Genomic DNA, 243,793 nt, shown 5'->3' on the forward strand with positions numbered 1-243,793 from the left:
GAAAAACCGGTGCAACAGTCATTTTCAACTGGCACTGATTTTGCCTCCAGGGGACATTTAGCAATGTCTGAAAACGTATTTGTTATCCCAACTGGGTGCTACTAGAATCCAGTAGGTAGAGACCAGGGATGCTTCTAAACACCCTCCAGGACCCATGACAGCCCTCTACAAAACGAAGAACTATCAAGCTCAAAATATCAATAATGCAAAGGTTTAGAAACTCTGACTCATACCATCTGGCTAATATTTCAATATCTTTCCTAAACACCCTACTGTGCACAGGGCAGCCCCCCATAGCAAAGAATTATCTGGCCCCAAATTTCAATAGTGCTGCAGTTGAGAAATAGTGCTTGTTCTGCTCTAAATCCTGGTTCTTTCTAAGCACAGGAGTGGCTTTCTTCTACCTTTTTTTTAAAGCCAAATTCTTTGGTATTATATTTACTACAAATATAGTATCAGCATTTATTATGGGCCAGGCACTGTGCTAAGAACTTGTGTTGAAAGCTTAGGGACGCCTGGGTGGCTCAGTTGGTTAAGCATCTGACTTTGGCTCAGGTCATGATCTTATGGTTCGTGTGTTCAAGCCCCACATAGGGCTATCCCAGAGCCCGCTTCAGATCTCCTGTCTCCCTTTCTCTCTGCCCCTCCCCAGCTCACATGCTCGCTCTCTCTCTCTCTCTCTCTCTCTGTCAAAATAAAATAAATATTAAAAAAAAAGAACTTGTGTTAAACACTACATTATCTCATTTACTCATCAGGAAAATACGAGATAAGTAAGCTTATTCTCACTTTATAAATAAGGAAAAAGAAGTTCAAAGAGATTAAATAGTGTCTTCAAGGTCACACAGCTAATAAGTGAAGAGTTAGCATTTAAAACCAGGTTTACAAAAGCTAGGCCCTTAACCACGCCATTCCCCCGGTCTCTTGTGATAATGTCATTACTTTGCATTTTTATGAGGTTTGGTAGTTTTCAAGGCACTTGTATTAGATTATCCCTGAAGTGTGGTTTATGGTAAAGTGCTGGCTTGAAGTCTTATGTGTGTCTGAGTCCTTACTTTGTGATCTCAGATAAATTACTTGACCTCTTTTGGCTTCAGTATACATTGAACTAGTTGATTTCTTCATGCCCTTCCAGTTCTAATCTTTTTGCTGATAAATGATATAAGGTAACACTGCCATCTATATCACTGGCTATCAAACTTCTTATTCATAACACATAGCAAGAGATTCATTTTGCATCATGGCTCATTACACATACATACACATATGACTGAAATACAGGTTTTAAGGAGCGTGCTGAAATGGTCAGACCGAAGAGGTTATACTGCAGTAGTGAAAAATCTCCGAATGACAAAACAACAGAGATTTTGTTGGCTTATGTCACGTGCATCATGAGGCAGCTGGGGATCCTGCTCCACTTCGTCTTCATTCCAGGACTCAGGCTGACAGAACAGTCCCCATCCCAAAGGCCACCTGTCACCGCAGCAGAGGGAAAGAGCATGGGAAATCCCACACCGGCTGGAGCAGCACATCACTTCTCATGTTTCTTTGGCCAAATTCACCTGGCCATACCTAATTTCAAGGGGGTCAGGAAATGTCATTCCATCGTGTGCCTGGGAAAAGTACCAAAAATATCTGGTGAACATTATGGGTGACTACCACACATATGGTTAACTTTATGTGTCAACTTGGCAAAGCCATGGTGCTTAGATATTTGGTCAAACATTATTTCTGTGAGGGTGTTTTTGGATAAGATTTACATTTATCTTTTTTTTAAGTTTATTTATTTTTGAGAGAGAGAGCATGAGCAGGGGAGGGGCAGAGAGAGAGGAAGAGAGAGAGAATCCCAAGCAGGCTCCACGATGTGAGTGCAGAGCCTGATATGGGGCTCGAGCTCATGAACTGTGAGATCATGATCTGAGCTGAAACCAAGAGTCAGACACTTAACCGACTAAGCCACTGAGGTGCCCTAAGATTTGCGTTTACATTAGTGGACCTCAAGTAAAGCAGACTGCCCTCTACAATGTGGATGGATGTCATCCAATCAGTTGAAGGTCTGAGTAGAACCAAATACTGACCATCCCTGAACAAGAGGGAATTCTGCCAAGAGACAGCCTTTGGATTTGAAATGCAACATTGGCTTTTCCTGTGTCTCTAGCCTGCTGACCCATTCTGCAGATTTTGGACTTGCTAACCTCTGTATAAGTTTATTCCTTAAAATAATTCTCTTTATACATATATATTATATATATAGAATGATTATATATATTCTCTATATGTCATATATACTATACAAAATTATTAATATATATTCTACATATATTATCTATTCTAAGTATATATCTTATATAGCCTTAAAATAACTCTACGTATTCTATATATACTATTTTTGTTAAGATAAATATATCATATTCTGTTCTATTCTATTCTATTCTATTCTATTCTATTCTATTCTATATACATCCTAATTCTGTTACTTTGAACAACCCTGACTAATACATATACCCATACTATGTAGGATGCAATCTCTTGTTTTTTCTTTTTAACTTTTTTTAACATACATTTATTTATTTATTTATTTATTTATTTATTTACCTATTTATTTATTTATATTTTTAAAATATTTATTCATTTTTGAGAAATAGAGAGAGACAGAGCATGAGCGGGGAAGGGGCAGAGAGAGAGGGAGACACAGAATCCGAAGCAGGCTCCAGGCTCTGAGCCATCAGCACAGAGCCCGACATGGGGCTCGAACTCATGAACTGTGAGATCATGACCTGAGCGGAAGTCGGACACCCAACCGACTGAGCCACCCAGGCGCCCCAACATTTATTTACTTTTGAGAGACAGAGAGAGCATAAGCAGGGGAGGAGTAGAGAGGGAAACCCAGAATCTGAAGCAGGATGCAGGCTCCAAGCTGTCAGCACAGAGCCCAACATGGGGCTCGAACCCATGAACTGTGAGATCATGACCTGAGCCGAAGTCAGATGCTTAATTGAGCCACCCAGGAGCCCCCTTTCTCTTTCAATTTAATTGAGTTCTATTCTATCCAACCTTATTCTATTATAGTTCATTTTTTAAAAATGCTACTTACAATCCAAAACGTATTTCAAACTTGATCACAATCATAAACTTAAAAAATATTGTTTTATATCCAATCAGAAGACAACAAGGTAAAGGTAAGCCCTAATTTTAGCCAATCAGAGATTATTTTACTAGTTTTACATAGGAAATGTCATAGTGTCCATGGTTCTGCTTGAAGGGAAAAGATAACAAAACAGAACACTGTTATATTTTAGCACAATCAGCGAGGCTCTCTTCTCATCAGAAGAAGCGGACTCTAGTCATGTTCATTTATACAGCAGGAGCAGATTATTGATCTGGCAGAACCCATGCAAACCCCAACTGATTTAAATGAGCACATGCTCAGGGTCAGATTATAATATTTAGCAAACATAGAAATGTCATCCCTAGGATAATGGATGTTGTGGGTTGGTTGTTAGAAAATCCCCAGTACTTCAGAATTTATGAAACAATACTAGAATCCATAGGGGCAGAATTAACCCACATTCTAGAATGAGAATTATATATACCTTACTATACAATTAACATTCCATAATTATATAGCTCAAAATTCAGTTACTGTACAATGGTATTCTACCAAAGAATACCAATTGCTTCTCACCAAGGAACTGCTGGAAATCATTAGTTTGTGTAAGTATGTCCCAACAAATTCTATTGTCATTTTATAAAGTCCTGAGTTAAACTCAGTAGGAATTATGATTATAGTTATTGCTTTTTTTTTGGAAGAGAGCACATGATCAAGGGAGGGGTAGAGACAGGGAGAGAGAGAATCCTAAGCATGGCATGGCACGCAGGGCTTGATCTCACCACTGTGAGATCATGGCCAGAGCCAAAATCAACAGTTGGACGCTTAACCGACTGAGCCACCCAGGCACTGTGAACTTAGTGGAAATTATTATAAATATATATATATATGGAATGGACAGACTTTATCATTTTTTTAATTTTTTATTAAAATTTTTTTAATGTTTTTTTATTTTTGGGAGAGAGACAGACAGACAGACAGAATCTGAAGTAGGCTCCAGGCTCTGAGCTGTCAGCACAGAGCCCCACGCAGGGCTCAAACTCATGAACCACAAGATCATGTCCTGAGCCAAAGTCAGCTGCTTAACTAACTGAGCCACCCAGGCGCCTCTGTACGTTATCTATTTAAAATAGATATATATAGGTACAAAATAGGTAAGACCATGTTTTATAGAGCCCATGCTCATTGCATTGTGCACAAAAGTAGGAGACAGATTCACACCAACTTTGAGGGATCGCGCCTCCTGGTGTTGTACAAGATGGCGTTGTTGGCCAGATAAGCAGTCTTCCATGTAGAATGCGTGTTCTAGGGCTTTACCCCTTTGGCTCTACCAGGTAAGCAAAGCTCTCAGCATAAGGTGATGGACTAAAAACATCACTTATCTCCACTTGAAAGGAAATGAGGCTTTGTGAAACTGTGGTGGGGACACCACCAAAGTGTCACAGCTGATAAGAGGCAAATCCATTATGTAATTATACCAATGTTCTTCTGTCTGCTCCTCTATGATATTTCACTCCTTCTGAATGAAGAGCAAAAAACAAAAAAACACAAACCAAAACAAACAACCAAAAAAACAAATGGCAATCTTTGAGACAACATAGGTATATAAAGATGGAAGAAGTGTCTAAAGTCTCACTGAACATAACAGTTCAGTTTCTGGGAACTTAGCTTATGATGCACCTGAGTACGGGAAATGAAAACAGTGCCATCAAGAGCTCCTGCTTGCTATGAAGAAACATGGAAGCAAGAAAAGGAATCCTGGAAAATCTGGAAGCTTCTCCTACCTAGCCGGAAGCTTGGAGTTGTCTTTGCACTTACAAATTCCCAACTGAGTCAGAAGATACCTGAAGGTTGCCTTGTGGTTTACTAAGGATAAATCAGAGCCAAGAGTCCCATCGTTTAAAAACTGAAAAGAAACAAGTAATTCGGCTTACCTGTTAAAAAGGTGAGAAACATTGAAAAGATTAAAAGAGCCTTCTCTCTTCTGTTGAATGTGGGTAGGAAGGACAAAAGTGGCGGGAAAGGGAGACAGGGACAGACAGCCCCAGAGTCGAGTCCGTGGGTCGCTGCTGTGTGTGGATTCTGCGTTTGTGAGAGAAGACACATGACAGTCTTTCTGCAGTGAGAAGGTGAGATGTTCAAATACTAAATGACAGGTGGATAGTGGCCATGTGTGGAGAGACTGGGACTAAGACGAGAGTGTGTGGTGGGCTGTGGTTGGTGCAGCATGCGTGCTCCTCCTAAAGCGTGTAACTCCTGTCACTGATTGAAAACAAAATGGAACACGTCCACCGCCCTAACAAACCAAAACGCCTCTGCAGGCCCTGAGCTCCCCGCAACCCACACGTTTGTGTGCCGTCCCTGACTGAAAGAGGTCAGAAGCTGGCCAGAGCTGCACCTCTCCGCATTCTGAAGGTCACAGTTCTGCCACTCAGTGTTCCTTTCATGGGCCACTTCAGGCTTGCTGTAAGTTCAGTCTTGCTCAGGCAATTCACCCAAGCACATGGTGATAATTCTTCCTGGAAACAAATGTACAGTGAATCATATTAATTATATTCAGGTGTGGCTATTTAGAAGGTTAGGGTTTAGAATCAGTCAGTATAAATGAAAGATGATTTTGTATTGATCAGTACAATCTGGGTGTGAAAATGTGTTCATTTCTGGAGTATTTAAACTTTGTCTCAGCAAGCAAAACCATTAAGCCAATAATAAATAACAGGTAACATTTGTTGTGCTCCCTATGAGTCAGACACCATACGCTTACTTACGTAGGTTATCTCATTCTGTCTTATTAAATGTTGGCAATGACTCTCTAAGGTAGGTGTTGATGTTACCCTAATTTTCCAGGTGAGAATGCTAGGTTACAAGGAGGTTAAGCAACTTTCCCAAAGACACGCTGTAAGTGGCAGAGATGGGATTTGAATCCAGGGGGTGTGGTCAAGTCACCACCCTTAATTCTAAGTAACCAACGTGACATCTCTTGCCCCACCCCCCACTGGACTCCACCAATTCTTTTGAGTTTTTGCCCAGGGCAATGGAGGGAGACACTTCAGAGCCTTAGACCTGCAGCCATCCCCACTCTCACTGCCTGGCGGAAAGAGATTCATGAAGGCTGTTCTTTGTAGCCCCCTGAATTCTTTTTCTTTTTTTTTTTTTTTTAAGTTTTAACGCTTATTCATTAAAAAAAATTTTTTTAACGTTTATTTATTTTTGAGAGGGAGAGAGACAGAGAGCAAGGGAGGGACAGAGAAAGAGGGAGACACGAGATCCAAAGCAAGCTCCAGGCTCTGGGCTGTCAGCATAGAGTTTGATGCAGGGCTTGAACCCATAAACCATGAGATCATGATCTGAGCCGAAGTTGGATGCTTAATGCACTGAGCCACCCAGGTGCCCCAGCGTTCATTCATTTTTGAGAGACAGAGAGAGACAGAGCATGAGTCAGGGAGGGGCAGAGAGAGAGGGAGACACAGAATCTGAAGCAGACTCCAGCTCTGAGCTGTCAGCACAGACCCTGATGTGGAGCTCGAACCCACAGACCACAAAATCATGACCTGAGCTGAAGTCTGACGCTTAACCAACTGAGCCACTCAGGTGCGCTAGTGAATTCTGTTTCTAATTGGAATATCATTATCTTTGTTGAAATTCCTCAGAACAACGGCGAGAACCTCAGAGTGTAGCTGCATATTTATGGCCAATTGGAGCATGGAAGAGAATGTCCAGCATGGGCTGGCAGTTGAGAGTTCTACCAGCATGAAAGTTTGATGCATCCTAGGTGCAGGAGTTATAACTGATGTCTGGTCCCTAGGGCTAAGACTCCCCAAACTGGTTTCCTTCTGATATCCCAGGCACTGTGCCAGATATGGAAGGCATGCTCCCTGAAAAGTAAATGTGTTTTGGGGTACAGAAGCTTGGGACACTTGCTGGGGATTAACAAAGAGGGGTTTTTAAATTCAGTGCCATTCAAGTTGTTTTCTGCTTCAATACCGCAGAGATTTGGTGTAAGTTCCTTAGAGAAATAGGGAGATAAAGGGATTATTAATGAATCAAATAGCAAAGGAGAGCGGAGCTAATATGCACCCTGAGGACATGGAGGGATCAAAGCCATCTTGCTTGTGACTTAATAAAGGAGTTTGGCCCCAGTAGGAGGACATTTCAATTATCTTCGGCCTCTAACAGACTATAGCCGTAGTGATTTGTAATCTGCTTTTTCTCTGGCTGGCTGGCGCCCAGGCTCCTTCTTGCCTTAGTCTCACTTGGGCTCCTTCTGGCCCTCTAGATCACCTGAGCCTCTGCCATGTCTTCTGCCTTGCCCTCTGGCTCTGCCCGTCCACCCCCAGGCTCGGCCTCAGAGCACCCCCATCCTTTGCCACGGTGGGTGTGTGTTAGGTTGGCAAGCTCTTCACTCTGCTGCCTTCCAAGGTTTCCTAGAGCTGCAAGAACTCCTGGACCCTTGGACAGGGAACTACCCGGAGAAGCTCAAGTCAAGGCTTCCCTCTACTAACCACAATGGATCACCAGTCTTACTTTGACGTGGCTGTTGCCCAAATCAGGAGGCCTGGGAAGTGGCAGTCACTTTCCAGGGTCTTAACTGAGAAGGAAGTAGACATCTTCTTCCAATTGGCTTTCTTCTCCAGGTTTTAGCCTTTATCCCAAACAGGAGAAAACAGGACACACTCTGTGAGCAGTTCATCCTCCTTCTCCATCCCACAGCCCCTTCTGTTAGAAGAGGTGAGCTTCAGTCTTACTTTCCTGACATTGTAGTCCCCTTCAACGTGGAACTGCAAGCCTCCTGTCCTGGGTGGCAGAAAGGGTGGCTTTTCTATACGATGAGGGAGTCTGTGAGTTAGTCCTAACCTTGATATAGTAATGGGCTCTATAGCTAAAAGCTACAGCAAACTCTCATTTTCTCTCCGTATAAAGTCTGATTTTACTGTCCTGATAAATAAGACGAGCACCTTACATCTACCACCCTGAGGTTTAATAATACTTCTTGTAAGAAGTCAGAGAATGCAATAAAACATGATTTGAGGGTGTAACTAAAATGCACATCTTTAACATTTGCAAACCATATTTTAAAAACTATCACTGTCTAACCATTCCCTCGAGGTCTCCTTTCTGTTGAAGATTAGCACATAATTAAACTGGAAGCCTATTTCTGCTCTGGACGTTGATTCATGTTTTATTCAAATTGAACTACTCATTCCTCATCTTTAGGAACAGGCGCCAGGCAGCTATGCCCTAATCTGTGTCCACAATCAATGGAGACCTTGTCCGTGGGCCTTTTGGTGAGAAGTCAACCATTTTCAGCATGCACCAAGTGATCTTGAAGCCAGAAAGAACAGTTGAATGATGTGAGCTTTGGAAAAGGGTCCACCATCGGGAAACATAAGTGGTGATGCTTGTGTTGCTGTTCTTGACCTCTGGTGATTTAAAGGAACTTAAGGTGACCCACTTAATAACCTATTTGGACTTTAGTTTCCTCGCTCAGTAAGACGCTCTCGCTAGGCTCCCTTCTCAAACTCTGGATCTTTACTAAAAACACTTGGTCAACATTCTTTATAATGTTATGAAATGCTGCCCTCTTGTGTTTTTCAGGGTCCATCCAGTTTAAATAAAAAAAAAAAAAAATCTTAGTTTTAAATGAAGCCTGATTAAAAATTCCTGATTTGAAAATTGACCCGTTAGGCTCAGCTCCCATTGTATCAAATATTACAGACGCATGGCTTCAAGAAAAAAAATCCTCTTCTAAATGCCAACCCCATCCCATTAAGTCGGTCATCCTTTCATTTGGAATACACTGATTCGGACACAAATTCCAGTGCTTAAGAGCACTTAAGGAATTTAAAACGATTGCAGTTTTTCTCAGTGAGACTCGGCATAAACCATATTCTTTAAATAAATGTTTTAACAGAAGTATAACAAGCACAAAGGAAAATGCACAAGCCGTAAGTGTATAGCTCGATCAGTTATCAAAAAATGAACCCAACTGTATAACCAACACCTGAGTGAGGAAAAGGAGCCTTGCTGGGGCCCCAGAAATCTCCCCAGGCCCCTTCCGAATCACTACTCAATTCTTTCTCCTGACTTTTCAGGCTAACCACTCTCCTGACTGCTGATACGGATTCATGAGGTGAAGGTGAAGCAGGCATTCTATACCTTGATCTGAGTTGGGTGTGTTGGGGGTGTCACATCTTATATATCACATGCATAAAAATACATTGAGCTCTATACTTAAGATTTGTGCATTTGGCTGCATGAAGATTATGCCTCACTAATCTATCCTAGCTTTTCTGATTGTTCTCAACGGTAGAGCTAGCCCCAGATAACCTTCCTTTTCTGTTAACACCTTACATAACCATAGTACAGTGATCAAAACCAGGGGATTAAAATCGGTATTCTGCTATTAACTAACATGCAGATGTTATTCCCATCTCATCAGTTTTCAACTATTGCCCTTTTTCTATTCCAGGATCCCACCCAAATTCCCATTTACTTGTTATTTCTCCTTCATCTCCTCCAGTCTGTTTCAATTCCAATTGGAAGCAGAACTTTCCAGTTGGAATTGAAACAGACACACAAATCCAATCACACCTGGAATTTTGTGATGCTCAACAGCTTCTCTGGAGGTTGGACTCTAGATTTCCACCATTTCAGTAGGGCCTCTCTTCAAGTTTTTCTTTGTCCCAATACGATAACTATCACCAAGAAAATGTGGTTCCGTCCCCTTGTCTCATTACTCCTCTCAAGGAGTAGCTGTGTCAGGTCAGACTCACTGGACTCACCTCCTGGAATGCTAGTAAGTAACACTGTCTCTATCTTTTGAGCTTAGAAATTCAAGAGACATCTTTACTGTCACTTGAAGTCTGGCTCAGGGGTGGCACTGATATACTGATAGCTGCACCCCTGCTTACCTGTATCAGTTTCGTTGACATGTCACAGGATATGGTGAGCTTAGACATCATTGTTGGAGCTAGAAACCATCCAGTGGTGGTTTCTAAACAGGATGGTGGGAAGGATGTACAGTTGTGTGTGTGTGTGTGTGTGTGAGAGAGAGAGAGAGAGAGAGCGAGAGAGAGAAAGAAAGAGAAAGAGAGAGAGAGAGAGAGAGAATGCTGAATATAGAGCAGGGCAAAGGGTAAAATAGGAAAAGCAGCAGCTTAGACAGAAACCCAGCAACATGGTGAACACTATGTGTCAGGCACTTTATATGCCCTATCTCATTTAACCTTCACATCAACTCCATATAGTTAGGTATTTTGCTATCCATTTGGTAATGAGTAATCTGAGAGAGACTATATAATTTGCTTAAGTCAGACAGCTAATAAGTGTCAGAACTTGGGATCGAAGATGTGTGTGTACAAATTTCCCACTATATGTTTGCACCTCTAGGCCACCATGAGAATTACAATATGATATGATATGATATGATATGATACGATATATGATATGATATAACTAGGAATAAGAAGCAGAGATTGCTGATGTTCCCAGGATCTATGATGTTCCCAGATTACTATGTGTCACCCAATTGATGTGTGTTATCTTACTTAGTTCTCATAATGATGCTGTAAATTAAAGACTACCATTTTGACTATTTCACAGACAATGGAACTGGGGCTCAAAGGGTGATGTTATTTCCCCAAGGGTACATATTTTTTAGTAGAGCAAGAATTCAGATTAAGTCAACTGATGGCTGAGTCGTCTTCTCCCACTTCCAGGACGGCATCCAGCCCTGGAGAGGCCCTAATGTAGATGCCAGAGGGTAACATTAGTGGAGCAGTGTCCTCTGTACATGGAACAGGAAAGGAAAGATGCACTACCAATGCATCTGCTTAAACAAGCAGTTAAAGGCAATACTTAATTGCAAAAGGTTGAGAAGACTCTATCTGAATGAGGAGCTTATTAAAAATGTAGAAAACCACAGAACAAACACTCTTACCTTTTTATAGTGATGGTACACTGTTGGAGAGTATTGGCAGAAGATAATTTTGTATGGAAAATAAACCCATGAAAATTAAGGGTTAGTTTCAGAAAAAAAAATGCTTGAAGCAGCTTGTGTAAATGAGGTAGGTAGGATTTGATCCCTTACTGGGTTGTGAAACACATTGAGTGGGTTGAAACCAGCATGGAAGAAGAAACAGAGTATACTATAGATGATCTATTGGCACACAGCAAAAGTGTGTATTATTTCACGAGGCTATTCTTTGTAAGTGTTATGTGTTAGAGTGTGTGTGTGTGTAAGGGATCATGATATAAGTTTTCTCATTGCAGTGAAAAATGTTTTAAAAATACTAAGATATTTAATGAAAGTATTGCATAGTTTAGAAAACAAAACAAAGAAAACATGTTTTTGGAGCCGGAGACATCTAGGTTCAAATAGCTGCCCAGCTATAATTTTTGTAAGAACCTAAGTCTAGTCTGCATGCTCACTTGCTGCTTTCCATTGTGAGAGTCTTGTGGAAAAGGTTTAGAGAATCTCCTATATTTTCTTTTCATGAAAAGCCCATCTCTCTTACTGCTTACAAAACATCACTGAAATGCATTTCTTGGGGACTCTGCTCCAAACATGCTTCTGCACATGATGGACTGGACCCCACAGACCTTTGCATGTGCTTCTCACACATCATCCATCATGGCCTCTTTCTCACTTTCTCTTCACCTGGGAGAATCTAACCATTGTTGAGGGGCCAGGGCTAACACTTGACTCAGAGAGTCCGACGTATTGTTGGTGTAGAAAGGTTTTATTTTCAGAATAATTTCTTTCCAGATGGTTTATACCTGAGACCTAAGTGCCCAAATTTTAGGGAGATTCTTAGGAAGGAGAAGACCAGGAGGTCATCTAGCTATGGAGAAATGGAAAATGATTAAACTCTGAAGGAATTTGAACTCCCTTTTGGCAAGTACCCTCCATTTTTCCAGGCTCTCTGCCCAAACATGGATTCACTCCACCCCTTGCAGGTGTCTACATGATGCAGTGGGAGTCGTTTCATGGCAGGAGTGTGGGCTGCAGAAGACCTGGCTTAATTATCGGGACAGATAGTCTGAGGAAGGGGAGGGGACTCAATTTCTTGATATTTCCCCAACTCTCCCCTTTGCAACTAGATTCCTCCTCCCTGGAATTCAATTTCTAGAGCAAAGAACATTATTAAGTGTTTTCAAAGTCAGAAAAGAACCATACACAAAATTAAAAAAAAAAATAAAAATAACCTCTGCAAAAATTACAAGAACAAGGCATAATAACGATAGAGAACATTAACAATAGAGAACAACAGAAAGAAGAAATTATTTTAATGTTTATGTTTGAGAGAGAGAGAGAGAGAGACAGAGAGAGACAGAGAGAGAGAATGTAGAGGGAGACCTAAAGCAGGCTCCTCAATGATAGCACAGGGCCCAACACGAGGCTGGAATTGACAAACCAAGAGATCATGACCTGAGCCGGAGTCGGACGTTCAACTGACTGAGCCACCCAGATTCCCCAAAAGAAGAAAATTTATATTGTCTAGTATCTCATGACCCAAGAAAAACCCCGGTTTGCACCTTGGTATATATTCTTCCAGACCTTCTTTATGCCTATGAGACACGGTTGTCTGCTTTGTGATTATCCTTGTCACTTAAACTTCACATAGAGCCATGATCATTCCTTAGGACAATTTCTACAAGTAATTGCTGCATTGCCTAAGTCAAACGGTACACAGAGTTTGAAGGTCCTCTCTTTCAGAACCAGTTTTCATACACATTCCTGTCCTGCCCCTGCCCTGTAACATTCCTATGCAACCTGGACACATGTTAACACTCATAGCAGTGTTGCTGTTCTGCTGTAGTCCATAATATCCCCATTTGCTCGGAAATTATTTGATAAAAGACAGTGTCTGGTATGAAAAAATGCTCAACATTAATCATCATCAGGGAAATACAAATCAAAACCACAATAAGATACTACCTCACACTTGTCAGAATGGCTAACATTAACAACTCAGGCAACAACAGATGCTGGCAAGGATGCAGAGAAAGAGGATCTCTTTTGCACTGCTGGTGGGAATGCAAGCTGGTGCGGCCACTCTGGAAAACCTCGTATGGAGTTTCCTCAAAAAACTAAAAATAGAACTACCGTACGACCCAGCAATTGCACTACTAGGTATTTATCCAAGGGATAGAGGTGGGCTGTTTCAGAGGGGCACATGCACCCCAATGTTTGTAGCAGAGCTATCAACAATAACCAAAATATGGAAAGAGCCCAAATGTTCATCAATGGATGAATGGATAAAGAAGATGTGGTACATATTCATGTATACACAATGGAGTATTACTCGGCAATCGAAAAGAATGAAATCTTGCCACTTGCAGCAACGTGGATGGAACTAGAGGATATTATGCTAAGCAAAATGAGAGGAAGACAAATATCATATGACTTCACTCATATATGGAATTTAAGATATAAAACAGATGAACATAAGGGAAGAGAAGCAAAAATAATGTAAAAACAGGGAGGGGGATAAAACATAAGAGACTCTTACATATTAAGAACAAATAGAGGGTTGCTGGAGGGGTTGTGGGTGGGTGGATGGGCTAAATGGCCAAGGGGCATTAAGGAAGACACTTGTTGGGATGAGCACTGGATGTTATACATAGGGGCTGAATCACTGGACTCTACTCCTGAAATCATTATTGCACTATATGTTAACTAAGTTGGGTGTAAATTATAAATAAATAAATAAATAAATAAATAAAAAGACAGTCTGGTTATTCCTGTGAAGGGTATCAGAATATGCCACCCTCAAATATGCCACTTTGGTATGAGGATTAATTTGAACTAAAAGCTATCGAGAAGTAGACACAAGAAAAACTCTCTGCCTTCCCCCGATTTGTCTAAACCCAGGACATAAATTGATAAAGCCGCCCCCCCAACCTCTCTCTTCTAGGAAGGACAGAAGTCAATCACCAGAGACAACTCTAGATCCCTATCAGTCTAGAGACGGCACCGAAGGAACCTATATAACAACCCTTGTGAAAGCTAGCCCTTATCCACCATTGGTTTTCGCATATATTTGCCTTCCCATAATTTGCTGGCCTTAGAAGCTCAAAGCTTTTCCTTTGGCTTGACACCTCTAAACACTTATTTGTTCTTTTGTTAAGATGCTATGCAAGCCCACGTTCAAATTACCCCTTTGAGTTCCTCATCCCTGGGTACTCCCACATGTATAAACAATGCACAGGTTAATAGACTTCTGTTTGTGTTTCTCTTCTTAATCTTTTATTAACCTGTTAGAGCCCCAGCTGAAGAACAGAAGACAGGTAGAGAAAAAAACCAGGCAGCACAGAGGAGTTAGTTTTTTATGGCATGCAACGGGGACCAACGGTGAAAAAGAGACAGGGGAGTTTGTCTTCTAAGAGGTATCCCTAAAAGGCAGCATTGCAGCAAAAAACAAACAAAAAGTTACAAGATAGGAGAGGTGATTGATTTGCACAGTAATACTTATCAAATTTCACATGACAAACCCAAGTCATTATACTTGGAGGTACACTTTCATTTCCTTGGTGGAGACTTCTGTATCAGTCAGGGTGCAAAGAGGCAGAAGCCTGAGGAAGTAAACACGCCTGTAAGAACTAGTTAAACAGCCTTTGTGACACTATCGTCCGGATAGAGAGGGCCATTTTGCACACCTGTCAGCAATGTGTGAGACTACTAGTGACCCTACAGCTTTGCCAACAGAATACGTGATCATACCTATTAACTGTTAACTGCTCTGTGGTGTTTGAAGTTCTTTTTTTTTTAAGTTTATTTATTTATTTTGAGAGATAGGGTGTGATCGGGGGAGAGGGGCATAGAGTGAGACAGAGAGAGAGAGACAGAGACAGAGACAGAGACAGAGAGAGAATCCCAAGCCGGCTCCATGCTCAGCATGGAAACCGACGCTCAGGGCTCAATCCCATGATGGGGAGATCATGACCTGAGCCGAAATCAAGAGTTGGTCACTTAACCAGTTGAGCCACCTAGGCACCCCTGAAGTTCTTTTAATAGTGTAAGGAATATTTTATATCTTTTTAGGGGGCTATTTTCTTTAAAAAAATTTTTAACGTTTATTCAGTTTTGAGAGACAGAGAGTGACGGAGCACAAGCAGGGACAGGGCAGAGAGAGGGAGACACAAAATCCAAGGCAGGCTCCAGGCTCTGAGCTGTCAGCACAGAGCCCAACACTGGGCTCAAACTCACGAACTGTGAGATCATGACCTGAACCAAAGTCTGATGCTTAGCTGACTGAGTCACCCAGGCGCCCCTAGGGGGCTATTTTCTGCGTCACATGTTTTGCCCCTGGGTTTTAGTCTTTTCTCATTTGATGTCTAAGAGTTCTTCACCTATTAGCGATACTAGTTCTGTATCTATAATACATACTACAAATACTGTCTTCCATTTTGGAATTTGTCTTTTGACTTTGTTCATAGAGCTTTGTACCATGCAAAGCTTCCTTTAATTTGCTTTTATTTTTATCTAGTTGAATTGATGAATCTTCTATTGTATCTGAATTTTTAAACATATTTAGTAAGCATTTCCTTACAGGATTAAAAAAAAAATTCTACATGTTCTGTTAGTACTCGCATGGCTTCTTTTTTGTAATTAGGCTTCTTATCCATTTGGTCTTTTCTTTTTTTGTTTTTTCCCCTGTGTATAGTATGAGTTAGGGATGCAATTTTACCTCTTTCTAAGTAGATTTCCAGTTGTCCCAAGCCAAGTTTGGTCTCAGTGCCTAGAGATGCCAACTTTATCACACATTACATTTCCACATGTATTTTTCTAGTCTATTCCATGATCTATGTGTCTATTCATGAACTAGTGCAACACTCGTGTACTTATAACAGCTTTCTGACATATTTGACTGATAGAGATTTCTTCTTCCCTCACTCGTTAATGGTTCTTGTTCAGTGTTTCCCTGGCTATTCTTGCATGTTTATTTTTTCACGTGACTTTTAATATTAACTTATCTCATTTTAAGATAAAAGCTTCTTGGTATTTTTATGGAGGCTATATGATTAACTTATGGAAAACTGACATCTTTATAATGTTGAGTCATTTTATTCAAGAACAAGGGAAGTCTGTCCATTTGTTTAAGTTCATAGGTCTTTTAGAAGTATTTTGACATTTTTCCCATGTAGATTTGGCAAATTTCATGTAAGCTTATTTCTAAGTATTTAATCTTTTTTATTGCTACTGTAAATGGAATTTCACTCTTCTGTGATTTCATGTATATGAAGGATATTGATTTTTATATGTTAATTTTACATTTTGCTACCTTTCAGATTTTATTGTTTGTATGTGTTTTAGTATTGGTTCTCTAGATTTGAGTTTTTAATTTTTCAAGTATTAGGATTTTCTTTTCTTTTCTTAAAAACATTTATTTATTTATTTATTTATTTATTTATTTATTTATTTACAGAAAGAGCACACAAGCTGGGAAGGGATGGAGAGAAAAGGAGACACAGAATCTGAAGCAGGCACCAGGCTCTGAGCTGTCAGCACAGAGCACAACGTGGGGCTGGAACCCACAAACCATGAGATCATGACTTGAGCCGAAGTGGGACACTTAACCAACAGAGCCATCCAGGTGCCTCTAGAATTTTCTTTCCTAAAAGCTCCCTTTTCTTTCCAAATCTACTTAGCCATTTTTATAATTCCTTTTTCTTATCATATTCTCAATTCCATGTCTTATTTTCTTGAACATATTGTGTGCTTATTAATTTCACCATCTAAAGTTTTTGCAGATCTGGTTCTATTGTCTGTTTTATTTCTGCTGTCTGTTGCTCATGATCTCTTATTTCCTTATGTATTATGAGATTTTTTTTTGAATGCATATTCATATTCTTTGGAACCTTATCAGTGGAATTATTTGAGGCCCGTGTTTAAAGTGAGTTCCTCCAGAGAGGATCAAATTTGTTTCTGCTGGATGTTTAGGGATAACATCAACATGTGACCAATTCAAAATAACTCTTAGCCTTGGGCTTTTTAATTCCATGGAGAGTGTGAATTCAGGCCATAAACCTTGATGACTATCTTTGGGCTATAGTTTCTCAGAGAATCTCTTTCTTCATCCATTCATTCACTCATTTCCAAGATTAAAAAAAAAAAAATCTTTACTGTCGGCTTCTCAGAGTGGGTGTATTTCTGGATCTCCCTTTCATTGGTGGTGCAGCCATTAAGATTTCCAGCTGTATGTGGGAGTCACCTAGAAGAATTCTCCCTTGAGAGGCCCTGGCCTTGAGCTTGAGAGACTGTAAAAATAGATCAGTCTCCAGGAGTTGGCAGATGCGCTAGGACAAAAGCATGCTTAAGTGCTTGCTCACCTCTGGATTCCTGCCTTTTATTAATTTTTGGCTTCTAAGGATTTTTTTTTTTTTTTTTTACTTTCTTACTAGCTTAACAATGTATTTTAATAGATCTTATTTAGATATGTTTATATAGCTTTTGAGGTTTTTTCAATGGAAACGTTATTAAGAGTACCCAGGCTGCTGTACTTCCACAAGACTTGGAGGCTGCAGGTGATTTTAAAAATATCAAATACATTTTAAATTAATTAAAATTATGATAAAGATATCTATTTAAAACATGGAAAGATGGTAGTAGTATGATCAGTGAGAAGAAAGACTTACAAAAGTGTAAAAAGCATGAGCTCATCGTAAAATATTCTCAGAGATCCTTACATACAGAGGAAATAGTTTTTATTTTATTTATTTATTTATTTATTTATTTATTTATATGTTTATTTTTGAGATAGAGACAGAGAGTGAGTGGGGGAGGGGCAGAGAGAGAGGGAGACAGAATCCGAAGCAGGCTCCAGGCTCTGAGCTGTCAGCGCAGAGTCAGATGTGGGGCTTGAACCTATAAACCACAAGATCATGACCGGAGCCAAAGTCGAATGCTTAACTGACAGAGCCACCCGGCCGCCCCTAATTTATTTACTTTTTAATTTACATCCAAGTTAGTTAGCATATAGTGCAACCATGATTTCAGGAGTAGATTCCTTAATGCCCCTTACTCATTTAGCCCATCCCCCCTCCCACCACCCCTCCAGCAACACTCTGTTTGTTCTCTATATTTAAGAGTCTCTTATGTTTTGTCCCCCTCCCTGTTTTTATATTATTTTTGCTTCTCTTCCCTTATGTTCATCTGTTTTGTATCTTAAAGTCTTCATATGAGTGAAGTCATATATTTGTCTTTCTCTGACTAATTTCGCTTAGCATAATACCCTCTAGTTCCATCCACATAGTTGCAAATGGCAAGATACCATTTTTTTTAACGTTTACTTATTTTTGAGACAGAGAGAGACAGAGTTTGAACAGGGGAGGGTCAGAGAGAGGGAGACACAGAATCTAAAACAGGCTCCAGGCTCTGAGCTGTCAGCACAGAGCCCGACGCGGGGCTCAAACCCACAGACCGCGAGATCATGACCTGAGCTGAATTCGGCCGCTTAACCGACTGAGCCACCCAGGCGCCCCAAGATTTCATTATTTTTGATTGCCGAGTAATACTCCATTGTATATATACACCACACCTTCCTTATCCATTCATCCATTGATGGACTTTTGGGCTCTTTCCATACTTTGACTATTGTTGATAGTGCTTCTATAAACATTGGGGTGCATGTGATCCTTCGAAACAGCATACCTGTATCCCTTGGATAAATACTTAGGAGTGCAATTGCTGGGTTGTAAGGTAATTCTATTTTTAATTTTTTGAAAAATCTCCATACTGTTTTCCAGAGTGGCTGCACCAGCTTGCATTCCCACCAACAATGCAAAAGAGATCCTCTTTGTCCGCATCCTCGCCAACATCAGTTGTTGCCTGAGTTGTTAATGTTAGCCATTCTGACAGGTGTAAGGTGGTATCTCATTGTGGTTTTGACTTGTATTTCCCTGATGATGAGTGATGTTGAGCATTTTTTCATGTGTCAGTTGGCCATCTGGATGTCTTCTTTGGAGAAGTGTCTATTCATGTCTTTTGCCCATTTCTTCACTGGATTAATTGTTTTTTGGGTGTTGGGTTTGATAAGTTCTTGATAGATTTTGGACTCTGACCTTTTATCTGATATGTCATTTGCAAATATTTTCTCCCATTCTGTCGATTGCCTTTTAGTTTTGCTGATTGTTTCCTTCACTTCAGCTTTTTATTTTGATGAGGTCCCAATATTTCATTTTTGCTCTTGTTTCCCTTGCCTGTGGAGATGTGTTGAGTAAGAAGTTGCTGCGGCTGAGGTCAAAGAGGTTTTTGCCTGCTTCCTCCTCGAGGATTTTGATGGCTTCCAGTCTTACATTAAGGTCTTTCATGCATTTTGAGTTTATTTTTGTGTATGGTGTAAGAAAGTGGCCCAGGTTCACTTTTCTGCATGTAGCTGTCCAGTTTTCCCAGCCCCACTTGCTGAAGAGACTGTCTTCATTCCATTGGATAATCTTTCCTGCTTTGTCAAAGATTAGTTAGCCATACATACGTTTGTGAGTCAATTTCTGGGTTCTCTACTCTGTTCTATTGATCTGAGTGTCTGTGTCAGTACCATACTGTCTTGATGATTACAGCTTTGTAATACAGCTTGAAGTCTGGGATTGTGATGCCTCTAGCTTTGGTTTTCTTTTTCAAGATTGCTTTGGATATTGGGGGTCTTTTCTGGTCCCATACAAATTTTAGAATTGTTTGTTCTAGCTATGCAGAGTTAATAGTTTTAAGCAGTGGCTATTAACAGTAGCTGTTTTGGGGCACCTGGGTGGCTCAGTCAGTTAAGTATCTGACTGTTGATTTTGGCTCAGGTCATGATCTCAAGGTTTGTTGAGTTCGAGCTCCACACTGGGCTCTGTGCTGGCAGTGCAAAGCCTCTTTGGGATTCTCTCTCTCCCTCTCTGTCTTTGCCCCTTCCCTACTGGTTCTATCTCCCTCAACATTAAAAAAAATCCTGTAATAAAAAAAAAAGCAGTAGCTGTTTCAAGGAGGTTGAATTTTAGGATATCCTTTTATTTTTTTTCTTCTTGTATAGTTTTTCATAATGAACAGGAGTTATTTCACTAAAAAGATATTAAAAAACTATTTTAAAAATTATATAAATCAGGGCCCCTGGGTGGCTCAGTCAGTTAGGCATCCGACTTTGGCTCAGGTAAAGATCTTAAGGTTCGTGAGTTTGAGCCCCATCTTGGGCTCTGTGCTGACAGCTCAGAGCCTGGAGCTTGCTTCAGATTCTGTGTCTCCCTCTCTTTCTCCTCTTCCTTTACTCCCACTGTGTCTCTTTGTCTCTCAAAAGTAAATAAACATTAAAAAAATGTTTTAATAAAAAATTTTTAAAAATATATAAATTTGAACCAAAGTATTTCAGTATGAAGCAGGAATGGTGTTAGTTTTTTTTTTTTTCATAGCGATTTTGGAGTATCTTACAACTTATTAGCTTCGACTTAAAGTCTCTCTCTTTCTCTCTCTCTGGATGTAGATGTAGATGTAGATATACACACGTGTTTCTGTTTGTTTTCCCCCTCTCTGGGAAAAATCCCTTGAGTGTAGGTTTCTATCTTCTGGAGAGCTATTTAGTATCTAGGAATGAAAAACTTTCCCCCAAATGAGGATGTCAGTACAAAGGGAGGAGATGAGGGTGATTTGCCTTCACTAAAGTCTTAGCAAAAGTATGAGGGTAGTTTGAGGAGTTGAAATGACTTAGATGATTTCTTCCCTGAAAGCAGAAAATGGAGGAGATAATCCCACAAATCCTTCCAGCGGATGATTCTTTTTTTCTGTATGAGTGTTCCCCGGCTGGAATGATTTCTCATCACCCCCCCCCCCACCCCACACTACCTCATTTAACTAACTCCAGATGAAGACTCTTACAGCTTTCAACTCTTTAAGAGTCTATGCTTTTAATGGGTCTTTCTAGAATTGATTAGAAAGTCTATAGACAGAAACTTATTATGGAAATCAGTAGATCATGAACTCCAAGGACACTGTAACAGACTTTTTTCTGGGCAAATACACAAGAAAATGCCACTCCAACGAGATCAACTGTGCATAAAAGCAGCTGCTGTAATACAATGAAAAAGTTTGGGAAAAACAAAAAGAATACACTTGAGACTCCAGGAAAATTCCACTTGCATGCATCATACAATTAGATTAAAAAAAAAAAAAAAAAGGAAGACAGTGTAAGGCCATCCAAGTCAATTCTTGTGTTTCAGTTTAGCCCCAAAGACTTGGTGATGACCGACAGTCATTTGAATTGTGAAGTTCAAACATAAAAACTATATTCACAAGTTTTAAAGGGAACTGCTTTTTGAGACATGCTTCACGTTTACCAGAATTTCACACCTTCACCAACAGAATTTTTGCTTCTTCTAGATGTGGCTGGGTTTCAGTATCAAATAAAATTCCTGAAGCTCTTACAACGTTATAAATGAATACAAATGGTATCCCAGGAGCAAACCAACCATGCTGCATCTAGTTATTTCAAAGGTTCGATGGATATGTTCATTCTGATCGTTGATTTGAAACCTCTTAGATGAGAATACATTTTTGTCCTATGTAGTTAAGAACATATTTTGAAATCTTGATCAGTGCTATCATCACAGGCAGTCAAAAATTACTCCATTATCACAAGTGCTGACAGATCAGACTTGGCAAGTTCCCTTCGCAAGAGGTTCAGAATGAACTGAAGGTTTGTGAGCATTTCTTCCCCAGTTTAAGGTTGGGTCTCTGTGCCAGACACCTCCTCTAGGCAAGGAATATATGTAACCCTTTATGGTCTTGGAGCCTCCTTTGGGTCTCTAAACAGAAGCGTTTTTGTGGTGTTTGAGAATTTGAATGAATTATGCAGTGAGTTGAACCCCATCCTAAAGTGCTAGTTCTTCCTGGAAATCTGCCATGGCCTACAAGAAACATTTTTCTGGGGCATCTGGGTGGCTCAGTTAGTTAAGTGTCTGACTTCGGTTCAGGTCATTATCTCATGATCTAATGGTTCGTGAGTTCGAACCCCACATTGGGCTTTGTGCTGATAGCTCAGAGCCTGGAGCCTGCTTTAGATTCTGTGTGTGTGTGTGTGTGTGTGTGTGTGTGTGTGTGTGTGTGTGTATCTGCCCCTCCCTGGCTTGTGCTCTGTCTCTCTCTCAAAAATAAATAGATGATACTATGTGCTCTTTCTATAACAATAGCTTTGTGGTGAGGATCATACATAATTGTTTATTTCAAGAAGTTTTGAAAGCAAAATGGCTATACTATAAAATTCTTCTTGTCATCATTCTCAAAAACAAGATTTTCAGGGGTGCCAGGGTGGCTCAGTTGATTAAGCGTCAGCCTCTTGATTTTGGCTCAGGTCATGATCTCATGGTTCGTGAGTTTGAGCCCCACATCAGGCTCTGCACTGAGACAGCAGAACCTGGTTGGGATTATCTCTCTCCCTCTCTCTTTGTCCTTCTCTTGCTCTCTCTCTCTCTCTCAGAATAAATAAATAAACTTTAAAAAATGGATACCTTATTTTAAAAAAAGCAAGATTTTCAGATAAGGGAAGCAAATGAGAAAGACACATCTGGATGCTGAATGGTCTTGGTAGTTAAATCCAACCATATCACTCATATGTTTAAGACTCCCCTTCTCACGCAGAGTAAAAACCCAAAGCCTTTGCCTGTGGGCTTTATGCTATGTGGACCCAGCAGCCTCTCTGATCTCATCCCTCAACCATGTCTATCTTTCTTACTCCTCTTCTCTCTCAGAGGCATCCTGCCAGTCCTTCCAACGTCACAGGCTTTGCACTTTTGCTTTTCTCTGCCCTCCAGCTAGTTCCACAGTGGGCTCCCTTCCTCCATTCAGTCTCTGCTCAAATGCTCTGTGCATCTAAAAGGGCAGCTTTTGTCCATTTCCATCCCCATCTTTTTAATTAAAAAAAAAAAAAAAAAAAATATATATATATATATATATATATATATATCAGTTTGTTTGAGAGAGAGGAGGGGCAGAGAGAGAGTGAGAGAGAGAATCCCAAGCAGGTTCCATGCTATCAGCACACAGCCGGATGCCGGGCTTGATCTCATGAACTGTGAGACCATGACCTGAGCCAAAATCAAGAGCTGGATGCTTAACTGACTGGGCCACCCGGATGCCTCTCCACCCCTGTCCTATTCTTCTTTCTAGCACTTACCAATGACAATATATTATATATTTATTGGTTTATGTGTTTTCTGTCTCTCCCCATCAAGGGTAAGTTCTAAGAAGCAGGCACTTCTTTTCTTTACTCTGTATCCCCAATACCTTGAATATTGCCTGGAAGGTCACAGGTGATGAATAAGTATTTACTGATTAAATGAATGTATAAATAAGTGGATGGCTCCTGAAGTTTCTGTCACCTACCCTCTTAGTCAGACAGTCACCATGTGCTATGCATATGGATTTAGGTGGATGACTTAAAACTGATGATAGCCATATGGGAAGAATTGACGAGGCATAATTGATTAATTTCATTCGATGCAATGTAGCAAACCCTTATCAAGCCCCTATTAAGAGTAAGGCCCTATGTTGTTGTTGATATTAGCACATCTGCTTCTCCACAGAGGACTTGTAATTGATAGTTTTTACACAGGAAGAATCAAAGCAAAAAGACTTCCTCAACCAGTTGGAACCCTGCTTCTGATTCCTGTTGAAGTAACTTACACTGACAAGTCTTTGTTGAATCCCTACTATAAGCAAAGCAAGAGGCTATGGGTTATCCCACTGATGCACTTCACAGTGGTGTCAGTCTTTAAGGTTTAAACCATAGCAAACCTAGTACTCAGGAAAAAGAATTTGGTCCAGCAATACAGCACACGATTCTAGACTTTTGCAGGGCTGCATTACCCTGAATGCTCCTAGCAGGGCAAATATTAAAGCAATTACAATTCTATTAGGGTCTTGCTCCCACACTGCTCACTGAAGTGAATTTTTGACTAAGACAAAAGTACGTATTACAAATTACAAAAAGTACATATTACAAATTAATAAAAAAATATATTTTTTCTAATTATTGTCTGAACATTTAGGACTAATTTTTTGTGCAAATAGGTATAGAGTTTATTTCTGGCATATTTTATCTATATAATTTTCTAATAGTAAATTTTAAATGCACACATATATATTAAGACCTCATTGTACAAAAAGATGGAATAAAAAGAGTGGATGGTACAAAGAGGTATCTGGTGCAGTTAATATCAGCTAGCAGTGAGGAACTTACTAGGTGCCTGACACACTTCGTAGGTTTTTCATGGATTCATTAAGTTGGATAGATTAATTCATTTAATAGTTACAATATATCCATGAGGTACATACCCTTACTGTTCCTGTTTTAGAAATTAGGAAATGGAAACAAAGAGCTTCAGTAACTTATCCAAGGTTACTAGTGGTGCCAGAACTCTGCTAGAATCCATGCTTTTTTATATTGCCCTATTTTATTGTCTCCCAGAAAGCAGACATTCTACCTGGGCAGGTAAGAAAGAAATATATTAAATATCACCCAGAGTTGACAGCAATAGAAGAGCTCTCTTAAAGTAAGTTTGTTTTTTATTTTTGCAAAAATATACAATAATTACAATAATAGTTGAAAGGAGGGAAAGGTTAGTTCTGCTTGGAATGGAATTGATTAAAAGTCAGAAATGGCTTCTTCATTACACCAGCAATGCTAGAAGCAAGAAATAAGGGAGAAATGTCTTCAAAATTTTGAAGGGAAATTACTTCTAAGCTAAAATTCTATGCATAGCCAAACTAGTAATGAAATTTAAAAGTAAATACAAACAAAATCTCAAAAGTCTCTCTTCCCTCCTCATGTACCCATGTTATGATACCACTAGAGGATGTCCTTCTTCAAAACAACAGAGTAAAAATAGCTCTAGGAAGATGTGCAACATGGAAAACAGTATATTCAACATAGGAGAGAAATAAAGAGAACCCCCAGGATAATACTTGGGCTTCATGTGCATAGGGCAGCCATTCAGGTCGAAATAGCATGATTCAAGAGACAAACTATCATCACCATGCCTGCTACTGCTGAACCATCTTTTCACCTGGAGAAAACTCCTGGAGGATGTAATCAACCAAAACAAGAAAATATACTTGAAGAAGACATGATTTCCAGAAAATCAGGAAGCCAATCTTGGAGAAAGACAGAGGGAATTCCAAGTAGTTAAGCAAAGGCCAGGATGACACTGAACAGCAGGTCTAAAGAGAAATCTGCCTGGAGAAGGAAGGATGTTTAAATTTTTTTCTTACCCAATATATGTGGCTTTATGAAACTGTACTAAGATGTTATTGGAAATAGTTGGAAAGATCAGCAAAAAAGCAAAAAGAAAATGTAGCAGACGAAAATCAAGGCAATAATTAACTCCTGGAAAAACTAAAAGTAAAAAGGGAAAATAATCATAATGCATTATGATGATTTTATATGAATAATATTTGCAAAGCATATGAATGGAAACACTGAATACAGATTTAATCAAAAAATGTAATCTACTCATATTGGAAAGATAGAGGAGAAGAGAGGATGGAAGCCTAGAAGACTACACCCTCTTCTACCATAATAGGAAACATAAGAATGATGCTTAAAATTGATTAATAAACATATAGCAGTACATGTGTTTTATCTAGAAATATGGAGATTTGAAAATGTCAGAAAAAACTGCTAAGAGTTAAAAGTGACTACTTCTGGAAAGCAAGACAATATTTTAAAATAAGCTATTAGTATTATTTGAGTTTTTAAATTACATGTATGAATTACTTTACCAAAATAATAATTTAAATAATTAAAATTGTCCCTTTGAGTCTTCTCAAATATTCGGTATCCAAAAGACTCTCAGTAAAGTCTTTTCTTATTATTATGGTGTTACTATTATTGGAAAGAGTCGTGGCTTATTGTCAGATGATACTAAATCTAGTAATATCTGCCACTGACTCTTTCTGGGGATTTGGACAGTGGATTTGATTCACTGGACCTCAGTTTCTTCATTCGTAAAGGGGAGGGGTTAGCACACATATATAATCCCTTAGGCTTGCTCCAACCCTATTATGCCATGAATAGAACCTTTTATGCAGCATGCATACATTGACAGGGTGCTGTCACCCATGAAAAACTTGGCCGCTTTTAAAGTCCTGACTTTGATCTGGGCCATGGAGATGAGAAGAGGAGGAATGTCTTAATCACTGGTTCAGGAATATGAAAGGTGATTGTGTGGAGCTGGGGGGACTCCAGCCCCACAAAGGACAGAATAAGACAGTATGATTTTAACCTTTGGAATGATTCTTGCCTTGCAGAGCCGATGTATTAAAATAGGATGAGATACTTGAATGTACTTCATAAAGCAAAAAGCCTATATATGCATAGGAGGTATCATAGTATTGCTTGGAAAAGGGTCAGTGCACTCTGGTGGGGAAAAGCTCTGGTCTAGGAGTTAAGACATTTAGGAATTCTAGTGTTGACTTTGCTATTAATCCTCTAGGGAAGGTTGGATGTGCTCTCTCCTTTGTCTCAGCTTCAGGGTTGGTAAAATGAAGATTGACTCCATTGGAGTTCTTTAGTTAGCAGAAAAAAAAAAAGCAGATTTAGAAAAAATGGGGTAGCTCACAGAACTGAACAAGAACTTCAGGAAGTACAGAAACCAAAGATATTCTGGAGTTCTGTGCTGATATTAAAAAAATTGAACAACAATATGGCGCAGGCACAGCCCAGTCTGAAGGGGTGCCAGTGGCCACACTTGAGCAGAGACCCAGAGGCCCTTAGTTGATGTAGGGTGTTTTATCCCTTCCTTTTGGGCTGCTATAACAATATGCCATGGACTGCACAGCCAATAAACAACGGGAATTTATTTCTTACAGTTCTGGACACCGGAAGTCTGAGCTCAGGGTGCCAGTACGGTGGGATGAGGGTCCCCTTCTGGGTTGCAGACTTCTCTTTGTAACCTCACATGGTGGAAAAGGCTAGGGATTCCCCTAGAGCATTTTTTAGAAGAGTGCAAATCCCATTCATGAGGGTTCCAGACTCATGATTTAAGCAACTTTCAAAGGCTCCATCTCTTAATACCACTACATTTGGGGGTTAGGATTTCAACATGTGAATTTTGAGGAGACACAAACATTCAGACAATAGTATAAGGGTTAATTCTGCTGTTGTTGGATCAAAGGGAGACCTGGGATAATGGTCCCGGGAAAGGGATGGTGAAGAAGACATTCAGGGGTGAGGGAGGCAGTTATCTACTAATTGCTATGGAAGTATTTCAATATTTTGGCAACAGGCACAGCTGTATCGGTGAGTTTCTACTGGATGTTAGAACTATGTCTAGGTGTATTTGTATTTATTAGTACCTCAGGCCTCACTGCTAGGATGATTTGAGATAAAAATTTAGTAAACACTTTTTTTCTGCCCTGTGTCCCACCACTTTCTACTCACATTTTAGGGACAGAGCATCTGGTTGGCCTAGTTTAGAGTTTATGCCCACACTTGGCTAGGGGAGACTAGAGAACTCTTCATGACAGCCCATCACAGCTACATCCAATGGAGTAGAAGCAATTTCCTGAAAAGAACTCAGAGCTGTGTTACTCTAGGGTGAGATGCAATATTGATGGCAGGGACATCCATCAATTAGAAGGTACATCAGCCCTTGACTATGGGGCAGGGTCGTGAAGGTTCCCTGCTGTGCAGGAGGTTAATTCTCTCTTACTAGCTGTGCTGATGCAAGATCATGACAAACACTGGGAGTCTCAAGAGCAGGGATGGGATAGTCAGCATGGAAAGGGGGAATATGGGAGCAGGGGCGTGGGCCATGGGTATGGCTTGAAGGCATGGTGTATTGTCAGCTGGTGCCTGCCTACTGGCTGAGGGTGAACCCTCTGTTAACAAAAGAAGGGGAAATGGATGCTGGGCTGAGGAAAAAAATCATAGCTGCCTGTTACCGGGGGGTTGGAGAAGAATTGCAAATAACTCATGAAGCTGGAAACTGTGGTTTGCTACAGAGTGTATGAGAAAATGCATGGTGGTATTTTGGGTTTTCATAGTGACTAGGTGAAGAGGAGAGTGATACTGGAAATTGGTGATGGAGTCAGAAATAATTAATATCCTGCCATGATGGGGGCAGTCATGCTGTCCTACCGAAATGCCAATAGCACTTCTGTTGAGAAACATCACAAGGAGAATTTTCTGGAAGGGGCTGCTGAAGAGGGTATAGCCATATGCAATGGGCAGAAGAGGGACAGTCCTGGTTTGGGTGATACAGCTACCATTTATCATTATCATGGATAGGTCCATAAACCCATCTGTCCTTTAATCCACATGGCCATGCCCTGTGATGCAATTAATGACTCCCTTCTTATACACAAGGAGTTAGGCTCAGAGAGGCAAAATAACTTCACCAAAGTGAAACAAGCAAGAGACAGAGGCCCTTCAATTCAAGTTTGGATGCACAGTCTTCTTGTAAGTTTTCAGGTGATTGGCAGAAGGGAAACAGTGTGTGTGGGGTCCTTAGGGAGAGACAACGTCACAGTCATGTCAAGCTCAGGATGAGAGTCTAAGAAGAGTTGCTGAGTCCTGAGATCAATTACTGTGGGAAGCTGACGTTTTTTGGATATCTTTGGGAAGGCCCAGATGTTCACATGTTCATTCAGATATAGTTTTTTCTAGATTGAGGGAGGAGACCATCTAGTCTTGTTTCTATGATTCTGTTCTCAGTACTCTACCAGGTTCTGAGGGCTGACCTTAAGATAAATGTTGAATAAACACCCCTTTGAAGGGGCTGGAAATTTACACACAACTGCAACCTAATGGACAGCTGATTAAAACCAGTCATTCTGATTCAACATTAACTGAAATTTGTTTACATTCAAAGTGAAATGCCACAAGTCAAAAGTTAAAGAGATGAAGGTAGGATGAGTTAAACTTTTAAAAAATAACCTTTTGTACCATTACAAAATCAATATTCATTATTGTATAGGATTTTTACCAAATAGTATGCTCTATTTGCTGCATATGGATTCTTGTGTACATATTTCACATTTAAAAATCATTTCTACTTTTCTATAGTTTTATCCTAAATACTTTTTTCTCCCTCTGCCTAAAACTTTGTGCTAATATGCCACTACCTCTCCCAGTGGAATTGCAGGAAAAGCTGATTTTACACCAGTCATCTACATCTTGGTAAAAATGAAAGACATGAGTAGATTTTTTAATGTTTATTTATTTTTGAGAGAGAGAGAGAGAGAGAGAGAGAGAGAGTGTATGTGTGTGTGCGTGAGTGGGGGAGGGGCAGAGAGAGGTAGGGGACAAAGGATGCTAAGTAGGCTCTGCGCTGACAGCAGCGAGCCCAATGTGGGGCTCCAACTCAGGAGTAGCGAGATCATGACCTGAGCTGAAGTTGGACGCTCAACCAACTGAGCCCCCCAGGCACCCCAACATGAATAGATTTTATTTAAAAACAGAAATATCATACAATCATGATCCCAAGGCTCTTGAGTTTGAACCAAGCATCGGGCTTTGTGCTGACAGCTCAGAGCCTGGAGCCTGCTTCAGATTCTGGATGTCCCTCTCTCTCTGCACCTCCCCTGCTCATGCTCCGTCTCTGTCTCTCTCAAAAATAAACAAACATAAAAAAAATATCATACAATCCAGTAATTCCACCACTGGGTATTTACCCAAAGAAAATAAAAACACAAATTCAAAAAGATATGTGTACCCTTACATTTACTGCAGCATTATTTACAAAAGCCAAGTTATAGAAGCAAATTAAGTGTTCACTGATAGATGAATGGATGAGGAAAGTGTCACACGCACACACACACACACACACACACACACACACTGGAATATTACTCAGCCGTGAACAAGAACGAGATCCTGCCATTGTGACAATATGGATGCACTGAGAGGGTATTATACTAAGTGAAATAAGTCAGAGAAAGACAAATGCCATATGATTTCACTTATGTGTGGAATTTGAAAAACAAAATGAAGCAGAAACAGGCCCATAAACACAGAGAACAAATTGTTGGTTGCCAGAGTGGAGGGGGTAGAGGGATGGGCAAAAAGGGTGAAGGGGAGTGGGAAATAGCGGTTTCCAGGTATGGAATGAATAAGTCAGGGATGAAAGGCACGGCATAGGGAATATAGTCAATGATACTGTAATCGCATTGCATGGTGACAGATGGTAGTGACACCTGGGGTGAGCTTAGCATAAGCTTAATCACTATGTTGTACACCTGAAACTAATGTAATATTGTGAGTCAGCTATACTTAAATTTTACAAAAGAGATTTTATTAGTGAAAAGAGGGAACCGGCACTTGCATGGGGAGGTGGGGCAGAGGAGCAACCAAAGTGGTAGCTGTCTCCAGGAGTAAATTTTGTATTTCAGGAATTCTGGTCTCTTCAAGGCAAGGTGGATGGCTATCTTTGCAGTTCCCGCCCTCTCCCAAACCCCCAGGCGGAACCACCAGGTGGCGCTCGCACCCTTGCAGTCTATCTGGGGCGCTCGGACGCGTTCCGCCTCCTTCAAAGTTGCACCCGCTGCCTGACCCCCGGAGAAGTGAAGCCCAGTTTGCAAAACCGCGCCTAGCTTGGGCCCCGCCCTGTGGCAGAGCCAAGGCCAATTTGAAAAGGGACCAATGGAGGCAGAGCGTCGGTGCGGGCCCTTTCCGCGCCAACCGCAGGACCAGCGAGGAAGTTCAGAGCATTGACAAGGAGATAAAACAGCACGCAAAATCGGGGAAAGGGGAGTTGGTGGCTGACAGCGGTTGGGCCGGTTAGAATGTCCAAGGGACCTCCCTCTAAAGGTTTCAAACGCCCCTCTTTCTGTATTCTCAGCTGGGCTTGTGGGAAGCAGGTTAAGAAGACCGCTTGCCCTTTCTCTTCTATCATGAGCCGTTAGCTGTTTTCCAACGTGAGAGAGCTTTTTCCTGCACAAATGAGTTCTTGCTAAATTGTTTCTGTAACTCCCTCCCCAACGTTTGTGTGCACACAAGCTGGAATGTAAAGAACGCCGAAGGGGACTTGTGCACGGTTCAAAAATGGGTAACGATGATGACTTTTTTAGGGGGCCCAGAGGGTGACTGCGCAGCCCCAGTCCCTTGACACTGGACACGGGGTCTTCACATCTCAGGGTAGAGACCCTCACAGGGTGGCCTGCATGCATCAGAACCACCAGGGCGTTTGAGAAATGCAGAGTCCCGGCCTCAGCTCAGACCTGTTGAAACAGGATCTTTGCGAGTGGGAATTGGGAAGTTGCAGCTGTGGACACTGCCGACATTCGTCCTCATAAGCCTACAAATACATCCATTTCAACACCCTCAGATGATTCTCCTGCACGTCACAATTTGAACGTCGCTGCGTTGGCAGCCCCCGGTTCGGACAAGGAAGCGAGAAGAGGGGAGGAAGGGTACCTTCCGCGCTCAGTGGGTGCGCGCTCCCAAGCTCAAAGTCCTTGACGCGGGAAGACAAGCCGGGTTTGGGGCGCACAGTAGCTGAGTCCTGGAGGGGGTGCCACACCTCGCAAAGCGGCCGCAGGGCCTGGCTCAGCAGCCCCACACTAGCCACGGTCCGAGGGGGCTCACGACACCCGGCTGCGGCGCGCACCTGGGGCTGCAGCCAGGTCAGGGGCGGCGCAGGGGAGGCGCGCGGGCGGGCTCCTTTAGTGGGGAGGGGGTGGGGAGAGGAGGAGGAGATAAGGTAGGGGGCGTTTGAGACTTAGGCCTGCCTCCCACCTCCCCAACCTCCGCCCCCGCGGCCACCTTCCGCTCTATAATTGGCCGCCCGTTGGCCTTCCTTTCCTCTTATCTGATCCTGGGCGCCTGGCAGGAGGGAAGCGCCGGAGAGGAGGTAGCTCCGGGTTGCCGAGTGGGAGCTGGAGTGGGAGAGGGGGAGAGGGAGTAGGGAAGAGGGAAAGGGAGAGCGAGAGGCTAATTAAAAGGGGCACAAGGCGGGAAGCGAGTGAGAGCAGAGCGCCCCCAAGAACCAGCTCTCGGCGGAACTTGGATCCTACCTAGGCATCGAGAGGTCCCCAACCTGGGCTAGAACATTCCCCTGCACAGGTCAGTTCTAATGTTTCTCTGCCCTACTTCGGGTCGGCCTTGAAAAATCTATTCGTGAGGAAGGAAAAGTGGAGAGAGAGGGTGAGCCACCTGCAGACGCAGCGCAATTCCATGGACCTTATCAGAGCGGGCTCCCCGGATGGCCGGGAACCTCTGGGGTGGGATGGGCTGGTGCACCCAGATGCCTCCTAGCGGGGTTCGCTGGGCAGGGAGTTTGGAGGTGCTACGTGCTGCGAATGCAAAGCCAGTGTGATGCCTTTTGTTGTTCCCGGGAACTTTGCCCTGTACGTGGGTGCCTTGAGCGCGCGGCGGCAAGAAGAGGTTTTGGCTTGGAGACACGGGCAATTCCAGCATTTCCAAGTGGAAGCGGCTTAGTCAAGGCGACAGTCTGGTGAGAAAGGGGTTTAGGAATTTGTCTTGGAGGGCTGTATATAAATAGACAGCACGGTCTTTTTATTTAGATTGTATTTGGGGGCTCTTGGAAGAGAAGTCGATGGAGGTCATGGGAGACCAAATTTACCCAGCCACAGATCAGCGCTGGGGTCAGGCGCTAGACGCAAAGAGGAGCAAAAAGAGCACATAGATGGAGGACGTTGGCGGTAGCTGCTCTTCTGTGTCTGCGCCAGGAAACCCGGATGCTGCGGGCTTTTTTCTCGCAGGCGGTTGCGGCTTTGACACGCACCGCCAGGCTGTGGTGTCGGAGGGTCTTCTCTGCCCTGGCTTTTCCGCCCCTCATCTCCTCCAGGTTTATCCCTCTGCACCCCTTCCTGCTTGAAGCCTAAGGGTACGCACGCTGCGCCCGGGCAGGGATGCATCCAGGAGAGCTGGGCTTTGGCGTGCAGCGCGCACCGGCAGGGCAGGGTTAGGGAAGGGCCGGGAGGAACCAGCGTGGGGCCACAGGAGTGCCTTCTGTCCTAGGCGAGTGTGGACGCCGCCCGCAAGTCCAGAACTAGAGGCCCTCGGACTGTGGTAGTGGGTTCTTGGGTCCTCTGTGTGAAGCACGCCCTGTGGCACACGAGCTCAGGGTTGACTGGGGGTCTCCCTTCCTACGTAGGCCCAGGCTTTGCGCTTGTCTTTAGGGAAGATGCCCAAATGGAGCCCGTGTGCAGCTCTCACCGGGGGCCAGGATTTCCCCCCTGAAAATTGCTTCTGGAGCTGCTACTGAAAGCCTCATTCCCTCTGGAAGTTTTGGACTCCCTTTTGGAAGTTTTAGAGAGTCTGCTGGGCAGAGGCTGAAGGGGGAGGAACACGGAGAGGGAGGAACAGAGAAAGTGGCAAAAATGCAAACAGATGTTCCTGAAACTCCCCTTTAAAGACTTTGGGGCCCCTCACCTAGGAAGGGCTTAGGAGGGCGCTTCCTGGTTTCAGCCTGTGATAAAGGGGTTGTATGCAAATCCAGCAAACAGACTCGTGCTGGGTGCCATGAGGAAAATTGGTGTTCTGTTTCTGATAAGGTGGTCCAGTTGTGCACACAGAGAACTCACTGGTAAATTTAGAATGAGTGAATGAAGGAGTGACTGAATGAAGGGATAACATTTGGACTTTTGCTTATTCCAAAAGAACAACTTGGATGGATTTGCTCTGAATCTGGCCCTGATGGCTTGGTTACTGTAATAGGCTTCAGGATTTTTTTTTTTAAACAGCTTTATTGAGATATAATTCTTATACTATACAAGTATACAATTCCATGGTTTTTATATTCAGAGAGTATATTCACAGAGTGGTGCAGCCATCCCCACAATCAATTTTAGAACATTTTTATCATACTTATCATATTCCATACTTAGCAGTAACTTCCCATTTCTTCTCAATCTGACCATCCCCCACCCCTCAGCCCCTGGCAACCACTGACCTATACTTTCTGTTGACATTTCATGTAAATGGAGGCACACGATATGCACGTGGTCTTTGTGACTGGCTTCTTTCACCTGGCAAAATGTTTTCAAGGTTTATCCATGTACAATATACACACTCACTAAACACTGGGCACCTCCTTCTGCCTGGAGAGCCCTGTGCCAGGATGGACCTGAGCCTCCACTGCAGCCCTGGCCTCCTGGGGGTCCCTTTGGAAGGACGGGAGACACACTGGTGAGGCCTCTCAGTAAATCCCCGAGAAGTCTTTCTTGGAACCCATCAGAATTCCTGGAACAATTTTGGGCAGGTCCCAGGCTTCAGGATTGATGGGAGGAGCCCTTTGGCCCTTTTCCTGCTGCTAACGGTCCAGCTGAGGATTTCGGAGAACTCTTGGGGCCTTCCACGTGCGCGTCTTGGTTTTCCGGATCAGCCAGGGCTGCCTGAAGAATGGGCTGAGCAAAGTGGTATGACTTAAGGGGCACTAGGTCAAGCCCCAGCCCACACACCAAAAAAAAGAAAAAAAAAATTCCTTGGGGTGTGTGCCCTTTGGCTCTTAAATACTTCCTAATGTCACCTAGTAAAGCACAAAAATCTTTTGCCTGTTTTAAGCTGACAGACAATTTTAGCAGTTATGTGACTCCAGAGCCACATTTGCCGTCATTTTTATCCAAACTCAGCCAGATGACTGCCATTTTCCTGGCCTGTTGTGTGTAACCCAAGATTCCTTTAAAGGACAAAGGCCTTCCTGAATTGCTGCAGGCTGAGGTGGTATTATTTGAGTACCGCTGAGCTAACAAATTATCTGAGATGAGGACAGTTTATGTAGAACAAGGTTGTTGTTAAATGAGACACTAGATGGTGCCCCCAGGGTACAGAGGAGACAGCTGGAGTCCGGGGTGGGGAGTGGAGAGCTTAAAGGAAAATGACAAAAACAAACTTCCTCCTTGGCAGTTTTGCCCTTGATAGTGCTGGGTGTCGGGAAAACAATCTCTTCTTGCTTCTTCTAGAACTAAATACAAAGTGGCAGGGATCCAGTTACTCTTCTGTATACAATTAAGCCTTGAGTGGAGACCAACCTGTTCCAGCGGAGGTGGTGAGTGTGTGTGTGTGTGTGTGTGTGTGTGTGTGTGTGTGTGTGAGAGAGAGAGAGAGAGAGTACTGGCATTTTTTTTTTGAATACCTATTGAATACCTGCCTTTTTGTCTTTCAGAAACACATTTAAGTCTCTCAAATACTTGCAGAAGTAAATATTATTCTTCTTTTAGAGTTCACATCACTGAGCTCCCAGAATAGAACTACCTTGCCTGGGGTCACAAAACAGACACACGGTTAAGAAAAGTCTGTATAAGATTTGAATGGGGATGCCTGGGTGGCTCAGCTGGTTGAGTGTCAGACTCTTGATTTTGCCTAGGGTCATATTCCTAAAGTTGTGGGATTGAGCCCTGCATGGGGCTTCATGCTGGGCATGGGTCCTGTTTGAGATTCCCTGTCTCTCTCTCTCTCTCTCCCTTTCCCTCTCCCCTGTCCCTGGCTTGCTCTCTGTCTCCGTCTCTCTCTCTCAATCTCTAAAAATTACAAAAAAAAAAAAAAAAGATTTGAACCCAGATCCCACTGGATATATTCTCCATCAGCTTCTTTGATGGGGTTGGGGAGGGGTGTGTGAATGACATGGACGGTGTCAACTGAGGCCATACAATCTCGTAGCTGAAACAGGGGATGGAACTTGCTCCTTTGTGCCCCTGTCCATGTTTCTTAACCTCTCTGAGCTTTATTTTCCTCACCTAGAAAACAGGGATAACAATAGCCACACTGGAGGGTCAAGATCTATGATCCAGTACAGAGCCTGAAAGACAAAAATGGCTGCTCTCATCCCTTACTCTCCCTTCTTCCCACTTTCCCCCTTCTCTCTTTCTCTTCTCCATTTTTGAGAGGGTGGTGACTAGAAAGGCCATGGGAATTTCTGAGAGTTGAGGGTCTAAGTCAGGACTTGGAGACTAGACTCCCCATTTCTTCAAGGTGATTTTTTTAATCTATGCTCTTGGCGAACTTAGCCGTCAGTGGGCCTTTGTTGGAGCCATCCAGGCAGGTGTCTCTAACTTTCAATTTTAGGGAGTAGCGCTTGGTCTCTTTCTTCCCAGAAATTACCTGGATTGTTTATGAAAATTGATCTAGAGGGAGGCTGGGCTTTGCTGAGTCCATCGATTGTCTTAGGATGTGTCTATAACTAGGGGCACTAAGGGGACACTATTAGACAACTGTCTGTTCCTTCCTGGGTGGCTCTCCGTCTGTTTTTATAGACAGATTGATAATCTACATTTAAATGAATTGATACCTAAAAAGAGTTTACTGCAGGTTTTTGGCTTCCATTCTTCCTCTACTTCCCTGAGCTGCCTCCTGCCATGTACCAAAATTGTGCCAACCATTCAAAATACAATACGCGTTAGTAGGTAGAAATGCAAATAACCAATTACAGTACAGTGTTAGGTGCTTCAGAGTGCAATATAAAGATTACTACCATAGGAACCATGGTGGAGCATGTGACCCACACCTGGGAGATCAGGGAAGCCTTCCTAAAGGATGAGATACCTACACTGAGATGTGCAGCTACCCTTTATACTGCTTATAGTATAGAGTTTAGTTAAAGACAACCCCCATGTCTTTGACCAAGGAGTTATGTCAGTCCTTAAAAAAAGGAGGTAAAAAGAAAGAGCCAGCTCATGGATCATTCCTGAATCAAGGAGCTGTCACTCTAATTTGTCATGCTTTGGGGATGGCTGTGCCTTCTATCCTGTAGAACTTACACCACCTAGTTTAAGATTGAGCGGTCTTCTGAGGTCAATTTGCAGTCAAGTCCCTTGCATTTGAGTCATTCACAGGACTGCTATTAATCTACATAGGATCTTTCTATGAATTAGAAAAAGGTGGTCTCTCTGGGCATACCCATGCCATTGGAAGAAGAAAATAGTACCCTTTCCTCTGAATAACACAGCTTTGCATTCAACTCGGAAAGCAGAGTGCCAGTTTCAAGCATCGCTCACTCTCAGCCAAGTGCAAATTGTACAGTGCATCAACTGTAACCTATACACATCAGCCCTGATCATTCAGTCATCTATTATTCAATCAATCAACACTTATTCATGACCTATTATGCACTTTGAACTTTTTTATTATGGGCTAAGCTGCCATCTAGATGTCTTATAGTATCTAAAACCCAGAAGGTAAAAATAGTTACCAAGGCTCTGTGGTTTGCTGGAGAGTTACGGTGGACAGAGGGGCAGATGCAATCCGTTGGGAGGTCTGCAGTGAGGGATATAAGCCAGTGACAGGCAAATTATAGTCTGCTGATTGGTGTCTATCCACAAACTGTTACTTCTGCCTGCTGAGATAAAACTACCAGGATGTAAATCAAATATGTCAGTAAGCAAACTGTTAGTTCAGCAGAGATTTTTTTTTTTTTTCATAGCAAAGCTTTCTTGAAGAAGAAAGCAAACCAATGCATTGATTTACATTTTGGCATAATTTCCTTATCTCATAGTTCATAGACTGAACTATTTTGAGGTTATTTTGAGGACTACCAATCTAGGCAACACTGGCCCATATTTGGCCAGGAAGGTGATCTTGGATCCTTTCTGTCTCTCTCTCTTTTTTTTAATGTTTATTTACTTTTGAGAGAGAGGGAGAGAGAGCGAGCAGGGGAAGGGCAGAAAGAGAGGGAGACACAGAATCTGAAGTAGGCTCCAGGCTCCGAGCTGTCAGCACAGAGCCCAATGTGGGGCTTGAAATCATGAACTGTGAGATGATTACCTGCACTGAAGTCGGATGCTTAACCCACTGAGCCAACCAGGCATCCCCTTTTTGTCTTTATACTATGTATGAGTGTGTGTGTGTGTGTGTGTGTGTGTGTGTGTGTGTGTGTGTGTGTATGTGTATGTAGAAGTACTGCCTTTTTTCTTTTTTTGAGTACCTGCCTTTTTGTCTTTCAGAAACACATTTAAGTCTCTCAAATACTTGCAGAAGTCAATATTATTCTTCTTTTAGAGTTCAGATTGCTGAGCTCCCAGGACAGAAACTACCTTGCCTGGGGTCACAAAACCAGCAAGTGACAGACACACCATTAAGAAAAGTCTGTATAAGATTTGAACATGGGGCAGTATGTACTATCTTCCTCTTTCCCTTGTTTTTTTCTGTATTTTTACTACCTTCTCATCTTGTCTTTATAATTTTTCCTCTCCTCCCTGTTTCCTTATTTCTAGCTTACTGCTTCTTTTCCTTCTACTTTGATGTTGTGAATTTGATACAGTTTTTTTTAATTTTTTTTTTGTAATTTAAGAAGCAAAGTGAGAGGAGCCCAAATGTTTAAGTAATGAAAATAGAAAACAATCACAAAATTACAGGAATTTATAAGAATTGAATACTAATTACAATTATTGTATGTCGATAAATTAGAAAACAAGGATGAAATGGATTACTTTTAAGCAAAGTACAAATTAGTAAAACATCCTAGGTTTATAGAAATTATAAATAAGACAACAGGCATAAAAAATTTGAAAAAGTTGTTAAAAAGTAGCCTCCCCCTTGGGGCACCCGGGTGGCTCAGTCAGTTGAGCATCTGACTTCAGCCCAGGTCATGATCTCACAGTTCGTGAGTTCGAGCCCCGTGTCGGGCTCTGTGCTGACAGCTCAGAGCCTGGAGCCTGCTTCAGATTCTGTGTCTCCCTCTCTCTCTGCCCCATCCCCACTCATGCTCTGTCTCTCTCTCTCTCTCTCTCTCTCTGTCTTAAAAATAAATAAAACATTAAAAACAATTAAAAGAAAAAAGTAGCCTCCCCCAAATGCCAAAGTTCCATGATTTTGTAATTAAATGGTTAACAAAAATGTACAAGAAATCAATAATACCAATACTGTTATAACTGTTCCAAAGGACCATTTACAGAAAGAAAGGGAAAATCAAAATTAAATTTATGAAATCAGAAAAATAATGCTGATATACACACTTGACACAGCATAAAAAGAAAGCTACAAACTAATCCCACTTATTAATATTAGTGCATTTATTCATATGAAAATTTTATTATTAAATTTTATCAAAGAATAATCTGCCTCTCTATTGTCATTGCAGTTGCTTTTATAGTAAGGCTTGTTATCAGGAATTATGAGTCATCTGACTTTGTTCTCCTTTTCAAAGATTGTTTTGATTGTTCTAAGTCCTTTGCATTTCCCTGCAAATTTTTTGAATCAATTAGTTAATTTCTATAAAAAATGACCTGAAATTTTGATTAAACTTGCTTTGAACATATAGATTAATTTGAAGACATTTTAAAATTGGGTTTTCAATCCATGAACATAGTATACTGGGTTTTTCAATCCATGAGCATAGTATACTACTCGATGTATTTAAGCCTTTTTAAATTTCTCTCAGGAATTCAGTTTTGTATTTTTATAGTTTTTACATCAAAGAGTGTAGAGCATACCATGTCTTAATTGATTTTTAAGTATTTTGTGTTTTTTGATGTTATCATATATGGAATTTTAAAAACTATTTTCTTTTCCATTTGTTTGTTGCTATGAGAATATGATTAATTTTCACCTATTGATCTGTGTTCTGCAGACTTCCTAAATTTACTTATTAGTTCAAGTAGGTCTTTTTTTTCTTTGATATGTTCTTTAGGGTTTTCTGTGCAAAAAATCATGTTGGTTTTAAATAAAGATACTTTTACTTTTGCCTTCCCATTCTTTCTGCCTTTTCTTTTCTTTTCTTTCTTTTTTTTTTTTTTTTCCACCTTATTGCCCTGGTTAAGACCTCTAGTACAATGTGGAATGAAATGGTAAACATGTTACAATGCTGACATCCATTTCCTTTTTTTTTTTTTTTTTTAATTTTTTTTTTAACGTTTATTTATTTTTGAGACAGAGAGAGACAGAGCATGAATGGGGGAGGGTCAGAGAGAGGGAGACACAGAATCTGAAACAGGCTCCAGGCTCTGAGCTGTCAGCACAGAGCCTGACGCGGGGCTCGAACTCACGGACCATGAGATCATGACCCGAGCTGAAGTCGGCCGCTTAACCGACTGAGCCACCCAGGCGCCCCTCCTTTTTTTTTTTTTGTTTCATTCAGAAGGAAATTTTTTTAATTTCTTTTTTCAATTAATTTCTTTTTTATTTTACATCCAAGTTAGTATATAATGCAACAATGATTTCAGGAGTAGATTCCTTAATGCCCCTTACCCATTTAGCCCATCCCCCCTCCCACAACCCCTCGAGCAACCCTGTTTGTTCTCTATATTTAAGAGTCTCTTATGTTTTGTCCCCCTCCCTGTTTTTATATTATTTTTGCTTCTCTTCCCTTATGTTCATCTGTTTTGTATCTTAAAGTCCTCATATGAGTGAAGTCATATGATATTTGTCTTTCTCTGACTAATTTCGATTAGCATAATACCCTCTAGTTCCATCCACGTAGCTGCAAATGGCAAGATTTCATTCTTTTTGATTGCTGAGTAATACTCCATTGTGTGTGTGTGTGTGTGTGTGTGTGTGTGTGTGTATACAAAAGTATATATATACTTTTTGATTAAAAATATATATATTGGGGTGCATGTGACCCTTCGAAACAACACACCTGTATCCCTTGGATAAATACCTAGTAGTGCAATTGCTGGGTCATAGGGTAGTTCTAGTTTTACTTTTTTGAGGAAACTCCCTACTGTTTTCCAGAGTGGCTTCACCAGTTTGCATTGCCATCCATTTCCTATTCTTGATCTTAGGAGAAAAGCATTCAATATTTCTCCATTATATATGATTTTTTTTCATAGATGCCCTTTGTCAGATTAATAAAGTTCCCCTCTATTAGTTTGCTAGGTTTCTTTTAAATCATGAATGGGTAGTGAATTTTCTCAAGTGTTTTCTCTGTTTCTATTGAGAGGATATGTATATTTATTTATATATTGTCTAACATGCTGAGTGATATTGATTTTAAAATATTAAACTAGTCATAACATTTCTAGAATATACCCTATTTGGTAATGATTTTTATATATATTGGTGAATGGATTTTTGTATCTATGTTCATGAAGGACATCGTGTAATTTAAATTTTTTGTAATGACATCGGTTTTTGATAAAAAGATGCTAGTTCACCTCTGTTTTCTGAAAAGGTTTGTGTGGAATTGATATTATATCTCCCTTAAATATTTGATAGAATTCACTAGTGAAACCATCTCTAACTTTGCTTAACATATGTATACATATATATACATATATATTCATAAAAAGAAAAAATATATATATATTTGAGTATAATTGACACACAATGTTACATTAGTCTCAGATTTACAACAGGTGTGATTCAACAAGTTTATACATTATATTATGTTATGTTATGTTCACCACAAGTGTAGCCACCATCTGTCCTGATACATTACTATTATAATGTCAGACATATTCTTTATGCTGTGTCTTTTATTCTCATGACCTATTCATTCCATAACCACAAGCCTGTATATCTCACTCCCCTTCACCCATTTTGCCCAATTCCCATTCCCCTCCCCTCTGGCAACCATTAGATTGTGAATATTTTTAATAACAAATTTAATCTCTATAATACATATAGGGCTGTTTGGATTTTCTGTTTCTTCATGTGTCTGTTTTAGCAAGTTCAGTGTTTCAAAGATTTTTTCCAATTAAACTAAATTCTTGGATTTACTGGCATAAAGTTATTAATGTTTTTCCTTTTTATCACTTGTTGGTTTGTGAAATATGTAGTGATATAATTTCTTTTATTCCTGGTATTGTTAGTTGTGTTCCCTATCTTTGTTTCTTGACCACTCTTTCTTAAGATCTTTCAAGTTTATTAATATTTCAGAGAAGCAAATTTTGGCTTTGTTAATTTTCATTAATACTAGTTTATGTAGTTCCTTGGTTTGTACTCTTTATTAATCCCTTTCTTCAATTTAATTTGGATTTAATTTGCTCTTCTTTTCCTGGCTTTTTTAGGTAGAACATTAGATCATTGATTTTAAATGTTTTTTCTTTTTTGTGTAAATATTTTAACTTAGAGATTTCTCTCTAATCCCTCAACTGCATTCCACAGATGTTCATGTGTTGTCTTTTTATTTTTATTGGCTTCCAAATATTTTTTTTTTTAAATCTTTTTTTTTTTTTTTTTAATGTTTTATTTATTTTTGAGACAGAGAGAGACAGAGCATGAGCAGGGGAGGGGCAGAGGGAGAGGGAGACACAGAATCTGAAGCAGGCTCCAGGCTCTGAGCTGTCAGCCCAGAGCCCGACGCAGGGCTCGAACTCACAAACTGTGAGATCATGACCTGAGCCGAAGTCGGACCCTCAACCGACTGAGCCACCCAGGCGCCCCGGCTTCCAAATATTTTTAATTTCCATTGTGGTTTCTTCTTTGACCTATGGATTAATTAGAAACATGTTCAATCTCTAGATACTTTGAATTTTTAAAGATATTGTAATATTTTTGATTAAAAAATTTTTTTAAAAATGTTTATTTACTTTTGAGAGAAAGAGACAGACAGAATGTGAGTGGGGGTGGGCAGAGAGCCAGGGAGACACAGAATCCGAAGCAGGCTCCAGGCTCTGAGCTGTCAGCACAAAGCCCAATGCAGGACTTGAACTTGTGAACCATGAAATCATGACCTGAGCTGAAGTTAGACACTTAACCAGCTGAGCCACCCAGGTGCCCCTGATATTGTTGACTTGTAATTTAATTCTGTTACTGTCGGAAACCATACTCTGTAAACTTTCAAGCTTTTGAAATTTTTTGAATCCCATTTTATTGCCCAGTATATGGCCCGTTTTATAAAACTTTCTGTGTACACTTAAAAAAAAGAAGTACATTCTGCAGTTGTTGGATGTACTGATCATTAAAGATTAATTTGTTGATAGAGTTATTCACATCTGCTGTGTTGTTATTGATATTTTGTCTAGTTTTTCAGTCAGTTTCTGAGAGGAGTGTTAACATCTCTAATTTTGCTTATTATTCCTTTCTTTAGTTTATCATATTTTGCTTCATGTATTTTGAAGCTCTACTATTAAATGCACACACATTTATGATGGCTAAGTTTTCTTGATTACTTGACTCTTTATCATTCCGAAGTATCTAGGATTTGAGGAGAGTTTTTATGCTGATTTTATTTCTCCTCATTGTGGCACACTTGTCTCTGACATGTCCCTTCTCAATTTGCAGTTTCTAGAGTTCCTGAACTCTTTTTGCCCTTTGATACTTTAAGACTATGGCTTTCCACTTGATTTCTGGTCACCATGCCATGCGCAATGGGGAGTTCACTGGGGGCAGGGGTGGGGGGTGGGAAAGGCTAATCACCAAGCTAATAGCACCAAAGCTAGGTCTTCTTGATTCCTAACTTAGAGTTTTCTACTATGTCATGGTGCTCACAGATAAGAGTAATAATCACTAACTTCCTCTGGGGCTTAAGTCAACCTCATTAGCCAATCCTGGAAACTTCTTTGGTTACTCTGGATGTGAGGAGGGTGGTATTTTCACTGCAGAGAAGAAATAAAGAATGCTAAACGATGTTAACACACTGGACCAAAGCAATAGATCTAAAAACTATAGACCTGTTTTTAGTCTTTGCTTTTTTATCTGCAAATCTGTATGACCTAGATCATCAGTTGACTATAAAATTCTCCTTTTATAAAGTGAACATTAAAGCATAAACAGTAGAGGGTTGGAGAAAGCATCTTAGAGGTCATTTTGTCCAGTTCCCTTTCCCTTCTGTAGTATCTCTTATAGGCTACTGCCTCAGAACTTCTAGTAAAAGAGAAGACCCAGTTCTAAGTTAGAGAATTTTTACATCTAAATCCACATCTCTTTGGGTTGGTTCATTGATTCAACTTCGATTTGCAGAAGTTGCACAAAATAGCTTGTTTGATTTTCAATAACATGAAATCTCTTCAAGTATTTGAAGACATTCATCATATGCCTCTGATTCTTATTTTTCCTAGGCTTAAAACATGCTTCAACATCCCCATTTTTTTTCACATCCTCATTTCTTTTAAATCTTTGCATGAACTTGTCAACTAGAACTGCTAAGTCTTTTTTTTTTTAAGTCTATGAGTTGCTCTTAAGTCAAATTTTTCACATGCTCGTATGGTTGATGATTTTCAATCTATATTGAGCTGTCATGTAGGAAATGATAAAACATGGATAGCATATTTTGAAAAGTTTAAAGCAGTTCACTCATGCGAATAATTGTGTCTCTGTCATTACCTGGGTCTTCGGTTTTTACCTAAGCCTTTTGCCAAGTTAGTCCTACAACCGTAACATGATGGGATAGATAAAGACATCCTGCATTTCCTTCCTCCTTTAGTGTTTACTCCAGTAGCAAAATTTATTGATTCTATCATTCCCTTGTCCTTCATGTTCTTAGAATGTGTTGCTAACTTGGAACTAGTTAGAACTTTCTGAGAGCTACCTTTGTTCTAAATACATTATCTGCATTATCTCAATCACTGTATCAGATAGATGCTAATTTGCACATTTTGTATGAAGAAACCAAGTCAGAGTGGTTACACCAGTTAGCCAAGGACCCCTAACAAATTATTGGCAGAATTGTCTTCCTAACTCCCAGTTTTCTATTTATATTACCACTTTGTGCTAAGTCTTTCTTCTATTTCATACTTACTTTTATTAAGCTTTGCAATGTATTTGCTCGTGATCTTTCTTTTCAATAAAATTGTGAGATCGCTGAGGGCAGGGATTGTATAGTATAAAGTTTTGTATTTTCCTTAGTAGCAAGTAGAGAGCTTTGGTTATATAGTGGGACTCTCAACAAGAGATTGTTGGAATGGAAATCTCAATACTACAAATAATAAACTCTCTCAAGACCAAATGCCAGATAGCTAGCAAAGATTTTGTTGAAGTTCATGGTTTGTTTGGTTGGGTTTTTTTTGTAAGTCAGCACTGATTGAAGAGAACATTATGCAAGATTGGAAGGTACATGTGTGTGTAAGTCTGTACAAGTGTTTGTGTGTATGTATGTTTGTGTGTGTATCAGTGGTTTACAAAAACTTTAGAATAAATATTTTAAGGAATTTTGATAAAACTGGCTATACTCAGGGCCTTTGCTCCTTATTAATCTCAACTATACAAATGAGATTAAATAAAACAGAACACATGAAGTAGAAGGGCAAATTAGCCCTAATTGGGATAGTTTTAAATTATGGACCACAAAATTGTGACAGTGTTTTGAGACAACTTATACTAAACATTATCAACTTTCCCAGAATTGGGTGTATACCTTCTGAACTTAGAACTAAGTACCCATTTTTAATATGATGTTTTTAAACCAACAAAATAAAACGAATGAACAAACAAAACAAAAACAAAAACCAAGGCAGAGTTATTTGTGTTGGGCAGGATTTTGGGCAAAGTTTCAACAAATTAGGCTTTGACATTTTGGTAAATGTTAAAGTGTCTCATGGCACTTTAATAGGAATTGGGATTCTTCTTGCCCCTATTTTACTGTCCAAAAATTTGGAGACTTGGCAGAAAACCTTGGGAAAACTAAAATTCCACTTCTCTCAATATGGTATTACTCATCCTAATTTAAAGTAAACAACAAAAAGGAAGATTTAAAGATAAGCTATGGCACAATTTTTTCCATCTAAATAATACTGTTTGTTTTTAAATTACCAAGAGTAGGGTAGAATAGTTGATTGGTTAATTAATTAATTAAAATTAAATTTTGTGAAATGCAAATTAGCTTCCATTGTGTTGCGTTAATTATTGCTTCAAAACACCTGGACACAGGACTTGTGTTTTGAAGAGAACAGAGAAAGTCTTTTGGCTTATGGTTTGTAAAAGGATCGTTTTCTCCTATGTTAAAATCCTATCATGTGGTATCTAACCAAAAGTCCCCTGATCTTAAAATGTATGCCGGAAACACAAATGTGGCCTATTTCCTTACCTTTCTTCCCCTTGCCTGCTTCTAGTTGAAACCTACAGTTATAATGTTGGGGTACAAAATCTTAGAATATTTTGTTTGAGTTAAGAGGGTGATTCTGCTGGTATGGTTTTTTGGGGGCTGTACAGGACAGCTGTCTGGGTGATTGGCAGATTTACTGATTTCTTGGTTGTGTTAGGGCTGAAGCCCACTCCCATATCTTTTGAAATCCTCTGTATTCATGCCTTCTGTCTACATAAGTGCCACTCATATCTCTTTGGATAATCCATCTCTTATTCTTGCCTTTGTAGAGTGAGGGTTCTATATATGCCCCAAGGTCTTTGCTCCTTTAATGTATCAAAATTTGCTCACTGTTTATTCAATTTCCTTTGTGTTCTGACAAATGGTTGGTTTACTAATCTGTGGTGAATCAACCCATGCTAAAATGCTAAATATATATATAATAAATACATATATTAGTCACTTAATGTGTTGCTTATTCTTTTAGAATAGGCACTTAATGTATTGCTTTCCATTTGGAATTTTAAGGAGCTTCCAGTATGTGAATATTTCAGTCCAAGGAAATATTCTTTGAAAAAAATTTTTTTAATGTTTATTTTTGAGAGACAGAGAGAGAGAGAGAGAGAGAGAGAGACAGAGACACAGAATCCGAAGCAGGCTCCAGGCTCTGAGCTGTCAGCACAGAGCTCAATGCAGGGCTCAAACCTATGAACCGCGAGATCGTGACCTGAACCGAAGTTGGACGCTTAACCGACTGAGCCACCCAGGTGCCCCAAAGAAATATTCTTTTGTAATTAGTATTTTGGAACTATGGTAGGATGATAGGAGAAGATATTTTTTGGGTCTCTAGGCACAATTGAGCACATTTTAAAATTTTTATTACAGGATCTTAGCTTGTTTATTTACATGAATATCAAAGCTTACAGATTTCCCTTTTATTGGCAACATAAAAGAGTTGTACACAAGACTATCATTGGGTATTATACAAAAAGTACTTGCCCCCCAATTTGTTTTTGAATGATTGCCTGAGGGAAATACAATTTATTCCTCTGAATATACACTGTATTACTCTGGAATTACACCAGAATCTCAGAGGTTTAAATGCATTAGTCCTATTGCTTTCTCTGTTCATAGACTTTTAGGCTTTACTACGTTCACTGAAATAACTCTTCAGTTAAAAAGGAAGTTGAAGCTTATATGATGTGGCCAAAGCATATTCAGAGGAAAATTAATGGCCTCAAATAAAGAATAATATCACATTAAGATTTGACAAAAAGAAAATCACAAAGAAAAACAAAAAGCAAATAAAACAATAAGAGAAAAGCGAAAAGAAGCAATTCCTGATGATACGCGCAGAAATAAATCAGAAAACAAAACATAGCATTGATGAGTAAAAAAAACAAAACAAAACAAAAACTTGTTCTCAAAAAAACCTCCCGCAAAGTGGATAAATATATAGATTCTCTATTCTGGAGGGAGAAGAGAAGTCAGAAACACACCCTTGAATACTGATAAGGGAGCAAGAACCAAGAAAGATAAGGTTTAAGCTGAGAGATCACACAATTTTGCTAATAAATTGTGTAATTAAATATGTTCTAAATATCACAATGGACATACTAAAAACATTATTTGCTATTTATCTGAAATTTGCCTGAGATCTTTTGTGAGACAATATTGGAGAATGAATGAATGAATATATGAATGAAAAAATGCCCTAGCTAGAAGAAAACTTTTCAGATGTCTTTTTATCCTTTGAGGAAATTTCTTGGAATTTCTCCTTTGTAGTGGCTTATAAAATAATTATGGTCAACAATTTGTAGACTGCGCTCGTAAATTGACCAGTCACTCTTGCTTCTTCTCTCTTCACACTTCTTCTTTCCCTCTCTCCCTCCTTTCTTCCTTACGTACCTTCTTCTGCCCCTTTTCATTTCTCTTTTTCTTAGAGTTTTTCTTTCATTGATTTCCTCGTGAAAAAGAAAACCTTGGAAGAGTTTTTAGATTTACACGTAGGACAAAAAAAGTTAAAAGAAAAGGTGAAAGGATTACAGATTTTTCAGCCCAGTGAAATAAAGGCAGAACAGTGATTTAGTATTAGCACAAAGTGGTTTTTCAAATTCTCTTTAATTACCAGAAGAAAGGTCCTATATATCTTTACTTTGTAGGCAAATAGAAGGACTTTTGACTTTATGTGAAAAATCCTGGAGGAACACATTCCTGTCAAGGAAATTGTGATTGTCTCATTTATAATGCTCATTTCACATAAACTTTTGGAATTTAACCATTTGGAAAATTCACTGTGCAATTTATGCCTCACAAGAGTCACAAAGTACTTCCTGAACTTCTTTCCCAAATCTTTCAGATCATTCTCTCCATTTACAGCATCTTCTCAAAAGGTTTTCTTTTATCAGTTCATATTTCAGAGTGAAGTATATGGTGCCCAGGAGAATGAATTACTTCCTGACATTACTAATCCGTGTTGGGTGGTTGGCCGGTATTAGAGGACGCATATACATTATTTTCAGGCTTCTCAAAACATTCCTGTGTTCTCTATTTCCAGGATTGCTGCATCTCATGTGAAAAGCAGAGGATAAAATGAAGATTTTTCAGTGCGACATGCAATACCGGTTGTTTCCAGCTTTTCTGGCAATTGCTTATTTTTGCACCATTGTCCAGGGTCAAGGTAACGCAAAACTTTAAGATAATCATTAGGGCTGGGACTCGAGCTGCACTGGTTCCGATTATTATTTTTTATCTTACCTACCCTAATAGTGTTTCACTGGTTCTACTGTGTTTCTAGGCAGGGTCATATGTTGGCTTTTACTCAGTTTTACCAACTGTTTGCCTTGTAGAAATGGGCCACACAACTTTGATGACGGTTAAGACCTCACCAGTGGCTGAGCATAGTCATTTTGTGGTGGTTTGTTGAATAGCTCGTTCTTCACATGCTTCTGAAAAGGCTGTGCAGATTTAATTGGCAGAAGCCAAATTTGCATGCTACCAAATCAGTTCCATTAATGGGGAGCTATAATGTGTGTATGTAGGTACCTGAGTCACGCCTTGTCTCTTAAATAGAAGGTCTACAAAATATTTCTACCACTTGATACCTGGTCCTTATTTTGTTCCTTTCTTTAAAAATTGATCACACAATGTACAGTTTCCTAAGAGTCTGACAGAAACTGCTGATACACCATTTTAAGCATTTCCGGCTATTTCTAGCTTCGTTTTCATTGAACTTCATTTTTGAAATCTACTGTTTGTATTACTGGGATCTGCACCTTTATTTTTGGTTTCGACTCATTTTTCTAAAGTATGTTGAGAGTGGGTAAACTACCACTCATGGGCCAAATAACAGAAGACTGCTTGCTTTTGTCATTAACGTTTTATTGGAATGCAGCTATCTGTTTACATATGTCTGTGGCTGCTTCACATTGAGAACTTGAGTAGTTGTGACAGAAACTGTATAGCCCCCAAGGCCTAAAATATTTATTATCTGGCCTTTTGCAGAAGAAGTGTGCTAACCTCCGGAGTAAGCGCGCAACGCGTATAAATGAGCAAAACTACCTTACTGGGTAAACACGATAATCTTGCAGAAACAGAAATGTTGGTACAGAAATCGTCATTCATCAGCTTAGCAAGGAAATGTAAATGAGATAAAGAAAGTTGTTTTAGGAGTGTTTATGTCTAATGCTTGGAATTTACAGTCGGAGAAAAGTCAAATGTTAAGAACCACCACACCCTGCTTCCTTAAAGTGAGGCGTGCTTGTTTGCAAAGGCATGGAACGTGACCCTTGGCAGGCTCGAACAGTGTTCAAACACTGAGCAAAAGACCGTATTTCTGACTACTTCATGCAACACACAGGGAACAGTTAGACAAATTCTGCTTACCCTGTTTACATTAATGTAAGAACACTTTCCGCAGTGGTACTAGAAATCTCAGGTAACTCACCATCGAAACTGTGGGATACAAGCACAGGTCCTTAGGAACAAAGAGCAGGCAAATCACAAAGCCCTTCAGAGCCACTATCTTAGTCTAACCTAATTCAGAAATGGTCGTTGCTGGAGTAACTGATCGCACAGAGACCCTTCTGGGGTGCTTTCAGGGATGCCGTCAGATAGACAGATAACTCACAATGTAAGTTCTGTGTGTGGGGTGGGGCTGTAGCAAAAGACAAAGCTGGAAAGGTAGATTGGAGCCAAATTGTGGAGGATTTTAAACAGCTCTGATTTTAGCAATATCGCTGCTACTCATATTTGTGACCCATAGTGGCTTGGGGAATAAGAATTAAGTAGGAGAGACCATTGGAAGATTATACTAACGTGTCTGGGAAGTAGAGGTTGAGGGTCTGAGCCAGGTGGGGGAACAGAGAGAAGAGCGTGAATCCAAGAACCATTTCAGAGGTAGAAGAGAGAAGACTTCCTTCCTGATTAGATATGGAGGGAGGTGTAAAAGGGAAATATCAAAGAGGACTGTAAGGCTTTTTGCTCAGTAGACGGGACCTTTAATTTCAACTCACATGTTATTATTGCTTCTGTACCTTTTCGTCATAATTGCTTGTTTACCTATACTTCAGTACTTCTCTTATTGGTGTCTATATCTCTGATGCAGATCAATGCCTCAGTCATAGTAGACATTTGTTGAAGACATTAATAAAAGAATAGGGGTGACTGGGTAGCTCATTCGGTGAAGCGTCCGACTCTTGATTTCAGATCAGGTCATGATCTCACGGTTCATGGATTGGCCCCGCGTCAGGTTCTGTGCTGACAGGGCAGAACCTGCTTGGGATTCTCTCTTTCCCTCTCTCTCTACCTCTCTCTGCCTCTCTCTCTCTCAATATTAAAAGAAAAAAAACTTGAAAAAGAATAAATGATGAAGCAAGTTTAATCTGAAGATGATATCAGTCTCAGACACATATGTGGAGCTTCCACTGTTTGTGGAACATCCAGGACAAGATGTCTGGTGGGTAGTGGGTGGTCTGGAGCTTAGGTGAAAGGGATGAGACGGGATATATCTGAACTGTTTTGTGCTTGGAGGTTATCTGATGGGGACCTTTGAGGTCTCAGAGGTGAATTGAAAAGGCATGGTCCAGTGGAGAAACTTTCTAGAAGGAAGATGGTGGGCACCTGCTGGAGGAAATCCCAGTAAGAAAAGACTTCAGATGTCATTGGCTTCTTTGGCTTTTAGGAAAGTATGTGAGATGTTTGAGAAACTGAATCTTATTTCTATCTACCATGACACCATTTATTTATGTGATTGATTTTGAGCAGAGAATAAATAATTGGAGTTGCTTAAAAAAATTTACTTTAAGTTTTATCTGTTTGAAAGGGAGAGAGAGTGTAATTATCACTGGAAGTTAAGTGTACGTATAGAAGGACCTCCTTTGGGCTGCAGAAAGAAAAAGCATGGGTCTGGCATTAAAGATCCACAACTTTTTGTTCCATGAGACATTTATTTGTGCACTGGGTTTACAATGATTCTATCAGTCTTGCTACCCTTGCTCTGGCACAAGTCCCAGTGTCTTCCATACAGAGAAAAAGGAGCTAATTTTGAAGTTTGATACTATGACCTCATGCCTTCTTCTTTCTTAACTAGCATTTTTTCTGTTCACTGTTTTTCCCCGATAGGCAAAAACCTAAAGGAAGTGTGAACTCTGTGTCTACCCAAGATTTTCTTTTAATGATTGAGAGAGTATTTTTGCGTATATAGGCAATAGGTGCGGTCTGTTGATCAAAGAAAATGGTGGTATTGCTTTTTGCTAGCAGTTGTAATGGGACTGTAGTCATCTGCATCATTTATAAATTGTTTACAAAGTTGAACGTGGATGGATATTGTTGTTGCAGTTGCTTCACATTGTATTTCTTTGAGCAGTTCAAAGGAAGCCAGTGCCCTCTGGGTCTGGAGCACCCTCTGTATTTTCTGGGCATGGAATCAGAGCATGGCCATTGTTATCCCAATCACTTTCTCCTGGAGGTTCAGAAGGCTGTGGCTGTTGACTAAAAAAATGTGTCAGGCTATAAACTCAGACCACATTTGAAGAACAGTAGCCTGGCCAGAGAATGCTGTAAAGATTTCTAATCTTTAACCTAGGAATCCTGGGTTGACTTATTTGCCCTTCTTGAGAAGTCTGCACACCTGGGGTACCAACAGAATGGGTTGATCCTCTTGCAACTGCCTAGACCTGAGGCCCTCATCCTATTTACTGTACTTTTTCACTTGACGATTCCCAGGCATGTCAGCTGTCTTTCACCAGGGCGTTCAGGCAGAACTCTTTCATGAGCTTGGCCCATGATGTCTAGCAGCCCACTGGCAAGATTTGGTGGAGACACTTGATATATTGTTTAAAATGGTTTAATTCTTATTTTAAATTTTCTTCCATAAGTAATAAGAGCCTACCTACGAATACATTATTCTCCCCAAGTTCCAGACTGAGCAAAATAGTAATAGTTTTTCTGTTCATCCAAATGTTATGTTCAGCTATCTTCCTCTTGAATTGCAGTGTAGTTGTTCTTATGATAAATCCATATTATCCCATAAACCAGAGAAATGTAAACTCTTCCATTCATGTCAAATTGAGAATGGTAAGCTAATGTTTTTGTTTTGTATGGCTAGCATTCTCTGCTAAGAGGTAGTAAAGGACAACAGGAAGAGAATAATTATTCTTTTTTAAAAAATTTTAATGGTTTTATTTATTTTCAAGAGAGAGACAGAGCATGAGTGGGGCAGGGGCAGAGAGAGAAGGAGACACAGAATCTGAAACAGGCTCCAGGCTCTGAGCTGTCAGCACAGAGCCCGATGTAGGGCTTGAACTCGTGAACCGTGAGATCATGATCTGAGCTGAAGTTGGACACTTAACCAACTGAGCCACCCAGGCACCCCAGAGAATAACTATTCTTGATTGTGTCCTTCACTGCTCATTGATTTTGAATGAGTGGATAGTTTGTAGAGAGGTAAATCACTCATTCACCTAGCTCAATAAAGGGTGCCTTCTTAATGTGGCTCTTCTGCCAAAGAAACAGAGCATTTTGCTTGGGGTCAGAGCTTGTCATTCACCAGTATGTAAACTTGGACACATCTCTAGCTTCTCTTTGGTTCCTTTATACATAAAGTTGGGATAGCTGTGTATTTTTTGTGAGAATCCAGTGAGCTTTTGAGATCACCCATTAGCTGAAGTAAGGGCAAGAGGAGCAAACATTTACTGACCACCTATTATAATACATTGTATCCATTAGCCTATTGTCTATTGCCATCTGTGTTGTGCAGAAAGTATTGCTGTCACCTTTTCTAAAAATAAGGCTTTGGAAGAAACAATCACTTACTCAAGGTTCTTTATCTAATAAGTGACAGAACTAGAATCAAATTTGTGTCCAAACTCCATGTCATGCTACATCCCTGTGAAAGAGAATGTTTATTTCCTCCCCCTCTGTGTTTTCTCAAGTGAGAAAGAAAAGCAGGGCATAAAAATGGGTAGTAAGTGCTAACTTTTCTGTTACACATTAACTTTTCTTTTTTGACAAACTAATTTCGATATTATATCATTAAAATCTTCTTCTTAAAGGATTTCTTTTGAAATTCTGGGACACTGATAGTAGGGTTCCAAAAACATGTTTTGAAGTTTGAATGACATACGTAAAAAGTAATATAGACGTACCCATTGTGTGAACTATCAGAAAAGATTAAATATACTGGGATGATTCATGACCATGTGCTATGGGTCTTGCCAAAAGATACAAATCAGCCAAATTTCAAGAATGGATCAAAGTTTATAAAACATAATTATCTTTTATTGGTCTTTTTTATTTTGGTCCCTTTTAATCTCTTTCTCAGATGTTTTTAAATGAAGATCTTATTACTCTAATATGTCCATGATAGCCTTCTCAAATGACCTTATCATAAAATATATTGGATTACGAAAGTAAAAAACCTGAAGGCATGAAACAGGCCCCAGGAGAGTAGATTATAAAAGCTCACATGTTCCAAGTAGGGACACACACACACACACACAATGTTTGTAACATAATGAACACATTTTGCAAGATTGCCTTCAGTTTAAAGTCGACCAGATTATTAAATTTTAACCCTAAGTCACAGTTTTTTGTCATAAGGTCAATACTATTTGACAAATGCTTATCTCTTAAGAAACAGATACTCTTGGGTTTGTATCATTGTGCAAACTGATCAATTCATTAATGGGGTTATAGAAAGAGCATATTTTGAGGTTGATGAAGTCATATATTTTGATTTCATTACTTTGACTCTTCAGTTTAACTAATGGAAACTTAAATGTTTCAATACTTAAGCAATTTTTTGTTTTTCTTTCTCAGTGGCTCCACCCACAAGGTTACGATATAATGTATTATCTCAGGACAGTATACAGATTTCATGGAAGGCTCCAAGGGGAAAATTTGGTGGATACAAACTTCTTGTGACTCCAGCTTCAGGTAAAATAGGGCTGTTTGTATTTTGTGGAGTATTAGCAACTTTTTACACATAGATAACTAAAAATGTGAAATACTGAGTGTTGCTTTAAAATCATTTGTAAGAGGATTTTTTGAAAGTTTTCTTTTTAATTTAATATTTGAACTTGAAATCTCACCCTCTAATCAAGGAAATAATGTTCCTAAAGTCTAAAGAGTCACTATTGAGCTCACCATAATTCTCCGCAGGAGAAGTTTCCAGATTAAAATCTTCACCACTTCTCTTTTGACATAGGATGAATATTTTTGGTGTGTTGACACTTAAAAAAAAAATCCAATACATCTGGAAGGCTGACGGTTGTGACCAGCTGAGTAAATTATGATTCATTAACTTGATAGTATATTATTCAGCAATTACACATTAAAATTATAAAAACTAAGTATACATTATAAAAATAAGTGATAAGTTAAAACAGGAAAGACAAAAGTTAAATTTATTGATCATGAAGATAAAGTAGTTATGTAAATTTTTATACATCAAATTTTGGTTGACTTTTTTCTTCTATTTTATGTTTTTACTGTACACATCTGATCAACTAAAATAATACAGAGTATGTGGAGGAATCTCCACTGCCACATGGTGGTCATGGAGACAAAGAAGGGATCAAGAAAACAGACTGCTTGCTTTTAGAACTTGGTTCTGTGGGGCGTAAGATGTCATGTGGGCAAGTTATTCAGTCTCTCAGTTCCTCAGTTTCTTCTTACACAAGATGCACAAACAGCATTAGTACTCACCTCATGGAGTTGTTGTAAGGCTTGGAACTCAAAATGTGCTCTGGGAATCAGCAGCGGAAGCATCAGTTGAGAGCAAATGCAGACTATTGGTCCCTACCCCCCACTTACTGAACTGGCATCTAATTTTTACCAAGACTCACAGAGGATTCCTATGCGTATTAAATTTGGGAAACACTTGTTGTAAGGACTAAATTAATTTATAAATGCCAAGCACTTAAAAGAGTGACTGCCAAATAGTAGGAGCTCAATCATATTCACCCATGATTGATTTAAAGATGATCTTGAGTACGTCTCTCAGACCTCAGTTCCTTTCCTAGGATACATTTTCACATAGTACATAACAAATATTTCATATAACACATCTGTATAATATATATTTACATAAGTATAATTTTTTCCTCTCTATTGGTGATAAAGAGATTTATAAGAACCTGGACTCCTTGCTGTTAGACACCTTTCTGCAACTCATTTAATGAGGTCAACAGATGCTCTGTTGTTCATAGTTGTGGACATTTTACCCAGTGGTGGATTTAAAACAAGCAGATGAAACACCTGGTTTCTTGCTCGGCCACTACTAAAAAAGAACCTTCTTCTACTAACAAATATTACCCATAGGCTCCTTAGAATGATTCTTGGTTCAGTGTTACCGATGCCAACTTTTCCCATGGTGGCCCACAGAAGTGATTCACTTGCAGAAAACAGTATTTCATTCTCAAGCCTGGTTCAGAATTTTCATTTTGAAGCATGGCCCACTTTTGAAATAACTTTGACTTCTGAAAATGCAGTTTACATTCTAAAATAAGTCATCATGGGAAATTCAAGTTAAAGAGATTCTTAAACATCATGACTTTAAAGGTCAAAATACAAGTTTCCAATTTGCGGTACCTCTGAGAATTCCCCATATTGGATCTTGAAAGGTTATTCTTTTTTTGTTTTTTGTTTCCTTCAGGTTATCAGTGTTTTAACTACCTGATTAATTGCTGATAATACTAAACTATTGAGTACCTCACGTAGGTGTCATAAAGGAATCAGGGAGTCTTGGAAGTGACTTGTGTAGCTTTGGAACCAAAGCTCAGCCAGATCTTTCAATCCCCTCCACCACAACATACCCACAAAGCAGACCTCCAGCTCTTGCTTAAACACCTCCAGAGACAAACTAAAAATCGAGAATGAAAGCAAATGATTTCTTCATGAATACTCGTTACATTTTTTCCAGTGACCCCATGTCCTTGCTGCCGTGACCCAAGCCAATAACACAGTGTCGACACTCTGATATCTCCTTGATAAAACATAAACAGAGTAAATAAAGAGAGTAATAAACGCGTCTAGACACAAAATGTAGACATTTGAACACTGCAAGAGATGTTCCAAGTATTGTTTATATCAGTCTTTCCCAAAGCATGGTCCATGGTAATCTGAAAGATGCTACAGCTCTTATACAACCTAATGGTTTAATGGTCAAATAAAGTTAAGAACTCCTGTCTTAAAGAGTTTAAAGCTTTTTTATTGCAAGATTCTCAAGGCCTTTAGTAAAATAATACACCCTATGCCTCTCAGAGTGGGGCTCTAATACAAAGTATCCTAAGACGCTTTTTTTTTTTTTAGTGATGCACACATTAGGAAAGATTTATTTGTAAGTATTTGTAGGAGATGAGTTTTAAACAATAGAACTTTGTGAAACCAGTTTAACATCTCCGACATAAATGCATTTAAAGAAATGGGTTTTGGCAAGAGAAAGGTTTCAGATTTCAGACATAACATAATTAATTTTATGAGAATATGATTAAAATTTATTATAATCTGTGTTATGTTTAATTCATTCAGCAGATTTCAGATCCTTTTTGCTATTAGTGTTAGTGAGGCAGAGGTTTTAAATTTCTCCTTTCTCAGACTTAGTAATTGCTATTAGAAATCAGAAAAGAAAGCTATCTTTGGAATTTTGCATGAAAGTTGAATATTTAATCAACAGTATTTCCAAGAAAGCCTTAGATGTTAGTCTAATTTGATGGAGAGATCATGGAGGTTTGAAATCTTTTCATGAACCAAGCTAACTTTTAAGTAGCCAGGCAATGATTGGTTCCATCAACATCCTGAGCCGGTTATGCTCAGATTTGAGATAATTAAATTGCTAGTGCTTCAGGGATGCTCTGACTCAGTTTAGAGAGACTATAGCAAAAATTCCACTGTAGACAATGACATTCAGTCTGCCCATACCTTTCCCTGCACTTTTAAGTGGAATTCTTTCCTTGAAGAATATATCTGATGGGAAGGGCTTACTGTCTTCTGATCCTGTACTATGACTTTTCCTAGCATATAAAAGCAATAATGCATTGTGATGAATGATTTTTCTGAATGTGTTTTGTCCTATTTAGACAACTGTTTAAGTTATACAAAGAGTAGAGCTAAGAATGAGAAGGAACAATATATTAAAGTTAAGTGCAATGTACATATGCACCATCGTATATATTTTTAAATGTCTTGATTGCTTGATTAATAAATTTTCTTAATGTATACAGTTAACCTGTTTCTTAGTACTGATTTATCTTTCTGTTTTATTATAGGTGGAAAAACCAATCAATTGAATCTCCAGAACACTGCAACTAAAGCAATTATTCAAGGTCTTATGCCAGACCAGAATTATTCGGTTCAAATTATTGCATACAATAAAGACAAAGAAAGCAAGCCAGCCCAAGGCCAATTCAGAAGTACGTATTTACAGTTCTGAAAGTGTCAGCATGGGACTCTGTTCAGCTCTGAGTTTGCCTATAGTAAACATTGTGCTAGGTTAAAATTGGATTGTTTCGATTTGAGGAGATCTTGAAAAGCATTTAGTACAATCTTCCATGAGTTCCTGTCACTGATGCACCTCTGCTTCTCCCTTTACCCATTTCACTGCATGCCTACTTAAATCCGTTAATTTTTACTTTTTTTTAAAGTTACATCACACTTTTTTTTTAATGTTTGTTTATTTTTGAGAGAGAGAGAGAGAGAGCACGAGCAGGAGAGGGGCAGAGAGAGAGGGAGACACAGAATCCAAAGCAGGCTCCAGGCTCTGAGCTGTCAGCACAGAGCCCGATGTGGGGCTTGAACCCACGAACCACGAGATCGTGACCTAAGCCAAAGTCAGATGCTTAAGCAGCTGAACCACCCAGGTGCCCCTAATTTTTACTTTTCAAATGCTCCTCCGAACACTGTTCCCTGAACCTTACCCAGACAACTCATCTACCCAGCACGTAGCAGGTGCTCAATAAATACTTACTGAGTGACTCAACAGATGATGCCTGTACCTTCTTTATAGTATCCCTAGCAAATGCCAGTCCAGCCCCTATGTAAACAGTCTATACAATAAGGAATTTAACTTTTTCTAATAATTAATCAGCTGATTTTTATCATTGGCCTGTTACGTGCCAAGTCCTATGACAAACAGACTTGTGAATATGGTAAGTATTGGCTAGAGACATACATTCAGGGCTCTGTGAAGGGAGGTGATCTCTCCGCCCCAACAATGGGCTAGGATGAGAATGGACGGGGGATGGCTTCGTATTTGAGACAGTTCTCAAATAATAAGTTGGGCAGACAGGGAAAGGCAGGGCCTGCAGGGATATTCTAAGCAGGAGAGAAAGCGCCGAGGTAGCCCAGTCCGTATCTGCATTAGAAAGCCTTTCCTTATACTGAGTTTAAAAGTTGTTCATACAGACAGTGATTCTTTCAGGAAGATGCTCATTCATTCATTCATTCATTCACTATTTTTTTCATTTACCAAATATATACTGCATGACTACTAAGTGTCAGGCCCTATTTTAGGCACTGGGAACATGGCAGATCCCTTCCCCTGTGACCTTATATTCTCATGATCAGAGACCACAGCAACTCCCTCTTCCTGGGAGGGGCCGTTTAAATGTGGACGGGAAAGTTTTGTGTATCGTGAATGCAAACAGAAGAGGCCTGTCCTAGTTAACTTTCTGTGCTACTTCATTGTTAATATAGACTCTTTAAAAAATCCAACTTATTAAAGGATAATTTTAAACATTTTAAAAATCAGGATAGTATAGGGGCGCCTGGGTGGCTCAGTCAGTTAAGCGTCCGACTTCAGCTCAGGTCACGATCTCGCGGTCCGTGAGTTCAAGCCCCGCGTCGGGCTCTGGGCTGATGGCTCAGAGCCTGGAGCCTGCTTCCGATTCTGTGTCTCCCTCTCTCTCTGCCCCTCCCCCGTTCATGCTCTGTCTCTCTCTGTCTCAAAAATAAATAAACGTTAAAAAAAAAAATCAGGATAGTATAATAAATCCCTAAGTATCCGTCCGTCAGTCACTTCAGCAGTGAGCCATTCATGGCCAGTCTTGTTTCATGTATTATACCCCCACCCCACCACTCTGCCCTAATTTTGAAGCAAATCTAGACATTTCAAATAACAATAGCTTTTAAAATCATGCCATTACATTAATCCACAAATCTGGGAGGCTGTGGTTTCTAGAACTCTGTGTGTAGCAGTGTTCTATCTGGATTTTCTGCCCCTCTTTCCTTTTTTTTTTTTCCTTCCTCTTCTAAGTAATGTTTTAGGACATGTATTTTGTGATTTTTTTTTTATTAAAAAAAAAACTTTTTAAACCAGCTACCTCTTAAAACTTCTGAATAAAGACATTTGGTAAATCCACCTGTCAATAGGACAGGGAGATGTTTCAACATGCCATTCTTTTGAGATTCACATTGTCTGGAGCCTCTGGAAAAGGTTTTTATGTTATTTTCCATATAAATCAGTCTCTGTCTCCCTTTATGGCACCGTACTTCAGTTTCTGGCCTTGGACATTCCGAGTAAGCAAAATAACACTTCTTAAAATCTGTGAGAAGCAGTAAAAAGACAAGGAGACATTTTATTTTAGGCTGAAGTTACTGCGATTGATTATTTCAGATAGTTCCGCTGATTGAGCAGCGTAAGAAACAGGTGACCTTAGAAAGCTTTCCCAATAGCTATTTCCTCAAAACACAAAAGGAAATGCAGTTAGGGGTCCCTGGATGACTCAGTCAGTTGAGTGTCTGACTCCTGATTTTGGCTCAGATCATGATCTCAAGATTCTGGGATCGAGCCCCACATCAGGCTCAGCACTGACAGCACAGAGCCTGGTTGAGATTCTCTCTCTCCCTCTCTTTCTGCTCCTTGCCTGCTCATGCACTCAATCTCTCTCTCTCTCTCTCTCTCTCAAAATAAACATTTTAAAAGAAGGAAATGCAGTTTTCAGCTTGCTTAAACTGAAATAATCTTAGTGAGACAGTCTAACTAAGACTAGTGGGATAACTTATATGTAAGCATATATATTTCTTAGCTGCATTGTTTTTATTGTCAAGCTGGAGGGATTAGTTCTTCCCAAATAAAAGTTTGTAACAATGAAATTAAAATAACTTTGGTTGGTTTTCTTTTTTGTTTTGCTCCTTGTGAAATGGAGCTATCAGTCTGGTCTCCCCTCCCTGGAAGCCTTTCATGGTTGGGTCCAAGAAAATGATGATCCAGACAAATGCTGTGCATATGGGTTTATAATTAGTGTAGAGACTTGAGGTCCTCATGAGTCCATCTTCTGAACACAGGGAAGCATGAGAAACAATATTTGGAGTTTGAAGATAGAAAAGCATGTCTGATTTGGTGTGTATATTTGGCCAAGCAAATCAAGCATGGCCTCAGTTTTCAGCAAATGGGAGTAATGATATATGCCTATTACTGTGTGGATTAACTCACTTCAGCACATACTAGGGGCAAGGTTGCTGTTGTTATGATTAATGCCACTTTGCTTATGACAGTCTGTTTTCCAATTTAGTCTGCCTCCTGCATGAGGAAGACAGCAGCTTGGTATGACATATGTATTACATCTTATATGTAACCTAAGGGCAAAATTGAAAGATGACTGCTGTAGATAGATAGATAGATAGATAGATAGATAGATAGATAGATATAGATGATATAGATGATATAGATATAGATATAGATATAGATATAGATCAGAATGGTTTATGGCTCTATTTGGCAAACTTTCTTTTTGGCCACCATTTTCCTGTCATTTTGGAATGACATTTTGTTAATCTCTGCCTACAAAATTGTGTTCATCTTTTCATCTTTCCAAGTCTGGCTTAAATGTCACCTTCTCTGTGAAGTTTCCATGAGTCTCCACCTCTGGAATTATTCTTTGCCAGATCTATTTCTGCTTCTATCACTACTCGGCACAATTGTTCTCACATTAAAGTTGCAGCCTTCTTTTACAGAATGTAAGCAATTTGAGGCCATGGCCTATGGGTGGGTGGGGTTGAAGATGTAGATTTGGAAAATTTCCACAGGAGGGTGAGCATTACACTTGTGGGATGATAAAAGTGTAGGCGGGCTGTACGGAGATGCAAGGCAACTTTAGTATATGATCATGTTTCAGGAATGGAAAACAGAAAAAGGCGCCCAAAAATGAGAATGTAAAGGAGGGGTCTGAGGAGTACAAGAAAATCCAGGATAGTGCCTTTGTAAAAACTCACAAGGAGAAGAATTTACAGAAGGGGGTGTTCCAAAGTGGCCAAAACTCATAAAAAAGCCAGAGAGTGAGGTCTAAAAAAAAAAAAAAAAAAGGATTTAGAAAATTAAAGGTTCAGTGGGAATGGCAGGATCAAGGCATCTTGTACTGTTTTTTATTTTTATTTTTATTTTTATTTTTATTTTTATTTTTATTTTTATTTTTAATCTTGGAATTTAACCTCTAGGGTACCAGAAAGCCAAGGAAGGTTTCTAAGGAAACAAATAGCAGAACTAGAGCAACATGACCTTGGCAGTTGGCAAGTCTCAAACTCTTTCAGCAAAGGGATCGAAGCCAGTGAAAGAAGAGGAGGAGAGGAGGGAATGATAGAGATAGCATTAATGGAATAACACCTTAGAGAAAGCAGGAATAATGGTTCGGAGAAAATCATTCCTTCCCCTCCATAGTCCACGGTGCAATAAATTTGCTGATTTCTTTGAAGTGAATGCAACAATTAAATGAAGTATCTCATCATAAGATAGCTTCTGCCTTTTCATGGGGGTTTTATTTGTGCAGAAACCATCACCATTGGTGGTGGTCTTGACTGACTCAAGCAAGTGAACGTGCCAAGCAATAGCAGGAAATGGCTGTGGAGTTTCAAGCAGTGGAAAGTGAAGCTATGAGGGAGTAGATTGGTACAGATGTATTAATTAATTCAGTATTAATTTTATACTGAAATTGACAAAGAAATACTACTATTTATTAGTAGGGACACTTTTTTTTAAGTTTGAAAGGAAATTATTTTGGATTCTCTACCTTCTATCGCAGATAGCCCAACTCCAAATGAAGATATTTCTGGACATGATCTTCCTAGAACGAAGGCCAACTCACTGACCTTGTTCAGAGACCAGAAGACTTGGCTTAAATCCTAAGCCAACACTTTCCGGTTTTATGAAATATGTTTTAATTCCTTAGTCCTTTGTTCCGTCATGTACAAAATGGGAATAATCATGCTGATTTCATAGCAGTTGATGAAAGGTTGAATTTATTAGATACAGCTGCCCATAATGAGTCCTTGACCAAAGTAATTCCTTAGGTGTTTTCCACACCTTCCCATGACAAGGTTAAAATAAAATAGCAGTTCTAATCTTTGGGAGTGGAATTCTACCATGGAGCTAATTTCTACTTAATACTCTCAATACTTGCAAAGGTTTTAGTAAAACTCACTGAATATTTTCTTTCAGACATTAACATAACATGTTGCTGTGTTTCTACTTTCCTTCCAGTTAAAGATTTGGAAAAAAGAAAGGATCCAAAACCCAGAGTCAAGATTGTGGATAAAGGAAATGGGAACAAACCATCTCCACCAGAAGAAGGTCAGATTATTTTTTTTATTTGCTTATTTTGGCAGTTGAGTTTTAATAACACAAGCAATACACACATACCTGGCCGTCGCCCCATCAGAAGAGTGCAGATCTGATATGGAACTCTCCTTCGGATGATAGAGATGTCTATCTCTATCCCCATGTCACTCCTGCCTTCCTCACTTGTAGAAACTGTCAGCACTTTTCTCTCACTTCCTCTCCGTCTTTAGTACATCACCAGGTTCTTGTGAATTTTTTTGTTTATTGAAATACTGACAGAATCTGTTCGTTTCTTTCCATGTCAAATGCCATTTCTTTTCTGGTGTACAGGATTATTTAGCAAAACCTCTATTTGTTTTCTACCCAGAAGTTTGAGCAATCTTTTCAAAAACAAATCTGAACTTATGCTCTCCCCACACACATCTTAAAACCCATTCAGTGGCTTCCAACTGCTCTTAGGATACAGGCCAGAATTTTTAACTAGACCTCCAAGCCCTGCCTACCCTTGGAACCTACCTGTATCTTCCTCACCTTCCTCATCTAACAGCTCACTGCTTTCTAGCCCTGCCGGCTCTCTTTCAGATCCTTTAAAGATCTGGTCTCTCTCTGCTGCACTGTCTGCATGAGATACTCTCCCCATCACTATGCTGCTTAAATACGTCCTCTTCTTCCTGCAAAGCTCAGTTCGATCTCCTTCTTCACATGCCCTCATACAACAACTAGCTTTCCTTCATAGCATTTTATATTTACTTATAATTTGTTTTTTTTAATATTTACTTATAATTTGAATGTCTTTTCCACTAGACTGTAAGATCTGAGAGAACAACCATTTGTCTGTTTTTGCTCCTCACTGACTCCTCAGTATCTAGAACTGAGTATCTAGTAATTTCTGATACGTAACAGGCATCTAAGTAAAGATTCACTGAATGCAAAGATACATAAATGGTCTACTAAAAATGTAGAATACTAATGGATAAAAAGTATTGTCACCCAGCAATAAACACTCAGTGTTTATTTTCATGCTTTGGCAGATGACTTTTCAGTCACTTTTCTGTGAATATACAGACACATATGCAGAGCCTGCCATATTGTATTTCTTATTCTGTGCATTGACAAAACTTTCCATGTGACTACATATAGGAGGTATGACAGCCTAGTGGCAAATTGCATCAGCATGCCATTTACCTCCCTGAATTCAAAGCCTGCCTTTGCCTTAAGTTTGAGTGATTCATACTGGTTATACTAAATTCTTTCCTTTTTTTTTAAATGTTTATTGATTTTTGAGAGAGAGAGAGAGCAAGCAGGAGAGGGGCAGAGAGAGAGGGAGACACAGAATCTGAAGCAGGCTCCAGGCTCTGAGCCGTCAGCACGGAGCTCAACATGGGGCTCGAACTCACAAACTGTGAGATCATGACCGGAACTGAAATCAAGAGTTGGACACTCAATTGACAGAGCCACCTGAGTGCCCCCAATTTTTTTTTTCTTGTTTTTTTTTTTAAATACATTTTTCCCCTCTGCTGGACTTAAAGTCCTTTTGTATTTTTTGTATGGTTATAATTAAATTTTAACATACATATAAAATCAAAAGCTAAAACTAATCCATATCTTTACTCTTTCCTAACCAATACAAAATTCTGTAATACTTTAACTTCAACTATCCATCTCCTGTATTTTACACCACTCAAGGCAGATACATTAAATTTAGCTTCTTTTTTTGCCTCATGAAGTATGCAGTTTAAAGTAATTATTATTTTAACAGTCAGGGTTTGTCCAGATATCAAGATTTCCCATGTTTATGAATTTATTTGCTCATCATTCCATCTTGTATCTCTGATACAGAGAGAGGATCTCTGTTGGTAAACTCAAGTTTATTCATACAAAAATATGTTCACCTCCCACTTGGTGTTGAAAGATTAGCTGTCGTCTCCGGTTATTTAGAAGATGTGTCACTATCTTCTGGCTCCTGTTTTTGACAAGCCTGTTGTTAGTCTAAATATTATTCCTTTTCAGGTAGTTTCTCTTTTCTCTCCAGATGCCTTTCAGACATTCTGCCCTTTTTCTTTGGTGTTCTATTGTTTCACTATAATAACCTAGTTACAGATTTCTTTGTGCTCCCAGAACTAAGAGCTCTATCTTTCACCAGCTTTGAAAACTACTTAACGTTTAGTGCTTCAAAATTTTTTTTCTCAGTTATCTATTCCTTTTTCTCTCCTCTCTTTCTCTGTATTTAAATTAGATTTATCATAGATAGTCTCCTCCAATGATCTATATCTCTTCATTTTCATATTTTCTACCTCTGTGATTTTATCAGTGACATTTTGGATAACTTCCTTTGCCTTTCTATTAGTGCACTAATTATCTCTTTTCCTTTTTCAAATCTGCTTTTTAATGTGTTCTTTCCAATGAATAAATCTTTCATTTCTAGAAATTGTATTTAGTTCTTTAATAAATTTGCTAATAATTTTTATGGTACTTTGTTCTATTTTAGTGCTTTAAAAATTATTACAATATTTCTTTAAAAAATTTTTTGTAAGTTTATTTATTTTGAGATAGAGAGAGAGCATGAGCAGGGGAGGGGCAGAGACAGAGGGAAAGAGAGAATCCCAAGCAGACTCTGCACCACCAGCCCAGAGCCCAATGCAGGGCTTGAACCCATGAATCATGAGATCATGACCTGAGCTGAAACCAACTGTCAGACTCTTAACTGACTGAACCACCCAGGCACCCCGAATTATTACAATATTTCAAAAATGTTTCTTTTATATTCTGAGCCCAATAATTATATTATCTAAAGTATTTTGGAGCTAAATTCTTCTTTTCTTTTTTTATGCTGGTTTTCATTCATGGTGCTTGTTTTCTTGTTTGATGTGTCACGTTGGTTTGTGAGCTCATTTGTGGGAATTCTTCACAGTATGGTTTAGGGGTGTGCCTTTCCAGAGAGGTACCCTTAGGTAGTAACTATTTATGTTAATTTCTTGTCTTAGAACACTCAGAATTTGTCCATGGTTACAAATTCATAGGAGAGACACTTTTCTTCCACATAGAGCTTAGGCCAATACAAACTCTTTGTTATTGCCCTTGCTGGAAAGTAGATATTTTTCTAGTCCATCATTTCACTAAGGGTATAGCCTTTTGAGGGTGCTTCCTTTACTTGGGAAGTATCAATTTCAACCGCCCACATAGAATGCATGCAAGGTCTTGTTCTTATATGAGTATTAAAGCTGAACTTCCTGACTTGCAAATTCCTGGTTGATATGAAATCTATCAGATATATATTTCTCATTACAATAAATAATTTGTGAGAAGAGATTTTTGAGACTATGCATATGTTGCTTTTCTCATTAAATTTTTACGCACTTGTTTTAACATTCATTGATGATTCTTGCCTCAATGAGTTACTACTATAGTGTTTATAAAAATGGTAATTTTCTGCACTCCATTGTTTACATGTATTAGCTGGCTTCCTACTGTAAGGGCTATCTTTCCCTTTGCCCACATATATTTGTCTATTTGTATCAAAATGGACTCATGGATTCTTATTTTATGGGATGGATTAAAATCCATTACTATCATTATTTATTTTGATGCTCAAATTCTTCCAGATTTGTTCAGTGGGAGCTATTTCAAGCTGTGCTCTATGCCTATCATTCTTTAAGCTTTTCTTACTTTATGGCTCCAACCTTACATTGCAGAGTCTTCTTGTATTTTTTCTGTCCTGCTCTGAAATCAATCAGTAATTCAAGAAATTCTGGTTTCTTTTCATAGAATGGTATTTAGATACCAAGATGTGGGCACTAGATGTGCTCATTGCTTCTAGGTTGTTATTGTTTCTAGGTCCTCTTAGCTGAGAGTACACATGCACTGCACACACACACACTCCTCTGTTTATCTATCATCTGTCTTAAAGCTACAACTTGTATCTACTTTAGACTGATATCACGGGGTTCATTCTAGCCCCTCCCCTTTCCATATTTATAATCCCTTTGCAAGGGATTTGGGAAAGATGGCTCCCAAAATCTTAAATATATCTGCTTATATGCTCAATCATAAAAGTCATTTTAGGATTTCTAATCTATACACACTGTAAAAAATATCTGTTAATTAGAGTTCAATATTTGCCTTTAGTGTGGGTCTACAATAAAACAAACATCTGTGTTCAAAAGGATCTTAGGTTAGTTCTTTTCTTCCCTATTCACTGTGGTTTTGTTATTCATTTTTAATACAGCTAGGTTAATTTATGAGTATGTAAAACACTAATGTGGTTCCAAGAGCAAAAAAAAAAATTATACAAAAGGTAACACTCAAAAGAAGTATCAGTCCCCTTTTTTCATCTACCTAGCTTTACTCACCCCTTCTAAGTAACCAAACTCATTAGTTTTGGATTTGTCTTTCCTATTCATTTTTGAAAAGAGAGATTTGTATATATATTTTATGGAGGATTCTACATGTAAGCTCTTAGCTGAGTTTTAGCTTAGCATTCTTCACCATGCAGTGCTTAAAGAATGGCACTCAAGGTGAGATCTGTCTTCCATCCATGGATTAGAGTTGGTCCCAGAATTTAGGTATAACTAGATATTACTAAATATCCTAAGTTCTTCATTTTTTCCCCTGATTCCCCTTCCTCCTGCCCTTCTAAAATCAAGGATTAAATGAAGTGAATTAAATACAGGAAAATGGACAATGAAACAGTAAGAGTAATGTGGACACATGTTTTGATAACTTATGTAAATGAACATCTGGAGGACTGGTCCTTCAGCAAAGCATTTGCTTTACTCACTAAACATGATTATGGAAGGACCTTCCCTTAGCCCACTGTCAGGCAGAAGCTGTTTCAAGGTCTTTACTGCAGTGATCAGGACGTGGGCTAAGGCAAACACTCTGAGCAGTTTTGTGGAAACAAAGATGGCTTCCTCTTTTAGGCAGGGGCTCCTGTGAGGTGTGTGCAGAGACAGTGTGGATTCTGAGGGCACTGGCTGTGGAGAATTGTCTTAAGACATAAATTGTAAACAGTGGTGACAGTCCAGGCCAGAGTTAGGGCTCCCAGGAGATTGAGGAGGAGCGTTCATGGGGCCCACTGGCAACCAGAAGGCCTTCCCCACCCAAGTGTTAATGTACCACTTGCCACAGCCCCTCTTCTAAATGTGCTAGCCCCAGAATTCACGTTGAACTGTGTTGCTGTTTGTTCTATTTATGGTCTACAATTTTTGGTACAAGGGTTGACATTGATAGTGGCTAAGATACAATCAGACATATTTCACATAATTTAGAATTTTAGTTTCAAGGGTTGAGAGCCTTAACAGAAGTTGCTGTGCAGTGAAATAGTTACGTGTTTTCAATCTACTGTACGTTTCTTCAATAATCCAAAGCAAACTCCCAAACAAAAGTGGTATTTGCCTTTAAGCATAATATTGGCATTTTCGCCTCAACAGCTATTTCTCCATTGTCCAAACAGCTTTCTTCAGTTATTTTTGGTGTTTTGAACAAGAATGCAGAGCCCAACTGAAAAAGATTATGAAACAGATAGCAAAAGTCACATAAAGTTTTTCCCCGCTTTTAATGGTTTTTAAAGGATCTGACCCTCTTTGTTTTCTTTTAATAAAAAAAAATATTTTAGGTTTTTTACAATGAGAAGATAAAGGTAAAGTCTTTTTTTTTCTTAGGAAAAAATATGAGCTGAGCACAAGTTACTCTTCCAACGATTGGCAAACTATGGCTCGCAGTCCAAGTGCATCCTCTGTTTTCTTACACCGTATAAGGGTTTATTGGCATACAGCTGTGCTCAGTCTTTTACATACGGTCTATAGCTGCTTTCCCGCAAAACCAGAGTTGAGCAGATAGAACAAGTATCATAGGACCTGCAAAGACTAAAAGATTTTCCACCCTGCCCTTTTCGTAAAATGATCGCTGTTCCTTGCTTTTGAATGTGCTGGAACAGAATCACTTGATGAACTGAGTAATTTACCGCTTTTCTGAGGAGTGCTGGTCTGTGTTGGTATTTTCAATAAGAATTGCATAGGATGGGGTACCTGGGTGGCTCAGCTGGTTAAGCGTCTGACTCTTGATCTTGGCTCAGGTCATGTTTGTGAGATAGAGCCCCACATCGAGCTCTGCACTGACAGGGCAGAGCTGCTTGGGATTCTCTCTCTCCCTTTCTCTCTGCCCTTCCCCCACTCTTTCTCTCATGCATGCTCTCTTTCTCTCTCTAAAAATAAATAAATAAACTTAAAAAAAAAAAGAATTGCATAGGATGTGCTCTTATATATATATAAACCTTCAGTGGATCCTACTTCTCCTACAATCACATTTGACCTCTTAAAATCTGAAACATGACAACTCCCAAAATTTAGTTGTGAGGACTAAATTTGTTAGCATGCATGAAGTGCCTAGAACATAGTAAGTGCTACATAAGTATTTGCTACTGATACTGCAATGTATAATTTGCATAAATCAATCACAGACCAAACTTTTATGTTATTGATTTAACAATAAATGCATAGAGGAGGTTTGGTGATTACCCCTTAGTGCTGAGCACTGAGTTAGGCACTGAGACTTAACTAGTGATCACAGTTGAAAGGATTCTACCCTCAGTCCACTCATGTAGTCTGGCAGGGACTCAGCACTCTTGGAGAAGAGTCAGTTTTGCCTTGGGTATCATCATTATGGTTGAACAATAGCCAGGGCTCATGATTGTTCTGAAGGTATGTTATTACTAGGACCACCTATTTCCCATTAATAGTTTCATGATTTCTGGGCTCACTGTTAAGAGATAAATTTGAAATGTTAACACCTTTTCCATCAGTTATTCTGGGTCTTAGATCTGCTGAACCCAGGATTCTGAGTTCAGTTCAACAGGAGTGGGACTGTTGGGGATGTGAATTTTGGTAAGGCAGGAGTGAGAAGATCAGCCACAGTATGGGAGAATGGGTGGGGTGTGTAGGTTAATTCTGGCTACATCTTTACTCTTAGAGATTAGAGGGAATGGATTGGGTCCATTCATAAACTGGACACTGGAGTTAGGTTGTGGGCTGGAATTCATGCGTTAAAGTATTTAGGAGGGTGCCTGACCCCCAGAGCATGCTCTGTAGGTCTTCCTCTTCCTCCTCCTTTTCCTTCTTGTGCTTCACTATCCTCTGACTCCTTTTCATTTTTCTCGTTATTGTTATAATTACTATTATCTAGACAGTGGATATAGTGTATCAGCAACAGCACTAGGGTGGACTAGAATATCTCTGCTCATAAGCATAGAGAGAATTTGCGGAAGCACCTCTGTCTATCTGTGCCTGTGCCGAGTGGGGGGAAATGTCTTGAGAATTCATAACGATGGGCCCATACCATGTTCAAATTAAGCATTCAAATTTACCTTCCTCACATGCTCTGGGAACCTTCCATTCAAGAGATTAATGTAAAAAATTGCTCAGCGTTAGTAAAAGTAGGGTACCTGGCAGAAGTAAACACAAAATCACATTTGAGGCACATATGTATGACTCACATTCCAAAGATTGCCACAGATACAGCAATGCCAAGAAAGAGCTCAGAATCCAAACTTGTGAAGCATAGAAGTAAACCATGTGCTATGAATAACAATCAGAAGACACAGAAAGGGTGGTCTCAGAATCCCGGGGGTTTCAATTATGGAATGATTACATACAGACTATAAAATAAACAATATTATTAAAGTCATAGAAATATTAAAAATGAGAGAAGAAGAGATTGAGAGACTATGAAAAAGAGAATATATGGATTTGAGAAGTGATCAAATAGAAGATAAAGAATTGTGAAGAGCATAAATGGATAGCCATATCCTGAATCGTGTTGGGGAATCTTTGGCCAGAGTCAAAGATAAGACTTTGAGAGACAAAATCGGAATGAGGAGGGATGAAGGGACTGGTTGAAGCCATTTCTAAATGACAGAGAACTAGCTGCGTGCTGTGGTATGTTCTTCAGGGTTTTTTGTATATTAGATACACCACTCTTTTTAAAAAATGATGTTAAGTGATTTTATTTATTAATTCATTCAGAAAAAGGTTGAGAAGTTTAGCAAGTTCAGCTTGCTCAATAAACTGGTGACCTGTGTTTGAGGAAGAAAAGAATTATTGTATTAATTTTAAAATAAATCCTGATCTGTTACAACTGTGTAATAGAAAAGCTGTGATATAATTATGGCCCTGTTTCTCCTCACTTCACTCTAAGCATTTCGTAGCATTTCATGGAAGCACAGAACAAGCAAAGATAGTCTATGAAGCACGAGGCATTAGACACATCATAGGTTTCTGGAGTCTGTGTAACATGCTCAGAGGAGACGTCAGAAGGTGATATGAATTGCTTCCCAGCCTGAGGTTTAAGAGAAGAAATAAAAAACATTTTCATCAGAATACTTTTTTCTTCCCATACTGAACCTTCCTTTTTCCATCTTGTTTTCCCTTTTACTTACTGAGATCACTATGACTTAGAATACAGCACACAAGCTTTGTGGTCAAACGTCTCTTGATGTAAAATCTTCCCTGGCTTGTTACCTAGGTCTGCAACCTTAGGCACACAGCAGTGCGCCCTTATCTGCAGGAGACGCGTTCCAATACCCCCAGTGGGTGCCTGAAGGCACAGACAGTACCGAACTCTCTACATCTGATGCTTTTTCCTATATATGCACACCTATGATAAAGTTTAATTTGTAAATTAGGCACAGTAAGAGATCAACAACAATAACTACTAATAAAAGAGAACAATTATAACAACATACTGTCATAAAAGTGCTGTGAATGTGGTCTCTCTTTCTCTCTCCAAATTACCCTGGTGTCCTGTTCTCATTTTCTTCCTGGGACGATGTGTGATGATAGCATGGCCGCCCACGTGGTGAGATGAAGGGAAGGGGATGACGTGTAATGAAGTGATAGGCTGTTGTTGATCTTCTGATGATACCTCAGTGGGATGATCGTCTGCTCCTAGACCGAGTTGACCTCAGGGATAAAGGAGGACCATGGATAAGGGAGGACTACTCCATTAACCTCCCTAAACCCTAGTTTCTTCACTGGAAAAAGCAGCATAGTAGTCAAAAAAAGCATATGACTATTTGTGAGATGAAATGCTAGCACATATATGACATGCCTGGGCACTTAAGGAATGTCAGGTTCTACCCCATTTTCCATTTCCTTTTTTAAAAAGTGTGTTTATTTATTTGGAGAGGAGAGAGAGAGAGAGAGAGAGAGAGAGAGAGAGAGAGAATGAGAAGGGGTAGGGAAGAGAGAGAAGGAGAGAGAGAATCCTTAACAGGCTCTGTCAGCACAGAGCCCGACTCGGGACTCAATCGCACAAACCATGAGATCATGGCCTGAGCCAAAATCAAGAGTTGGACGCTTAGCCAACTGAGCCACCCAGGTACCCTTCCATTTATTTTTATTATTATTATTTTAATGTCTTGATTTCAAGGAGAAAATAGCATACAGAATGCAACAGAGTATCTTACATGATCAACAACTATTTGTTGAATATTTGGATGTGGCTTCTTTGAGACTAAAGGAGAGTCACAATTCTGTGGAGAAGATTAAGAAAAACTGCGTTAATGAAAAGAATGTTTTTATCACAAAAAAGGCAGAAAGCTGATTTCTGTTTTTCTCCTTGATGTGAAGCATTACAATTCATGTTTTCAGGAATTCATAGAGACACGAGGCAGAATCAGTCACTCAGAAAATAATCATTGAACACCTGCAAAGTACATTATACCTGTACATGAAATGATAAGATTTCCTGAGGGCAAGGGGATGAGCTTCACCTCTCAATATACTTCAAGTTTTCTTAGTCTTCCCCTCCCCGGTACTTAATAAGCCATTTTAGAAGGATTTTGACACCTTGTCTGTGGGCTGTTGGCCTCCAGTAACTTTTACCATTCTTAGCCTGTGAATTCTCCAGTGGTAAGAAATCATAGTTTTTCCTTAAATAAGTTTTCAAATGTCCTCATTTTTAAGACCTAGTAATGTGTGTGTGTGTATGTGTGTGTGTGTATACACACACACATACACACACATATATAAATATATATACACACAATTTATACACACACACACAGACAATTTTTCCATCGGGCACCACTATGGGCACTGCTATAGATTTTGGCAGTCTGTCCCCCTTAGGAATGCTTGGACTCATGTGATCGATACCTTCCTTCTTGTCTAAGGATTTTGTGTTAAACATCTTATTTCTATACCTGCAGTCCTGTTGAGCAGGTGTTTCGACCTTAGAAATTGCAAGATGTCAGGATCTGTTCTTTATGGATGAAATGGAATTACAGGGATGATTGAGTTATTGCAATTTTTCAGAAAAGCAACAACCAAAGTAAACACATACCCAGATCATGTCGTACTATCTACAGAGGTGAAAATAAAAGAGAAGGTAATACACTGGCTTCTGAGGTTGAGCAAGTTTTATTTTTAAACCAAGATAGTAAGGTGAAATAGCCTCTCTTGGGTCAGTATTATCTTGGAAAAATCAGGAAATAACCAGGTAATTGTACAAATAAGTTTTAGAGTAAACTCTATATTAAAGTATTTTAAAAGGACCATATATTTTCACTGGAAGTAAAACCTATTTTAAGTATTTTGCATTGGGGTAAGTAAAGCTTGGAGAAGGTAGTAGGAAGAAATGGTGGGGGGCAAGTGGAGAGATAAAAATTGAGGCAAAAGTCTCAGAGATGGAACTGTTTTGCGGGGAAAGAAGGGTAATTTTATTGGGATGAAGAGTGAGATAAATATGGATAGGTCAAGTGGATTTGAATTATGGAAGGTTTTGAAGAGTACAAGGAATAGTTTAGGTTTAATTTGGTAGGTGAGGGAGGGAAGAAATAATCTTAAAATTTAGAATTAGGAGGTACTTTGAGAGCCATTTAGGTCAATCAGTTGAGAGGTTGGTTGAGACTCCTCGGTCATGCCTTTGAAGGTTGACCTGCACCTGCTTTTATTGACAGAGATCTGTGGAGGATCTCTGTCTTTCCCAAGGCAGTATCTATGGAAATCTTGACCGTTAGAAAGTGTTTTCTTTCTTTTTTTTTTAAGTTCATTTATTTATTTTTGAGGTGTGTGTGTGGGGGGGGAGGATGAACAATTGGAGGAGGGACAGAGAGAGAGAGGGAGACACAGAATCCAAAGCAGGTTCCAGGCTCTGAGCTGTCAGCACAGAGCCTGATGCGGGACTTGAACTCACGAACCGCGAGATCATGACCTGAGCCGAAGTTGGATGCTCAACCGACTGAGCCACCCAGGCGCCCCTATTTAGAATTTTTTTTAACATTTATTTATTTTTGAATGACAGAGACAGAGCACGAATGCAAGAGAGGCAGAGAGAGAGGGAGATACAGAGTCTGAAGCAGGCTTCAGGCTCTCAGCCGTCAACACAGAGCCTGACACAGGGCTCAAACCCATGGACCGTGAGATCATGATCTGGGCTGAAGCCAGACCCTTAACCGACTGAGCCACCCAGGCACCCCAAAAGTTCTTTCTTGAATTGAGTTGAATCTGTCTCCTATGGGCATACAGAGCACTCCTAATCCCCCTTTTGTATGTCAGTCATTTAAATATTTGAAGACAGCTGTAGTATCTTCTGGTCTCTTACAGCTTTTGAGCAGATAAGAAATGTAATGAATGTGATGTTTATGGGATTGTCAGTTACTGTTAAGATGCAGGGCTCTGAATGACAGCTGAAATGCTCTTTTTTGGCTCTGGTTCAGGGATTGGGCTTTACATACCTGCAAATTGTCATGGTATCATTCATCCTAGGTTGGATATAGGACAAGTCAGTATGACTTTGATGTCATGTTCTTTTTAGTGGCAAGGCTTGACATTCTTTCCCCCCCCCCCCTCCCTTCCTTTGTCCTCCCTTCCTTTCCCCCTTCCTTCCTTGCAAATACTTCTCTTCTGTGAAAGGAGTTGCATAGCACAATGGCTAAGTGGTTCAGCCCTTGGAGTCGGTCCTGGATTTGAATTTCAGCTTTTCCAGCTGCTCAGTGTGTGATGATGGGCAAATTATTTAACTTTTCTAAGTTTCTAACCTTTCTTTTTCAATGGAGTGAGAACACCTGCCTTGTAGTATGAATATCAGGCTTAAATGGAAAAGACACAAACAAAGCATCTGATGAAAGGGGTCACTAAGTGGCAAGTCTTTTTATTATTGTAAAAAAAGGAAACCATGACAACTGTTTGCCTCAGTCAATAAATAAATAACTATATATATTTAAGTTTAATAACTAAATAACTATATATCTATATCAATGCCTATTGAGATCTATATCTCTCTCTCCCTCTTTATCTCTATAGATAAATAGATGGATAGATAGATAGATATAAAGATATATTTATATCTATATATCTCCTTATATTTATTATAAGGAGTTGGTTCACATGATTAGGGCGGCTGAGAAGTCCCTAGGTCTGCAGTCAGCAAGCTGGAGACACAGGAGAGCTGATAATGTAGGTTTCAGTAGGGAAACTGTTAGGCTCCAGGTCCCAAAAGAGCCAGGGTTGCAGTTTGAGTCCACCCCATTCCCTTTCCCTTAGTGTTCTGTTCTGTTCAGGTCTTCAGTGCATTGGATGAGGACCACCCACATTGGGGAGGGCAAGGTACTTTACGCAGGCTGTAGATTCAGATGGTAATCTCATCCTGAAACACCCTTACAGACATACTCGGAATGACATTCGGTTCCATTCAACCAAATGTCTGGGCACCCTGCGGACCCATCAGGCTGGCCCATAAAATTAACCATTCCACTAAATAACAGACTTCTAGGAAGTAAGAAGTTCCGCAAACAAATAATAAAAACAGAATAAAGGAAGAGAATGATGGAGGGGTGCTGTCGTAGATAGGGCAGATATTTGTCAGGGATGCTCTGAAAGGTAAGCCTCTGCCAAGACTGGACTATATGAGTGCTAAGCTCACTCTGATTAATGTGAGCAAACACAGCTGACAGGAGGCTTCTGTTGCTCACCTGCTAGAGGGACCACTTGTAACATTAATGTGACAGGTAACCAGTGGCCATCCATGTTGCCTTAGGTGAGCACATTTTCTCTGGCGGTGGTAGCATGGACCAAACCTTTGGAAGACCTGGAAGCCAGCCCTGGCTGTGCAGAAACCACTGATTCATTCACTTGTCTCTCTGAACCTCAATTTCTCTTCTGAAAAATGAGGATGACAATGGCACCCCCAAGAATATTGCCAGAATCAGAATGTGCCTATGTACTGAAAAGCCCTTTTTAGAACCATTGGTAAAATAATGTTAACTCTTAAAAAAAAAATCTTCAGTGATGCAGCTGAAGCCAGTCTTGGAAATGAGCTCTTGGTTTGGAAATCTGAACTTAACCTCATGAGAGACTAAAGTGAAAAATTGTTCTGTGACCACAGTTTTCCTTCGGATGTCTTGGTTAATGAATGGCCTAGCTACGTATTTTGCTAGTGGCAGAGAAAAAATAATTTGAAGCCACTAAATGAATCTGAATCTGACCAGTTGTAGTGAAAATCATCATGAGAGTTTTTTGAGTGCATATTCAAATAATATGAGTAAAAATAGTACATGCTTTCCTTTCATTCGGCCTCCAGCATTGGAAAAATAGCAAGTCAGACAAACCTGATACAATATCCCTGATCCCTAAGTAACTTTCCCAGCGTGATAGAGCACCAGGGTGGGAGGAGAGACCACGTTTGGGCTGTCGTCATTCATTTTTTTCTAGTGCTTTGCCAGAGGTATAAATTATGTGAGAAGAGGTATTCCTTTTTAACAACACAATTCAATGTAGTTCCCATTCACGGATGTACTTCATGCCAAAAGCGGAGCCAGACAAAGGAGATGGAAAGATAAGATGCAAATTTCTCATCTCTCAATGAGTTCAGTCACATCAGAGAGGCAGAAATGGAGACAAATCGTATTAGTCCAGCACTGTGAATACAGCAAAGCATGTGCAGATGCAGAGACAGTGAAGAGGGGCAGATAATGAGTCCTATCTGAGGACTGTTGGAAAAGCTGCATGAAGTAGCGAAGTGTGACCTGGGTTTTGAAGGATGAATAGGAGTTTATCTGGCAGAAAAAGGCAGTTTCTGTCAATTCTCTCTTTTTTATTTTCATTAACTATGGTGGTGAATACTTTTATCCGTAAATACATTGTACCTATTTCTATATAAACCATACTTAGGTCACTAATTTGAATGTTATTAGAACAAAAAGAATAATATGATATAAAAGGAAGAGTTTTAACTTGTAATTTCCTGTCATTTTAACCAGAGTAGTACCTCCCCCCCCCACACATACACAACTCTCTTTATATCATTCTGTTTATTTTGTTGTTGTTTTATTTTGTTTTTATAAGTAGGTGCCACACCCAGTGCAGAGCTTGGTGTGGGACTTGAACTCACAACCCTGAAATCAAGACCTGAGCTGAGATCAAGAGTCAGATGCTTAACTGACTGAGCCACTCAGGTGCCCCCTGATTCTGTTTATTTTTATAAAGCACTTTAAAAAAAATCTGAATTCGGGGTGCCTGGGTGGCTCAGTCGGTTAGGTGTCTGACTTTGGCTCAGGTTGTGATCTCATGGTCCATGAGTTCAAGCCCCGCATCGGGCTCTATGCTGACAGCTGAGAACCTGGGGCCTGCTTCGGATTCTGTGTCTCCCTCTCTCTATGCCCCTCCCCTGCTCATGCTCTGTTTGTCTCTCTCTCTCTCTCTCTCTCTCTCTCTCTCTCTCTCTCTCAAAAATAAAGATTTTTAAAAATCTGAATTTATGTTATCTTGTTAGATTTTTTTCCCCTCACTGAGAAATTAAGCAGCTGGAAGGCAAGAACATTGTATGTTCCTGGTTTCCCAGAACAGCCCCTGATATGTAGTAAATATTAAATACATTTTTAATAAGTAAATACATTTTATCCAGAAAATTAGTCTCATAATACCAAATAAATAAACAAGTTTAGACTAGACTGATTTATACTAATTCAGAGTTGTTGGGGGTTTTTTTGTGATCCACTGAAAAGCTTTTATTAAGCACTCTGGGGCAGTGGTGGAGGGGGGAGGTTCAGTTCTGCACCTTGTCTGGAGCGGCTGGCCTGGAGCACAGCCCCTGCGGACAGGTAGGGGTGCTTGAATTAACTTTGATTTTCAACACAGAGTTCTACCATGATGTCAGTAGCACAGTAAAATTGGTATAAAATTATTGTTAGAGACACTTTTCAAAAGGGGTGTTTAGGTCCTAAGTGCATGTACAGTTGGAAGGGCAAAAGTTTTGGAGGGACAATTGGAAATGTTTGCAAATGGCACATACTAGCTGTGGATGTCACAGCAGAGGGAAGTTCTGTGGGGACACTGCTCCATTTTGGAGACTTTTTCCCCTACTTTCTAAATTTATATAATGTTGAGTACCTCACAGAAGTCTGTATAGCCCTGTGGCTAAAAGCTTAGATTTTATAATTTTTTTAATGTTTGTTCATTTATTTTCAGAGAGACAGAATGCGAGTGGGGGGAGGAGCAGAGAGAGAGGGAGAGAGAGAATCCTAAGCAGGCTCCACACTGTCAGCGGAGAGCCTGATGTGGGGTTTGGACCCACGAACTGTGAGATCATGACCTGAGCTGAAATCAAGAGTTGGATGCTTAACCGACTGAGCCACCTGGGTGCCCCTAAGAGCTTAGATTTTAAAGACATGTTACTAGGGTTTGCCACTCCTTCACTGTGTGACCTCCCCTGAGAAAATCACTCAGCCGTGTGTATCGTACTTTTCGTCCTGGAGTGGGACTGAGAATAATTGTATGTGTCTCATAGAGCTGTTATGACGTACATCACTAGACAAGCATAGAGGGCTTAACGTTTAGTATTGTGATGTACCTGTCGGATAGGGAGTTGTCATTTTCTCCTGGGGCCCTTGTCATGCACATCCAGAAGCTGTAGGACCTAAAGGGAATTGCTCCTTTGGATGCTGTGACCTCAGTGTTATGTTTGTGACCTAGTACATATATTGGCTGCTTTCCTTTTTTTTCTTTTTTCTATGTTTATTTATTTACGGAAAGGGAGAGAGAGAGAGGGAGAGAGAGAGAGGGAGGGAACAAGTAGGGGAGGGACAGAAAGAGGGAGAGAGAGAATCCTGAGCAGGCTTTGGGCTCTCAGGACAAAGCCTGATCAGGGCTCCAACTTTGAAATGTGAGACCATGACCTCAGCAGAAACCGAGTTGGTGGCTTAACCCACTGAGCCACCCAGGCACCCCTGGGTGCTTTCCTTTGATTGCAGTTAGCTGCTTGTTTGTTTGTTTTTCTTTTTTCTGTTTACACTCCCTGCATTTTCAGAATTGCATTTAGACAAAGACCATGTTAAGCCAAGAGCGGAATTAAAATACATTCAAGAAGCCATTTTCCCTGCCCCTTTTCTTTACTTTAAATACAGTGTAAATTTAAATACTTTAAATGAGAGCAAAAAGGATTTATTTTACTAAAACAATTAATTACAGAATAATGTTTTAACAATAAAATGATATGTACTTACCTCTTTTAAATGCTGTTTTAAATTACATTTGACTGCAGAGTTGTACACAATATTTACCTGGGCTCCCAGGTGTGTCTGGTTTTCCACCACTTGATTCCTTAACACATTTTAAGATGCTTAATTTTTGTGTTTTTTTTCTGATTGGTCTCTCTCCATTTGAGAATGCTGACATCGGTCACATAGTTTCCAGTGGAAGGAGATATCGTTTGTCATCAGTGCTGAATCTGGGCTGTTATTTTTTATTTTTTATTAAAAAAAATTTGTTTTTAACGTTTATTTATTTTTGAGACAGAGAGAGACAGAGCATGAATGGGGGAGGGTCAGAGAGAGGGAGACACAGAGTCCAAAACAGGCTCCCGGCTGTGAGCTGTCAGCACAGAGCCCGACGCGGGGCTCGAACTCACGGACCATGAGATCATGACCTGAGCCAAAGTCGGCCGCTTAACCGACTGAGCCACCCAGGCGCCCCTGGGCTGTTATTTTTAATAAGATTTGAACATATTCAAAATTTAATAAAATTTGAATATAGTTTTTAAAAGATTCACTGCAACAGCTGGAGTTATGTTTGAGATGTGTGATTATTTTTAAAAACATTTTTTCAGTTATCCATTTATTTATTTTGAGAGAGACAGAGACAGTGTGAGTGGGGAAGAGGCAGAGAGAGGGAGACAGAGAATCCCAAGCAGGCTCTGCACTGTCAGCACAGAGCCCAATGCCAAACTGTGGGGCGCCTGGGTGGCTCAGTCGGTTGAGCTTCCAACTCTTGATTTCAGCTCAGGTCATGATCTCACAGTTCGTGAGTTTGAGCCCCACATTGAGCTCTGTGCTAAGAACACAGAGCTTGCTTCAGATTCTCTCTCTCCCTCTTCATCCCTTCCCTGTTTGCATGTTCTCTGTCTCTCAAAATAAGCAAACTGAAAAAAAACTAAGAAAAAATAAAAGAAACTGCCAAACTGTTTTCAGAATCGTTATAACATTTTATATTCCCATGGCACAATGTATGTGATCAGTTTCTACACATCCTTGTCAGCATTTATTATTATCACTGTGTTTTATTTTAGCCATTTGATAGGTATGCATAGTGAAATCTCATTGTGGTTTTAATTTGCATTTCCCTGATGGCTGACGATGTTGAATATCTTTTCATGTCCTTACTTGCCATCAGTATATTCTCTTTGGTGAAATATCTGTTCAAGTATTTTACCAATATTTTGATTGGATTGCTTGGTTGTATTTACTAGTGCGTTTTGAGAGTTCTTTATGTATTCTAGAAACTAATCCTTTGTCAGGTGTGGTTTGCAAATATTTTCTCTGTAGTTTCTCTTTTACTCTTATTTCCATGGGCTTTCACAGAGTACAAATATTTTATTTTGATGAAGTCAAATTTATTGACTTTTCTTTTTATGGATTTGTACTTTTGGTATCAACTCTAAACATTCTTTTTGTTTGTTTGTTCTTAATGTATTTATTGTCAAGTTGGCTTCCATACAACACCCAGTGCTCATCCCAACAAGTGCCCTCCTCAATGCCCATCACCCACTTCCCCTCTCCCCTGCCCCCCATCGACCCTCAGTTTGTTCTTTGTATTTAAGAGTCTCTTAACTCTAAGAATTCTTTATCTTGCTCTACATTCTATTTTGTTCCTAAGTTCTGTAATTTTTACTTTTTACATTTAAGTTGATAATCTACTTTGAATTTTGATGTAAGTTATGAAGTTTAGGTTAAGTTTTATCTCTCTATCTATCTATCTATCTATCCATCCATCTTTCTATCTATCATTTATCTGTCATTTGTCTATCATCATCATCTATCTGTTGCATGGATGTCCAATCACTTGAGCACCATCTGTTGAAGTAGTTTTGCACATTTGTATAAAATCATATTTAGATTTAAAATCATAGAGTTGAGCATGTGTGTATGAGTCTATTTTTGGCTTTTCTGTCCATTTCATTGACATATGTGTCTATCCCTCTCAAATATCACATGTACTGATTACTATAGCTGTATAGACAATAGGCTCAATATCTGGTAAAATGGTTTCTTCCACTCTCTTCTTCATGATTGTTTCAGCTATTCTAGGGTCTATGACTTCCCATATAAATTTTAGAATAAGCTTGTCTATTTCTAAAACAAACAAACAAAACTTTTCTGCGATTTTGGTAGGAATCACATTAAGCCTGTAGATCAATTTGAGGATAATTGACATCTCTACTATGTTCAGTTTTTCAGTCCATGAACATGGTAAACCTCTTCATTTATTTATATCTTCTTTTATTTCTCCTATCAATAGTATAATTTTCAGCACACATATTTTGCAAATGCTTTATGTGCAAATATTTCATTATCTGTGGAGAAATTCTAAATGGTATTTAATTTATTATTTTTTCCCACTGAATGAGCACAAATTATATCCCATTGTGATCTTGATTTTTTAATTACTGTGATCATTAATGTAGTTAAATATTTTCTTCATTCATTTATTATTCATATGTATTTCTTATTCTCTATTCTTATTGTCTATTCATGATTTATTTGTTCTCAGTACTGATTCTTTTCCAGTTTCCTATACTGTACTTGTCTACTCCCAGTTGTAACTTGTCTTTTTATTTTCTTTAAGGTGTTTTTGATGAACCACTTTAAAAATTTTAATATCATTAAATTTATCAATCTTATAACGTATAGTCAATTAATTTTTTTGCTTGCTTTGGATCCATATAGAATTTATATCTCCAGGTCAAAATGACTTGAATGAGCTAAATAAATAGAAAATTTTTATTGGAAATAATTGTAAAATAGAAAATACCAGTTTTCATCATCCTCTTCTAAATGAGCAGGGGGAAATTGTTCCTTTTTAAGAAAGACCCTATATACAATGTACCTAAATAATTAATTAAAAAGTAAAACAGTATCCACCAATAGTTTTGGAAATTAAAGAAAAGAACTCTCCATTTGAAGTTCCCCCATAAAAGCTGAGAGAAAGAGATTCTTAAAACTTCAAAAGATTTTAATTTTCCTTGATTATTTCCAATAACTAAATTAATTTTTATTCCATGACTTCTGGCAATACTACTATATTTCAGTGTAGTAGCTTTGTATTTGGTTATTAAGGAAGGGAGATTTGGTGCCCCAAAATGTAATATATAAACTTTGGATTGAGCTGTTCTGTCGAGCTTTCATAATGAGTATCTGATTATTTCATTGGCAAATACATTTTTTTTCCCTTCTGGTAAAAGGATCTAGGTATTCCATGCATATTTATGTCTGGGGGGAAAAGAAAAACAAGATTTTTTTTTTTAGCATAATGTAGCCTGGTAGGCTTAGGGACATATATTGAATTGCCTACTCCAACCATATAGGTTGATTATGTTTCCTCTGGGGGAAAATATATTCAATTTATTCATAATCACTTCTGTGTTTTGGTTTTCATTATATGAATGTATTTCAAATATTGTTTTATTGTCATTTTAATGTTAGATTACAAACAAAATAGGGATTTGCTGGACAATTTCAAGAAGTTGACATGGTCACAAAGAAACATGCACCCACTATTCGTGATTGCCAGTCTTTTTTTATTAAAAAAAAAAAATTTTTTTTTAATGTTTATTTATTTTTGAGACAGAGAGAGACAGAGCATGAACGGGGGAGGGTCAGAGAGAGAGGGAGACACAGAATCAGAAATGGGCTCCAGGCTCTGAGCTGTCAGCACAGAGCCTGACGCGGGGCTCGAACTCACAGACCGCAAGATCATGACCCGGGCAGAAGTCGGCCGCCCAACCGACTGAGCCACCCAGGTGCCCCCGTGATTGCCAGTCTTAATATGAACATTGAGCAAAGTTATGCAGCCCATTTGAAAGCACAAACTAGGGTATGAGTCAATGCCACTGAAGGTACTACCAATACTGAAAAACTCTAAGGGTTCTGAAATACACTGAAGATACGTTAGTATCTTGGCTCTGTGTGCCGGTTAAGTGGTGGTTTTCACCTAGTCAAGCACAGACCACCCTCCATCAGACAGCTCTTGCTTTGTCGCAAGGATCACTGCCAGCTGAGAGTTTCCCTGAGTGTAAAGCTCAGAGTGTAGCCGCAGGGCATCCTTTCCTGGCTCCTTATTCTAAAGCCTGATTGAGCTATTTAAAAAGATAAATTACGAAGTGATGTTTAGGGACAAAACCTTACTGTTACATAGAGACAATATGCGAAAGAATTTGAATTTGGGTAAACTCCTGGGCCCTTTCCCAATTTTCTTCTTCCACAAACCCTCCCTGTGTATCTTTCTTAGATTAAACGCATGGCTGCGACTTTTCCGTGGACTCAGGAAGCCCGTGTTTCTCTTCTATCACTTCCGCCAGCACACTTATCAGCCCAGGAGAGTCGCCTCTCTGCTTTCTGGCCATCTTCCCATCTGTGCTGACTCTCCCACACTGGTTGCTAAGACCTTTCCTGGAAAGAATCTACAGGCTAAAACCCAAATCTGGATGATTTTTCACAGACAGTACTTTCTAAAATACACAGAAGTCTTGAGTTGCCAGGACGGTGTGAACCTGCCAGTGTTTTGCTAACTATTTCCAGAACATTGGCCCTGCTGCCAGCTGTAACCACAAGTTTTCCTAGTAAGAATGCATTTAAGGGAAGAGTTGTAAAAACATGGTTGCTTTCATAGGAACTTTATTGTGTTCTTAGCACTAAGTTATCTGAAAGGTGTAAAATAGAATCACTCTTTTCAAAGTTCCAGCAGTGATATACTTCTCTGGTTTGTGCTGTGCAGAAGTGAAGTTTTTCTGTGAAACGCCAGCTATCGCTGACATTGTAATCCTGGTTGATGGTTCCTGGAGCATTGGAAGATTCAACTTCAGACTGGTTCGGCTTTTCTTGGAGAACCTGGTTACAGCATTCAATGTGGGCTCAGAGAAGACACGGATTGGTATATGTTCCATTATTAGCAGAATAATGTGTAAATCTGCTAGGAAGCGTCATAAGAGATTTCAAAAATTTTTTACAGAGCGGCTTCCAGAATTCCAGGATCAACTATCATGATATTCCCAAGAGCGCAAGTTTGGATCAATAAATATTTATTCCCACTAATTTATGCTGAATGATGCTGTCATTCAGTTAATCATTAAACACATTTTAATTTCCTAAAAAGTCAAAGTCTTCTCTGCCTAATAATAATAACTTTTAAAGTTGCAGCTGGTTTAAGAACTTATCAGGTATAGGCTTTCTTTTTATTTAAAAGAATCAGCTGAATCCAGTGGAATTTTGAACTAAGAAAATTGGAAATTGGAAATAGTCTTATAGTACAAACTAATCTTTGCCAAGTTAATTCCAGCCAAGATAAAAAAAAAACACAAAAAATGTTATGAATCTTTGAGCAATATGTCTACTTTATCATATACAGTCTTATAGTTCCACTTTTAAATAGCCATTAAGGAAAGCCACTCCTTTGAGAATAAAAATGAACCAATAAATCTAGACCGTTTATCTACAAATACAATCAGATTTGTTTTTTAAATACCAAGTGCCTAATTAGGTGCTCACTTCTAAATGGCTAGAAAATATGTGCATTCCTTCTGCCCCAAGATATGTCCAAACTAATTCCTTAAATTGATGCCAAGAATTCTCTTTGAAAATACATAGTGAGGCAGAGCAAAAAATTGTTATAAAGATCAGCCCCTTTATTATGCTAGTTTCACGAACAGTCCACTAGATCTTTGAATAACTCATCATTTCTGGGTGGGCTTTCTCATCTTTTTTACCAGGTCTTGCACAGTATAGTGGTGACCCCAGAATAGAATGGCACCTGAATGCCTTTAGCACAAAAGATGAGGTCATCGAAGCTGTCCGGAATCTACCATACAAGGGAGGAAATACATTAACAGGTATGTTCTGTTCAGTTCATGTTTTAGCAACATACCTTGCCAAAGATTAGTTTCATTATTTCTTTCTGCCACTTTGTAAGGCTTGGCATAGTGCTTCTAAATCAAACTAAAATCTAAACTTCTTAAATGGCTCTTTTCTCAAACTCAGCATTAAGAATTAAAACCCAGACACCCCATTATTTATGCTGTATGAATATAATATCCCCAGAATGGTTTGGCTGGGTCAGAAGGAGACAGAATGATCCTGAAGGCTGACAGTCTTTGCCAGCTGTTCTAGCTTTTGCCATTCATTCGCTTCTTTTCACCTGTTTTCTCCTCCTTCATTTAAACAAAAACAAATTTCTACCTTATTTTCAAGGAAGGTATTTTCTTTGGCCTTGTTTTGCCATAAGTAGTTATCATAAAAATATTTGTGAGTCTTTGGCTCACTGGTATTTTTGATAAAAAAGGAGTGTAAGAATATTGAGATTATAATTATTCCAGCCACAGAGGTTGTCACAGGTTTTAACCTTGGTACACGCTATTTTCTTCTATAGATGCACAACGTACATGATTGTTTTAAACAGTATTGATGCTGTCAGTGGCTTTTAAGTAAACTGTTGAAATCTTGATAATTTCTTTGCCAATTTGAGGCATAATCTTTTTGTTAATACAACAGAAAACTTTATTAAACATAAATCTTATAACAATATTGCAGTATTTCTTTTTTTTTTCTGGACAAAAAGTGTCCCACTCAAAAGTCAGGAATTCAATGATCATTTTGGATCTGTCCCCACTATTCCTAAAACAAGAGAGAAAGAGAATCTTTGGTTCTTCAGCCCAACGTGTATTGGCCATGAATTGAATATTCTTTATAAATGCTAGTTACTGAAATGATGGAGTATTCAGTTATTTGTCTTACCTCTATTCTGGTGTTATATTTTTCATGAGATCTGTTGAGTAAAGAGTCATTGTAAACGGGAAGATGAAAGTTCATATCTAGTAAAATATTCTTGTAGCTCAATAAGTTATTCATCTTATTGTTATATTTTGCAGAATTGGAAGGCTTTTTATTAGAGATGGTTGGTGTGTGTTTATTTTTTCCCCCAGGTCTTGCTTTGAACTACATTTTTGAGAACAGCTTTAAACCAGAAGCAGGAGCAAGGACTGGAGTGTCCAAAATTGGCATTTTAATCACAGATGGCAAATCCCAAGATGACATTATCCCACCATCCAGAAACCTTCGTGAATCTGGTGTAGAACTGTTTGCCATAGGTATGTGCTATTCATGGTCCTGTTTCCACCATGGCCACAGACACACAACCACTTAAAACAATATATAATGCAAAGTGCACTTCACTGAAAGCCAGAAGACCTGGCTAGTTTCTACTCCTGGCTCTAGGGGGAGCCAGTCTTGTGATCTGAGCCCAGTTTGATTCCGTGTAAGATGGAAGGGGTGGGAACTTTCATGTGCCCTGCAGTGCGAGGCTCTCTGGGTGAGATACCGTCGATACAGTGTTGTGAAAAGCAGAAAGTGGAAGGCGAAAGTTAGGCACATGTTTGTTAGCTTTTCGTTAGTGACGGCTTTACCTTTAATACCACTTGATGCAGGTCTTTTCTCTGGTAGTATAGGGAGAAACCAGTTCACTGTTTTCGCGGAATTAAAGTCCCACAGCTCTTTAGAAAGCAGGAAGTTCTAGCTATGCAGTATTATTTCTTTATAAGGTATCATTCTCATGGAAAAGGAGACGTATGGCACACATTCAGAATAACTGCAAAACATTTAGATGATGTCACTGCTCTTGATTAAAATGTTTACGTTCTCTTTGGCAGCAAAAAGGTCTTTTACTAAGTAGAGACCAAGCAAAACAAAACAAAATAAAATACAGTAAAATAAGGCAAAACAAAATCCCCAAACAGGCAATGATTCCTCTGACCCATTCCTAGATTTTCTACTGGAAATGTGGTTTAAAGAGTGTTCCATTCAAGAAGTTTGTGTATCAGCCATTGTGGTGGGTGCTGGGGCGCAGAGATGAGCCGCACAAAATCCTTACGAGACAAATTCCTTCCAAGTCATCATGACCTTTTCATCTCTTTTCCAAGCTGTTTGCAACAACTAGTTTGGAAAGGTGAGAGAGAGAAGAGATTTGGGGCTATCTTCCCCAGAATATACATGTTGTTGTTGTCAGGGTTTTTTCCTAGAATATTCTTTTTCTTTCCTTTTTTTTTTTCTTTTGAGAGAGAGGGAGACAGAGAATGTGCACACATGCATGAGCGAGCAAGGCCAGAGACAGGGAGAGAGAGAATCCCAAGCAGACTCCATGCTGTCAGCACAGAGCCCTACATGGGGTTCAAGCTCATGAAGGAACTGTGAGATTGTGACCTGAGCCTGACACCAAGAGTCAGATACTTAACCACTGAGCCACCCAGGCGCCCCTCCCTAAAATATTCTTATATAAATACAAACTTGTTGGTTTTACCTAAATGCCATCAAAAGCATTATTGACATGAAGCTCATTGTCTCTTCATGCACTCAGTGTTATTTTGTTCCTGTGGACACAGATCCAACTGTACAGTTTTTAAACATTTTTGTTAATTTTTTTTAATGCTTCTTATTTTTGAGAGAGAGGGGTGGGGAGGGGCAGAGAGAGGGGGAAAGAGAGAATCCCAAGCAGGCCCCACACTGTCAGTGCAGAGCCTGACATGGGGCTCGAACCCACAAACTGTGAGATCATGACCTGAGCTGAAACCAAGAATCAGACGCTTAATACGCTGAGCCACCCAGGTACCCCAGCTATACATTTTAGAAGCTTTTGTTGAAGTCCTTCAGGCAAGAAACATCAGAGAAATTTACTTAATTTTTATTTTTTATTTTATCCTTTTGTCCAACAGAGGAAATCCTTTTGGATGACCAACTAATGCGGTTAATTTATGTGTTTAGTCTCCATCCTGTTGTCTTATTGATAATGAATGCATGAGTTTTTGAACAAAACTTTCAGTGACCTCATACAGATGTGATTTGGGCTTTTTCTCTGGAAATTACCTGGAAATCATTAGTATTTATTATCTTATAACCCCCTGAAGCAAATAGCTTGGAGACAGCCAGCACTTTGTCACTTAATATGCCGAGGTTGGAGAATAAATTTCATGGTACAGCCAGGCATCTAAGAAGTAATTCATGCTGCCCTAGGTAATCTCTCTTCCTTGCTTTCACAGTACCTTTTTTTTAAAGAAAGTACACTTAGATGATTACAATGACAGGGATTTATAAAGAAAGGCTCCTTGTTTGCTGAAGACTGGTGAAGAGAAATCTGCCTCCACACCCATAAAACCCAACCCTGTGCCCACCTTTTCTATTTATGCTTCCACTTACTCATTTTAATGTGTCGTCTTCTGAAAAGCAGCATGAGAAAGTGGTTACAGGCACATGACTTTGGATCTAGACTACCTGGGAATCCCAACTGTCCACTGACTGGTGTGTTTCCTTGAGCAAGCTAATTAACCCCTCTGGGCGTCAGTTTACTGATTCATACAATGGGAGAAACAATAGTGCCAGACTCCTAGGGTTGGTTGTGGGGATTAACTATGTTCATGTAAATGAAACACTGCAGTTCCCAGGATAGAGCAGGTACACTCGAAGTGTTAGCATCCGCTGCTAAGAAAGACTGGAAAAGTTGCGTGGGGGCTGAGGATTTTCTGTCCCCCTCTGTTCCCTGCTGCATTCTAAACACCCAGCACTGGGCTTGACTTGTAGCAATGGAATTTCACAAACACTGTGGGAGAACCAGAGCTTCCCTGTTTGCATTTGCAAAATTGTAGTGGTTTCTAGTCAGCCAGTTGTACTTAAATATGTTAAAAAATTGTTTTGCCCCCAAGCTTTCCCTTGATGCTATATAATAATACTATAAATAATCAGAACAGTTCCTTTATATATATAATTTTTATTCCAATAGTAGCTCTCAATTTAAGTAAACTTACCTTATAGAAATTTAAACCTGAGGTTTTGATAGTTCAGAAAGCTGGCTTAATTACTGTTGCTTTGGCAATATTCATGCAAGACAAATGTTAATTTCACTAATACATCTTCTTGCTAAGACATACCGAACAAAATTAGGATATAATCATTTAAAAGAGATTCTGAAGGTGACTTTTACAAAACACTCTAACATAAGATGCACCTCTTTAAAGTAGCAGATGCTTTGATTGCAGGTGGGGGGCACTGATGGTTGGTGTTTCAAATGGGGCATGAATGTCACGACCCTCCCTGTTGTTCTCCACACAGGGGTGAAAAACGCAGATGAGAATGAACTGCGGGAGATTGCCTCTGAACCAGACAGCACTCACGTGTACAATGTCGCTGAATTTGACCTGATGCACACAGTTGTGGAGAGCCTGACGAGGACAGTCTGCTCCCGGGTAGAAGAACAGGACAGGGAGATCAAAGGTAAAACAAGGAACAGAGGGCGGTCATTCTGTGCATGTGGATATTACCCTGTGCAAAAGTCTATCATGGATTATGAAAATTCTTACCATTTTTTTATGTTGACTTTCTAAAAGAGTCCTTTATTCCCCTAAGACGTGAATCATCAGAGTAGAAAAGGGAATATACTGACATCCCACTGAGAGAGGAATAGTTTAACCACTAGATAATTTTCTCCATGGTGTTGCATTTAGACCATCATGTTTGTTTGCTTTTTTTAACTAAGCTTTGGGTTTTGAGATAATTGTACATTTATATAAAGTTTTAAGAAAGAATGTAGAGAGAGATCACGTATACTTTACCATTTCCCCTTATGGTAACGTAACAAAAGTACAATACAATATCCCAGTCAGGATACTAGCATTGATAGCCACAACACAGAACATTTCCATCACCATGGAGATCGTTCCTGTTGTCCTTTTATGGCCACATTCACTTATCCCTCCCCACAACCTCTCCCTCACCCCTGACAACCACTAATCGGTTCTCCATCTCTAAATGTTTTCCATTTTGAAATTACGTAAATGGAGTTATGCGGTATATAATCTTTGGGGACTGGCTTTTTTCCTTCAGGATAATTCCTGGCCATTCATCTTGCTTGTTGCATGTATCAGTAGCTCTTTCCTTTTTACTGTTGTGTCATATTCCAGGGTACAGATGGACCACAGTCTGTTTAACCATAAACACATTGAAAGACATCTGAGTGGTCTCTATTTTTGGCTGTTAGAAACAGAGCTGCTATGCACATTCATGTATAGGTTCTTGTATGAACATAAGTTTTCTTTTCTGTGGGATAGTGCCCAGGACTGCATTTGCTGCACCATATTGTAAAACCATGTTTAGTTTAGCTTAGTTTTAGTTAAGAAACTGTCAAACTATTTTCCAGAGTGGCCGCAGCATTCTACATTCTCACCAGCAATATATGAGTGATTATGTTTCTGTGCATTGTCACCAATATTTGCTGTTGTTACTATATTTTATTTTGGGCATTCTGATAGGTGTGTAGTGATATTTCACTGTGGTTTTCACTTGCATTCCCCTGATGACTAATGAAGTTGGACATCTTTCCACATGCTTATTTTGCATCTGTATTTGCTCTTTGCTTGTTCATGTCTTTTGCCCATTTTCTAGTTAGACGTGTGAGTGTGTCTAGTTTTCAACTGTTGAGTTTTGAGAATTCTTCATTTATATTTTAGGTACTTATCCTTTGTTAGATATGTGGTTTGTTAACTATTTTCCCCCAATCTGTAGCTTGTCCTTTCATCCTTTTAACAAGTATTTTGCAGAGCAAAAGTTTTAAATTTTAATGACATCCAGTTCATCAATTTTTCATTTTATGGTTATTGCTTTTGGTATCAAGCCTAAGGATTCTTGGCCATAAATCATAAAAATTCCCCTTTGTATTTTTATTCTAAAAGTTTAATGTTTTACATTTAAGTCCATGGTCTGAGTTAAATTTTGTAAAATATTTGAAGTTTAGTTCAAGGCTTTTTTTTTTTTTTTTTTTTTTTTCCTATCAACGTGCAATTACTCCAGCACTACTTACTGAAAATGCTCCGTTTCTGTGCTGAATTGCTTTATACCTTTGTCAAGTATCAGTTAGGCAGATCTGTGTGGGTTATATCTGGGTTTTTTAATCTGCTCATTTGAATCTATGAGTCTAACCCTTTTCTAATATCATACAATCTTGATTTACTGGAGCTCCAGAAGTCTTGAGATTGAACAGACTGTGTTCTCCCTCTCGATTCTTCTGTTTCAAAATTGTTTTCACTGTTTTACTTTCTTTACCTTTCTATATAAGTGTGAGAAGAATCTTTTTTTTTAAATTAAAAACATTTTTTTACTGCTTATTTATTTTTGAGAGACAGAGACACGGTGTGAGTGGGGGAGGGGCAGAGAGAGAGAGAGAGAGAGAGAGAGGGAGACACAGAATCTGAAGCATGCTTCAGGCCCTGAGCTGTCAGCACAGAGCCCGAGGCAGGGCTTGAACCCACCAATGGTGAGATCATGACCTGAGCCAAAGTCAGAGATTTAATCAACTGAGCCACCCAGGTGCTCCAAATGTGAGAAAAATCTTTATCCTACAAAAAATCTTGTTGGGATTTTGTTTGGAATTGCATTAAATCAATTCTCAATTATCAAATATTAATATGAGAAGAATTGACATCCTTCCTGTGTTGATTCTTCCAGTCCTCAAAATTGGTAAGTCCTTCCATTTGTTTAGATGTTCTTTGATTTCTTCATCAGCATTTTGTAATTCTCAGAATACAGGTTCTATACAGATTTTGGTCTATGTACATCTAAGTGTTTCAGTTTATTTTGAGTGATTTTTATTGTATTTTATTTTTTAATTTGGTATCCACATGTTCATTGCCAGTATATACAGATCCAATTATATTTTTGTATGTTTATTTTGTATCCTATGACCTTGTTATTTGAACGTGCTAATTAATCCTAGGTTTTTTTTTTCCTCTAGATTTTCAGGAATTGTCTATTTAGGAAATAAATCATACCCTTCACAAATAGGGATAGTTTTATTTCTGTGGTTTTTATCTCTGTGTTTTTTATTTTCTTGCCTTATTTCACTGGCTAAAATTTCTAGCACTGTGATGACTAGGAGTGATGAGATGAACATCCTTGCCTTATTCCTCATCCTGGGAGGAGAATTTCTGCTTTTCAAGGAATTAGTTTATTCCGTAGAATTTGTAGAATATAGGTGTGGAGGGTTATTCATAGTATTCCCTTATTATTTATGTCTGGAGGGTCTATAGTTTTTCCCCCAATATAGGTCATTTTGGTGTTCTCTCTCTCACTCATTTTTTCCTTTTTCAGGCTTGCTAGAGGTTTGTTCTTAAATAAAAAAAACAAAAACTTTTCAGAGAACTGGCTCTTGGTTTCATTGATTTTCTCTGTTTTTCTTCTGTTTTTAATTTCATTGATCTCTTCTCTTATTTTTCTTATTTTCTTTCTTTTACTGGTTTTGAGTTCATCTTGCTCATACTTTTCTAGATCATTGAGGTGAGAACTTAAACTACTGATTTGAGATGTTTCCTCTTTTCTAATGTAATTACTTACATGTGATAATTTTCCTTCTCAGCACTGCTTTAGAAGAGCTCTGCAAATTTCAATATTTTGTATTTTCATTTTCATTCATTTCAAAATATTTTTTTATCTTCTTTGACATGTCCTCTCTGACTCATTGATTATTTAGAAGTGGTTGTTTATAGTTTCACAGTGCTTGCATGTTTTTCTATTACCTGTCTGTGATTAGTTTCTAGTTTGATTTCATTGTCATCAGAGAACATTCTCTGTGTGATTTTTACTGTTTTAAATTTTCTGATGTGTGTTTTATGGCCTAGAATGTGGTTTATCTTGGTACATGCTCTGTGGGTGCATGAAAAGGGTGTGTATTCTGCTGTTGTCATGTACAATGTTCTATGAGTTTTGACTGGATCCCGTTGGTTGATGGTCTTTTTGAGTTCTATATCCTTGTTAATTTTTCTGTCTAGTCATCTTATCAATGGTTGAGGGAGAGATGTTGAAGTCTCCCTCTATAATTATGGATTTGTCTATTTCTTCTTTCAGTTCTATGGGTTTTACTTTATATATATTGCAGCTTGTTGTTTGGTGCACACATATTTAGGATGCTATGTTTTCTTGGTGGATTAGCCATTTATCATTATGTAATGTCCCTCTTGCCTTTACTAATTTTCTTTGTTATGAAGTCTGATATTAATATATTTGTCTGATATTAATATAGCCATGCCTATTTCCTTATGATTAATGTTTACATGATACAACTTTTAAAATCCGTTTATGTTCAACCTACCTATATCATATTTGAAGTGAATTTCATGTAGACATATGGTCATATGTTTTAATCCACTCTGATAACCTTTTCCTTTTAATTGGTATGTTTAGACAGTTTCCATTAATGTAATTACTGATATATTTGGGTTTAGGCCTGATATTTATTTGTTGGGTTTTTTTTTCTTATTTTTTCTCTCTGGTTTTCATTTCTCTGTGCTCCTTATCTTTTTTTCCCTGTGGGTTTCTTATAGTTCTTAGAACTCTGTTTTTGTGTATTCATAGTGTTTTTTTTTTTTTTCTGGAATTTCTTCGTATGGCTTTTTTAGTGGTTGTTCTAGGTATAATGTTATATATACATATAAATTATTCCAGTCTGCCTGTGTTGACATTTGGCATTTTGAGTGAGGTGTAGTTATTACCTCTTTTCAAGTTCCTTTATCACACCTGTGTATAATATAATTGGCTTAAATGTTTCCTCTCTATATCTTCAGAACTGCATCAGAAAATATTGTAATTCTTTAACTATAAAACATAACTTAGGAAACTCAAAAAGAGAAGTAAAGTATATTTATCCATATTTTTATGCCCTCATTCTTTCTTCCTTTCTGTGGTGGCAGGATTCTTTCTTTTCATTATTGGGTTGTTTTTTTTTTTCTATTTAAAGAACTTCCTTTAACTCATTCTTTTAGGATAGGTCTGTTGGTGGAAAATCCTCTGATTATTAATTTTATTTCATCTGAGAATGCGTTGATTTTCTCTTCATCCTTGAAAGCTATGTGTGCTAGATATAAAGTTTGGGATGGACAGCTCTTTTGTTTTAATACTTGAACAATGTGCCACTTCCTTCTGGCCTGCATGGTTTCTGATGAGGAATCTGCTGTGACTAGAATTTCCCACCACCATAGATAAGGTGTCATTTTGCCCCTGTGGCTCCTAAGATTTTTCTTTTGAGTTTAGTTTTCAGAAGTTTGGTTGTGGTATGCCTTGGTGTCAGTTTCAATGGTCCTTTTTTGGGGTACCCTTATTTCCTTGAATCTGTAGTTTATTTATTTATTTATTTTGCCAAATTTGGGAAATTTTCAGGCATTATTTCTTCAAGTACTGATTCACCGCTAGATGTCCTCTGACACCATCCCAGAGGGGACAGGGAGTGGTGTTTCAATACTAGTAGGTGGGGTTGGAAGTCCAGGCTCTTCATATGGTCTCCACTGATATCACAGATGGGGGTGTGGTGGAAAGATTTGTTACCACCTGTCAGGGGTGATTATCTCTCTTCCCTACTTGACCTTTTCTCACACGGCTCTGGCTGTGGGCTGGGAGGGGGAGAATGTTGGGGCATGCCATTACAGCCAAGAAAGTTGGAACTGTTGGCTACCCACTTAGTAGCCTTTGCTGACATGAATAGGGGTGGGGCTACAGGGTTTTTGTGTAGTATTTGTCGAGAATAGAACAGTTATTGCCTGAAGTTTTTCTGTCTTGGCAGGCTGACCCTTTTCTTGTCCTTTGGCTGGAGAGAGCAGGGTTTGTTGGGGCTTTTTTTTTTTTGGTCTGTATCTATTGGTGTTTCTAGGTTGCTGGATTCTTTAGTTCCATGTGTAGGACATATGAGGTGAAAGGAAAACTCAGGAACTCATCACTGTAGTATTCCTTGGGTCCTGCCATCCCTTATTTGCCATCCCCCATACAAGGTTGTGATCTGAGAAGAGGGTGATATCCATACCTCCTTTGAGAATTTGGTTTTATATCCTGCTTTCATTGTATCCAGGGTGTGGAATGATTCTATTTGGCTACATCTCTTCCATCATTCCTCTTTCCCTGGACCAGATCTCTTGGGACTAGGTTGGATAGCCAAGCGGTAGTTTCTTGAACACATTTTTCTGAGTATCTTAATGAGACTACTTTAGAGACCGACTTTTCCCACAAAAAAAAAAAAAAAAAAAACTGCATGTGGTTCTTGATAGAGCATATAATATAGTTCCTAACCACAGTTAAGTGTTCAAGTGTTCAATAACTATGGTTTCCTCCCCCCATCATTATTCTGGTTACTAAAGTCTCTAGATGGTAAGAAATCCTAAAGGTCAAGGACTTTTAAATTTACATGTCCCAAATCTTTTATAGAATCATTTGTTTTAACATGTATATAATACACACAAAATGCTAGTATAGTGTCTAGCTCATACTGAGCTATTCAGTATATGTTAGTTGCTTTTTCTTCTCTTTTTACTTTCAGATACTGATCATTTGTTGAATTGAAGTCTTCGGAAAAGACTGTACCCCTTGATGCTTAAAAATATAGACACTTAGGTCAAAAACTCAAGTACCAATCTCAGCTTTGATATTTACTAATTGTGAGAGTTGGTCATTATTTAACTTCATTGTACCTTGGTTTTCTCTGGTACCAAATGGAAACAATAATAGTAACTATTAGAGTTAAATAAAAGAATACTTCTAAAGAACTCAAGAGAGTACCTTTAGATACACACATGCTCAATCAATGTTGTGTTTTTTTTTTTTAATTGTTATATAGCAGAGTCTTTAAGAAAATATTTTGGAGTCAAGGCCTGGCTTATTTAAGTCCATATCCTCAGAACCTAGCATAGTGGTTGGTACATAACAGGCACTTAAATGTTTCAGTGTTTCAAATGTCAGAATGAATAATTGAATCAACTTGGCTAGAAATGAAATATTAGAGGTAGCATGAAACCAATAGGCATTTCTAACTAATGGGGTTTCCTGGGTACATAAGAAGTAACTTTGGGAAAGAGGTTCACTTTATGTGTTTCTCTACTCTAGCGTCAGCCCTTGCCACCATTGGGCCGCCTACACAGCTGATTACTTCTGAAGTCACTGCCAGGAGCTTTATGGTTAACTGGACTCATGCCCCAGGAAAAGTGGAAAAATACAGAGTCGTGTATTATCCTGCCAGGGGCGGAAAACCAGACGAGGTAATAAGGAGACGATATTTTCAAACCATTATTCTCATTCCCTCTAGTCTTCCACTGTAGTGAGGACAAGACAGAAATGCATATATGAGGAGATGATTCTGTCACAAACATTTAAAATTCTTTGGACTGAAGTACATTTGCATGTGTCCACTTTGTTCTCCCATCTCTCTGGTTATGGCATTTATACCTTCTCCTCCCACCTCTGTCAAATAACCCTCGGGGCTGGTCATGTGTTCATTTCTAACATGACTTATTTTGACTTTTCTTCTTTGTAAAATCAATACGTTCTAAAGCAGAAGGAATCAGTAGTTAATTATGTGGCCAGAGCCCCTTTTTGCTATTCATGTATTCTTTCTACTTTGGGAGTGGTCTGAACTTTCTGCCTTAATGAAGTATGTACGTTCCAAATTATGTGGTCATATCGTCCTCCAGGGTTTGGGATTTCCTAGACATTTGTGGAGAGATTAGTGCCATAGAGAAGCCACAGTAAAGTATCTGTAGCCAGCTTTTTTCATGGTTTGGCCATCACAGGGGAGAATACCTATTGCCAGATGACTGGGTCTTTCCCATTTCCTACCTTTGACACAGTAGTCACAGGGAATATGTTAAAATGTGATGAAATTTCCCTTTCTTTCTTTCTTTTTGAAGTGCTAACCTTAACCTTTTGTTGTTCCAACCTCCGATTGACCTCAACGTGTCTCACAATTTTTTATGTATTATGGCAGGATTTTTAATTTTTTTTTTGAATGTTAGAGAAGTAGATCTGGGAGATTTAAATCATCTGGACCCCCCCTCCCCAAAACAAAGTGCTTCCAGTGATCCTTTTTCATGACTACTAAATCACTTAAATGCTTCCCAAAACTCCATGGAAAAATATCACACGTCAACTGTTATAAGTAGAGGTGGTTAGGATAACAGTTAGCCAGGGAAAGACACTCTCCGTCGGGTATGGATTAATAAGGGACTTTTGGATATATTCCATGAAAGGTGCCTCGCTTCACATAGGAATTCAAGGAGAATTAACTGCCACAGTGCAGAAGAGGATGTGGCACAAGTAAGAAAATATTTAATGAGGGGCGCCTGGGTGGCTTAGTCAGTTAAGGGTCCAACTTCGGCTCAGGCCACGATATCGCAATTTGTGAGTTCGAGCCCCGCGTCAGGCTCTGTGCTGACAGCTCGGAATTTGGAGCCTGCCTTGGATTCTGTGTCTCCCTCTCTCTCTGCCCCTTGCCTGCTTGCACTCTGTCTCTCTCTGTCTCCAAAATAAATAAACCTTTAAAAAAATAAAAAAAAATTTAATGAAACATTCTTGCTAGAGATATTTTGCTGTTTGGTTTCAATTCTGCATGTCAATTCAATTCAATCTCATATTCTCATTCCTTGAACTGTTCTTTGATCAGGTGGTGGTGGATGGAAGCGTATCTTCTACAGTGTTGAAAAATTTAATGTCTTTAACTGAGTATCAGATAGCAGTCTTCGCAATATATGCTCACACGGCTAGTGAAGGCCTGCGGGGAACTGAAACCACACGTATGTATTGAACGTCTGCCTTTGTATGGCGTTGCTTCAGTGGCCTTTCCTAAACTGGAATTCCTCTCAGGTTGTCCTGATGGCCATCCTGAATCAAAGTCATAGAAAATAATAGCGGTGCCATACGTGGTATTGGCCCATCCTGTAATTGCACTTGGCAGGTGCTGCCTATTGAGAGGGGTGTCATAAAACTCGGGTATGTTTAGGTGGTTAAGGGTGCAATACATGTATTAACTCAACAAATGTTTGGTGAATGTATATTATGAACTAATTTAACTGCTGACTCGTTCACATCTCCTCACTGTCTCTGATTGAGTGCGTTGTTGACGGGTATCTATTCACTCATATATTTGTTCATTCAACCACCCATTCTGTCATTTACTAAGTGACACGACTGTTTTTAATTGCTGCTTCATGTCAGACTCTATGCTTGGTGATGGGTATAAAGTAATGGTCAGAAGAGTCTCCTTGCTCTTGACTGGCTCCCAGAGAAATGTGCCCATCACTGTAGTGGGTTATAAGAAACTAGAAGATGTTGTTTCTGCTTTTAAACATTCACTGTGTTTTCCCTCTCAGAAGGGGTTTGCATGGCTGTACGAACATATTTAAGGATGAATATCATCTGAAAAATAAGCAAGCACGCTGATAAATGGCAGAGGATTAAAAAAAAAATTATCTTGCAGTTGCTTTACCCATGGCTTCTGACCTTGAACTGTACGATGTGACTGAGAATAGTCTGAGGGTAAAATGGAATGCAGTGCCCGGAGCCTCAGGATACCTGATCCTCTATGCTCCTCTCACAGAAGGTCTGGCCGGGGATGAAAAAGAGGTAAACACCTGCTGTCTACTAGAGTCCCAGAATCTTTGACTTCCTGAAAATGGATTTTTTAATTATAAAAATTTAATGTAGGGGCGCCTGGGTGGCTCAGTCGGCTAGGCGGCCGACTTCGGCTCAGGTCATGATCTCGCGGTCCGTGAGTTCGAGCCCCGCGTCAGGCTCTGTGCTGACAGCTCAGAGCCTGGAGCCTGTTTCAGATTCTGTGTCTCCCTCTCTCTCTGACCCTCCCCTGTTCATGCTCTGTCTCTCTCTGTCTCAAAAATAAATAAATGTTAAAAAAAAAAAAAATTTAATGTATAATACTTAGAAAATTCACGTTAGTAAAAAGGGGAAAACATCACCTGTAATCCTGCCACCTAGAAATCGCTATTGTTAACATTTACTTAAGTCCTTTTCAATGCATTTTTAAACACAGCAAATGGGAATTGTTTTGTAGTCTTCTGTTTTCATTTTGTTTATTGTGAATACCTTTTCATACCATTAGAGAATATTTTATATGTTCCTTTTAAACAGTTGGTTCGTTGGTTTGTACCAGGTCATGTTTAATTAATTGCATGTTATTGGACATTTAGATAATGTGTTGTATAAATATGCTTTTGTGATCATTCTTAACACGTAACTTCGCAAGGTTGTCAGATTATTTCCTTAGGATACATTTGTAGAAACGGAGTTTCTTTTTTCAGATGGCATGCAAATTATTAAGGCTTATGCTAAGCATTAGCAAATGATTCTAGAGAAATTTGTTATAATTTATATTGCTGTATGCAATTCACAAATGGCTATTTCCCTCTATGTTCACTGACTTAGAAACTTTTTCTTACCAATTTGAGAAGTAGAAAATGTATTGCATTGGTATGGATTATTTTTTTTTGCATGTATTCCATTTTAAATGTTGAATCTTTGACTTTCAAATGATTTAGTTTTTGTTTTTAATTTATAGGGAATGATGACTATAATATAGATATTCGAGGAATAAAGAGGAAATGTCTGTAACACTTGGGAGTGTGAGACCAGGCAGATAGAGTGATTAATAGGGGGGAGTTCATAACTCAAGTCTTTGATATTGTCTAACCATTGTCTTTAACATTGCCTCTGGCGACAGAAATGTTTAGGACGAAAAATGTGGTGAATCTGAGTATCAGGAACAGAGCATTGGTGACATGTGGGTTTTTTCTTATTTCCAGGGCTTAGACAGCTTTACTTCATTTGGATTTAATGTTGATCTGAATTATTTTGGCAGAAGGGAGACTTCAAAAATGATGTTAGAAAGATGATCAGCTTCACCAAGAAGGAAAAAAAAATAAGAAAGAAAGGAAATACCAGTTCACACCCAGTAGATTAGCAAACAGTTTTTAAAGTCCAATAATAACTGCATATTAGTGAGTGTACAGGAAACAGAATCATTCATGTAAATTGGTATGCAAATTGGTACAGCTGCTTGGAGAATAATTTGAAATAATATCATCAAGTTGAAGATATGTACCATTTTTTTTAGGAATATATCTTAAGGAAACCTCCTGCAAGGCTTTTTTTGGATGCAAGCACTTGGTCAGAACAGAATGTTGCAGACGACCAACATGTTCATCAATAGAGGAATGGAAAATGGCAACATATTTATACAAACAAATACCATAAAAAATATAAATATCATCTCTGTCCCCTTATATCAATGTGGATAAACATAGTATTGACAGAGAAAAAAATTGCAAAAAATTATGTTCACATGGTTCCATTTATGTATATAGTTAAACATACAGAACTATATATGATTTACAGATATAAACAGTAGAAGTAAAAAACTGGATCAGTAAGATGCATCTCATCCCTAGGGTGGAGGTAGTGAACAGAAAGAACGAGACAGAACTTTGGTTTTATCTGAATATATTAGCTCTTTTTAAAATAAGATCGGAAGTCAATATGACAAAATGTTCCTATCTATTAAATTTGAGTGGTGTGTGGAGGGTGAATTATATTCTTTTCTCCACATTTATTTTCTATATGTTGAAATACTTCGACATTAAAATTTCTAATTTGACCATAACATTGGCAGTTGTGTGGCTGGAGACTGACTATGGAGATATTTTTCTTTCTTCCAAAACAAAAATAAAACCATGCTGTGATGCACTTGTCACACTGCTGAGAATGTTGGCTAGTTTCTTTGACTTCAAGGGTCAGAAAAATCATTCTGGAATCAAAAAGCAAATTGCAGCATTGGAGGTCAAGGTGGGTTGACTGTTGATCTCTTCTGAATCCTGGGAGAAAACTGCGATCCCAAGTGCACGGGCCCCTTTGTTGAATGGAGCGACAAAACTGGTCCAGTTCAATCAGGCTTGAGGCAAACACTGGGCACCCAGCCTAGGGAGTGGTTAGAATTAGCCAGTGGTGAGAGGTGCCCACTTGGCTGTGTCCCCAGCTTGCTTTGAGCTTATACTCTTTCTAGACAACATTTGTGACTCAGTTCCACCCACAGTCCTTTGAGGACTGAATTTTTGACACTGTTATCCTCTCTGAGATTACTACTTGTCCAGATGTAAAGAGTTATCCTAAAACAGCACGCGTGGTACATTCATTTTTGTACTGTCCCGTGGCATCTGTTCCCAATATAAAGTGACACAAGACAGTGAAAAATTATGACTGAAGCCTGTCTGAATAAGGGGTTGCAAGGAGACAGAATTCTCACCTTAACTCAGTTGCACTCTGATCACCAGGTGTGGTGCACACTGGCAAATGATCTGATAACGTGTGTTCTTTTCAGATGAAAATTGGAGAGACCCACACAGATATTGAATTGAGTGGGTTGTTGCCCAATACGGAATACACAGTTACAGTTTATGCTATGTTTGGAGAAGAGGCCAGCGATCCTGTTACGGGCCAAGAAACGACACGTGAGCAATTCAATTGTTCAGAAGAAATGCTGTAATAAAAACCCAAATAAATGTTGGGATTCTAAATTGGAAATACTGGTTTAAGTTGAAACTTCTTAAGAGCTAATTGTAACTTTAGAAAATGTAAATGTTATTTAGGGGAAGGAAATGTACTAGCTGATTAAAAGAAAGGAGGGGGCAGTCCTAAAAAGTGATGTCCCTGGGTACCTGTTCCTAGGACGGGCATTGTTTTTTTTGGTTGTTATCAAAAAAAAATTTTTTAACATTTATTTATTTTTGAAAGACAGAGAGACAGAGTATGAGTAGGGGAGGGCCAGAAAGAGAGGGAGACACAGAATCTGAAGCAGGCTCCAGGCTCTGAGCTGTCAGCACACAGCCTGTTGCAGGTCTCAAACTCACAAACCGTGAGATCATGACCTGAGCAGAAGTTGGATGTTCAGCCGACTGAGCCACCCAGGCACCCTGAGGACTGGCATTTTTAATGCAGTAAGGAAACTAGACATTGTTCCACCATGCTGCTGTATTTAACTGGACTCCAGAAAATTTTAGAGCAAAGTGTGCACAATTCTTGAAATAATTCTATTGCTTTTCTCTCTCCTATACTTTCACTCCAGCCCCTTAAGTATTAAGAGAGTCACTAAGTTCTATAGGCTCTTTAATGACAAATAATCAACGTGTATTGAATTAATGAAAATAATTGGCCTTTGGGGTGAGGAAGCATTATACTTGGTGGCTATGGCTGACAACCATGGTTATTTGTGTTCTAGGTTTTTTTTCTGCTGGCCCTATCAGCACTGTGTCACAGGCTCTCACATCAATGATCAATTGCCTGGGTTAGACTCTAAGTGCTCTTCTGCTCCAACTGCGACTTTGGCCAAGTTACCTCAGTCTTATGACCTATATAATGGGGATGTTGTAATCTCTTTGCAGTCTATTGTCAGGGTTTAATGAGATACATGAGTTGTCATAATGATCAGCTCCAGATCTTCTCGGATTCATACAGAGCACGTGATAGACCTTCACAATTGTTTTTACTGTAAACCTGTAAAAGCTCACGAAACTGTCAAAGATTATTGATAAATTTTAATCTGTTGAATTGGAAGGGGGGGCCTTGAAGAAGTACAAAAAGCTGTGGAATTGATGGTCAAGAATCTGCAGAAATACGATTACCTCTTTAAATAGTTTTAGAACAACAGCAAAGTGTTTGTTTTTATTTAGTTTCACAAAGCCACTGGGATTTATCCAGGGCAGGACTCCTACTCCTTGAGTCAACAAATATATATTGAGAACCTGCTATATTGGGGATAAAGCCAAGAACAAAATTAATCCCTAATCCTCTAAAATTACAGTATATTGAGTGAGAGATATAGTAGACCAATAAAAGTGCAATATAAAAAAATAAATCAGGGGTAAAAGGTAGCATTGGAGTGGAAGGATTACTTTACATACAGTGATCATGGAATACTTCAGTGAGAAGGTGACATGTTCAGAAACCTGAATCTTCGATGACTCAAAGGTTTCTGGCCTAAGCAGTGGGAAGAATGGAATTTCTGTTTGCTCAGAGGGAGAGATTGAGAGAAGATTGGAAGAGATGGCTGAGTCAGTGGTTCAGTTTTGGACAAGTTAAGTTGGAAGTGCCTAATGGATACCTAGATGGAAAGGACAGAGGCCATCAACCTCATTTTACACATGGGAAATTGCAGAGAGGAGGAGTAGAGTGACTTTGCCAGAATCATATGACAGTTGAATGAAATAGCTAAGATTTAATTTCAGGTGCTCTGGTTTTTGATCCATTAGGTTTCTTATTTACAGCAGGTCATAATAATAGCCTTGATTGGAGAAGAAGGGCACAAAGAATTTATCTAAATCTTACTTATTTCTTAGCATGTATAATTTATCAATACTATTCATTCTTTACAAGGAAAGTTTTTTCTTTGTTAATTTGTTAATTTTCTTAGTTATAAGTTATTGTCTGGGTGAAATTTTTCATATGTAAGTAGTTCAGAAGTCAAAGATACTGGGGGTTTTGTGGCTTTTTAACATATATATTATTTAACATTTTAATTATGTTCTATTCCTCTTACTGCAAAGTGCCTTTAAGTCCACCAAGAAACCTGAGAATCTCCAATGTTGGCTCTAACAGTGCTCGGTTAGCCTGGGACCCAGCTTCAAGACAGGTCACTGGTTATCGAATTGTGTATAACAACGCAGATGGGACTGAAATTAATGAGGTAAACTGTGGATCACAATGTCTTTTTTTTAAATTTTTTGAAATGTTTATTTATTTTTGAGAGAGAGAGAGAAAGAGAGAGTGGCAGAGTGCAAGCGGGGGAGGGGCAGAGAGCGAGGGAGACACAGAATCTAAAGCAGCGTCCAGGCTCCGAGCTGTCAGCACAGAGCCCAACATGGGGCCCGAACCCATGAACTATGAGATCATGACCTGAACCGAAGTTGGAGGCTTAACCGACTGAGCCGTCCAGGCACCCCACAATGTCTTTTCTTTTGGCAGTTGTATATTAGTTTTTAATGGCTGCAGAACCAAATCATCCCAAACTATAATGGCTTAAAACAATACTAATTGTTTATTTTATCTCATGGTTTCTGTGTGTCAGGAATTAATGTGTCAACTACTTGGACATGTAGTTCTGGCTTGGGGTCACTCATGAGATGGTAGCCAGAGAGTGGCTGGAGCTGGTGTCATCATAATGGCTCCTTCATTCCTATGTCTGGTGCCTGGTCTGGGAAGACTGAATCAGCCGGGAGCCAGCGCAGCTCTCTGTATCTCTAAGTAGCCTCTTCACGTGATCCCTCCAGCATGGCAGCTGTAGGGGAATTAGACTTTTTGCATGTTTGCTCAGGAGTCCCTAGACATGTGTCCAGAGAGACAGGGAGAGAGACAGAGAGAGAGAGAGTGCAAACATGTGCTAAGTGGAAGCTGTGTCACCTTCTGCCACACTCCACTGGTAGGAGATATCACAAGTCTCTACATGGATTCAACATGGGGAGGAACACAGGTCCCTCCTATGGCGGGAGGCAGGAGGGATGGGAGACATATGTTGATGTGGCCATCTTTGAAGTACATAGTCTGCCCCTGTGGAAGGAGGTGGAGAAGTAGGTGTCTTCCTAGATGTTGTAAACGAGAAATAATGACAGTGTTATCCAGGGTATCCTGCTGTTGAGTAAACTAACATCTGAAAGATGCAGGTCAGATGAGTTAAATACAAAACTGAAGAATTCAAGTTTTGTGTAGGAAGATGCTTTGAAATAACAGAACTTATTAAAACTCATGATGATGCAGTATCTTATACTCAGTGACTAATACTTTTCATTAATTCTTTCCTTGGGAATATATTTTAACAGGATTGATAGCAGAGTTATTATTATTTTTCCTCAGCTTGGTCCAAGAAATTAAGACCAAGAGGGAAGTATGTTGGATTACATCACTTCTAGTTTCTGACCAAATAAAGAAACTATTTTCATTTGCAGAGACAAACTGTTTCCTACAATTAAATCCAAACAGTAGTTTGCAGAATGGCCCCTCATACAGGACATTGGGTAATGAATGGACAATACTGCACATTTGCTGTTATTTGATATTTGTATATATTGTAAAATGATCAGCACAAGAAATCTACTTAACATCCACATAAAAAATATATAGCTGTGGTGGCCTCTTATGATATTTTATTTATTTGCCTTAATGAAGAATGACCCCAGCCTATATATTTGTTGAGAGCTACATATGCTTTTTTTGTAGGGTTTTCAATCTTGGAGATGCCTTTGGCACTTACTATTTCTACTTTGTGTTGTGCTGGAAAACTAGAAAACTGTATTTAGTAAAACCGAATTTAAAACATGAGAAAATGGACTACAAATGAAAATCTGAGAAAACATTGTTTGAGTAAAATACATAAACAATGTGTGGTTTTGTAACATTTCCATCTTAACTGGTGTGTGTGTGTGTGTGTGTGTGTGTGTGTGTGTGTGTGTGTGTATGGGTGGGTGTGTGTGTTCTCATTTCTTAATTCTTAACCATGCAATTGAGATTAGATGTGGCTAGACAAATGTCTTTTGTTTACATGTAATATTACTTTGCCTAATTTGTAATATTACTGATTTGCCTAATATATGACTTTAAGGGTGAGTATTCCTACCATATTTTAATAACTTTAACTTTAACTTCTATTAATTAAGCTTTTACTTATAGGTAATACTACAATTGGGTATTTAGGAAATTTCCAGTACATTCTGAAAGGAACTTTAAAATGTCCCAAATAAAATCTACTTCTATGTAACATGCAATTGATTGTAAGCTTTTGTTTACATGTTATATATCTGTGCTTTACCTCCTGTTCCTCCCAACTTCCTTCCTTCACTTCCTCTTGCTTGTATCCTTTCTGCATTACCTGTCTCCCCGACTGCTTGGAGACCAAGGAAGAAAAATAAAACAGAGCACCCAAATGTCGGTGATGATGATGATGATGATGATGATGATGATGATGATGATGGTGGCGGCTCACACGTGTTGAGCACTTACCTTGAGCCAGCCACTGTTCCGAGAGCCCCCTCATGCAATCCTTAGAGAAACATGCTGAAACATGTTGTCAAACGGAAGACAGAGCCGTCTTAGCATGTGCTAGGGAGGGGATTTGGGGAAACGTACAAGCATGATGGAAAACTAAAGTGCTGCCATTTGAGTTTTATACATAAAAGGCCAGTTTTCAGGCTCCAAGGCAAGTCCACTTCCCGACAGCTATGACTCAACAACAGAGCCCAAAGTGGAGCCCAGTCCCTCTTTCCTCATCAAGGCCTCTATTTTCATCCCTCCCAGAATTAGGCTGAAATTAAGCTTTTAAGCCAGACTGTTTGAAAAATTTTCAAAAATGGTTGCATAACCGTGAGATCATGGTCATTTGTTATCATTTTCCCAAATTCTTCTACATCTTGAAAGTCCTACCAACAGAATCAGTTCCAGAACTTAGTCTAAAACATAATATAACTAACAAAAATATATGACACCTTAAAGGTTTCATTTGGTCAAATAAAATAATCAATAGTTAATGCATAAAATATGGTCTGTTCAGAGTCAAAGAAAATGCTTTAATAAATAAAATAGATCTTTTCAACAGATACAAGGATATATGTAGAAACATATTGAAAAGGTATACACTTACACATATATGCTTATATATATATAAATATGTATATAAAGGGGCAAAACTGTGTGTGTATATACACACTATTCCCCTTTTCATCTCTTGGTGTACCTGAGAAACTTTAATTTTTAACTGCTTTTGTGGATGTTTGATATCCTCACTAAATTGCTATTGGTCACAGATTTGAGACTTAGAGGTCAAGGCATAAGTATCCATTCCAGTTAATAGTTTTGTATCTGGAAAGCTAGTTAAAGATCTTTGGGCCTCCTATTCCTTCTTTGTGAAATAGCTATTATAAATACCCAGGGTTTGGTGGGGGGAGGAGGAGGCTAAATAAGACAATGAATGTAAAGTTCTTGACACATCGTGAGTGCTCAGTAGATAGACTCAGCTATTATTTTTTTAAGTTTTTTTTTTAATATTTATTTTTCAGAGAGAGAGAGAGAGAGGAGAGAGTGCGAGCAGGGGAGGGGCAAAGAAAGAGGGACACACAGAATCCAAAGCAGGCTCCAGGCTCTGAGCTGTCAGCACAGAGCCCCACGCGGGGCTGGAACCCACGAACCACGAGATCATGACCTAAGCCAAAGTCGGACGCTTAACCGGCTGAGCCACTCAGGTGCCCCTAAACCCAGCTATTATAATCCAAAACAACAGAAGCAATATGCAAATATAACTTAGAAGAACATGTCTTGAACTCATATTTTAAATATGCATTTGTCTTTTCTGTGAGTTGAAGTAATGAGGCCATACTGTAAATAGTGTTTACAAGCGTAGGATTTAGAATCTGAAACATTTGTGTGGAGGTACTAGGTACTAGCTGGTTTTCCACTGGGCAAGTTCCTTAACTTTTCAGAGTCTCAAGTTTACCGTCTTCAAATTAAGCATAAAGATTAGCTAGACTACAAGACTGTGGGCTAACGATTAAGTGAACTAATACACGTGAACCATACAGACAATGCCCGAACCAAAGTAAACATTAAATGCTAAGGATGACCTATAATATTATCAGGCCCAGACTCAGAAGAAGATAACCCCGTATTTTCAGTTAACTCCTGCTGTGTAACTAACAGCCCAGCTGAAAAAGACAATCCATGATTATGTAACCTGGGCAGAACTCAGCAAGGACAGCTTGGCTCTGCTGCTCCTCGTAGTGTCAGCCGAGGTGACTCTTGCATTCGTGTGGGAGCTTGACTGGGCCAGACCTTCCAAGATGACTTCACTTCTGCGTCTGGTGTCTCAGCTGGGGTAGCTGAGAATGCTGGGGACAGTTGGCCCTCTCTGGCAGAGTGGCTCAGGGCTCCGATTGTGTGAAAATGGAAGCTCCTCCTCCAGGGCTGACCCTCTCCTTTTTGACCTGTGGTTGATTTCTTAGTGATGCATATGGTTTCTGGATTGGTTCTTAGTTCAGATGAGCCCTTTCTTATCTCTCTTAAAAAGGAGATTTGGTGTCTCCTCTATGTACTCAAAAACAAATATAATTCAACACGCAGTACTGAAGGAGCAAAGCAAGGTCCTGCCCTGAGGGGGCTTACACTCAATGCATAGGATATAAAATAATATCAGGCTGTGTTTAGTACTGGGGAAGGAACAAAAAAGGACGATGTTAGGGGGTAACACCATGAGATAGGTGGAAAGAGAAACCCCCTGTGAGGAGGTAAAAGTTAAGCACAGTCCTGAGAGATGACATAAGTCTAGTTTTGAAAAGAGCTAGGGAGAGAGGGTCCCAGACAGAATGAATTGTGCATGCAAAGGCCCTGAGGTGGGAAAGACACGGACCTGACAGGTCAGTGTGACTGGGGCTCAGCAGGTGATTAGAACTTCGGCAAGAAGGGTGCCTGGGTGGCTCAGTTGGTTAAGCGTCCAACTCTTGATTTCCGCTCAGGTCATGATCTCATGGTTTATATGATTGATCCCTACATCGGGCTTTATGCTGACAGCAGAAGAGCCTGCTTGGGATTCTCTCTGTCTCTCTCTCTCTCTCTCTGCCCCTCCCCCTACTCACGTGCGCTCTCTCTCTCTCTCTCTCTCAAAAATAAAGAAATGATTTTTTTTTTTTTAAAGAACTATGGCAAGAAAAAGGATCACTGCTCCAGATGATGCAAAGCCAAGGCTGCGGGATGCTCTGTTTTGGTTTGGAAGGCAATTGATAGCCAAGGAAGGTTTTAAGTAGGAAAATGACTCATTTTAGATTTTGATAAAGGTCACATTGACTGCTATGAGCAAATCCCTACAGGAAGCTTAGTCACTTTCCCCTTAACTTCAGGTACTCTCAAGGTTAGTCATCGTTAGTATCATAAATAACAGGTCTCACTGACATTGCTCTGAATGTCTCTTGAAAATATTTTAAGTGGGATCTTTTTTTTTGGGCAGAGTCTGCTTTCAGGTAAATAGATTCATTTCTTCAATTCCCCAAGTCTCTTTATAGCTAGAGTGAGTGTCTTATTGTTAGTACCTCTCTTATAGGGGTTTTGTGAGGGTTAAATGAGAGAATGTATAGAAAGTGCTTAAGCGGGACACCACTTACTTGGTCTATAATATGCCCTCATTGCAACATACCTCAGAGGCCCAAGATCCAACCTTTCAGTGATAAAGCTGCATCTATTTTTTCTCTTAGTCGAGGATGGTTTTGCTCAGGGTTCTGTATTCTAGATCCTGCTTCCATTTCTTCTTACTTTATGGTTTCTTTCTTCATTTTTTGCTGTTCCTATTTCTAATCCTTCCCTTTGCTATACCTTAGGTCCTTATCCTTGGGCTTCATCCCTTATGCCCTCTAAAGAGATCGGTACATATCTTTCCCAAATATGTCTTTCTGTGACATAAAGATAAAGGGATATTTCACATATTTACTATTATCTTTGTATGGATATCCCCTGCATGGCTGCTCATCTGTGCAGCTTGTATAGAAGTTATTGTGTGTTACTTAGTCACAAGTTAGTGGAGACCAGGCCGTGAAGCCAAAAACTGGCCACCCCTAGCTGATCAGGCTGGAAACATTAGATTTATTTCTAGTAGCACTGTAAATTGTGTGCACTTTCCTTTCTATGTCTTTAACGGGTGGGAATAATATTGGTTGCAAAGACATCCTGAGAATTAACTGATAGATAATCTATTTAAAGTTGAAGATTAGAAATGTGTAATATAGAAGTTGTTTGTATAATTCAGTAATTTTTGAATTATTTAGAGCTCAGCTGCCAGGGCAAATAAACTACAGACAATAATAAAATGCCTATACTTCTTGTGTCTAGAGAGTATCCTGTATAGCTATTATGACTTCTCTCTTTTGCAGGTTGAAGTCGACCCTGTTACCACCTTCCCTCTGAAGGGCTTAACGCCACTCACCGAGTACACGGTCGCCATTTTCTCTATCTATGATGAAGGGCAGTCAGAGCCCCTGACTGGAATTTTTACCACAGGTAAGTCTTATTATGGTTTGAAATTTTATAAGAGAAACTATATAGGAACCAGAAGCTGGAGCATCTTCTTCAATTGTGATTTTGAAGAGACTGCATTTTAATCTTTGTTTACATTGTATTATTGTTAACAAATGAACAATTGGGCGACTAGAATGTGTACTGGCTAATTATTTTCTGTCAAAGCAAGGGAAAAAGAGGAAAGATTATCTGAATTCCAAAGGTCCCAGTTAAGTAAATGCATGTTCTTTTGTTTCATGGATCTAAAAATTTCACAGCTTGTATTTTCATGTGTGTGTATTAAGTTGAACTTCTAAAATTGCTGATACCCAATAATGTTTTGACCTGCAGAAATGTTAGTTTCATACTATTTAATGTTTTATTTATTTTTAAGACAGAGAGAGACAGAGCATGAGTGGGGATGGGGCAGAGATTGAGGGAGGCACAGAATCCGAAGCAGGCTCCAGGCTCTGAGCTGTCAGCACAGAGCCCCACGTGGGGCTTGAACTCATGAACTGTGAGATCATGACCTGAGCCGAAGTCAGACGCTTAACCAACTGAGCCACCCCAGTGCCTTTTTTTTAATTAAATTTTTAAAAAATGTTTATTTATTTTTGGGACATAGAGAGACAGAGCATGAATGGAGGAGGGTCAGAGAGAGAGGGAGACACAGAATCCGAAGCAGGCTCCAGGCTCTGAGCTGTCAGCACAGAGCCCGAAGCGGGGCTCGAACCCACAGACGATGATATGACCTGGGACGAAGTCGGACACTTCACTGACTGAGCCACCCAGGCGCCCCAGTTTCATACTATTTAACCTGAAACATCAATCTATAGCCAATAATGTATTTTCATGCAGACTGAAATACTAATGCAACAATATGGGGTCTTTTAAATACTAAAATAAAAAAAATAAGACATGACTGCATGAGTTTCCTTTTTGATATATACCCTGGAGTCAATAAATATAAAGCTTTTTTGCCTCTTGGTGGCAACAATTCTGTTGTTTGCTTTCTGAGCTTAACATTGATTGCACTTGGAAAACAGGTGAGTGCTATACTGAGGAGATGAGAAGCTATTTTGGGGACATAAGAAATATGCCCCACTGAGAAATAATGTTCACAGAAAAAAGTTCAGTAAGTTCACAAAATCTCCTGAGGGCTAATTCCAGTTGGGATTTTCCTGGTATCCTGTGAAAGAGTTTTAAAATCTCTGATTTCAGAGGTGCCTGGGTGGCTCGGTTGAGCATCTGACTCTTGATTTCAGTTCCAGTCACAATCATCCAGTTTTATGAGTTCAAGCCCTGCATCGGGGAGAGCCTGCTTGGGCTTCTGTCTCCCCACCCCTCTCTCTCTCTGCCCCTCCCCCGCTTATTCTCTGTTTCTCTGTAATAAATAAACTTAAAAAATTTTTTTAAATAAATAAAATCTCTGATTTCATGTCATAAAAATCAAAATGACTGACAATGACTGATAATGGTTGGATGCTGTGCTCTAGCCGTACATCCCAGAAGTGTGAAACTGTGGAAGGTCTGATAAATCATTTTTCACTTCCGATGACACCCATATATACAAGATTAAAAGGATGAAGGTTCTTCTTTAATTTATCACTAGTGCATGAGTTAGTCACAAAAGCAAATAAAACTAAAAGGGGCATATCTCCGGCCTCAGGGGCACCAATTTGTTAATTTCATCAACATATTAAGAAAATAATGTTTTTGTAAAATAATGAATACAGCACTCTTACTATTTTTTTTACAGTTAGTGAAAAGAACCAAATAGAGAATCTAAGAGTTCTGGAAATTAGTGGAAGACTTGAAAAATGTGCTGTGTCCATGGTCTTCCTAATTATACTGTGGGTAAATGCTGGCAAAAGAAACTTAAGGCCACACCGGACTGATGGGCGATGCTTTCTGGGCTCCCATGTGCTTTCCTAATGCTAGAGGTTCTTCAGAGACTCTTTTCTTCTTGCGGTCCCGGGAGCTGCTTGAGTTTGGCTTTCCTGCCTTCTCTATTCCCTGACAAAGTGTCCTTCCTTGGCTCACAGAGGAAGTTCCAGCCCAGCAATACTTGGAAATTGATGAGGTGACGACAGATAGTTTCAGAGTGACCTGGCATCCCCTCTCAGCTGATGAAGGGCAACACAAGTTGATGTGGATTCCAGTCTATGGAGGGAACACTGAAGAAGTGAGTTGTCTGAAACAGACTGAAAAGTAATCCGGAGCATTTTCTCTGGAAGTGAATACCACTGCTGCATTTGAGGTGGTCTCCACTTTAAAAGAGATTGAGAATCCCAGAAGTAATTAACATTTTGCCTGGCATCGAGTTTTAGAAATGTCAAATTATATGATTTTTGTAAGATTAAAATGGCATTTCTAAGATTAAAATGGCTTAAGTCTGTATTTTATATATTTTTCACATTCTTTGACTTTCATAAATGTGAATAAAACTTCAAAATGGCACTTTTACAATACTAATACCTTATTTGTTGAGGGAATTGAAAGGAATGAAGTCTCTGGTTTGACTTTAAAATTGAATTCAATGACCCTGGAGTTCTTTATGCTCAGTTGTATCTTGCTTCTGTTTAGGATGGCATTTTTCCTTTTTATTATTTTTTTCTTAAATTTCACCTCTGTTTTTCAAGTAAATCCAGTCACTGAGCGCCAAATGCTTTCCAGGTCGTCCTAAAAGAAGACCAAGACTCACATGTTATTGAAGGCCTGGAGCCCGGCACTGAATATGAAGTCTCGTTGTTGGCTGTACTGGATGATGGAAGCGAGAGTGAGGTGGTGACCGCTGTAGGGACCACGCGTAAGTCTCGGTCTGGCTGAGATGGACTTCATCAATTCTCATACCCTCCCTCCTCCGAGGTTCCCTTCCCATCCACCTCATCCGGGGCTACAGAGGCTTCCATTTCTCTGTGTCCCGCAGAATTCTTCCTGTGTCTCCACTTTTCGTGAAACTGATACATGAAGCATAGTAGAATCTTGGCTATTATCACCATAAAAGCAGAGGCCATATCTGTCTTGTTCACCATTATGTCCCCAGTACCGAGCACAGTACTTGTGAAATTTTGACTGTGTAATAAACACTTATTGAATGGATGGAGGGATGGGTAAAATAATTTATAAATGAATAAATGAGTGAACGAATAAACCTAGGGCAAGCATGTCCAAGAGCTTTTGGAATTTCCCGAGTCAATCTTGGTTCCAAGAATCTTGTATGAAATGCACTTACTGATTCATTCATCCCTTCATTTTTTAAATATGAGGTATTAACCACATATTAAATTTTCTTTGATTGGGTTCCCTGGAATCAGATTCTGAAACAGCAAATTGCATCCAGAAGGTTAATTGGAGAGTTAATTGAGAGGTACATCTGTAAGGAAGTAAGGGTGGCAGGATGAGGCACAGGGAGAAGCTAAAACTGAGCATTTGGCTAATTCTATTGGGACTTCTGGACCTGGGATGACCCTCCCGAGTTGTCCAAACTGAGTCAAAGGCAGTGAGCCTTTGTGCCCCTACGTCCCCAGTCACTGGAGATAGGCCATCCCCTGACAGAGCCTGTGACCTCAGACGAGGCAGTTCCCAGAGCTCTGAGCCGTTGGCAGCCAGTATTTCAGAAGCTGGTGATGAGTGCGTTGACCCCAAAGAGGGGCTCTGGGCGGAGAACCACACAACTGCTCCATTCCACTGGTTGTCCAGGGTGAATACAAGAAATAGAAAACGTGCTTATTTTCCTTCTTGGTGGTCTTGTTTGAAAGCCCTTCCCCAAGGTGATCTTCAGCACTGTTTATCTCCCCTTAATTACCATGGTTATGCCCCATTTCACAGTTTTATATGTGTAATTCAGATGTTTATATGAAGGCTGGTGTCTGTGATTAGAAATGTTATTTCTTTGGGTTTTAGTTTCCTTAGCAGCAGAATAGGTATCATGTCCGCCTTATTTACAGCTCATGTCTTCATGCTTGCAACCATCGTCAAGGTGGAGGGAAGAAGCAAGTGAGATAATATAGGTGAAATTTTCCTCAAAAATTATAAAATGCTATAAAAAATGTGTAGTTGGTATTATTACAGAATTTTAAAGTAATGAGTATTTTTTTAGTTGACAGTATTTGGACAGAACCAGCTACGACCATCATCCCCACCAGACCTGTGACGACAGGTAAGGAGAAATAGAAGTCCATTTCCCCATGAGAAAAGTTTGATTAGAAGTTACGTTATCCCAGTTTTATTGATATGATATGATATAATATTATATGTTTATATTATTATCATTTTTTTGGTATTCCAGTTCAAATTTTACCCCTTCAGAACCTCTGAACATCTTCTTAGCTCTAAATGCCAATGAGTCTTCTCACCTCATTGTTACATCTCTCTACATTTTCCATCTTTGTTTTGGGTTCCTATTTAGTCTTTCAGAGGATGTTAGCACAACAAGCCCCAAGAGTTTCTCCCTTCTCTTGATCTCAGTGACTTGTATTTCTGTCTGTTGAGAATCACTCACATCATGGCCTCCTTGCATTTCTGTGAGTAACAGAGACCTGGCTGGTCTAATGGGCTTCCTACCTCTGCTGTTTTCTCCTTCAGCTTAACTTTCCCCCTGCCTTTATAATACACCTTTCAACTAGCTGTCAAAGTCAACTAAGTAAAACACAAGTTCAGTTATACCATTTATTTCCCTACCTAAAACCCTTCAGTGGCTCTCCATTGCCCATTCATTCATTCACGGATTCATTCATGTTCCAGTTAATCTTTATTGAGCCCTTCTTTATCACAGTGCCCCACAGTCTCTTTCCATAACATCCAAGATCCTTCTGCTTTTCTTCTTGGACTCTACCATATTTTTCAAGCTCTCCCATTTCCTGCTGCCATCCAGAACGTCTAGCCCTCTGAAGGTGAGACCCTGTCTCCCATTCCCACTGCCTGATACCCTCCCCCAATTTTTCCTGCTACCTGTCCTGCCTCTTCTGTGACATTTTTAATATTTTTATCAAGTGTTAATCACTGTGTATCCTAAGGCCTAACATGATCTGACATACAAGAAAAGCTCAATGAATGTTTACGGGAAAAGCTCAATGAATAAGCTGGATGAATAAATGAATGAATGAAGAGAAGAAAGAGTCACTGGAGCTGGATAGAATGACAGGAAGTCAGATGGGATAAATGAGGGAGCCGGCATCTTGGCAGATGAGAAAGAATGTGTCAGAGAGCACAGGTGAAGGAGTTGGGTCAGATATCAGAGAATGGATAATGTCCACGTGGGCTGAGTGGATAGAGGCAGCCATGGTGAGAGATGCATGCTTTGAGTGATGAGCATTGAAATAGAAATGGGGGAACAGGGGAATAGGATGTATGTTGGATGGCGAATCGTACACTGAGGCTGACCATGTCTGCCCCCCCCATTTCTGCTTCTCCAGTGGAATGGTGAGAGGGCATGCCGCCCTGTAGGCTTCCCTAGTCTAAGGGTTTCTCCCCTGTTCCCTTTACTGGCTATATACAGAGCTGATAGTTTTGAGGGGTCCATAGTCTCACCTTGTAAGCATCTTTCAAACTAATTTCTCTTTTTTTTTAACGTTTATTTATTTTTGAGAGAGAGAGAGACAGAGCATGAGCAGGGGAGGGGCAGAGAGAGAAAGAGAGAGAGAATCTGAGGCAGGGTCCAGGCTCTGAGCTATCAGCACAGAGCCCAACATGGGGCTCAAACTCATGAACTGCAAGATCATGACCTGAGCCAAAGTCAGATACTTAACTGAGCCACCCGGGTGTTCCCAAACTCATTTCTATTTGCTAACAGGAAGTATGATGGCCCCCCATTAACCACTAAAGCTGAGTTGTTCTTCATATGGCTCTACATTAGAGAAATACATTCAGTGATATTTGTTGCCATGCCCACCAATGGTCTCTGGAGCTCATTTTTGAATATGATGAGTTAAAAGTTCTTTAATCCTTGGTTGTGCTTATTCCAGTTTTCCGGACAGGAATCAGAAACCTGGTTGTAGATGATGAAACCACTTCTAGCCTGCGGGTAAAATGGGACATTTCAGACAGCAGTGTGCAGCAGTTCAGGGTGACCTACCTGACTGCTCAAGGGGACCACGCGGAAGAAGTGGTAGGAACGGTCTGTATTCAAACAGCTGGCTGGAAACCGCACAATTTCCCGATTAACAGACCTAACAAGGCTATTTCCAGAGATCAGTGCAAGCTTTTCTGCTCATTTATTTCTTGGTGACTCTACCGTCTCCAGAAACTAATGTTTTCTGTTAATCCAAACTTTACTGGTTTCTTGATGACCTTTCCATCTCTGAAACTTGATCCACATGCAACTTACTTCAAACAGATAAAGCTTCTGAACCTCGTTTCCTGTGCTGCTTCTGTGGCCTTGATGGCTCGTTAGAGCACCGAAGCTGAGTCCATTGCACACTTGTCTCTATGTACAAATATGGTTCACCCTTGAACAACACGGCTTGAACTGCACAGACCCATTTACATGTGGATTTTTTTTTTTTAATTTTTTTTTCAACGTTTTTTATTTATTTTTGGGACAGAGAGAGACAGAGCATGAACGGGGGAGGGGCAGAGAGAGAGGGAGACACAGAATCGGAAACAGGCTCCAGGCTCCGAGCCATCAGCCCAGAGCCTGACGCGGGGCTCGAACTCACGGTCCGCGAGATGGTGACCTGGCTGAAGTCGGACGCTTAACCGACTGCGCCACCCAGGCGCCCCTACATGTGGATTTTTTTGATAAATACAGTACTGTGTGTGTATTTTCTCTTCTTTCTGATTTTCTTAAAAAAATTTTTTTTCAGTTTATTTATTTTCAGAGAGAGTGCGTGCGTGCATGTACAGGTGTGCACGAGTGAGCTGGGGGGGTGGGGGTTGTGGTGCAGAGAGACAGAGGGAGAGAGAATCCCAAGCAGGCTCTAAAGTGTCAGTGCTAGCCGATGCGGGGATTGAATTCCTTGTGATTTTCTTAATAACATTTTATTTTCTCTAGCGTACTTTATAGCAAGAATACAGTATGTATGCATATGTAATAGATATATAACATATATATATATACATATATATATATAACATACGTACATATATAACATATGTATGTGTTAATTGTTTATGTTATTGATAAGGCTTCTGGTTAACAGAAGGCTATTGGTAGTTATGTTTTGGGGGAATCAAAGGTTATACATCGATTTTGGACTGTGCAGAAGGGTCTCCAGCCATAATGCCCATGTTGTTCAAGATCAACCATATATAATAAACAAACAAACAAGTAAATAAATAAATAAGCTTTATATATACATTAAATATATATATTTAATTAAATATATATATATATATATATATATATATATATATATATATATATATTTTTAACTCCTGCTCTTGGGAATATGATTATAAGTTTCTAAGCAAAACATGCATGAAAGGTCATCTTTATGTGTTTGAAATGTTCCTAATAAAATAGCTTCCATTAACACATATTTACATTTTTCACTGACATCAACTCATTTTGAACAGCTTTATACTAATTTCTAACTTATTCTTAAATATGAATATCTCCCTTAGGGGATTTGGATTTTTATATGCTGAGTTTTCTTTGTTTCATCTAATTTGTTTATCTGTATTAGAAATCTGGGTACACTTTTAGTCATGGCCTTCCTGTATTTTCTTTATTTATATATATTTTATTTATTTTTGAGACAGAGAGAGAGAGCAAGTGAGCACGAGTGGGGAAGGGCAGAGAGAGAGGGAACAGAATTCAAAGCAGGCTCCAGACTCTGACCTGTCAGCACAGAGCCCTACCTGGTGCTTGAACTCATGAACCATGAGATCGTGACCTGAGCTGAAGTCAGAGTCTTAACCGAATGAGCCACCCACGCGACCCCTGTATTTTCTTAATTTATACCATATCATTCCTTTTACTCAAGAACCTGAAAATTGTTTCCCAGACATGCTTCCTATCAGACCAGATAACTCCAATTTTCATTGAAATGAGTTTTTTCTTTTTCATCATGGAATATGCTTTAGTTAGCCTCATTACTTGCATTTCTTGCCCTCTGGTGCATTATTTGAGACACTCTAGGAAAGGTGTCTCCAAATTCATTATTGCTCAAGAATAACATTATTGTCCTTTCTTCCTCCTCCTTACTTATAAAGCCTTTGATGGAAAATTATTTATGTGCTTACATAAACAATTATTTGAGCCCAAATTCTCTCAGCAAAGTACTTAATTTCAGGCTGATAGAGAAATTACTACAGAACACGGTGATAACCCTGAGAATAGAAACATCCAGTGTGAATAGCCAGAAGGTCCATGAAATTGGTCTGGGAGGACTTTTAGAAAGTTAATGGACACTTAAAATAAATTGTGTTATAAATTCACTCAGATCATACATTTCAAATGACCCATGATTGAAAAATTCAAAATAAAATTGTACCTAACAATGGGAACTAAGGACATAATTTAGATGTTTTATTTTCCCTGTCACTGTCCCATATTTCAATTTAGTTCCTAAAAATGAGATCCTTAAAAACTTCCCAGAATAAAAGTTTTATTTTTTATTTTTTGTTTCTACTCTTTCCAAGAAACACATTAAACATCTTGCTAAATTATTCTTGCTAATTTGGAAAGAGTAACAATTTAATCTCATGAATGCACTTGTAAGCTATGCAAGGTAAAATAATAATAATATTTAGTTTGGGTTGTCTCTAGATAATTTTCCCTTTGCTAGTTTCTTTCATTTCACACTGTTTATTTTGAAACACTTGGACACCTACATGCAGGGAAAAAAAAAAAAAAGATCAAAAGTCTGACACCCATGTGCCCCAGTTAAGCAAACCCTTCATAAAAATGAAAAATATTGATAAATTTGATGGTGATTATTTACTGCATAGAAATGTTTTTGCTAAACAGAAGAAAGTACTGTAGAATTCTTTAAATATCATGCCCCCTTCCAGTCAAATTGGATTTGTGCACACTTAATTTACAAGCATATTTTCAGGGACCCAGTTGAGGATTAATTGAGAATTTATATCTCAGTGTTTTAGGAACTGTTACTTCTACATAAGTGTATTATTATTGGAGACAGAAAGTGGGTGCATCTAGATTTAGATTATAAAACAAAAGTAAGGCAGACAGCTACAGATCTCTATCAAAATCCAAGGGCCTTGAACTCCTACCAAATGAATATCTTGAAATAATAATGCATGTCAGGGAAAAGAAGATAGCCAAAGCCCATTATAAAAGTGAGAAAGGAGATATGTCCAGATGAGAGAATGCCTCTTATCATCTTTCCAAATTTCCCTTAACTATAAAAGCTAATTAGATTTGTTTTAGGAAATGATGGATCAAATGAGAGAATGGTTGGTGTATATAACATTTGTAAACCAAAGTAAAGCTTCAGTACATGCAAAACAAGAAGAATTCAACTTATTTTTCCAGTTGAGTAAGTGAAGTATTAATATATTTTCTCCGCACAATCCAATCTACCAAGTCTTTCCAATGAAAAGATTTTGAGCTATTAGAAAGTAAAGCTACCTGTCCAGTATTTCGTAAGGATTGACTTCTAACTCTGCTCTGAAATACAGAGGAGTGGCAATGACTTTGCCCTGAGTTTGTTGTCGGGGTCTGGAAGTCTCACATTTCTTTATTTGTGAAAGGCTGATCAGGATTTCAGACTTTTCTAGAGCCCACATGTCAGCATCCATAACCATGACCTGAGTTCTGAGTTGCAAGAAATGTTCCAGAACACGTATGCTCAGAGTGTGGCTCTGTCTCCTATAAGACAAGTTTAGTTCTTAAAATTAAGCTTTTAGAAACATTTACAGCAACTTGGCATTGTGCAGCATCCAATAACATAATCATTTTTTTTCTAGCAATTTTGTTTTATTGTATTTTATAAAAATACTAGTCTTCAATACTTTGGAATTAAAACAGCAACACCAACACTACCTAGTTCTCTACTGCAGATAGAATGAGAATCACTATTTAGACACAGAACTTTATAACATGGGACCACAATGAGATGCAGGGAACCCTATTTCTACTGATGGGATCCAGGCTGCTCTGACAGCTTTGGGCAATATGGAGCCAGACATGAAGTTCCATTTCTAAAATAAAAAACTTAAAACGTGAAAGTTCACGGGTTAGATTTGCATCTCATTTAACCATAAGCATCTTTTACAGAATTGTTTTATAAACAAAACCACCATCTACAATGATCTATGGCATGTGTTTTTAGTAAGAGCCCATCTTTACCCTGCTTTGTGCAAACAAGCAGAAGCCAAGTAGAAGGAACTTTGCATTCCCAAGAGGAGATTTACATTTTATTCTTGGAACTGAATATCATTAGGGTAAAAAGGTTCAAGCGGTGTAGCCGCACTGAACAGAGTGCAGCCTTTAAAGCAAGGCTCAGACCAGATATCCAGGATTTCCATATGGCTTCTTTGCTCACAAGCTGTGGGCCTCAGTTTCCCCATATGTAAAATTAATGTAATGTTCCTCCTTACCTGAAAGGGTTGTGGTGAAGAGTAAGTGACTTACTGTATTAAAATTCTTAGGGTAGCACCTGGTGCATAATAATTGCTAGGTAAATGATGGCTGTCACTATAAGCCATAGCAACTATTTCCTGGCGAGCTGAGGGATTCCTCCAAAATGGCCCTACCACTTTTCAGAATTCCACAGTCTAGATGTGATAGGTTCCAAGCCCATGTATTTCTCAGCTTGAGTGATGATGACCTTATTGAAGGAGTATCAACATGGGTGGTTTGCTAAACAGACAGCCTGGACCGAATGCCCGGCTCTGTACTCCGAAGGAGTTACATTTACAATCAGTGCCCTGAAAGAAGCTACATTGACAGGGTAATGCAAGTCAGGGCAACCACTGTTCTTCCTTTACCTGTCTTTAATGCCCTGGTTATCGAATTTATTATAAAGCAGAGCTCTTTTTAAAAAACCTCCCTCCCAGGTCCACATCCACACGCCCCCTAGTGTGTTTCAATGTCCCTTTCATATAAGGAGTAAAATCATACTATTTCAATGTAAATCACCTGATTCAGACTTCCTTTTTAACAATATCGTTTAGAAAATTGCTTCTAGAGCTTAGCAGTATCTTAGCAACAGCTGCTTCTGGGTTCAACTCGAGGCTTCCGAGGGCTTATTCCATGATTTATAGGTCTCTTCCCTGATCCAGAAGTAGACAGCACAGCCCTTTGCCTGCTGGCATTTTATCCAGCCCTTGAATCAAAAAGCATCTCCAGCTGTCCCAGTCTTGTGACTCCTTTAAATGCGTTTGAGTCAGTGCTTAGATCTTACTTAGCATTTTTCCAGCCATGATTAAATTCCTTAAATGGCCCAGAGGTGTGCCAGCATCTGACTGCTGAAGCAGAGGCAGAAAGTTTTGTGGTTTTAACATTGAGAACATGTGGCTTCCCTAGTCCATATGTTCTTTGAGGGATTACAGAATTTGCACCGTGGAGCCACATGGCACATTATGCCATGGTGTGGACCTCAGCACTGCATTTCAGTTTGTGCAGCCTTGAGAGGTAGAGTGATGGTGATTTTAGACTGAGGAAGACCTCTCCTTTCAAAAAAAAAAAAAAAACTAAGCTGCCACATTTTTTAGTGGTAGTGGTAAATCTGTTTCTCTCTGGAAAACTTGGATTTAATCTGTGGTTAATCTGTCGTTCTTGGCTGGCTTGCAGTCTTTTCTAAGATGCTGGGAGTAGATTATCTCTGAAAGGATAAAGAACGGAAGGCTGAATTTTCAAGAGGATACTTAAGTAGAATAAAAAATCATAAGCAGGCTGTGTTAGAGAATGGACACTCCTAAGCTATAAACACCCGTTTTCCAAAGCAATGATTATTCTCACTCCTGAATACTTTGCAAAAGCTGAAAAGCTGTGAGCAGACTATTCCTCAGAACCTACACACTTCAAAGTTAAACCTGCATTAGAGGTTCAAAGCTGAGGGCTGCTGTGAGGGGAATTTCAGGGAGAGATGATTTTGCATGGATGCCTATTTTTCTGTCCTATTTCACTGTCCAAGCGCATCGCCTTGCTTCTGATGATTTCAAAGTCCCCCGTAGTAGTCCTGCTCCATTGGTTGACCAACAGGAACAAAGGTCTTAATTAAGACCATCCTCCTTTGCTTTTCCATTCAGGTGATGGTGGCTGGAAGCCAGAACAATCTCCTTCTGAAGCCTCTGCTTCCCAATACCGAGTACAAAGTCACGGTGACTCCCATCTATGATGATGGAGAAGGCGTCAGCGTCTCTGCCCCTGGAAAAACCTGTGAGTGAAGCTTTCTCCCTGTGCATACTAGCTGGCCAATTAATTGAAAATGCTCGCCCCCTGCAATGTGCCTTGAATGCCACGGTGTAGTGTAGTGAGAAGAGCAAAAGAGATCGGGAGACGGGAAATCTGTGTCTGAATCCAGGGAAGCTGTGTGGCTTTGAGCAAGGTGAACTAGCTGCTCTGGGCTTACGTTTTCTTCTGCATAAAAGCTAAGACTTAAGAAAAAACTATGTCTTCCTCAGCAGCATCTGATTCATCACAAGTCCTGCTGATTACCCAAAATGTGTTCTGCAGACCAGCCCTCTTTGTCTTCGTCTGTCTGCTCCGCCCTGATCTACGCCTCACTCTCCGTCACTAAAATGAGTGCACCAGCCTCCTCGGGAGGCTTCCTGCTGACACTCTTGAATCCTCTATTCTCCTCCCTGCAGCCCAAGAAGCTTCTGAAAATATAAATGATCTCGTGTCAGGCCTGTTTCAAGTCTCCCAGTGGCTTCCCACTGTGCTCAGGATAAAACCCAACATCCCTCCCATAGCCCTACAAGGCCCTCTAAGACCTGGACCCTGCCGATTTCCTTAATCTCACCCGCTAACAGGTGCCCCAGCCATCCTTCCTTTCCTGCTCTTCACATTTAAGCTTGTCCCTGTCTTAGGACTGATGTACTCGCTGTTCCTTCCATATGGAATATCCTTCCTAGATATTTGCCTTTCTGGCTTTTTCTTGTCATTTTGGCTGCAGCTCAAAGCCGCCTCCTCAGACTTTGCCAACCACTCCATGCAAAATAGCTCCCAATCTCTGTGCTATCAACCTGTTTTTTTGGGTGTTGTGTTATTGTTGTTGTTGTTGTCTTATCATGTTACGGCACTAATTACCATCTGATATTTTCTTATGTACTCATGTATTTGTTCATTGTCTGTCTCCCTTCCTTGGAGAGCAGCATCACGAGAGCCCAGGACCTCATCCGTACTGTTTGCCTCTCCATGCAAAGCTCCTCCGGTACTGTGTGGCACAGAGGGGGCACCACTCAATGTTTGCTTGGGGCGAATTGGCCCTGATGATCAAGCGAGGAGCACGCACCAAGGAGCAAACGCTTGGTCAAAGCACCACAGTCTTTACCGTGCGGTTATCTGTACTTGCATGAACCACCTCAGAACCTAGTGGCTTAAAGTGGGAGCTATTTTATTATATTGCATGATTTTATAGGTCAGGAAATTAGGCAGGGCTTGTTGGGAGATTCTTCTGCCCCACAGGGTATGGATTAAGGTCACCTGGCAAGTGGGTTGGTCTAGGGCATCCAAGACAACTTTACCCACATGTCTGGCATGTTGGTGGGGACGCCTGGAAGGCTGGACTCAGCTGATCCTGTCTCTCTCCATGTCGGGTCGGGGCCTCTCCATGTGCTCTCTCCAGCGGGATAGTCGTACTTCGGACATGAATACTTGTTTCGAAGACAAGAGTTCCAGGAGGTGGAAAGCGGAAACTGTCAGGACACTTAAGGGCTATGCTTGAAACTGGGATGGTATCATTTCTGCTATAGTCTGTTGGGTGAGGGGGTCATAGAACCCACCCAGATTTAAAGGGAGGGCCATAGCCTCCACCGCTCAATGCGAGGAGGGTTAAAAACCTGCACCCATCTTTCGTCTACCACAATTACCAAACAGTCATGTGCGATTAGGAACAGAATGGTGGCAAGGGCTGAATGAATTCTGTACCTGGGCACTTAAGTGTGGAATTTTCAAGTAAGTGTACACGTCATTAAATTTCCGTAGCTGCAGCCCCAAGTCCTGACTCTGGTCTGCTGAGAAAGTGGGTATTATTTCCTTAGTTAACAGTGCTGGCACCTCTCCCTGTTCCTGGTGCCCATGCTGTGAGTGCCCCCACCCAGACTCCCACCAAACTTGCACATTTTGTTACAGATCATCCAGAGTATTAGGAGCCCCGGGAGCTGCTACAGTTATTTCCTCTGGGGTCATGTGGAAGGAGGGAGGAAAAGGGGGGAAGAGCAGAGCAGTGGGAGAACACTGAGCCTTTCTTCCACTCTTACCAGGACGCTGGCATCTTGATCTTGACTTGATATGCACGTTCATACTTTGAGCATATTTTGGTATTTTGCTGCAACACAAATATTTGGGAACCAAAGACTTAAACAGCAATTAAAGAAGAAAGTCAAGTAGTAGATAGTATGGAGCACCTATACCGTATGCTTTTGTTTGTCTCAAATCCGGGTTATTAGGAGAAAAAGAAAAAGCAAGCAAGAATGTTGTATTTTTATTTAGTTTTTTAAACACTTTTTTTAAAGTTCCTTTATTTAGAGAGAGAGAGAGAGAGTGGGAGAAAGAGAGAGAGCAAGAGCAGGGAACGGGCAGGGAGGGAGAATCCCAAGCAGGCTCTCCACCACCGAGCACAGAGCCTGATGTGGGGTCACAGGAACCGCGAGATCATGACCTAAGCTGAAATCAAAAGTCAGACGCTTAACTGGCTGAGCCACCCAGGTGCCCCAAGAATGGTTTCAAATAAGCATAGTGAATTCTGCTCTGCTGAGTTGGTTTGGGATTGTTTTTAACTGTCTAATGTTCCATAAAGTTACCATAAACCCTGTCGCTGTGGGGAGAGGTAGGAAAGGGAGGAAAGGGGGTGATGGGGAGGCCGAGGGGCTCCATCTAACTACTGCTGACCTGGGCTTAAAGATCTCCTTTTAACTTTCACATGTTAGAAATTAGCATAATATGTAAAAGGCTTCCATGATAAACAAATATATATATATACACTTACACAAAACCCATTTAAAGACTTTTACTCTAGAAATATGACTTAAATCTCATTGCAGAGATACCACCACATGTAACAAAATCTATGTAGTAACATTACTTTGAAGTGTTAGTGGATGGTCTCTTTATTTTAAACAGTGGTCAGCACAACTACATTCTATCAACAATAACAAAAGTGACAATGATAATATATATCAGTATGCACAATGGTTTACAAAGGTTCTCTATATAAATGGCTTAATGTTGTGATAGAAAATAGGTGAACAATAATATAAAATTTCAAACAATATAGGCAACATGAAGATGAAAGAAAAAAAAAATTACCAGAATCTAACCTCCTAGAATTCCCATCGGTACCATGGTGTGAGCCCCCTCGATATTGCTGTACAAATATACTTTGATAGTGGAACATGGTGTGTAGACAGAAATTTTTGATCAACACGATTCAATCCAGCTTTACTCAAAATAAGCTAAAGAAAAAGGAACCGGAACAACCGTGAATGAATAACTGATCTTCAGATGAATGTGTTTCACCAGAAGAGCAGTAATTTCCTGTACATTCCATTTTTAAAACAACCATAGACTCTCCAAAGATTCTCACTGTGTGTTATAATGCATTTTTACTTGTAAATGCTTTAATGTTGTGGGAAGATAGCTTAGATTTTGTTAACAGCGTAGTTAGTAAAACTAGAAACCACACCAAATCACTGTTTTTCCTTTTCTCCGCTCAGTGCCACCCTCTGGTCCCCAAAACTTCCGGGTCTCAGAAGAATGGTATAACAGGTTGCGCATTACATGGGATCCCCCATCTTCCCCCGCAAAGGGCTATAGGATTGTCTACAAGCCTGTTAGTGGTAAGTAATGCTTTTAAAAAAAATATTGTTACCATGATTAGACATCTAAAATGGTTTCTTTTAAAAAAATTTTTTTTTAACGTTTATTTAAACAGAGAGAGAGACAGAGCATGAGTGGGGGAGGGGCAGAGAGAGAGAGGGAATCGCAGAATCCGAAGCAGGCTCCAATCTCTGAGCTGTCAGCACAGAGCCCAAGGTGGGGCTCGAACTCAAGAGCAGTGAGGTCATGACCTGAGCGGAAGTCGGACGCTTAACCGACTGAGCCATCCAGGCGCCCCTAAAATGGTTTCTTTGTTTTAAAGTTTATTATTTATTTTGAGAGAAAAGAAAGTGAGAGCACACGTATGAAGAGGGAAGGGGCAGAGAGAAAGAAAGAATCCCAAGCAGTCTCTGTGCTGTCAGTGCAGACCCCTACATGGGGCTTGACTTCACAGATTGCAAGATCCTGACCTGAGCCTAAATCAAAAGTCAGATGCTTACCTGACTGAGCCCCTCAGGTGCACCTAAAATTGATTTTAAGATGTTATTTTTGTTTTGTTTTTCCATCTATCTTTGATTTCATCTTTAGTTTTGAGAAGTGGGAAGAGTCCCACCTTTTATGAAAAAACCTTTTTTTCCTTGTATGATCATTGTTAGGATAGATATTATCAGAACGTTAAAGTTATGACCCCACCAAAAAAATGACTGGGACCCAAAAAACAAATAATCCAGTGAAGAAATGGGCAGAAGACATGAATAGACACTTCTCTAAAGAAGACATCCAGATGGCCAACAGGCACATGAAAAGATGCTCAACATCACTCCACATCAGGGAAATACAAATCAAAACCACACTCAGATATCATCTCATACCAGTCAGAGTGGCTAAAATGAGCAAATCAGTAGACTATACGTGCTGGAGAGGATGTGGAGAAACGGGAACCCTCTTGCACTGTTGGTGGGAATGCAAACTGGTGCAGCCGCTCTGGAAAACAGTGTGGAGGTTCCTCAAAAAATTAAAAATAGACCTACTCTATGACCCAGCAATAGCACTGCTAGGAATTTACCGAAGGGATACAGGAGTGCTGATGCATAGGGGCACTTGTACCCCAATGTTTATAGCGGCACTCTCAACAATAGCCAAATTATGGAAAGAGCCTAAATGTCCATCAACTGATGAATGGATAAAGAAATTGTGGTTTATATTCCCAATGGAGTACTACATGGCAATGAGAAAGAATGAAATCTGGCCTTTTGTAGCGACGTGGATGGAACTGGAGAGTGTGATGCTAAGTGAAATAAGTCATACAGAGAAAGACAGATACCATATGTTTTCACTCTTATGTGGATCCTGAGAAACTTAACAGAAGTCCATGGGGGAGGGGAAGAAAAAAAGAAAAGAAAAAAAAAGAGGTTAGAGAGGGAGAGAGCCAAAGCATAAGAGACTCTTAAAAACTGAGAACAGGGGCGCCTGGGTGGCGCAGTCGGTTAAGCGTCCGACTTCAGCCAGGTCACGATCTCACGGTCCGTGAGTTCGAGCCCTGCGTCAGGCTCTGGGCTGATGGCTCAGAGCCTGGAGCCTGTTTCCGATTCTGTGTCTCCCTCTCTCTCTGTCCCTCCCCCGTTCATGCTCTGTCTCTCTCTGTCCCAAAAATAAATAAACGTTGAAAAAAATTAAAAAAAAAAAAAAAAAAAAAAAAACTGAGAACAAGCTGAGGGTTGATGGGGGGTGGGAGGGAGGGGAGGGTGGGTGATGGGTAATGAGGAGGGCACCTTTTGGGATGAGCACTGTGTGTTGTATGGAAACCAATTTGACAATAAATTTCATATTAAAACAAAACAAAACAAAACAAAACAAAAATGACTGGGCACGTTTATGAGCAGAATACATACTTGTTATGCACCTAACCTAGGCACATCCCAGACAAGGAACCAGCTGAAGGAAACCTTGAGTTGGTAGGAGTAGGAAGCTTCTGTGGCTCAGTGGATATATAAACCCTAAACACTTAGAATCTCTAATTTCTAATTCCTCCTCTACCTCTTACTTCTTGGATTAGTAGGAAAAGGTTGACCTACCAACTTCTTAGTGTCTTCATTTTGGAAGCTGTGTTGGGGTATAAAATTCCTCAAAGCCCTGAGGTCATGGTAGTAAAAGGCTTTTCCATTAGCCCGTTAGCCGCCTTGATGAGGAGATCCCTCCCTCCTTACCTGCTACATCTTTATATCCTGAAAACAGGAGAATGGTGCAAACGGGGGCGGTTGTACCTTGGATCCACACGTCTGTGGAGATGAGGCCATGAATGACTTCACCTGTTACGGTATCAGCGCCCGACACTTAGCACTTCTGTGAAGTTTAAACAGGAGACTAAATATAGATACTAGAGGGATTTTGTCCATTTTCTGGACCTGGGCCTTCATACTCTGATTATTCATAAGAAAGATCTTCTCTCCTTACGTTGACTTATTTGGGAAGAAAACATAAAGAGTATTCTTGGGCCATTAAAAACCTCTTTCTGCCCTCAAAGAGCACATTAGGCTCGATGTGTCCTCTGAGCTGTTGCCCTTGCCTCTGTAACACTTTTCAGCTTTTTCTATTGTGTCCTATTATCCAGGTCCATACAAGTAAAATACCCGTCCCCCTCCGATTTCTCCGGACAAACATCTCTATGAACCATGAAGGTGAAATAGCAAGAATATACCATGGGTGAATTAGCGTGCTTAAGACTGGTTCTTTAGGATCCATCACAGTTTTTTGGTTTCTTTTCTTTAGGCCCGAGGCATGTGTTAATTTGTAACACAGCGTTGCTGGATTTGTTCTTGGACCGTTTTGTAGATGTCTATCAGATTTTCTGAGGGAAAGTAGCTTTGTGTTGAGCCAGTGGTTCTCAGTTGATGGAGTTTTGCTGCCCAACAGAGATGTTTTGGGTTGCTACAACTTGGGGGGGGGGGGGTAGGGGGTTGCTATTGGCATCTGGTGGGTACTGTTAAGCATCCTACCAGTCACAGTACCTGCCCCCCGCTGCCCCAGAGTTAAGAATTATGCAGCCCAAAATGTCAGTAGCACTGAGGCTGAGACATCTTGCTCTAAATCAAGTGGAATGTGGTATGTGGTCATTTGAATGGAGAGTTTGGTTCCTGAGAAAATCTCTATGGAGATAACATGTACATACAGAAATATATAAATGCATTGTTGGAAGGGGGTTCTGAAGTAAAGTCAGAAGTATTTTAGGAACTTGTTACTAACTCAAAACTCTTAAAGAATGAGTACAGATGGGAAAAGGCAGGAGGTAATAAATAAGTTTGTAGAGGACTTATCAAGGAATGTTTTTAATGCTAAAGACTCCACTGGGCTGAAAAAGAGGGGAAAAATGTAAAGGCTCAACAAAGCTAACTGGTCAAGGGCCTTGGAATAGTAGTGGTGTCATCTGTCTGTTCTTAAAAATGCTAGGAGAGGGGCGCCTGGGTGGCTCAGTAGGTTGAGCCTCCAACTCTTGAATTCGCTCAGGGTGTGAGCTCATGGTTTGTGGGATCGAGCCCCACATCGGTCTGTACACCGACAGCACAGAGCCTGCTTGGGATTCTCTTTCTCCCTCTTTCTCTGCCCTTCTCCCACTCATACTCTTGCGCTCTTCTCTCTCTCTCTCTCAAAGTAAATAAATAAACTTTAAAAAAGTGTTAAGGGGAGGGGATAGAACTAATAGTGGCAACATATAGGCTGAACCCCCATGTGGCAAGGTATAGCATAGCGTCTGTGACAAATTTGCTGCTACTGCCACTTGCATGCCTCCTGGAGACAAGGGGTGTCTCAACGGGGCAATTGAGAATGGCTTCTTTAGTTTGGCAAGTGCCCCAAAGCCTATGACTAGACAGTGGCTCCACTGTGAAGGCCGCACAGTATGGCCTATGGTGGATTGTGAGGTGGACCCGCTTCTCTGAGTAAGCACTAGGGAAAGAACTATATTTGAGAAGAAGGAGTAGGTGCCTAAAAAGAGCCCTAGCACGGTAGTCAGGTATGTAAGTTCCAGAGCCACATGGGGCTAGGTTCAAACCCCAGCTCTGCTGTTTATCTTGTATGTAAATCCGGGCAACTGTAACACAGTCGGATAAGTACAATTCCTGTCAAGAGTGTTTCCATTTTTCCATCTTCTGGTGTAACTGAAATATACTCTTTCTCCCCTAGTTGCTGGCCCAACACTGGAGACGTTTGTGGGATCTGGCATTAACACCATTCTTATCACAAACCTCCTCAGCGGAATGGACTACAACGTGAAAATATTTGCCTCCCAGGCCTCAGGCTTCAGCGACGCTCTGACAGGCGTGGTGAAAACACGTAAGACCGATGTCCCATCGCCTCAACCCCTGCATGTGGTTTTGCTGCTTTGTTTTCGCTGTAACTCAACCCCTGCTTTAACTTGGCAGTTGTTTTTTATTTTCCTCAGCATTGCCCTTTCTGGATGGTGTTTCATGGAAAGAAAGGTGTGCTCCTTACTCAGGGCTGTAGTTCAGAGTCCCGGTTGGCAGGCGGAATGTCAGAACCTGGCATGCAAATATACTTGATGGTGGCGGATAGGATTTCCTTCTGGAAAGTCTTTGTTGGCATTTTTCACATTAGGTGAAATTTTCCAACCAGTCTGTAGCGACATGGCCAACGCCAGTCAAAGTTGGACCAAAGTTTGGCTTTTCTCAAAGTCTTTGCCCCTCCCCACTTATGTGAACACACACACACACACACACACACACACACACACACACCATCCATAAAAGATACAAAAAGGACTTCCTTCTGTACCTTTTAAGGGTTTTCACGCAGTCTGCATACCATCTGGGACTTCTCGTTGGCCACACCATCTGTTTAATATATTTCTTTAAACCGACTTACATTTTTTTACTTAAATACTTTTCAAAACCCACATAATTACTCTAAACAGAAGACCAGGATTTTCAATACACACGAAAGATGATACATAAATGACAAAAATAAAAATGGTGTGGCTGTTGCTAGTTGGCATCATCCTCAGTGCTATCAGCTCCACCTGCCCCAGGTAGATGATACTGGAATGATACTTACGGTATAATCAAAAGTAGAAACCTTAAATTTGCTACTTAATAGCTGTGACCTTCAATGGAATACTACGTGGCAATGAGAAAGAATGAAATCTGGCCTTTTGTAGCAACGTGGATGGAACTGGAGAGTGTGATGCTAAGTGAAATAAGCCATACAGAGAAAGACAGATACCATATGGTTTCACTCTTATGTGGATCCTGAGAAACTTAACAGAAACCCATGGGGGAGGGGAAGGAAAAAAAAAAAGAGGTTAGAGTGGGAGAGAGCCAAAGCATAAGAGACTGTTAAAAACTGAGAACAAACTGAGGGTTGATGGGGGGTGGGAGGGAGGGGAGGGTGGGTGATGGGTAATGAGGAGGGCACCTTTTGGGATGAGCACTGGGTGTTGTATGGAAACCAATTTGACAATAAATTTCATATATTGAAAAATAAATAAATAAAATAAAATAAAATAAAATAAAATAAAATAAAATAAAAAATAAAAGTGAAAAAAAAATAGCTGTGACCTTGAGCAGATTACTAAACTTCTCTGAGCTCAAGTTCTCTCAACTCTAAAATGAAGACAATATCCTGATTGTGAGGCCTCCAGAAATAATGTGTAAAAATGATCTGCCATATGGCAAGCACTAGTGAATAAGCATTATTATTATTGTAATAATTGTGCTTTACACCTTTGGCCCATATGTCATTGTCATCCCTAACCAAATAATTAATCAATGAATGGAACAATCAAGAATGAGGCATATATTAAACCAGACCCCAAGCCACCTCTATTTGGCCACCTAAATTTTAGATAGGTCCAGGCTTTTCGTTAGAGGAGGCTTCCTGAACCTTTTTTAATGGAATATCTTAAGACCTTAAAGGCTAGATTACAGAATCAATTTAATCTCAAAAGAAATAGTCTGTCTTCAACAGATCTAGGAAGGCCTTGGTCTATGGTTCTGATCTTGTACTTGGCTGGTAAAGTAATGCCATTCTGGGCATTACAGTAACCTCCGAGTGATTTCCCTCTGTTGTTCTATTACAACAATCCCATTCCTTAGGAGCACCCTAGAATCCCCTGTGCACTTTCCCACTCAGTCTCTCCCCTTCACTAGCTGATTTTCATTTCCTCCTCTAGAGTAATTACCCTTTCTGTCTGGGCCACTTTTTCTGTCTCTGTGATTTTTTTTATTGACCTCTCTTCTCCCTGCTCTGTCTTGTTTCCATTTATCTTCCTTTCTTTGCATCTTTCTTTCTTCTGTTCCATCCCTCTTCTCTTCTTCAAGAAGTGTGTTGGGTATTCCACATATATTTTAAAACATTAAGAGTATTGAATTGTTTTATATTCTGTCTTTAAAGGAAAAGTTAGATGGGCTTATTATTTGTTTTCTCTCTTTCTCCCAAGCAAAATAAAAGCCCATACAATGGCAAATAAGTTAATTTAAGATTTCTTTAAAATTTGGTGTGGTTACATAAATCATTAACAATTTCCTTTTTTTTATGGAACAACAGGGCTCATTTATTTGGCCTTTGGAAAAGAGGTCTTCTCTCTCTGGTCTAACAGAAAAGAACAATGTGAAAATGTAAATTTTGATTAGATAAGATTTTTTTTTTACCATTTTGAAAAATAATTTTAAACTATTTTTATTATAAAGGTAGCTAAGAGAGAGGGAAAAGTAAGAAAATGATGTGGATGAAAGTCAGAGGTCATTGGAGAATATACATATTAATTTTTAATTGTGTTCTTTTCGAGTCTAAATGATAAATGCCAGATACTTACTCCTTTATTGTATTGGAGAAATACTATTTTTATTGCTTCCCAAAATAACCTTTCTGTGAATCATTTTTGTATATCACAGTGTTCTAAAATTAATAGGAATCTTTGTGTTTGATTTTTATAATTTTTTATCTGTGTTAAATCTTTCATTTTTACATTTTCAAAAATATGTTCATTTCCCTTCAATCATGTTTTGAAGGCCGGTCCTTATGAAACTCCTGTTTGAGTAAGACTTCCCTTTGTCTATTTTGCTTTCCTTTTTATTTAAGCCAAGGCTATCCTTCAATGGTTGATAAGTGCATATTGTATTTGATTTTTTATTATAAAAGTATTATATTAATTGTGGAATATTTAGAAAACATAAATAAAGACAGATTAAAAATCAGATAAAAAAACAGAATTTCGGGGCGCCTGGGTGGCTCAGTCGGTTGAGTGGCCGACTTCAGCTCAGGTCATGATCTCACGGTCCGTGAGTTCGAGCACCGCGTCAGGCTCTGTGCTGACAGCTCAGAGCCTGGAGCCTGTTTCAGATTCTGTGTCTCCCTCTCTCTGACCCTCCCCCGTTCATGCTCTGTCTCTCTCCGTCTCAAAAATAAATAAACGTTAAAAAAAAAAATTAAAAAAAAAAACAAAAAAACCAGAATTTCACCATCCATTACATCTGGTCTTTTTTCTGTGACTATTTCCCTTTTTGTTTACAAGTGTAAAACAGACCATATTTATACATGTTTTGCAACTTCTCTCTCAAGTAATAAAATAGTTATCTTTTGTGCACTAATTTATTGTGAGTTCATGGATTTCCCACCACTGGCTATGGGAACTGTGAATTAGAATGTTATTGGGTTAAAGTTAATTTCAGACTTGGGGACATTTGTGGTGTTGTCTGTAGTGTGACATAGGTGTGTTTCTTTTCATTATAGTGTTTTTGGGTGTGACCAATCTTCAAGCAGAGCAGGTTCAAATGACCAGCTTGTGTGCCCGGTGGCAGGTGCATCGCCATGCCACTGCCTACAGAGTGGTCATCGAATCGCTCCAGGGTAAGTGCCACCTATCACGGATGATTTTGTGAAGCGCTCACGTACTTAGTTCTGTGCAAATCTCTGTGGACAACATGCAAGTAACAGACTAGAGCTCTCTTCTTGAGGAGCCAATGTTATATGATGGATCATGCGGGGTATGGAGTCAGAATGGCTAGGGAAGCCGATTATTTAACCTCTCCAAATGATTGTTTTCTCATCTGTTAATGGGTATAACCACAGTGCTGATCTTGTGGCATTCTGGAGGATTACGTGGCGATAACTCCGCGTGAAACATTTGCGACAGTGCTTTGCCCACGTTAACCTCCAGAGAATGGAAGCTGCTATTGGCAATAGGAGACAAATAGCCATGACTAACGTACGTTAAAATGATATGGTGTTATTATTTTAGTGTTACTCCATGGGGATCTCATTTTGATTTTAATGGTTTTCTTACTGACTGACTCTCTTTATTTTGGAGGATAAATGGTGAACAATAAACTCTCATTCAAGAGATGGTTTAAGATCTATGCCATCATAGGCAGGTTTTTCAGCATTACTGTTCTCAAGAACATCTAAATTTGGAACTTTGTTTCAAAGTTGAAAAACTAGAAATGTCTGCCTATTTTCATTAAAAGTTTGAAGAACATGGGGGAGGGGAAGGAAAAAAAAAAAGAGGTTAGAGTGGGAGAGAGCCAAAGCATAAGAGACTGTTAAAAACTGAGAACAAACTGAGGGTTGATGGGGGGTGGGAGGGAGGGCAGGGTGGGTGATGGGTATTGAGGAGGGCACCTTTTGGGATGAGCACTGGGTGTTGTATGGAAACCAATTTGACAGTAAATTTCATATATTAAAAAAAAAAAAAAAAGTTTGAAGAACAACAACAAAAGGCTGATTCCCAAAAAGTAAGTTTGTAGGGACTATTATCAGCTTGCAAAATATTCAGAAGATGAGATCAAATAATGAAAATTACTTTAATCTGATTTATCAGATTAAATACTGTATTATTGGTGCAAAAGATATATCTTGTTATTTGGGGGAGACTCTAGAAGACGCTGGAGAATTCCAAGTGATTCTTTTAACCTTTCAAAATTCGTAATAAAATTGTTAAAAAATTTTCTTTCTGGACAAATAATCATGGTTTCCCCATGATTATTTCTTATTCATTTTTGTTTAATTGAAAAAAGCAGGCTTTTTTTTTTTTTTTTTTTTTTTTTTTTTTTTGGCTCAGTCCATTGAGCATCTGACTCTTGATTTCAGCTCAGGTCATGATCCCAGGGTTGTGGGATCAAGCCCCACATTGGGCTCCACTCTGAGCGTGGAACCTGCTTGGGATTCTCTTTCTCCTTCTGTCCCTCGCTTGTTTGCATTCTCTCTCTTAAAAAAAGCAGGAAAGTGGAAAGCACAGGTTAGTAGAGAGGTGAGAGCATTTGGAGATACGCTGAGAATATGAGAATAGAATATGAGCGACACAAAAAGAGACTTCTGCCAACCCCAGCCAAGGCATTGTCTCAATCGACGTGCTAAGCCACTAATTCCTTGATTCCCTGTGTGTGATACTTTAAGGATCCCTTTAGCCTGGCATGACTAAACATATAGGAGTGGCTTTATGCTGAAATAAACACTGAGTGAGGAAATGTCAGGACAAGTCATATGGATTTTGTGGTTGTATTTAATATGATTTATGAGATGTTTAAGCAGAAGTACATGAAAGGTATGCTACTGTTTGAGAAATGACTACAAAATCTTGAGGAGTCATGTTTCACATATCTTTATAAGACAGGCTAAATCACATTTTCATAGAGAAGGGTTGACATTTAGTGGTATTTGTTAAGCTTTAAAAAATTACTAATGATAAAAATCACACTCCTAAACTGCCCCACAATACTTTTATCCTTTTGTGTCATTCAGGAAGTTGACATGAAGGGACATAGGCTCCTATGGATATTCATTGGCTTTCATAAAAATTTTAGTTATATAGACTGACATAAACATACATTGAAACTGACTTTGTCAATGGAATTAGTAAGCTCTATAAGTATATTTTTTATTTAAATGTTTTCATCTTAGCATATTTGCAAAATAGCACTGGGATTGTCATCAGAGGACATGAGAGATGTGTGTGATAGCATTGATCTGGTAGTCTAAAACCTCACAAAGCTCTTTTTTGAAGCCAAGATCTTTGTTAACAAACAAACAAACAAACAAACAAACAAATGAGTCCACATTTCCTTCTGTCTTCAAGTGAAGTTAACTTGTCCTCCCTTGGTATTATCTCCAGGCTGCCAAAAACCTCTTCAACTGAGCCTTACATTCAAGGCTCAATTAAACAAGAATGAACAAAGTGTTGCTCAATTGGTTTTTCATCAACATTTATAGCTAGGAGATTTATGAGCCCAATTAGCTTACATCTCATTCATCCAGTTGTCTAACTGAAGAATATTAATTAATGGGCAGCAACAGTTTCTAACTGACAGTCTACCTCAAAGAGGAGTGTTGGGAGTGGGGAGGGAGTATGGGGATAGCAGTAGGGAATATGTTTAAATGGTTTAACATACAGTTTATTTAGATCAAGGGATAGTCTTCCTACTTTAGAGTAGGGAAAAATTCAGTTGTGTTTCTTCTTTCTTTCTTTCTTTCTTTCTTTCTTTCTTTCTTTCTATCTCTTTCTCTCTCTAACATTTTTTAACTTGCTTCACCCATTTCTCCTACCCCCCCCCCCCCCCCCCCCCCCCCCCCCCCCCCCCCCCCGCCAACACCTGCCTCTGGCCACCATGAGTCTGTTCTCTGTATCTAGGAGCTTGATTTGAGGTGGAGTTTGTTTATTTTACAGAGAAATAAAATCATTATCCTGATTGGTGCCTTTGAAGGACTTGTGGTCAGATGCAGATTCTTCCATGGGGAGATGAGTTTCAGGGCCCCCTCTGTTTTAACTTTGTAGTGTCTCCCATTGGCTACCTATGCTACCTGTGCGAATGTTTAGTCCTTCTATCCCAGAGGAGATACTAGAGAGAAATGGGATCTGATTCCTCCATGTGATGGAGAAAAGCTTTATCCCCGAGTGACATATTTTTTAATGTTTCTGACAAATTCTTACTGTTTGACAGGTAATTTTTTCCAGTTTTTTAAAAAATATAATCCCCATGGTCTGGTCACATTGCACTTGTATTCTGAGATGAAGTCAGTGGAGAGGCCCTCGGCTTTGACCATAATTGCTGGTCAACTCTCTGGGCTTCAGTTTCTCTAAAATTGAGGCTTTTTTTGAGGCTTTTATCTAAGGTAATACCTACAAATTTCCAAGATTTTTGTGAATAAAGTGGCCAGGCTGTATCATTTAGGTTTGTTTGTAAATGGTAGGGATGCAGATAAAAGGAGCTTAAACAAAAGGGTCAATTTATTGACTACTGAGAAGTTTAGAAGTGTCCGGCACCAGGCACATCTGGATCTAAGTGTTCAAACAATGCCATCAAGATGAAGTCTTGCTCCCTTCTCTTGCTCTGTACTCATCCTCGGCCAGATTCTCTGAGTTGGCCCCAGTCGGATCCAGAATGACACCTCCCAGTTTACAGCTTAACCAGCCTGAGTAAAAAAAGAGCTTTTCTTTCTCAATAATTCCAACAAAAGTCCAGGAACTGAGTCATAGTGGCTTGGCTTGGGTCACATGCCCCTAAATCTGTCATTGAGTTCAAGGGCATGAAATAAACCGACTGGTCGGACCTGGTTGCCTCCCACCTCTGTATCTGGAGGGGAGAAGGGTTGTTACTCAGTTTTTTCCCAAATCATAAAGACCAAGAGTGGGGAAAAATAGATTCAAAGAAAGGGAGAATGGTTGCAAGACAGGCAAAAACAACAGATGTCCTCTACCCATTTAATATTATGACTTTTTTTATAGCCAAGAAGGAAAAAAAAAAAAAAAAAAGAAAGAAAGATTACCAGAAGGATGAGGTCCTCTCAGGAGAGACTGAAATAAATCTGTGTTTGAGTCACTCATCCATTTGCCAAATTAAATTGTAGGCTTTTGGTTAATGATAGGACGGACCAAGTCAGAGACTTTTGGTTGGTCTTAGGTAGCTCAGAACTCCAAGAGAGTTTCCGTTAGTTCTGTGGATGCTCTGGAATTCTGTCTCGTTCTCCAAGCTATTTTTGAGTTGACTTGGCATCCAAGGTTGGGTATATCATTTCCCTTTAAGTTCATGTATTTAGATGCCACATGATCCCAAATACTTTATTCCCTTTGTAGTCCCCATAACTTGGTGAATTTCTTGTTAGACTGCTTAAGGAAGATTTCAAAGAATGTTCAACTTGTCTTCTGTCACTGAATGTTGAAATGCCAATTTTGCAGTATCATCAACATAATTGCAGCATAGTGGAGAGCCTCCCTTACCAGACACCAGATCCAAAACAAAAGATCGCATGAAACAAAACATAGTCTCAAGATTAAGCTTTTTGAGGCAGTGACATTATGACCATTTTATTTATTTTTGAATGTTTATTTATTTTTGAGAGAGAGAGCGCGAGTGAGCATGCAAGTCGGGGAGGGGCAGTGACAGGAGGACAGAGGATCTCAAGTGGGCCCTTCCCTAACAGCAGCCAGCCTGAGATGGGGCTCAGACTCAGAAACCACGAGATCATAACCTAAGCAAAGTCAGACGCTTAACCGACTGAGCTACCCAGGTGTCCCGGCAGTGACATTATGATTGTGTGTCAGAGTATTTGAGAGACCTAGAGATTGGAAGCATTTATGTCATAAAATTCCAGCAGAGTATCCTGGATCCTGGATATTCTTTGCTTGTGCATCTCAGTAACTACTCATAGGACATTTTGGTGAGTCAAGCTGGTGGCATCGTTTTCAGCACAATAACCCAGAGAATGTATTTAGCCATGGTTCATAAGAATGAATGCACAAAGACAGAATTTCTTCTCCTGTTCCAAAAAGATAAATTAACTCCTTGCTTTTGGCACAAAGAGTTGAGGAAATCAGTCATCATTTGATCAGTTTAAATGTTTTCTTTTAAGGCTAAGCCATTAGACCTAAATCACACATGCCAAAAGCAACATGGGTACATCCCCATTCATGTAACCCCTCTTTGTTATTATTGGGAATTAAAGTAATATCATTTCCCAAAATTTTACAGTGCCTGTTCCAGTTTTCCCATGGCTTTGAGATTTTTATGTTGTTGCTTAACAGTAAAATCAATTTATATTCTATTGTTGAGGGTTAATAAAGTGCATGAACATCCATGAGAAATAGAGATGACAGAAAAGCACTTTTCTAGAATTGATTCCTGTAGAGTTCCTGGAAGCTTTTATGGAAATGGATAAATATCCATGCCATAAGGGTTTAGAAAATTTTTGTTTTATAGGTGACTCACAAAAGCTTGCAAGAGGCTCCAAAGTTGTGGGTAAGGGTTAGAAAGAAACAGCTCATGTGGGGTCCTGAACCTGGGAACCACAGACTGAACTGGGACGGCAACAAAACAGAGTGCAGGGTTTATGAACATTTCCTTACTATCGAATTCCTATCACAGCAAGATGTAATCTCACAAACACCTGGGAAAATTTTTAAGTCATTTTTAAAATTTATTTTGAGAGAGACAGAAAAAGAGAGAGAGAGAGAACCAGCTAGGGAGAAGCAGAGACGGGGGGCTTACAGAGGATCTGAAGCGGTCTCTGTGCTGACAACAGAGAGCCTGATGCAGGGCTCAAACTCATGAACTGTAGATCATGACCTGAGCCAAAGTCAGATGCTTATCCAACTGAGCCAACCAGGTGCCCCAACAATTTTTTATTTCATCATTTTGTCACATAGATAAGAAAATTTTTGAAGTAGACCTTAAGTCACTCTGAACAAATATATTACTAAAGATTATATGAAGTTCACTTTTGAAACTCCTTTATATTATCAATCATAAAAATAAAAAAATAATTTTCACATTCCATTTAATAAGTGGCTTTAATTTACTTATAGTTTTAAAAATCTTATTTGTATTTTTCAAAGAAGGATTTTGTCCATGGACAAGTTTTAAATGATATATATCATGTCTGTTCTAATAAATGTATGTTATAACACATGTATGTTTTGTTCCATTATATATTAAATTACAGATTGAAATTTAATAGGTATTATTCTTTCAAAATAGAAAAATTAACATTTTTATATTTTGTACTGTTCTGTTTTTGTTTTCTATATTTTATTTATATTTAATAAACTTCAATTAACAGTTTGAAGGAGTTCTTTTTTAACCAGCAAATAATATGTGTAATGTGTTTAATCAATGCAGTTTTTTAACACTGGATTTTTAAATTCCTAGAAATAAAGTTATATAAGGCATTAAGTAGATGGATACAACTTATGGGTAAAACTAAGATCAATCTAGATCTTTTTAAATAATTGTTCTTTTCATGGTAGCATCAATTCTTCCTTTTAACCAATTAACCATGTAGTATAAAATAATAAATGCTCTATGCCAATGAAGAAAACCCATTTGAGACTCTTTAGTAATTAAAGCCACCAAGGTAGGCAGCTTTGTCCAATGGAGTGATAAAGCCCTGACACGTAAGGGGTCCTCATCTGACCTCTGCAAGCTATCATGTTTGCTCATTTCATATGCACTCAGCCTCTCTGAAACTTTTATTTAGAAAAAGCATTTAGCTTACATTATTTTATGATATATTAATGGAAATTAAAGCAGTGTCCTCTGAGACTGTGATTTAGAGTTCTGAATTTAATTTCAGTTCTGCTACTTAGCCATATGGACTTGATTAAGTTACTAACTTTTCTGGCCTTCGGTTTCTTGTCTCTAGATTGGAGCAATTATAACTATTATAAGGATCAAATGAGCCGATACATGTAAAATCTTTAGGATAGTGCCTGGCACATGGTCAATGCTCATTCAATGCTGGCTAATATTATCTTTCTGGTTATTGTATCACTAAATACAAAGCACAGAACCTGGCACATAGTAAGCCCTCAGAAAATGATGAGTATAATAAATCCAACTACCCTAGACTCCAGACCCAAGGGCCAGCACTAATTTCTCCAGAAAGGCGAAGCAATCTTGCTGTGAGTATGGGAATAAAGAAAGTAGCCAACAGTTAATCAGGTCTGCTAGGTTCTTTGTGCTTCTGCCATGGTGGAGACAAGAAAGAGAAGGTTCTTTGTGGAGATGGCTGTATACTGCTGTCTTCTTCGTAGAACAAACAGAACTTTGGAACTAGGGCCTTGAGCCACTGAAGCACCATGTTTTACTTACTCAGTTGTGATTTTGAAAGAATAGAAAATGATTTTCAGAGTAGAGGCAGCTTTCTCCAAGCTTCCTAGGAGTCTTTATTGCAGTTGAAAGAAATCATGAGTGTTGGTTAAAAATTAAGGCTGAGAGGTAGGAAATCGGACATTCTGAGGACTTCCTGGCTGTCTCAGTGATGCTCTAAGCTCTTGCCTGCATTTGTAGCAGTTCTGAAAATAATCTGTGGATGAAGTTCCGGAAACCCTGGAGGAACACCTCTTCATCCACAGGCATAAGGATTGCCTAGCATCCTATAATTTCTAACTCCATACCTATATTTTTAGGCCACTGCCAAGAAGGGCATCTTTTTGCATGGTAGTAAGTTGTATGGGGCCAAAAGGATGTATCTTTTTGTCGATTTGTAACTGGTTGACTGTATTCTGGAGAATCATGTTTGTAAAAGAATATTCTAATTTCTAAAAAATATACTCACCTCCACACCAAGAGATCCAAGGTATCAATTACGATGTGCACACACAATTATATGCATTAATAATTTGCCATTAAAGGGTTGATCTCTGGAGTCTTTTATTCTCATTTTTTTTAACATAGAAAATGTGATTTTTCAATTACAAAAAAATCAGTGGATGTATTAACTCTTTAGGAAAAGATACAGCACCTAAACAAGTGTAATTTGTTCTGAAGTTATCTGATTAGGCCATGCATAGTAAGTGTTTCAGAAGCAAGTTATCTACTGGTAGCTGTTTTTAAAAATTTCATGCGTGTACATTTTGCTCCACTTTGATTTTAGATACAAAAAAGCAAGAATCCACTGTGGGCGGAGGGACAACCAGGCATTGCTTCTACGGACTTCAGCCTGATTCAGAATATAAAATCAGTGTTTACACAAAACTTCAGGAGATTGAGGGACCCAGTGTCAGCATAATGGAAAAAACACGTAAGTTAAGTGTGTCCTCTCCTGATCCCTGTCTCTGTGAACAAACAGTATTTTAGGCATCCTGTTTTGATTCAAAAACCTTATTCCATTTAGAAAAATGTTAGCTATTGCTGCCCAGGAATATCTGTAATACAAGTTTTTGGTCCTCTTCTCCAGTCCCATAATTCACCGCATGTGGCCCACTGATGTCATCTGTATGGGTTTTTTCCATCCTCCATATGCTTCACAAGGGACTATAAGGCCATATGATAGCAAAGTGCTTGAAACAATGACCTATATTGTGATCTATATCCATAAGAAACTTTTGTGGTATGTGGAGTGTGAAATGAAGTTTAAGGACCGGGTCCTGACATTCAAACAATGGCATATTACCACAGCTATGAGGTGGGAATGGAGCCAAGATGTTCCAAATGGCTGACCCTCGAGTTATTGCCTACTTAAGAGGCTCTTGCACTTTTTCCAAGTTGGCTGCAGATCTGATGTACTGAAGGGAAAGGCAAAGTATAAAATTAAAACAAAGCACTTTTTACATGTTCTAAAGACCAAGGAGAGTGTCAACTTCTTGGAATGGCTTTTAATAAAGGATTCCTGACGTAAAGGCCACAAACATGAGAATGGTTTTAATTGTAGTGAATTCTGGGAAAACGTTTGTGGGCTAACTCAGGATCTTGAACTTAGGCTCGAAGTCTCTGACGATTTATATCTGAATAGGTGGAAGGCGATGGGTTTTCTTGGTAGCCCCTCTATCATGTGTCTGACATTTGGAAAGTTCTATTGTCTATGTGGTCTGGCATAAGCAGGAAGAAATCATCAACAATGCGTGACCTTCAAATGAAAGCGTAATAAATGGAATCATCCATTTTTTTTTCAGATATAAAGACTTCATTTCATAACTCTAAAATAGAGTTTGCATGTGCACTATATCTGCATTTTATATTGCGTATGTAGTTTTGAGGTGTAACCTATATATCATAAAAGTCACCTATTTTAAGTGTACAATTCAATGATTTTTAGTACATTCCAAGAGTTGTATAGTCAATACTACAATCCAGTTTTAGAACATTTCTGTCCACCCAAAGAGATCTTTCATACCCATTCACAGACAATCCTCTGTGTTTAACCTCAGGCAACTTGCTTTCTTTTCTTACACATTTGCATTTTCTGGACACTTTATGTAAATGGAAATAAGGAATATGTAGTCTTTTGCATCTGACATCTTTCACTTAGCGTGTGTTTTTGAGGTTTATTCATGTTGTAGGATGTATCAGTAGTATCTTTCTCTTTATTGCTGATTAGAGTTCTGTTTTATAGATAGAGAGGATCATATAATTTTAAAGTTATTAGGCTCCTGGTAGTGCACAAGATTTAGAGTCAAACAGGCTTGGTTGGGACTCTTTCTCACATTTACGGCCTTGGGCATTTCTACATCACTGAGCTTCTCTTTGCTCGGCAGTAAAATTTAATACCTACTATCTCATGTCATATGGTGGTGAAGATCCAAGAGAACCTGTTGAGGAAATTTTCTACCTGTATCTTATTGAACAAGTATTTGTTATCACCATGACTTTCTTCTTAGAAGTCACAAACTGATACTCATGGGTTAGATATCACCATCAGATATGTTTTCTCTGAGCCATACTTCCCTGCCCCCCGCCCCCCCAAGTTTTAAAGTATTTGTTGAAGGTTCAAAAGATTTGACAACACAGGACAGGCATATATCCTCATGGTGCTAATCTGCTGAGACCAACTGCTGTCTCTTTTTACACAGTAAATGTGCTCTCAAGTTTGCCACTCAATGTTTAGGCTAGTTCTTTGCTCATATTCATTACTTGCACGACCTCTAAAAATTTTTGAGTTTGCGATCCCTGGTCTATTTCAACTCCCCCTAACCCTAACTCCACAACTGTTAACTACCAACCCAGGGTTAATTTGGATAGCTCTGTGTGATGTAAATGTTTTCCTTATATTGGGGATGTCTATCTTCTTGTAGCTTCTACCCACTGGTTCTAGTTCAACCTTTGGAAGCAATGCAGATCAAGACTGCTCTGTCTTCTATGTGACAACTGCTCATGTATTGAAGTCAAGGGCCATCTGTATGCCACGTGGAGAATATAAATATGTGTTAATAGTTCATTGTGGTTCTTCCCACCCAAAAGATTCTTTGGCCAGATGTTCTGCCCAAACATATTGATCTGTCTGCCATTGCTTCTCATTGATTTGGTTCTTAGGATTTAGAACTTAGGATATGCCTCAATTTTCCACATTAAAGAAGATGGACAATTATAAAGATGACCCATTACTTCCACAGATTTTAAGATAAATAAATCTGGCTATGGAAGCATTTTATGGTGTTTTCAAGAGAGGTTTACAATCCTAGTTTTGGTATTAAGATAGCTCAATTTGTATTTTATTTTTGAAATGTTTTAGCTTCAAAAATTGTCTCTAAAGGATAAAAATGATGTGTGTATATATATATACATGTGTATATATATATACACACATATATACATATATATATACATATATACATATATATATACATATATATACATACATATATATATATATATATATATATATATATATATATATACATAATAATGCAACAAAGGTATAAAGCACTTTGTTGACCTCCCTCTTTCCCCATTCTTTCTTCCCAGCTTGGTCTCCTTCAAGAAATTCTACCTGATAGATTCTATCCAATCTATATCTATATAGACATATATAGATATATTGATATATATCATATATATATATATATATATATATCAGATTTTTTTATGTTTCACAAATGGGATCATACCATGGTATTATATGTCTTGCTTCATTTCACATACTAATTAATCTCAGTTTCCATATCAGTAATATACAGTTATCTCATTTTTTAATGTTGATTTTACTTAAATAATTTCATTTGATTGTCTCTTAGAATTGGAAAAGACCTTAAAATTAAAATTCATCTCTTCCAACCTTCCTGCCAGTGAAGGAATTCTGTTTACAACCATCCTGAAAAATAATCAGTCTGCCTGAACTCAAATCTTTCCCGCTGTTTTTGTGCTTACTATCTCCAGAGCGAATGGCTATGCTTAGTTGAGAGATTTCCCTCAAATTAAACTAAGATAAGAAAAAGACATTTCTCAGTTTTTCTTAAACTTTTAGTGTCAGATGAGAATAAGAAAAGAATATAGTAACATTTAGGATGTTTACCTAATGATGCCATAATTTTTTTGCCCTTTGCCACATGAACGGCTATGATAGTCACCGCTCTCACTGAATTTTCCTCTGTTCCTTTTCGTTAACCACACTTTGCATATTACATGAACTTCTCATCCCTCCTCATCCAGGTTAAACTGATGTGGACACACGGTAGTCTCCCAATGTCCTGCCATTTGGTCCTCAGAACTGAAAGTTTTCCAGATTCAGTCTGAGCAGAACAGAGAGCAAATTAGATTCCACTGGGGACCATATCTGGGGGATGCAGGGTGAGAAAGGAGAGAGGGCTATTGAGCGAGGATTGATGGTCAGTCCTTAGTTAGGCAGAATGAAAATGACGTTTATTATATGTGTGAAAGCAGCCAGAGACTAATCTGAAATAGGTTGGCAAGATTCTTGCCTTAAATCAGCATTAGAACCACTTTGTAGTTGACAGTTTGATTGCATTGACTCCTGCTGGGTAAACTGAATTGTGGCAAAATGGTATTTCAAGCTTTCAGTCTGAGTTTTAGGGGATGGAGGGAGCCAGTTTTCACAGGCTGAGGCTGATTTATAGTAGTCGCTAAATTCTCCAAGAAGACAATAGTCAAAATCATTGACTTTCCTGAAGAACTATGACTCCATGACCTCCCTCTCTTCACCACATATGTGATGGCTAATTGATGTTCTCTTGCCCTCTCCTTTACAGAATCACTTCCTACAAAACCACCTACTTTTGCTCCGACCATTCCACCAGCCAAAGAAGGTAAAAGAATAATATTGATAATGCTGTGATTTTAGGTTTAGGGTTTCTGTTGGGTTTGTTTATTAAACAAACATTAAAAAGTAGAAAAGAGTACAAAGAAGAAAATTAAAAACACAATTTCATATCCCAGAGGTAATTCCTTCGTGCATTTTGGTGTATTTTTGCCCTCTGATTAAGTAAAATTTTCATTTTGAGTATATTTTCAAATAGATTTTGCTCTCATTTCAAAGTTGGAATCTAATCTTGATTTAATTTTTCCTTGGACACAGAGGACGGGGTTTTCTTTAATAAGCTTATAATTAGCATATCTTGTGATCCTTTTTAGCTTTAAATTCAAACCATAAATTTATAAAATTTTATTAATCTCAGAATTTAAGAGAACAACCACACCAGATCCTGGAGTATTACCTCACCTGGAGATGGTTTATTCTATATTATAAATAGCTTTGAGGGAATAAAGTTGCACTTAATAAAATAAAAACCCAGTGTGTTTTTTTTTCCCTAAAGAAAGGAGAAAGGCACATTATCTCATAGAATATTTGTGTGCAGCTGGCCTAAGTTTAAAAGATTCAGATTATTGAAGATTAAATTGTTTGTTTCATCATAAAACAGAGTTAGCCACAATGATCCATACTAATAAGGGGAAGAGAGGCATAGATAATCTGAAACAACACAGGATACCAACAAAGGACTACTAAAAAATGCTTTCAGTAGAGTAGGTTTTTCTTGGTGTGTTTTTTGCTTGTTATGTTGAAATCAGTAATACCTACTGATAATAGTTTCCCTGGGCTAGCATTAGGGTACATTTCCTGACATGTACCTATGGGTGGCAGGAAAGTATAGAGAGAATTGTAGAGCAGGGCTGAAATCTTGCTTATGGCCTCAGCCCAAATGCATACCACGTTGTAGATTAATCTGCTTCCATTGTGTCCCGTGGTTTTCTTCTGAATTTGAATTTCTCTGAAGTTACTGACTCAATAAGCAGAGGACAGGGTGCTCAGAGTAATAGTTTGGGCTTTCTTTTAATAAGTGAGCACTAGAGAGCATTTGTTGATACTTCTGTCTCTAAATTGCTTTAGTCCCTCATTTTTCTATTCTTTCATTTTCTGTTTTTGGGGACTGAGATTGGTGGATCTTTTTTTTCCTCTTCTGATTCCACCTGTTTGATAAAAGCTTCTCAGTCGTGAATAGGAAGTTGACCATAGGAAAGAAATGATTGTCAGGAAGTGTAATGATTAAGAGCTTAGAATATTATTATTTATACCTTTTCTATGGGAATGGGCTCTAGTTACCAGAAGGAAAAGATCATCTACTTTGTTGATTTGACAACTACTATGTTTTCTCCTTATCTCTGATTCAAAATTCATTCTTGGTCTTTAGTATGTAGAGCTGCCAAGGCAGACCTGGTGTTTATGGTGGATGGATCCTGGAGTATTGGAGATGAAAATTTCAATAAGATCATTAACTTTCTGTATACCACTGTTGGAGCCCTGAACAAGATTGGTGCAGATGGAACTCAAGTAAGGCTAATAGAACAATCTTTTTTTTTTTAATAATTTTTTTATTAAGCTTATTTATTTATTTTGAGAGAGAGAGAGAAAGAGCAAGTGAGCATGAGTGGGGAAGGGGCAGAGAGAGAAGGAGAGAGAGAGAATTCCAAGCAGGCTCCGCACTGTCAGTGAAGAGCCCAATGTGGGGCTTGAACTCACAAACTGTGAGATCATGACCTGACCCAAAATCAAGAGCCAGATACTCAACCAACTGAGCCACCGAGGCACCCCCATAAAACAATCTTTAACTCATTCTATGTATTAAAAAAAAAGTATCCCAAGCTATTGTTAGGGCTAGTTGATATGAGTAATATAATGATCGGATTTGACCTTGAATGAGAGAATGGACAAGTCTGAGTTTGGAAGCAGCTTACTGATGCCTGACAGAGCTTGGGAAGATGCTAATCCTTAAAAGCTATTGAATTCAGCAAACTAAGACAAGTTGGAATGGCCACATCAGTAGATGTTTATGTACACAACAAAGTAGCTCCTCTAAGGATATACCCAATATTTTCCCTGCCCTCAAGGACATTAAAATCTTGAAAGAGAGGGTTATGGCCACAAATTACTGTAGATCAAGTAACACATAAAGCAAATCAAATTTATTCATTCAATCAAATAAATATTTATTGAGGATTTATTCTGGTCAGGTAGAGTATACTGTCACAATGATCATGACAACATCCCCAGTTTCAGAGTGCTCATCTTCTTAAAGGCAGGAAGAGGATGAGGATGAGAGGCAGATGTAAAACAGGAAACAAATAAATTCATAAAGTAGGGATGCAAACAGGGTGCCTGGGTGGCTCAGTTGGTTGAGCGTCCGACTTCAGCTCAGGTCATGATCTCACAGTCCGAGAGTTTGAGCCCCAAGTCGGACTGTGTGCTGACAGCTTGGAGCCTGGAGCCTGCTTCAGATTCTGTGTCTCCCTCTCTCTCTGCCCCTCCCCCACTCACACTCTGACTCTCTCTCCTTCAAAAATAAATAAACATGAAAAAAAATTTAAAAAGTAGGGATGCAAGCTATGAAAACAGTTATATGATTTAAGTTCACTGAAGATTCTTTTAAACTGCGTGGTCAGCAAAGACCTCTTTGAAAGGTGGCCTCCAAACTGAGATGTGGATGATGTGAGGAGGAGCCCGAAAATAGAATTTCCAGAAAGGGAAGGTAGGAAGTACAAAGGGCCCAAGATGAAAATGAGTTTTGGGGCTTCAGATGCTAAAACTTGTGGCTAGGACATAGTGGGTAGGCATATAGGGGGTAGGAAACAAGGTGGAAGAAAAAGAGAAAGCCAGATCATCTTAATTCTTGTGAAACATTGAAGGAATTGATGTCATCACAAATGCGGTGGGAAGCCGCTAGAAAGCTTTAAGGAGAGATCCGATGTGCTTTTTTTTTTTTTTTAATGTTTATTTACTTTCGAGAGATAGGGAAGAGCATGAGCAGGGGAGGGGCAGAGAGAGAGAGACACAGAATCCACAGCAGGCTCCAGGCTCTGAGCTGTCAGCACAGGGCCCGATGCAGGGCTCGAACTCACCAACCGTCAGATCATGACCTGAGCCGAAGCCAGATGCTCAACCGACTGAGCCACCCAGGCGCCCCCCGGTGTGCTTTTTCAAAAAAGGTCATTTTTGGCTTTTGTGGAGGGAATAGTCACACGGGTAAGAATAAGAGTGGAAGCGGCAAGACTCTTTGGGATGCTGCTCTCATGGTCCAGCGCAGAGATGAGGGAGGCCTGGGGGTGGGTGGTAGCAAGGAGATGCATGGATAGGAACAGATTTGGAATAGATTATGAAGGAATGGCTAGGAACGTGGGATGTAAGGGGAACCATAAGAGAGAAATAGATAAAGTGCTGAGGCATTTCGGGGAAGAAGAAACTTGTTGGGAAAAGCAGAGACAGGGCCAGTTCTCTAGAGATGGTGGTCTCCTTGGCTGTGGACCTTGATAAGCCGGTGGCAACTGAAGTCTCACATGATCAAAGAAAGCACTTTGAAGATGCTGTATTTACTCCCTCCATCATCATTCTGAAAAACAAACAAAACCCCAATAAATTAAAAGTGGCTCCAGAGTTCCACTGGAATAAAAGCAAACTGTAAGAAATGAAGCCAGGGAGGTTTTTATTGCAGTATTTAAGAACACAGATTTTGAAGTAGGATTTATCTGGCTTTGACTGTGGGTTCTGCCAGTGGCCACTTTTGGGATTTGGGGTAAGGTAAGGGGCTTTTGAGTGCCTCCATCTCCTCGTGTGTAAAACAGTGGAAGAGTAGTAATTACTTTACAGGTTTGCTTCATGAGGAAAGCCTTGTAAATAATCCACCGCCAATTATCTGACATTTGTCCAATTACAGGGGTGCTTTTTTTCCGTCTGTCAAATGACATAGCAAAAGGCCTACATACTATAGAGAGAGTTTTGTGAGCCTAAGGGAGATTTTAAGAGATTAACTGCTTTCACAGGGCGCCTGGTTGGCTCAGTCAGTTAAGCATCTGACTGGCTCAGGTAATGCTCTCACGGCTCTGGAGTTCAAACCCCATGTCAGGATCTGTGCTGACAGCTCAGAGCCTGGAGCCTGCGTCAGATTCTGTGTCTCCCTCTCTCTCTGCCCCTCCCCTGCTGACAGTCTGTCTCCCTCTGAAAAATAAATAAACATTAAAAAATTTAAAAATAAAATAAAATAAATTGCTTCCATGGAATATTACTCAGTGGTCAAAAAAGAATGAAATCTTGCCATTTGCAACAACATGGATGGAACTAGATTAGAGTGTATTATACTAAGTGAAATAAGTCAGTCAGAGAAAGACAAATCTAAGATTTCACGCATGTGTGGAATTTAAGAAACAAAACATATGAACATAGGGGAAGGGAAGGAAAAATAAGATAAAGACAGAGAGGGAAACAAACCATAAAAGACTCTTAAATACAGAGAACAAACTGAGGGTTGATGGAGGGGAGGTGGGTGGGGGGATGAGCTAATTGGTGATGGGCATTAAGAAGGGCACTTCTTGGGATGAGCACTGGGTGTTACATGTAAGTGATGAATCACTAAATTCTATTCCTGAAATCATTATTACACTACATGTTAACTAACTTGGATTTAAATTTAAAAAGATAATAATAAAATAAAATAAAACAAAATAGACTGTTTCCTGGGGCGTCTGGGTGGCTCAGTTGTAAAGTGTCTGATTATTGATTTCAGCTCACGTTATGATCTCACAATTCGTGGGCTTGAACCCTGTGTAGGGCTCAGCGCTGACAGCGTGGAGCCTGCTTGGGATTCTCTCTCTCCTTCTCTATGCCCTTCCGCCACTCTTTCTCTCTCTCTCTCAAAATAAATAAATAAACTTAAAAAAACTGCTTCTTGAAAAATACTTAGAGAACAAACATGCTCTTTAATGTGTTGTCAGATTTGGTATGTAACCTGTGTAAAATTTTAAGCCAAGGAAATTGTGTTTGGGTTAAAAAGGAAATTAAAATTATAGGTGAATCATGCCATTGTGTGTGCTCTTTGGCCCAGGGAAAGTTCTTTATATATGTGAAAACAAATACATCTTCTCTCTCCAGGTTGCAATCGTTCAGTTCACTGATGACCCCAGAACAGAATTTAAACTAAACGCCTACCAAACCAAAGAGACCCTTCTTGATGCAATTAAACATATTTCATACAAAGGAGGAAATACCAAAACAGGTAAGAACAACAACAACAACAACAAAAACTCAGCAAAGACCCAAAGTAATTAATTACTAGTAATTACTGATATGACAATTTTGGAGGCATAGTAATATAGATTTTTTTGAAAAAGATTTTTCACTCATCTAAGAATTTCCTTCCCACCCTTCCCTCCCCAATAAAACAAAAGTGGGAAGGAATAAAATTGAACTGTTGTCTTCCTTTGTTTCAGGAAAAGCAATCAAGCATGTCCGAGATAGTCTGTTTACTGCAGAGTCAGGTACCAGGAGAGGCATCCCAAAGGTCATCGTGGTCATAACTGATGGCAGGTCACAAGATGATGTGAACAAAATCTCTGGGGAGATGCAATCAAATGGTAAGTTTTACACAGATAAATAGTAGTGGCCACCAGTCATGTTGCCATTGTTTGTGGGTACAAATTTATAGGCTACATCGGAATGACTTTAATGTTTCTAAATCTTTCTTAATATTTAATCTAAACCTTTCTTAATATTAACTGGACAATGTAGTTTTTAAAAACTTTCCAGGTTATAAATCTATTATTTTGCTGTATTTTCCCTAATACTTTATTTACATACAGGACACCCTATATAAGAAATTATAGCAATTAAGTGCATTACTGTGAAAAGGCCCATTATAAAGGGCCAGGGAGGGACCCTGATCGCAGGAACTCCTCAAGCCTCCTCATCTGTAAAATGGAAATTCTCCTTGGATTATCATGAAGATTACATTATTTTTTTAAATTTCTTTTTTAATGTTTATTTTTGAGAGAGAGAGGGAAAGAGAGACAGAGACAGAGACAGAGCGTGAGCCGGGGAGGGGCAGAGAGAGAGGGAGACACAGAACCCAAAGCAGGCTCCAGGCTCTGAGCTGTCAGCACAGAGCCCAATGTGGGGCTCAAACTAACAAACCATGAGATCATGACTTGAGCTGAAGTAGGACGCGTAACCGACTGAGCCACCCAGGCGCCCTGAAGATTACATTATTTAAGACATGCCTGGCAAATAGTAGGTTAATATTTATTTGCATTGAAGCATGACCCATTTCAGGCTGCTAAACCTATTAATATCTGGGCTTTTACATGGAAAAAAGAAAACTAAGATAAAGTTTCTCTGTTTCAACTCCATTTCATCCCATAAATCTTAAAATAATTATTATATATATGTAGAATAAAGATGTTCCTCCAATGGCAACGATATCGTCTCAAGCACTAATTGGGGCATTGACCACCCTGGGTTTCTTTAAGATGGAAAACCGCCTCAGGGATGATGGAGTCATCATCATGTAGTGAAATATGTGCATGCAGAATTCTGGTGGACTGTGGAAAATGACTTTTCCACCCCCCACCCGGCCTCCTTCATAAGCACATTTTAAATATTGGAACGTGTCTTATATTGCATTATTTGTATCTTGTACAGTTTGAAGTAATCGAAATCCCTTCCCCTTCCCCAGGCTACAGCATCTTTGCTGTTGGTGTGGCCGATGCGGATTACTCAGAGCTGGTTAGCATTGGCAGCAAGCCCAGCTCACGGCATGTCTTCTTCGTGGATGACTTTGACGCCTTTAAGAAAATTGAAGATGAGTTGATTACTTTTGTCTGTGAAACCGCATCAGCAAGTTAGTTCTTTGGAATTTGTACTTCACTCATGTTGCTTAATGGTTGAAATATTTAATACCGGTTAAATCATGAGTCCTGTCTTGATCCAAGGAAAGGGTATTGACTCGCAAGCTGTTTATTATGCGGACATGAAGTTTTGTGGTTTTGAGCATTGGGAAGTAAACCTCCCCTCTCCCTGTTTTCGGGTTTTAGGTAAAGACTTTTCCTAATGAGGGGAGAGTCTGTGCCTAAAAACAGCCCTGCTTAAAAGCTGCAGCAAATGGTTTCAAATGTATTAAGACTGCTCATCAGGGTAGCACATTAGAAGTGAGACTTCTCCCAACACGTGCTCTCAAGAGACCACCATAGATTTTAATAGACGCGTGAGAGGAGAAGGAAGCCTTGTCCTTTTGGTTGTAATGGGCCAAGCGAGAGCATTTCAGTCTTTAGGAATCCACAGAAAACCATAGCCACATCTGGTTTGGATTCCCTTCACAGTTGACTTCCGCAAAGATTATGTTAGCTTCCTGTTCTGAGGATGGGGAAAGAATATGTTTGGAAAATATCTAAATTAGTGTTTTATATTGTTTGTTTCATTTCCTAGCCTGCCCACTGGTGTTCAAGGATGGCATTGATCTTGCAGGTATGCATTATCACAATTTTTCCAAAAGCAAATACATTAGCTCTCATTTGGGGTCCAGAATTTTTTCATAGACTGATTTTGAAATTTAAAATCCTTAAATGCCTGTGTTTTTCTTTCTTTCTCTCTCTTTTTAGGATTTAAGATGATGGAAATGTTTGGTTTGGTTGAAAAGGATTTTTCATCTGTGGAAGGGGTTTCTATGGAGCCTGGTACCTTCAATGTGTATCCCTGTTACCGAATTCATAAAGATGCCTTGGTTTCCCAGCCAACCAAGTACGTTTCCATTGCAAGATGTTAAAGCCAATCATTTGTTACTATAGCTCAACGTGAAAATTGTGTCAACTTGAAATACGCTATAATAGTTCCCAGTAGGATTTTCCATGATGATAAAAACAGGTGATGTTCAGATTACTTTGTTTAGTAACCTCAGACTCATGCATAATCCTGGTTGAATTTTAATATCTGTTAGTCTGAGGAAATGTATATAGATAGCTTACACTTACCTAGAGCTGCTGTATACCAGGCATCATTCTAAGTGATTATGTATATTAACTCACTCAAAGCTCCAAACATTTCTATGGATTAGATTCAGTTATTGTCTCAATTCTGCAAATAATAAAACTGAAGCACAAAGAAGCTAAAAGACTTGAATGAGATCACATGGTTTGTTTACTGAAAATACTGGGATTTGCACTTGGCAATCAGGCCCCAGGGCCCACACCCTGAACCATTTCATGCCAGTGCCGTGAATTCAGCTGATTTTTAATCTTTGAGAGATCACAACAGCAACTCCATATAGTTGAAAAGTAGTGTCGGGATTATGTAAAAATCACATTATCTACTCGCTTTACAGTTTGTGATGCACCTACGGATTCTTGCCCATTTATAGCAATTCTGCAAACTCTGGGGGTACTTGAGATTGCAGGTTGGGAATTCCTGGTTCAAGGAATCATCTCTCAAGATGTTGGATATTTTACATTCCAAATCAACATTTGTTTTTGTCTCCAAATGCCTTCAGTATTGTAATGTAAAACATTTTCAAAGTCCAGATTTTGATGTAGTGCATGCGTGTGCATGAAAAAATGGGAGAGAACGTATTAGAGTATTAAACTCATCTATCCAATTTATCCACAAGTTGCTTTTCCATCTTCTTCAAAATATTATTTATTAAATTCTAGCCTATTACAGTAGTATCCAAGTTATTGTGTTGTGCTTCATTTGGGGGAATAATATTTGAAATGAGGTCTCTATTAGTAATTTAAACTATTTACTGTTAAAAGTATAGCTTCATTTTCTAGAAAATTGTTATAAATGCCTTTGACCTATATAGAATATATGTGGTTTTCGTTTTTTTGTTTTCTTTTTTTACGTAGTCTAGGAATGAATATTAAATTTGTTTTTACATTTATTTATTTTTGAGAGACAGAGAGAAACGGAGCACAAGTGGGGGAGGGGCAGAGAGAGAGGGAGACCCAGAATCTGAAGCAGGCTCCAGGCTCTGAGCCGTCAGCCCAGGGCCCGATGCGGGGCTTGAACTCACGAACCGTGAGATCATGACCTGAGCCAAAGTCGGACGCTCAACCGACTGAACCACCCAGGAGCCCCTAGGAATGAATATTAAAATGGATATTTGAAAAGTTCTTCCTGGAAGCCTAGCCAAAAATGAGAATTGTCAAAGGGAAGATCCTCTGCCCCACTGAAATGGCTCATCCAGTGGGCAATGCCGTCCAGTTGCTAAATCCATTCAATGGCTCCCAGCCCTCATCTCACTCCACCTGTCACCAGCATTTGACAATTTCTCACTTCCTCCTCCAGGTTTCACTCTCCTCATTGGACTTCTGGGACACACCCTCTTGAGTTTCTGTCTACATTACTGGCTGTTCCATTTCAGTGCTGCCTCTTCTTGCCTCCACTTCTTCATGTTGGAGGGATTAGGCCTGGATCCTTGTTTTCCCTGTCTATACCCTGATGATCTTTTGAATAGTATTCAGCATTGTTTATATGCCAATGACTCCTAAATTTGTATTTCCAGTCTAGACCTATTTCCCCAATTTAGACCTGTGTGTGTAATGGTGTACTAGACATCTTGCTTGGATATCTAAATGGGCATTTCAAACTTTGCATGTTCAAGACCACATCCCTGACCCTCACTCCAGAACCAGCTTCACTTATTACCTTTTTCATCTTAATGGCAACTACATCTAATTAGTTTGTCATGCAAAATATTTGACACTTGCTCTCATGCTCTATATCCATTCTACTGAGGAATCCTGTTGTCTGTGCCTTCTCATCACCTCCATTGCCTTCACCCCATATGAGGCACTGTCATCTCTTCCCTAGATCACTGAAGCAGGCTTTTAATGCTTCCTGCTCCTACTTTTGCTTTCCCAGAGTCTATTCCCCAGGAAGCAGTCAGAGTGATTCTTTTAAAATGTAAATCATGCCATTCCAAAATCTGAAATTGATTCTCCATTCCCCTTGAATTAAAAGTCAAAGCTCTTGAATGGCCCATCTGGCTCAACCTTATCTGGGTACCTATCACCTCTTTGACTTTACTTCCTCTTCTTACCTGTCTCCTTCAGTCCATTCTCCAGACACATCAGGCACACTCCGTTTTGGTGTCTTTGTAGTAGGTGGATGTCTTTGTCTTCTTTGAGTTTTTCTTCAGATATAACCTTTTCAATGAACCTTTGCTCAAATGTAACCTTCTCAATGATCTTTGAAGTGAAACCAGCAGTGATGACTTCAATTAACATTGCAAAATAGTACATTCCAGCATTCCCAATCCCTATTAAACAGCTCTATTGTTCTTGTTTTGTTTTTTGTATGGCATGTTTGCCTTCTAATACACTGTTTAATCCATGCTGCTGGAATTTAATGTTTCTACAAAGAGAGGAACATTGTTGGTTTTATTCATTGACATAGCTTAAGTGCCTATTACAATGTCTGGCACATAGTAGGCACACAATAAATGTTAGATGAATGAATGAACTAATATATAAACAAAATGAATGAAATGAAACATTTTTATCTATTCAAATCAAACTTTCATTTTCAAATTCATGCTAAATTCCCATATTCTCAAATTTATCCACTGTTATGGGGCTCCTACATGTGGAAAGGGCTCTATTTGTTGCTTCAAGGAAAAAGTTTAAAGTATATAAGAGATCCACTTAATTGTTAGAGAGAGATAAGCTGGCGTAGCAGGTGTGGTTTCCTGGAGGCAGATCCAGAGGTGGAGACAAGGATGCAAGGAAGTTGACGTGGGTATACTCTCCTGCAAGGGAACAGAAAGAGGTGAGATGAGACAAAAGAGAGAAATGAAGCTATGAAGCAATATCAGTGAGACTCTCAGTTGTTCCACATATAGGAGTTCTGAAAATGGAGCTACCTCGACTGGAATGAGAGGCTCTGGTCTTCATATGCCCTCAAACACCAGCTATTGAAACAGCTGCCAAAAAAAGTTGGCATGACTTTGGGGGAGGCTTTTCTTCTGCTGAGGCAGTTTTAGAAGCAAGTTGGTATTCGAGAGTTGTCTACACACATCACTCCCAGAAGCAGGAGTTACATATTCTCAATTCTTGAAGGTAGATCTGGAATGGTACATCCCAGCACGAAGCATGGACAAGAATGCAACTAACTACAACTTACAGTAGAAAGTGCAAATGTCTTTATAAAACGACTGTAGTTGAGATGAGCACTAGGTGTTATATGTAAGTGATGAATCACCGAATTCTACTCCTGAAACCATTATTACATGATATGATAACTAACTTGGACTTAAATAAAATGAAAAATAAATAAATAAAAAGTCTGTACATAAACATTATTTATAATACCAAAACTTTTGAAATGACTTAAATGTTTGATAAGAAGTGACCAGTTAGATAAATTACAGAACAGCCAGACAAGAAAAGATTGTACAGACGTTAAACATCATACTTTAAAAAAAAAAAAAAAATTGAAGGAAATACGAACGGTGTAGTAATTGCTGCTAAGAAGAAAGAAGGGGTAGCATTATATAGATTGGAGAAATACTTACAGACATTCTTTAAAAACTGGAGGGAAATGTACCGCATCAAAACAGTGGTCACCTCCATGGGATTAATGGTGATCTGTTATTTTTTTTTCTGTTTTTCCTAAATGTTTTAAGTGTATTTGCTTTTATAATCAGATAAATAACTTTTTTTAAAGGGATGCAATAAATGGTTTTTTTTTTCCCATTTTTCAGGTATTTGCATCCAGAAGGATTGCCCTCTGACTACACAATGAGTTTTCTATTCCGGATTCTTCCTGACACTCCAGAAGAGCCATTTGCTCTTTGGGAGATTTTAAATAAAAATTCTGACCCATTGGTTGGAGTCATTTTGGATAGTAAGTGTATCTATTTACATATTTGCACCCACATGTGTGAGTAGTGTGTATAACATACCATGCTGTCTTGCCTGTTTTGTGTACGATTGGCCTTGAAGAGCATGGGTTTGAACTGCCTGAGTCCACTTCCACAAGGATATTTTTTGGTAAATGTAGCGCAATATTGTAAGCACGTTTTCTCTTCCTTATAATTTTCTTCATAACATTTTATTTTCTCTAGCTTCCTTTATTGTAGGAATACAATATATAATACCTAGAACATACAGAATATGTGTTGATGGACTGTTTGTGTTAGAAGTAAGGCTTCTGGCCAACAGTAGGCTATGTGTAGTGAAGTTTGGGGGAGTCAAAATTTACATGTAGATTTTCTGCTACTTGGGGTGTTGGTGGCCCTAACCCTCACATTATTCAAGGGTCAATTATATATTGTAGAGTAACTCATTTATCTTAAACCCTGAGTAAATACTGACAACAAATTATGTGCCAGTTGATTCATTCACTGATCCACTCATTCTTTCAACAAACATTCATTGAGTTTCTACTATGTGCCAGCGCTAGGCTCTGGGATTCGGTAGTGGGCAAGGTAGAGAGAGAGAGACAATTACTGAGATAGTAAAGATTTTCGGAAGAGCAAAGTTGATGGTGGGGGAATGGGGAAGGCCAGTGGGAGGGGAGAAACCAGAATCATTTTTTGTACATGGATATGATAAGTGGAAGATTCTTCTTTTGGGGTTTCTTGACCCAGTTCCAGTGTGTGTGTGGGAGGGGTGTCGGGAGGGTGGAGAGTTTTGCACACAACATCAAACAGTTCTCAGATACCAGCAGGATGTCTGAGAATTCAGCTCAATTCTAGTACTGTCAACCCAGACATAGCATCAGATTCCGTAGGTTAACGGTTCAGTCCCATAAGACTGTATCCTGCCACCCCTCTTTCAGACTCCAGTTGCAAGCCAGGCTGTTACCTGTGTTTCTGGTTGGCTACAAACAGAAGTTTTCCCGCAACACGCCCCCCGCCCCCTGCCCAAAGAAAATCAATCAATCAATCAATCCCACGAGCTTGTCCTCGGATTTGATTAATTTGCTAGAGTGGCTCATGGAACTCAGAGAAACATTTTGCCTGCTAGATTACTGCTTTGTTATGAAACGATATAGCTCAGGGACAGCCAGGTGAAACAGATGCATACGGCCAGCTATGTGGGAAGAGGCACAGAGGTTCTATGCCCTCTCCAGGCATTCCACTTTCCCTAGTCTCCATGTAGTCAGCAACCTAAAAGCTCTCTGAACCCTGTTGTTTGGGTTTTTATGAGGTTTCATTAAACAGGCGTGATTTATTAAATCATTGGCCATTGGCAATTGAACTCAATTTCTAGCAACTCTCCACTCCCAAGAGGTGGGGGAAGAAGTGGGATTGAAGGTTCTAACTGTAATCACAGGATTGGTTCTCTTGGCAATCAGCCCTCCATCCTTAGGTTGCCTAAGGGCTTTCCAAAAGTTACCTCATTAATGTAACAAAAGACATCTTTGTAGCTCTTATCACAGAAAATTCCAAGTGCTTTAGGAGCTGTGAGCCAGGCACCATGGACCAAGACCAAATACATATGAGAAATACTTATTTGTTCATCTGAATGACCAAATATATATCACAGTGCCTATTTCATATCCCAGAAAAAAATGCCAGATTTGCAGCAACATATTTGGGGAAGAATTCTGGGATGGGGATATAAATTTGCAAGTTGCATATGTGTGGCATATAAGCCATGATACTGTGTGAGATCATCTAGAGAGTGAGTGGGAAGAGAAGAGGTCTGAAGACAGGGGCATCCCATTGTTTGGAGATTAGAAAGTTGAGGGGAGCCAGTGAAAGAAGCTTCTCAATCATATGCTCTTGGATGTCACCCATGATGATCATTTAAGAGGATCATCAGGTTTTCGGTTAATGTCACTAAGTTTTCTAAAGACGTTTTTAGTTTAGGATTCCAATCAAGCTAGGAACCAAAATTTGGTGGCTATTGTTAGGTGCTAACTCACAGCCAAATATGATATTGTGAAAGCATTTTGCATGCGTACTGAAACTAAGGGAAAGCCGTAGATTAAAGGGGTATAAATAATAAGCTCCCTATGCACATGAAACTTAAAAACCAAGAAATCTCTCAAAATGATTAAGACTAGCTCGTTCCCTTTGATATCACAATCAATAATTACCATGTAACCTAGGAATTAATTAGTGAAAAAAATGCCTTTTTTTATTTTTTGTGATATAATATTCCTTGTAACATGAAATCCTGAAGATTAGGAAGGTTTCGTTCGTTTGTGGATTTAGTTTATTCATAGTAAAAGGCATGCTGGAATATCCCTCTTCTGGAACAGTATAAATTGCATGTCCTAGAAAAGCTGGTTGCTCCAGTGGGTCAATAAAGCAAAGGGTCTGGTTTCTAGGTCTTAAGATATGATTAGCTTTATTCTCCCTTTTTGTCTGCCTCTAGTCCCAGCTTCAGACAACCGTCCCTGAGCAAGGTGTTGGGGATGAAAGTACAGGGAAGAAAGTACAGAGGAAGAGTATATGTGGGGGCCCAGCCTCACCATCATCCCACATGGCTAACTGGCCAGCTGAAAGCCTGGGGCAACCCAAGGACTATAGATCATTTCCGTACTTACTCATCTCTCTGTTCTAAACACAGCCTTAAGGGACGCCTGGGTGCCTTCGTCGGGGCTCAGGTTGTGATCTCACAGTTTATGTGTTCAAGTCCTGCGTCAGGCTCTGTGCTGACAGCTCAGAGCCTGGAGCCTGCTTCAGATTCTGTATCTCCCTCTCTCTCTCCTCCTCCTCTCCTGCTCATGCTCTGTCTGTCTCTCTCTCTCTCTCTCTCTCTCTCTCTCAAAAATAAATAAGCGTTACAAAAAAATTTTTAAATATAGCCTCAAAACAAAGGATGCATTATTTTCAGTCTTGAATTTTTTGTAAAAAAATTAAAAAAAATTTTTATGTGTTTATTTTATTACTTATTTTTGAGATAGAGACAGAGCATGAATGGGGGAGAGGCAGTGAGAGAGGGAGACACAGAATCCGAAGCAGGCTCCAGGCTCCGAGCTGTCAGCACAGAGCCCGACGTGGGGCTCGAACCCACCAACCACAAGATCATGACCTGAGCCAAAGTAGGATGCTTAACCGACTGAGCCACCCAGGCAACTTGAATTTTAGAAAAATTATTTACCCATTATAATACTTTTTAAACTTTATTTTTCTTTGATTAGATGGTGGTAAAACCTTAACATATTTCAACTATGACTACAGTGGGGATTTTCAAACGGTTACTTTTGAAGGACCTGAAATTAGGAAAATTTTCCATGGCAGCTTTCACAAGGTGAGTAATGCTTTGTACACATATTTTCTTTGTTTGCTGTGTGCAGAGCAACACAGACGTATATTCTTTATTCTATTTGTTGTGGACCAAGCAGCAGAGAAGTGTAAAAAAAAAAATCCCACGGAGCTTTGGATCTCATATTTTCATTGGAGTAAGAATTATCTGTGGGCTTATTCTGGTTTGGTAGTTCTAAGATGCGACCCCAAGCTGTGCATTTTTATCAGGTACCCAAAAAGTGGTCCAGGCCCACACTTGGAGGAACAATTACAGGGTACTGTATTACTAGGAGGACAGTTGTTAATTTGCTACATGATGTGTGATGTGGAGAGGATTGCTGGTCTACCCAGCCACCAGTGTAGATGAAAGCCCAGTCAGCTAAATCATGTTAAAACGTGAAGATAGTTTGTACTGATATTTTTACACATACGCAGATAACCCCTCACTACCATTATAAAAGTTATTGTGAGGAAGAATTTTGTAAAACCTGACTGACTGTAGTTCTCATTTCTACCTGGTATTTGTGATAGAACTCTGCCCCTTACCACCTCGTATCTCTGAAACACTTAGTTTTGGGGTTGCAAGAGTAGATCCCACATTTACTGTTTCCTTTGTGCTTAGCAAATGACCCCACTGATCTCTGGGCTGTGAAGGAATGCAGTCTGCCAAGACCACAGGGAGAGCAGCGTTTAGAGGTGGTGCTGCAAAACGCCTTGCCTCTTGACCCTCCTTCTTGTGTGTTCAGTGAAGGAAGGGATGTTGCAAGCAGTCTTCCTCTTGGCTTCTGTCTCCTGACCTAGATCACGGTCAAGTCCTAACTGACACAACTTTGCTACTTTTTGGAGTTTCAACTACCATAGCTGCATAAGAACAACTGCATACCAACGTTCTTAATCGTCTTTGCACAAAAAAAGTTGCATACAAAAAACTGTTTATGTTTAAAAGAACTGTACAACCAGAAGTAAAGTATCTTAAAAACATGAGATGCAGGTAGAGATTTATTAGTTCATGATTCAAAATAGTTCCATTAGCATCTCTTTGGATTTATTGTCATTTACTCACCACATTCCTCTTGGTATGATTCGTTCTTGGTTAAGCAGAGTCTATTGCAAAGCGGTCAAGAAAAATTATAAGGGAGATGAAAGCATGTGAGATCCGTGAGTATTAAAAACCACATGGCCGGGGGTTCCTGAGACTGCTGCTTTGGATTCTGTGTCTCCCCCTCTCTCTGTTCCTCCCCTGCTCGCTCTCTCTCTCTCTCTCAAAAATAAAAAAGATAACACACATTTTTACAAATCCTCACAAAGAATGTATACACTCCTGAATATATTACTATAGACCTGAAAATTCTAGAAATTTCACTTTGAGAAAATTGTGCCACACATTAAGCCAAAAGGCTTTATTTCTTTTGGTCCTGGAGTCACCAGAAAGAATTCCTCCTTCCTCTTTAGATTCTAGATCTCCTCTCTTCATCTTAAATTAAATAAGTATTATGAAAATGAGGTTTGCGAACAACTGGAAGGTACCATAGATAACTTTTGCTGGTAAATCAGTTAGCATTTTTTATTTTAATATTTTCATGTTCACTTCCACGTGCATTCAGAAAAGGTATAACTAGTGCACCCATCCTGTCATTTCAGGATATTGCTGCTTCAAACATGTTTTTAAAATTTTTTTATGTTTATTTTATTTCTGAGGGAGAGAGAGAGAGAGAGAGAGAGAGAGAGAAACAGAGCATGAGTGGGGAAAGGCAGACAGAGAGGGAGACACAGAATCTGAAGCAGGCTCCCAGGCACCCCAGGATATTGCTGCTTTAAAGAAACACTAGATTGGGAACGCTTTTGAAGTCATTTTGAAAGAAAATGTTAACTAAATAAAGATAGAAGTGCTACCTGAATGTGGGACAGTCATGGTGGTAGTAAAAGTAGAACCTTTCTCTTGTAGCAAAATGCATAGTGCCAGAATTCCTTCCCTTCCCTTTCCTACTTTTTAGTGATGAATCATGCAGTTATGTAAGTTTGGTTGATATTTCTTCCTGCCTCTTACCTCCTGAAACATCTTTACCTTTATCCAGATACACATTGTTGTCAGCAAGACTCTGGTCCAAGTGGTTATTGACTGCAAGCACGTGGCTGAGAAGGCAATAAATGCCTCAGCTAATATCACGTTGGATGGTGTTGAAGTCCTGGGAAGAATGGTCAGATCAAGGGGACCAAATGGAAATTCTGCACCAGTAAGTGGATAAACAAGTGAAGCTGTGCTATTATAGGGGGAAAACAAGGGTTTTCCAGGGGGGAAATTTGGTAAGAGAATGGATGGATGGATGGATGGATAGATGGATGGTTGGGTAAATAGATAACAGCCTCTTTAAATGAATGAAAATATACATTCGAAGTTCTTGGCAGTAAACCTCTGCTATATTGTAATAAGGATAATGTTCCAGGAATTAGACTAGTGTGTTTTCTAAAGGCATTTTAAAATGCATATGGTAAAATATTCATCAAATGGTTTATGGCATAAATGGTTTGTTGATGAGAATTGAAACTGTAAATCAGACCTCTAAATAAGCAAATATAAATTCGTACAAAATATATGACTATAATACACAGGAGATTTATGTAAATTTCTCATTTGGGTTAGATTTGGGCATTTTTAAATGAGATTTTTATTATTGGTAATGTGAAGTTTACCCTTTAATCATTAAGTTATTTAAGTAACAAATCATTTTAAGACAATATATTTTCATCATATAACATAGAATTTAAGACTAGGAGACTTCCAATTGGCAAAGAAATCACATTCCTTTCTTTCACTACCCACAAAAAAGAATAGTATACACAAGCTTTTGTTTTTACACCTTGTGTTCACAGCTAATTAGCTACATTCTCTAATTTGAGTCATTCTATAATTAGAACCAATTAGCCTAGAAGGCATTTTATTCTTGGAAGCAATTCCAACTATTTTAATGAACATTTCTATGTAACAGAATAATCAAGTTAATTATGAGTCGCTATTATTTTATTGTCTTCCGCTTTCTAGATTTGTAGAACTGGCCAGCAATATGGAACTGGAGAATGCCTTGATGGTTTTCAAAGTCTTTCTAAGCTGCAGATCACTTTATACAAATGAAATCTTCTAGTATGTCAAATAAATAAATAAGATTAAAACAGTCTCATGCTAATTGAAGGGGAGAGAGGACATGGAGGAGCAGGTGTCCCCACGCTTCAAAGCAGTTCTGTTCAAAACAGTTTCAGAGTGGTCAAGTGATTTCCTCCGGGACACTTCGCTATTTAGTGGCATTTCTCTTTGTAACAATACAAGGGAAATCTTTGTGTATATAGGGAAACCTTAATGCTTTCAGACCTTGAGAGATGTGTGCTGATTAGCTTAACAGTTAGTGTTGATGTGTCTTTAAAAATACTTTTGTTTCTACTTTCCTTTGGAGAAGCATGGATTAGATGTTCAGAAAGAGAGACTATGAAAGCTATGGAAGGCTCTCTTATTTTCGGTTATGGTAAGGGACTTTTAAGAATGCTTACATTAGTGCAATTGTTGGGTCATAGGGTAATTCTATTTTTAATTTTTTGAGGAACCTCCATATTGATGGGCAGTAAGGAGTGTTGGGATGAGCACTGGGTGTCATATGTAAGTGATGAATCACTGGGTTCTACTCTTGAAACCATTACTACACTGTATGTTAACTAACTTGAATTTAAGTAAATAAATTTTTAAAAAGTATGTTTACATTATAACCTTTTGCTAGGATAGTGCCCAAAGTGAAGAAGGAAGCCCTGTGCTCCTCCCAAAGCCGAAGTCAAAACAAAGACTTTGAGGGCCAAGAAAGCAGTGCTGAAAGGCATCCACAAACACATCCACACACATACACATGCACTTCCTAACCTTCTGAGGGTCCAAGACATTGTCTCCAAAGGCAGCCCAAATATCCTCAAAAGAGTGCCCCCAGGAGAAACAGGCTTGACCAATATGCCATCATCAAGTTCCCCCTGACCACCAAGTCAGCTATCAAGAAAATAAAAGTCAACAACACCCTTGTGTTCATTGTGGAAATCAAGGCCAACAAGCACCAGATCAAACAGACTGAAGAAGCTATATGGCATTGTCTTGGCCAAAGTCGACACCCTGATCAGGTCCAATGGAGAGAAGAAGGCATATGTTTGAATGACTCCTGGTTATAATGCTTTCAATGTTGCCAACAAAATTGGGAACATCTAAACTGAGTCCAGCTGGCTAAATCTAAATACAGGTTTTATTACCATAAAAACAAGAATGTTTACATTATATTGAGGAATTATCAACTCTTAATGTTTTGTATTTCATACTGATTAAGAAACACACCATCTTCTGCTTCATAGAAGATACCTTTTGATAGCACACTCCAGAATTTATAAGTCTCCATAATTAGCAAACTAAGGATATCTTGTGGGGATAAATGGATGTCTATAGATAGATGCTTGGATGGGTGAACGAACAGACTGCAATTTAAGAAAGAGAAACAATGCTAGCTGTTTGAGATTCTGGACCCAAGTCACTTAGTACTATTATTTTTTTTTTCATTTTAGAAATAATGCATATAAAATCCCTGACACATAGTGCCATTCAATGAAGAGCGGTAGTTATTATTAATGTCAATATTACCTCCTCCACCTTACCTTTTCTAAACCTCTAGTGCTTGTTTAACACTCAATTATTTGTAGCCATCTATTATGTTCTTGCACTTCTATTTATATACATTTTGCCCCTCTAGCCAGAGTATAAATCCCTTAAAAGAGATACCATGCCATGGTCTTCATTTACAACTACCACCTTCTACCCCACATCACAGTATCTAATAAATTCAGATCAAAGGAATAAGCTCTCAAGACATACTTGAGAGACATTAAGTAGAATGTCATCTATTTGAATTGTATCGTGTCTTTTCTTAAAATGTTGTTTCGTATACATTGTATTCCATATGTGGCATTGACGGTAGTCCAGTTATATATATATCCTACCTTCTTCTAATTTGTATTTTACAATTACAGTTTTATAATTATAATTACAATAATTACATTTCAAATTAAGCTCTCTGTAATAATTGTACTCCAAGTATATGACCAATTATATATCAAAGAATTTATTTCTGAAAGCAAACGTGCCTGTAGGTTTTAAATCTACGGGCAATAAATCTTTACTTTTGGGCACGAAAGAAAAGCAATTAAACAGAGCACCCTCTGTGGTAACTTCCAGCCAGTAGCAGACAAAGGGGAATTTATGGAAGTCAATAATTAAAGAGTTCTTTGTAAGGCTCCCAAGGAAAAAGTTGTGGCTTTTGTTAGAATCTGGAAGTCTACAAAGGATCACTAAATAGATTTTCAGTGTGCCCACTTATTAAAGAATTTGATTACGTTGAAATGGATAATATTAGATTAGATCTCAAGAATGTGATCGGAAACTCACTTGTTCTTTTGGGTGATTACTTCATTGTTTCAGTGCAAAGCAAAAAGAGGTTTCAGTATGCAGCTTTCAACTTAGAAGTCACAAATTACTAACATAATTTTGATAGATATCTGTACCCCAGTACTCAGCAAAAGGGAACATGTAATGTGCAAGTATTGGATTATTCCAGGTGGAGTAATTGTCATATAAGAGAGATGAGTAGTTTATAGGCCAGCATTCGCTAGCAAATTCAGCAGTGATTCAAAAAATGCCAGATGATGGGAAAACTATAATATTCAGTCTTTAAAGAAAATAGATTCTTCTTAAACCAAAGTTGAGTGGAAGAGAGATGAGTGGATTTAGGGATACAGTAACTACTGTATTAAAATTGCTCACATTCGTAATAAAAACAGCTTGTGTTCAGTAATGTGAGATTTTATAGTTCCTAGTGGGACTAAGCTAAGAAGCTGGCTTAACTAAGCTGTCAAAACACATGTGGGAAGAAACCTAACAACTGTGCTTCTCCTTTCTGTTCTCTCTCCTAAGAAGTTTCTTCTATCTTTTTTGATACCTGATAAAATTATAATGCTGCCAGATGATCCTAGAAATATTTTCAGCTTCCTGGCATGTGATCATGTTCTTTGTGCCTTTCTTGCCCCCTTTCCAAATCTAACACATATAACTATCCAATTGACATTTCTTTAGTCCTCTGCTATATAAATAAGCACGAGTACAAGTTATGTTATGGAGTTTTTTTATAACATAATTTATTGAGTTAAAGCTTTTATGTGCGAATCAACAGTAGACTAGTCAATGATGGTATAGAAACAAGTGTTTTAATTTTTTTAATGTGTATTTATTTTTGAAAGAGAGAGAGAGAGAGAGAGAGACCAAGTGTGAGTGGGGGAGGGGCAGACAGAGAGGGAGACACAGAATCCGAAGCAGGCTCCAGGCTCTGAGCTGTCAGCACAGAGCCTGATGCAGCACTTGAACTCACCGTGAGATCACGACCTGAGCCAAAGATGGACACTTAACTAACTGAGCCACCCAGGCACCCCGAAACAAGTGTTTTTAAATTACAAGAAAATGATCATATTTTCATATGAATTATGTATTTTAATTCTTAAACTAATAGTAGCTCATATTTATTGCATGCCTACTATGGACCAGGCAGTGTGTGCTTTTCTGAGATTATCTTGTTTAATCCTCCAAAAACTGTAGGAAGAGATCCTTATATTATCCCCACTTTATAGATTCAGAAACTGAGACTTCAAGAAGTTAGAGAGGGATCCCCTTTCAAAAAGTGAGGAAAGCAAGATATGAGACTGTATGTGACTTGCCCAAGATTACCTGCCTGCCTTGGTAAGCTCTCTACCACTGGGTCAGACTGATTCTTATAGAATTTAAAGCATAGGAGGGGGTCTGGTCTGTGCCTATGCCCTGTCTGTTCACCAACATATTCAAAGGCTCATCATTATTTAAATTCTGACCCTGAAAGTAAATGCAGTCAAGATGTCCTCCCAAAGGGATGCCCACACCTAAACATTTTAATTACAACCAATATGTACAACAGCTGTTAATTTTCATCTCCTCATTTAATTAGTGCCATTATGGTTTCCCTTACATTCAATAAATTGACTGAGACCAAGTAAGACAACCATGCTCAATAGCTGAGAAGGGGTCAGTGCTTAATAAATCTTAGCTTTGAGATGGAGTCTGTAAAAGTTAAACACCAGCTTAAAGCAGAAGATGACTGAGGTCCTCAGTTGCTCTTTCCCTAGTATTCCTGTGCAGTGTAAATCTCTCTAAGTATTTGTATAATTTCAGGTACAGCTTGACTTCAAGTTATAAGCTTAGTTATGCAATGCTGGAGAAAAATCAGAGGATAAAATCTGGTTATCAGTGGAAAGTTGAGCCAGGCTACATTTTCATTCCCATTCACATCACAATGACTCAACCGATGAGAAATATTTTATTCTCATTTTCATGTTAACTTTTGACCCCAAATGACTTGCCTTTTGTGTTACACCCAGACCAAAATGTCCAATAATGAAAAAAGAGCATTTGTAATTGACTAAGCGTTCCCCTGGAAGGTATTATAACAAATGAAAGTAGGAGCTTATGCACCCCTGTCTCTTTTCTCTCTTTTTTCACACATATATTTTTTATAATGTTCAGTTAGTTACAAAGGCAAAAAGAGGCTGACTCTTGCTTAGTTAGTTGCTTAAAGTATGATTGATTTTGAACCACATTGTCTTGTATTTTCAGGCACTCAAATATAAGATCTTTTGACATACTATGTCTGTACTGTTCCCTACACAATTTCTACAAATATGTATGTCATTGTTTTGGAATAAAATTCAGAGGGTTTTTTTTAATCAATCTTCAGAAATGTGCCTTGGAAAAGAAGCCCCTAAACAAAGGCTGAGGAATCCAAGCAATTACAAATACAAAACAATTATGAATAAATTTGTTGTACTCACAAAAAAAGGCTGCTGACTTCATCAAACTTGAAAAAGAAAAGACAGCCCACAGCATTCCACAAATGATAGTATTGGCTTCATTCAGCACTTAGTAGGCATTCAACCCCTTGAATAAATAAAATAAACTCCTAAGGATCCCAATAGCTCAATGGGACAGAAGGTTAGCCAAAGCTTTGTTTGTAGACATCATCCTGTTAAAGGTGATTAGGTAGTGAATGTTTATTTGAAAAACATCAAGAAAGCCTGGTCCTTACTGGGGTTCGTGACCCTTCTTTCTTTTACTTACATCTTTCCATTCACTAAAAAGCTTTTACACTGTGGGCTCTATTCAGAAATGGGGAATTTCTTAATGGATGAATGACTAACAGACTGAACTGAATCTAATACTGTCATAATGGGGTCCATTTAATAAATGCCCCAGACAAATAGCATTGTAAAGTTAGGCTGGGGTGTCTGCATTTTAAACATGAGACCAAAGATCCTTTCACTGCAAAATGAAGCACAAGAAAATGAAATGTGCTGTTCAAATCCCAACCAGAACTCTGCTTTCAGCTCGTGCTTACGTTTCTTAGGCTCTTTCTTCCCAGGTCCTGATCAGCAGAATGGGGTTGGCATTGCTATTATACCTCACAGTGGTGAGCTGAGGATTAAAAGATACATGCAAATTCCTTAGGATAGTGCCTGGCACATAGTAGGTTGTCAGCAAATGTCCACTGCTATTGTCATTATATGCTTAGATTTTTCTCAACCAAAGTGTTAAACAGATATGATTAATGTGGAAACAGACTACTGTTGTATTTCTGTCCTTGATAATACCACTTTCATTTTGATTCCATTCTTTTGGCCTTTGTATTATAGACTCCTAAACCTTAAATAATTCAGTTATGAAAGGGCTGTACATGCTTCATTAAAATAATATGTATTATTTATAATGACTGTATTCTAGGCACTGTTATAAATATTTCACTACATTAACTCATGTTATTGTTTTTTTTTCAATTTTATTTAAATCTAAGTTAGTGAACGTACAGTGTAATGATGATTTCAAGAATAGAATTTAGTAATTCGTCACTTACATATAACACCCAGTGCTCATCCCAACAAGTGCCCTCTTCAATACCCATCATCCATTTAGCCAATCCCCCCACCCACCACCCCTCCAGCAACCCCAGTTTGTTCTCTGTCTTTAAGAGTCTCTTATGGTTTATCTCCCTCTCTGTTTTATATTATTTTTGCTTCCCTTCCCTTATGTTCATCTGTTTTGTTTCTTAAATTTCACTTATGAGTGAAATCCTAAGATATTTGTCTTTCTCTGACTGACTTATTTTGCTTAGCATAATACACTCTAGATCCATCCACGTTGTTGCAAATGGCAAGATTTCATTCTTTTGATCTCCGAGTAATATTCCATTGTTTATTATACACCACATCTACTTTATCCATTCATTAGTCAATGGAAATTTGGGCTCTTTCCATAATTTGGCTATTGTTGATAGTACTGCTATAAACAATGGGGTGCATGTGCCCCTTCAAATCAGAATTTTTGTATTCTTTGAATAAATATCTAGCAGTGCAATTGCTGAATCATAAGGTAGCTCTATTTTTAATTTTTTGAGGAACCTCCATATCATTTTCCAAAGTGGCTGCACTGCTGGTGGGAACTCACTTTATTGTTATAGCTATTATTATTATTACACTAATGTCTAGCTATAATTAAAGAGCTACTATTATTACATTAACTTTACAGATGAGGGAACTTGAGACTTGAACACATTACATCATCATTCAAAATGACTTTGTGAGTGATTCAAGGACTACACCCAGGCAGTTTAGCTCCATAGCCTCCTAATGTCTATGGTCCTTGAAATCTCTTTGTTGCTATTAATCATAAAAATCAGCATCCGTGTTCCTTAAAAATGTTTTAATTTTAAAAACTTATTTTTTCTTGGTTTGAAAATCTTAAAAGCCTAATTTTTTTTAAATGTGAAATTTATTGTCAAATTGGTTTCCATACAACACCCAGTGCTCATCCCAACAGGTGCCCTCCTCAATGTCCATCACCCACCATCCCTTCCCTCCCAACCCCCATCAACCCTCAGTTTATTCTCAGTTTTTAAGAGTCTCTTATGGTTTGGCTCCCTCCCTCTCTTAACTGTTTTTTTTCCGTCCCCTCCCCCACGGTCTTCTGTTAAGTTTCTCAGGAACCACATAAGAGTGAAAACATATGGTATCTGTCTTTCTCTGTATGACATATTTCACTTAGCATAACACTCTCCAGTTCCATCCACGTTGCTACAAAAGGCCATATTTCATTCTTTCTCATTGCCAAGTAGTATTCCATTGTGTATATGAACCACAATTTCTTTATCCATTCATCAGTTGATGGACATTTAGGCTCTTTCCATAATTTGAAAAGCCTAATTTTTAAATGATCAGTATTTTGCTGTATGGTCGCCCTCCACAGACTCAGATATCATACCCATTGGGAATTTTTTTTTAATATGGAGAAAAATGAGCAGTGAGCCATGCACATATTTCTTCAAACAACTCAACAGTTGTATATAGAAACAAACAAACAAAAACCCTGTGATGCTTTGATTCATGAATGTGCTTTCAATATTTAAGCTTTATTTTATTAATCTTTCAAAACTCTTGGGAAAGGATATTTATAGCAAAGCACAGTTCTTTCATATTACAAAAGAAAGCCTGATTTTATTTTCTGTACTGTCAGAGCAGGCTCTTCTGCGATGCTGTATGCATTGTTAACAACCTATTTCAGGAGTACTGTCTTCTCGGGCATTGTCATTCTCATCCAGAGGACCCCTGACAGAGACAAGTAGTATTCCTTGGGAGAAAATAAGGCACCAAAAGAGTTTCTAGAACTTGCTGAAAACACCACTCCCTCAAGGAAGGTTGTAGATGTAAAATGAAAAGATTTCACCCTTCTCCCAGCTCTGTAATTGGTGACACTTCTAATACTTGAAAATAATATGGGAAGAAATATATTAGAAATGATTAGGTCATGAAGCTAATGTTAGCCCTCAATAATGTTATAGTGATATTTCTGTATATTTCAAAATGAACACTGAGTTTCACCAACATACATGAGTAGAACAAGACTAAATATTTATGGCATGATCAATGGCTTACATAAAAATAGACAACACGGATTCTCACAATTCCATTTGTGAATTTGTCATGACATTTACAATGTTGTATACAGTATTCCTGTGCCTACCTGTCACCCCAGTAAGATCTTTGAGGGCAAGATTTTGATTTTGTTCATTTTCATATTCTAAAGGTTGATGTAGTATCTGGTTTGCATTATACACTAAAGAAAAATCTGTTGAACGTATGCATAAGTGATTGAAGTCAGAATTCATTTGACAAGGCTTTGTGAATACCTACTCCATATCACATATTATGATGGGGACACAAAGATGAATTAGTGGTTCTCTGTTCCTTGAAGAGCTCACAGTCTAAGGAGGAGCTAATATAAATAATCATACTGTATGGTGGGTGATATGCTGTGAAAGAAACATGTGGAATGTTGTAGGATTACAGAGACACTGGTTGTAACCATGAAGACAGTACTGGCCGACTTTTAACTGAGGTACTAAGCTTCTTTGGGCAGAATTGAGAGGTGAAGTTGTGATAAATAAGGGAATTTTTGATGGATTAATTATACATGAAATCTTAAGTCACTGTGTGCTTGAGGAACAAAGTTAGTTTTATATTTTGGAATGACTTTCTTATTTATTTACTGTAATGTTACGTTACAAACATATCAGTGTTGTATTATGTGATGCAGAATATGAAATCATAATTCTAGACACAGTGTGTCTATTTTTAATTAAATGACAATTTCATTTTAAATTGCAGTTCCAGTTACAGATGTTTGATATTATTTGTTCCACATCATGGGCCAATAAAGACAAATGCTGTGAACTTCCAGGCCTGGTAAGAATTCTTCTTTTATTAGTAGGCCTGTTCTTTATTGAAAAGTTCTAAAATTATATTTAATTTTCTCTGAAAGTTAAATGTGATTTCATAACATTCATAACAAGATAATTCATTGTGATGATCACAATGAAAAGCCGAAGAGATTGAGAAGGAGGCGTGTCTGACATCAGCAGGATATACTGACTTACATGATGGGGACTGCCCAGATCCAGGCGTGCAATTTACACATAGTCCAGAGGTTCTCAAATTTCCTGGTTCACGAAACCTTCAGTGTTGCAATCATTTTTGTTCATGGCACCCCTAAGCCAAAAGAAATGCCTAACAAATCTCTATATGAAGGAATTAGCTCCAAAAATCTTAAACATTGATGCTCTAAACTCAGTAGCCGCATTAAAAAAAAAACACATGAATTGAAAGCAAAAAATGGTATTTTTATTTTATTCTTAAAAAACCACATTACTTACTAATGGGATGCACGTGCCTATCAAGAGTGCATGATTTTTCATATGTTAGAATCTGATTGGATGTCGCCACCCTCACTTCTTTTTTTACATTGATGTTTCCCATGGTACTTGCTTTCCATCATAGCAACTGCCAAAACCCCAGATTTGCAAGTATCTGACGTCATCAGAGTATTTCAGTATCTAATGTTAAGACTGTGAACTACCTTGAGCTAGTTGTTCATATGAAGTCCTATGGGTGCCGAATATTGCTATTTCTCTTGAGTTTTAAAAACATTCACCATGCCCCTGTGAGTTTGCTAAGGTGCCCCAGAGAATCTTGACACACAGTTCTGAAATCGTAGTCATAATCTGTTCGACATATGCGATGCTACTAGAAAATCAAATGTTTTTCACATTATTAATAGCAAGTGTGGTTCATGGGGTTATACCTCTATGTATAAAACCAGATTCATATTTTAGGATCCTTGAAGACAGCGAGCCGAAATGGATGACCCTGTAGTGGTTGGGTAATAGTCATGTCTTAATAATTAAACTTGGAGAATGTGCATGGAGTAACCTTCATGAAGTCTAGAGATTTGCTTTTTTAACTACTTCCTCCAGATCACATCCTCTGTTGCAAGCATTACATTCATGGTGACTATGTTTGAGAAGGAAATACAGTTGGCCTTGAACAGTGTGGGGGTTGGAATCATCAGCTCTCCTCCCCACTCAGGAAAACGTCTGCATATGACCTTGGACTTACCCAAAACTTAACTACTACTAGTCTTACTGATAACAGAAACAGTTGATTAACACATATTTTGTATGTTATATGCATTATGTACTATATTCTTACAATAAAGTAAGCTAGAGAAAAGATGTTATTAAGACAATCACAAGGAAGAGAAAATATATTTACAGCATTGCACTGTATTTATTGAAAAACCAATCCACAGGTAAGTGGACCAGTGCAGTTCAAACACATGTTGTTCAAGAGTTAACTGATGGGGTGCCTGTGTGGCTCAGTTGGTTGAGCATCGGACTTTGGCTCAGGTCATGATCTCGCAGTTCATGGGTTTGAGCCTTGTGTCCGGCTCTGGGCTGACAGCTCAGAGCCTGGAACCTGCTTTGGATTCTGTGTCTCCCTCTCTACCTGCCCCTCTCCTCCTTGCACTCTGTCTCTCTCTTAAAAAATAAATAAACATTTAAAAAAATTAAAGGGTTAACTCTAACTTTCTCTTTCTTCATCAAAATTAATTTCCAAGTAAACTCTGGTGAAGAATTAAATCAGAGACACCGTGATATTATGCTTAAGCACAGATGGATTGGAAATTGGAAGCAGAAACACTCAGAATCCTATGCTGTCTCTAGCCAAATGCAATCACCACTTTTCCTAGGAAGGACTCAGGCCTGATGAGAGCTTTTCTTTTCATTTCTATCACTGAAGATAGGCCAGTTCCATAGTAGGAAGGCATGTATAGTCAGCAGCAGTGGCAAAACCATTATGGCAAGAGGCCTGGTATCAGCCTTGTTAGGGGGCTCTTTCTGGATACTTAAGTTTGTATTTCACTCTAGCTGCCCACATGTCAGGCCGGATGTGGTAGCAGGGGGGTTTCCTGTAATGAGCTGAAAGCTTTGACTATTGTCCAACATTTAGAGAAAAGTATATACAGTATATATAGATCCCCTGCTCAACCTTTTTTGGGTTTCTGTTGTGAACATTTTAGATACTGAGATTATTTTCAACTTAATTATCATCTGTGTTCTATTCAGTTCCAGCTTTATTTTTCCCCAGTCTTAAATAATGATGTTTATTTTCTCTCTATCCAATGGGACTGGTGAACCCTATGAAGTTCTGTAGTGTCTTATCCCAGTGCAGACTTCATTTTTGGCTGGTGCTTCAAATGAGATATTCACAAAGTTTTCGATAGCTGTTAGCAGGTACTCTGTCTTCATAGCTCGGTAACTCATCCAGAGATGTTCAACCGGACATTCATAATCTATCTTTAATGTCATGTGGCAACAAAACTGTGCTAGAGAAGCAAAATGAGCCCGTCCCAAAGCTTTAGATTGATGCTATGATGTTTCCTAATTTCAACCACAGAATGTGAGTCGTAATTAAAGTTGCTGTGGGGAATTGACAATACATTTAAGCACTGTTTTTACTTTGTTTTGTGTGTTTTAGTGTAGACGCAGTTCCGAGTGACTATTCCAACACATTTTTTTTTATCCTTTTGAAAGGAAAAAATATCCTTTGAAATAGAAAAAAGAAAAATTTCAAGACCTGTAGTTCATAGAGTACTCCTACTCAAACTGAAGGAAATAGTAACGAGGAATTTTTTCTGCACCCACTTCTGCCTTTCTTTCTTCGCCTGCATTTCATTTTTCTTCACCTCCAAGCTCATTTTATCAACATCCTTTGGTAAGGGTGATGATCAGTGACTCACTAGACACTCATTCATTTTTCTTTAAGGAAAATATTTTGTGAGCAGCAGAGAATATTCTTTGCCTTTCCACACCAATGTTCACTTAAAAGTTTTTTTTAAGTGTCTTAAATCAAAGTGTTTTCCTTGATCCATAAAGCCATTGTATTGTCTTGTTAACAGTTATGGTTTGGTTGTTTTTTGTTGTTTTTTTTTTTTTCCTCTCAGAGGGATGAGGAGACCTGCCCGGAGCTACCACATTCCTGCTCCTGTTCTGAAGTCAGTACAGGGACTCTGGGACCAGCAGGCCCACCAGTAAGTCTTGCCTAATTTAGACTTAAATGTTCTTTAGCAATATTTATAGCTATTATCTGTTGTGTGTCTAATATGTGTTTGCCACCGTGCTAATAAACATATACTTAATTCTGTGAGCAAACTGAAGCACAGAGATGTTAAGTAACTTGCCTAAAGAACACATCTTTTCTTCAAATCCAGGTCTCCATGACTCCTACAGATGACCCTCTTTAACCTCTATAGCATACTTATCTCTCAAATGGTTATGTATTTCAAAATCTCCCCTTTAAACTCCTGTGGTTCATTTTCAGTGTGAATGTTTCAAAGATTGGCCTTCTACTTGTAACTTTAAGATTTGCATACCCTCCCTTTGCCCATTCTGTATTACAATTGATCCATGAGGAAAATTCAGCAGGAAAATTACCCTATCTGAACATGAAGTTCCCCACCACTGATGGGAACTTCCTGCAAAAAAGGAGAGAGAGGGGGGCACGTGGGTGGCTTAGTCGGTTAAATGTCTGACTTCGGCTCAAGTCACGATCTCACGGTTTGTGAGTTTGTGCCCCACGTCGGGCTCTGTGCTGACAGTTCAGATGGCCTGGAGCCTGCTTCAGATTCTGTGTCTCCCTCTCTCTCTACCCCTCCCCCACTTGCACTCTGTCTCTCTCTCAAATATAAAACATAAAAAAAAATTTTTTTTAAAGAAGGAAAAAAAAAGGAGAGAGAAGGAGATTGGCCAGGGTGAGGGTGAGGGGGGAGGAGGAGGAAGGAAGGAGGGAGACAAAGAAAACATCTTTGTAAAACATAAAATGTATGTAATTGCACTATGTGGGTCTTCGGATTTGCCAGGATGAATTTTTCCATTTAATGTGTTTAAGTGCTCATTTTATGTCTAATCGCCTAAACTGGGGTTATCAGTGTTTCCTTGAGGTGAATATGATATAGTTGGTCTGTGGCTAGGAAGTAGCTAATGGATCAAGGCAGAAAGACAAAGGAAGCAGGGAGAAGAATCACAAGCAAATAAAGAAATCCAGACCTTGCAGGAGGAATGTTCTGATGCCCGAGCAGCCCTTGCACGCTGGCCTGCCAGAGGAGGCGGCCCCACCAAGATGCGTGCAGGAGATCACGCAGACTGACCACTGGCTCACAGCGTGAAGGTTCACTCCAGTGTGGCCCCACCACCATGGTTTTCCTTCATCTGTGCACCACATTTCCTGAACTGAACAAAAAGGAAGAGAACCTACTGAATGTATCTGAAATATATCCCAGCAGTTTCTCCTTTACCTTTGGCACAGAGAACATTCTTTCAAGTGCAGATGTGGAACCCAAATCCCCCCCCTCCTTTTTTTTTGGAACAGGAGACTCTTTATCCCAAAGAAGCAAATATGGAGTGATGGTAAAAGCATTAAGTTTAAATCATAAAACTGGGCAAATCTTGGGGCACCTGGGGGACTCAGTCGGTTAAGTGTCTGACTCTTGGTTTCAGCTCAGGTCATGATCTCACAGTTGTGTGTTCAAGCCTGGTGTCTGGATTCTCTCTCTCTCCCTCTCTCTCTCTCTGTCCTTCCCCCCCACCTCAAAGTAAATAAATAAACTTTTAAGAAAAGGCCAGGCAAATCTTTGAACCACAGTGAATCTCCATTTCCTCATATGTCAAATAACACCCTTCTGTGATGTTATGAGGAATACATGAGAAAAAGTATATGTAAGTATTCTGTGTATTACAAAATTTAAATCAAATGAGGGGCCTGGGTGGCTCAGTTGGATAAGCATCTGTCTTCAGCTCAGGTCATGATCTCAAGGTTCATGAGTTTGAACCCCGCATTGGGCTCTGTGCTGTCAGATCCTCTTCCCTTGTCTCTCTCTGCCTCTCCCCCACTCATTCTCTCTCTCTCTCAAAATAAACACATAAACTTAAAATAAAACTTAAATATAAGGAGTGATCTTTAGTTTAATCTTGGAATTAGAAACACAGATTTATTTTCAACTGTGTAGCTTGCTTTTTTTTTAACCCAAAATCATGTCTTTGAACTTTATCAAGGGTAATGCACATTGTTCCATTATATAAAGTACAGTTTATTGACCCACTACTGTGGAGTATTTGCCTACTGAACATCCTTTGTGTGTCTCTGCAAACATAAGTCGAGTGCTCTTACAATAACACCTAGAATCAGATTTGCTGGAGAATAGGGATGGTGTACCTTCAGCTTCATGAAGAAGCCGCTAATTGCCTTTCAGGGTGGTTGTCCCAATATCTTTTCCCACAAAATCTAGAAGAGTTCTGGCTTTCAAGCATCTCACCAGCACTGTCTGTTGTTGCCAAACACGAGAACTTTTGCTTATCTGATGACTGTAAAACCCTAGGTGGCTGTTATTTGAAATAAGACTTTCCCTCTCTGCTAGTGACATGGGGCAGTTGTTCATTTGTGTCTGAGCCATTTGGATTCCTTTTTTTTTTTTAATGTTTGTTTGTTTGTTTATTTGTGAGAGAGAGAAAGAGAGAGAGAGAGAGAGAGAGAGAGAGAGCCAGCAGGGGAGGGGCCAAGAGAAAGGGAGAGTCCCAAGGAGGCTCCATACTCAGTGCAGAGCCAGACGTGGGGCTCAATCCCGTGAACTGTGAGATCATGACATGAGTCAAAATCAAGAGTTGGATGCTCAACTGACTGAACCACCCAGGTGCCCCAGATTTCTTTCTATATAAATACCTGTTTATAAGCTTTTTTCTTGGTTTTGTCATGCAGGTTTTTTTGCTCATTAGTATCTAAGAGATTTTATGTATTCTGGACACTAATCTTTATTAATGAAATGGTTTGCAAATATCATTTCATGGTCTATGGCTTTCTTGTTGTTTATGGGACTTTTTATTGTCTGTACATTTTAATTACAGTGTAGTGAAACTTAAGATTTCTGTGAGCTATCATCCTTTATGTCTTTTTTTTATTCCTCTTTTAGCCATGATTTGCTTAAAAGTGCCTTTTTAAATTTCCAATTGTATGTGCACTTTTTACTGTTTTCTTGGTGGATTAATTTTATTGTACCTTATCATGGAAGGTAGTCTATATAGTACCAATTTTTTGACATTTGTTGATTCTTTGACATTGCCTTGTGGTCTTGGTCAGGTTTTACAGATGTTCCATGCATGCTCTAGAAGAATGTGTGTGTTCTAATTGTGGAGTTCAGAATTCTAAGTATAAATGCCCAGTAAATCAAATTGTAAATTGTGTTGTTAGAATCTCCTTTGTCTGCATTATTTTTTTATCTTTCAATTAGTGACATAAGTGTTTAAAGTCTTCTACTTCAGTGTCCTTCTGTCAAATTTTGTTTGTAATTCTGCATTGTATATCTTGAGTTTGTGTTACAGTGTGCAAAAAACTGAGAACAACTTGCTATGTCAACATTTCTTGCTTGACTTATTTTCCTGGCAGGTATTTTCTCCAGCCTCTTAGTTTCAGCCTTTCCATGTCTTTATATTTGAGATGTGTTCTCTTTAAATAGCATATGGTTAGATTTTGTTTTCAATCTGGTTTTGCAATCTTTCTTTTTAGAGTTTAGTCCATTCTATTGTTTTTGATCATTAACCTCTTGGGGCAAATATTCCTATATCCATCTATCACTGCAATTTTTGCTATTTGTCCCACATGATATATGTGTGGATTTCTTGGTTTGTTGAGGTTTTATCTACTTTTTGACTTTCTGTTATTATTCTCATTCTTTTCTCCCCTCCACTAATTCAGAAATTATTCTCTCTATAGCTGTTTTTTCAGTAGTAAACCAAGAGATTTTAACAAACATATTTAATGTGACAAAGTCCAAAATGAACCATAATTTCTACCCTTATTTCAACCAACACAATATTCTTGGAATTTTTTTCTCTTGGATCATCCTTTTTATAATTTATGTGCTGTTGCTATCTGGTATTTTAGTACTTTTTTAACATCACAAATTAGACATTTTATTATTATTTGTTATAAATTAATATGTGGTAAGACTTGCTCCATATTTGCTATTTCTTGGCTTACAATATCTTCTGGTATCATTTTTATTTCTCCTGGAAGACACCCCTTGGGTATTCCTTTAATGAGAGACTATTGGTAGTAAATTTTCATTTTTTGTTCATCTTAAAATGTTTTTATTCCCCATATTATCAAAAGATAGTTTTGCTGGTCGTTACAGAGATTGTTAATTGCACCCCCCCCACCCCGTATTCATTGCCATGGCTTCTTTTTCATAGTAGAATTCCCTGAGTTTTAGCTAAGTACATGGCCATTCAGCTAGTGACTTGATTTCCTAGCATCTATTCAAGTAAGTATGACCTTATGACTAAGTGCTGGTAGTGAGAGGAAAGGTGTATGTAATCACCCTAGACATTGTTCTTAAATGAAAATGAAGGGCCCTCCTTATCCATGCTTACCTTTCTCAACAGACTACTGTGGGAACTTGTGGTAGGGAGTTCACTTTGGTAAGCAGTGTCCTGGAACAGAGCAGAGCAATAAAAGGAAAGCAACAAAGCTTCCACATTGTCTTACACGGTAAGGCTTCTCTACTATACTGAACCATTATCAGCTCAGATGTTAATATAAGAGAATAATAAGCCTCCTGTCTTGCTCAAAATTTTTAATATTGACCTCAATTAAAGCAGTCAGACAACTTTCCAAACTAATAAACAGGAAGATCTTGGTTTCAAGATCCCTTTGTCTTTAGTGATCTGAAGTTTCACCACAGTATGTTTGGTGTGGGGTTTTCATGTTATTATTCTGCCATTTTGGAAAATTTATGACTTCATGGCTTGAATACCAGTGTTCTCATTAAATTTGGAGTTTTCTTAGTCATTATCTCTTTGAAGATTGCCTCTCTCCTGTCATCTCTATTATGTTTTTCTGAAACTCAATTAGAAGTACATTGTAACTTCTCATTTTACTGTCATGTCTCTTAACCTTTTTTACTTATTTCTCCTTGTGTTTCCAGGATTCATTCTGTGTAGTTTCTTCAAATTTACCTTCTGGTGTACTCTATGTTTAGCTATGTGTCATGTACTATTTAACCTATCCATTGTATTTCTGATCTTGATGGTAATATTTAGCATATCTAGAAATTCTGTTTGGTTCCTTTTCAAAACTTCTGGGCATTTCTTTTTGGTTGTTGTTTGTTTGTTTCAGGAGAATAATTTAGTGATTCATTACTTACATATAACACCCAGTGCTCATCACAACAAGTGCCTTCCTTACCACTCATCACCAATTTAGCCCATCCCCCACCCACCTCCCTCCATCAATTCCCAGTTTGTTCTTTATTGTTAAGAGTCTCTTATGGTTTGCTTCCCTCTTTTTCCCCTCGTCCCATATGTTCATCTGTTTTGTTTCCTAAATTCCACATTTGAGTGAAATCATACGGTATTTGTTCTTTTCTGGCTCACTTATTTCACTTAGCATAATACACTCTAACTCTATCAGCATTGTTGCAAATGGCAAGATTTCATTTTTTCATGACTGAGCAATATTCCATTGTGTGTGTGTGTGTGTGTGTGTGTGTGTGTGTGTGTGTGTGTGTATTAATTATCTTTATCTATTCATCAGTTGATGGACGCTTGGGCTCTTTCTATAGTTTGACTATTGTTATAATGCTGCTATAAACATTGTGGTGCATGTACTCCTTTGAATCTGTATTTTTGTACCCTTTGGGTAAATACCTAGTAGTGCAATTGCTGGGTTGTAGAGTAGTTCTATTTTTAACTTTTTGAGGAACTTCCATACTGTTTTCCAGAATGGCTGCACCAGTTTGTGTTCCCACTAACAATGTAAGAGGGTTCCCCTTTCTCTGCCTCCCTGCCAACATCTGTTGTTTTCTGAGTTGTTAATTTTAGCCATTCTGACAGGTGTGAGGTGGTATCTCATTGTGGTTTTGATTTGTATTTCCATGATGATGAGTGATGTTGAGCATCTTTTCATGTGTCTTTCAGCCGTCTGTATGTCTTCTTTGGAAAAATGTCTATTCATGTTTTCTTCAAACCTTGTGGGCATTTCTGTAGTATTTCTTCTTTTGTAACACATCAAAACTATTTTTTTCTTTCAGTATTTTAAATACAGTTTATTTTTTTAATCTGATCATTTCAATATCTGCATTGTATGTGGTTCTGATTCTGCCATTTTTTTCCTGCTGATGTTATTCATGGTATCTTGTTTTCACATGTATTTTGTGAATTTTTTTTTGGGTGGGGGGTGTATATTGGAGTTTCATTAGATCCTGACAGGCAATGTGAATTCTGTCTCTAGATTGTATGAGAATCAGCTTCTGTGTAATATTCTTTAGTAGAAATGTTTCTTTCTCCTCCCATAGCTAAATTGGAAACAACATCTTTGTCATCCACCTGCTAGTTTTGGGGTTTTTTTTTTCCTAGCTGATTCACAGTGCAGCCTTACAAATTCCTCAGCTTTAAAGAACATTTAATTTTCCACCCTGCCCCCACTTATCATAGGCCCTAGTTCACATTTCCGTGCTTTGTGTGAGCTTTAAAATACAAACTTTGCAGCAAACCTGAACCATTTTCCCCATGCTCCCCCAGGGTGATCTCCGTGCACATGTCTGCTTCTCTGTTTTTGTTTGTTTGTTTGTTTCTTCTTCATTCCTAGTGCTTATCCATTCAGTTCTTAATTATAATAATGTTTATTTTATTTTAAGCAGCATTAATAAGCTTTTTTAGCTGGAGGGTTTTCACATTTTTTTCATCTGTGATACTGCTGGAACAAGTTATAAAATATTTACATATGACTTAGAGTCAAACTTTGGAATGAGGAAAAGAGCAGCAGAGAAGCAAATGGGAAGAGTTGAGCTCTGACTTGGAGAGAAAGATGTAAATTAGGAAAAAAACTATTAAAATATTTGAATGTTTAAAGTATAATAAACTATACTTTTATAGTTTATAATATAACTTATAAACTATTCAAGAGATAGTATCCCAAACAATATGCAATAAGCCCCATCTAATGATTTAACATAGTTGTGATTATTTTCTCATTCAAGAATTTCCACAATGGTGTTTTGTGCCAAGAAAGCTATAAGAGAGCTACAAGAAGGCATGGGTGAAAGAACCACATTTCCTTGGCCTAGACTAATAACCCTTTTTTATTAAAAGGATAGAAGTTAACATCCAAAAAAATATGTTGAATTCTTATGTGCTCAGTGATGAAGATTAGGGATAAGGTACAAAGTAAGTTCGAAATATAAAAAGGTTTGGGGTGCCGGGGTGGCTCAGTTGATTAAGCGCCAGACTTCAGCTCAGGTCATGATCTTATGGTTTATGGGTTCGAGCCCCACGTCAGGCTCTGTGCTGACAGGTCAGAGCCTGGAGCCTGCTTCGGATTCTGTGTCTCCCTCTCTCTCTGCCCCTCCCCTGCTTGTGCTCTATCTCTCTCTCTCTCTCTCTCTCAAAAAATAAATAAACATTAAAAAATTTTTAAAAAAAGAAAAGAAATATAAAAAGGTTCTAGGCTTTTAGACGTGGTGCCTTTGATGTGAATATCCATGAGTCACTGGAACAAAACCTGTAGTTAAAAACCAATCATTGAAAATGCGCAGACAAGAAGAGTGGTGCCAGAATGGTATATTAATTGGGGTGCATTGGGCTTGCTGCAAGGAACATACAATATGACTGACACAGTGGTGTAAACCATTGGGACATTGAGACATTTATTGTTCTCACAGCAAAAGCTGTAGAGGTGGATGATCCCAAGGCAAATGTGGCTGCTCAACAAATTCATCAAGGACCAAGCTTGTCCCAGCTCCCCAGTTTCCTTTCGATAGGCCTGTGGCCTCTTCATCAAATTGGCCCAAAGTGTTTAATGTGCCCATTCTTGGGTGCAGAAAGGGGGCTGGGCAAGCAAATCTATCTTCTTTAGCCCTTACAGTAGGAGAAATAAAATGGAGAAGGGAGTCAGGAAAGATTCTTTGGTAGCCAATCAACAGTCTGCCACTCTGGGGAAAAAGATTTGCATCTCATAACAGTGAAAGGTGTGGTATCCAAATATATGAAGAATTTCTGCACAATAAAAAGAAGAAGACACTCAGCCCATTAGAGTATATATAACAGGTAAAGAATATAAATAGGGAGTCGCATTGAGATAAAATGCAAATGGGCAAATGTTATGAAAAGATGTTCTGTGATAGTAGTTTCAAGGGAAGTGAAAATTCAAATAAGAGTAAAATATTATTTTTACCTTAGTTTGGTCAAAATGTAAAGTTTGACAATATTATAGGAGAGGAAAAATAATTTTCCCTCTACCCTTCTGGGTTCTTGGCTAAGATACCCCTGTTATAAAAAGACAGACGAACAGGAGAAAAACAGTCAAGAGTTTAATAAGACATGTATCTCTTGAATACATGGGAGATACCCAGGAAAGCTGAGGAGCCCCCCAGGGTAGCTGAAGCCATCACTTTCAATGTCTTCTTCAGCTAAAGAGACAAAAAGGTGTTGGGGGTGGGGATTATTACCAGGAATGGTATAGCAAATGAGGGTGAGGCTGATGTGCAGACCCAAGTCTCTGCTTTCTTCATAAGTAAGTTTCTAGAGATTTAGAGGCATCCCTTCCTTCCTGGTAAAAAAAAGAGAAATGGAAATTTCCCTTATAAATGTAAATGCATAAATATAAATGTCTCTTATCAAACTTTTACTAGGTTTTTGGTTTTCAGGGTTTCTCCTGAGTTTCTTAAGTAATCAGACTAAAATAATCCTTATGCCAGAGAGGCATACTGTGAAGTACCAAATCCCACTCCCCTTCAGTATCAAGTGGTGACTAAGGTTTAGAGAAGCAGGAACTCTCTTAAACTCTTGGTCGACGAACTAAGTAGCACAGCTCTTTTGGAGCACAGCTGGAAAATATATCTGCTGATCTGCACATTTCATTTATAATTCTACTTGTTGATATACTAAATATTAACATTTGTTCTTAAATATTGAGGTTTATATTTAAGGGATGTATAAGGATGTTAATTATAGAACTGTTTAAACAGCAAAAAAAAAAAAATGTGCAAAAAACCCCCTACATTTCCCATAAAGAAGAATGGTTAGACAATTATATAATCCAAGGTTTGGACAACTATGCAACTCATTCAGAATGAGCTAAATCATATGTTATGTCATGGGAAAAATCTCCAAAATACATGAAGTTAAAATATGTAAGTAAAATATGAGAAATATGTAAAAAGTGTGATATCATGTATGTAAATTCTAATACATCATGTAATAGCACAAAAATACTATAGGCAATATTCTCTATAGATACATGTACACATAAAATGCAATTTTATAATTGTATTTTAAAAGTCTGGAAAATAAGCAACCTGGTGTTATTGAGGAGGGGAGTGAATTTAAGTGGTGAAAACAAGTTGGAAGAAACCTTGAAAGGTCTCCTGATCATTCTTTCCCCACGTGCTGTAAGCATTCCACTGATGGTAACAAAGCGCTTTCTGGTAGTTGCATACGTAGCAGGAAATGAATTAGAATCACACACTGAGAAAGTTATTCTATTTTTAATGAGCTTGTAACCCTTCTGCTCAGGTGAAAGAGATATTCTGTATTCTTACTCACCTCCCTTTTTAACAGAGCAAGTCCATGGCTCGCAGACTTCAATAGGAACAAAATCTAGCTAAATTTAATAGCATTATTTATAGTATATTTTTAAGGTTACCTTCTATTCTTAATAAGTAATACATTTTCCCCTTAACTTTAGAACTATAATGTTTGCTTTTAAGATCAGATTTAAGTGAAATAGTGAGTCAGTTGAAAAATAGAGTATAAATGGACATATGTATTTATGCACATATATACAAAGACTGTGTTCACAAAGAATACATATACACATACTTACATATGTACATATGTATGTACATATATATCTAGATAAAGAAAATGCTATTAAGTAATTATGCAGATGATACATTAATAGGGCAAAAATATTAGGGAAATTCAAATAACTGAAGTTTCAGTAACACTAATTAGCCTTTTACGGTGTAAATAAAATTAAATTGTTACTATTTTTATAGTATATAATAATATATGGTATATATATCTTTTATAATTTAATTGAAGAACTCAAAGTTGTGGTATAAGACACACGCAATTTTAGATTAGCAGTGTACTTTATTATTTTGCAGTGTACTTTAATTTTATTATTTGCATCCATTAATAGCAGTAGTCTTACACACTGAAGTCCCAAATACTGTAAGTTTTTTTAATTTGAAAGGATTTGGCATTGAAAGCTTTCTCAAAGTATGAGATCATCAGCAGGAAGAGGGGAGTCTGGCAGGTTTTCAGTAAAGGATCATAATGAACATATACCATTACACAATGAGCTGGCCTTTATTCAAAATAAGAAATTACATAATCCATATTATTGAGGAAAATGGATGAAATATGCTGCTTTAAGACTTGTCTTTGTGCTAATAGTTAACATCTGTTTGCCAGGGTGGTCCAGGACTCCGAGGACCAAAGGGCCAACGCGGTGACCAGGGTCCAAAGGTAATGTTCTTTCTGTCTCTCTGCATCTCTGTCTCTCATAACTGGCAATAATGTAATTTTGGAGCCTAGTACCATCTACCCTTTGTGATCCAAAACTCATTATATTTTTATGAAAGTTGTATCTCAGTCTTTTCCCTTATTCTTAAAGACTTGATTTTTTTCATAAAAATATTTAATAACTTAGTAAAAGAAAGGTTTGTTTCTGGGTCAAAAATCGGATGTCGATGTTCTGAGTGGTTTAGTTTCCAAGGTAGTATTCCCTCGTGTGTGTTCTGCTCTTCCTCGACCTGCAACAAAGTAAGGAGAAAACTGAATCACAACTAGGGAGCACTGCATCCCAGGTGATTTCTCAAGTTTTAGAGTCCTCCTCCCTCCCCACTATGTATAATCAAACACACAACTCTATTTTCCTTTCTCGCTGCCCAGGGCCACCAACTGTGCTGGTTTAGGCCATGCACTGCACAAAGGCACCAGCTAAGAAGGCCAAACCATGCCAAGCCATGTCCAGGGACACGTTTTACTACTTTGCACAAAGGTGCCCTAAGGGATGGGCAGGAGCCCAGTCAGTAATTGAATTCAGGCCTCACCATCTTCTACCTGGCCTTTGGCAAATCTTATAACTGGTCTCCTGGCTCTAGTAATTTTGATTTTCTGACTGATTCTTCACATCTGCCCCCAGATTTATTTCTTTAAATTTCTGATAGGTCATATCATACTTTTAAACTTGTAGTCATATGTTATTGCCTTGAGAATACAATTCACCTTCCTTGGCACAGCATTCAAGGCCCTCTATTATTTGACTCCTTGTTTCATGTTCACCCTGTCGCCCCACATGATCTCCCCTCCACCCACCTTGCTTGACTCACTGACTTGTTTGGTCACTTACTAAATTTGCATGGTATTTATTCATGGTGAAGAGAACATTGCAAAAATGTTTACTATAAAATTGGAAACAAATGAAGCAAGGTGAGAGATAATATGGGGTGGGGGGGAAGAAGTAAATGAAAGAAGACTGAGAATAATCAAGCACTAGTCAACTCAAAACTCAGTCCATGAGATATCTCCTTTTTTGTTTGTTGAAATTTCTGAGATTGTGACACATATCTTAGGCATAGACTTGATGTTTCTTATGGTGCTACAAGGAAGGCTAGTGATTTGAGGGCCTCTTCTCAGACAGCAATACAGTGGGTCTTCCTCGGTTCCACCCCAGGGCAGTGCCCAAGAGCCCATGTACATTCTGGCTTCCTGTTCCCATTGGGATCCCAGCACAATCCCATTGTCTTTCCAACATTCCCTCTGGATGGTGTTTCTGATCATGAAGACACATTAGGAGTTCAAAGATGTTTGATGATCCCAACATTTACCCCTTACCTCTAATAATCCATTTATTAGACCACTGGACCACTACTGATGTGGCTATTTTTATATAATGATATTGATGAATCACAGATACAAATATGAAGTGGTTTTAGGAAAAGATCTTGTTGGACAAAGGATGCTCACATGTCCACCAATGTGGTAGTGGAGGAACAGATAAAGTATACCTTCCACATGGAAAGCCCCACTCTGTATTATTTTCCATTTTGTGGCTCCATATTTCAGTTGTAGCAAGCAGATAAAAAGAATTTAGAACCACAAAGCAGCCATGCTGTTGATCTCTCTGAGTTGTCTTTGTCTCCTACCGTCCAGAATGAAATGAGACCCTTATTTGCTGCCTTTCTGCTCCATTCTCCATTCCTCAGTATATTTAAGTGACATATGATTAAATGATTGCAAGTATTAACTAATATTTGTCAATTACCAGCTTGTCTCTTCCATATTTTTAAATCTAGCTACCTTGGTCTCCCCTCCTGTTATATACTATGTTTCTTTTAAGAATAGTTTTCATTCAGTTTCTGCATTCTACTTATAAAATAGTTCCTTTTTTTTTTTTTTGGTGCATAAATGTTCATAGCGCCTTTATTCACAATAGCAAAAAACTGAAAACAATTCAAGTATTCACCTGCAGGTGGATGAACAATTTTCTATATTCATGCAGTGGATACTACTCACAAATCAAAAGGAACAGACTATGGAAACATGCAATGAAATGTATGAACCTCAGCAACACTCTGCCACACAAAAGAGGCAAGAACCAATGAAGTGTATAGTGTATAATTCCATTTCTGTACAACCAGCATCATACTTAACCTGCAGATGATTTCTGTTCCTATAAGAATTCTGTAAAATTGTCATGAAGGCCACCAATTACCTCCTTGTAATCCAATCCGCAGGCTATGGTTTAATTCCTGTCTTACTTGAGATCTCTACAGCATCCGGCATGGTTGAACACCTCTCTCTTTGAAATGTTCTCCCCCTTTGGCCTTTCCTACACTGCTCTTTCTTCTTCTCCCTTCTACCCACTTTTCATCTCATAACCTCACCCACAAACACACGTTGAACTACTCCAAAATCCAATCCGGCTCAGATCTCTCTTGATCCCCAGACTACTGGACATGTCCCCATGGCTATTCCCATGCACCTAGAACTTAGACTGCACTCGTTATTTATCCCCACTTCTGTATTGCTTGTCTCAAGTAATGGAATCGTCAGTCTCCCATTTAATACGATACCCAGGTGTTGGAAGTCTTAACTTATACTAGTTTTCCCTGGAGTCACAGAACCAGAGAGGGGAAGGAAGAGGTTGAGGTAGTTTTTCTGGATTGGAGATTACAGAGGTGGTATAGCTTTAGCTAAACCACAAGGTCCAAACTACAGAAATAACAGTTGCTGATGTGAAGGAGTGCCTGATCCCGAGAAGAAAGAAAATCAAGTAATATTGCGCTGAGGACAGGTCATTAAGCAGACAGTCAAGAGGCACAGAGCGGTGGTGGGATCAAGGTGAGGAAGAAAGGGACTGGGTGCAAAGTCTTCAGTAATGTAGGCGTGCCCCTGAGGTGAGTGGCTGACAGCTGTGGAGGTGGAGAGAACGTAGGTCAGCTAGATGGTATGAACCTGCACAGACCAGGAGGGTGGTCTTGAAACACTTCTGTCTTTTGGATTTGTTATGGAGTATGGGGGGTCTAGTTACTCACATAGTTGGCACAGCTTTCTTATTTATGGAAGCAAACAATTAAAGTTGCAGCAACCCCTATGTGTTTACTCTTTTGGTTTCCTGATGACATCTTACCTGGGAGGTGCACCCTTTGAAGCATGTTGTCTTGCCATCCTATCAGTGTTCTGTGTCTTAGGGAAATTTATTTAAAGAAATAAATCATAAGTGCTCTAAGCAGAAATATCTTTTGAGTACTGAGCATCTAACTTACCTCTGGAATAACTTTTTTCTCTTGTGTTCCAGGGACCAGAGGGCCCTCGGGGTGAAATAGGCCTTCCGGGACCTCAGGGTCCCCCTGGACCCCAAGGACCAAGTGGTCTGTCCATTCAGGGAATGCCTGTGAGTTGTGTGTAGACATTTGCGTGGATTGTATTGTGATCACTTTTTCATGAGTCACAGATGAACTTTTGTCTTCTATAACCTTTATAATGAGCCTCAGTTCCTTCCTACTCCTAAAAATAAAAATTGAGAAATGGAAGTAGTTACTGAGAGTTCATTCATCAGCCAGTTTTATTGTTATTCTTGTTAAATAGCGAGTGTCTTTTACAAATAGATGCCTCCACTCAGAGTAAGCATATCCATAAGCAATTTGTCTATAGAAGAGAATCAGGGCTGTGACATGTATTGTCCTTTTTCTTGTTGGATCAAGTCCTTAACAGATGGAATAAAATCTAGAAAGTAACAAATGCTACACAAATTTAGGTTGTTCATTATGTCTTTGTAGTAATCATGGATACAGATTCATCATTTATTTATGATTTTTATCTCAGTGGGCATCAAAGTACAACGCACTTAGTCGAAGTTTTAGATTATAGACAGTGTACTTTATCTAGGCACTTTGTAAAAGCTGTTCGTATCACTGAAAGCAAATATAATGCAACTTACTGGTTTTCATTAATCTTGCTAGGATCTAGGTTTAAAGATTAAAACCAACTTCTATTAATTAAAATTAATATTTGAAGCCAACAAGCCTTTTAAGCACACGTTTCACAATCTTTCTGGGCATACGATTGTATCTCCCTGGCTGAGAAGTTTTCTGCTCCAGGGTTATTTTCACATGTTAGAAAGCATTAGCATGCCAGATATGTAATTACTACTACTACTAAGCCTTTGGTAAGGTCTTGCTATGTGCCAGAGTCTGTGTTTGCTTCTCCATTTTTATATATTTCTAGCCAAAACGAAGCCAAAACTCTATAGATACGAACTTTAAAAATCTAAACCATAAATGGTATTGAACTGTCCAATCTCTCCTTCATCTATCTCCAGGATGGGCTTAGCTGTAGCAGACTGTATGTTCTGTGTTTGAACTGCTCTGCTGTATAAATGTTCAACTCCATAGGAATGCTTACGTACATGGGGTAGTGGATGTGAGAAGTGAAATATGCTGTATTGGATGTTAATGTAAAAGCAAGTTAGTGGTAAAAACGTTAGAACAGTCCATGGAGAAGATGAAGAGACTAAGAACTTACCCTATGTGAACTTAACCCTGTGTAATTTTGGATATTCAGGGAATGCCCGGTGCCAAAGGAGAAAAAGGAGAAACTGGCCTTCCTGGTCCACAGGTATTATTACTGTTATTATTATTATTATTATTATTATTATTATTATCGTCATCTGCTAAAAAGTGCTCTTAGGTCTAGAGCATTGCAAAGGGGCAAAATAAAGGCTGTCGCTTCTGAAGTCAGCTTTAATTTTAGCAATAGGTGGTTTCTGTATTAAAGACTGTTAGCCTGCATTCATTTATGTTAGCCCCCACTGAGCATCATACTGATGCTCTTGAGGACAAGCCTGGTGGGGGGGGGGGCAGAAATTTCTTTCCCATAAATAACTTCAGGGTTCTTCATTTGCCTTTATGCTATTAGGTTTGTTTGGAGGCCTTACTCTATTTCAGGGAAGCTGGGTGGAAAGGCAATTGATTGCCAATTTCCGTGACTCTGACTTCTTTTGGTCCTTGCTCTACCTAGGGTATTCCAGGAGGCATTGGTTCACCAGGACGTGATGGCTCTCCAGGCCAGAGGGTAAGGACCTGCCCGAGGTTGTTAGCACAGTAGATTCCTTACCAAGGCATTCTTTTCTATGCAACAAAATCAAACAAGGTTGTTTTTTCCCCCTTATTATCCCTTCTGTCTATCTATATCCTACTATCCTGTGTCTATTTCCCTATCTTCTATGTCCGTTAGTTTCATCAAAACCTGAGAACTTTTATCAAACCTTTCCAAATGAGCAACACCTTTTTCTGAATGTTCCCATAACCTGAATATAATTTGCACTGAATTGTGTGCATTGGTTTAGCAGATTTTCCCGTTCTTTTCAAATTCTCAAGGCATAAACATAAAGGAAGGATCATATAGGTTCATACGGATCATATAGGTTGAAATTTAAGTACTATGCTATCTACAGTATTTTTTATTTATTTAACAGTTGTCACTTATCCCTTCTTTTAACCTGTTCACATGGACAGCAGCGAAAGAAATTATAAGGATGGTCAGGAGAGGAATGAGTTAACACCCAGTGTTTGTTTAGCCAGCACATTTTCCCTGAGCCAGGTTTAAGGTTCTTATCCTCAAAGAATTTATAGTTCAGTGGAAGAAAATATCACCAAATAAGAAACTGTAATACATGCAATAATGGGGGTATTTGCAGAGCCTGATGAGAGTATTTACAAAGAATAGATAACTAAGCCAGACTTGGAGGGTTGGGAAAAGCTTCCTGGGGGAGGCACCATCAGGGCTGAGCCTCAAATGAGAGATAGAAATTAACCAGGTGCATGAGGATAGGAAAGCTACTGCAAGCAGAGAACAGCATGCACAAAGGTGTGGTGATGAAGAGAAGGCGGGGCATTTCCAGTATTGCAAAGAGCTCAGGGTGGCTGGAGAGTAGAGGACAGTGTGTGTATGTGTGCATGCTTATCATGTACGTACACACTCAGATCTGGGCAGATTGTCAAGAAATGAAGCTGTGGAAGTAAACACAAATTCAAGTAAATATTTTATTTTTAGGCTAAGAATTTTGTGCTTTATCAGGAAGCAATAGGAAGTCATTAAATTTTCAGCAATGGCTAGTCTTTCTTAAATGGTCTCTGATTTAGGATTCGGGTAGCTCCACAAATTCTGTCAAGACTGAATTATATGGAGTGGCAACTACTTGGATCCGATCCAATGAAGGACAACACATTTGGCATGCCCTGGTTATTGTTGGTACAACTTACCCACTGGGTTGGCAAATGACCGGCTGAAAGACTCACGTCTCTACTCAAACAAGATCCGCCTTTAGCTCAGGGTAGTTATACGGCTCAAGAATAAGGAAATTGTTTTTTCTATAGACATGTAGGTGTGGGGCCTTCAATTCCTTCCATGTTCTTTTTTTTTATTACATCAAACTTTCATTTGCTTAAAATCTGTTTAGTCTCTGCCCATTAAATGGAACTACTCAGTCTGTAAATCATATCCAAGTAACCGTATCTAAAGGAGGCATTCTCTATAAAAGTTAGATTTATGTAGGTTTCTTGTGAATGTACAAAGAGTGTCTAGAAGTATTTATATGTTTTGGCAAAGGGCTTAGGCTAAGATCCTGCTCCGTTGCACATCTAGGTTTTTTCGTGATTCCTGAAGCTCTGAAAATGGCAATTCTAAAGATTTGGTGCAGGGAATTTACTTGGTGTATCTATGCAGGGAGACGAGTCTTGGTAAAGAACTCCCAAATCAAACGTATCGTATTGGTGTTTGGATCATTTGGTTTGGGAATACTTTCTTTTAAAAATTCACTTTTTTTTCTTTTAAAGCTACTTTTTTTTTCTTTTTATACCAACACAGGCTTTTAATAAAAATTTTGCTATTCCTTCAAACATGTTTTCTTTTAGAGAATGAACAGCCTTAGAGCTGTAATAAAGTGATAAAATATCTACATGTGGATTTTATTGTCCTCCCTCCTTCAATCTGGAGGCAAAACTTTCAGAATGCATCCCATTCCTAGTTTGAAAAATTCTTGGATAGAAATGGACTTATTTCTAAGTAATCCACTTTTCGGGAGGTACTCATTCTTATAGGGTCATGTTTTAAAAATATTACACAAATTCTGTGACAATTGTTTTAGAAAAGGACAATGCTATTTCAGCGTATAATTTGAGGGGGTGCCGTTCACACAGAATAGAATATACTGGTGCCTCCTGGAATTGTGTAACATGGTTGCCCTGCTTGCAGGGGTGGGGGGACTGCCTATATCTTATTTAATAAGATATTACTTGGCACACATCTTACCTGAGGACATGCTATGTGCCATGTGCTGTGCTCAGCCTAGAGAGGGTTGTCCATTACTGCGACCACAGGGGAAGGATCCAGAAGAGGAGAGACTTTTAATAGCTAAAGGAGGCAATTCCTAGATCATCCACCTAGAGGTCAGGGAAGGATATGGTGGCGTCAGGGGCATGACACTTACCCTGGGCCGGGAAAATAAATGGGTGTTCCTCAGAGACAGTTGGAGAAGGAAGGACAAGTGGGTGAAAACAGTTACTTAGGTGGCTCTGATGTATTTAGTCAAATATCTGGGAGCTTAAGGAAAGTGAAACGTCCAAAGCGATGAGATAGTTACATAACAGCACTGTAAAGGAGGAGGTCCGGAACCAGTGTTCATGGCCATCGTGGCAGATCCGGACACAGAGCACCTTCATGAAGCACCGAGTCTCTCTGGAGCAGCAGCAGTATCTGGGTCTCTGTGGCTCGGCAGTGAGAGAGGGGTGTCGCTGAGAGCACTAAGGACAAAACTTGAGGATCATTCCTGCTCTGCTGCTGGCCATCTTCAAAGGCAAAGCTGCAATCAGAAAAAAATAAAATAAACAATAACAACCATGGTGTAGAACAGACTGAAAGCAAACGCTGGATGATGAAACTTCCCATTAAAATGCCTGGAAAGCCACTTGCAGAAAACTGCCCAGTTAGAACTCAGGGAGGCAGAGTTATTTTGTCTTTTCTTCTCACTACCCCCTTAAATCGCTTCCTATTACTGTACCTTCATTGCCCCTGATCCTGAGTGAGGAAAGCACACTCGAGACAGAGGCGGAAGCAGCTGGGATAAATCTGTGTGACGATGTCCAGTTTGTGCTTCTACGTCCTTGGAGAGCCTCGGCAGGAAGGGGAGTGAGTGGGATTTGCTCTAAGAGTGGTAGGCTACTCATCACTGCCCATTCGTCTTCCTTTTCAATCTTTGTCTTCTCTTATTGACAGATAAGAACTCCCAGCCCAAAGCTAGCACCAGCACCTTGACTATCGGCTTACAGAACAGTTAGCACCTCTTCCCTGGGGCCAGTTGCCCCTTAGTTTAGCTGGAAAGAGGGAAAGGTGAGCAAAAATAAAAAGGAGAAAATTAAACCTCTCCTCTTTAAGCAAGGAACATGTTTTCTAATGTTTCTAGCTTATTCTGGCTTTTCCCGTGAGGAATCTTTGACTCTTAGAGGCAACTCACATTCAGCTCTGGGCCTGGGGCCATAAGCAAGTCCAGCAAAAGTTGGACTTCCTCACTGAACAAGTCTCAGCCTCCTGCTGGCAAGTGATGGAGCGCAGTGCAGAACCACAGTTGATTTGATTTTACTTTTTTATTTTGTTATTATTATTTTTAAATACCTGAATTGTTTTTATTAAGTGTAATGGATGCATCTGGAATTAGGAGCATACTTAGCTCCTAAAGAATAACAAGAAACAACTTATTTATACAACATGTGGCAAAAATGCACCTCCATTAGGAATAACACCTTTAAAAACACAGCATAAAGGTTATACATTATTTTAGCATCTAACAGTCACTCTAATTGTGTTTTCCATTTCTATCCCTGAGGTTGGAAACATATTTTCATAGAATGTTTCCCATATGTACATTTAATCTTTCCATAAAACACTTAGTTGCGTAATAAGAATATGGCTTATTTTTTCTTTATTTTTAATTTAATTTTTTTTTTATTTTACATCCAAATTAGCATATAGTGCAACAGTGTTTTCAGGAGTAGATTCCTTAGTGCCCCTTACCCATTTAGCCCATCCCCCCTCGCACACCCCCTCCAGTAACCCTCTGTTTGTTCTCCATATTTATGAGTCTCTTCTCTTTTGTCCCCCTCCCTGTTTTTATATTATTTTTGTTTCCCTTCCCTTATGTTCATATGTTTTGTCTCTTAAAGTCCTCATATGAGTGAAGTCAGATGATATTTGTCTTTCTCTGACTGACTAATTTTGCTTAGCAGAATGCCTTCCAGTTCCATCCATGTAGTTGCAAATGGCAAGATTTCATTCTTTTTGATTGCCAAGTAATACTCCATTGTGTATGTATTTATGTGTATATATATACACACACACACACACACACACATATATATATATATATATATATATATATATATATATATGTATACCACATCTTCTTTATCCATTCATCTATCGATGGACATTTGGGCTCTTTCCATACTTTGGCTATTGTTGATAGTGCTGCTATAAACATTGGAGTGCATGTGTCCCTTCAAAACAGCCTACCTGTATCCCTTGGATAAATACCTAGTCGTGCAATTGCTGGGTCGTAGGGTACTTCTATTTTTAGTTTTTTGAGGAACCTCCATACCGTTTTCCAGAGTGGCTGCACCAGCTTGCATTCCCACCAGCAGTGCAAAAGAGATCCTCTTTCTCTGCATCCTCGCCAACATCGGTTGTTGCCTGAGTTGTTAATGTTAGCCATTCTGACAGGTGCGAGGCAGTATCTCATTGTGGTTTTGATTTGTATTTCCCTGATGATGAGTGAAGTTGAGCATTTTTTCATGTGTCGGTTGGCCATCTGGATGTCTTCTTTGGAGAAGTGTCTATTCATGTCTTTTGCCCATTTCTTCACTGGATTATTTGTTTTTTGGATGTTGAGTTTGATAAGTTCTTTATAGATTTTGGATACTAACCCTTTATCTGATATGTCGTTTGCAAATATCTTCTCCCATTCCGTTGGTTGCCTTTTAGTTTTGCTGATTGTTTCCTTCGCTATGCAGAAGCTTTTTATTTTGATGAGGTCCAGGACCACATTTTAAAAGGCAGCTTTGGCTAAGGGAGTAGGTCCCAAATGTTCATACCACAAAAAATAAGTGGTCATTGTATGATGGGATGGAGGCGGTAGCTGAAGCTATGGAGGCAATCACTGTGCACTATATAAATGCATCAAATCAACAACAAGTTGACACCTTAGACTTACACAGTGTTATATGTCAATTATATTTCAGTATGGCTGAGAAAAAATTGTGTCTTCAAAAAATTAGAATTTAAGAAAGTAAAAATCAAAGCAACAGTGCACGTCCACAGTGGAATGCGTTCAGCTTCATTCTGAGCCATTCCCACCAATAGCATTCGGGTCTCATCTTCCTTTCTCACTGTGTATCCTGCCACTTCCCTCTGGCTCCTTCCTCTTCTTTCCTTGGTGTCTGTGACCTGAGGGCCTTCCTGTGATCTTTGAGCTCCTCTGATGTAGAGTGGGTCTCTCAGCCCCCACCCTGGGCGTCAGGTGATCCTTAGCGAAACTACAAAGAACAGGCAAGATGTGGATGATAAATATAAGAAGTGAGAGAAAGAATTTGAAAAGGGAAGAAAGAAAAGAAAACATAACCTCTTTTCCAGTTCGGGGCTCACTTACTTCCAAGAGCATGATCTTTCTGTCAAACACTCCAAATAGAAATAGTAAAAATTATTTTTATTTTCCAGTTCTTAATATGGTTATATAAAAAGTCGGAGAGACAAGAAACAAAAATGACAAGGAGATAGATACTTTATGGCACCTGGTGGATAGTAATTCCTCCATAGTACAGAGGGTATTCATCTTTAAATTCCACGTGAACTTCATTTGGAATGCGTCCTTTGCCCCAGGTTACTGGTCCTCCCATATCCATGCCATAACCACAGCTTCCCTTTCTCAGCTGGAAAAGATCGAATGGTAGAAAAAAAATCTTCTACACATGAATTCTGCTGAACTTGCGAGGTTATGAGAAGCAGGGCCAGTGGTGAATATTGTAGATTTGGTCTGTTCGCCAGACCTGAGTTTGAACCCCCGCTGTAATGACATTGGGCCAGTTACTTGCTATCTCCAAGCCTCACTTTACTCATCTGTGAAGTGGAAAAAATATTTGACTCCATAGAGTTACTGTGGGAATTGATTCATATAAAGAATTTCTATATAAAAATTTAATTTTAGCAAATATTAGTATTAACTATTTTCAATGTAACCTAATAAGTCAGGACAGTATATTTTATAATGCCTGTGCTTGCCAAATTAAGATGCCTTGGAGGATTTTAAAGAACTCTAAAAAGGAGTCTAAGGAAAAAGCAAGTGGTTTGTTGCTGTTGTTTAACTTTCTTGGGTTCCACATTGAAAGTACACTGGGAACATGCTTCCTTTTGATGTGGCTTTGATGTATATAAAGGCCATTTTTGTGACGAATGTTCCATTTCATCGAAGTGAATTGGATTTAAAATATTATTGACAAATGGAATTTGAGTCAATTATCTGGATTTAATTCCTATCATAAATGCTAAGCAGTGATAAGAGATTTATCCAAGGAACATTTTCTTAAATACGAAGATTCATGACACTATCCCCCTTGAGTATTTTCCTCCTTCAGAAGAAATGTAAAAAGCCATCACAAAGCCAGTGGAGAGGATGATTTGGTTTTCTTTTTTGTGGGTCTAGATGGGTTTTTATAAAACCCAGGGAAACATTCTCACAGTCAGCCACAGTGATGATAGTACTTGCTGTTAGGACTTGGCAGCTTATCTGAATAAAAATAACAGGAATCGCTATTACTAATTATTGACTAAGTGCAGGTGCTTTATGATGTTAGTTCCATAATCCTCAGAAAACCCACAAATGCTAAGCACTTTTACCCCCATTTTACAGAGGAAGACTTTGGAGCTTAGAAAATGGAAGTATTTGAACAATGCCATACAGCTAGTAAGTGTTGGAACCAGGATTATAATCCATCTCTGTGGCTCCAACACTGAGCTCTTTCTTCCTAAACGTTATGTTTAATAAAGGTCACTATGGGATCATGTTCATGTAGGAAAGTCTTGCATTAAGGATATTTAATAAACAGGACTGAAGATACCTCGCCTAGAATTTTTGGGCTGTAAGAACCCAGTTTGGGTTACTTTCTTGGTGAAGTAGAAGTTGATAGTTCACACATAGGAATATGTTTCAATTACTTTTCACCTTCTTTTGGATAGTGGCACATCTGGGACACATTTGAGAACAGTTAGGGGATTTGTTGTGTGTTATTACTGGCTTTACAGATCCTTCTGTTGGAGCACGGGGTGCAGACCATATCTGCCTTGCAGTCTGGTTCCAAGGCCATCCTTCGGGGCCAGGCCAGACATTTCATATTCATAAACCAGCAGTTCTACAGCTTAAGGGATCAGGTTGTTGTTTCAAGTTTTGCTTTGTTTTTAAATACACTGATTCCTGGGCTTAGACCTCAAGATTCCAATACACAAGGTCTTGTGTGTGACTTTGGAATCGATAGTTTTAAAAAGCTTAATGATTCTGATAATCAGCTAGGTTTTTAGAAACACTGGATAGTATAGTGGGTTGCTATACTATTACGCCTACTGTATGTCTAAGTAATTTCTTGCATAGGATTTTATTGCTGTTTCAATTCACTGAATTTTTAGGTTACTGAAAATATGTTTATATATGTGTGTGTATATATATATATGTTTATATATATGTGTATATGTATGTGGAAATTTACATACATTTAAATTTATGTAAATGTAGGGGCACCTGGGTGGCTCAGTTAGTTAAGTGTTCAATTCTTGATTTCGGCTCGGGTCATCATCTCACGTCTCATGGGATTGAGCCCCACATTGGGCTCTGTGCTGACAACGTGGAGCCTGCTTGGGATACTTTCACTCCCTCTATCTCTGCCCCTCTCCCCTGCTCACTCGCTCTCTCTTTCAAAATAAATAAACATTAAACAATTCTTTAAATTACATATGTAATATATACATATATGACTATATTAAAAGGTGTATTGTGTATATATATGTAAATATATGCACATGTTTGTATATACATTTATACACACATAGATAGTGTGTGTGTGTGTGTGTGTGTGTGTGTGTGTGTGTCTGAAAATTCCCCAGTGTGACTCAACATGGTACCAACACTTAATGACTGATCTAACCTGGGCCAGTATTTACAGAGTCTGTGGCTTTTTGGTGCTTGGCCTCTTAATCTGGTGGTTGGTCTTAATCCTTTGCTGCAAGTAGCAACCTTATTTCCCATGGCTGACTGCCACGCTGGTACATTGGCTGGTGCTCACAGCAGTCCAGAGCCATGCCACAGGGTTGAAATTGTGCAGCAAGAATGTCTTCAAGTTTTTCTCTAGGCCTCACTAGAGAGGTTTGGTTCCTCTAAACAAACCCGTCAGATGCCTGTTGCTTAAAGATCCCACTGTACCTGAGGGTGTAGTGTAAGAGAACCTTAACAATTGGCATGTTCCAGAATCTTAAGGTTAATATCTGTGACTCACCATTTAAGTCTTCAAAAAAGGTATGGGTGGTGTGTATCAGGATTGAGTCACCAGTTCTGAACACTGATAGCTACCTAAACATAAATATTCTAGCTTCTGACTTTAATTTTAGTTACAACACTCTTTGTGGGCACATTGGTTTCATCCTTTAAATTTCATAGACACAGAACTTAGAAACTACAGACTTTTTAAGACTCTGTAGGAAATTCTTGCCACCTCAATGTGTGTATATATGCTCCAGAACATGGAAAAGAAAACAGCAAAATGGAAATGAATGAATGGTTAATTAAATGTCTATAAAACAGTCCACTTTGCCAATTTCAGCCATAAGTAAATTTAGTATTCATTCAAGTATCAGTGATTTTGAAAGCAAATGTTGGGGGAGATTTCCTTTTGCTGACAAATCATAGCCAACCATAACTTAACAGCTTGCTCATAGCCGACTGTTTTCAAAAACAAATTATAAAAACCCTTTTAAGCTTTTATAGCAAAACTTACTTTTAATGTGGGTTGTGGGTGCATATTAATATTTTAAGGTGGGAATCTCAGGAAAAGAAAAATGCCTGGATCTATTCATGTCATAAAACATCCCTGTTTGTGGGTGGCTGATTTCATGCACTTGAAAAAATATATTTGTCGGCTTCAGTGAATGTCTATATTATGCTTATCACTTAATCTTCTATTTCCTACTCTTCATTCTTCATTGCTTAATTAGGGGCTTCTGCTTTTTCTGGGAGTGCTTAATTCACAAACATACATCTTCTCAGATTGGCTACCTAACATGAAATGGAAAATGTATAGACATAGAAATGTTCTCGGAAATGCAAACACATTTTTAGTTGATAAGGGTTGATGGCCATTCATTCGATGAGCTGTGATTTAGATAAAGTTGAATCCCAAGGCTAGGATTTGCCAATTATTTTGCCTTGTAACATGCGGACATTTTACAGAGTTTTTCTCTTCACCAGGTTTATTGCTCTTGTATAGAAAAGGTCCTGCCCTTGCTCCTCACCCTGAGGTGAAGGGATGAGAGGCAGGATCTGAGCCCTGGCTGAATGTTGCCTGGTTTGCAAAGATGAGCTGTAATGTGGTGTCATCGTGGCCCACAGGCAGGGAAACTAATGCAGTGGCCCGATCATCCTGGGTCCCTTGATTCAAACGTCTCTCCAGTCAAGCCCTCTCTCCATTCCCTTGCCAGGATGCTGTGTTCTTCCTACATGTTTCCATGGAACTCTTCTCATCCATCATCATAGCACATTGTCATTTTCTTTCAATCATTGACTTTGCTCAAAACTGGAAACTTCTTGGAAAGACTGTGTTGTTCCTCATTAGCTATCCAAATCCTACCAGAAAGCACAGCACAGAGTAGCTCTGCAAATAATTTTCTAATGTGACAAATGTGAGGCTTCCAAGTAAAAAAACATGTTTACTCATGTGATTAAAAAATTAAACTGCAAATCATATTTACATGATGAAAAATGTGAACTTTTTATTTTCTAGGGTTAGGAAGAAAATTTGGGGAAAATGGGTTGGATAATGATTCTAAAATGGTATTAATTTTAATATCATCTTAGTTATAACAATATGGAACGAGTGCGTTTTATTTTGGAATCAGAGAAGCCGGTAACCCACGGTAACCTTAAGAATGCTTTTATTCTTGAACTGTCATATCCAAACATGCTCGATTGTTCATGACAATCCTTGAAAGAAGGTGCTAGCGTAAAATGCACTAGAGTGGCCACTGTTAGTGTCCTGATCAGATCCCCCTTTCCTGGCAGGTGTCCTGCATCCTGTAGCTGTGGATGTTGACTGCTAATGGTTCAGAATTGGCCCTTCCACGGAGAATTGCCCTTGGAAATGCCACCTTGGTCCCGGTTAATGACTAACTGATAGGAATGAATAAAACCTTACCATAGGTTATAGCTGGGCTATAACTCCCACTCCAGCTCTCCTCATGGGATAAGCTGAGGCCAGACTTCAGTGATAGCCAATTCTCATGCCTCTTCCCAGGCCCTCTCCTGCCTCCTTTCCTCCCTAGCAGGTGCCTCCCAAGTACAGTCCCTCTAGATATCAAAGGCATAATATCCAGGTCTGCTTCTAGAAAATTACCCCTAAGACATTCACTGAAATGAAATTTCAGCTTCTGAAAGTCCCTGACTCCTGATGCCTTTCTCCTGCATTGTGGACAGCTCAGCAGCAAGGGCGATGGCACTGGCATTTCCCCCCTGCCCTACACACATTTCCAGACTAATTATGCTTGAGATTAATACTTATTTAGTCAACACGGTAATCAGAATATTTCTTCCAGCATCCTCAATTTTATTCGAATTCTAACTAACATTTTGTTAGTACCTAGTTTTGTGCCAGCAATGTGCTAGGAAAATATTAGGAATGGAACAATGAGTAAAACTTAATGTCTGCCCTCTCAGCTTCTGGCAGGTAGAATGACACAGAGTAAGCAAACATCTTGTCTAGCATCCTTTTTTTTTTAATATGAAATTTATTGTCAAATTAGTTCCTATACAACACCTAGTGCTCATCCCAACAGGTGCCCTCCTCAATACCCCTCACCCACCCTCCCCTCCCTCCCACCCCCCATCAACCCTCAGTTTGTTCTCAGTTTTTAGGAGTCTTTATGTTTTGGCTCTCTCTAGCATCCTCTTTTGATCACACTCAACCATGAGCCCCTCCGCCAAATTTAGCTCCTATGATGTAGGAACATTGCTCTGTCTTCCCTTCCAGATGAGTCACATGTGGGGTCCAGAAATCAGGAGAATTCAGAACTGTTCACAAGAACATCCTTCAGTGCCGCTGTGGAGGACAGAACTGATGTGCCTCTTTTTCAGCTCCTTCCTCATGATTGGGAGGGGGGCGTAAATGTGTTATTTCCTGCAGATCTTCCTTGGAATCTTGCAGTTTTCTTATTTTTTTTTTAGGGTTTATTTATTTTTGAGAGAGAGACAGAGTGTGAGCAGGGGAGGGGCAGGAGAGGGAGTTACAGAATCCAAAGCAGGCTCCAGGCTCTGAGCTGTCAGCACAGAGCCCAACACGGGGCTCGAACTCACCAGCTGTGAGATGATGAGCCGAGGTCGGAGGCTTAACCAACTGATCCACCCAGGTGCCCCTGATGCACTTTTCTTTTAAGAAAATATGCCATGGCTTGCCTCCCTCTGTGAATAAACTTGCCCCTGCTTGTTTTGGGGAAGGCCTCCTGCAGCAACGCTACGGTGTTGATTGCTGGGCATTGTGTTGACCGTGTGTCATGTGTGGGTTACACACAGGTCCGTGTTTGCTTCCCATCCACTGCTGGAAGAGTTTTAAGGCAGGAAGCAAAAAATTTTCTTTTTAAAATGTCTTCTTAAATTATCGAATATGTGCCCAGAGTCCATTTTTTTCTTATGTGAACTTCATTGAGAAAATAATACATTTTTTAAAATTCCTTTTTATTTTTAATTATAAGGTCTCCTAACTTCTCTTGGTCCCACGTTTTCTCACTTACACCATGAGAGGATTGAACTGAAGGAGATCTTAGGTCCTGTTCATCTCTCACGTATTCTGATCTTTTATGCTATATTTAAACAACATGCAAAATAATTTCTTTCAGACTATGTCAGCATTAATTTTTGCTATTTAGTTAACAAATCCCCAAAAGGGTGTGTGTGTGTGTGTGTGTGTGTGTGTGTGTGTGTGTGTGTGTAACTTAATCTGTATCGGGGTCTATTACTGCAGCTTTTTGAATTAATTTTTTTTAAGTAAGTTCTAAACCCAACATGGGGCTTGAACTCATGACCCTGAGATCAAGAGCCATGCTCTAGTGACTGAGCCAGCCAGGTGCCCTCTGACTTAATATTTTTGACTGAATGTCTTAAATGAAAAAACAGAAATAGTAGTAAAACAACCCACAACTAGCGGCAGGTATATTAGTGTAGGATAACTGATATCACAAACAACCCTAAAATCTCAGTGGTTTAATGCAATAAAATAAAATAAAATAAAATAAAATAAAGTCTATTGTTGGCTCACAACCCAATGCTATCAACAAGATAGACAGAGGAGTGGGGAGGTCTAGTCTCTGCTCCATATGGTCATTTAGAAACTCGGGGTCTTTCCATCCTGGGACACTTTAATCTTTAACATGTGGGCTCTGAAGTTGCTACAAAAGGGGAAAAGAGAGTGGAGGATTACCCACAGGAAATTTTCATAAGCCAGAACTGGAACTGGCCCCTTTCCATTGGCCAGAATTCAGCGCTGTGGCTCCAATATGATTCCTGGAACTGGAGCCTGGGAATTTAGCCTCACAATGTGCCTGGGCAGAAAAGGAAAATCACAAATATCGGTGAGCTCTAGAATCATCAACCTTATCTAGTTTTCAGAGTTGCCAGTATTTGAGCTTGAGAGCATGAGAGGGCCTTGCCGGCCCCCCAGTGCTGTTCCTACATATTTATCCCACCCCCTCATCATGCCCCTTTGGTTCCTTTCTTCCCAGTCACACCCCATATCCTTTTGTCCAGTCTCATCTTTACTCTTCTATTTGATACCTTGAAGTAGGGAGAGAGAATGGGAATGTGGACAGGAACCCCTAAGAAGATGATTTTCATGGACAAGACAAAGTGGGAAAAAACAGCTCACTGGAAAAGTGGCACGGATTTCAGAAAAGGAATTGGGAGAGGCAACAAGTGAGCCAAGAGAGGTTGATTTGACTTGGGTTGAGTTGGTTTGAGATGGAAATGGATTTTATTCCGAAGAGAGACAAATCTCAAGACAAAAAGTTCACTTCTCCATGTAGAAGAACACGATGTTTTGATTAATATTTTATTAACCTGTTATAAAATTCAGACTGAAGATCCTTTTTCCTGTTTTTAACTGGATTGGAAGGACCGGCATCCGCAGTTTAGAACCATAACCATTCAAGAATCACTCGTGCCGACTGTTATATTTTTCACATAAAACCAACACACACTTACCCACATTAAATCATTTAGGAAGATACTTTCAGAAAGAATATCATTTGCCTTCTGCCTTAAGCCCTTCCAACATGGAATGGGAAGCCAGCATGCACTCATTTGTAAGCTCGTGATGACACATTGAACAAGTTGGCCCAGCAGTCAAAACCATATCATTGCAACAGGAAACCTACCCCACTGTTCTCCAGGCTGCTCCTGAAGAGTTGCAGTTTCAGATATTATAGTAATTTTGTAATGTCGATTTCTTTGATAGTCCTTGCCCCAAATGCTCTCTGACTTCAGATCATGAAGGATACTGACTCGTCTTTTTGTCTTTTTGCCTGATTGATTACCAAAACTTCATCTCCCTTTTCATTTGTTATGCTTGGTTTAAGAAAAAAACTTTCTGGAAACAAGTTCCTGTTTAAGTTTGTAAGTGGCATGTCTTACTTAGACCTAAAATTCTTGTGCTAGACAATTTCACAGAGCCAACAGACACAAAAGTCTTGCCAAGAACAATTCTTATGAAGGGTTTAGAAGCGGTGAATCCTTAGAAGTCCAGAGTAAGCAACAGCACTTGCCCCCTCCAAATATTAAATGGGATTAAGTACATCTATCTGAAAACCATATAAAGCAATTGCATAGTTAACACACTGTTTCTTTTCCCCAGGGCTTTCCTGGAAAAGATGGGTCCTCTGGCCCTCCAGGACCACCTGGGCCAATTGTAAGTATTTCCAGAAACTACTAGGATATGTTCTGCGTTAGAGCATTTCATTTCTTTTGAGAAATTTTCTTTTGCTCAACCTTCACCTTGGCAGCCATCTTTGCTCTGGGTTAACAACTCACTCCTTGGTACAGAGCTCTACCTGATATATCCATGTTGCTTGATAATTCTATCAGAGCCCCTTTGCCTATACAATCCCCTGCATTGATTTAGTTTTCCTTAAACATAGCTAAGGCTCAAATTTGAACAAACTACGCCTAATAGTGGGGCTTCTGAAAAATATCTCCCCTACTTTTATGGTAGTTGGGAACAGGAATGAGCAATGGATATTGCCCCAAGTCTTGGTGTTGAGGGAGAAGGAAGCTATCGCTGTGTGTGTTTGTTACTCCTTCTTGAGAACTGGCTGTCTTCGATGAGAATGTATGAGTACTCACCTTTGTTCCATTCTCCTCTCTCTCTATTCAGGGCATTCCCGGCGCCCCTGGAGTCCCAGGGATCACAGGAAGCATGGGGCCTCAAGGTGCCCTAGGACCACCTGTGAGTATGCAGCAGTAGCAGGTGCTCAGTCATCCCTTGGTTTACGTATGTGTTTAAATTTACCAGCATCTCTGTTGGCCAAAAATGTTTCTTCAGTATTGGACTCTGTGGGAATGTATGAAGGAAACCAGAGAAGCTTCTTGGGGAAAGAGTAAGCTCAGACCGTGCATATATCATGGCTAGAGACAGATGGTCCCCATAGGGAATAATCAGCTATGCTTCTGCTTATGTATATTTCCATTGTTTGCAATTCTCTGTTTGTCTAGGTAAGTTCAGTGTCATCTTTACAGGGATTGGGTATAATAGCTATGTGTTAATTAGGCCTGTCTCCTGGGGAAAAAATACAAAGTTGAGAAATTCAAGCATTAATAAGAATGGGAATAGGTTTTTCTTTCGAAATCCTGCAAGAAAGACAAGATTTCCCATCGAAACACACACTCACACGTAAGCAAATAAGTGAAAGCCAGTAAGTGGAACTAATTACCTCCCATTTTTGTGCTTCTAGTTTCTGAGGGTTTTTAAGTGTGATCAACGGGAGGGATAGAGATAGACTCAAGGAGAGAGAGAGAGATAGGAGAGAAAGAAATGAGCACATCCGGGTCGGTTTCCTCATCTGTAGGCTGAGGTGGTTGCATTTAATGGCCTCCAAAACCACATATGGCATCTTCTGTGACTTTCAAGTTGTTCCTTCTATATGTCGGTATTAGTCAGCATTCTGACATTATCTGTGACACACTAAATCTGTATCCGTAAACTGAAGTAATTGGAGATGCATAAATGTATGCAGTACCGCAAACAGGTGAAGAAGTTGTGGAAGAGTGAAATCTGAAGGGTGAGGGCGGAGATGTAAACGAGCTAAGATTCTATGGCTGCCATAGCAGATTACTGCAATCTTGGTGGCTTAAAACTACACAAATTTATTAATTTATAGTTCTTTAGGTCAGAAGTCTGACATGGTCTCATTGGGTTAAAATCAAGGTGTTGGCATTTCCTTTCTGGAGCTTCTAGAGGAGAATCTATTTCTTTGTCTTTTCTAGTGTCCAAAGACCCCCACATTCCTTGGCTGATGGCCTACTTCCATCTCCAAAGTCGGCAGTGTTTCAGCTCTCTGGCCATTCTTCCCTAATCACATCTCCCTCTGAGCACAGTCTAGAAAGGTTTTTTGCCTTGAGGACCTACATGATTATATCTGGGCCACCGGATAATCCTAGATAGTGTCCCTAGATAACCTCAAAATGTTTGACTAAGTCACATTTGCAGAGTCTCTATTGCCACATAAGGTAATATATTTACAGGTCTGGGGATTAGGACATGGACACTCTGGGGGATGCTTTTTCTGCCTACCACAGTCAACAAAACATTACAGAAACATTGGTTCTCATTTGGAAAGACACCACTCTCCCTCTGGCTACCCAGACTGCCATACTACTTTTTGTTCTCTAAACTCATTTCAGTACAATTATGTCATCCTCAGAGTTCTTTCCCAAGCTAAGATTTACATGACACATATGCAGGTGTATACACACACACACACACACACACACACACACACACACACACACAAGATATGAACATAAAAAATGCCTCCAGATTTTAGCAAGCACATCCTTATTTGCACACCCAAATGAATGCTCTTCTCAGCAGTTACTTTACAAAGCCATATACTCATTCCAAATACAATGTCATTGTTCAAACACTTTTATATCTCCTCTTTTCAAATCCAGCTGTAATGGGTCACAGAAGAAAATTTGATTGCTTTCTCTTCACACATATAGTTTTAATCCAAAATGGTATTACTAATTATGGTCATGCATGTGGAAGCATACTCTAACACTCACCTTCATGATCATGCACAAGCACACATGCAGGCACATGTGCATAGACACACACACACACACACACACACACACTCCTGTCTGTACCATCCTTTCACTGTAAACTTTTCCGTTCATTTGGTCCTAGTCTATTCCTCACCAGAAAAGAGAATTGAAAACATTATCTCTCCTACCAGGCTTTAGTCTGCTTCCCAAACTGTTCTTGGGAACAAGAGTTCTGGAATATGTCAGTGGGGCTCGGAGAGTAAGGGGTGCTGGTTAAAGCAGTGTCAGAGACTGTGCATACTAAATCTGTTTCTCAGAAAGTCATGAGGGATTTCAGGACATCCTGAAATGAAATGAGAAATCCTGATGCCTCAAAGACTTTGAGGCATCCTGAAATGAAATGAGAAAAAACAAGAGCCGGTTAATTTGGGTAATAAAATCACGTGTGCACGAGCTGATCTTTTTGTTCCTTGAACTTTTGCTGACACCTCCTAGAACTAGTTTCCCTTAACCTGAGCTGGGTTCATATGATCTATGAGAGATGGGATAGGAGAGAAGAACCAGCTCCAGGATCCTACGGAGAAGAAAATGGGGTGTACGAAGGGTGGAGAATGTGTTAGGTAAGCAGAACCCCACTCTGCTTATCCACCTGGCCTGCTGTAGCTCTTGAATATGGCCATATAGAAATGCCAACAAACTATTTCCCGGAAAGAAAGCACTCGTTAATAATATTGTCTTCGATCATTGTAAATCAACAGAAAAGGGCCCCCGTGGCTCTGGAATTTTTATCCAAGACAGAAACCATTTAGTGTATAGGCACTGGGCGGGGACGCCACAGTGGTAGGCTGTGGGTATTCTGTCAAAAGCCAGTTGTTCTCTGATCTGTCTCGCCCAGACTTTTCCTCGTGCTCCGTGCTCCATGCTCCGTGCTCCGGGAGGTGAGCAGCCAGATGCCTGCTGGCTGCCAGACTGGCGTGACTAGTAAAGCAGGCTCAGTGTCGTGGTGTTAAGGCCTTGATTGATTTCCCATGGATGTCTGTCTAGGAAGGCAGGAGGGAAAGAGACCAAGAAAGACAGACTGCCCTACTGAAAATAGCAACGTGTTTCCTAGGCCGGTGCCAGGAACGTGTGCTTTCATGCACTCTGCCTGCAGCCACCGACTTCCCCGGGTGGACCGTGCTTTGCTGCGGCTGCCGGCGTAGCTCCTACCTGAGGTTTAAGACTCGGCTAAAATACAGTGCCTCCCCTGCAGGGGAGCACACAGAGATGAAGCTCATGTAAGAAGGGGCCATGAGTTTAGCTTGAGATCAATATAGGTAGACAGGTCCACTACATCATTTAAAGAGCGCTGCATTAGAAGTCAGGATTTCTGGGTTCTAGAAGTGGCCCTGACATGACCTTAACTAGCTGTGCGAGCCACATCACTGAAGCCATTTATCTAGACTGTCAGGACGTCAGTTTCCTAAGTCACTCATGTAAAAATATTTGCTGGGTAGTCACAATATATGCAAGAGACATGGGGAAGAGGGGTTCCGAGGGGTACAAAAGATGACCAAGGAATTTTCCCACATTCATGGAAAGTCTAGAGAGTGATTTTGTTTTAAGATTTTTTTTTAAGGTACACCTGGGTGGCTCTGTCAGTTAAGTGTCTGACTTCAGCTCAGGTCATGATCTCCCAGTCTGTGAGTTCAAGCCCCACGTTGGCCCCTGTGCTGACAGCTCAGAGCCTGGAGCCTGCTTCAGATTCTGTGTCTCCCTCTCTCTCTGCCCCTTCCCTGCTTGTGCTCTGTCCTCTCTCTCTCTCTCTCTCTCTCTCTCTCTCTCTCAAAAATAAATAAACATTAAAATAAATTTTAAAAAATACATAAATAAATGATTTTTTAAAGTGTATTTATTTATTCTAAGAGGGAGAGAAAGCACGAGTGGGGGGAGGGGCAGAAAGAGAAAGAGGGAGACAGAGGATCCCAAGCAGGCTCCACACTGTGCGCACAGAGCCCAACTTGAGGCTCGAACTCACAAAACTGTACGATCATGACCTGAGCCCAAACCAAGAGTCGGATGCTCAACCGACTAAGCCACCTGGGTACCCCAAGAGTGATTTTTTTAAATGTAAGTAGGTATAATAAAAGGCAAAAAGTGAGAAATGGTTTAAGGGAAAGACAACAAAATTGCTATGAAAGTCCCATTGAGAGACAGAGAGACCTACAGAAAGACAGAGAGGAAGAGGCAGAGAGGGAGCTATCCCCTGAACTGATGCGATGGGGAGAATAGCTCCTGAAGGAGGCAGCATTTCCTTTGGATCCTGAAAGGAGGGTGTGCTTTGCTTCCACAAAGGCAGGGAGTTGGCATTGTTTCAATGGGGATTGTGGTAAAACATAAAGCCAACACAAGGCACTGCATCTTTTGTACCTTTTATATTTTTCGACTCTTTCTCTTGCTTCGTGGCACCTGCCACAATTATATTTTGCACCCTTGTTGTTTCTCACCGAGTTTATCACAGGAAGCTCTAACCCGCTCCCTGGCCTCTGCTCTAGCCCTGGTCTCATCCATTCCCCAGTTGCTGGATGATCCTTCTAGTATATCTTTGATGTGTCATTCCCTGGCTTGAATCTCCTCACCAGATCCTGTTACCAGAGGATGGGTCCCACATATTCAGCCAGGTATATGTGGCCCTTCATGATGAGCCCTTCCTTTCCCTTCCAACTGACCTCCCACTATCCCTTCATCTGCAGTTGAGTCATCCCAAGTTATGTAAAGCTCTCCCAACACGTGCTATACTGTTTCATGCTTGTTTGGTCTCTGGGACATTTTCCCATTTGTCTGGGCTGCTTTCTCCTCCTGCCCCACCTGGTGAGCTCCTGGCTAGTCTCTCTTGAAAACTGTGCATTTTCTGTGTGAGGACCTCCCCTCCCCCACCTCCTTAGGCTGAGACATTTCATATAAATCTCCATGCCAAGTCCTCCACTGAAATGACCATTCCTCAAGGGCAGAAATGTCATCATACCCATGTACTCATGTTTTTATTCCTAGATTCCAGCTCAGTTTCATAGAAGTTTCTTAATCAGTCTTTGTTAAAAGGAAGAAAGAATAAGGGTCAGTGTGTATTCTAGTTAGGCTGATGTGCAGGGGAGTCTAGGAGATTATTCTTAGACACGGAGGGTCAGACCATGGAAGACCTTTAGAGCTGAGCGAGGATGTTTTGATTCGAGTTAACAGACATCTTTAATGTGTGGGACTTGGACCATGATGAGATCATTCCTCTTCCCTCGGCACTAAACTTCTGTGAACCTATGAATGTAACTACTGTAGTTTCTTTTCTTTACATTTCAGTGATTCCTAAAATTATAGGAAAATGTGCCACTTTTTCTTGCCTACGTTTACAGGGAATATGTGTCTTCCCTCAAAGCATACTTTGGTGGAGTTATGGACCTTCCCTTGCTCAGGAATTTTTATTTTGTTTTTGTTTTACTTTGCAAAAATCAAAGGAAAAGATGTCAGAGACGTTGGAATAACAAATAACTTCTTGCCATACAGATATTCTACTAAATGGATCTTTCACTGAAATTGCCTAGCTGTGCCCTGTAGCTACTTAATAACCTGCATCGTGAGGCTGAGTTTGAGGGATTTCAGGCCGGATTAAACATATCCATCTCTATGTACCAGAAGGGGCTGACCTGTCAGGTTTTGTTATCAGTCAGGTTGGCCCTCTAATTCCTAAGTTTTAAACATTTGGAGGAAGCCAATTTAATAAACAAGAGCTAGCAATGGAGATGTCAAATAGTGTATTGGTTCAAAAATAAATATATTCTAGATCAACTGGTTTTTAAGAAATGACTCAAGTTAGGGGTGCCTGGGTAGCTCAGCCAGTTAAGTGTCCAACTTCAGCTCTGGTCATGACCTTGGCGTCTGTGGGTTCAAGCCCCACGACAGAGCCTGGAGCCTGCTTCGGATTCTGTGTCTCCCTCTCTCTCTGCCCCTCCCCCACTCACAATCTCTCTCTCTCTCTCTCTCTCTCTCTCTCTCTCTCTCTCTCTCTCAAAAATAAATAAACATTAAACAAATTTTTTTAAAAAAAGAAAGAAATGACCCAAGTTAACACTGAATTCTGAATTGTGAGGGTTAAGTTGGAGGGATGCATGATTGCTTTTTTATTATTGTGTAATTAGGAAATGGAATGGAAGACACTGGCTGGCAGATTGTCGAATAGTGTTCTCATTCACTTTGCTGAAAGCACACTTTGCTGGGGAGGCAACAGACTCCGGAGACTGGCTGATGGGGTTCTGGTCCCAGCTTTTCCATTTTCTCACTGTGTGACCATGGGCGAGTTGAGTTGTTCAACCTCTTCCTGCATTACTTTTCTTATATGCAAAATGGAAATAATTTCTTCTAGGGCTGTGACAAAGAATAAATTAGTCTGCTTTCTCGGAGTCTTACAAGGATTAAATAAATGAGTTAATCTTACAAGCGTGTTATAGGGTTAAATAGGTTAACATGCCGAGAACAATGCCTGTGACATGGCAAAAGCTGCTAAAGTGTTAAACTGCTGGTATTTGCAGATGGTGTCTGAATATATTTAAAAAGTGGAATATTTACTTTTTTTTTGCTGATTTTTGGCTTTTGTTGTACATTTAATGCTTGAAAAGCTTGTTCCATTAAAGATTTATTTCATGGTAACATAAGTAGCTCTTTTCTCCAGTTAAACCTATAAGGGGACATTGCTGCATCTTTGGGGACTTGACCATTTGTGGAGTCTAAGAAATGAGGAGGACAACACCAGTACATCTATAAGAATCTGAAAAGAATTGTGAAGGAAGGATGCCTTGTAAATCTTACTTCAGCCAAAAAAAAAAAGTTTTATAAAGGAAATTGGATACTTCTAACAGAATCAACTCTTTTTCTAATGGTCTAGGAGCTCAATGCCTGAGAATGTCTTAAATATCTTTTTTTTTTCAATCAAGGAAGTTAAAATGAAGCTGCCATCCAGATTTGAAGTAAAATTCAGCCATTCGTTCATTCAGTTAACATATTTTTGAGTACCTGCTATGTCCCAAGCATAGTCCCAAGAAATGGGGAGACAGGAGTTTGGGAACTAGACACAGACTGAGTATGGAACCTACTTGTGGAGAGAGGTTATAGTGAGGATATGCTTTCTTTGTAGAGTCTGAGATTCTGCCCTGGCAAGCCCAGCTTGTATTTTTCATAAATCCTGTTCCTTGAGCTACCTCATTCCAAATAATGACGACATTGTGAGATGCTAGCACGTTAGCCTTGTAAGGAACCCCAGAGACCATTTAATTTACTGGCCTGATACTGCAAAGAAAGAAGCTCAGAGAGTTTAAGTGGCTTACAGATCCCATGTCTCATCTATTTTTTTCTGAAAATACTAGTATGAAAAATTTCAAAGAATCACAAAGTGGTAAGAATTTAGAGTGAGCACCCATGTACCCAGAACTAATGTTCATTATGTGTATGAGTGTGTGTATGTTTTTAAATAAAGTTCTCTTGGGCTTTGTTTTTTTTTTTTTTTTTAATATTTTTTAAATGTTTATTTTTGAGAGAGAGAGACAGACAGAATGTGAGCAGGGGAGGGACAGAGAGAAGGAGGCACAGAATCCAAAGCAGGCTTCAGGCTCTGAGCTGTCGCACAGAACTCAACGCAGGGCTCAAACTCAAGCTATGAGATGATGACCTCAACCGAAGTCGGCCGCTCAACCGACAGAGCCACCCGGGTGCCCCATCTTGGGCTTTGTTGATTGTAATCTTGAAAAATTATCATATGGTACACTAAAGGGTAAATTTATTTTTATGGTTGAAGTCACTTAATATTTTTCTTCTCACTTTATTAACATAACAAAAGGAAACTCAAGGTCAGAGGAAGCAGACAAAAGTCCTAGATTTATAATAAATGTTTCAGTTTAATATTGGACTTAGTTGAGTGTTTGAGCAACTCTTTTATGCAGGAAACAGGCTAGGTGGTTTTAGAAATATAAATAGGGGCGCCTGGGTGGCTCGATCGGTTGAACATCTGACTCTTGATTTCGGCTCAGGTCATGGTCTCGCGGTTTGTGGGATCGAACCCCCTGTCGGGCTCCACACTGATGGTACACAGAGCCTGCTTCTGATTCTCTCTTTTCCTCTCTGTCTGCTCCTCCCCAGCTCATGCTCTCTCTCTCAAAATAAAAACTTTAAAAAAAGAAATATAAAGTAATGTAAGTTATGGTTTCCAGTTTGGGAGATCCTACCATCTACAGAGAGACAAGAAATCCATAAGCTGATTTGCAGTTAAGTAAATAGGACAAGAAAACATGCAGTGTCAAATAACTGATATTAGAATATTCCTACCGTTGATACTTCACTCATAAGATTTATGTTTCTAAATACTTTAATATTTTTCTTACATTTCAAATGTTTTCATGCACTGGGTAGGTCAGGTCTGTGAGAATGAGAAAGTGTAATTTTGAGGAGTAGCAGATAGGGAGGCTGGAGGTAGATAACAAAAGACTGAACTGAAGAACCAACTTTGTCTCATGGGTGTCTAAGAACCAATGAGTGATTCTGAATAGAGGAGGAGCTGCCATCATCCAGTGGTCTCTGAGCTTTGTGAGTTGTATGCTGGTGGTATCTGAGGAAGGACTAGTGGTTATGTGGGGGAGGGTTTGGTAGGGGGGTCTTTAGTTAGGGAAGTCAGTTAGAAGGAATTTGCAAATGGCCTGGTGTGAGATTGTGACATGGTAAGGGTAGCACTTGGGTCGTGGAATAGAAGGAATGGCTATGAGAAATTGCAATGCAAAAGTGTGTGTGTGTGTGTGTGTGTGTGTGTGTGTGTGTGTGTGTGTGTGTGTGTTGAATAGACATTGCGAGATGCAAGGGAGAGAGGAGAAAAGACAACCAGTGGTGGGCTCCAGCTGCTTGCAGCTGCTCAGGAGAGTAGGTTACGCGCTTCTCTTCCCATCTCATTTCCGTCTTTAGTGGCAGCACATTTTGTAGCTTGAAATCAACCACAGTAGATGGATTTACACCTCCAAAAATGGCTAACACTACAATTCAGGGCATCTTATTTTTCCAGAAAGTCAATATCCCTGCACACCATGGGGTGAACCACAATTTGGAAGGTGACTGTTGATCAAGTAGAGATTTTGGAGAAGATACTTGGGTAGGACCTGTTGAGATTATTGTAACAACTCCAACAGTCTGACCATGTGGGTACATTCCATCTGTAAATGCCATTTACTATCCTTTTGGTAGAGACTATAAAAATATTGTTCAGTGAATTCTACTACGTTGTTTTAGAGTCGAAACGACAGGTGGAATGCTCTGAAGACACATGTTTTGCTTATTAGTGTCACTTCATTACAGATACCTTGAAAACTCCCTTATCTTTTCAGTAAAAATGTGTGCCATAATAATAGTTTCTTATGGGTCAAAGAGTAGCTAAGCCACGAAACAAAATAATAATTTAACTGAGAATTCATGTTAATATGAGTGCCCGTTATCAGGGAGAACTGTGGGGAAGGAATTGTGTGCTGTGACGCCAGACGGAAAGCGGAGTCGGGTTATGGGGTTTCACAAATGTCATCTCTTACCCTGAACTCTTACGGTGGAAGATCTTTTACTTCCTTCTTTTAAAAATGGAAACAATTTAGCTATTCAGCAGAGGTTTGTAAGATAAATCAGGAAGCATCGGTAGAGTACAATCCGTGGGCGGGAGGTGTTTAGTGTGAAAAGATGTGAGCGATCTATTCAGTGAAACTACATGGCAAAACAGCATTGCCCCATGATCCCAATTTTGTGTTAAAAAAAAAATGCTCTCTCTACCTATTCAAAGGCTGGGGGAGCAAAATATTTCAAAGAGCTACTTCTGTTTGCTGGGTTTACAGGTCGCTGTTTGTTTATTCCTGTTGTGTACCTGTTTGTGCTGCACAATCACTAGAGCTAAGAAAAACATCTTAACAAAATAAGAAAAGATGCATCCTCATTATGCCCAGCTGAATGCAGTGTGATAAGTAACTTGACGATTTACGATTTTTACAGGGTATCCCTGGAGCAAAGGGGGAACGAGGAGAAAGAGTAAGTACCCTCCGGCTCTGTTTATCACGCACAGCTGGCTGCACATCTTTCATCACCAAAGCCTGATAAAGGATGACCATTTATACTGTCATGATTATTCATTGTTCTTATTTCATTCCCTCTCTCCTCGCTCTCCTCAACTCATTGGACTGTGAGCACATTGTCAGGTGGAAAAACACCCGGTGGGCTAGAAGTCAGGAGAGCAGGTTTCTAGTTGTGTATCTGCTGCCATTCAGCTAAATGACCTCAGGCCCATTTCTTTAAGGATCCGAGAGAGAGGATCAAACAACTCTGAACTCCGGAGTGAATTTGAGGACAGACTTATACAATGGATGTAAAAAGGCATCAGAGAAACAAAAGCCCTGTACATTTGCCAAGTAGTAGAAATGGGGCTTGTGTCTTGCCTGATGGGCCAATGTTAACAGCCAATGGCAGACATACATCAACGAACTGGCTGTATCCTGTAAGTCAGTTTGTTTTAGGGACCTTCTCTCCCTTTTGAGAAATTGTGCAGCTGCTGAATTGTGCTGTCGCCTGACAGAACTGGGCTGGGTAGCAGAAACAGCAGCGGCTTTGGGCTCATCCAGTTACCTTTGTGAAACTTTGGGCAACGTGTTTAACTCTGTTCATCTATAAAATGGGTTTAATGTCTTTCCTTTGAGTTGTTATTGATAGTAAATAAGCCACTGCCTGAAAAAGTGCTATATTTTATAAGTTCTAAATAACTATAAAGGAGGCATTAAATACATATGGGTTTGTTTCAAAACTTAAATTTTTTAGAATCTGGGAACAGAAATACGTACTTGGGCCTTTACATTTAATATAGACTCCCAGGAACCTGACACCATGAGTGTCAAATTGCATGACCTTCTCTGCACATGGTGGTCAATCCTGTCTGTCACGGGAGCCACAGGGACCAGGTGGGAACAGCTAATGAAGCCAGGTCTGCATCCTGGAAGTATCGCCATGCAGCTGGGCTTGGACCTGAGAGTCAGGAAGATGCTTCTTTTTCATCTAGGGTGATCTGCAGTCTCAGGCCATGGTCCGAGCAGTGGCGCGTCAGGTGTGCGAGCAGCTGATCCAAAGTAAGTGCGTGACACGGGGCGCCTGGGTGGCTCAGTGGGTTAAGTGGCCGACTTCAGCTCGGGTCATGATCTCGTGGTCCATGAGTTCGAGCCCTGCGTCAGGCTCTGTGCTGACCGCTCAGAGCCTGGAGCCTATTTCAGATTCTGTGTCTCCCTCTCTCTGACCCTCCCCTGTTCATGCTCTGTCTCTCTCTCTCTCTCAAAAATAAATAAACATTAAAAAAAATTAAAATAAAAAAAGTAAGTGCGTGACAGTTTCGGATATTGTACTCTGTGGTTCGTCCAGATGGGAATCTGCCCCTCCCAAGAGTTAGTGGCTCAAGAGAACACCTCCAAAGCTTTGTCTTGGTGCAGATGGGTAAGCTTTACAGATGGCCATAACTAACCCATTACAGAGGTCATTACAGATCACCCTTGAGTTCTGTGTCGATGTCACAGATACCTAATTCCTCTGTGGCATCTGTCCAAGAGCTCTCCTTTTGCCCATAGAGATCTAACTTGACTGCCCCGATCAGATCTTTTGTTCTTTCTTCATCTTCAAGTGGATAGATTTTTTTTCCTCAAGTACTCAGCACTTGAAATCTGCCAGACGAAGGAATCCGAAGCTGCTTTCAAAGAGATGATTCATGGTGTTGATTTCTATCAACTCGCTAGATTTAAATCAATACCTCCTTTTTGTCCTTTTCTTTGGACTGGCCTAAGGCCCTTCACTTTATTCTGTAACATTTATGTAAATACAATATAATAATGCCCCTACACGCACACAGGGGCGGCCTTCACGTGACATTTTTGACATGACACTGGTGCTCATGCCAAAAATTACACTGGAACATGCTTTATATGACACCCAACTTTCCCACAGCACAGTATTCCAATTACTGATTCGTGTTCATTCGCTTGTATATCTACCTGTTTTGTGTTTCTTTCAGGCCCTCTGACGTTTTGTCTCAATAATCTAACCAGAGGGTTACTAGTGTGGGCCCTTCCTTTTGCCAATGATTTGTTCAATTCCAGGAAGATCTAAGGCCTTGTAGAGACGAAATATTCAAACCCAGCCATCTCTGGCTTAGCTCTAGCTGTCAAGCCCCCTACTCTGGTAGCACACGCCCCTCCCATGAGCTGAGTGGCTGCCTCAGCTCTGAAAGGTTACATTTTTTTTGACCCAAGGACGTCTAGGAGTCTCATAAGCATCCAGGTAGGCCTTTTGGCTGTAGCAGATATCCCAAATTCCATCTGTAGTAGAGAAACCCAGACCTCATCTTTGGGAAGGCATGGAGTTACTGTCCACACCATCTTGGGAGTGTTTTCATTAAGACATAAATCATGCAGACCATGTACAAAGCTACAGTCTTCAGGCATAGGAGTAATGCTTCCTATATTTTAACTTTATTTCATTTTATACATTGCCCAAACTAAATGTGTGTGTGTGAGAGAGAGTTTACCAGTTTTATTTTTTTTTTTATTTAAATTTATTTATTCTGAGAGGGAGAGGGAGAGGGAGAGACAGAGAGTGTGTGTGTGGAAGGGGCAGAGGGGGAGGGAGAGAAAGGGAATCCCAAGCAGGCTCTGCACTGTCAGCACAGAGCCCCATGTGGGACTCAAACTCACAAACCGTGAGATCATGACCTGAGTGGAGATCAAGAGTCAGATGCTTAACCGACTGAGCCACCCAGATGCCCTGAGAATTTACTAGTTTTAAACGAAACTATTAAAGTTTAATGCCAAAATCAGATCATTAAAAACATAGTAAATTATAAAAACTAAATGGAACATTAAGTGGAATATGTCCAAAGCTAACCTGTACCTTGGATTATCTTGTAGGTTTCTCATTTCAAGTAAATGAAAGTAAATAAGCAGGTAATTATTTTAAGGAAGCCTAAGGGTTAAATCCAAATAGGACTCACTGACCACAAAATGTGGAAGATTTCACAATAGTTGTTGTCATATTCCACGGTAGAATAAAAATCTTTTAAAAGTATATGATTATTTAAGACGTGCCCTACAAACTCAGAGTTCAAAATGGAGTTTTTTCCCTCAGGAAATCTCAGATTCTTGTGAATGACTTGGAGGAAATGAAAGCCAGCAGGGAGTTATACAAGAAAGCTGAAATGAGCCTGTAGAATAGGGAGGCCGTGCCTGTGAGTGCCGTTGTGAGAGAAGAAGTAGAAAAGATTGCATGCAACTTTATGAGCAAGCCCCGACTTGCCCAGAGGCTGTTTCTGGCACCTCAGCCATCTTCCCACATCCCGCCTCAGGTCCTTCCCACATGCCGCCTCAGGTTCCTCTGGGCTCCTTACTTCATGGCTTAGGTTTCTGCTCAGAACTTCATTCATCAGTTAGCTTCTAAGTATAGTAAAACCATGAGTTATCTGGTTTTTGGTCCAGAGCTGATCAGAAGAATGACTCAAGGAAAGGTTATGTGGCGAACTGTGTGAGGTCAAAGTGATGACAGGTAGAGAAAGTGATGAAGGATGGCCCCTTGTCAAAAGAGAAAGGTGGAAAAGCACACGCCTACAGGTGGCCCCTGAGTCACCAGGAAGCCAATCCTAGTTGCGGTCATGGTCCTATGCTTAGGAATGCATTGAATATATTCTAGAAATAATCCCTCTAAAAATGGTTGCTATTCTTTATTTACATTTGAATGTTTGAAAAGGGTGAGATTTTCATCTAGGAAATTCACTTATGTGGGAAATCTTACCTTCTGATGTTACCGGAAAACTGAATGAAGCATTATGGTAGCAAGCTCTTTATCAATCTATACTTCTGGTTATTAAGATACATTCTTCCAGGGGCACCCAACTCTTGATTTTGGCTCAGGTCATGATCTCGCGGTTCATGGGTTCGAGCCCCACATGGGCCTCTGCGCTGACAGGACGGAGCCTGCTTAGGATTCTCTCTCTCTCCCTCTCTCCCTGCCTCTCTCTCGTTCACGCTCACTCACTTGCTCTCAAAATAAATAAATAAACTTAAAAATAAATAAAATAAAATACATTCTTCCAGCCATAACTGAGTTAAGGGATTATAGGAGAGAGCGCCAGATTTTCTTTCTTTTTTTTAATAAAGCTCGTGGGAGTTTCTGCAGCTGGGACCCAAGTAAAGGTTCCTGCAAAAAGGCTTGGCGACGAAGAGACGAATTGAAACAGAACACTTGTCTGGGGATTTGTGAGCAAGAGGGTGGAGCAGTCTTTGTGGGTTTGGAAAAAAGGCAAATAAATTGGTGGGGTTGTTGCTAGAGAAAAGGGGCAGCTGGGTGAGGGTTTGGGGGTCAGATAAATGTAGGGGGCGAAGATCGAATTTATGACTTCTGCCCATTGATGTTTACTGGGATGCTGATGTGAGCTGTAAGATTCCAAACTATTGAGATGTGTCTTGAATACAGTCCAGCTGTTCATATCATCCAGAGTAAAATGTAATAATTTTTAACTTGGAAAGCAACATATTTCAGAGGGGTGTGCTTTTCCTCTTGTGGTTATCTGACAGAATCGTTTGGAACCTTGACAAATAAAACCGCTTGTCTCCCCTTTCTGTGTGTGACAGTTCATTGAATGTTGTCTTTGCCCTTTGTGTCTCAGGTCACATGGCCAGGTACACAGCCATCCTCAACCAGATTCCCAGCCACTCCTCATCAGTGCGGACCATCCAGGGGCCTCCCGGGGAGCCTGGCAGACCAGGCTCACCCGGAGCCCCTGGTGAACAAGGGCCCCCCGGGACCCCAGGTTTCCCAGGAAATGCAGGCGTGCCGGGGACCCCAGGAGAACGAGGTAAGCTGGGGCGCCTCTCTCGTTGGAACACCACTGACGTGTGTACAGTGAAGCAGAGTGGAACAGTGGTGCTCATGCAATGACGAAGTCCAAAATAATGAATGTAAATTCATTTCACCCCATCTATTCTCTAGCTTCTTATTTATCCATCTCCAAGATTGAGAAATTGAGTAATCTACAAAGCATTTCGTCAAAAGCCATGTCTGCTCGTATGAAAAAGGAGGATCAGGACCCTCAACTCACCTCTAAGAGGCTTTTGAGCTAATGAGAGGAAGGTATCCCCTCTTAGATGGAGGAATTAAGAACAGGTGCCCCTTCCAGGTAGAAGAATTAGAAAATGGTGCCCTCCCCTGATGTAGCATCACACATATGTCATGCTAAGCCAAGAGCTCCCTTCGTAGGTCTGGTGCCTTTTTTGTGCAGTGCCCATACTGGGCAACAGTTGGTGGCAGCCCTCAAGTGAGTCATGAGTCATATCGACCTATGATTTACGTATGTCTATGTAGACCATGCCAACTATAAACTTCGGATGAAAATATTGTTTGTGGTTCCTCTTTCTATAATATAAGGCAGCATTTTATTTAATAGTTTCACAGGCCAATGTTTTGTCTTTCCTACTAAAGTTTCTTGAAAATAGAAATCCTACTTAGCCTTTGCTGTTATCCTCTACAGGTTTTAGCAGTGTCGTGTAATACAATAATAAGACCGGCTGAATTTCACCCAACTCTATAATTGGCCAAGGTCTCCCACTCCAGAAGCAGATTAAAGAGATGTGGGAAGTTGGGGTTCCATATTAACCACAAAGAAAGCAATGGGGAGAAAGACAACCGATACAAGTATTTTCTAAGACCCAATTTTATAGAATGTGGGTCTGGGGAAGAGCTAAGTATTATCTGTTTGCCCTGTGAATCCTACTACTTCTGTGAGATGGATAGGATATATTCCTTTTGTAACATCGGAGATGTAAAATGCGGATGACAAAGGGGATACTTTATGTTCATTCTTGAACCGTGCCAACAGGCCACGTGCGTTCTGCCTCTGCGCTTTCGTACACATTGCCCCCCGCTTTGGAAATGTCCTTTTCTTTGCCTGTCTTGTGCGTGTCTTACTCTTAGCTCAGGGCCCAACTGCCCTTCTGTTTCAGGAATGAGGTTGTTGTCGATCGCCCCAGACCACAAACGGCTTCACCCCCTGAGCACCTGCCACACCAACTGTCTCTCCCACCCATGTGAGCACTCATCCGGGGTGGGTGAACAGCTAGACTGCCAAGACAGGGTCAGGTCTGAATTGTGCTGCACACTCAGTAGCTGTTGCTCTAATGGGAACCCAGCTCTGGTTTTCCTTTCTGAAGGTTTTTCCTGGGCCCAGGCACTAAATCAGCACATGTAGAGAGGGGCATAATTCCCTCACAGCACACGGAAGATCTGGCAGCTAGGAAGGTGGCCACCTCTGTCAGCCGGGCACCCTCTAACGGTGTCGGTGATGGATCACCTGTGACTCAGGGGGCACAGGGCCAGCGCCTGAGTCACTCTCAGCAAGTCACAAGTTGTGTTTGTTCTTTTTGGAAGTCCTGTTCTTGTTCTTGCCAGACTGAGTCTCTCCTGCCCTGCAAGAGGACGCGAATGCTTAGACTGGAGGAAAATCATCCAGGAATTCTCAGTGACCCAGACAAACTTCGAAATAAGAATTTCCATGATGTAATTTTCCTACCTACCTATAGCTGTACAGGTATTCCTAAAAAGTGTAGAAGACAAAGCAAAATCCTGTGTGCATTTCACAAATACGTGGAGGATGACAGTAGGACAAGAAAGTGAGAAATGCCCTTTGCACATGAGGGAAAGTGATTTTGGCTTATTACCAATTGAGGGGAATGGTTTGGGGCTTAAGGTTAGGGTTTATTGACCAACGCCTAAGGACTTTTTATTCCTAGCAGGGTATTTCAGTCCTGTTGCGCTTGGGATTTGTTGCTGCAAGGAAGAGAGTGATTTTTTTTTTTTTATCTTGTGGTCCAAATGCCCAGAAAGTATTGAGAGAGACAAGTATCTACCTTTCCACTAAATCAAAACAATAGAATTTTAAAACTGAAGATACTTCAGCCATCGTTTCTCCTAACACTCTCATTTTGTGCAAAAGAAAGCATATGAAGATATTGAAGCCCAAAGAGTCTTGAAATCAGCCAACATCAGGACTAGAGAGAAAACCCAGACATCATGGAATTTCTTTGTTGTTGTTATTGTTCCTTGCTATATAAAATATGATTATCATGGTACTCCCTATAATATAATTTTAAAAGGACACTATGTTATAGTAAGTAAAAATAAGTATTGTTACTCAGGAGTGTATTTAGCCAAATACTGAGCTACAAAAAGGCAAGGCAAAAAGCACAATGCAATATGTACGTGCATGTGTATGCATGCACACATGTGTAACTGAGGCAAGAAGAAATACTACTGACCCTTACTATCATTTGTTCTCTTCTAGTATTAAAAGGCCAAGGGGCAACCTTGGATTTTATGTCCTCTTCGAAATACACTGTTCTAGTAGAAACGTGTACTTTGATTAATCCAATCATTATCATTGAACTAGCCAGAGAGTATGCATTTTGGAAAACAGAAAAGAAGTGACGCTCTCCCCATATTTGCAGTGTAGACATTGTTCATGACTTTCCTGATCATCTAACAGAAGCCTATGTTTTGCCTCCATTTGAATAGCTACCTCCCTCTCATTAACCCTTTGTCTCCTTTAACTTAAAGTATTTTTCATGAGTTTGTGTGGAGCAGTCTTTTTAGCTACTTTCTCACATGGATCGCAATATATACGGAATCATTAGAATTTAAGGATTCATTCGAAGGATTCCTGCAGCTCCCATTGTTCATCTAAAGCTTGACTCCAACTCAGGCTTGTCTAATTATTAGCACCCAGAAGTGAAGAGGTCCCATTTCCATAGCATAAGCAAAATGTCATGTAGCCCAATTTCTCACCCGCTTTTCTCTTGTCACTGATACTACATGGCTCATTGGCAGCAAAGAAAAGCTATCCCTCCATGGGCTACGGTTTTGTGGCTTCTCCCCATTAAACGCTGTGTTGTCTTCAGGTAAATGGCTCTGTACCCTGGCTTCCAAAGTTCACCAGAGCTCTACAGTTCCCCATTTGTCCCCAGAACTGAAAAAACAGCGTCCTGACTTTTCTGACGTGAACTCACTCTCCAATCACAGCCTTGCTTCTAACTAGACCCCTAGATCATCTCTCCAGTGCTAGTTCTGATCTTCGTGTACCATTCCCAGAGGATGCACCTGTTACTTCCTCATTCCATTTAGTTAAATAATGTTCATATTCCACGTTGGTGTCTCGAACCATATATTAACCCAAGTCAAAAATAAGTTCGTTGGTCTGTAGTTGGCAAAATTAAATTTCTTTATTTGAAAAGAACTGGGAGCGTTTTCTGATTTCAGTCTTTAGGCTTCAGTTTGTGTCATTACCCAGAAAGTATTGGATCACGGGAATCATCCAACTGAAGATTTTCATGTTCAGATTGTACACCCGTAAAGCCGGAATTTAATCTGGTTTATTTTGTACAATAAATCAGTAAACATGTATTGAATGCAGGGTTCACATAAGGCTTTTGGCTTGACAGTGTGTGAGATAATACTATTATTTACGGCTTTCACTTATTAGGCACTAAACGTATCTGCCAATGTTGTGCTTATACTATATACACAGTCTCTCAGTTGGATAAAATAGAAGACATGGTTTGGGTAAGGAAGGAACGCAGAACATTAGTGGATGCGCCAGTTAGGAGAGTAGATAGATGCTAAGTGACTTACGTAGAGAGTACATGCTGTCAGAGTTTAGAGGGAGACATCACGCAGCCTTTGAAAGAAAAGGTGCCAGCACTGATTAAGCAACTACTGTTGTGGAGCGACTGTCAGCTGCTTCGCACCTTATTAGTGCTCGTAAAAGTCTTACGAGGTCAGTATTAGCTCCATTTTTAAGTGGGGAAACAGAGGCTTAGCTAGTTTGTCAGTTGTCCGAGGTCACACCGCTGGACCGGGGGTGGGGGGGGGGGACTAGAATTCGAGTGCACATCTGCATAGTTCCAGATTATCTGTGCTTGCTCCTTTCCACCCTCTTGCCACCTTTGAGTTCATTGTGTAGCGGGGGAATCACGTGGGAGAGGCCAGAACCGTGCAGCGTCTGGTGGACCCCTGTTTCCTGATGGCTTCTAATCACCACAGTTCACAGCTCAGTTCACAAAAACCAGTCAACTGCCAGACTGACCAGAAGGCAGAAGCGGGTCATGGTTGTACTATTTGCAAGCTCTTTGCACACTCCGTTCTGTATTTGGAGAGCCTTGGGACACCTGTGACCCAGCAAGTGACCAGCTTGGAGGTGAAGCCAGGTGATTTATAGGATAAATAGGAATGTGAATAAATTATTTTCCATGATTATACATTTTTCTAGGAGGAGTTTTTCTAGGATTTTAACATGTTCCCAGGCTATATGAGAATCCAAATAGGGAAATTGCCTGAAGGAAAACTGGCCATGGGTCTGGCAATAGAATTATACTTCTATTATAACTTCTCACCCTAGGGGACATAGAGGAGAAACCTGGAGCAAGGCAATTCAGTCTTGTTTCACTTGTGACATTTTAGGTGAGACACCGATTTCACTTCACTATTTGTGATGCTGCTTTAGCCAGAAACAGGTGATGAGATGTGGTTTGGGGCATCAATCATATATATGTCAGGATCTGAGCTTTGCCACTTGCTACCCGTGTAAGCTTGGCTGCTTAGTCGTACAACTTGATTGTTTGGGGATCTTTATTCATTCATCTAACCAGCATTTACTGAGCATCTACACCACATCAGGCATGGTGCTGGGTGTTAATGACATAGTGGTTAACCGGGCTTATATTTCCTACCTTTCATGTACCTAGCATGGAGACAGATATTAAAGAGACTAATAAAAAAATACATGAATGGTTTCATTGCGTTACCATCATTGTAAGTGCCATGAAAAAATACATGATGCTATGCAACCTAGAAGAGGGGACTCTGACTTACTTTGTCAAGTCAGGGATGTTTTAGCTGAGACCTGAAAGTTTAGCAGTTTGGCATATCAAGAAGAGAGTCAGAGGAGAGCATTCTATTTTTTTTTTTTTTTTTTTTTTTTTTTTTTTTTAAATTTTTTTTTTTCAACGTTTTTTATTTATTTTTGGGACAGAGAGAGACAGAGCATGAACGGGGGAGGGGCAGAGAGAGAGGGAGACACAGAATCGGAAACAGGCTCCAGGCTCCGAGCCATCAGCCCAGAGCCTGACGCGGGGCTCGAACTCACGGACCGCGAGATCGTGACCTGGCTGAAGTCGGACGCTTAACCGACTACGCCACCCAGGCGCCCCAGAGGAGAGCATTCTAGGCAGAGACAGCAATAACGTGTATAAAGGTCCTGAGGTGGAAAAAGGCTTGAAACCTTTAAAGCCATGATCCTCAACACCAGTAAACATATTGTCTCTTTTTCTTTTTTTAAATTTTTTTAATGTTTTATTTATTTTTGACACAGAGAGAGACAGAGCATGAGCAGGGGAGGGGCAGAGAGAGAGCAAGACAGAATCTGAAGCAGGCTCCAGGCTCTGAGCTGTCAGCACAGAGCCTGACATGGGGCTTGAACTCATGAACCGTGAGATCATGACCTGAGCCGAAGTTGGACTTCAGACATTTTTTTTTTTTTTAAAAAATGAGAGTGCCATCTAGTGTAATAGAAAGAAGTAAAAAAAAAAATAATGTATAGTTAAATCATTTATTCTAATAGGCAAATTCTCAGCATGACTACACTGGAAACATAATGAAGAAGTCAAAATGTATTTATATTAAAGAACTACTGGGAATACAACAGCTTTAAATTCAGGCTGATGTAGCTGACCTTTATCAATAACATGTCTTTCTGGGGTGCCTGGATGGCTCAGTCAGTTAAGCATCTGGCTTTGGCTCAGGTCATGATTTCATGGTTTGTGACCTCAAGCCCCACTTCAGGTAAAAACACTAGCCCTGCCATCTCTCTCTCTCTCTCTCTGTCTCTCTGTCTCTGTCTCTGTCTCTCTCTCTCTCTTTCTCCCTCTTTCTCTCTTTCCCCCCCAACCCCTGCCCTCGTGGGAGTCTCTCTCTCTCTCTCTCCCCCTCTCTCTCTGCCCCTCCCTCACTTGCGTGCCCCCCCCTCAAAAAAATTGCCTTTCTGTATTGGTCTCTGTTGTGTTCACAGTGAAGATCGTTTGATAGTAAATACATCATTGGCACTATGCAAATAAATGTAAATTATATTCTATTTTTTTTAAGTTTTCCATTATATTTTGTTTTCCAATGTGGGCAGAGAAGCCTTATACTACCCACTATCTCCTCCTACCCATCGGCAGTGTCAATGTCTTTATCCATGTTAGTGCCTGGCAAAAGCTGAGTGGAAATGACTGGGAGGTATCATTCCAAAGATTTTCCCCACTGGAACTCGTTAGTTTCTTTAAGTGTCATTAGCACTTTGTACCTACTCTGTGGGATCAAATATTTTGGGTGCAATCTTACTATTGAGGCTCAAAAAAATAACAGTGTTGGGATGTCACCTTTAATCACAACAAAATTGCATGTCTTTGTGTAGAGCTTGATGCCAGGGCAATTCTCCCCTCTGTTTGTTACCCAGGTTAATTTTTTATAGTCCTTTGAGGATAAAATCCCTGAATGACTTTTGAAGTTGGAAAATTATCCCCCTCAAACGTTCCCTGCCACAGGAGACCGAATTTCTAAGGATTGAATGTAAAGAAAGACAAGATTTAAGGATCAGTTTTGATGCGTCCTGAGGTTCTGTGGTTAATTTGAAAAAGATGGACTTTGTTCCAGAAAATGAGAAAGGGGGAATGTGAAAAGAAGATGCAACCCAACCGAGTTCCCCCGAGCAAACACAGGCAGGAAAGGAGTCCGCCACTCTCCAGTTGCTGAAAGTCCATGATAGCGCCGCTCAGGGACATAGAAATGGCAGTCAGAGCAGAGAAATGTTTGCGGACACACAAAAGCTAAATCCGAGTCCCTAATGCTCATGCCCATTTCCTGTGAATCAACAAGCCTGAGAAACCTGGAGAGAAAACTGGGTCCCAGGTTGGTTCAAAGCTGGGAGAGAGAAGTAGGGTCCTTGTGTTCAATATTTCTGTGGTTGAGAAGAGCTGTTGGCACTGAAGATACATCTGACTGAAAACTTTGGCCACAAATTCAGAATAAAAGTGTAGCAGTTGTGAGACAGGAGTGCCTCAGTGGTAAGTGTCCGTAGAACTTCCTAATGTCCCTTTTCTCCTGGTTTATTCCTGGAAAAACGATCTTTATGGGACAGGTCAACTTGATTAAAGATAGAGGGTTGGCAGGGCTCTGGTAATAATTTTCTGGCTGATACTTAAATATTTACAGGTCTTCTCTGTGATGTTGTATTATATTTGATATTCAGTTGCATGAGGCATAGCCTTTTCATTGCTGTTCAAAATCTGCTGAAATGCATGTTTCTTTTCTCATCTCCTGCTTCCCCATTCCCTGCCTCTCATCTCCTGAGAGGTAAACTCTGGATAAATAAAGGTAGTTTTCTCTTTCCTCACCCCATAATTATCTGATAAAGTCCAATGTGAATGTCCTTTGGAACAAGACTCTCTTCTCTGAAGGGTTGGTGGATTGTTTTTTCCTAACGTATGGTAACTTTAGCGCATTGGAAAGGAATGCTCTTTTTTTTCTTGTATCATCTTTTATTTTGTAAGGGTTTTTTTCCCCTATTACAAAGTGACTCTGTACATTCAACATGACTGCAAAGAGAAACTCTATGTGTTAGTCATCTATTACTATATAATAAGCTACTGTAGAATTTAGCAGCTTAAAACAATGAAACATATATGCTCATGGTTTTTATGGGTGAGGGATTCGAGAAGGGTCTAGCTGTGTGCTTCTGACTGAGGGTCTTTCACGAGCTTGAGTCAAGATGTCAGCAAGGCTGTGGTCTGTTTTGTCTTTTTTTTTTTTTTTTTTTTTTTTTTTTTGACGTGAAAGCTATTATAATTGTTTCTGTGGCTTAAAATATTTTGAAACCCTTAATTGGAGGGTCTGTATAGTAGATCTTATCAGATTCTTGCATTGGATTTCAGTCTCTGTCTGGGGTAATGGGTATCATGTTAGAAATATCACTCTGATATTGGAAGGTTAATGCCATCTCAGTTAAGATGTCTTTATATGGTCCCGGTTTATATTTTCTGCTTCACTTCAAGTATGTACTTTTCCCTTTGGCCAAACTGAACTGCTCAGTGCTCTCAGTATTGGTCAGCTCTTGCTGCATAACAAACCACAAAAATCTCAGTAGGATACAACAATAAATATTTTTTTCACCACATATCTGTGGGAAACAGGGGCAGTTCTGCTCTGCTGGGGCCATGGCTGGAGGAGCTAATAGTTTCCTAGAGGATGTAATCCTTATGGCAGTGGCAGAAACAAAACAGGGCAACCCATCCACTTAATCATATTTCAAACCAGCCTCTGTTCCTGACATCGCCACCAACGCCCCATTGGTCAAAGCAGGTCACATGACCGAGCCCAACTCCAAGAAATCAGGAAATACATGGGCCTGAAGTAAGAGAATGCGGGGCGTATAAGTCTTTTGCAGAGTAATAAGGAGTAGAGACCGCTAATTCGGCTTACCACATTCTTCATACGTGTCTTTTCCCTTCCTACAGCCCTCAGTGCTAATCCCTGTTGTGCCCTGTTCTTGTACCATGTCATGGATTTTTTCACCTGCTCTTCTCACTCCCCAGAACCCTCTTTTTTCCTCTGGCTCATTCATACTCAAACTTCAGAACTCATCCTAAGACTCACGTCTGCCAGACCACTCATTCCTCCCCATGGTTTATTTGTTTGGCCAGTGTATTGGTTGTTGCTACCCTGCTCGATTCCAGCTGAGCCCGACTGAGTAAGATCTCCCTGGTTTGTGCTCCCCAAGCACATGTCTCCACCACAGAAGTTTCTCATTAAACCGTAATCGGCGATGTACTTGTTTGTCTTCCCACTGGACTGCGAGTTCCTTGAATGGGGCTGTGCCTTTCATCTTTACATGCCACCCTGTAAGAAGCCTGAACAAATATTTGATAAATGAATAGACACCTACCTCATTAGACTATGAGATGTATCATTTAGCACCCAGGTAGAATATACTTTCTTGAATTGTCTTTTAATGATATCACTTCTGTTAATCCTGTCTCACCAGTAAGGCCACATGGTCCCCAAAGACCAAACTTGATGTCTATTTTCCTTTTATTTTTCATTGTACCTGAAGTACAATAGTCATTTCATGAATCATAAGTGATTTATGGTGTTGATTACTACTTGGCTAGCTTTTTTTGGCTGCCATTTGTCCTTCACCCTAAAGTCATGATAAAAACAGAAGTCCATGTGGCTATAGTACATCAACCCTAAGACATCCTGTTAATAGCCAGTTACTGCCAACTTGACAATGTCAGCATTTTCTTCAAGTCATTATCGTGTAAATTCAGCCAGAAAAACAGGGTGAGATTTTTAAATAGGAGGTTTGGTTTTACTGGATAGGAAATACATATAAAATAGCAAATACATTGGACATTTCAGTGCCCAAATTTTGGTGTGTCTAATTTAGATGTCTGTAGTCAAAAGATCAAGGGACCTCCTGCTTATAATGCCTGTGTGTATGTGTGTGTGTGTGTGTGTGTGTGTGTGTGCGCGCGCGCGCTTTATGTGTATCTATCCTTTGAGAGACAGAGACACAGAGAGAGAGGCAGAGATATTTCTTTTATTTTTTTATTTTTTGTAATTTTTATTTATTTTTGAGAGGGAGATAGAGTACGAGTAGGGGAGGAAGAGAGGGAGAGGGAGACACAGAATCCAAAGCAGGCTCCAGGCCTTGAGCTGTCAGACAGAGCCCAATATGAAGGCTCAAACTCACGAACAGTGAGATCATGACCTGAGCCGAAGTCAGATGCTTAACTGCCTAAGCCACCCAGGGGCCCCAGAGGTATTTTCTTTTAAATGTAGGAATGTACTTTGCCATTTTCTAAATTTCTGGCCTTGTACACAAACAAGTAAAATGGAAATAAAACATATGCTTACTTAGATGATAAAATTAAAGCTGTTTATATTAGCTATAATAAACCATTTTCTGTGGATTTTTTAACATGGCTTTTAAAACAATAAATACATTACAACCAATAAATATACCAAAACATATTTGTATAGCTGGGCAAAACATATATAGAAATGATATATTCATTAACTCTTTTCATTTTGATTGGTTCTAGATTTAATTAGATAGGAGATGTATTTATCTTAATAGTGGACTCTTCATGCTTATTATGAAGGGCTGTTGGTCATAACACATTTTGTTTTGCACTCTGCAGACTCTGGCCTTATCCCAATGCCTGACAGAGCTTTCTTCTTTTCCAAGAGCAGAGAGCATCACAGCACTTTTCATTTCTGCAAGGAATAAAAACTAGACCAGGCACTAATTTAAATATCATCAACTGGTTGAATATTCATACCAAACCCAGAAAGTTCATTTTTGAACCCATAGAAATTGGCTTATTTTTCTTTGAATTATTTATCATTTTCCAAACAGTCCATGCTAGAAATAACATAATAGCATTTATGGGGGATCAGTCAAAACTTTGGAGCTGAAACTGATAGATGGGTATTTGGTCTGATAGTCTTATTATAGATCATCGTATCGGTTTGCAAAACTATGGGGACAAAAATCCAGGATTTCTGGTGCCCGATTTAATCCCTGTTTGTTTTTACCATGCACCTGCAGGTGTGAACAGTTAACCTGCACATGACAACATGGGGTTGGTATGCACTGATGAGGGGTGCTCCTCATCTTCTTTCCTGTCTTTTCCCTTTTCCCTTTACAACCTCCATCCTACCCCTTTCCCCTCCCCCCTCCCTGCTGCACTCCCTTCCCCTCTCTCACTGCCCAGATGTCAGTGTGTCTAATTTAGACATGTGTGATCAGAAGACGAAAGGACCTCCTGACAATGTTACCATGCCTCTAACTGATAGGAAAGCCTAAAGTGCAAATATCTCATTGTCTTGATCTTGATCTGGTAGTGGTTCCTTTGGCCACTGAGTTGCCCTACTTAATGATTCAACATGTTTTCCTCTGGCTTTTCTGTGGGATTATCTTAGTGTAGAGTTGGGCTCTGCAGGATTTTCCAGTCCAACCTGAACGAATTTTATTGCTTTGTAGCGCCCCACGGGGGCAGACCCAGGTTTTATGAGGCCCGGGGTTTAAATGATAGGGGGTTCCTCTTTCAGAAAGAGTATGAAGTTACAAAAAATTAGGTAGATGGTATTGAAGGATTTTTTTTTTTTTTTTTTTGCAATGGAATAGCTATCCATTGGGCCATATCCAAACTCCTTAGCATGTCATGACCTGGCCTAGACTGCCTGCTTACTCTACCAGTCCCCAACCTGCAGCTGTAAAAGTCATAGGAAACCACTTGGAGTTGCCCTTGCACACCTGCCTTTCAAGACTTAACTTCAAGGGTCAGCTCTATCGGAAAGCTTCCTGTGATTTCCCACAGATGCCTCAGTTCTGTATTTTCATATGTTGTCGTAGCTATTCTCACACCATGTGTTATAGTTGTCCGTTTGTCTGTTTCCCTGCTATGTGGTGACCTGCTACAGACAGGAAGGTGCCTTCTACTCTGAATACTCAGAGCCTGATATTGGGATGGACCAGGTGGTTTGCTTTCAGTCTGCTCTTCCCCTTCCGTTAGCTATGCCTCACTGTCTTTCCAGCCTCCCTTGTCCTCTGCTCCTGAGAAGGTTCAGCCAGTAGGAAGCATTGAGGAGGATTAGAGAATTTGAAGAGGGGAGAAGCCAGGATATTTCTCCCCTCACCCCAATCCCTGCCTCCCCTGGAATTCCTGTTGTGGTGATGACTTTTACGTGGCTCTTGTTTCCACTGGAAGTCTTTCCCTCTGGTTCTAGATCCTATAAGAAGGCTCTAGGCTCTGGGCTCCAGTCACACCATTTCTTCCCATTGTCCCTGTGCTCCTAAAGGTGAGAGTGACTTCCTGTTGTTACTACTTTATCAATTGCCTCATCATCTTTCATTGGCTGCTCAGTCCTTCCATCACCCATGTAAACAAGTCCCTGCATTAAATTCTCTCTGCCTGAACCATCTGGAGGGCTTTATCTTTCCCTAAGTCCTGAATTATATAGTCATAGTAGATGGGCAGTTGTTGTATATAAAAAAAATATACAATAAGGAGCAACTCTTAGCAATTATTTGCAGAGTTTGTTTACATTTGAAAACAATCATGTATTTTCCAATCTTGGCCCCCTTAGCCGAGACCTTAGCCAAAACATGGAGTCCCACATGCTGGTACTAATCCCACAGGCCAAAAATGTAGCAATAGCAGACTCTGGAAAAGTGCACAAAATACTTAGTGAATTAAGTCCAATTATTCTGCCATCTTGTAGCTAGGTGCCTCTCCAGTGCCTTGCACTTGCATCTAGGAGGCATTCAAACATATTTTGAATGGAAAACAGACTGTGCTTGCCATTCATTGTCAGCATTTCCTAGGCAACAGACAATATAATAACATAACTGAAGCTTTGTCTCCCAGTTTCTGTGACTTTTTGGTACAGTTACAATGAAAGCATTGCCCAGGCTTTGCATATGTGCCCGGGCATAAATCCTGGGAGTTGCTCAAAATGTCTGGGATCAAGAGAATAACTGTGCTCCCTGGAATAGCATGAGACTCTAGCGTGGAGTGCTCGGTATGGTTGGGGGGGGGGGGGTGTGCAGAGAAATGAGTAAAATCTCTCTACTCAGAGACCAACGGGCCAAAGAAAATAGGAAGTAGACAACCAAGGGCCCAATCCTGGACATGCAGTCAGTGTGAGCAGGATAAATCCTCCAAATAGCAATGCTGAATCTCGCTCAGAGCAGAGGGCAAGTATGCAAACTAAGGGAAATAAGCTGAGGAAATGTGATAACCACAGGGTTGATTTCTGAGCATGGGACCAGAGAAACCGTGCACACTGACTCAGCAGGCAGTTCCGGAAGCCTCACCTGCACTGAACAGGGCAAAAATGCAGCCTGCCTTTTGGGATGAAAAGGCAGGGAGAGCAGTGGTTCAGTGTATAGGCTTCAGCGCCAACCTGCTTGGCTTGAAATCTTGGCTCAGGAACTTATTAGGGCAGGTATCACAGCCTTCTCTTGCATTAATAGTAGTGCCCGCCCTCTTGGTTCTTGTAAAGACTGAATGAGTTTATACATGTCAAGCATCTAGCATTCAAAAATCTACCAAAGTAATTTATAGGCCTAGTTGATAAACTGACTAGCCACATTTTTTGGTTTGTCAAAGTCTGCCCTTGAACTTAGGATTTCATTCATTCATCCATTTGTTTGACACATATTTCTTGAGTGCCTTAATATGTGACTGGAACTAGGAATATAATGAAAAACTAAAACAAATGGGTCTCTGTCTTAGTAGACCTGTAAATATATATATATATATATATATATATATATATATATATATATATATATATATATTAAACATAAAATATAAAAAATAATAAATATAATATATAAAATATAAATAAATATAAAATATTAAAAAAGTATAATAAATACATGTATATTGCAGGGTCAGTGTTAGGTTAGTGGTAAAAGAGAATCTGGTAACCCTGAAATGGTTTCTAATGAGACTCTTAAAAAAGAATGAATACGACAAAGGTCCGTCTCTACTGGGGGATGTTGCTAATGCATGTGTAGGGGCAGTAGATACATGGGAAATCTCTGTACTTTGTACTCAATATTGCTGTGAGCCTAAAACCAACCTAAAAAAAATAAATGTTTTAAAATATTTTTAAAAGAACAAATGAATGAATGAATGAATGAATGAATAATAATCATCTCTCTGATTCTCCTAAATATTTTTGGTAACTCAAAAGAAAACTAAAGATATTTTAATCTTACCTAAATCATATTTTTGGTAAGCTGTGCTCAGTTTTTAGAAATGACAGAAACTTAAACTTATTGTAATCTATTATATTCATCTCTTTAGAAGCACCGGCAGTTGATATTGTCAAACAAAGAACTTGTTACAAAAAGCTGTGTCCCCGGAAGCCAGGCATGTGAAAGTAAAAAGCAAAGCTCCAGCGTAAAGCATTTTGTTTGTTGATCCTTCAGAGGTCATGCTTGCTTATAAGAGTCAGCTACAAGTTGGTGTAGACATTGTCATTCAGTTAGTCTTCTAGTATTTATGGGCCACCTACTCTGTGTGAGGTTCTGCTTGGATCTGACACTAACAATAAATACGACACGATCCCTGCAGTCAGTAGGCTCCTGGGCTCAGGCTAGATGAACAGGAGAACAAGCAATGCAGTGAGGTAGGTGCCAGAGGCGGCGTGGACAATATGGAAGCAGAGAATTTATTTCTTCATGCATTCGTTCACTCAGTCAGTATGTAAGTTCCATACAATGTGGAAGGTGCTCTAGCGGTGTCAGGGATATAGCCATGAATCAGATAGACAATCCTTGGCGTCTGGAATCCATTGTGCATCTGCTCATTATGGTTGCAGAGAAACCTTGAGTTGGGTCTTGAAGAACGAGAAGTATTTATGAAGACGGCCAGTGTGAAAAGGGTATTCCAGAAGGAGGGGCTATACTGTGCACTCAGGAGTCCCAATGCCCTTTGAGGAAAGGATGATGGCACATGACTCTGGTGACTACATCTCAACACCAAGTGGCTTCACATTCAGTCCTCATAAAGAAGGACAGGCTGACATTTGATTTCTTTCCTTTTAATCAATCATACATGGCTTATAAGGCTTATCAAAAGTATATGTGGATCTATTTTTTAGAGATCTGAGGTCTCTAAGCTTAGTCTTTAATTTCAGTCCTCATCTTAGGTACTTAATTATTGATTTTTAACATGAGTTTTTCATTCCAAGAAAAAGATTTACAACCAAATTCAGTTGTCATGGACATGAATATTCCTTCAGTCTCAGAACCATAAGTGAATACATGGACGAATATTAATATATTAGCCTACATGTAGTTGCAACATATCTTTACTTCAAGGATAATAAAATCTAAAATTCTCTGTTCATATAATTATATCCTTAGAATTTTTTCAAGGCATTTTGAGGGGCTGGAATACTTTTGTGAGACTCTTCCTCTCTTACCTTGATTTGCAGTACAGATAATATCAAATGCCATTTGTTTTTCCTTACGTAACTAGAAAATTAAAACAACTAGGCTTTCTACTGCCCAATCTTTCCCACCTTTCACTTTTCTTAATGAAGAAGCAAAGGATAAACCAAGAAACTCTTATCAGAGAGTACTTTCCTGGATGTGCTGTTCAGCCTCAACTGCATTTCCCACTTTGGAGAATCATTGAGAAGCCATGTTGTTAATGTTGATCCTTGAGTACCGTAAGGTCATGGGAGGCCTCTGAGTCACCACACACTTAATCATGAGCAGCCTGCCATTAGTCATCTGTGTATGTGTTCTAATTCTTGAAAAATTAGTGGTTCCCTGTGGGGAAAGTGACTCTCATTCAAACAGAAGAAGAGGCAGTTTCTGCTCAATTCCCAGATGCATGTTAGGACACATTTGCATCTGAGAGAACACCTACCAGCTAAAAAGTACTTCTTTCAATTAACTACTAAACTAAGAGCTAAACTGGGAGCTAACTGGGTGATACCTAGTAGATGCACCCAGTGTGGTTTTCTGTCTAAACAACTTGATAGCAACTGAGTATTACATGTTGGTTAGTCTGAGTACGTTGTGTGCTTTTTGAACTCAGATGCAACTATATTTTTACTTTTTAGAAATTACCATCTTCCTTATGGGCTCCTAAGAGAAGAGTCAGACCCAAAACAAGAGGTCGTAACAGGCTCAGTGGTCAATGTCCTGCTCTCTCCCTGCTGTGCTGGTCTCTCCTGAGCTCAGAAAATACCACTAAGGCCACGTGCGATAGGCCTGGGTGTTGGGGAGGCATAGCAGTGGGTGAAGGAGCCCTGATGACCACTAACAAGGAAGGAGCACTTAAATGCCAGGTATACCTTGACCCCAAAAGGTGGTCCCAAGGAACACAGCAGACACCGAAGCTTCAAATCAAGGGACAGTCATTATGTGTGCAGTATAAAAAAAAGCTGTTAGTTGCTCACTGATCTTTCTCTCTCTCTCTCTCTCTCTCTCTCTCTCTGCCAACTATTCCCAGAGCAAATACTACATGAATGCCTTTATTTCTGGAAGTTATAGACCAAGATGTTAAAAGTGATTATTTTCAAGGGCTGAAGTCCTTGCTTGTGGTGTCTTTGAATTTGTCTACAGTGAATACGCGTTGCCTTTAGTAAAAGGGAAAAGTTATTTGTAATTTTAAACATTCTAAATCACTTGCATGCCTGCCCCCTATCAAATTGGTTATTGTCATTTGTTTATGTTTCCTTCTTGGCTTTGCCAATTCGTACATAATTTCTCTGTAAGTGTAATTACATACAGATGCAATTCTGCATTCTGCTACTTCAAAGCATTGTTGTACATGAAAAACAGACACCAGAGACCTTCTGTGATGTGAGTCTGGGTAACCCGGCCCTCATCTGATGCAACTCTGTCTCTCGGACTGGTGGCCCTCAGTATGACATGTTCTCACCTGTCCAGCAACCTTGTGATAGAAGCTGTTGGGATGATGAGGTGTCAGAGTATATGTTTCTTTGTTTTTCCCCTGTGAAAATGTATAGTTTTGTTAATAGCACTGTAAATTATTTGGAATAAAGAGTCAGCTCAGTGGAAAAGAGACATGAATAGGTTTAGACTTTTATGGGGCTGAATCAGCCAAATCAAACACAGGCTTTCCTGAAGCTTCCAAGTTTTTAATGGAAACTCACGCTCTTCAGAACTTTGCTGCCTAATTATAATTCATGCCTTTTGCAGATACATTACAGAGTGGACCAAAAGGAAAATGTTAGACATGTCCACTTGTGATTTCTATTGTGTTACTCTGGAGTGCCAACTGCATACGTCGAATGGCCTGGTGCGTGCAAAGACACGGGCCGGTTCCTGGCAGGCTGACCCACTTCAGTAGGAAGGAGGAAAATAAACTTGCAGTACCACAAATACGGGCAGCATGCTCAGCCACAGAACTGGGCTCCCCTCTATGACTGTACATGATTCACAGTGTCAGAATTTAATCTCAAAGTCCCTGGTAACCATCACCCCCAACCAACCCACACCATTCTCTTTACCAGAGAGGTAATTTTTAAGCCTGGAAACATGGAACTACCTAGATTTTTGTCTTAAGGACTTTTCTCTCTTTTCTTTATTTCCTTCTCAACAGGTCTAACTGGTATCAAAGGAGAAAAAGGAAACCCAGGCATTGGAACCCAAGGTCCAAGAGGCCCCCCTGGACCAGCAGGTAAATCTCTCTACCTAACAGGAAGCTGCACAATGGGCGTCCTAAATCTTTATATTTCACTTGACATCACTGGTGAAGAAAATGGCCGTGTTACATCCTTGCATCTAACTGGAATGGCTGTATTTCTCATTCACTTTATTAGAAGGCCAGTTTGTTAAGTGATGATTCTCCCAGAAGCTTATAGCATATTCTGGGATCCGGTTGGCTTCATGAGTTAGGCTATGCTAGGCTATCCTGAGGTAACAAATCAATCCCAAATGCTTAGTAGATATACATAAAGTTTGAGGTGAGTAAGGTGGCTTTCCCCCATTTTGGAACAAAAGGCTCTTAGGAGAAAGATAAGGAGGCACATCAGCCTTCACCTTCCTACATGGAGAATGACATATGGCACAGCCATGCATATTTCACTGGCTGGAACTAGCCACACTCTCAGCTGAACTGCACGGCAGGCTCCAAATATAGAGGAACACATGGGTATTTGATAAACACTCAGAGTCTCTGCCACCATGGCATTCTTACTGAACGAGTTTTGTGTCAGTTTTGTGCACATTACTATGTGCTTTGACAATGGTCTCTAGATTATCATCCTCATTATTAGAATTATAAGTTTGCAGTTCTATTGGATGTTTATGATCCAGTTTTAGCCACATCGAATCAAATGCTTTACAGATTTTTCTTTCCAGTCTAATGATGATTTTGGAAAGTACTTTTTCTAGGAGGGATTCCTAATGGAATAAATCGACTGAGCATAAATGCTCCTAGCATTAGAGCCTGCGTGAGAGGCTGATCTAGGATCATGTGTTCCACAAAAACAGTGATTGGTGAATGTTGATTGGATGGAATTGAATGTATCTAAGAGCCACAGCACTTTTCAAATATAAGGGGATACTTGTTCCTAATTTCCATTTAAGTTTTAGTTGAAAGAATATCATTCTTGGTTGAAGAATGCCTTTGAAGCACTATTGGAATCCGGGCCTGAAAGCAAACATAAAAACAAACAAAAACACTCAGCTCAATACACTTCCTAATATCAGAAAACTTTTAGTCTCTCTCCCATTTTCACTCAATCTAAGTTCTCAATTGATATAAGGTAGCCTCAAAGAAATTTTGGATTAGTATTTTAGGCCCGGTTTCAGACTTTTCCTTCTTCTCCTGCAGGATAATTTCTTTCACACTCAGGCTAATTTATTTCGATGATCTGAGGCCATAAAGCAGTATAGATTACGAGGCTGAGATTGAGTGTGTTTGTGTGTGTGCATGTGTGCACGTGTTCATGTATGCCCGTATGCTGGATTCCCACTGAACTGCACTGGGAAACAGGAATTCTGTAATGAAAACCAGGTCGAGAGCGGTATGTTCCTTTCCCTTTAATATCCAAGAGGTGATAGAAAAGAATACATCCATTTTGCTTTCCCGTTTCCTGAGCTGATTGAAAGCACTGACCTCCAGGACAATGTATGATTACAGTATGATCCAGTTTAGGAATAAAAACTCAATGAGCAGGGAGAGGCAGACTATCCTAATTGTTAAAATGTGTGAGGTGGCTTTTTTTAAGAGTTAGTTTACTTCTTGGGAGTCTCAAAACTCACTCTGTGATGGTGAAGACCAACTGTTTTCATTTGTTGGTGCTTCTTAGGACCTTCGGGGGAGAGTCGGCCAGGAAGCCCTGGGCCCCCTGGCTCTCCCGGGCCCAGGGGTCCACCTGGTCACCTGGGGGTGCCTGGACCACAAGGTCCTTCTGGCCAGCCTGGATACTGCGACCCCTCTTCGTGTTCTGCCTACGGGGTAGGAGGTAAGTGCCGGCCTCTCGTGGGCTTTGAGCAGTGTTTTGCTACGGTTAGAACTATATGATGGGGGTACAATGAAAAGTAGACCAATTATGGGAGGGAGGCAGAAGTTGAGCACCTCTCTACCTTAAATTATTCAGAGATATCTTCTATGACGTGCTAATGACTCTAGAGGCTACCCCTTTAAAAACCTTAAGAGGAAAATGAAAATAACCTCATATGTAAATCTTTCTTGTTTACAAATGGCAGTCCACACCTTCTTGGCCTCTGACCTCACGTTTGGTCATTGCGGGGCATGTCTGAACTTTCTTTGGGTGCCCTAATTCTGTGTTACTGCTGTGGTGTGGTCGTGATGCCCTGTAATTTTTTACTCTTGTTTTGGATAAACCTCAAACTTAGAGCTTTCCCTAGCGAGGAGGGCCCCCTAGATTCTTTTGGGTGACCTTCTGAGCACCACATGCATGTTACGTGACCAAAGATAGTTTTAAGAAGAAACAAGAGTGGCCATGCTGTCCTTGCCTCGTTACTAACGACCGGACCGAGACTCTGAAAGATAATGCTTCCTAAAAACATCTGCAGCCTGCATGTCAGCGAGTTGTGCAATGGGACATTTTCTGACATAGTCACTCTTGGAAGCATCAAGAGACATGTTCACAGACTGCTTTGGGGCAATAAACTTATTAGTCAAAGAATTTTAAGTTTTCTGCTTTAGGAGAAATTTAACCTTATTTGCCAGAGGAACTGGTCAGAGTTTTGCTGATGTGTTTTTCTCTGTTCATCTCTTCCCTCCTTGTTCTCTCAAATCTCCCTGTCCCTTGTTAAGATCTGATCCCTTACAATGATTACCAGCACTGAGGTGCACCTCCTCCACTCTGATTACATTGGCCTGGGCAATTGGCTACGGATACAGAACTGTCCTGTTGACTACCACCACCCAGCCCCTGCCCCTAACAATGGGCACCCTGCTTTCCTGCCTCACCTGCTTCCCTCCCTGCCCACTGTCACATCTCTTGCCCTCCCTACTCGAAACACGTACACTGAGAATACTGAAACTTCACCAAATCCCATGGGTCAATTGTATTAGCAACCGACCGCTCTGTATCAGCCTGGCTAAGGGTATATGATTGTGTACCAAGGATTTATCCCTAACTTTTCTATGTGAAGGCTCAGTAGTAGTTGTTGAATGAAGCGTGCCTTCTCCTCTTTCCTGTCCCCGCACAAGACTGGTGGGCATCTTCCTCCCTGACCACCCTACTCTCCATTCTCCTCTGACCCCCTCCCTTCCTGACTGTCCCCTGGTGATGGGTTTCTAACCTGAGATGGGTTTTGGTAAGATTTATTTTTCTGTTACAATTCTGCTGAGATTCAGGGTTCCTTTTGTAAATAAAACACATAATATTTAAGCAGCTGGCTGTGATCTGGTTTTCTAACAATTTCTGCCATGTATCCGTCCCTGCCTTCACTAACCGTCTGAAACCTCCTGGGGAAGGCGCAAGCGGCGTGGTGGGTAAAGGTGGCTACTGCTTTCTACCCAAGCAGGATATCTCTGTAGTTTAGTGACCAAATCTGCCTCTTCCGGACCCACACGAGGAGAGAATATCAGTTTATGGTTCCTGGGTCCTATCAAGTCCCACCCCACTCTTCCTCTCTAGCTCCTCATCCTGATCAACCAGAATTCACTCCTGTCCAAGACGAGCTGGAAGCCATGGAACTGTGGGGCTCGGGGATCTGATAGCCTCCGGACAAATATGAAGACCAGCTACAAGAACTCTTAGAGAAACTTATTCAAGAAGAATGTTGTGATGTGGTTTGTATGCTACCTTTTGGGGGCTCGTTTCATCACCCTAAGTCTCCTTGGGTATTGTTAATATTGCTATCATTAACAAAAAATTGTATTTAAAAAACTCCCTTCATCTATGACACCACAGGATTTACTTCTTTCTGCTATTTTAATGGCATGCCAGATTATTTGTGTGTCCAAAGAAGAGTGCTCAAAGGAAAATTGGCAAAAAAAAAAAAAAAAAAAAAAAATTGAACACTGGACTCTTTTCTGTGTTAGACGATCTCAAGTTCTAAAATGTATCAAGACAGCTATGATTGTATTCAAAGGAAACAGAGTAAAAATTTAAAGAGATTCAAAGATTATGCCATTTATCTCTATCTCCTATAGCCTTGCTAAAAAGAAAAAGGGATATTATTAGAGAAACTACCTCTTGATTAACTGATCTGCCCGCCTCTGAGATCACTTGGTAACTCGTTTCACTGGTATCTAAGAATATGTTTTAGACTATAACCTTTCTGAAGTTGGTGACTTTAAAAATAGATTCAGTGTTTCAGTGGTTTTGACCTGTAAAATAATGACTTGCCACCAGTTCTGATGCAAGGAGGTCCAATTTTGATGAACAGTTTATCCAGCAGTATTCCAAGGCTTGCCCTCTTTATCTACATGGATTACTTTGTACATGCAGATAAGTTTTTGCAAACCCATTTCCATTCTCTTTTATAAGCAAATAAAATTTTAAAATAACATCTGTGGGTTCTTTTTACTGCATTTCTAAATGCCACCTTAAACTTTTAGTAGTCTTAGCTGAGTTGTAACCAGAAAAACAACAGTTGGCTTCCTTTAGACAGGCATTCAAATTTTCATTCATTCATTCATTCATTCATTCATTCATTCTCCACCCATCCATTCTGACTGTAGTTAGAAGCTAAACAGAAGAAGCAGTTGACATCTGTGGTTCTTTTTACTGCATTTCTAAATGCCACCTTAAACTTTTAGTAGTCTTAGCTGAGTTTTAACCAGAAAAACAACAGTTGGCTTCCTTTAGACAGGCATTCAAATTTTCATTCATTCATTCATTCATTCATTCATTCATTCTCCACCCATCCATTCTGACTGTAGTTAGAAGCTAAACAGAAGAAGCAGTTGACGTGGGCCTAAGGTAGA

At 39.5% G+C, this 243,793-nt stretch overlaps 1 protein-coding gene across 6 annotated transcripts; it reads left to right on the plus strand.

Annotated features, from left to right (window-relative positions):
• The first annotated feature begins 31,504 nt into the window (after positions 1-31,504).
• Positions 31,505-243,356, plus strand: COL14A1 (collagen type XIV alpha 1 chain). Of its 6 annotated transcripts, XM_042923827.1 has the most exons (49): positions 32,430-32,530; positions 35,001-35,086; positions 48,492-48,614; positions 54,254-54,370; positions 57,703-57,846; positions 62,907-62,996; positions 84,245-84,400; positions 85,236-85,355; positions 86,445-86,609; positions 89,617-89,778; positions 96,418-96,569; positions 97,970-98,099; positions 98,783-98,928; positions 101,693-101,822; positions 103,914-104,053; positions 110,265-110,391; positions 112,434-112,573; positions 113,065-113,197; positions 114,491-114,550; positions 116,355-116,506; positions 122,551-122,680; positions 126,181-126,303; positions 130,463-130,612; positions 134,027-134,143; positions 142,160-142,306; positions 146,208-146,264; positions 147,645-147,784; positions 151,373-151,496; positions 151,711-151,854; positions 152,952-153,116; positions 153,701-153,739; positions 153,874-154,012; positions 157,971-158,113; positions 161,366-161,475; positions 163,547-163,705; positions 173,274-173,351; positions 176,449-176,535; positions 186,971-187,024; positions 190,362-190,457; positions 191,627-191,680; positions 192,083-192,136; positions 206,266-206,319; positions 206,785-206,856; positions 216,708-216,743; positions 217,762-217,828; positions 221,401-221,589; positions 238,982-239,059; positions 240,696-240,851; positions 242,499-243,356. In XM_042923827.1, the coding sequence occupies exons 3-49, from the start codon at positions 48,527-48,529 to the stop codon at positions 242,576-242,578; spliced, it is 5,394 nt and encodes a 1,797-aa protein (XP_042779761.1). In that variant the 5' UTR covers positions 32,430-32,530; positions 35,001-35,086; positions 48,492-48,526; the 3' UTR covers positions 242,579-243,356. The 6 variants fall into 6 exon arrangements, with proteins under 6 accessions (XP_042779760.1, XP_042779759.1, XP_042779763.1 ...); XM_042923826.1 differs by lacking the exons at positions 32,430-32,530; positions 35,001-35,086 and adding an exon at positions 31,505-31,700; XM_042923825.1 differs by lacking the exons at positions 32,430-32,530; positions 35,001-35,086 and adding an exon at positions 31,846-32,139.
• Positions 243,357-243,793: the final 437 nt, after the last annotated feature.

Source organism: Panthera leo, chromosome F2 (assembly GCF_018350215.1).
Source record: "Panthera leo isolate Ple1 chromosome F2, P.leo_Ple1_pat1.1, whole genome shotgun sequence".
Taxonomy (NCBI): Eukaryota; Metazoa; Chordata; class Mammalia; order Carnivora; family Felidae; genus Panthera; species Panthera leo.

Bases quoted from the DNA above. Each gene is read 5' to 3' on its own strand.
- COL14A1 (XM_042923826.1), top strand. From the start codon at position 48,527: ATGAAGATTTTTCAGTGCGACATGCAATACCGGTTGTTTCCAGCTTTT. The intron at 85,356-86,444 runs GTATGTTCTGTT...TTTTTCCCCCAG, and splicing joins GGGAGGAAATACATTAACAG to GTCTTGCTTTGAACTACATT. The intron at 190,458-191,626 runs GTGAGTTGTGTG...TTGGATATTCAG, and splicing joins TGTCCATTCAGGGAATGCCT to GGAATGCCCGGTGCCAAAGG.